Here is a 288,358-nt window from a genome sequence, read left to right on the forward strand (position 1 = left end):
CAGGACTCTCACCGTGGCTCTCTTAAATCTCGTCCCCTGTCGGTGGCAGGCTCCGTCGCCGTGGCGTCGCGTGACATTCTTTCCCACAGGCAGGCACATAGTTGCAGCCTCTCCTCATGCGCGAGGGCCTGGGACCCGCCAACAGGCGCGGGTCACTTCAAAGCCGCGCAAACTCACAGCTGCAGCCTGTCGGCCCCGCTGCCTCGCTCCAGTTTGTAATCAATATTAAAGGATTGACCCCGGAGGCATCTCTGCCGCTGTTCACACTCCACGGCCCTCGCTGAGAAGGGCCACAAACAGACTCCTCTCAAGAACACTTCAGTTATCCTGCGGCCCGGGCTCGGGACTTTCAAGACCTCCGCGCTTCTCCATGTGCTCCCCTGAAAGCATATCCAATTATATCATTCAAAAAGCGATTTTTAAAAAAAATTATTATTCAAATACGCGACCCTCTCCTCGTGCGACCCTGGACCACAGAATATAAAAAAATATATATATCTATTTTTATAAATAAGCTTTCCATTGATGCATGCTTTGTTTCGGAAATTTTGTGCTGTAGGGTGACATAAATATATTATAAAGCATAATTTGTAATATAAATTCTAAATAGATCATTAAAAACGACATTTGTTGTGACGACAGTGACCACATCCTGACTGTGTTTACAGGTGTCTTCCTAAAGAGGTTTACCCCAAAAATGCCATTTTTTGGTGAACTATCCCTAGGGCCTCCGGTGTTGTCCTTTACTGACTTACTTTCTTTACACGTCCAACATATCTGCAAAAGAATGCGATATTAATATTACTGACTGGTGTCTAAAGCATGTGACTTAAAGTTGCATTTTATAGTTACCGAGTAGCTAGACTTGCAATTAACATAAAAGACGAATTACCTAAAGGTCTTAGTGTACTGGCATTCATGGATAGTCAGTATACTGAGGTGAGTGTGCAAATCCTGCACTAGTGTTATGAAGCACGATCATTTCCAAACAGGTTTTCTGGACACTCCTGTCCTAAGTTCCCATCGGTGGATGAGTCTCGTGAAAACAAATAGGCTTTAGTGTTCTTAAAATGCTTGCTACAGAAGAATATATCAGCGCTAACTGAAATTAAATGAAAATGTATTCACTGAACTTTATATTAAATGCAATTAGCTGGACGTAAGAATTGACTAAAGTACATTTTAAAGTACTGAAAATAACTTCGAATATGGTTAGTGCACTGTATTTATGGTAAATATTAAAAAACCTCAATGTCATTTATATTGCAACGTATATGTAAATATATCCGTAAATGACAACTCTAGCAATAAAGTTACAAATCCCTACATTTAAAACAACATACTCTCATACTTTTATTTAAGTGCTTTAGTACGTTCGTCAAAACTGCACGACAAAAGATCATTAAAACAAATCTTTCCAGTTGATGATAGAAGTCACAGAAGTGTACTTTAGGTTCATTTAAGCTGTCTTTGTCTCATTAACATTATATTATCTGCAAGTACAGTTTTCAGATATGAAGCACACCACAAATGCACTTCTTTTTCTTTTCACATGGATCAGCTTTTTCCAACTTTAGCTCATTTCAGTCAGCTCACGGATATGAGAAGCCGTCAGCGGGCAGATGCAATTCATTTTTCATTCGTTTTTATTTTTTTATTTAACTTGCACGCAGCCGGAAACTAGTCGGCAGAAGTCGGATAAGCCTGAAAATGGGAGGTTTTTAGCAAAGCGGTGTAACCCGGGACGTCTGGTCAGTTTTTGGCCAGCATGAGGACAGCAGCTGGCACGGCTGATTAGCTTGTTAGCCTTTCTGCGATGAAAGGGGAATTTAAAGATCCAATTTGCAGACTATATTAGGCCTAAAGGAACGCGATCCGCTCTTATTAAACCAACGCGTTACGCTCCTGCGTTCACGCTTTTCCGTAGTAGCCGATGTAATAACGGTCGTGAAATATGCAGGCTGCGCCGTTTGGGAGTTTGAGTTCCTCAAGGCTTTTCCATTCAGGCCCGGCTAACCTGACTGCGACGCAAACCACCTGGATTAGCGTTAGCGTTGTCGCTTTAGGCGGCGCTGTAAATTTGTCAATGCTCTGATACCTGGCGTGTCTGTCACAACAAGACTGAGTCATTCATAACAACCGTGTTTTGATTACAGAACCCTGCTTTCTGAATAACAATCATTAGCGATGCTGTACACCTGTCAAACCCATCGACAAATTAGCCAGCTGGCAAATTTAATATCTGGGATGCTATAGGTTATTAAACTACAGGCTGTAGTTTATTTCCTTTTCGCATTAGAGTAAAAGGTATCGGATTGATGTAACATCCTTTAGTCACTAAAACAACAGAGGGTGCTAAATGACAGCTGCCCGGCTATTCTCTTTTCCAGGTGTGCAGCAGTATAACTCGGGCGCAGGGCGCTCCGTAACCGTTCATTAAAGATTCCGTTATCCGCAGGGAATGCGAGCGGCGTGGTGTTTTCCCTCCCATGCCTTTGTTCACACACAAACACACGTTACTGGTTTTACACCTGACTTTTGAGCGCCGTTGACTCACGCTTCAGCTAATGATGCTGACGACGCGTTCCGTTCGGCTTTTTTTTAACAAGTCTGCAGACATTATATAAATTGCGGCCTATACCGTAGCAAATACCTCTTGGTGATATTGCCATATTTGCTGAATATCCTCACATCTTCGCTTGCAGGCGTTTTATGGTTAGATTAAAATATTTAACATAGAATTTTAAAAAAAGATGCACGTATGCACGCCGTAACTAAATGCAACGTCATTCAAAACAGTGTTTATATTCGAACAAATTATATCATTTCAATGTTGAGTATAACGGCAGGTTTTGGAATTATCTGTAGCAAAAAATACATATTTCTAAAGGCCAGATTTCCTTGGGCTAGAGGACTTCACGTGATAATATATTTCATATATCAAGATGTAAGTTTCATATATTACTGTTTTATTACTGTAGAATGTACAGTAATTTTAAAATAAGTTAGAAGAAAAAATAAAATAAATTAAATAAAATAAATAAATAAATTATATATATATATATATATATATATATATATATATATATATATATATATATATATATATATATATATATATATATATATTTTTTTTTTTTTTTTTTTTTTTTTTTTTTTTTTTTTTTTTTAACTACAGCAAAAGACCATGATCACACCTTTAATTCAATTCATGATTTTTTTTTTTTGCATAATGCTTTTAACAATACATCTTTCAAGGAACATTTAGTCTCTTTGTATTTACTGAGTCATATGTTTTTTGTCATGCTGTCTGAGCCATTTGTCTCGTGGTCATTCAGTAAAACGTTTCTCGGCTCAGGCGGTTACGTTATGGTTATGCAAATCATTTTCATATTTGACTAGCTTATGCTCGTGCAGCAGTAAAACTCATTTCAGAGCTATAGTATTTAGGCAAAATCTTTGTTTTAACACAGCAAATAAGGTACTACCAATCCATTAGGCTCAACTAGGAGTCATTGCACATAATACAAACTGCAGTGTATAATCTTAGACGATGGGAAATCACCTGTATAAATCCCCAACGCTGTTTTCCACTTGGCATGGACATGACATTATCTGAAAAGTGTTTGTATTGGCGCAAATTGTTTTAAAGAAGACAATAGCGATGAAGCGACTGATAGCTCTGTTAGTGACCGTATCGTAGTGACAGGGCATACTCAGCTGTGTTGACTATGCAAACTGTTCTTTGTTCAGTCTGTCTGAAGATGCTATCGGCAAACATTTATGATTTACCATCTGTTGAGACGGACAGCCTGAACTCCAGATGTGAGGCTCATTGTGACAGACTTATCACAACAATTGACTATTGTTATTATAGACTGGTTAAGAAAACAAACTTGTTTCCAGACAGCCAAATAACGAAGAGCTAATCGGAGGAACACACAGCGTGATAAAAGCTCAAGCAATTACACGCCTGAAGAAATTTAAATGTATATGTCAGCGGTAAAAATTAAGATTTGATGGATGACCTTACACTCAGTTGACCTGTTTTTGTGTGAGCATGCGAATTTATGATTTCCAGTGTTGCTAAAGTCATGTTAAGGATGCATTGATATTGACAAGACATAAAAAAATACAAACAATCATTTTAAATTCTACAAGTATATATGTATGTATGTGTATATATATATATATATATATATATATATATATACTGTATATAAATATATATATATATATATATATATATATATATATATATATATATATTTTTTTTTTTATTATTATTATTATTATTAATACTTTCTTTTTTTTTTTTTTTTTTTTTTTAAATGTGTTGAATGTCCTCACTCTCAGGCCTCCCAAAATGCAGATGAAAAGCTGCATGTCTTTAAGAAACTAATTCTTAAAAGCGTTTTTTTGACTCTGTCCTTTCTGGTTAAATTCTTATTCATAATATTGCCTTCTCTCCAGTAAAAAAAAAAAAAAAGCACGGTTTCAAACAGCGTTTACATGTGAAAGGTGTCAAAACAGCTGGAAACAAATAGATCTGTGAATTAAAATGTGAGAGAAAAACAGATGAGATTGTCTTTTTCACTGTAGGAAGAGCTATTATGGATTTATTTCCTACAAACACGCTACATTTTTCTCCACAAGGCTATAATCGATGGACTGGAGTGGTGTGGATTATAGTGATGTTCGGACTCTCATTCTGACGGCACCCATCCATTGAAGAACAAGTGACTTAACGCTAAACTGATGGCTTATGAGTGAATTTTTCAGTCAATTTCCATTTTTGAGAGAGCGTTTCCTTTCTGCGAGCATTAAACGACCATGCGAAAACAAATATGTGACAAACAAGCATGCAGTATTAAATACCCATCATAATTAATCATGGAGATAACATTGGAAACACCTTTAATATTTACCGTCTAACTTGGCGAAAGGTGTTGTATGCTTACAAACAGAATTTCAGAACCGCATTTTAGTAAAAAAGCTATCAATCAGTTGCCAGTGTTAAAGATGTCAGTCTAAAGTGATAAAGTTATATATAATATGCATAGTGCTATAAATAGGCACTCTGCAGACTGGAAAATGTGGCAACATTTTCCGATGTAATTTGACGGCTTACACTAATCCAAGTACTCCAGCGATTTGTATGCAAGTGTGTTACCAGTGCTCCTTTTCTATTGTCGATTTGTTTATTTTTGGTGTCCGTGTGATTGATTGCCATCTTGACTAGTGGCAGCAAGTGCTAGACCTAACTAAACAGCAGCAGCAACAAATAAGGGAAAGCGAGAGACCCCGTCCCTGAAAGCACGAGGAGAGGATGCCGCGGTCCCCGCAGAACAAGCCCCCCGACACTTAACAAGCTCCTTCTCCTTGACCCCCTGTCACGCACACAGAACCATGTCATTCAATCAAGACTTTGTGTAAGCTATTCTTCGAAGCGAGGGCGGTATAAATACTCACGCACATTACGCCGGTATCACTTTTACAGCCGCCAAAGCTCTGAGTCATTTTGTAATTTAAAATAAACACTTATGACAGCTTTTACTAGACGCATTACAGGGCCGCGCTGTTATACGGTGCGATTCGGGTCATCTCGGCAACAGCTGTTGAGGAAATTCGATTGTGGGGAGAGACCGGGGCTAGTTGTCACATTTACCTTGAGTTAAGAAACAACGGCATTTGCACTGCGACATATATTCAAGAAAAAAAAAGAAACATTTTCACTTTTTTAAATTTAAAGGAACAGTAACATTTTGAATCAAACGTTAATTTTTGAAGCAAAAACACTGCAATAGTGTTTTCTTTCAAAAATCTATATTTAGTACCATTTATACTTGACACTTTTACAGTGTGGGTTTATCAAATTAGCCATTTAACCATTGTGTGACGACTTACCCCAACTTGCTATTTCTGAAAAATATTAACAGTTCAACGTTTAAGTTAAAATCTTGTAGTCACTGATATACAGTCCTGTGTGACAACGTGCCCCAGGCTTAGACTTAACAGCACATTATAATAGACATTAAGCTTTAACATTAAGCTACCGCTAATAATAATAATAATAATAATAACAATAGCTCGGGGTACATCTTGTACCACAGTAGTATTTACAGTTTAAAGCTCAACCACGAATCCACTTCATGTGCAATAATAGTACATGCTGTCCTTGTACTGTTGTGGAGCTGATGGCGCTCATGTGACTAATACAGTTGTTCACCAAAGCATTCAAAGTGATAAAAACTCAGGCGTCGTTTTATGAGCTGAAGCCTGACAGAACCTGATAAATATTTCCACTATAAAAAACTGGAACAGGAAGAGTTATGCTACGACGCTCTAATGTTTTATTTCCCAAGTAATCCGAACCTGCCAAAAATATCACGGGCTGGGCCCGACGCGCCAAAACCACACAATGCAAATTGCTCTAGACTATAAAAACGAAATCTTCCGCTTAAACAATGAAGTACATTGATTGGCTGTATAAATCATATTTACTTAAGCAATATCGCACCAGATCAGGATGGGATTCCCGAAGGCAAGGCCGCGGGCTGAGTGCAGAACATTCAGCGAGATTGCGAGTGTCGGTGAGATTCAGTTCAGAAAACAAGAAGTTAATATTGTGCATCTCACATTTTAGAAGACAATAGCTGTCGCTTTGTCGGTTTTCGCTAAGCCGAGAAAAAGTGTAAGAAAATTAGCCGTTTGCTTTAGTCTGCAGCACGGACGTAGCGTCAAATAAAGGATTCGATGATTTGTTCGTAAAGACTTGTCGCCACCTACTGGTGCTTACAAATATAAAAAAAAATTATAAATACGTAGGTGCATAACACTGCTTTGATATGGGTTAGCCTTAACGGTTGCCAGATCTGCTTAAACATATTAGCCTTTCTGGGGTTCTCGGAAAATAAAGTAGTTTTATGTATAAGCTACTTCAGTAATACCTCAGTAAACAGTAGAAGCATTTCAATCAGTATAATTTATTAAAATATGGCAAACAACCCAACCGGGAGAGATAACGTGAAATATCTCAGTAAAAGAATTTCAGTTGGTTAAAAAATGCTGCCAAGTGAACTGGGCAACCCTGCTTGGACTACGTGTTAAACATAGAAAAGGATTCATATGAGCAGAATATTTAAAACTGTGCTGGGATCAGATGATTGAGAGCAGCATTACACATCACCAGCCATTCATTTTTTCGGCAGCCGCTCGAAAAGATGAGCTTATTTATCTCTTCGAGTATTTTCTCCGAAGTGTTTTGCGACGGACTCTACATCATCTCGAACCTTTCAGCTCATTTAGCAGAGGTCAGATCCTGTTTCCAACATCCTTGCGCCGCCTGCCTCGTGTTAAGTGGGGTCGCAGCGCATGGCATACGTGTGGGACTGCACAATTGTCTTCGGGAAAGTCGGCTTTTAATGCGCCTCTAATTAAGGCATAAATCAAAGTCCCTCCGTCAGCGAAGCCTAAGAACCGGCCTTCCCCGCGTTCCCTCAAGCCCGTCGGCCCGGGGCAACAGCTGCCGTGTAATTTGCCCCCCTCTCACCCCAAGAAATCGCCTCAGACGCCATCCATCTGAATACCATTAAGGCCTATAGAGAGACCGCTGCCGTGCGTCCACTCTTTGACTTAATTACTTTGACCGCTGCCGCTTCGCTCGGAGTCTCACAACGAGACCATCATCTTGTCATTGATCCAAACACTTATGCTCCACCAGGGACCTCTCGGACGAGCTTTGGCCCGCTAAGACTGAGGGGTTTGGGTATCAAGGAGAGCGGGACAATGGCAACAACTGCTCGTCTAATTTAGCCCCTTGTTTACTGTTGGGATGTAACAAGAGCCGCGGGGACAATGTCAGGGAGCACAATGGGAGGATGATCAGGGAGCTATTGTTTTTCAGGCTAATTGGGCATCTGAGGTGCGGCCTGGGAAGAACAGGACTGCTAAAAGAGGAGCCCGATACCGTGAAAGAAAACCTTACAAGTCCATGGCATTCGAGAGCATCCCTGCGGACTCCCGACCGCAGGCCGAACGTGAGAGCCCGGAGCCGGTCCGGCGGTTGTTTGTGCTGTCAGAGAGCTTTAAGAGACGTCCGCTTAATCTTTATTGGTGGTGCCAATTTAGCTCATCCAGCGTATGACACGCAGAGAAACCTCCGAGTGGCCGGGTGAACAGAGACCTAGCCTTTTAACAAAGAGAGCAAAATGAGTTTCCGGCAAAAATGCATACGGAAAGTAGATCTATAAGCTGGCTAGGTATACACTGATGTTTTGAAAGATACTTACCTCATGAATGTGTATAAATAGCACTCCAAATAAAAACAAAACATGGTTGAGATATGCAAAATGGACTTTGGCATGTAAGCCGCGCGACCGGCGGCATTAGGGTTGAGCGGTAGACGCATATCCTACGCAAAACCTACATCACATATACACGCCAACGCGTTTTGTATCGTGTGCATGAGAATACTGTGCATTATATGCATGTCACACCAAATTAATTTTTGCGTAGCAATACCACACGGTTTTGTTTTTATTTTCCGTACTATTTATACGCACTTTCATAAGACTGGGCTGGTTTAGACTGCACAAATACAATAAAAACTGTAAAATATTATGCTTTCCATTTGAATTTATTTACTCCTGTGATGCCAGCACTGATTACTCGGCATCAATACTCCAGTCTTTAAATGTACCATTCAAATCATGTAGTTTAATGCAGGATTAAACATATATATAATTAGTATTATTATTAAAATATCTAAAAGATTGATAGACACTCATGCAATAAGGATGCGTGATTAAATCCTTTTTTGTAAGTGACGGTAAAAGACATAATGCAACAAACAGTTCTTTCGAACTTTCTGTTTGTCACAAATTCGGTCTCTGTGGCTCTCTCTTCTCGCCGTTAGAGGGCACTATGTGAACTACATTTCCCATACTCCCCTTGCCGAGGACCTATTGATGCACAGGTGTTCCTCGTTGAAGCAGCCCATTTAAACTGCAGAGGAATCTCAATCACTGCGAAGTCTTGTATCGCTACTGCTAACATTTCTGAGCGTTTATCCCGTTGCTTGGGATATTATTAAGACTTATTAAAATGGAAGATGGATCCGCACGCCTCTGACCTGATGTCTTTACACTAATAATCAAATAATTCTGTAAAAAAGCATCAATATATCAAGCAGTAGAACTGTCAATACTAACAACAATTGTTAACTAAGTACTATTAATAAATGAGCAGCAAATCACCATATTAGAATGATTTCTGAAGAATCATGTGATTCTGAAGACTGGAGTAATGATGCTGAATATTCAGCTGAAAAGTTAGGCTATTTCAAATTATAAGCATACTTTATTGTTTTTACTGTATTTTTAAACGAATGTGACAAAATAATTTCTAATTTCTGAGTGGTGTAAATATAAATGTAACTAGTATAAAAAAAAGAAATAATTACAATAATTATAATAATGCAGGGCATCAATCAATCGATGGCATTTATTATGTTGTGTTAACACAACCTATGCATGATGTTTGTTCTGGCTGGTCATCTATCCTCTCACTTTTTGGTGATACATCAAGCCTTCGAGCTGTTGATTGATATTTTCAACACATGTAACAGCCCTGTGTGGCAGAGAAAGCAAAAGTTACATTCAAGTCGTTATGGAAACAACCTCTAAGCTCTTGGCATTAACTCTTGAACTCTGACAGGTGGAGTGGCTGTCTCTAGAGCGGACCGGGGGAGTGTGAGGGTCCGCCAGCCTGCCCTCTCTGCTCTGGGGAAAAATATTATGGTTTGTGGAGGGTGAGTTTCGGAGGGGATTGATGCGGCAGCCTGTGGGGTCAGTGAAACATGTGCCAGGGTGTGAAGGCCGTGCGTCTCCTTTCTTCAACCTCCCAGACAGAGAGACGATCCGCCGGGACAAATAACTAAGCAGCTGTCATTCTCTTAGAGCAGTAACACTCTTGTACGAATATCACGAATTGTAAAAAATCAGCTTGTAACATCCAAAACACTTATAAATATATATATATATATATATATATATAATATATAAAATATAAGCAAATCATTTGAACCAGAGAACTAGAACTAGATAATTTGACTAAATTAAATAAACAAATACATGCATGCAGACATATATACTTCAAATGTTATGATATTAAAGATTAAAATCAGGATGAAAAACAAACAGCTCGGTTTTTTTCAGAGGCTCAAAAAAATGCTATTTGTTGCAGATGCTGTTATTTAACGGACAAAAAGTATGAAAAAATATGGCGTTAAAATGCTTGCGATATGAACGAATGCGATCTTTATAACAGTATATCAGATTACTTGCATAAAATGCGTATAATTATCAGTTTTATATTTTAAAATGCAATGCAAAATAATGATAATTAATGGTAGAACAAATAACTGATTTAATACTTAATAAAAAATAAAATTATCTTTATTATTATTTTTTTTCTAAAACTGTATTTGTAATCAATTTAAACCTAGCTGCTTCATTTAGTAAGATGTATAAACCTGAAGACAACCATTTAAAAAAAAACATCCTTGGGCGAATGCACTATTTTCATTACTAGGAAATCATAACATTGTACTTTAAGCAGCGGTCCATATTTGGGTGCAATTCCAATTTATAATATGCGTGTAATCAAATTAACAGTCAGTTTGGTTGTGCCGGTTAACTGGCCACTGAACTTTTCAAACGGGTTGAATTTGACCGGCAGACTCAACGGATCTACACGCAAAAAACTATTGCTCGCATGCCAAAGAGATGTTCTTTGAAGTACAAATGTGCAGGGCGCATATATGACATTTCAGATGTTATTTTGATCATACGGAGCAATGATGAGACCGTACACAAATGCTCCCGAGGGACCTCCGTCCCCCTGACGTAGATCTGATGGTAATTGGGCTTGCGGTGGGGAGTTCAATTCCAGTTCTCGGGCTCTGCCTGGCCAGGTGCTCAATCACAGCGTCCCCAGTGCGAGCTGCTATCCCCAGAATGCGACTGCATGGCGTCTGCAGGGTTCCTCTCTCATCTGATCTCAGCGCAGCAGCTATAAAGTGGGAGGACACCGAAGTGACCAAATGCTGCTCGCTCACTTGGCAGCAATCCACCCCTCTATAAATGGGGGGGGGGATGAAGTTCAAAAGTGCGTTTTGGGCTTGCGAACCTCGCAGATACGAACAATGATGTCACAGCTCTCAGCTTTTTCTGCGAATGGTTAAGAGTCATCACATTAACGATTAAGGTGATGGTGCAGCCCTGACGAAAACGGCCCACATCCCACAAACATTATAGAGTTGAATGCAGTTAAATGTTGAGTTACTGCATTAAAAGCTGTTTATTATGTAGAGTATTACGAGAGAGATTTCCTGAGTGAGTGTGATTCTTCAGATCAATTTCATATTCACTATAAAACATCAATCCGATTATCCGGAAAGCGATGAGCTTCAACCGTAACTTCAAGCGTTTCACCATTTGCATTGTTCTGTTTGCATCCCACGTATCTTGTACTTGTTTAGACTTAAAATTCGTTAAAGCGGATAAAAGTTTGTTGAAGCAGATAAGATTTATTAGTAAATTTCCATCAGTTTTTTCCGGAGACGCGAGCTCCAGGGCATCAGCCGGGTTGAGCTTTCATCAAGCCTCCGAGAACAGCCTCACCTCGGCCAGATCTTCTGGAATCTGGCTCTGATGTCTGTATAGTGGTTGAATAGTAAAGATGAGTAAATTACTCTCATTCATACACATTATGACACTCCACTGTACCTTTTTTTCTCCCCACAGACTTGCAGACATTGACTGCACTAAGTCTCCGCAGGCCATGATTTGTTCTCAAACATCTTGTACCTTGGTGCCATCTACTGGACAAATGTCATAAGCGTGCTCACCGCAGCATGGCCGCTGGAGTGGTTTTAGAGAATAGGGCCTCCTTAAACTCGCTCACTAGAAACCGATACCTCAAGCTGTTCTTAATAGGATTAAAGTCCGCGCCGATGGACCCATTTGTCATCACGACACACGGGCTGCACCATTTGGCCTCCCTCTTTCATTCATGCCTGGCCTGTTCACTGGAGTGTGTCCTCTGTTATGGAAAAAAGACTAATTGGCCTACTTATGGCCCACAGAGTAAGTCTGTCATTCAGTGGCCATTGGGAAGTAGAGACCCACTCTGCTGGCCATCTTCAGCTGCTCGGAGACCGACTCTTGGGTTTTAATCAGACAGGCAAAAAAGATCAGAATCAAATCTGTTTTTCCAAATATAATTTATTCCTGTGTTGCGAAGTTGAATCATTACTCTAGACCTCATTTTTATATGTTGATTTGCTGCTCAATTGTCATGTATTATTGCAACTTAATTGCTAATAATATTAATTATTATAATATATTATTAATTATTAGCAATATTTTTTTAACTGAAATTACTTGAATTACTTAATCATTTCAAATTCTGGTTTTATAATAGCTTAAACCATCCGCCCCGTGTTTTTAAAAGTTTTGAGAAATCACCATTAATGACGTCACCAATATAGTTTCAGAAAGCAGAAAAAAAATATTCACACAGAGCAACAAAACCGCACTATCCACAAATATAAGAGTGAAATAAAAGCAACGACTCTGAAACTTTTTAACGTTGAGGGCCCATGCTGTTCTGTTTTCTTGCTTCGACTGCTGTGAATTATTTGGAGACTAAAGCATCCACCGCAAAGCGCAAACAAGGTTTCTTTGAGGAATAAAGCTCGTACACCAGTGAGAAGCAAATGAATCTGGTCATGAAGACGTGATCATTAGTGTATCACATAATACGGCGGTAATCTCATCTGCGCACTGTTCAGTGAACACATATAATTACTATCAACAGATGTGCTGCATTTGCACCTGAGTAGCTTAATTAGAAATGTACACTGCCTGCACTGGCAAATACATTATTATAGACTAATATGTTTATATTTCCTTGCTTCGGTGCATTCATTTAAACCCGAGAGCATAAATGCAATTAAGGTATTGTAGGGACTTTGTAAACAAAATTTTACAAACTTTGTATTATTCATACACGCGCTCGTGAAAGGTTGTGTAGGAACAAAGACGTTTTATTTTTTATTTTTACTTCCATTATTACTTCTGATGTGCTAAAATCCGTCTTTCCCCTGCTGTGTCTCTTTTATGATAACTACAAAATGAAGGAAACTTCTGTACAATCTATTTTTACTTCATGATGTAACACGAGAGTAACCTCTTGCGCATTATGTTCAACTTACCGCCTAAAATTCTTTTTCTGGGGAAAAACCGAGGCGAAATTGGTTAAATTAAACCGGGGGTTGCAGAGATTTGTCAGAGATTTCAACTCGGTTGTTCCCGCAACGCTAACCAAGGCTAACCAGCTCCATCCTCAGCCGTTCTGTCTTGTGTTAGATATACGAGGAGATGAGAAGCGTATTACAGGTTTGTTGAACAGGAAAAGCCTGACTGATCTTTCGGAGAATGAAGGCAGAGTCGATTTCAGCACAGACGGAAGCTGGAGTTGGGTTTAGTGAGATTTCACTGAAATAGAAGGGTGACACTGAAGTACTACAGCCAGAATATAATGAGTTTGTCTCTGGAGTTGTTTTTCCTGTGGTTATGAAGAATACAAAGCATTGCCAATAATACCCTTCACTCCCATCGAGGATTTCTTTACACATTTCCCAGGAAGATGGCTATTTTAAACTAAAGGGCTTTGAAGTGAAAGGTATAGGAATAGTTTACCTTAAATTCGGCATCATTTGCTGTCATTTTATGGACATTTTCTTCAACATTCGGTGACGTACAAAGACACAAGATGAAGCTCGCGGTTTTAGATGATCCATCATCTCTCCTCCACGTCAGTTAGACTTTAACGGCTGATTTGAGGGCAAAGATCCTGCTTTTGTAAGTCAAAAAACACATTTCTGATCTTAATGGAAGAGATGAAAACCATGGCCTGCAAAAGGGAAACGGTAAAACACTATTTGCAGTATTTAAAACTGTAGTAAAACATTACTTACATTTAAGTTACCGAATGAGGGAAAGCATTATGATTGGTTTAAAATAAATAACTAAATAAAACTAAAATTAAACCGAATGAAATGGCTGGTTTAGGGTTATTTGTCTGCTAATTAGGCTTACTGCTAAACTAAACCGAGCTAAATGTTTGGTGAACAAAATGGAAATGAATCAATAAATGAATCAATGAAACATAAATAAGACGAATCCAGCCTTTGCTGGTTTGCTGGTCTGGTTTAAACTGGTCTCCCAATCTGGCTAGCTGTCCACTTAACTGATCCAAGCTAAGAAGTGCTAAAAAATCATCAAAAAACAACTATGCTAACTAGCTGGAAGACCAGCTAAAAGCTAAAACCGACCAACTAACTTGAGGCTGGTTCATTTCTTTTTTTTTCCCCAGCAAAAAACAATCAGCTAGCTTCTAGTATCGAACGTTAAACGCTTGTATTAGTTCATTAGCGAGATGAGCGATTGTTTATTCCGCGCTAGCATATGCTTGCTTTATTAACTTGTCTCTGTGAACAAATGGGCGCTATTTACCGGTTTGTTTGGTTTAGGCGTTTCATTAATTGCTGCAAATTTATTTAAATTAAAAAGAATAGCGAACATCCACCGCAGAAACACAGCTGCTCGCTGCGAGGCAGCGAAATTACGAAACCGTGCATCACACATCCCCTCGTGCCCGAAGATGGCGGCGCAGTTCCTCTGGTCGCCGACAGATGGCGCTAGAAGAACACGCGCCTGCTCTGGGTTACATCAGGCCCTTATTTAGTCTTCTGACAGCTTGTGCATTCACCGGTTCACCGGGGACGAGAATCAGGTACAAGAGAACGAGAAGACGGAGGAAGAGAGAGCTACGTAAAACTAACAAGATGTATCAGTCATCCGCGCGACTTTTTGAAGGCTATTTATTCAAAGATTCGTCATTTTTCTTGTCACACTCCTGAATGGTTCATCAATGCGGAGCTCTTAACAAACAAATACCTCATTTTCGCACGAAATGATGGCTTTCTCGTAAATCACTGCGGATATTAATTTGCATAAGACTCCCGAGCACCGCGTGTACATCGGCATTGTGGGATTTATAAGCGTTTAAAGCTTCTGCTTAACGCTTTCAGCAGCGAAGATGAATTTGTTTGTCTTGGTTTTAGGATGAAGGAAGTGCTGCGTTTGTAGAAAAAAAAAAATTGTTTATTCAATCCAAGTGCCTCTTTTACGGCACGCTTTCGCGATAAAAGACAGAATGGGAGAGAATAAAAAGGGAAAGGAAACAGAAAGAAATGCTTAAGAAAACATTTCTGCACAGAGCCGTGTCAGACGCGACAGGCCTTGGCGGTTATTTGCTGCGAAACAAGGCGTGTTTTGTTTAGTGATTCTTGCGTCTCTTATTGGATGCGCGCCGCGGAGGTACAATGAGCTGCAGCCTTCACATTCTGATTGAAAGGAATTCTTTTCTGCGCTTTTCAATTACTGTGCTTGCTGCTCCGAGACAGAGCCGAGCTCCGCCGGCCCCGCTCCTCCCTCCCTCCCTTCGCCCGCCTGCTGCGTCTCCTGCGCCGAGGACGGAAGAAAAGAATCCGTCCTACAGACACTGAATGAGAGATGTCGCGCTAAATATTTTCCCAGACATCGCGCTAATGAGGAAGAGCGATTGATACGGTGCTGTCCTACTGTGTAGGCGTTTCTCATACGGAGCCTGCTTATTATATGGCTCTCGAATACTTGCTTCTGAATGGTCAATAGACACGCATCCTATGTATAAGTGCCATAGTCGGCTGAAAAGTCTATATTGGAAAGTGTTTTTTTTGTACAGTAACTTATAACCATTTAAATACAAGCCTGTAGTGAGCTTGCAGTTGTTAATCCATGTAATAGGTCAAGGGTCGGTAGCCTTTTTTTATTTTATATAAGTACGACAAATATTAACCTCTAAATGTACTTTATTGCTCATGTGCCAGCGATTGTCCTTCGTGCCATGGTTCACCCTCATTGTTCATAGTTTTCAGTCACGTGACAAATATCAATGGGCCATCTGTTAACCTTACAGTATCTCAGTTTATAATTTTTTTTTTTTTATATATAATCATGTTTAACAGTGGAATATCGCGGTGAATAAAAACATTACCCATTATTCCAAAAACATTGAAGAAAATAATCAAATAGATGTTAAGTAACAAGACGACATATTTGAAGTCTGAACAACCACATTCTCGTCTCCTCAAAGTCTGTTAAAAAAGTCGGTAAACTAGAGGGTGTGGCCTGTTTTTTTTACTGTAAATTGATTGGACGTAATAGAGTAGGCGTTTCATTCAGAAATGAACACTGATAGTTGGACGGGTGTGGTTAAGTTTGTTAGGGAGGAGCATTTTCAGATTTGGATTAAAGATTATGAAGGCAAACAATTTTATTTTTGTGGATTGATTTGCATTAATCGTTCACCACAAAAATAGCATTGTGAGCTAAAAAAATAAATGAAGATATTTTTATTTACTCTGTGACGCAAAACCAGAATTATTTGTAGAATTATAGTGGATTCGGGATTTGAAATACTGCAAGTGAATTGATACAAACAGTGAAAAGGTCGGAGTTCTTTGATTTATAGAATATCTCACTCTTAGTAGAGGCTTTCAGCCAATCAGATTCAAGAACTAGAAAGAACTGCTGCATTAAATCTATTAACTTTTTTCAAAATTCCCTTTGGGAAAATTTCTTTAAAAAAATACTTCCAAACCAACAAAAAAAAAAAAAGTGGGCACTAATGCAGATTCATTTCTGCATCTGAACAATCCTACTATATATTTATATATGATGCACAAATTATATGAAGAGAGTGTTAGAGTACTATTCATAGTTTTTGTTACTATCCTATGAGGCCACGGGAGAGAAGCTTAGCACCTGATTACTATGCCTATTTAAATTATATCAACCATTATATTGACCATTAATGACTGTTTTGGTTTGTTCGCGCAGCCCACAGATACCCAATTAGCCTAATTGTTTACCTTTTTTTTCACATTCGTGTTTTATTCGGTAGGTTGCTGTGGAATAAGAGGGTTAATGTAAAGTCAGTGTTTCTGCCACAATGTAACCTCGGTGGTTATGTGACTTGACAAGGCGATATTGATATTGATGAGAATGTTCTCTGTGAAATGGGGCTCCAGTCTGCTGCTTCAGTCGAGACAGTTTTATAGTAGAGGAACAGGTGGATCTCAGAAGTATAAATGGGCTTTTCTCTGTGCAATAACACTCGAGGCTTAGCCGACTGGTCAATGGATGTACAAATAAAAGTGATTTTCAGAACCCAGATGGAGGTCCCCTCTGTCTCCTCACCAGTATCACTGACGGCAAACTGCCATTTCCCACAGACTGTGTGTGATTATGCATGTGACTTGCTGTCTCTCCTTCGTGGCAGCTCCTCACAAATGGCGACACTTTGCCATCTTTTTTAAATACAGGGAATAAGTTACCAGCTTTATCCTGCTCCAGAAAGTTTCCTCCAAAGTTTTCTCGGGGGCCAACTGTGACAACCAGTAAGCATCTGCGCAATCATTCATGAAATAAATAAGTCAACTGAGAAATCAGAAATGTGGATGAATATATTAAATGCACTCACTATTTGCTGATCAAAAACAATCAGTTCATACGGACGCATAAACAAACTACATTTAGACAAATTAAGTCTTTTTTCTGTATTAGCAAATGGATAAACTGAATGTACTTTATTTATATTTGAAATATTGACGGCTTTGGCAAATCCAGTGTTTTGGGGTTTTTTTATCTTACAAAGTGCTTATCGTATTGCAGACATTTTTTTTTCTTACCGGACTGATAAGAAAGCCTTCTTAATCCTGGAGGTTGCGTAAAATCAGCCAATCAGATTAGAGCTTGCCAGATCTAAAAAGTGCACTCCAGTTCTGTGCACAATATGCATCAGATGGTCGGTGAACAGACTGTTTTGGTCGCGAGTGAACGTGCCATTTGAGGAGACGGCAAGCAACGACCCTGAGGAAGAAAATAAAAAAGCAAAAAAAAAAGTTTCTCAAAAGAAATGAGAAATACGCCCCTAATAACTCCCTCAAAGCACTGCTAGGATGACTTTTGGTCCTGACATGGCTTAACAAAGCTTTTTAGCTTTATTTCCTGCAGTTCTGTGCCAGTTCCTCAAGATGCCTTTAGCGACAGAAGAAATTCTGCTGGTGCTCTTCCTTTTATAGTCCTGCTCTCACCAAGACCATAATACTGTAATTTAAGGCTCTCCGGTGAAGTGGTACACATCCCACACCTTGGCTCCTTTTGCTCTGGATTTCAGCCATATGGACGGAGGATTGTACGTGGGCCTCTAAACGCACACATTTATAGATTTCAATTTCTGCTACAGTCCTTCAAGAGTCAAAGGTGCCTCCGTAAGCCTTTAAATCAGGGATGGCGAAGAGGACGGGAGCAGCTGTAGACGTCTAATGCCGCTCGGAGGGGACGTTCGGTGACAGACTCCAGACTGCTCTCACTCCGCTGAGCTTCGGACTCTGAGATATAATTATGACAATCTGCCATCTGCTTTGAGCCAGGCTGAAGCCTGCCTGAGACAGCACAGCATGACACAGAGGAAGAGGGTCTCTGAGTGAAGGGACGTTTAGCGCTCCATCAAAGGAAGGTGGCAGCAGAATAACTGTGAGATCAGGCAGCACGCGTGAACAAGCAGTGGAGGCCAGAGTGTCGAAGATGATGAGGAGCTGTTGTCGATTGGTCTGTGTCAGGTCACATGGCAGCTAAAATATGATACCCAAACATCCATGCCACGAATCGACAGTCATTCCATTTTACTGCTGGAGTTTTGATATTCTGTGAAACTGAGACTTGATTTTGGAAGTACGGTTAGATTAAAATGGGTGGTTGTTCAGAGTGGAGCCGTAAAAGCTATTCTCGATGTTGTTACGAAAGGAAGGTAATTTCAAAAGCAAAACAAGTTATAACAATTTACGAAAAAGATTACAGTAAGATCGGGCACATGCACATTGTAAAGAGCTTTTTGTCAAGCTGCAAGAATGAATTTAAATTTGATTGAGTTATAGAAAGTCATACCACAAATTAGAAATTGTTTTTTCTTAAAAAAAATACAAGGTAGACTCAATAAAATTGTCAAAGTAACTTTACTTTATGCATTATGTAGACGTTTAAAGTAACAGGTTATGTACTAACCAGCAAATGTAGGGTTATAAAATAACAACAAACTAAACGAACAGCATTAGATAGATAGATAGATAGATAGATAGATTTTTTTTTTGACATTTTAATTTCTTTATTGAAACAAATTCCAAGAAGCAGCACAACAATATTCATAGTCTTTATCTTCGCAGACGGCACCTCTCGCCCCTTTTCACTCTTCTCCATACCTCCTGCTTTGCTGTTTTTTTTTCTTCTTCTTTTTCAAATGCTGAGGCGTAATGAGGCATGCGGGGTAATTAGTAGCAACAGCAGTAACAACTGCTACTCCTCTTGTCTTCATTTCACAGACCTATTATTCATGTGGTCCAAGAGAGGGCACTGGTGACTCATACAGAGGCCATCAAACCTTCACAAAGCACAAAATAAGCTTATAGGACGGAGATGATGGAGGTGGGGGGTAGATGTGCTCTGATGCTGATTGACTGACATGTAGAGGGAAAAATTGGGGTGCTTTCATTGGGCACTAGATTCAAACGTTAGCAGAGAAGGAAAATGCCAGTTGATAAGAACATGATGAAATCTGCCGTAATCTGGGCTACAACTAGAAAAAAGGGGTTGACTTCCCCCTCAGGACATTGACACACAAAAAACAGATTTTTTTGTAACCTTGCCAGTAAATACCAAATATTAAAAACCGTAAGCCAATCAGACATGTCTGTAATGACCCACATTCCAAGAAAAACATCTCTTGCAAATATTAGATTTTCTGCATTCCTTTGTGTTGTTCACATGTCGTTTGAAGGAAGTGTGGCAGAAGTGAGTGATATGGATGTCAGAGAACTCAAGACGGTTGCGTTTGTCCCTCAATCCTCGTGCAACTGGAGGGAAAGTCTGCTTAAATTGGCTTACTGCACAGAAGGGGGTATAACGGGACTTGCCCTTTTCAACTTTATCAGTTCTACCAATTCCATGGATCCTAACAAGAGCAATGAGTCACTTCTGTGAACTGGTTCTTTTGAACATTTTAATGGACCAGTACAAAAACGACTCAGTGGTTCTTGTACAATAAGGCATGGTAAACTTAAACGTCTCAATCTGGCCAGGCGTAGGCACATATAGCTGCGTAGTTTCCGCAAACACAGAATTCATACTAGAAAGGATGGTTCTGAGGGCCAATTTTCATTTATTTTAATGAAAAATCTACAGATTGATGCATATTGGTTTTATGTAAAAAAACTCTTTCTGTTAGCGGGCACATGGTGCTGAACTGGGAGTTTCGACTTTATTCAGGTAAGCTCTATAATTTCTGGATATAGGAATGATATTACTCGTGAAATTTAAAACTGCCATTTCTAATTTATCTGCTGTGTTTCATCAAGCTATATCTGATATCAGGTTGTGGTGGATGAATCAGAAATGATGTACGAAAGGAAAGGACTATGTGAATAAATGATTTTGATTCTTTGACTTTTGATTATTTAGTAATGGATTTTTGCCGTTGTCGAAGGATGCGTACAAAAGTTTTACCCAAAGGACATGCATTTTGTAGGTAGGTCATGATGTGTAGATAATGGTGTTTAAGGAAACTGTCAGTGCTTTTTTTAATTTATTTGGAATATCCAGCAGTAGTACTACTTCACCAAGGACTGCAATGGACTGTTAAGATAGCTGAGAAGATAATTGGTGTGCACCTACCCAACCTCAAGGACTTGTACATCTTCAGACTAAAGAAATGTGCAGGTGAGATCCTCCCTCGGAGCAGACTGTTTGCAGTCCTGCCCTCAGGCTGCAGATCTCTGTGCACTAGAACATCCAGACACGAGAAGAACACACTATCTACCTGTTCTTACTAATCTGTATCCTTATGGTGTTCATGCCACCTGGATGTTAGGCAGCAGAACAGTACGCATGTAAATTTATATGTATGTATATACAGTAGTGAATACATATGTCTGTACAGATGCCTTCTGCTTACCATCTTAACTGATTTTTTCATTTTTTTTCAACTCTCTCTCTCTCTCTCTCTCTCTCTCTCTCTCTCTCTCTCTCTCTCTCTCTCTCTCTCTCTCTCTCTCTCTCTCTCTCTCTCTTTCCTCTACTGATTCTTCTATAGTTGTCAGATATTGTCCTGTAGAAATGCCTCTGCTTGTGGTCCATGGTGAGTGATTTGCCTTTTTAAAACTCTTTTTAATCTCTTGTTTATTCCCATCTCAGTTCTGGCGGTTACAGGCTCATTTTAAAAGTACCGTATTTTGCTTATTTGATATTGATGGGAAATGCAATAGATCTGAATACTTTGGCAATATATTTATTGCTGGAAAAAAAAATAAAATAAAATAAATACAAGGTTTATTTTTATTATACACTGCACTAAAAGTTGATTTTTTTTTTTCACTTACTGTTCCATATTTATTTTGGAAGTCTCTTAAGCTCATCAAGGCTGCATTTTTAAATATAATATACTGTAAAAACAGCACTATTTTGATATCATAACAATATAGTTTTCTATTTTAATATGCCTTTAGATTTTATTTATTAATTCGATGGCTGAATGAATGAACAAACGATCCTTCCGAAATCATTTTAATGTTCTTATTTATTATCAGTGGGGGAACCTATATTTTTCAAGATTCCTTGAATAAAAAGGAAAAAAAAAAATAGATACTATCCTTGCTTTGTTACTCTTTGTTTAAAATAATATTTAACTGCAGTATATATGGTTACAATATGTGTATTTTATACCATATTAGAATTTCAGCATAATGTGACTCGACTAATAAATGAATAGCATTTTAAAGTATATTAAAATGTAAAAATATTTCACATTTGAATTGTTTTCCTTTATTTTAATCAAATGCTGCCTTAGTGAGCAGAAGAGGCTTATCAAATTATTACAAACTTTTTGAGGCAGTCTCAAATGGGACACTTGACGTGGCTTTTTCTCGCGAAACTTGCAGCTATTCTTCACCGAAATCAAATCTGGTATCCCATACCTGCGTGAATGGCTTTTGTGGCTGGAATTGTTCTCAGAGAAAGCCTGCTATTCCCTTCCCTCTTCTTAAACCCAATCCCGACAGGCTCAAGCCAACCGCTTTTGACTGGTCTAGTCACCGAGTGCATGACCGATATGAAATTGTGTGAACACGAAACAGCAAAGCCTGTATTTACACCCGAGCAGACACGTTCAAATCCTGTTTCATATCCCACCAGCCACCGACTCGTTCTCTCACCTCCAAAAGGGCAGTGTGTGGATGGTGTTCAGGTTGGTGAAGACTGCCGTTTACATCTACGTTCTCATCGGCAGATGAGTCCTCATCTTTCTGACCGTACATTAACATATGTAGCACCTAACTCTGTCATCTCACATGTTGTTTCTCACCCAGGCTTAAAATCACAGCCAGAGCCTTTTAGATGCCACATGTCACTCCGTCAGCATATCCCATGATTCATTACTCACAGGAAATGAGGCCTGTGTTCTTTCTGTGGTGTGATCAGCAGGATGATGGCTCGGCGTGTGGGGTTGTCACAAAATCAAATACACTTCATGAACTATAAGACAAAAAAAGTCAGTCGGTTCATTGAGGTCGTGCTGAGATTGAAGCGTTTCGTAATGCTACCGAATAAATCACCTAATGTGTACTCTCTATCAAAAATGAAGAGATCGACTGCAGAAAACCCCATTTGTGGATGCAGATGGAAGATACCTGTAAACTTTGTTACAGAAGCTAGTAAGTAAGTAAGTTTAAGACATCCGGCATGATGTGAAGGCTGGCCCTCGATGGTATTTTATCATCGTTTTTTAAACCAGAAAGCATTGCGACACACTTGTGACTTTTTTTTCATCCAACGGGGTGGATAGACATGGTTGCAGAATACTGCTTGAATGAAAAATGCATATCATTTACAAGGTTTTATGCTTTTTAGAGTAATGTATGGATTTTAAAATAAGTTGAGCAAAGTGACTGTGAGCTTCTCTAAATAAATAAAGCCTGTCCTGTGCAATAATTGTCACGATATTATTCATTTATTTAAATTAAACAATTAATTGAAGATTTAGGCAAGCTTCAATTTTTTTATTTAGCATGTTTTTAGTACATCATATTTTAATACATCAGGTATTTAACTCACACGGGGGGACGGGGTCCTCAACCCCACCATGCAGCATCCACCTTACTGGAGCGAGGAAGCCAATCAGCAGATATGGGGATTGTTAGGAAGCCATGATGTTCAGAGGCCAATAGGTGAATTTGACCAGGATGCCAAGGTCTCACCTCTACTCCTTGGATTTTTAATGACCACACAGAGTCAGGACCTCGTCTTCAATTCAAAGTTTTATAAAGGCTAAAACAGTACATTAATATTTTTTCATGATGTACATTTGTATGATAGCCTATACTCGCTGTATATATTTGAGCGAAACTCAAATGCATTTGCTTATTGCACATCTGTAAAGTTAGGAATTATTTATGAAGCCAGCAGAGCCGAAACGGCAAAGAAGTAAAAAGAAGTGAGGAATGTTTTCAACATCAGACTGTAGGCTCTCGGTCTGAACTGATAACTAGCATCTTTCAATTCTGACAGAACTTAGCTGCTCACTGACAATGTTTAAAGTGCTTCTCGCGCAGAACTGGACTAATAGACTTTTTAAGCATTTTTTATTCATGAGAGGCAGTTTCATCTTTTGACAATTTCTTTTCTTTCTATTTTTTTTTTATCAATCTAAATACAAGAGAAATTGTTTCATTAGAGTAAAAACACTTTTAGATCAACATGAGGAGATGGATATTCTCTCAGACGACAACAACAACAACAACAATAATAATAATAATAATGAGTGTTCCCTTTTGTCCAGACTCAGATAAGTAAAGGTTATAAAATATCCCATATCTGAAAGAAAAGTGTTATTTTCCCTCTCCACCCACACTAAATGTCAAACATAAGGTCCTCGATCATTTTACATTATAGTTCATAAACTGTATTTATCTTAAACAATAATGGCAGTGAAAAACAGTAAGCTCCTCAGGCAAGGTCTAAACAGATTCACTCTCATTTTCTCTCTTTTTCTCTCAAACGCTGTTCTTGTCCTCTCTACTTGTGTCCACACATCTTTGGCTGTTTCTATTTATGATGGCCAGCACTCATCTTAAGAACGTACACTCCTACACAAATGTCAGCAGGCCAGTGAGCATCTTAATAAAGTGTGCTCCAAAGGGAGCATGCATTAATTATTCCTTTCTCAGTGAGAGCTTTGCTCGAGTGCGCTTGGTCAATATTTCTCTCTCCGTCACCTTAAAACAAACCTCTGAAGTGTATTAAATGGGAACTTATGATTATTATTATACGTTGGAGGTTGGATGGTTATTATGTAAGTTTATTTCTTTATTACAATTCTGTCATTTTAAGTATTATAACTCAAATGAGCAGATTATCAACAGCAAATTTGGGCCGAACTGTTCCGTTTCAAAAAAAATATAACTAATTGTGACCCATGAAGGTTCACACATTTTATTAAAGGGTCTATAAATATTAGCCAGAACAGCAGAACACAATGCTAGCATAACAAGGTCATGTTTGATTCCCAGGAAATTTAAAATTTTGCTTTTTGCTTTTAGTCGAGACATCTGGTCTAAAACAATTAAACCGTCTTTGTCTAAAATTTATATTTATTTAGTACAATTCTTTTTCGTAACTGCACGCTGAAGGACTGGGTGATGTTAATCAGTTATAATTTTTAAAAAAGAAAAGAAAAGAAGAAAGAAAGAAAGAAACAGTCATTACTTAAAATAAAATATTCAGTAGATGAGATAAAATAATTATTTTATTAGCTAGTTGCCAAGGTAGCATTTCTCGATTTCATTGTAGTCTAATTCCTATTAATAAAATACACACACACACACACACACACACACACACACACACACACACACACACACACACACACACACACACACACACACACACAAAATAAATAAGTAAATAAATAAAATGAGCTTGTTTCTCTTTACCTCCACCCTTGGCATGTTTACAGGAGCTCAGTTGTTTTTGGAAAGAATAGTAAAGCTGTATCTTCTACAAATATGCAACAACAAAAGACTCTTTGTCGATTTGAAGGATGCTGTACAGCTTTATAGGTAAAAACCAGATTGGGCATGAGTTAAAAACTAGACACTAAGGCCTCAGTTCAGCATATATGGCAAGAAATGTACTAACACAATTGGGCAGCGCACACATGTCATGACTTGCCAAACACTCTCTAGATGAGAAGACATTTCAGTGACTGACTTGAGAATCCCACGCTGGGCTAAAGTGCGTGTGGATTGACAGGCCTGGATGATTTTAACACGGGCTTCTGTGATGCTGTTTTGGGTCACTGGATATCATGGGATATGCGGTCAGTAAATCTTACAGAGCGGCGACAAGCGCACAGGGTGATGTAGATGGGGTGAGGGGTCTTTCAAGCGGTACGGATGAGTTTGGTTTGACAGACTGCTTACGAGACATGCTGGTGGCCAGGGAGAGTGTTTGGACAACGCTCATATTTATTTTCCAGCTCGTGATTGCAATCAGCAAATCAAATGTGTACTATTTATGCTTCTTCTTGTTTTCTTCCTGTTGACAAATCCAGGGGATGCTGGTTAGGTTTTGAAGCACGTTTTGGGCTGGTTTAAGCTGGGACCTTATTTATAACCGTTGCGTACGCACAAACCCGGCCCTGAAAGAGGCCTATACGCTACTTACTACGCAAAATAGATTTATAAAAACCAAGAAAATTTGTGCACATGCTGGCAACATTTTAAAATATGCCAGCAATGTGCTAGAACCTTAACACTTGCTTAAAAATGCTAAAGCAGGCTAAAAGTGTGCTAAACTATGTTAGTACACTGTAAAAAATTGTAGTCCTTCCAACTTAAAATTTTCTAGTGACTTGTTGCATTTAAAATTTTCCATTGGCCCAATTTAATTTATTGTTTTTAAATTGAAGCAACAGTTGTCCAAATGGAGAATTGTGCAGGGCAGTGCAGAAATTCAATTGGGCCAATGGAAAAATTTTGATGCAATGGAAAATTTTGAATTGGTAGGTCAATTTTTTTTTTCATAGTGGAACAATGTGAAACATATTAACAACACGCACAATCCTGCTGTAAAGCAATGTGTTAATTCATGCTTGCAACAAATAAATCATGTTAAAACATGTCAGCAGCATGCTAAATCGTGTTAGCAACATGCTAACAGTGTGCTAAAACATGCTGAACCACACCTACTGAAACATGCTAACATTTACACCATGGCATATACTCAGTATAAGAATTATTTAAGGTTATTTTGTCATTGAGCTGGTCCTTAGCTGGCCGTGCTAGTCCTAAGCTGGTCCGACCAGCATATGAAGTTTTTTTTTCAACATGGCTAGTCCAGTTTAACAACTATATTGTTTTAATGACGTCAACTCAAAATCTGATTGTTATTGTCGGCTTGAGTTTGAGTATGGGTTTAATCATGTGTGATGGTGCACAAGTGTGTTTTGTGCAATGTTATTTAGAGGGTGCTTAACGCTAGGCTGCTCATCAACATACCAATTATTCCAATCACCCTCCTGGGGCAAATAGTGAGGGTGTGTAAGTCTGATTTGCCACAGCAGGTCAAAGTGCCACTTCATAGTCACTGATACAAAAGAACGAGGACAAGATGTCAATCAAAAACACTTGCTTCGATCAAAAATAGTACTTTTTAGTACACACTGACAGCTGTAGATTCCAGTACCGATAGAGCAAGAACGTTTATTCACTGCGTACTTTTGTAGCAACGCCAAAGAGCAGTTTTTATAGGGTCACAAAAAAAATGTCCTTCAAGGATCCCGAGTGAGCAGCCAATACATTTCTCATCTTTTCAAGTCTTCTTTTTGTGGGTCTTTATTTTGTGCTCAAATTGAAAAGAGGTGAACTAGGTCATAAAGGACTGAAAAGAGTGCTGTACTACAGAGGGAGAAGTTCAAACTCCAGGTTCAAACTTGAGATGCGGGCAATTACATTTTTTTTTGCAGGGAGCCAAAAATATTAGATGAGAAAATAATAAATGGTATTAAAAAAAAAAAAAAAAAAAAAAAAAAAAAAAAAAATATATATATATATATATATATATATATATATATATATATATATATACTGTAGAGTTTAAACCTTTTATACAGTAAAGCGACCCAACAGTGATACTAGTTGATATCTATATTATTATTAAAAAAATAAAGGAAAAACTATGTGTACAAGCAAAAAAGGTGAAATAGCACTGGTCTTTAGTGAAAAATATGTACACAATATCTTTAGACAAGCATTTATACAAGTATTTAATACATAAACAATATACCCAATACAATATACATAAACTGATATATCTAAGTGTGAACTGAATGTAGTGTTTTCTGACATTTAATTGATGCTAAATAAAATGAAATGGAAATGAATTGCAGTTTAAATTTAAATGTCTTTTTTTGCTCACTCAAGTAGGACTTTATTACTTCAGAGTTCCTCTTTATATAAAATCATTTATGGGAGACCAAAATACACTTTAATACCATTCTATTTTAACTTGTATGTCATGCATTTAATTGCAGATGTGTAGTGATTAAGTTGCAATTTAGAACATTTAAATGCAAAATCAAATAAGACACATGTGCTTTAGCTTGTTAGTCAACACACCAAAGCAAGTTATTTTTAAAAGATATTGTAAAAAGTTCTTTAAAGTAAAAATGACATATTTTATAAAGTGCACTGTTAAACGTCTCTAAATGTGTTTAGAAACATCATGTCACTTAACATTGTCTCTCTTTAAGTACACATAAGTGGCCTTATATTTCATTAGTTATATATTATCAGCAAGTACATTTTTGAAGTACTTTACAATTACATATATTACACAGATAGGCTTATGTAGAACTTGCTTTGTTCCTGGTATTTGTTCAAAGATGCAAAAAACCTATCTATGGAAATGTTATGCGCATGTTAAATTCAAACGTCTGTTTATCCGACAAATATTAAGCAGATATTTGAATTTTAAATGCGAATAACACTTCGTTATCAACCCCTCCCCTCGATTGCACAGGGATAATGTCACCCGTCAGCGAGGCAAAGCACATGTCACTGTGTGCCAGCAGGATAATGCCCACCTATAATGTCATAACAGGTGTGAAAATTAAAACAAAAACTGGAAAGACTAATTACAAAGATACGACCTCACCCATTCACCACTTTTGGTCTTGACGCAGTTGTTAGCAAATAAATTAAAGATTCACTTTTGTACCATTGGCCATAAATATTTATAGAGGATCTGACGACATTTAATAATACTAATAGCTAAAGAACGAGTAGAAGTAATAAATTAAAGCAAAAACTATTATTGATATTGAAAGGCAATTTTTTAATGTTTTAATACAAAACAAACTAAGCGAAAAAGGCTATTCTAGGTACTAGCTAAATCTTTTTTTAAATCTCAATTTAGAAACCCATCACGTACCATTCCTTGTAAAATACTAAAAGTAAGAGGTAAATATTGGATTAAATTCGAACTTTAAGCAACTGTTTGGTTCTCCATTGCATTGCTAATGGGAGTTCAGAATGTGACATGCTTTATTGATTTTACTCATTTGTGAAAAAAACAAACAAAACATTATGCACACCACATTATAGTTTCTCATCCAAAAATAAGCATGCATAAACATTCATAGACAATTCCATGGTCATGACATTTCTCTTCTTCTTATTGTTGCTGCACAAAGTAACAGCTCAAGGCAACTGTCAGGCATCCCACATAAATACAAAAATTGCAGAATGATAAAACAAATGTTTCAGGTCACGGCATTTCTACTGGCACATCATCACTCTAGCCTTCAGGAATCTTGATGCTTTAAAATACACACCATTTACAAATACCCTGCTGCATATGAGTATTAGGAGAGAGCTCCGTGCTAGTAATTGTGATTGTACAGGTGTCACTTTAAATAGAGTCTCTTGGCAAGTCTTGACAGCATGGCCCTCGTACATCATGATATGTATTGACCTATCAGCCTTTTAATAATCAGAACATACGTGATCTTTTCCCTGCTTATAATAAATATCATAAAATGCCTTTGTGGTGACCTTTCAGCTCAGAATCGTTCATTCGCAGTGAAAAATAAGTATATTTTCGTCAGTTGCAAATCACTCATTAGTGGTTTAATGTAATGTATCTATTTTTATCGCTTTTATGCCACAGTGAATAACCTCTGGCCCTGTCTGAAGAACTGTATGTGCAGGGTGTGAATACTTCTGGCAGATTGAAGTGCAACTCAAGGTCTGTGTGGTCGGTGCGACCTTGAGAGAGCGATGCAGCTCAGCTCCTCTTTTCAGGTATTGATTACCCTTCTCTGACCTCCAGTAAGAGATGCGCACAAACCTTGCGAAGGTGATTTTATAGAGAGACAACATTTATTTTTCTTCACTGTGTGAAGGTGGAGGAAAAGTGAGTGTGAGACGAAGACTGGGGCTTTGTCTAAAAACGCCGTGCACTAACTTGCTATCGATAACACTTGCATGGAGCGATGTGTACTGAAACAACGGAAACAGAACCGGATAACAAATCGGATGCTTTTTATAGGAAGAAACTTCATATGTACTACTATACTTATGTCAATCGCTCAAGAGACTCAGTTTTTAAAGTGAATATATTTTATACAAGAGTTACTTCAGGTCGTTGACTGGAGGAAGAGCTTTCTGATGTATCACCATTAATCTATCGGCACTGGGACTTTTTGCGGATTGTTTCACTCTGGAAGTCTTTGCGTACTTTGCACAGCCTTTGTGTAATTAATGGTGGAGATTTCACAATGATTTAAGTGAGGATTGCAACATTGTGCCCTTATTTGGTGACAGCCAATTGTCTTTATAAGTGAGAAAAAAGACCACGGATTCAACCGATTAATTAAAAAATGATGATTGGTTCATTTAGCTCCAGAGTAAAGCTACATCTGACTCTTAACTTCATAGAGATCAGCGAAACGAAACCCTGTTACCCAAAGGATACTATGACAAAGACATCAAATTTCCTCATGACAAACAGATCTGTTGCCTCTTTATTATTTATCACACTTTTTATGACTTGACCTGGAAAGCAAAAACTCTAACAAACCCAGGCAAGTGCACACACCTTTCTCTCACTGGCCTAAAAGATTTGCTCAAAAACATTGAATCATTCATGGTCAAAACACTACTGCCTGTTCCTCTGTGTTGCAATGGTTGTGTTTTGGACTTTACGGCCGTTGTTCCTCAAATTTTTCCTGTAAAGATAAATACGTGTTAATATTTAATGTTGATTTATCTTTAAACAAACTGTTGCCAGTAAATAACATCAACTTAAATCTACAGTAGGTTACTGGAAACCAGCTGCCAGTAATACTGTGATTTCTACAGACATTTTTAAGAGTGTATGCTTGTGAAGATTTAAGTACGTTAGATTTAATTATTGTTCGGCAATGGGGTGTTTTTATGAACCGTTTTCTTATTTTGCAGCTGCGAGTCGTGCTGCTGATTTTCATAGTTCCGCTTTTTTAGTTTGATCTTTGTTTGGTTTCCGCTGTGTTGTTTTGTTGTGCTGGTTTCCGAGGGTGATGGTTTGACTCGCTTAAGTATTGGTAGCGTGTCCTCCATTTACAAGCTAATAAGCAGGGTTTAAATTGGGTCGGGCCGTCCGAGGCTGAGCCCCGGCACATAGACTCCAGAGCTAGACATTAATGATTCATTAACGCCAGGCAAGAAACCCTATGAGAACATTAATAACCAAAAATAACCATGCAAACACCAAAACTACTGTATTTAATGCTTCTGTTGAAGGTATAGAGTTGAGCTGCTGAGGTAAGGCTCAGGAATTAAAATGCGCAACACAAGGAAAGCCGGCATGCTGATTTAAAAATGAAAACGGAAAGTTTTTATATTTGCAATGCAATTATTTAATTCTTCCTTTTATATCTTGTGCATTGCTATTACCATTTTGTAACATAAACTATATATATATATAACTACTAAGCCACAGATCCAGCAACATCCCAGCAGGAGCGCAGAAGAGAGAGCGGGAACACAATGTTGATGCAAAACATAAAGGTTAGAAAAATTACTTTTCTGCAGGCGAATGACATGACTCACGCATGATAGAATAGATATATTTATCTCATGTTCTCGAAAAAGCCCAACGCAGCCAGTCAGAGTCTTATGTGGCCATGACAATTTGAGGTAAATGTCAACAAAATGATTACACTTCAGCTGATATATGCTAACAGTCTCAGTCTGAGACAGCACACTTACAGACACCCACAGTCCATTTACAGAGTGTCTGAAGTATACTGCTGACGAAAAAAGTTCTATTCTTACTGTTTAAGGGAATAAGATAAGAGTTGTTTGAGTCGCTTAATAGGTTTTCCGTGATCTATATGTCCATAATCAGAAGTGCATGCTCCCAATTGTTCTGTCTATGAAATCATTTCAGACGGTCAGGAAAGTCACTATTTTCCAATTAATTTTTTTGTGAGATGAACATTATGTTTTGTTGATATTTTTCTTTTTTTTTCTGTGGTACTGTGCTCAGTAGCTCCGCCCACTGTGAAATCTCATTGATCCAAAATCTCCCTCTGCCTAAGTTTGGTTCAGCTTTGATTGTGTTGCATCTTGCAGCAGTCATCATATCACAGCTGATTGAGGTACAATGTCAGCCTCGACAGGCACACACGTACACGGGGAACCCTTTCTCAGTCTCTTTTACTCCATCTCATTTGCTTTCTTCTCATTCGCTTTCTCTCAGGAGATCAAAAAGTCCTTTTGCTGTATTGAATTTTTGGAGCTCCCTCCTCACCTTTCAGTATTGGCCTCAGTTCATTCTGGGCTGAATGAGCCACCAGGTGAGACCTTGATAGTGTCTCTTGTGAGATATTGGATTTTCTTCCAAGAAAACTACATTTTGTCGGTGTACAAAAGTACAATAAAAACTGATCAGCTTTAGATGTTGTGTGCATTTGTTGTTTCTTATTTGAGAGTAACTCTTGATAGAAACTTGAATGGTGAGCTCCATTAAAGTTGTACTTTGAGTTTCGCTGGCTTACATGGCAGTAATTTTCCTTCACTTTGAAACAATTTTCCCTCAGAAATTGCAAGTACATTTCAGAAATACTTAAAAGAAATGGCAAGCGACACAAAACCGTAAAATAAATATAACATTCTGAAACAGAAAACTGAAACTATATTTTCTTTTAAAACCGCTCTCTTGCAAGTGAAAGTACAATCCAAACAGTTTTAGTCACCAATGCCATTGTAGAAATACATAATTTGCAGGTTGGTTGGTCGCAGATATTTCAAAATTCACGTGATTATTTGTATTCGTTGTAGGCGTAACATGCCTTTTCTACTTGTTTGCAGAATATCCTGTACTATTTAGATACAATCCAGGCTAAGGAATATCTACTCTGGTGTTACTGCATATTGACCGATTTCCAGTTTAAATTTCACGGTTTTTACCTTTGTGCTCTGTAAAGGGGAAAATGGACGCTCAAATAGAAAGTGAGCGGCCCCCGCTCCAGTCTGTGCGGCGCTATTGATGAGATTTCAGGTCAGGCTGACAAATCCATTTCACCAAAGGTCAAAATGGCAAATATAGTTCAGACATGGGCAACGCAGATGGAAGGCGGACTTTTATTCCCCGACATCAAACTTGACGAAGGTAGACCTTGTGTGTTGAGTCTGGTTTGCTTGCTGCCTCGGTGCCCCACAATAAAGTCCTTTTAGAAGGTTTAAATGAAGAATCGAGAAACAATAGCTATGCTCAAAGCAGCAGAACGCTGTTTTAGAATGATAAGTCAATACGATACACGCACAGTTCGACTGAAAGCAAGAACACATTCTGTAACCAAACTGAAATACAATTTGCATGTGGATTTTGAGAGTAAGAACAGAACAATGTCCGTAAATACTGTTGTCAATCCCGGCCACCAACTGTGTGAATGTAGGAAATGACTGATAGGAACATTTTGTGGACACAGAAATGAAAAGTTGTCCTTTTCTTTAGACAAAAGGAATGAGATATTGTTTTTTTTTTTTTTAAACCCAGCGCTCAACCTTGCATTACTTTGCCAGTTCTGCCACGTGCACTGGTGCGTATACTGATAAAATTCTCTCAAGCTTCAGTTTTTGGCAGAGTGAAAAAAAGGTTGTCTTGCAGCAGGCAATTTCCCTGTATTTTGTATTCTTAGACTTCCTTTTATTTTAAGAATACTGCCGGTCCCTGCTGATGAAAAGCAGCTCCTCAGCATGACGCTTGTATGCCGCGCCATACTTCCCTGCAGCAATACTTCATTATAGGTATGATTTTAGATTTGTTGCTCACATATCACTTTGAAATTTAGCTCAAACGCAGCGTTCTGGTCTCAAATGACCACAAAAATCTTCTCCTGCAACTGACTTCCAAGCATGTTTTTATAGCTCTTTCTGAGTAATGGCCTCATTTGTGTCACCCTCCCATGTGGTTTTTCTCACAAGCCTCCTCCTTTGTGGGCACAGATTTTTGAGGGATGACCTTGTCTAGTCAATCTGGATGGTTTGATGTTGCTTCCTCTTCCTGATAATTGCACCGATATTATGCAGAAGGATATCCAAACATTCTTTTCATATTCTTTTCCTTAATTCATGAATTCGTTTTTGCTGTCTGCAACTTTTTTGGAAGCTTAATGGAATGTTTTGATGCAAGATTGATACAATGAGTTGAACGAATCAACTGGTCCATTGAAAAGAATCATCTTAAAAGGCTGATTTGCTTGGTAATCCAGTTTTAGAGTTCAACTCACTGACTGATGCTGCTTCAATGAAAATTGCTATTGAATAATGATTTAAATTTCAGGCTAAAAAGGCAAAAAAGGCCGTTGCATATTTTTGATAATCCGAACTACAGCATATAAATTCTTATTGGTGTTGTTTTGTTAATATTTTTGAGCTCAGCAGATTACTATTAATGGATATATTTGCATGAAGATCGTCCTTTTAAAATTCAACATTCATGTTTTGGGGTTTAGAATGACATGGATTAAGTAATTAGTGACCGAATTATCCAAGGTTTGAATGTTTTTGGTGAACTGTGCCTTTAAGCTCTGTAAAAGATGCTGTTGTTCAAAGTTAGAAAATTTCGATTGAAAATGCTAAATTTATCACCTGTAAGGAGCTAAAGTGTGCATATATGGGTTGATATCATAACAGTTCTGGCCACAGGAGGGCAATGATGACTCATACTAAGCTTTTACCTCAAGGCCAAGAACAAGCGATTGGAGGAATGGACTGTTTATGTGTGATCACAAACGCGATATTAAGAGTGTCTGTCTCTGTGCATCACTGGACTCTCAAGCAAGAGGTTTAGCACTGCTGTGAAAAGCTCCTCCACACATCACTCACATTTAGGGCCCCTACAGTCACTGAACCTTGAAAGCAGCAGGACAAAATCACACTGCAGAGAGACAGAGAGACACTGATATCTCAGGAGCTGCAGAGGTAAGCAGCATCTACTGTTAAGTAATGACAATTCTCAGCTGTGCAGCAACAGCAGCAGCTTTAGGCCTTTTGCAGCCTGCTGATGAACTGAGATCAAGAGATGTTGCCACAAAACCAATAAGCATGAGATCAGCTGAGACCTGATGAGTCAAGACCTAATACAAATCAAAGTCCAGGACTTGCACTTTAGACTAAAACTCAGGTTTTTATTATGTTGATATAGGTATGTATTGCGGCGGTTCGGAATTGAAATATCTGTAGTCTGTCGCTACAAATGAATGCTCTATTGTGTTGGAAATATGCACTACACCACATCCAACCCTAAACATAGTGTTAACAAATGCAAAACTGATATAAACATGTCATTCCTTTTACACAGATTTGAACTGTTTTGTTGAAGAGTAGTTACACAGGATTGAGCCAGAGCTCCTCGTCTCTCAAGAACATCTCTGTACTCCGTGATCTACTGAACAAACCTACGCTCTGAAAACACATAGATATGAAGCTGGATGTGTGTGATGATAACATTCAAAAGCATCAGTTTTTCTAATCTCACGGCATATTAATATTTTGATGTCACAAACTGATACTAAATTGTACTAAAATTATGCTTTATTAATCGAAACTCTGTAAATTTGTGTGAAAAGGAATAAAAGGTCTTAGTTTTACTGCCTCTAGTGTTCACTGCAGTGATATGTACTTGTTGGTACATATTTTGCGTCTCACTAAAAAGTGCACCAAAGTGCATTTATGCCATGAGACCGTTAGTCAACATCGGGAGTACAACAACATTATATTTTTGGGTCCAAATTGTGGTTTGCATAGCAGCAGCTGTAACTGCGCGACAACCAAAAACCTGCTCAATGCAAAAGTGAATTTGACTTCTGCTTTTACAAAACCATCTAAAGGGATACAATCCGCGTGCTTAGCTGCTGTAGAAATAAATCCCATCTCAGTCCCTCTGAGATCAGCTGTTGGTGTCCCACAGCATTAGCATTTGATGCCGTGCTGTTGATATCTTTGTTTGAGCGTCTGCACATGCTGATGGCGAGCCGGCTCGCCATTAAAGGTTATTCAGTTTGTCAGCTTTGACTCATGCATTCCGGACTCATGCTGTCCTGTCCACTGACTCAGCCACACCTCTCCAGCCTCAATGTCGATAAGTCGATAGCATCAGGCTGTGGTGCAATTAAGACGTTATTAAACTGTTCGTCGGCCCCTTCTGAACTCCAGACTCACCCGCGGCCTCTCAGCGGTCTTTCCTCAGTGAAATCCCCAGTCAGTCTGCGAGAGCTTGGCCGTGCTCCATGCATCTGCGACCCTCTGTAACCCTGCGCGTCTCTTCTCGTCAGGCTGTGCCCGTTGGGTGTGGAAGTGCCAGGGTAAGTGATTGAGGATCTGACAGCTGTAGAAGAGTAGTCATGTGGGCAGACAGACCTCATCTGCCACCACTGAGGGGTGAAAATGTGGCCCGGTGAACCCTTGAGTTTATCTAGAGCGCTCAGCCAGTAGCTCGCTCCTGAGAAAAGGGCTTTGGGTGCATGCCTAGCCTCATTACTACTGATTATGGTGATTTTAATGATCTTCCTCTTTGTGAGGAAATGGACATTAGGCATGAGGTGTCCTTTATGTGTGGTTTTATTAGTTTTTTATTATTTCAGTTGCATTTTTTTGGTTTTTTTAATTATAGTTAAAGTTTTAGTAATTTTGTTGTGTTTTTGCCATGTCTACTAGTTATTGTTTTTGGTTATTTTTCATAGTTATTTCAGTAAATCCAGTTCAAATATAATAAAATGAGAAATGCTGTTTCGGCGACCGAAATCACATTATGTGTTTGATTTGATTTGGTTTAAAACATATGTGTTTATCACATATACCAGTTTTTCAATTCCATTTTTCCCGCTTTTTTTATTAACACATTAGCATGTACGTGTGGATGGATGTGTTTAACCATTGTGCTTCCATCTTGTGTATTTGGCAGCATCTCGCCGATGACAGTGTTAAAAAACCAAAAAAAACAAGTTTAAGGGTTTTTTTTATTCCGCTGGCCATGTCATCTTTCTCAGTCATGCCATTCATCATGCCAACATTACTTGTTAAATTTACACTAATATATTTTTCAAGCAATTAATTCAGAAATTATAATAGAGCACAACAAACTGTTATTTTAGTCCAGATGGGCTAGCTGTTCGGAAAAGTTCAAGTTGGCAGATAAAACTGCTCCAGGGTTTTTTCACCAATTCTGTTCTGAGCCACCAAATTCTTAAAGGGATTGTTCACCCCAAATTTTTTTTTCGTTTATCTGCTTACCCCCAGAGCATCCAAGATGTATTAGATTTTTTCTTCAGTAGAACACAAAGAAAAGTTTTTAACTCAAACCATTGTCAATGGGACCCGAACATACACAGACAAAACTTAAAAACTCTGTGGCTCGTGATGATAAAGATACAAAATGATTGGTCTGGGTGAGAAACTCAGATATAAATCAAATTTTCATTAATGAACTCTCCCTTCATGCTCTCCAACTGGCACAATATGAACACTTTAACATTTAATACATTTAACAATGATGGACATTTTTTTTTTTTTAAATATCTTGTCATATGTTTTCGTTTTTAATTAAAAAAACCCAAAAAAGCAAATAAAAAAACATCTGTGTACGTGTTACATTGTTTGTCTCTCTCTGTAAGTAGTTCGTTTTGTATAGCCAGTGTCTACTCAAAAAAACATACCTGGCAATAAAAAAGCTAAACAAAAATGAAATATGAATTGAAGCTGTGCGTAAATCATTTGTTCTGACTCAAGGAAGAAAAATGTTTCAGGGACAGGCAGTGTCTTTTTGCCTCCTTTTGAGCTCATTGTATTTTCACAGTTCTGGTCACGTCCGAATCGAAATGAACAACAATTTTATGAGCGAGCCGTTTTTATAGATGGCTTATAGTCCCAGCTAAGCGTTGGTTGTGTTCCACATAAGCTGGAAACCGTGCAAACGTCAAATATATCTGCGTTATGAGTTTACATTGGTCTATGAAAAAAAAAACTTGGCACTGTTTTCTCTGTATCTGTGCACATTCTTACTTATTTACTCATACGCTCACACAAAACCTCAACCAATATAAACTTCAATCAAGGCACCATGGAGCTGTTGTGTGAATGTCACGCTGTGATAAACACATCTACGCTACAATAACTTTTTATTTGTTTTCTTGCAGCATCTCAGACAAGAGACTTTCAATCATAGTGGTGTTCAGAGAAGGTGATTATGATAAAGGGAGGTAGGATTTCTTCCACATCACAAAGGTACTAAAAGGAGGGGTAATTTAAGAGTAATTTAGCCTTTGTCTTAGATGTGATGTGTTCAAAAACTTCAGAAGACCTTGCAGCTCGGATCCAAAACCATGTTATTATTGATTTCGCTCAGAACCTGTTGATTCCCACTTCAGTGTTGAAGTTGAGAGAAACTAAAGGCCTGTTTTGATCACCTCTGATGTGACAACTCCGTCCTGCTGGTCTTATCATCAGCAGTTTCTTTGTTGTTTGTCATAATCATCGAGCCAAAGCGTTCCTGAAGCGCGACACTACTACACTCACACGAATCCCGGCGTTCATGAAAGGATCCCCTGCCTCTGAAATTTCATTTCACTCCTCAAGTAAAAAAGCAATTTAGAGAAGCCAACCTTTTGAAAAAAAGCTTTCTTAGTTGAAGTGCAAACGCAACCTTAATTAGCAAATGATAATTGTATGCAGCGCATTTTCTCTTTGCAATCCGCGGCTCGGTGCTGGAACCCTTCCTCATGGAAATCGCAAACGCCCCAACCCGCTCCCCGCTTTACCAAATGTCAATACATTCACAAAACGCCAAATTACAAGCAAATCCCGTTGAAGAGCTGCTTGTTACGTCAATAGTTGAAGTTCATTAACAGGACATTTCTGCGTCCAGAGGCTTCTTAATGTACTGCGCCTGAATATTAACGTTATAAGGTTTCACATACAGTACGTGGACATACTTTTTTTCAAACCTATTGCGTTTCTTATACTCTGTCTCCCGGTTGTATTTCTGTTTCGACTTCTGTGCTCTAGTTTGCTTTTAAATAGGCAATGCGACGCTCTGAATTTTGTTGACTCTTGATGAATTGCTTGGGATGTTTCTCATCTAGGTCAGCTGGGATAAAATTGCCTGCCAAATAATTGCATGTAAATACTTATCAAAACATTTAAAAATCAAATGATCTTTCATATATATTTCATATTTTTATGATGTTAGCAATGTTATACAGTCTGTACTGCAAAAATGATTTTGGACTTCACACTTCAGCCTAGTTGTTTTTACACAATTTTTATTATTTTATTTAAATTTTATTAACAATAAAGATTCATTCGATATTTTAAAATCATATTAGCTAAGTACTTTTAATACGAGTTATTAATAATAGCGTCCTCTCAATTCTTAATCGTATCTAGCATTAATTAATAATGTAACAAACATTGAAGAAGAAATGAAGAACATATTTAACCAATTATTCCAAAATGATTTATTTATTCTTAGCTATTCAGTTCTTTAGCCTGTTTTGTCTTTGTAAGAATTCGTGCTTGTCAAGCCACACGCGACTGAGAATGTAATTAATTTAAATTGAATTTTTTCTTTACTGCTCTAAAAACGGCCTTTTGTTTACCTTCATAAAAAGTATCGATTTAATTTAGTCTTCTAATTTCAGATGTCAAGGACAATGTTTTATTATGTTCTTGAAAATGTCTCATGAATCAATTTGGCAATGAATCACTGGCAGAATGGGATCGGCTCAATACGGTCCCCTCCAAACTCAGCAAAACAATTACGATCGTGATGTTTCATAACATCATAATGCTTGTCCGTGGTTTCAGGGCCAGTGGAGGATTATCGCAGAAGGAATTAAGATTGGTGAGAGTTTGCATCACTGTTTTCCTGCGTCACCTGTCTAAATTGGACAAACACGGGCAGGTTATTAACAGTCTAATGTTGGAAGCTAATGTTTGATCAATCAGACTGTCTATAGTGCGAGTTAAGTCAACATTACCGAAGCAAACAAGAGAAAACCTTAAACTAAAGAAAGGTCATCAGATCAATAATCCATTTAAGATGCTCTGTTGGATTCCGACGGCCGACTGCCAGCAATCAAGAGGGAGGGATTTATCTGTGCCCAACATTTAATCCCCAGTCCTGGGGACGCTAGTGACTAAGACATTCGATTTTCACTGCCCCCCTAAAACCAAAACCCATTGTGGACAAAAAGTGATTTAGAAATCATGTTCCGTTTCATACCATGCTATTGCCTGTTATAACTCTGAACTGGATGTGGAGTTGCGATGGAAGACAACCGTTGCATTTCTAAATGGGGGGGGAAACGCTGCTGATTCTTTTCCAAGCGGCTGACAACAAAGGCACTAAATTACTTCTATTGTGTGCAGTTTTTCAGGAGGAGCCCTAATCTAAAATTCATATATTACCAAGACAGATGTTTAGCATCTTCAAGCTTTTGCTGAAACAGCTGTGTTTGAATAAATGACAGTGAATGAGAGTGTTTAATGGCTGTTTGTTTCAGAAACATGATCTTAGTGAAACATTGTTAAAGATGGTGCGCGTCTTGTTTTCTTTCCCCTCTTTCAGCTTAATGCGAATAGACAACTAAACCATTTGATATAGTTTGGCCATATAGCTGTATTAAAACGTCACGCGACAGTGACTCGAGCTTTAGCGTGAGTTTGGAAGGGAGTGCTGTCTTTTTGATCGACCAATGGCAGACCAGGAATTTGGGAAACCTGTTGGAAAACAGTACTTTTCCAGGCCGAACTGTTGTCCAACTTCACTTCAGACGCCGATTTTTTTTTATTGCTTGTTCAATTTCAGACTGGGTTCTGTAGTTTTTTGTTTGACTGACAAAATGTTACCAAACAAAGACGGCTTTGGCTGATTATCAGATCAGTAATAAATCGCCCTCATTTATATTTGCCAAGAAAGAGTGATAAAACATGCAGCAACTACTCGAATTCTGATGTGAACGTGAACAAACCTCTCATGTTCAGGGCCTTGAGGGAAACGGCCTGCAGATTATTCTCCAGTCGTGTGTAACACGCAGACTTCTCCAGCAAACGCGTGCCTTTTGTCAAAATAAATTTGAACAACACAATTTTCGACAGCGGGGTGGGAGAAAGAAACAAAGGCATCCTCTTGTATCTGTTCACATGGATAACTGTAGGTTTAAAAAAAAAAAATAGACAAAAAAGTGAAGCATAGTCCATTTTGTTTTATAAAAGTGTGCTCAGATCTCAGTTTTATCCATTTTGTTTAAGTAGTCTAAATTCATTCCATTGCTTCTTGGAATTTGATAAATACCGTTTCATAAATGTAACTCATATAATATAATGATACAATATTTATAAATGGAATTTTAGAAAATTTGGTAAAACGTAACATTGTCTTACTCCTTTTAAAACCATATTTCAGTTTCCACTGTCAATTCTATTTACTGCATTTTGTATTTGCAGGCGAATGCACTATGTTTTATCAGTGCCTGATTTTTATTTTAAAGTCCTAGCTGGCAACTTCTGAATGTGGTTTCAGTGATCTTATCACAACGCATTTTGAGTGCATTTACACCTGGCTTTTAATGTAGTCATCTGCTATCTGATTGTGAGGTGCAAAGGGATCCTGGGTGTTTATATTGGGTTTTCCAAACATAAGATCAGGAAATAAATTGAATACATCTCTAAAAATGTGGCTTACATTTGTACTAGGAAACAAATATCTGAGATGAAGTGTTTTCAAAAATGACTTCTTTAGTGCTTGACACCGTTTACATCATCTCTACGGTACAAAGGAAGATGCATCGGTTTATTAAAGGGATCATGCTCTTTCAGACTCAGGGAAATGCAAACAAGCGGAGGTATTTGTAAATGTTTTACATGCAAAAGTCAGATTAAATCAGTAACTAATCTGATTACCAGAATTTCAGAACATTTGTAATCATTAAATGTAACATCTCCATTTCCGTTTTCTGGAAAGAAATGGATAAATAACTACTTTAAATCAAAACTATTTCATATAAAATCATAAGATCTACTTTAAGTACTTTTTCTCATCTGTATTATGCTAATGAACCGTCTTCTGAAAGCATTTTAAATCCATAACCGCTGGTTGCATTACTCAGCCAAGCCCGTATTAACCATCACCCCAGTCAACAGGATCAGCAGAGAGTAAAACTACAACAGATTAATTTGTCCATCTGTCCAAATACTAACCAGGCTACACAACAGAATCAGAATCACAGCCAAAATCTGGACATCAATGTTGACGGTGATGCAGAGAGATTTAGGAAGCATTGAACCATTCAAAGAAATAGTCATTTAAAAATGAAAATGGACTGAGAATTCACTGGTGAAGATGTAGATGATTTTATTTCTTCACAGGAACGGATTTGGAGAAATTTTGCACTGAATGGGTGCCATTGAACTGAGAGTTCAAACAGCTGCTAAAAACAAGTAATCCACATCATTTCGATCTAACAATTACGGCCTTGTGAAGTAAGAAAAAAGTTGTCTATTCTTTCTCTATTAAGAAATGTCAGCTTGTCTGAATCAGATATCTGCATGGATCAAGAAAGCTTAAACGGTCCAAAAAAGCTAAAAACAAATATATATGGTTTACCGTTCATGCGAGAGGGCAGAGTGGACTTTCTCATGATAGATTATTGTATTTTCATCAGCTGTTTGGACTCTCATTCTGACAGCACCCATTCTCTGCAGAGGTTTATTCATTTCTGAGTGCACTATTCATATTTATAGATCTGCACTAATATGCCTTTAAAATCAACAAACTCAAAATAACTTGACAATGAAATGCACTTAGAAAATAAAACAGCATGGGAAGTTTAACTTAAGTATAGATTTACCTTAAAATTTATATATACTTTGAGGTACTTCGATACCTTCACATGCACACACAAAGACACACACACACTGGTTTAAATAAAGACATCAAGCAAAAGTCTTTTTGCAATGATTTTCAATTTTCTTTCAGAAATATACAGAGCCAAAGCATCATAAGATCACGGACCATTACAGGTAAAGTACATCTTTTTAATGCTTTTACTGATAGAGAGAGAGTCACTGCAAGAAAATAGTGGTTAACCTTCGTCCATAACCCAGTACATTACAGTATAATAACTTCAGAACTGCTGGATTGATTTTCTCGACCTCTGTGCACAAACCATGTTTGTTACGGCAGTAGCATGTCACTTGAAGACTAACAAGATATTGTCTTGTGGAAAAAAAAATATAAACAGAAATCTGACGAAGAAAGTGCTCAGGACAGGTAGAAAAGACACGACTGACACAAACCATTCAGAAAGAGTTGCCCATCGTTGTACATAATGATATATTCCGCTCTCTTGCGTTCTGAACGTTTACAGAGCACAAATTACCAATGCAATGCGTACAAAAATGATTACACAATAATATGCCTATGCAGTCTTGAATGTAACCACCCTCAAACAAAACTTGCTCAGGGATCGTCATAATGGAGAGGTCTATATAAAACAGTATCGCCGAGAGAGGGGAATTCATAACATTTCATCAGCCAGTAGCCCGCCTGGCTGTGCTGAAATGTCAGGGGAGAAATGTAAAAGCCATAAATGTGGTCTGCTGTCTGCGGCTGGCAATGACCCTGTCCTATCATCCAGAGTGGTATTTGTTCATCTGTTTGGTTTGGTTGTAAGTGCATGACCATCCGGTGCCTGAAGCGGGCAAGACTTGCGGTCCAGTGGGAGAAGGGATTGAAACTCACCAGGGCTGGGCGATAAGAAAAGTACACAGGGTACAAAAGAGTACGGAGAGCTACTCAAACAGAACAACAGCCCTAATCCAATATTTGCTTACAGACGCCATGTTCATTCTAGCACATAGCGGCTTCTGTACATGAATGGGCTCTGCTTTGGTGGATTTTTAAGTCTTTTACCACGTTTTAAGACTGTATCGACTAGTCCATATGGTATAATTTGTTATCGCATATGTTCATGTCAAATAATAATATCCATATGGCTGTATTAGCATTGTAAAGTAAAAAAAAAATGCGGAGGCAGAAGGAGTGGTACAGTAGCTGCCCTCGATTCGATTCAGGAATAAAAGTTTTTGTAACATCTGTCCGAAATGTTTGTATGCGCTTTTTCGCTTTTTGTTGTTATATGAGTCATCCTTTCTTATCAAAATACTTGCTAAACCTAATCTGATTTTTTTACGTAATTTTGGATCTTAATAGATAATTTTTTTTCACCATTTGCAAGCATTAGTTCATTTAAAAGTTAAAGTCTGCAATTTCTGTGCAACCAGATCGCCAAAAGGAATTGCAAAAATGATGACTCTTTTCAGACAGGTTTTCTTCTTTCACTGATTGATCCACTGTTGCTATGTGTGGCTGGCCCAGATTCTCAAACAAACAGAGAAAAACTGTTTACAAATGGCTTACTTAGACTTGTCTCTGCTTATTAAACTGCAGTACAGGATAAAGTATTGGAGAAATTCACACTTCAGCTCTTGCATTTAAAACAGATAATACTATGAACCCGGAATTATGTTTTGGCATTTTCCATATTTACAGGGCACCCACAAATACCATCAATATTGAGCCTATTTTTTGTTATGCTCAGCTTTAAGGTATTTCATCTCCCTCGCAAACAGCCATTTCTGGTCAATCTTAATAAAATGATTTAGCCAGTAATCACAATATGGTCAAAAGGTGTAGAAACCGTGGATCTAAATTCAGTGCACACAGCGAGCTGGATTGTTGTTGTATTGGAAGATTTCTATAGGTCTGTATATTTTCATTTCACCTTGCAGGAAACAGTTGTCAATACGGAAACACGGGCCAAGGTACGTAACGTATGGACACTTAATCTGAAACACTTTGCCTATGGCTATAGCATTGGCTATGCTGAGAGAGAGGAAAAATATCAAATAAAAAGTGATCGTTTGTACAGCATCAATGGTGCGATGTTGCTTTCTGCACTTTATGAATCAAAACTGACTAAAGAACAAAGCAAAATAACTGCAAATTTACACACAGCGAGCATGAGGGATTTATATACAGTGTAGTGAGGACTGAGCTGCATTATCAGCACTGAAACAGGCCTTTTCGTGTTTAAGCCCCACAATGGGCACCAATCCATTTGTAAAATTAGACTCATCCAACAGCACTCATGTATGAAACCCATTGAAATGCCACAAATACAATCATACGTAAAGTGCTTACAGCTCCGACTGACTCAGCGGCGTCACGCCTTGCAGTGTTTCTTGTATTCGGGTTGAAGGGAGGGATTGTCAGGTCGGTACAAATCACAACTCTTCCTCTGAGTCAAAACCAAGATCTTTGCAGTTCAAGTGCGAGACACCACAGTTCCTCCTCCTTGTTTATATGAGGGATCGCCTCTGGTCATATTTATCTTTATGAGCGAGGAGGAATAGGAGATAACTTCAAGAGGAGATAAAAGAGGAGTGAAGTGTTGGAAGCTTCGATAAGCAAAACACACTGATAGCTTTCACGCTCAATCTGTTTGCGCAGTCACAGGGCAGGACTGGAGGGGTTAGTCAACTAAATGTAGATTCAGAGTGCCATATAACCCGGGAAAACTTTGGCAGTGAAAAAGGTGTTGGTATCACTGGATGTAAGCACAGTCGATACTCGTACTTGGATAAGCCTGAACCTTGTTATAAGGGGTCAGTGGCAATTTCATACAATTATGCCACTTAATGCAACACCACATAGATAATGGCTGTACTCTAGTATAGCACTAGAAACATGCTGCCATAATTTTGACTTTTTTTGGCAGCCTGAATATTTCTCCCCAGGATAGCATAACCAAATCGCAGAATGAATTGGGAAATAGAGCAGATGATCTAATCAATCAAATTCACCCATTTCATTTGGCAAAGCAAGTGGGTCAACATCATTGGAGCTGTGGCTTATGCTCTTGCGAAGAGCCCTGGAAGAGTTCTGGTTTCAGAACAGCTTGAAATATGTCTGTCTGGAGCTACCCTTGCCAAAGGTTTTGTCATTATAATTGGCCAAATGTCTCTAGTTTTCAGCTTTTCATACGCCGCTGCACTGGCTTTTGGGTAGTTTGTGTCATTCTGCACATTATATGTAGCTTGATTGCTGTTAGCTTGATTTGGGTCAAAGAGTGGTTTTACCCTACAAGTGTCGAGTCTAGAAGTGCTTGAGATATCAGCAGTGCTGTTAGTTGCAATTTCAGTTCTGTAGACTAAAACATTGAAAGAAAGAAAAGTAAAACAATATACATTAAGCACGAATGCCCACACTCCATTCAGAAAAAAACATGTACACAAATTGCTCACTTATAACAGTGAGAGTACTCAATGCTGTACAGTCCAATGGCAGCCACATGAACAGTAGACCGATTCAATCCAGATTAAAAAGTGAACTAATCAGATCTTAATTTACTGTGTTCAATGTAAACTTAATTTGTGTTCTGCAAGAAAAAAGCAGTTTAAAAAGATATCTAGCACATGTGCAACAAGCTCAGGTGATTTTTTTTTTTTATGAATCGAAAGGAAGATTGGAAGTGTCATATTTCAACTTCACAAAACAGGACGAGTGTCTTTTTAAAATCCAAACATCATTGTTCCCACCATCAGTGCATTGTTCACACCAACCCTTTTTGGAAATAAAGAGTATTTTAAAAAAAGTGAAAAACTCTCTTCTTAATAACCACAAATGTCTACACACCTTAAATTACTCAAGGCAAGCAGGTTACATCATCGTCCTAGTTCCCAGTGTGAGTCCAATACATTTTTTAAAACCATGTTGTTAAAACACTGAAAAAAAAGTTTTCAGAGAGAAAGAACAACAAAGTACACAAATATATCTTATCTCTGCATGGTAAACCGACAGCTCAGAGCCACATCTCACATTTGTACGTCAGACAAACCTTTGTCAGAAGGGCCAGAATCCAAAGAATCTGACAAACATTAGTTGTTAATTCAGTTTGTACATTTTTTTTGTCCTTTTTATATATATATATATAATTTGTTTAGCTAGCTGTGGTAGAGGCATTGAGAAGTCTTACATACAACTTTGACAGTTGTGCTTTAATGTACAGGAGCAACAGAGCATTGTTCTCTAGTGGTGCAGAGGAGTGAATGGACTACAGAGGTATGAAGTGTAGCCTTCATCAACTGTCTTCAAAGAGCTCATTTGAGCAATGTTGCTATGCTTTCTTTGAGAAGGTCATTCCAAGCTGTTGAAAGGAACTACAACAAGGACTCTAGTTCTGTTTAGAGGTTCTTTCTACGTTGGCAAGTAACATCACTGTGGCACACTGTTGTTTAGAGGAGGCTTGTGGCCTTGGGCATTTGGAAGGGCCAAGACAAGGTTCTGAAACCGGTAAGGCTTTTCAGAGCTGTAAATAAGGAAATCCACATATATCAAAGAAACGTTAAAAGCAAAAAAAGTGGAGGATAAAATTAAACTGGCGTGCTAGATGTGCTTGAACTGGTTCCTGATTCTCATCTGGGGGGGATTCGATCCCCTTTGGCCAATCCCAGGGCTGGATTCCTCTGTCTTCTGTCCATCTCCTGCAGTCAGACGTGGGTCTGCATGCGTTTCTGCAGTGGCCGCGTGAGGTCTGAGTTCTGGGACGATGACTGAGAGTAATGGGACGAGGATGAGGCCGAGGCCTTGCTGTCCTTGTCGAACTGCACATAGCCGTCCTGCTTGCTGTAACTGCTGACGCTGCTGTCGCACTGTGTGTCCAGAAAAGAGCTGGAGTCGCTCATCGATCCTCGTTGGAATTCTCGCTCGCAAAGCTCGATGGAGCTACTGCCCATGCCCAGCACGAACCGCTGGCTGTAGTCGTAGAGGCGGTTGGGTCCGGCGCCCAAGGTGGAGTAGATGTTGGTGAACGACATTCCAGTGGGAACTCGCTGCTTGCCGGTGGTTGCTGTCGCAGGGTCTCGGCGGAGCTCTGTGGTCTGGTTTCCGGCCAGCGTGGTTGGGGTTCCATGATGCTCCTTAAAAGTGTTTACGCTGTAGTATCCATTAGTGGGGTCCTTTAAAAAAACAATGTGTTAAGAAACAACGTCAATGAGCATAAAGACTTCAACAACGTAACACTAATATCATGACAAAAAATGGTGGTAAAAGGGCTTTCACTTTGACAGTGAAGCAACTGGCCTATCAGTAAGCCCTGGACAACTTTGATAAACGTTTTTCTACAATTAACCAAAAGATAATCAGTCTTACTAAGTGTCAAATTCTGTTGTGAAACTCTACAACTCTCTAACTCTTGCAGGCTGGAGGGTTGTTTAAACTCATTAAACTAATGATATTCACTGCATTAAACTACTTTGCACAAGCTGATTGGTCCATGTTGCATACATGGTCAATGAGCTTGCTGCTTTACTTTTAAATGGTTGATTAGCATTCACTAGAGCTTTTCACGGCACAAGTTACTCTGAAACCCTTCACCGTCCCTAGCTCCACCTGTATGGATCTGCTATGGGCTACCATACATGCTATTTGTGCAACTGGACACTGAAACAATTAATTTAAGAATTTACAACATTTGAACCATTGGCCATGAGCACAACATTAGACAAATAAGTATCAAAGCAACACAGAGTACTCCAGTTGGAGATACATAAATCTGCTGCCATAAAGCTGAATGGGAATTACTACTAGAATCCAAATGCACGACGAGTTGGTAACCTCCAGCAATTCCATCACTGTCAGTCTGAACGCCTCTTTATCCTGTTATGATGCGTTTTGAAGCTTGAACTTTAAGCTTTGAACTCCCAGCATCTGAAACATTTGAATACTTCACAGCATGGCAGCTTTTGGAAAGACAATCTCAAACGCACTTGTTTTGTTGTCAAACAATAAAAGTTTTAAATACGACTACACTCTGCCCTGCTTAGTACTAGATGACCATGAGGTTAGCTTAATGTTAATTTCAAAGACATTTTGTGATTTTATTTCATTCTAATCAAAAAACTTCTGTGTTATTCGCATGCGACCTTGACTAAAACTGTTGCAAAAGGTCTGTTATTTTTTTGACCGGTGCTCTTTAAAAAATGAAAACCTGTATGGACAGCAATGTCTTTGACTGCGGTATTATTGTTATTACTATTTTTTATCTGTAAATGCTTTCTCATTTATTTTGGCCTTCATCTAACAGCGTGAACTAAAGCTAAGTTTCTTGAGAAAAGTTTATGCATTGTGATCTATTTCTTTTGCTATCACGTCTGTTTTGAGGCATTAATAATGGCAAGAAACATGCAAACGCAAAATATATGTATAAAAAGGAGTCAAAGGAAATCTTTAGCAATAACCTCAAAATATTATTATAGACTAATTAAGCAGAACCTTGATACACATTCTGGTTGTTAGTCTGTACTTTTCAGCTTTAATTGGACTTCAGAATCAAGGCTTTTTAAATCTGTCACAGAAAGAAATAATCAAAGCGGAGGAACTCGATACCATGGCTGCTGTCGTTGTTGTGGCGCTATATCAGCACGGTTGCTAAGAAGCAAAACAGGCACTACGATGTGGACGTGGATGCCATTTTGAGCGGGAGCACAGGCCATATCCCACGGGGGAGAGACGATAATCTCCGTTAGGTGACTTCTCTATGACAACTGCGAGAAAGGCGTTGTCTGGCGGGGTTTTATCAGGCGACAGGGATTGTGTGCTCTCCGTATCTGTATGGAGCTGTCCCTGTTCATAGTGCTCATTTTACACACTCATCTACATGTAGGGAGGGAATCAGTCCCGCAGGGAGCAGGTAGAACAGGCCGTGAAACAGACTTTAGGAACACACTGAGATAAATAGAAAAAAACGAGAGAGTAAAAGCTATGCTGCTTCTGTCAAGAACCGCAACTGCCGTCTGCTTAACCATGTGATCATAGGTTAATCGAACTATAATTACGATAGTTATTCTTGAAGCTCACACTAAAATTAGCTAAATTAGTATCCGAACACTTAAAATACTCAATGATCAGTGCAAATGTGTAAAGGCTAATTATAATTGCTAATAAGGCTTTAATTCATTTTGTTAACATAAAAAGGGCTTTGGCTGAACAAAAATTTAAATATGCATCTTCTAAGCAATTTCCTGCCATAAATTACAAACACGCATTTTAAAATCGTAACTATTTAAAAACCTTTATTTTAGTAAATTACTTATTACACTGCAACCAAAGACTAATACATTGCATGGACAAGCCAATTGATAAAAAAGCTGTCAAAATCAATTTAAGTATGCGTAATAGTGTTATATTTTATGCACTTAACACATTCCTTCAGTTTCACATTAAAACTGCTTCATTCAGTGACATGTGATTTCTAAAGTGTTAGTGTCCCTGCTAAGGCAGCAGTTCACGCGCGCACACACACACACACACACACACACACACACACACACACACACATCAGGCCTCTAAGAAAAGCTCTTGTTTGAGTAAATGACTGAGAAACCCTTTCTTAATGGCTTTTTTATTTATAAGTTAAGCCCATATTGGGTGTAATTATGAGAGAAGAATGCCATTTGAACATCAACAAGGAGATCATCTTATTTGATCAATCTATTTATACACAAATTATTACTGTAATAAAAAAGTTAATTTCAAAGAACTAGCGAGCAATTCTTATAATAACATTTTTTTGTGAAGAATTTTTTTGAGAATTAAAACAATATTTACATGACATTACTTTACAAAGTAATTAGTCATGGTTACTAGTTACTTCTCACAAAAAGTTAGCAACTGAGTTAATTATTTAAAGTAACTAGTTACCAACTACTGCATTACTTTAAAATCAAATGGCAAACTTGGATGTCAGCAATATGAAATGTTAAATTAATTAAACAGACACTGAATAATAAATTATTATAACACATCATTGTACATTCAGATGAATACACTATTTATCTACTGACATATAGAAGCAGTCAGTCAAGAATTATAATGTAACATTAAGTGTTTTTCTCAAAATAAAAAGGGGGTGATAAGATAACAAAACTACTACGAATTACACTGCTAATAACAATTTAAAATGCACTAAGGATTGATGAGCTGCTGGGTTCATGGATATTAATCACGTAGTCAGCCTTCGCTTGAATTGATTTGCTGAAATCAAAACTGGGATGATAATAGTGCACTAGCCACTTTGCACTGGATTGCACAGCCACTTTACATTTTACACTTTTTTTTTTTTACACTACACTTATTTACATTTTATTTTTTAAACTTTGCACACTTTTTATACATATTTTTATACATTATTTTATTTTATATTTATATATATTTAAATTCTGTTTTTCTGTTTTCTATTTTGATGCTGACAGACAGTTGTAAAAGCATTTCACTGCATGTCGTACCATGTATGTATGTGTATGTGACAAATAAAATTTGAATTTGAATTTGAATTTGAATTTGAATAGGTGAGCTGAAGAATTCCAAAGGAACTCTGTTATTTTGACAGGAAAATACAACAAAGAATATAATTTACATGTAACTTGTCAAGTCTGCACGTTACGAAAGAATATCTTTGCGTGTGTTCGACAAAGCGCCGGCGACCCGTGAGTCTTCAGAGTTTATGGTACATCAAATACAGCTACACTGCACATCCATTAATATGAACTGAAAAATAAAATTTGAATAACATCATAACAAATTACAGTAACGGCACATTTTGTTGTCAGTAACGGTAACGGTGTTGTAATGGTGCAAACAGTGATTGGTTTGATTATGCATGTATTTTTTATACTGGAAAAAATAACGCAGTTCGTAATGCTGATTATTTGTAATGTCGTTATTCCCATCGTTGACAACCACTACTAAATTCAGTGGTTTTGAAGTGTAATATACTTTACATGACTTTCCTGGGGTTAATAAAGGCCTTCTGAAGCGAATCAGCATTAAAACAGGATGTATGTAATTTCTAGCTCTCGTTAACCACCGTTCACTGGGATTACAAAGCTTGGAAGAGCCAGGGCACATTTTAATATACTAATACTCTGATTGTATTAGTCTGAAAGAAAGTCATTGATTTTTGAAACTATCCTTTTAATTTGACATGTACATGTCTGTAGAATGTCTAAAGTGAACTAAAAATAAAGTGTTCCAGGTAGTTATGTGCTAACATGTTAACATGAAAAGTGGCACATATCGCTATTAGATTGAATTGATTGACAGCTCTATAAAAATATACTCTGAAGATGTTTTAGTGAGGTGTCATATATCAAACAACCTCCTCTCTCTTTCTTATATCACTTCCTTCAAATACCATGGAGACGTACCTTGATGTGCTGATACTCTTTCTCCTCTTCCTGAAGGACCTCGAGTTGCTTCAGAACGGACTCCTGCTGAAACTCTCCCCGTTCGATCTGTGGCAAACAACAGACCCATTCACGCGTTAGAATCTGGGTTACTCTCACTGTGTGAGTTTCGGTGCTCCAAACGCATAAAGAGATTCCAGAAGGAAAGCTGCTTCAACTGGGGCAATCTCCTGTGAATATTCTTCAGATCATTAGCAAAAGAATTTGCAATGCAATGACATTTTCATGATGTGTCCTACCACTTGTCTAAAGTCTTGTTATACAACTTGGGCCCAAACAGAACTCTGATTCTGGGCCCCGGAAGGTTGGTGTGACAATGAGTGAAAATTCCTGAGACGTTGGCAGCATGTGTTTTGACAGAAGTTCACAGAGGGCTCCAGGAGGAAAGGACCACTTGATCACTGGCATCACTATGGTTACATCTATGCCCATGTCCTCCCAGGAAATACAGGCTGGGGGCTAAATATAGGCATGCAGGCCAGCAGGGTTCTCACACTTATGCTGCATTATTCATGGGTTTGACGTTAGAAGTGGCGAGGGAGATAGGCGCTATTAGTGTTGGGGTGGGGATGATTAGCATTCATTAGCTACGGATGTGACAGGGACTAGCATAATGAGCCAGCTTGTTGATTTGGGGGTGCTGATGGGGTAATGGCGAGCGGGATGTTTACTGCTTTCTTCCTTCAGGAACGTGACTCACCATGAGCTGTTTCATGGCCGAGTGATCCTCGTTTTCTCGGGCTGCGTTGTGATCTTTGTGAACGATTTCCACTCGAATGTCGTTCTTGGCTGATACCACGCCTTTGAGGTCTGAGGGGAAAGTGACAAGTGTTACTCCAGTGTCATTAAATGTAATGTACTTGAGGTGAAATATATATATATATATATAAATGCTATTTACTCCATGCCACTTCGCATTGCTTTAATCCATGAAAATGAATGCTGCCTTCAAGTCATGTTGAAATTAACATATTTATGAGATCAGCACACATAAATGAGTCCCAGCTTCTTGTCAGTATCAGTATATAATGATTCATACATGTACAATTTGAAAAAAAAAAGCTTATAATATCCCCACAAGGTTTTGGGGATCAACCTGTTCCAAACATAATTTACCAAATGCCCTCTGATTGATCTTCTTGCTGTACGATCAGATTTTTATCAAGTAAATTTCAGATTAACTGTTACATTATTTGTAATATTTCAAGATAAAACGGATAGATGGATGCATGTTAGATTTATTCTATCATCTATACAGGTTTTTTTCTTGGAAAAGTAATGCTAAAATGTGACTACCAAAAATGATCCATAGAGATTTTAAAGAATGCAACTTTCTTCATGCCATTTAAATATCATCTTACTAAGACGTTATCGGGGGACATAGAGACAATTGATATTTCTATGTATTATATGCATGTAAATACTTCTTTGGTTTACATTACGAGCTCTCAGAATCTCATCTTACTTTTTGGCCATATACTATAAATATCAGCATACCGTTATAATTGCAACATCTAACCATCCAGAACTTTGAGCAGGAACTTCCCATGAGGACTTGAAGGCAGCATAACACCACAGAACTAAGATAAGAACACTAGAGGAACCACAGAGAATCACACAGCTCATGTTGACGCACTGAAGAAAAATGTTTACAGATAATTGGTGACGGTCAGGTAACAGGTCTTACTTTCTGTCTTAATTTTGCTTGCAAGTTCTCTCTGCTGAGCACAGATGGAGGTGGGCAGTGTAGGCATAACCAGGTGAGCGTCTTCTGTGGCATACAACAACAACATGCTCAACCCAATGCCACCAACAATCGGAAACTGCAAGCTCATTGTTCACTGTCTGACGCTAACCTGTACATGGATGAGCTGTTTTCTCTTTTGATCATGACAGAGGATGGTCGCGGTAAAAGGAAAACAAATAAGAAACACAGAGATAAGGGTAGGCGGCATGACAAAAGCTTTATATCATAGCAGCATTAGTAAAAAAAAAAAAAATATTTTTTAGGCACACAGTAAAATAAAACAGAATAAAAAACAAACAATTCATGAAAAAAGTCAAACTGAGAATAGTTTTGTATGGTTTATCCATGCAATATTATGACTCCTGATTTTATAACTTAAATCTTAATATTTTTTGTAATGCACTAAAATGCAGTTGTAAATAATAATAGACAGTTATTATGCTATAACTCAATGTGCTAAACTATTTTAAAAACTGTTCAGTTAATTACTGCAATTAGTGAAACAAGTTGCAACGTTTCTACTTTAAACAACAGTTAAACCTAAGCAATTAGTATAGAGTGACCACACGACCATGTCTAAACTGCCTGAAATGTCTGGGTTCTTGCTTTTTTTTTTTCCTATTGACTTTCTCGTACAGTGCAAATGAAGAGTTGATTTGCAAAAACATAAATAATAATAATAATAATAAAAGTTTTGTATTATGATTTGATTGTATTTTATTCTGTTAATTAGCTGTATTTTAAGATATGTTTAACCTAATCAAAATAAACCAACTGCAGTTTGAGATTAATTAGAATGAACCACAGAAAAAAAATAAATAAAAATAAACAAAACAAAATATGATTTTGAAGAATTATGTGTTTTTGCTAATTAACTCTTCACTGTACTTGCATATTATGTACAATGCCTGCACGGTATTGGTCAGTTAATTTACCTTCAGCAAGTGTGACGGCAGTAGTCAAATAAAGCCGAAACCTAGACATTTTAGGCCGTTTAGAAAGCCCGACTAGGATATATATGGTCATCCTAAATTTAACACACAGCATACCAAAGCGAAAGAAGCTATCCACAACAGCTAGAGCTTTCTACTGTAGGATTTTCAGCAGCATTGCAGACAGATGATGCATTTCTGCTCTAAACCATCATGCCGCCCGACCCTACACAAACACTCAACAAAAAGGATATAGAAATAAAGGCTCGGTTTCTGTGAAGTGACATGAACACCCTAACACCCTGCTCTTTGTCTGACTGAGGAGCACTTAGCGTTTTCTGGTGATGGACATGCAGGAACGAGATGGGCTGAGAGGTACATACTTCTCTGAGAGCGCGTACAGCAGAACGCGCCGATGGTTCCCATGAGGACGATGAAAGCAACGAAAGCACCGACTGCCACGCCGATGATCACGGCAACAGGGAGGGATTCTGTTGGAAAACAAAGCAGAGCCTTCTACAATAACACAGCATGGACAGGACGGGTCAGTCTAGTAAATAAGCGCCCGAACGCAGACACCGCCGTTCACTCCCGAACATATTTCCAGACCCGCACTCGTATGGAACAAATGAGAATGTCAAATGCCGTGTCGAGGAGACATTCTCACCTTCAAGTCTTCTATTCGAAATCATTTGCACAGGCAATTAACACCGCCATCACCTTCTAGCAAAAACTCAGGTACCTTCACTTTAATCTGACAATTTGCAGTTATGCCAATTATCGCATACGGTTTAGCGCCACGCACACATAACATGTCTTGCGTGCGCATGAACTGAACCGGCTGTTATTGTTCACCTCTCTTCGTTTGCGCACTCTGATAGGAGTCCAACAATCCCAGGAGTGTTTTGAGAAGCTGTGGCTTTAGGTTAATTAGAGCCAACTCAACTGTTTTATTTGTGCTCTTGTTGGTATATTTAAACCAAAAGATGGAGGCCAGATTTTAGAGCCAAATGATAATGAGAGGCTGAGTCAGACAATAAGCTGTACCTACACAAAGTTAATTACTGGCTCCCAGTACAAGCTAAGCATTACGACCTCTGTGTGTACTCTCAAAGTGTTTTACAGTGAAATATTGTATGCAGTTCTTATAAACCCTAACGTAGAAAGGTCTACGTTAACCACATGTCCTTTTTTCCCAGCTGGGATTTCTAAATTGACTACAATGTAAAGGTTTTGGTTTGTTTTATTATTGAAATGCTCTTACTCGTGCATATTTGCATCGCTTTGACCATTCTCTGTAGATCTTGCCTTTTAACACGTCACGATTGGTCAATTATGCACAGAGCTTTATTGGTCACACTACTTTTCAGCCTTTTCGCTCAGCCAAACAAAGCCAAAACTGTGATATTTTAGGCAATTTGGAAATCAGTCGAGAAAAAAGGGTGCGTAGAGTTGTATTTATAATGTATATATTTATGCATTTACATCTTTAAGCTTGAACGCTTTATTACCCATTCATTGTAATTTCAATGGAACAGAATGACCAGCACATTACGTAACACATTTCGAATCGTTAGGGTTTGAAACGAGTAAAAATGATGACCAAATGTTCAATTTTGGGGAAACTAATCCATTAAAGAACCATTATACTCAGTCAAAACAGGACTAAAATGTATTGCATGTAAACAAATCCAAACTATGAAAGCACTGGGGACACAGATTGTAAGAAATTCACAAGAGAGAAATTAATCACTGTAACAAGGCTGCAAATTAAATAGTGCTAAGTGTTGTTAATACATTTATATGATTTATTGAAGTTGCAGTTAAATGTGCAATTACTATTGATGTTGCTCTGAAATAATCATTTGGCTAGAGCTCAATGAAATTTGTAATCTAAAATTGGTATAAATACACTAAAATACATTAATATGATTTAAATGTGACTTGCTAATCTTGTGTAAAGTGATTCATAATGTATAAAGTAATAAATGCAAAGTAATGAAGAAAATATTATTTTCCCCGCTCAGTTTCTGTTCTGTTCCAGTGCTTTCAAAAGCTATGGTTATGTAACAACACAGAGCTGCTCTATCACAAAAGAAGATGAAAGCTGATTGTTTCCGGTGAACCTGATGAACTACAACACCGAGTGTTTCATTAGAGAATCAGACTCTTATTTCAACAACTCACTGATTCAATGATTCACTTATAATCTGCCACGATTTATGGTGTGAAAATATACTAATAAATAATTAAGATGTGACTTGTTAATTTGATAAATGGAAAGTAATGGAGAAAAAACACAAAAAGGAAAAAATAGACTTCTCCAGAGTTTTCGGAAGCCATGGTTATAAAACCTACTCATTATACTGCACCTACTCTACCACAGCCATGTTTTAAAGAAAAGAAGGTGAAACCTGGCGAACCTTGGCTCCCACCTTGTTCCTTGAGGCGAATGATCTCTGTATCGGAGCCAAAGCTGTTCCAGGCGGTGCAGTTGTAGATGGTCTGGAAGTCGGCGGGTACGATGTTACTCATGGTGAGGGTGGACAGCACTCCGTCCTCTGTGCTTACTGTCTCCACCGTGTAGCGACCCGATGTCCCTGACTCCAGGACGGTCTCCTTCCAGGACCAGGCCTGATGAAGAACAAAGGAAACCACACTGAAAAATATTTTTTTAAATGTATTTTTTTATTATAATGTTATTACAATTAACTGAAGTTAAAACTTAGTAATAACTTAATTTTTTAGAGTTAATAAGCCAAGTCAACATTTCTCATTTTCATTTAACAACAAAAAGGAAAACCGAAAACTGAAATAAAAAAATAATAAAATCTATATAGACATCAAAATCTCCCATCAAAATAAAATATTCAAATATTAATAAAAACTACTACTAATAATAGCATTGCAGTGTTTAGTGTTACTAAAACGATTTTTTGGAGACATCAAAAAAATATTTAATATGAATAGTGGGGCAGATTGGGTACAAAAATAAAATTACCCAAGGAATTTTCTATAAAAATAAATGGTAACACTTTATTTAAATAGTCCATTTTAGACATTTTAGTATTAGTAGACTATCTGTTCATATCTTCTGGCACTTTATTTGATGGGAACATACAGCATAATGAAAATCAGAAACTTTGCAAGTATGTGTTAACTTATTCTACAAGTCTACTCTGAGAGTTAGTAGACATGTAGTGACATGAAGCTACACATTTCCTTATAGGTAGTAGAATAAAGTGGACTATCAAAAGAAAACGTAAGCAAATAAATCAAGATATTTTTTTTACCACCAGGCTGGAAACCTCCTTTCCAGCTTCACAAGCAGCAATCTTTGCTGGTAATGTCTAGCATGTCTCTACCATCTAGACCAACAATAACCAACATAAACTATTTGAAATCAGCTTTTCAGAAGAAAAGAGAGTCCCGTGTTTGTTTTCACCTGCTTTATGGGTGTTATTACACTTCTAAAGTTATTACTGGTTGTTCCGGACCACAGGAGCAGTCTTTCCCATTCAACTGACATTTAGAAATAGCACGGCAATAAAAGCAAAGCCACATGGGTAAACATCGCACAGAGATTACCTATGCACTTCCATGCGCACAGCCACAAACACACACATACACGCACAGTGTGAGTAATGAATCAAAAATTGGCCCGGAGAGGAGACAGTTCATCTAAGAGTGGTAAATCCTAATTGGATCTGTGGTAACAGGGCATAAGCATGCATTAAATGAGAAATTAGGGCTGTAAGCCTGCCATGTCTAATACCCGTTCACTCATATAGAGGAAACAAATGATTTGAGATGCAATTTCATTTATTAAACAGATCGTAACTCATGAGTGCGTTATGCATTATTGGACTGTGTTTACTGAGTCTAATGGAGTCACATGAGCCATGTGACAACAGCAACCACCCACTCAACAGCTGCAATCCTGTCTGAGCTGAGTCACTGGAAGGAGAGAGCCCAGTAACTCACAATGCGGTCTGGGGGTGGCGTGCTGCGGATGAAACATTTGATCTGTCCCTTCTCCCCGTGTGGAGCCTGATGGGTCTGTGTGCTGGAGATGGTTGGAGGTCCTGAGGAGAGAACAGACGCACATAGTCACTCGTCACATACTCAGAACTGTGGGCTGGTACTGTGTGCTCCCTGTTTGCCAGAGAGAGTCACAGGAATCTCTTCGAAACTGGAAAAGATCGAGTGTGGCCTTGTTACATCAGTCGTGATACTGTCTACTGTAGGTAAAATGGGTTTCATCTACTTTATAATACATATCTTCTTTATCATCCTGAAGTATAAGACAATAAATGCAGCTTCACATATTTCTACCTCTACATTTAATGAAATGGACCTTCTAACAACATTGGGTCACACTTTATATTAGGTGACCTTAACTATTATAATTAAATACAATGTACTTACTGTGTTCATAATGTATTGGAAAACAATTTTGCTGCTACTGAGGTGGATACGGCTAAGATTAGGGACAGGTTTGGAGGTATGGGTAGGTTTATGGGTGTAAAGGAATGTAAGTTGTAAGGAATGGGTCAACAGTGTAATTATAAATGTAAGTACGGGAATTAATTACAGATGCAATTACATATAGGTATTTTTTTAAATATAAGTACAATGTAAAAACATATATTTACACAATAAGTGCATTGTACGAAATTATTAATTTAAATGTAAGTAAATAGTAGTTAAGGCCACCTAATATAAAGTGGGACCCAACATTGTGTATTTGCAGATAACATCTGCAGCTACAAGGTTTTCAGAACACACACACACACACACACACACACACACACACACCCTGGGATTTGAGCCCACGACCTTGCCATTGCCAATGCCATGCTGTACTGTTTAAACTATAGTTTAAACAGGAATACTTTGGGCTTGTTCTTTGGTCTTGGCCACTTGAAAGCATATCCAAACAGGAATACGTTTGCAACACAGTCACAGATATAATACATGCCGAAGCTCAGTGCCTTTAACACACACCGTAATGTCAGGGCAGTGTGTTATTTCCGAGTTTGTTTATGTGACAGTGAAAAAAAAACAAACAATAAAAATTGAATAGAGACGGTAATGTTTCTGCGAAAATTACAGATTTGCGAGAACGACAAAAATTCTATATTATACACGCCAGGCCAGTAGGTGGCATGAATTTCCAGGCCCCCAAAACATCTTTGCTACACGATGTAAACACCCTATGATGATGTGTTCGTTATGTTCAGGAACGTGCATGCTTCATAATCAAGAGATTTTGATGAAACATTCTAGCGCAAGTTAAAGTAATTAGATTTTACATGTAAAGCAGTAAAGCATAAAGCGTTGCACGTTTATTTGTGCAGAGATGAATATGTATGCAATTCTCAATCTTTGGTCTTTGTTGTGGAAGATTTGGCAGACTACAGCAATCTGGTATGCTTTAGTGAGACTGCATCACTCCAGACGTTTGAATTGGCTCTTTAAAATGCTAAAAGTGCACTTGACTATACTACTAGTCTGGACGTGTGCCAAGCTATAATAACACTCTGCTTCATCATTTGATCTTCATTCCCTAAAAAGTGTACACAAACATCATTTTTAAAACATCACTTACTATTTACCACCCACTTTCTGTGCACAGAAAGTCAGCTGCGTCGGTCAAGCAGCCTTGACATTTATGAATCCTGTGCACTGTATAATGACCCTCATTTGATGCAGACAAGATGCAGAGTTTTCACGTGACTATTAAATTTCACCCTGTAGATCTACAGATGCATGTACCAAGGCTGACGTACGCATTACCACAAATCCTGCTTGCCTCGTGCTCGAGAGCGGTGTAAAACTTTAACCGAGCAGACTAAAGATCTCATCTGTAGGATCTGCCAATCAAGTGTCCAATACTAAGGGATGCTGGAAATTTGTCTTTAAAAGGAAAGAGCAGTATTGTATTCGCTTTGAATGGGCAGACTCGTAAAGGAGTCTCCTGTGGGCTGGTCTATTTAAGAGTTGTGTTAAGGGTGAGGGAGTGAGGGTCTGGTCTTCATTTTCAATCTTGAAAAGAACTGATTTATGGCAGGCCTCGTGTCTCCCGAGGAGATAAGACTCTGCGTGCCAACTGCAAGTCTATTTCTATAGGCTGCAATCGGTAGAGTGCCAATGGCGGAGAAATGTTATTTGGAAAAGATAAGGGCCCCCGGAGTGTCTCGTCGTGTTCAATTTTAACCGCAGAGCCTTGAACTTTGACTTATGCTACAGCTCACCCTATTTTTCCACAATTGCATGAAACAAGACAATGCACCGATGTAAAGGTAAACAACCTGGTTTCTCTAGGATAGGTTCAGAGTAACTTCCCTGCTTAATGGATTACCAGCCCCATCGCTGCCAAAAGCCGCACTTAGATGCACACTCACACACAAATTCAACCCAATCCACCAATCATGCGTCTGCCAATCATATGCGGTGGTGTCTCTCGACTGATTTGTAATTGCAGTTTATTAACTGGCTCTTATTAGAATAAATTAGCATCTAGATGAGCATGAGGCAGATGGAGTGTCGTAGTGAGGGGAATATCAGGCTGGTGGAGAGGAATGTTACACTTCGCACCCCTTCATTAGACGCCAGTGCTGCAGCGATACCTCGCGTGCGTGCTATGTGCATGCTACCCTACGACTACAAAATCATAATCCGCACGATAGCATGTGATAAAGGCTGGAGAGTGAGTCTGTGTGTGTAGTTGCAGGCGTAAGGTAAATACATTCAGATCATTCCCCGCTGGTGGAGGTAAGGCCAGCGCTTGGTGGCTCAGAAGAATCAGCCCATGGATCAGGCTGTAAATGAGGAATATAATTAGATAGCTTATCACTTATCCTCAGAATGCTGGGTTTAAGGAACTCCGTGGGGAGCGGGAAGGCTGGAGGCTGGGTGAGAAAGAGAGAGAAAGAGACACAGATAGAGCGCACAGCAGGGCATAGGTTTGTGTCAGTAGGGGGCGTACAAGAGTCATGATGAATGGATCAGCATGGGGCGATGTTGTGGCATCTTTCCATGGGCTGAGACACATTATTATGGGTATTTTATATAGTGCATAAAATAATCATATGTGAAAATAAATGTTTTGAATTGTAATTTGTATATCCTGTTTATTAGAGCCCAGTTTGCATCACCTCAACTAAAAACACATTTTTACATTGGCATATGGATTATCGTAGACAATAAGCTCCGTGACCAACAAAGGTTTATTTGATTCCTACATGCTTTGTTAAATCATCATGAACGAATGCATTGCTTATGCATTAGTCGGAAGTAATGTTTAATGTCCCTGACGAACTTTATAATCCCACTTGTTATCACTCGTTTTCTCAAGACAAGCAAAAGCTTTGAAAAGGGGTTACTCGAGTATTTTATTGGTGGAAAAAATAAAACTTGAAAATATCTTGAGCTTGTGCTAACAGACATTATTTCAGGCATTTACCCAACAACCCGTTCAGAAATCCAATTGACTTTGGGAAGTGCTAAAATTTTAACTAATTTCTAGCATTTTATTACTGAAGCTAAAATGAATAAATGAAACATTTGCCTTCTTTTTGTTTCCAGATGGCCTGCAGACAGTTTAGCCCACTAGCTTAGCATATCACAGCTGGCAATTCATGTTGCAATGTTGTATTGTAAATATCCACAAACTACCTAGCACGACATGCTAAGCATCTTCACTAAAACTTCAAGCGAATACAAACATATCCAAGCAAAGCTAAATATATAATAACCCCACAAAGGGGCAACACACACACACACACACAAACACAATAGAAGGCATCACATCATTTCTAATGGTTTCCACTACAAAAATTGCAAACAATTACAACCTAATTATCTAATGGTTTCCAAAAGTGTTGCCAAGTTTGTGGTTTTCCTGTGAAACTGTGATTCTCCTAAACTATTGCAGCAGGTTGATCATTTTTTTCTGGTTCCGAAAAACATTCTTACTCTTGAAAACTTGCTCTTCAATGAACACTGTTCATGACTCATTCTGTGTTTTTGTGATTTTCTCATAAACACATAAACAGCGAGTTTCAAGTATGTTGACATATGTTGAGTTTTGGTATTTGGATAGGGCCACTGGGCTTTTTTTGTGCTGTCTTTGATTGGCCTTTGGGATTATTTTGTTACAAAACCTGACGACCCTGTCCAGTCACTCCAGTGGTGTGTTTCAGGCCATATTCCATTTAAATAACATGTCACCAATAAAATGTGACACATTACTATTACAGACCCTCAGAGATTATCACAGTTTCTATTAAAACCAATAGAGTTCCCATTCTAAACAATAAAGCCATTACAAATTCTGTGAGGAAGGAAATCAACAAAAAAAGCTAATTAATTTTGATTCTTCAATTCATGTTTGTGCCAAGTATAAATTTACTAAAACAATGATTTCATAAGGCTTAATTTTGTAAAATAAAAAAAATCATATTGATTATGTGAGAACATGAATGCGGTGCGCTAAGCTTAATTTAATGAGTTGCATTCATATTCTGGGTTTGTCTTTATATATCCTGTATATGCTTCATTAATATGGTGTGTACTGAATTTGATCTTTTAATATCACCGCTTTAGTACGTTTAGTGTTTCTCACATTAAGAATTTTAAAATGTCAAAATAAACAATTATATTGGCTGTTTTTGCTGAAAGGTGGGACTTTTATTGTACTGTTGAGTGTTTTCATATTCTCTACAGGTCCTGTGCATTTTATTCAGAAGCAGAGAGCAACCTAATCGGATATGATGCATATTCCTTCATCAACCGTTTAATCACTTACAATTTATGAATAAAATTTAGCTCACAAAAAAAAAAAAAAAAAAAGTTTACACCATTGCACTGTGTGATTAAGCTTTACTCTGAAAATACGGTTTTAGCATACTTACATTATTAACCATGCGCTAAGCACCACAAATTTCTCTCTGCGCCACTGTCACCATTTATTTCACTAGCTTTCATTTGCCAAATCATTAATCTGTGGCGATTTCTCTCTTCCCCTCTACATCTGCAAGTCGGCATGGAAGTGGAATACAAATTTTGTCTAGAGAAAAAACTAATTGAAGAAGAAAAAAATATATATTCAAAAGGAGGGACACTAAAAAGGATCCCATTTAAGTAGAAGCTTTCATTTTCTCTCTCTTGCTCTCTTTTTTTAGCTTTTATACAAACATATTTTTCTCAGTGTGTTAAAATATGGTTGACAAATGTGCACCAGTGCATTCATGCACCAAACCAAAAGTAGCAACCTTCCACAGAGACGCATATGTCCCATTTCTACGCTGGGTTAATGTATTATTTCCTCTAGACATAAAGTACTCTTCCTGACATACATACATGTACGCTTCTGTGAGCAAATATGTTCCATTAACCAAATAATGTCTTCACATGGCATCGAAAACGACGCACGTAAACAATGTGATTGAGAAACATCATCCTAGCAATTATCGGATTGCGCCAAACAGCAACTGCATGCTGAAGCAGAGAGAGGTGATTCGCAGCATGTGAAAGGTTGAGCTTGGTTTGTTGCGCCTCATTTCCGCTGTGATATATTTTCATTACAGCACTCCAAGAGGACAGAACCCAGTTCCACGAATAGCGCATGCTCTGTATGTCCTATCGCCCGCATATCCTGCAATTAAATGCAGGCCCCGGACTCCTTCTACCTGCACACTTACCTTGGGCACACTATTTTTAAACGTCTTCCCTGAACTCTCTGCAGTGCCTAGAAACGACTTCCTCCTTATTCCTTTCAACCCCATTTTTGTTATAGCATAAAATGTTCCCCAAGGCAATTCACCTCCACTCCACTGTGTCTTCATCCCCATTGCAAAGTGCAAATTTTCAACCATCCATCTATGAAGTAGCTTTCGAACTGACAGTGATTTGTAGCAACGAACGTCATTCATTTTCATTGGGAGTTGGTGACACGATACGGGGTAAGTCAGTGGAGCCAAGCTGGGGAAAAAGGTAATGCTAATGTGAGGGATCTCACTCTGCTACATGATTTGTATCCACTCGCATATATAAAATTAGATTACAAAAAAGGCAAAGGGGGACACTTAGTAAGTTTGATTCATGCATTAATATGCAGTTTACAATAGATTCAATAATGCCGTTTATAAATATTTTAACCCAGAAAGTAAAAACAAATGCCATATTCTTACTTGAAATTTTTAAAACCTACTGTATGTCCATATATACAGCCCAGCAGTAAAATAAACTTGCGTGCTCATTCCCTCTCTTATGCTCACCAGAGCTCATTCAATAAACAAATACAGTAAAAAATGTGAAATACCATTACTACATAAAGTAACTTTTTCTATTTGAATATATTTTAAAACGCTGTTCATTCCTGTGATTTTCTTCTTTTTTTTTTTTTTTTTAACAGAACAGCACATAACAAAACAAACAAATTGAATCCACAAGCCAAATCGTATCCACAAATAAATGAACATAAGGACACATTTAGATATTAAATCCCATTAAGGCTCAAAATACACATGGAGAAATGAGATCCCTATCTGAGGAAGTAGGGAACAAAAAGCAGAAAGCAATGTGTATCCATTAGCATGTTTTCAGCAAACGGTGTCCCCTGCTAGCTATTTGATTATAATTAAATTACATTGGGCCTGAGAGAACGCTGGGGCTCTCTTGTCTATATTCTGAGTCTCAGTAGGAGCTCTGGGTTCTAGTGGCATGCAACTGGGAGGAAACAGATATTGACAAATTCCAAATGTGTGCATTTAATTGTTAGCATAAATTAGCTTTTATGTGACTCAGTGAGGATCAGCAAAGATAGGTGCATTATCAATCCTTTTTTGAGCTCTAGTTCATCCTTCTCGTTTGCTTTTGCTCTTTTCCTCTTACTGATCAAGCCTTTGAAACACAAAGCTCTGGTCATCAGTCATTCTTCATGTCAATGCTTGTGAATTTCATTCGCTCGTCAGGAGCGTGCGTTGATGAGCAAGATGTGAAATGATCGGCTTCATCTCCCAAATGCACAAGAACTTGAAACAATCAGCCCCGCGCAGCAAGAGAGCCTGCGCGACATGTTGCCACATCAAAGGCTACGCTAGGTGCTTGAATCTAACGCGCCACACTATTGTGTTCACTTCCAGAAATGAGTTAGAACATGGCTTGCCGTCCTCTAGTGGCTTTTAGAGCAAGAGGGCTCGCTTATTTAAAAGAATCAAAAGAGTCTTACTCTTTGATACCTAAAGGAAAGATCCAGGTCAAGCAGTTTAAAAAAAAGATCAATGGCAATAAATAAGGTACACTGGTAAGGTCATTAAAAATGAAGAGAAATGCAGATAAATAAATCTTAGATACTCCAAATACACTGACAACATTATTTTTTATACCGTATGTGCACACACAACAGTTCTTTCTGGTCCTTGAATCTGATTGGCTGAGAAAAGTGTGATTATCTAGTTATATCGTATTTATTACTCAGTTTGCGGTATTTTTCACAGTGAGTGTCAAGGTGGATGTCCAAATCCACTAAAACTGTATAAATAATAAGGTTTTTGTGTCACAGAATGTTTTTTTTTTTTTTTTCAAAATGCCCATTTGAATATTTTCTTTGACATTTTATCTGGAAATTTGAGCTCCGTTCAGCACTTAAAAACCATAACATGACATATTATCATCAAAAGCTCTTCCTAAGGTTGTCTACTTATATACCTGTTCTTTTAGGACACTATAGTAAGCTTAAAAACATTTACAGATGGTAAAACCATTGCAGTACCTTTGGCAACATTGGATGCCTGTGGACTTAAATGGGTTAATACTGACACGGTAGTGTTGGATCAAAACAAAAACAAACAAACAAACAAGACTGAATTTATTTGGAATTCTAGACAATCCTGAACAAAAATGAATGCAAAGCAGAGGGACCCTTTACTGTCCTCATAAAGAACAGAATGTACTTGATGAAAATATATGTCATCTGCAATTTCTGTAATTCCTGAGTTGTCTGTAAGCCTCGAATGAATGTCTAACTTTGCATATTAATACTATCAGTCATAACAGTTCTTTATTGATTTTCTTTCATTTCCCAGCACCAAACTGCATTAGTGAATCTAAACTTGCAGAGGAATCATTCAATGCAAACACAATTGTCACTTTGGCTGAACTTCTCTTATTTTCCACTCACGTCAAAGCCATGGCCCATGGCAAATAGCTTCGGAGAGAGAGGAGCTTTTAAAAGACGTGTTGGATTTTGCGAATGAAAGCTGTCGTGTGGCTAATGCATGCCGCCTGAATATCAAGCGGCCGTAATGAAGTCATTTATCTGAGAGTAGCCAGTCTCCCGCTATTCTCCTGTGTTCATTAGCCTGTCACAGCCTAAGAAACAGCTCCTCGTGCAATTCTTACTGAATATAATCAGCATTATCCCAGAGAAATAGCAGACTGAAGAGTAAACATCAAACTTCTATCTCAGAGTCAACATGAATTCCAAAATAGGTCTAATTCCTGGATTTGAAACCTGGATTTCCAATTACTTGCATTTTTCATTTTTTTATTTTTATTTTATATACATATGTCCCAAACACATTTGCACTAATCAAACTTGCCTCTTGAGCCACAAGCCTTGTGCAAAAGCTCCAAACGTACCATTTACGGTGAGAGAGACTTCCTTCTCGGCCGCTCCAACACGAGGCACCACAGCGCGGCACACATACTTCCCAGCATCCTCTTGCCTGACAGATTTCAGTGTCAAGATGTTTTCATTGCTTAGCACCTGTAGCCAGAGGTCAAAGATCAAAACATTAAAAAGGAGTGCAAAGGGAGCTGGCCAGAGTCAAAATGAATCAGGTCTCACGGATGGGCAGCTAAGCTTGGAAAAGGACCTTCTTCTCAATTATTAAAATCCAATTTGGGTCAGATGAGGAGGACCGTGTGAACATGGAATAAGGTAGGTGACAGTCAACCAGGAGAGAAATGAGACCGGCTGGTTTCAGTGGGGCACAATTTCCCCCATTTCTGTGCCAGAATACAAACATACCCCTAGCTGAGACACTATCCATCTGCTTGTAATAGAATCGTATGGAATCTGAAAAACCCTGATGTTTGCTATCAGGGCACTGTACTGAATGTAAATACTATGTGCCATCCTGTCCTTGAAATAAGAATGTCTTTTTAGAAATGTACTGATTCTGTTTTTGAGCTGTTCAGAAATAGTGGCAATGTATTACTAGATCAAAGGTTTTATAGAGAAAATATTATACTGAAGTTTAAAATGAATGGATGAAAAGCCAAAATTCATGTTTGCTTGATCTCTTCTTTACAAAGACAAGATGTCTGAACATCAATTCACTATTAATGTAGCTAGAATGAAAAATCAAGTGATTGGTGAACTATGGGTTTACTTCAGGGTTATATGGCAATGTCCAATAACAACTTACCACCCCGGAGCCCCTTTTCATCCATACAATAGTTAAAGAGGGGTTTCCAGTCCAGGCGCAGTTAAACACAGCATCGGATCCTAGGTCAACCTGTAAAGATTGAGGTTCTGCAGCCATCCGAGGTCCAACTGGAGAAAATAAACCAGGTTGTAAGATTTATTCAGAAAGACCACATTTTCAATTTCATTTTTGTAAGTTTGTTTTGTGAGACTGATGGCAACTGGATTTTAAGTCTCTCTCCTGACATTTGTGCAGGTACCTTTAAAAAATTATAAACCAGAGGTGTCCAATTCTTCTCACAGTGGGTCATGTTTTTGCAGAGCTTTGCTTGACTATAATTTAACTCACACGAACCAGCTAATCGAGGTCTTTAGGATTGCTAAAAGTGTGCAGGTGTTTTGAAGCAGGTTGTAGCTCTGTAGGAACATGGTACCCTTTGAAGTTTTAGACAACTCTGATGTGAAAGAAAAAAATAAATAAAACGGAGAACTCACAGTAGACGTCCACATTTCGACTGATGTTTGTGCTCCCAAGTGGGTTGGTGACCTCACAGGAAACTGGCTCTGTGAAGAATGAGTGATCCACTATGACCTCATAAGTGTCTCCAGACACTTCCTTTATCACGCTTCCTCCTTTGGCCCACCTATAAACAGTAGATGACATTGAGTTTTAAAGCTCAATCTAAGCAAAGGATAAGTCTAAGAAACTAAAAAAGACATTTTAATCCAACTGAAATTGAACTGAGATGTAGTCTTGACCATATCTCCACTCCTAAACCTAACCTTGCCCACGAGTAAAGTCTAAAATCAGAGGAAGTAATAGATGAATGACTATGATGCGCAAGCACTAAACACTGATTGAAAGCCTAAACTTCCCAAAAATGTTGATTGGTTAATCACAATGTTGTTCCAAAGATATTATCCTGCAGAGTTTAGCTCCAGTCCTACATAAAACACACCTGAACCAGGTAATCAAGCTCTCAGGATGACTAGATTCTTCTAGGTGAGTTTTTAGGGGATGGTTAAAGCTAAATTTGTGGACCCCCAGAAGCAGTCCTGGTTGGTCCTACAACAAATAATTCCTGTGAACTAGTCAGATTTAATGATTAAGTTTAGAGGTGTGAAATTGGGATTGGTACAACATCCTTATCAATCTTTAATTTCCCACCAAGTCATACAGGTAGTTACAGGTTAAGACTGGAATGCACTACACAACTTCTCCCCCCGATTTACAGCCTGGAGAAGTTGATTTTACTCTGTGAAAGTCAGAGACAGTGACAGAATATGTAAATAAATTGCACAGTGTAAAACCACAAACTCAGATTTTTTGCTTCAGACTACGATTCCATGCAGTTGAAGGATATCAAACATGTTTGATATATCAACCAGTAGTGGATGATTTTAGATGAGCACATGCTATTACATTGTTTTCAGATGTGTGGTGTATTCCAACCAGGTTAGGACTGTGTTTATCAGAACGTTGCTGTCAAAATATCTTTTTTAGCTGCTCATTTCTCTTAGACTTCATTTATACATTCAAAGCCTTGTTATCAATCTAAGATCTAGTTTTCACCTAGAGCGGGTCACAGTGGTACTCTCTAAGATAATGTGATACATATCCTTAAGCTCATTTGTAAAAGTGGTATTAGATCCCCAAGTCAAGAAATACATTAACCCTTTTTAAGTCTAACTTTTTCAGTAATGGAACAGAAAGCCATCATTATGAGTCCTTGCCAGACGTATGCTATCACAGGAAAGTGGAACCCAATTTAGAGGTTACCATGGCAATAAGAGGAAGACCTGGTGTCTAATCCATCTGTTTCTATCGTAGGCATCAATGAGGCATGATAGCTGCCTGTCTGTAGGTGGTTAGAGACCCAAGTATGAAAGACAGCCATCTTCTAAGGGAGCCAGTGCCTCCAAGGCCGCTTTGTTTGAGGAAATTACAACACTGTTATAGAACAAATCTGTGAAGTGAGATATCTCTGCTTGCTTCAGCATGTTTCTTGCCTGGATACCAAGTTAACAACCCTGAATGGAGCCAGACTGGTAAAACTGATCCTGAATTGACAAATAGGCACCAGCTCTTCTCCACATGGCCAAATAAGACAAACCGCATATACAGTATATACTGTACCAAAGACATCAGATCTCATAATGATCACTGTCAGCACTTCCCACAAGGAACCATTCATTTTTGTAAGACCAAGGCATCTTTTTTTTCCCTCCCATGCTGACAAAGTAATGCATCTATGTCACTTGCTCTGTCTACTTTGTGGTTCTCTGTTGGCATCTATGACGGGACACATTTGTATAAGCCAAAGCCAACGGAGAACGGGAGTCACTGTCTGACACTGGGGTAAATATTTCAATAAATGAATATATTCAATGCCAGTTAACTCCTCGCTGTCAAGCAGCATCGTTTTGCACTCAAAGCAGCCGGCACTGGTAAAACGCTGCCAAAACTTCACTATTCACCTGCTCTGTGGGAGTGAGTGCACAATTCATTACCTCTGCAACTAACTCATACCATCTGCGGGCCCCGATTGAGTGTCATTTAAACGATAACAGTCTCCCTCTTGACTAAATTAAAATAAGGAGGGAGAGCAGTTGTAATTGGCCTAGCTAGTGTGCTTGAGAAGCACTGTTTCATGTTGTTAACATAAGCAGCTTAGAACACATTCTGCTAAATCTGCGCAGGCACACCTGTGCTTCCAAAAATATTCAAATCAGGGCAGACGGCTGCACGTGTCGCCTCCGTCCTCGACATAATTGCTCTGAGGGAAGTGAATATGCGGCGCCGTGAAACTTTATATTTATGGGCAATTACTGCAGCCGTCGCCTGCTATACGTCTACCGGAGTTTTCCTTTCTCGTGGTAACATAAATTACACATAGAGCTTTTGAAGCAGCTGCTTTGTGATCAGATCACAAGATTGACTACGCCATAATTTCATTCCGCTTTAAATATCCTGTTTATTATGAGAGCCTAGGAGGATGATTATCTTGTTCTTTTAAGTAGCTTATTTTTGTGAGTTAGCTATGTGCGTCTTTCATTATAAACTTGCATTCATACCTTTTGTGTAGCAATCAATCTCAGCTGCGGTCCCTTATGACAAGCATTGCATCTTTGCTATTAATTCGAATCCCATTTCCTCAAGTCAATACAGGGAAAAGTCACTACTGTGACACAATATTTATGGAGCTCCTCCCTTACAAGCCTCTTAAATCTTCCTCAGGCTTTACCAGTGATTAGCGTTCAAGCCTGCGTGTGGTATGTTTAAACTGGCTGTCATGTTAGTTAATGATCATCCATCCATCCATCCATCCATCCATCCATCCATCCATCCATTCATCCATCCATCCATCCATCCATCCATCCATCCATCCATCCATCCATCCATCCATCCATCCATCCATCCATTCATCCATCCATCCATCCATCCATCCATCCATCCATCCATCCATCCATCCATCCATCCATCCATCCATGCATATCTTATATGCATATCTTATCTATATGCACTTTGCTAAATCACAGGTAGCACAGAATAATATTAAAAACAATATTTAAATAAAATGATAATTAAATAAAATGAATAATTTATCAAATATTATTGAAATAAGAGTAATTTGAACCTAGATGAAACACTTTCACATTCTCATAACACAATTAAGTACACTTTTAAAAGGTTTTTTCATTTCATCATTTTCAAATGCAAGCTGTTGATGCGAAAATGCCAAAAAAATCTAACCTGACTGGAGCCAGTGTGTAAACGTGATTGACACAACATGAGCTCGTATTTATTTTTCAACGTCCAAAAATGTCTGACAAAATAATCAGACTCAGTGTGCAATGCCCTTAACCTCTAAAGCTAGTTTTTTCGATATGTATTCAAAGATTTATCCCTCTTCCCCCGATGACATAACGTCTTTAAATCTCTAAATGTATTTTTCTGAAAGTACCAATGTATGAATTTCATGTTATTAATTAAAATCGCAAAAAACATTGTATCGTTTTTACCAACTGAGAGCTCTGCTTCTACTTCCAACTAGTATTCTGTCAGCACAAAACTATGGCAGAGCAAAGCAGGACTGTGTGTTGGTTTTAAGCCCATGGGGTGGCAGACTGGGAGGTTTGGCCGGCAGGAAAGACCCAAATGGTGGGTTAGCTTTGCCAGAGCTGAAGGATTCAGCACAGCACATCCAAAGAGCCAAAACATCCGTGAGCACAGTGGCTCCGCTGGGCTTCAGCCAGGGTCTTCTAAACAGAACAAACATGACCCCCCCAATGCAACCCAGCAGAGTGTCTATGTAAACTTTTGTAAACTTTTGGACTGCTTTATTATTCTGGAGTAGAAGGGTACAGTATCAGGAGGAATTGAATGTTTGACTTCTCTGTAAGGCGATGCACAGGTAAGCTTTAGGTCTAACCGTAGTTTTTTGCTTGTTTTTTCTTTCTTTTTTCCCTCCACGATAACAATAAGAACACCAAAACAAAGATTTTCGGATCGGTGGGAGAGGCAAACCCTGTCAGAAAATTAATACTTGAAAAAGTAATGAGTATTTGAAATAAAATTATATATAGGCAGTTAATTGCATGTATATTTGGACACTGACACAATTTTTTACATTTTGGCTTTGTTTGCCCGCAGAATAGAATTAAATTGAAATAATCAAGATGAAATTTAAAGTTTTAATTCAAAGGGTAGAACAAAAATATAACATGAAATATAACAAGATTCTTAAAACACGATTGAAACTTAATTTAACATTATTACGAAAGTCTACTTAAGCACTTATTAAACATAAATGGCTTTTTAAGTGCACTTTCACAACCTTTTATTTCAGTAACAATAGTCTGTAAGTACAGTTTTTAATTTTTTGTTTTATATACTAATATTTGAAACACACTAGAAGCCAAAGTGTAATGCATTTTTTTCCCACAACGGTATGATAGTCATGTGCGATCAGCAGCAACAAAGACCGGATTTATTATTTCGGTTTTTGCACCGGTGCAGATGACATTTCAATATTCATCTAGATGTCGTGGGACATGCGCTGGAGATGACTAGACCGTCTTCTCCATCCTTTCTCTCCCAGCCTGGGATGATGCCACAGACACTTTCTAGGTTACAATAACGCTGCTGTTCGCTTCATTATGATAGCATCACGACATGGACTCATATTGGCCAATCTAGCAGCCAGCAGGACAGATGCCCGGAGTTTAATTTTCTGTTTTGAGATATCGGCTACATCTGTTGCTGTTGGTTAGTTTTCCATGTGCTGTTGATGAATCATGTCTGGCTGCTTCTCAGAGTCGCTGGGGAACGCGGTCATGGAAAACAAACAGCGGCAGCGCCCGTATCTGTGTGTGCACATCAAACGCTTGATGAGCGAAGCGAGCGGCCCACCAAGAAAACCTCTTCATCAGCTGTGTCAAAGACATCACTGCCGAGACGCACAACACGGCTTAACTATCCCCAAAACAGCCACAACTAACAAGCACAACGCCTCAAACATAATTGTTATTGTGATAATTTGGGAGCAAATCTGCTTGCTTGATAGATGAATCAAAGGATTCTTGTTTTTGATTGTTTTCTGTCTCAAACATACAGTACTACTGACAAGGGATAGCAAAATAAAATAAAAAAAAATCTTTGTTTGCGCAAATGCATATATAAATATTTAAACAAATAAAAAACGTAATGAAAAAATAATACATTTCAAAAACCATATATATATATATATATATATATATATATATATATATATATATATATATATATATATATATTGGTTTTATTAAAATATATTACATTTCAAAAAACAGTATATATATATATATATATATATATATATATATATATATATATATATATATATATATATATATATATATATATATAATTTTATATATATAATTTTATAATTATTTTTTATTAAAACAAATATTGATTTATTAAATGTAAAATACCATTAAATATGAAAACAACAATCAAATAATAATATTAGTATAGTTTTTTTTACTGTAGTCAAAGATTGACTTGTACTGTTCTGTGAATTGTGACTTTCTGGGAACATCGTCACTACATCACATTTAGTATGTAGTATGGTATGGTATAGATTTAGACACTATTTTGAAGTTCACATCTTTCCTGACTCCCATTTCATAAAAGGGCCGGTAATGATCCATCTCAATGCACGTGAGTCTGGGTTCTTTCCACTCCTCAACTCATCACATTATGCCGACGCCACAATAATAGCATTTCTACTTTTTAGTCCCTCAATCAATGGGCGACAAAATTACCTCATGTTAATGTCAGGGACATTTCAATGGTCCATGAATTCTCTTTGGAAGGCTATCATTAATTCAAACTCTAGCTCTGGTATTTTTTATTGCTCTCCTGCAGAGAAAGTCATCAAGGAAAGTGTCAATCAACACATTTATTAAATTTACAAGGGAGATGCCACTGATTACTTTCAGATCAATGCAGCGGTCGCTACAGGGCCCGTAGACAAAGAAGAGAAAGAGGAACTCAGTGCAATGTCCTGAGACTGATAGCATTTAGGAATTCATATTGTTTCTAATAATATTTCTCAAATTCGTATTTCTAATAGCCTAATGTGGTGAATTCATGCCTCGTTAACGTGTTATGCTGTTGTTGGAGTGAGAGAAAAGGCTTCGGGCAAAAGCTTCATTCATCGCTCTGCACACACACTGTTTATTGCAAATACTGCACATATGTAGAATATTTACATGCATCGTCAGTGATGTCTCAGCACAACCCGATTCACTAAATTGTGCAAAATCTGTAAAATATGTTTCCTGTTAAAAAAAAACAAAAAAAAGCGACCCTGCTTGCAGGTCAGTTCTAACTACGCTATACATGGCGTAAGTTCTAATAAAAATCACTGTAAAGTTTATTTTAGTTGATCATTAAACGGTCAAATACACTGCTATGTTCAGTCAATTACATTTAGTATTTAAACTACATCATCTTAACATTCATCCATTTTCATTTAACTTTAAATTACAGAACCCATTCACTAAATGAATTGTTCACAATCTATGCAGCTTGCAATTATGTGTTTACAAACTATTTTCCATTATTTTTATGAAATCTACTAGCAATTTCTGAGTAAATTGCAGTGCGGCCTGGATGTTTACCAAGAAGACATGGAAGTGTGTTTCCTCCATCCATCCATCAATACCCTTTTTAAAGGACATTATTTTATTTTATTTTATATGGGTATGCCCTAAAATGTTTACAGAACGTTAACATTGTGTAAATATGCATTTATTGCATTAAAACACCTGACATCAAACCTGCCTACTAAAGAAAGAAAAAATAAATAAAGTATCTAAAGAAAATAACTTTCTTTGCCTGGTGGGGTTTTTACAGCTCAACAGTTGATTTCTCTCTCTCTCTCTCTCTCTCTCTCTCTCACCTGCTCACGTCTTTTGTTTCTTCTGAATATTACTTCTACTCCATAACAACATGCAGTGCCACATACCTCACAGAAATAAAGGAACAATACATCAAAATTTCATTAAAAAACAAACAAAATGTCCATGGACAACTGGAGAAGTACAATAGCACACTGACTACTAAAGTGAGATAATAGGATCGGGAAAAAAAATAGCAGAAGCACATTCACTGAGCGGGATGTGCCATGCATTATATTAAATAGCCTTTTTTCAGGCGTTTTTTTCTATTTCGGCCAAAAACCAACGTAGCGATTTTCGGCAGTTAATTTTTGGCGTTGGTGTATCTCTAGTTCTGTGCTTTAAAATAAATACTATGGAAGTGGTATGTCCATATCTATTACGAGACAATAATGTGTAGGTGAAAAGAACAAGGTAACACAGTCTGTATATATTTTTATTGTTAAACTCTACTTGCTATTATGTCGCTCTTTCTAGATATAGCCAAGCTATATCACTCTTCATATCCGACGCTCAGGCGTAAAACGAAAAAAGTGTCTTCATTCAGCTAACTTCTGACGCGCAATCAAACACAAGCTTGTCTGATTCTGGTACCTGTCATTTCAAAAAGCTAGAAACAGCTCGGTTTGCCCACCTACAACTGTATCACGGATCCGCTCCATTCCTCAGTACATCAAGATCCACCGCTGTGCAATTCCCTTCACTATTGATTTTACTGCTCTTATTTTTCACCTAGTTTTAAAACCCACACCGAAAAGCATGTTCTAACAAATCGCCTCGCTATTGGCCCTCCGTAAGGCCGAGGCTGCATCTCACGGAAATAAATAACTTGTATTTCAACCTCATTCTCATCTGTTTGGAGAGGACAGGAAACATTATTCTTGGATATTGGATCAGTGTGTCAGATAGACACATCCCCGCTTTGATTTGAATGCCCGATGTGGCGCCCCAATCCTAGTCTTGGCTTAGAAGTAGCAAACCGATGCCAGCAAGGAAAGTGGATTTCGGCTTTGAGACGGCTCTAAAAATATTTGCAACCAAATGCCAGAGAGTTTCTGAAACACAGTGACGTGCCAGTCAGACGAACGGCGTGAATTAGAGTTCGTTCCGTCTGATCATTCTCAGGGGATGCAGGGTTATAAAAGACCTCTAGCATCGGATCACCGGGAGTTTTTCTTTCTGATGTGTTTTGGTGTCTTTCTTACTTGTATTGGGTGACCGGTGGATTAGCTTTGGCTGAGCAATGAAACTTCACCAGGTTTCCTTCCAGGACCGGTTGAGGCTCCACCGAGAGATTCACCAACGGCAAGTCTGCGAAGAGACAAAAGAAACCGATAAGAAAACTTTCCCTTTTTTAGCATAAATGCACAGTAATTGCTATTATCTGATCGGGCAGGAAACAATTGCTGGCATATTAATTTGTGAAAAGCAACAGAGCAAAGCAACTGTATTTCAACTAACGAGGGGTATACATTTTTATCTTTGCGGATGAGAACTAATTGGAACAATGGTTCAATCACACAACATTCTATTTTTCCATTCTAAAAAATAACAATGCAATGGCATTGAAACTGAGAAAATATTAAGACGCACACAGATTAAGTAGCAATACCATAATACCATTTTCTTTCATTTTAATTAAACCATTGCCTACTTCTAATGTTATTTTACTAAAGTACATCGTATTGATGTGCAAAAGTCAAATAATACTAGAGATCAAATGATTCATTTCAGTGTTTAAAATAATTATACAAAGCTTCACCTAGGTAAGATAGAGTAATTAAAATGTATGTGAAGTTTTGGATGTCTGTGACTTAAATAATTCTGCAGCTATAAATTATTTTCAATGAAAGTATAACATTTAAAAAATAAATGCCGAAATATTTAAGCAGGCTAAATAATTTAAAGAATTGCAGACCTAAATGTTTCTATTAAAGAAAATGTTATATTATATTAGAAAACACTATTGACTATTAACTAATTATTAGCTTGCATACGACTACTATATTGGCTGCTTATTAGTAGTTATAAAACACAAATTAATGCCTTATTAATGCCTTATTCTTCTATACTTATGTAATAGGAAATGTAATACAGATTACAGGTTAGCCCTATTTCAATTACTTGAAGTCATATAACTGGTTATATTTGATTACATTAGTTTTTTTTTCATTTGCAAACATGTAAAGCAGGGAGGGTTAACTTCACAGTATTACAGGATTACTGTCAGACTTTCAAAATCCTTAATCACTTAATTTAAGATTATAAATAATGAATCGTGAATTTTAAAGCACGGCAGCCACAAAATCAGACTTGCTTTAAGATAACTCTCACGTTAAATACAGATTTAATCATAACACGAAATGGTTAAATAACTATTATACAGTTTTTGGGATCAAATCTTTGCCATGACAGGAAACACTGGCATCTAACAATGCCAAAAAACTAAATCAAAGAAAAACAGTTAGAAAACATAGCATATGCACAAACCCAAAAAGCAAATACTACCGTTAAACAAATCATATTCTACATCCTTTAATCCTACCCAAACCAAAACAAAACTCTTTTCCCACCAATAATATGGGAGAAAACGCTTAGTTAATAATAAAGGTGTTCACTAACCTAAAGTGTCACCGGTTATTTTTGTTTGGCGTATTTAAATGTGAAATAGTATTATTAGATGCAGCATGTCCCATGTGCCTCTCATGCCAGGCATAATTTTGGATTGCCCACTGAGAACAAGGACGATGTACAAAAAAAAAAAAAAAAAAAAAAAAAAAAAGCCATGCGGGTCTCTGGGGAGGCTAAAAAAAGGAAAAGAGACCTAATTGTTTTGCTTTTTCCAAGACTGGACAGTGGCAAGCGCCGAAGCTAAGCAGCGCACATCAGCGATTCCCCGTCCACAGGGAGCAGATAAAGACAGACAAAAGAGAGAGAAAGATAGAGAAACCCAGTGCCGGTCATGCCTTTGAGAGCCAGTTATTCACATATATGTTTTCTTTGTCTTATACACTCAAGTAACACTAATTTCATCTGTGCTGTTGATCAGCGGACCAAAAGAAAGGGGTTTGACTCAGCTGGAGGTGCTGTTGTGTGTGGTCTCACGTCTGCTCTGAAGCGCGGTATGTGGCCCGCGGGAGCACAGCTGGGCAGAGCGGCTTCCCAGCGGCGGGTTCAGGTGCTGCCCTTTCCCCCATCTGCCTTTTTCGACCACACACACCTGTGCCAGGTTGTTCTCGGACTGAACAACACCGGCCGTCATTCCTGAGCCCCGCGAGACACACCGGAGCAACCGCGGACAAAGTGATCAGTGCTGTGTGCTGCCCGGTTACCAGCAGGATACGTGTAAAGCGTTTACTCTGGCTAATTGGGCATGCAGGTAGGAGGATATCAGGTCGGTTTATTGGCTGATACATCTTATAAAACAGATTTTATATTGTAAACACCTTTGAGATGAACAGCTTATGGCTGGGGTCTATATTGGCAGATGAATCATTTATTATGATATTGGCAGTTAATATGAACCCTATTGCTTTGTCAGCATGATTAAAACTTGGTTGTACACAGTGTAGCATACTACATGCTTTTTTAGCCAGTAAAGGAGGCCTTTTAGCACGATTATAAAACGCCTTTCAGCTTATATGCCTATAGGAATTCTACTGATTTTTTTTTTTTTTTTTTGGGGTCACATACCAAAGCACGTATGAAATATTCATCATTGCATGCGTTACATTATATCACATGTTTATCTCACAAAAAATTTCAGCACTTTGATCTAAGACATTATTGGATACAGAGTGACAAATAAAAGAAGTCTGTTATAAATATCTCATTGAGTGACATTATTCACATCTTATAAATATATGATTATTAGACATTAATCAACAAAATCATACAAATATAAGAAATTTCACTATTTGAAATCCTCTAGAAATCAATGGCTTAATCTACTCTTTAGTTACTAATGTTCTTCAAAATGTCTTGTTTTGTGTTTAGCAGAATAAAAACACTCTTACAGGTTTGAAACAATTTCTATGAGTAACTAGATGAGCAAACAATAGCAGAATTTTCATTTTTGGGCGAACTGTTCCTTTAAAAACCGTGAACGACGTTAACATTCATTTTGGCCTTAGCTGTTTTGAAGCGCATCATGATTGCTTTTGATGTCAGTTCAAGTCTTTTGAGAGACCCTTGAGGGACAGGAAAGCCATCAAAAGTGTCATCTACTTAAGACAAAACCGAAGAGTGACATTAACTTTCTGTCTTAAATAATGAAATAAGCACTTTTAGATGGACGTTTGGCCCTAGAGGATTGACTAGCTCCTCTCAAAGGCCCGGGCTCCAGAGGCAGGCTGGCAGAAGCTCGCCAAGACCCCCCGTGACCTCCAAATCTATGGACAGACAGTGTCTTAATAAAGAAGTCTGTTTGTCACTTTGATGTATAAATGCATGAGTCTCTCCGGTCTGAGCAGCACGCCACAGGCCATCAATATGCAACGCCGCTAATTCCTCCGCTTCATCAGCAGGGTGAGCACGAAGGTCTGAAACACGGCTGCAACAATGACAGCCCCCAAAACAATGGGACTGGAGGAGAGGAGTGATCTAAAATAAATAATTATATAAAATAAAAGGGTTGGGGGGGACAGTGGTGGGATGACAGCTTTTGATCGGAAGTTCAAAGCGAAGAGCAGATGGCGGTTTTGAACAATCGGCCAACTTCCCCAGAGTTGCGAGGAAGGTGCCAAAGAAAATGGCTTCTCTGTCTTTCTTAAAGCTTGATTTCCATTCTCCGCGGGTCACAGTGGCCAGCTGTTCTCGGTGAGAAAGAGAGAGCTGATGGCCCCGTATCAGCGGGAGGAGGGAGATTTAATCTCTTTATAACTCGACTGAATCTGTGCCACAGTGCGGGTTTCACTGACACTGAGATCTCACATCAACTCTTGTGCTGTCTGAGAACACAGTTCACGCATCTATATTGGGGTCCTTTGCAGTGGGTTTATTTGGCATCAAAGTAAGTAACTGTTCCCGGCAGGAATTTTCAGTATAAGTAACGTATAAAGTTATAGGCAATGTAGAAAATTACACACACACGCAATTTGACTTAATCCTCTTTATGTATCACTAATTTACTGTACGCCGTTAAAATCCCCCTGCAGTCACTAATTTTATGCCTTAAAACTCATCTTTGATCATCAAAAAATGACATCTTCAAAGTTTCTTCCCATTAAAATACTGTCTTAATGTCTTAAAATGGCTTGAATATAACTCTGCACTCTTACCTCATTAAATATACTCGGAACCATGAATATGCAAATTAGTCCCCGCCTCCATTAAATCACACCTGCTCCACTTTCACTCAGTTAACTTTATTAGCCATGCTACACAATGACAAGTGGCAATATTAGATTAATTGATCCATGTGTGTTTGAACCAGAAAATGATTCAGAAAAGGAAGAAATCGTCCTCTATAAGCCCATGTATCAGCTTTGTAATGCATTTTATGTATCTCTCTCAGACGCAAACCTGATACCATTATCCTTTGGCTTGAATACATTATCACACAGCTAATAGCTAATATATTTATAATGGTACGCATACTATGTTCTTGTTCGCCATTTCAGACGGCTGCCTTCTAAAAATCAACATGCTTATGTAGAATAATGATATGATAAAGGTTCACGTCCCAAGATTGTTTGTCGTGGTAGGAGACCCAGATAAGTGCAAACTCCAGGCCCCCGAATGGAAAAGTACAAGAACTGAGTACACTACACTAGCTTAGCTTCACTTTATAAGGGATACACTGATGTGGTGCTTTTGATCTAGCTCTTTAGTTCTGTGCAATGAATTTCAACAGTCTGCAGTTTTTGCCCCACGGAGCTGTCTGTCAAACTCTCTAAATGAATAATGCATTGCTTAAGCATATATTCCTTTACATATGATGTTTTTATCCCATCACTGTTCTAATTATAGCCCGTCTGTGCATCTAATTCAAGGTACAACGTTACAATAATATCAAGATGAAAAAACGTTATGTGCTACAGATACAAATAAAAGCAAATAAAACACACGGATATGTGAAAGCAGCTGTTTTTGCTGTCAAGTTACGTGACCTAACGAAGGCCGAAGCCATAAGAAGTTTGGGTTTTCATTCAGCTTTAGGAACTTAAAGAAATGCCTACTTTGATTTCCCAGTAAATTTCAGATTTAGATGCTAATTCGCTTAACCTCAGGTCAAATAATCCTAGCGGGGCTTATGTTTAGCAAAATTTCTGAAGTCAATCTAATTCCTGCGTGTAAATGATTACTGGAAATACAGGCAGGGAAATGCATTGAACTGGACAAGTTTAAGCAATGAAGTAATGCAGTGGATAATGTTTGGACTCATCTCATTTAGGCCTCATTTTGACCGAAAGCGAGCGGCTGTCTCAGAGGTCTTTGCTGATCAGAATGAGAATTATCTGAGCTGAGGAAAAATCCAGAAAGCCTTTAATTACTTTTGTTGCCGATGACATTATCACATTGAACCAAGTGGTCAATTAGTGTACTCTGAATGAGGACTGACAATAGCTAGAGTGGGCATATTAGAGGATGGAAGCGATGAAATGGGCGCGCGCACATCCCTCACGGGTTGTTTTTTTCCCTTTTTTATCCATTGGAACTGTCAGTCTTAGCATGTGTCTTTCATTTGGCTAAAGTAATATACCAAAGTCTCCGTCCGATATTCTAATCTTTTCCTTCTTTCCTCCTTCCTTTAAGGTTCTCATCTTAACCTTTTGTCACTCCCTTAAACAGGCAGACAGGAAGAATATCTGTCGTTCACCTGGGGTCAGCCATCGATTGTCTGTCTGTTCTGTGTCTCAGCCTGTGTAGGGTACGTGGCAACATGTTCACCGCACCGCACTCGCAACATCGATCCTGCTACACGCGCATGCACACCACATACACAAAGAGAAAAAGTAAAATAAAGCTTATTGATTTTTCTTTTTCATTCTCATTACTCTTGCTAAGGCCGAATCCGAGCACTGCTCTGCTGTCGTCGCCTACATGTTGTTTATTGCAATTTTCGTGGAGTACGGCAAATACGTTCTTTATCTATAATTGTTTATTTTCCTAGATAAGCCATAAGAGCTAGTAGAGGGGATCTGATTCATTCCATTGACTCAAATCATTTGATTCAGTTTACTGAAAAGATTCATTAACTGATCCACTCAGTTGCTCTTTCAGCTGGAGGCGACGAGTGATATTCCTAAACACTAAGTGATTCTTTTAATCCCTGTGTTCAACTATTCCTACTTTTCTTTACAGCAGGTGAAAAACAGCACATGAATTTATGTCTGGTCGTGGGACAAGTGTTGTTAATAACAGTAAAGCGTCTAGACAGTATGATGACTGTAATAAATACAGATTGCATTAACTACTCTTGTGAAATAAAGTAGAATTTAGTATACAATGTCTAGATCAAAAGATGGCAAAAAAGAAAGCAGAGACAAGAGACGTCATCACATGCCCCCTCACATTTTTAAGCCAAGTGGACTTTGAATGCAGCTTCCAAAAGACAAGAAATTGCAGATTTTCTTTATTTAATATGACGACACCCGGTGATTAGAACGTTGAGCACATCATATCATCAGCTGCTAAATTCAAATCTGCTTTCACTGGCTGGTCCTGAGACAGATGTGTTTTACAGCAGTGCGCATTACCAATCACACACAATGCTGTTGAGTTTATGAATGCATTGACCAATCAGAGGCGTTCAGATGGGTCATCGTTGAAATGTTCGTTCTGGTGCATAGGTAGATTACATTATTAGGTGCCCCCTCAAAAATAATGAGCGCATGATGACCCTGGATGCATGTATAAAATAACACAATCTTCAAACAATAAAAGGCACACGAGTCAAAACTGCCTATTTTACAGAAACCTAGGAAGTGGTTAAGGACTCTGAAGCTTTCAAAGTGTTGATGGAAGCAATGTACTCCATGAAAATGCAACCACAACATTTATGATTGCTAACCAGCCAAACCCTAGGGTCTTGATGCAAACATATGGAAGTAGAAGACATTTCTTTACAAATTCAAAACGATGTTATGAAACTCTAGATAGCGCTGGTTGATTTGTTTCTAACTCGATTTGATACAATCACATCATTATTCGCTGACTGGTTTCTTTTGACTTCAGCAGTCAATAAGCTTGTTGTTCAGCATTCAAACACTTGGCTAGAGCTTGTAATTGAAGTGCGCATCTGAAACCCTCCACCTTCCCCAGCTCCACCTGTATAGATCTGCTACAGGATAATTTAATGCATGTTAAATGGGCTTCAGCAGTACTTCCTACATGCTCAGAGCAGCATGTCTTTGCTGCAGCAGATGTATTCCCTCATAATAGATGTATTCCCTCGAAACTAATCACATTAACATGCCATGTACATTATCATGTTAAACTCTTCAGGAGCTGTCATGGCAGAGCTACTATTTTTGCACTCGCAAAAGTTCACTTCACCCTTAAACACACTCATAATTGAACAGTTGAGGGAACGTTTGCAAGATCACACTTTTCTATGTAATTTGGCGCTGGCTTCATTTATTCATATTAAACGCTTAGATAATTTCCACTGGAATGATCTCGGTGAGTTTAACGGTCGCGTGTCGCAGTGGTGTGCGAGGTGCGCAATTCCCTTTTCCCCCCGAATCATCTGTGCTGCGCATCGGCAGACAGCTGTCCTTCATCAATATTAACTGATTTGCATGGCTACACAGCCCCCCCTGTGGCCTGGAGGACGCGCCGGTGGAAACATTCGTACCCGTTCGCATCCTTAGCTCCGTCCCACCTGCCGATAACACCATAACTTATTCATTAAACACCTGCTAGTGTTTGATCCTCAGAGGGGGAGCTTGCCGTCATCGCTTACCATTCACCGTCTCTATTTGTTCCCTTCTTCTGAGTTAATGTCTCGTGCTTTGCAGAGCTCCAGCTCAGGAGGGTGATGTAAATGTATCCCACTCAGACGGGTATTCATTTAGTCATTCAAAAGCGGACTGGGCCTCTGACTGCATGTAATTCTGAAAACCTCATTATCCTCTTTGCACGGCTCCCGTTCCACATTCACCTGCCTCTCTCTCAGGGATGTTCCTTTCAGCCGAGCAGAATTTTGCAACACGACTGCTCGTCTCTGCGATACATTTGAAATATTTCCATCTTTCCATGGAGAGGTGGTGAGAGTGGGGTAATGAAATTATAGAGCGCAGATACTTGGCAAATTCGTCTGCTCTGTGGCTGAGTTCAATTACAGTAGGTCTGATTTCTCGCGTGGTTTAATTAAAACGCAGACGGTGGAATGGGGAGCAGATCTGGACAGTAGTGGAACGTCTCTACGCGTCTACACAGCATGTGGAGGAGAGCGAGTGGGAGACGCAGAAATACACAGATAACAGTTAGTCCTTATATTTATTTCAACTGAACGTTTCGCTGTTTTTGTATCTATCTATCTATGAATTCCTTGATTGTCAGTTTGTTTGTAAAACATTTTAATAATGCATTATTTTAGTAAAACATTACTACTACTACTACTACTACTACATATTTGCTATCTGTTCCTTTGCATAAACACATCCGAGCATTTAAACTGGTGCAATACTAACACATGTTAATCATCTTTAATATCTGCTCTGCTCCACAGCATCTCACCCTGCACCCGGATCCCTTTTGTGCTACAAAGTGCCTCTTATGTCATGCATTAAGTTGCACAATGGATCTGTCACTAATGGGTCTCTAAATACCATGTTCTGCTTTATTAGTCATAGTTAACATTATTGATGAGGGTTCGAGGCTTCGAGCTATACAAGTATAACGGTATTGTTCTCTAAAACTCCTTGAGAAGAGATTTCCTCTGAACGGGCAGACAGAAATAACTAGAACGAGTGGGTGAGATGTGAAAGTAAATGTGATTATTATTATAATTGTTTTTTTTTAAAACTGAATATTTAAAGAAGAAAATATAATTTCTGTCTATTTGAGACTAATTAGAGTATACATTTTCAAGGGTTACTAGTAGCAAAATTGTGGTGACTTTTTTGTGCTTTTCTTTTTTAACAACACCAGAACATTTTTTTATTTTTTTTTTGTTTGCCAGTCTACATTAATTATGAGAATGCAGCAGCAATTTTACATTTAGGTTTTAATTCAGTGGACAGCAAGCATGATCCAAATCGAAAGAGTGAGAAAAATGCTGACTTCGTAAAAGTAAATAAAACAAAAATGATAAAAATAAATAATCTGAAAGTGGCCTCACTTACGTTGAATGTCAATTGTGACACTGGTCTCCTTTCCGTTAGGGACAGCCTTGTTGGACGCCCGGCAGATGATCTTCTGCCCGGTTTCAATGTTGGAGGCTGAAATGTAGAGGGTGCTTACAGTGCTCTCTCTTCGGCCATCTCGAAGAAGAGTCTGCAGGAAGAGAATAAAATGGGGTTATGGAATGTTAAATTGAAATTTTATTTAATTTATTTTAAGAAAATAATCACACAGTGTATTGCAGTGGTTCCCAACCGGTGTGCCGCGGCACTAAGGGGTGCCGTGAGATCTTTTGAGGATGCCGCCAAAATTTCAACAAAATTTTTTTATTAAGGCAGAATCAGTGTAAACAGTATTCTCATATCATCTAGGACTAGGTATAAGGTGTTGTTGCATGCAAACTCTCGAAATGAAACAAATAAATAAATAATAATAAAAAAGCTACGGAGATTTTAAATATCTATTTCCTTATAAAAGGAACTTTTGAAAGGCTTTCCAAGGGTGCCTCAAACAAGAAAAGGTTAGGAACCACTGGTGTATTGTATAAAAATAATAATAATTATAATTATTATCATTATTATTATTAGTAGTAGTATAATCACCAACAATAATAATAATTGTTATTACTATTATTGTTGTTATTATTACTAATAAATACCCTGTTTATGGATGTTACTCTATGTGAAGTAAAGAAAAAGCTAAACTGGTGATTTTTTCAGTTGCAGTCATGGGTGTCGAGGGTGAAAGACAGCACAAAATAACATCATTCAAAATCAATCCCAAGGCTGGCATTAAAAAAAAAGTCCCTTTCCCCCCAGCTGCCCACAGGAAATGGAGACAAACAGTCCGTTCTGTGCTCATGGTCTCTCTACACATGGACCAATTGTTTTTGGGAGAAAACAGCATGTTTTGGGGCTCCTTTGTGCAGTTTGAGAGCGAAGCTTTGGTGCGTAGCATGTCGTACACCGTAGAGGAAATCAATCTTCTTTTCCAGTGGTCATAGTCTGCGCTAGGCCTTGCCTGCCCAGCATAGAGCTCCATCTGGAAGCGCTCGACAGAATCCACACTCTCTGCCACACAGCAATGACTCACAGAGAGGCGGCGAGAAAGAGAGTTGCTAACCAGCATGGCCAACACAACAGTCACCCACCAGAATAAATTGGCCTTCCCAGCAGGCATTCTTCCTGGCTTGTGTTGCAGAATGATCGGAGAGATGCACCGTGATACTAAATGTTTCATCTCTCACTTTGTCTCTCTCTTTAATTCTCTTTTTCATCAACTACGGGTTCCAAGGTCAGAGTCTATCTATCTATCTATCTATCTATCTATCTATCTATCTATCTATCTATCTATCTATCTATCTATCTATCTATCTATCTATCTATCCATCCATCCATCACATTTAGATATTTTAACATCTTTTAACATTAGCAAATACTGTATATACACTATATATATTAGGTATATCTAGGTTTTTTGAACAGGAATGCTGACAGATATCTTTCTCCAGTTATTCTAAATATATTTCACTTGTTCAGGAGCTTGTGGGAAACAGCAGTTACTCTTTGAAAGCTCTAAAATCTATCTTTGTTCACTTTTAAAAGTGTAATTTCCAGCATGTGAAAGTGCTCCAGTATAACGTCCCTTCAGCCAAACTCCCACAGCAGCCCGTGGCCTTTTAATGCCAGAAGCGTTGACTTGCGTGGGTGGCCAGTCAAGACCCCATCTGTGTCTCTATAAGACCATGTATTAATGTCATCAGCTCTCCCAAAGAATCTAGAAGAATAATGTACTTTTGAGCCATAATAGTCACTCGCTAATAATTAGTCACGTCACTGCACAGGCCAGTGATAGGGAGCTCGCTAATAGTAGTAATTACTTACTCATTTTTTTCCCCCTTCTTTTTTGCCACTGATCTGAAATATAGTAATGAAACATCACACTCGCCATCCCACCAACAGAAAGGGAAAAGAAAAGGAAAGTGAAAGAGTGTGAGACATAAAAGAGGAGGAGAAAAAGAGAGAGAGGCATATATTTAAAACACACTGAGAATGTGTTATTATGGGTGCCACAATGCCGTTGATAAAGAAACCCTTCCAGCGAAGCCACATTTCTCACAACTGATAAAAAGGATTTTCAGGTAGCCAAATAATCTTTAGCACACAAAACAATGCCTTTCGTTTTGCTAAGCATAACAACAATACAATATATATTATAGGTTTAAACATTTTAATAGCTTTTGGCTTATTAGTGTTTCTCCTTGAGCACATTTGCAAGTTTTGAGCATCAAGTATTTAATTATTGTCACGTGTAGGTTTATGATGATGACTGACGGTCTTGGACTGTTTTATGATAGCTAACCAGTTTAAGCTTGAGTTGTATTCTGATTAGCTAAATAGGCCAATATGTATTTTACTAGTATATGCAAGAAATATTAATCGAAATACGTATTCGTTTCGGTATTAGTCTTTATATAACCCCTCTGCCTGTGGCAAGATTTCTGCAGAACAATATTGCGTTGCTTCTTACACCACTTTCAAAATAAAATGTCCAGTGAGTAGTTTTAAATCTAGTTTTAAATGAATGGCAATCTGGCAGCTCTTTATTACTTTGGCTGTTCTATGTATCGTGGTGCTAAAATCAGGTTTGAAACGCCAACGCTGATCCTGACAAATAATGTGAAATAAAAGCACATGCTCTGAAGTCGCCGTGCCACATTAGCTTGTGTCTACAGGTCTTTGAGCTCTAGTGTCGTGACTTGCGTTTCGCAGACCTTGTATCCGAGTGCAATACTGTACCAGGTACACTAGCGAGCAATTTTGTTATGTCAGAAAATGCACGTTTTTTAATGAGCCATTGTTTGCATTAATACAACACACAAAAAAATACTAGGTAGACTGAATGCATTGCATTGTCACTGCAATTCTACCAAAAGGGTTCCACCAAATGTAGGCCAGTCCATACTGCACTGCATATCGTGTTTGTCATAGAGTGGAGCAGCGAGCGTGACGGCTGTTGCTCCGCAGACTAGGTGCTCACCTCACCAGCTGAAAGACACAAGCTGTCAGCCTCAGGATGTGTCAATGTAATATCCTGCCTGACACAGTCCGGATTGTTTCCCTCATTGCTCAGGGCCTGTCTGAAGTCATTAATCTTGAATGGGGCCTGAAACAGCCAAGGACTCAACACTTAACCAGGACCGGGCCGAAAATAGCTCCAAATTACAAATAGATAATTTCTGGTGGTGCAGCCTGGAGCGTGTCAGCTCTCTCTACAGGAAGTGAAGGCTGGAAATCAGGAGTGGAGAATACAGCTTAAGAATGAGGCCCGAGACAGAATTAGAAATGTCAAAACTAGACGTGTGTTTTAAGGCACAATGCCTCAGCTGTGTGTGCATGTCAAATGGGCCTGTCCCTTGTCAAATGTCAGAATCTGAAAATAAAGTGTCTGCGTTGGCCTCATCTAGCCGTTTACTGGGTTTAAAGGTTAGCAAATGTCAGTAAACATCCTTTTGAAGTGTGCAGACAAAAAATGTGTGAAATTAAGGTTGACGGCTGGGGAAGGGAAAAAAAAAGCGGCAGCGATTTGCTGATTAGACCTCAAGGCGCACTGATACTAATAATTTAGGAAACATTAGCATGCCGTCGCAAAATCCCTTAACACGTTTTTAAACACGGGCCGTCGCTGGAAGGTGTTACGAATCAGCCGTAATAATTGAGGACCGGCACGGCCACACGTTTCGCCGCCTATTACCACGTATTAATTTCACTATGAGAGAGATAAGCGTTCTGCGGCTTTGTTTTCCCATCTCCCTCAAAAGGAGTGTAAAGTTCTGTCTCTGTTCCTGGGGTTAAAAGCCATTCTTTGATTAACTAATTTAATCCTGCACCTCCAGTTCTGATTAATTTCCACCATTTTACGGTGCAATTAATTAGATGCCTTTTTACTTCTCTCCTCTCCCACTTTTAATTTCAGTGGCAAAACCGCAAGAAGGTTAATTAAGAGGGGGGTGCTGAGGGGAGGGGATAGAAGTGAAGGGGTGGAGGCAGACTGATGTTTCAAGCATTAACAGAAGAGGCTAAATTTGGCAAAAAGAGAGCGTGAAGACGAGAGTCGAGCTCTTGTGTCTGTGGAGCTGCGCTGCATGCTACCTGCTTCAGCAGCATGAAACAATTTGCACTTTCAGTTTGATACTAAAGTTAATTAGAACTCTATCTAAAATATTGAAATATTCTCATGGTGGGCATTACTATTTAAAAGCCTGCACTAATTATACAGAAATTTAAGCAGGGATGAAGTCTTGGGGGTAAAATTAAATTTGAGAGACAGATGAGGAGGGAAAGGTGAAGTTTGGAGTTGTGGAAGAGGGAGAAGAAAATAGTTTTTTTTTTTTTTTTTTTTAAGTAAGTTGTTCCGGTCCTTGGAGAAAGCCAACTGTACAAGTGAAAAAAACAATTCGTAGAGAGAAAATTGAATATTGGAAATCATGGACAGTGAGTTGACAGAGTTTGTATGTCCCATCTATCTCAGTGTCAGCTATTTCTCAACCAGAAAAAAGCCAGGCTTGCCCTTGTGGCCACTAGTAAATTGTATGAATTACAAGATGTTTGAAAGGCGGTTTGACAATCCCAGCGAGAACTGAACTCCACAAAAGACATACAAACATAAGATTCCTAAGATGTACTTAAGGCCTGTTCACACCAAGGACAACGACTATAAAGACAACAATGTTAGAGTCCACAATATTCTAAGAGCGCACACGGCTGCCTCTTAAAAATTCTTGAGCTTGTTAAAGCAGGATGGATTCTGGTTGGCTGCCAGTGTTTGGTAAAAAAAAAAAAAAAAAAAAAAAAGATTATTCTGAAATCTATATCTTCTCAAAAATAAGGTTTAATCTTCCTAAATGAAAGCAAAACAATAGGCTTATGAGTATTTGTAATTATTAAAACCGCTTAGCATGTTACATACAGTATTACTGACTTCAACAGTCAATTGATACTGAATTTTGAAAACAAATATAAAAATAATGGGTTTTTTTACCCAAGGAAGTAACTATTGAGGTTTTGTTGACACATACAATTTTACAATTGAAATATCAATTGATAAAATAAGCAAATTTGTCTTTAAAATAGGTTTTGGTCAACTTAAAATGACCACACGCTTGGCAAAAACCTCCAAAAAACAGGCCGACCTGTTCTGAAGTTTCTCCATCCCATCCATATGCTGCTTCACCTCTGTTGTGTCTTATCGCCACATCTACAGCACCACCGGTGTTTTACGGCAGCTCGTCGGGTAATGACATTCAGAGGCCAGTAGAAAAAACTACACCTCAGCAATGTAAGGACGACACATTAGTCACTGAATCATTAAGCGTCTTCAGAAATGCCAGTCCAACAGTAAGACATATTCTCTGCATACTTCATACAGACATTGGCCTTCATTTGTCCCGATTATGAGCCTGATGAAGGGGGAGTGTGAGAGCGTTTCCGCTTGTCCCATTCTCCATTATTCAGACCAAGTGATTGTGGCTTAATTGACTGCATTGCTTTTTAATAGCACGGATAGAGATATTAGACAGCTCAACTGCCCACATCCATCACAATGCCCTGTCCCTCACACCCGTCATCACGAAAAAAAACACAGCTCGTCTTGTGATTAGAGACGCTTCCTTTAGCGAGTGTGCTGATGGGCAATACGGCGTTCAGTTACACCAGCTAAATCAATGGTGTTTATCTGCTCTTTAGAAACAGCCAATAATCAGATCAGGTGGAGGGAGGAGTAGCATTAGCATTAGCCGAGAGGATCTTGGCTGTGTTGATTACACGGCTGCTGCTTTCTACCTCAGACTGACCCCAGTAGAAGATCACAATGGGAAGCCGAGATGAAATATAAGCTTCGATTGCATTAAAACATAATAATGGCACGTGGATTTGGGTTGGATCACATACAAACACATACAAACATCAGCAGTATATAGAGGAGGGAAACCTTTTATAAGAGGAATGTTCAAGGGGGAAACAAATATAATTCGGGGAAAACAATATGGCTTTGCTTTATCTTGCCATCTGTTTGTTTGTGTTGACACATTTTGCAGGGTAAGGAGGACAAACATGTTTCTGTCATTTCAGTTAGAGGCTGGATTTCCAGGGATTTTCTTCCAATCAAATGGAGCTAAGGGCTAAAGCGAATGAGTGCAGATGGTGCAAGCAATCATGACCACAGATGGCTCTCACGACGAGTGGCCATTTCATATGAAATTGAAGGAAACCAGCGTATACAGTATTATCTTGAAATCAAATCAAATCAAATAAAAAAAAAAAATCTCAGACTGACGTAGGTTTGGTTTTTGCCATTGAATGCACACGTTTTTTTTGTACCTTTTAAGGTACTGATATGGATCATTTAGATAAAAAGGCATGCCTTTTGAAAAGGTACCGGCTCAGTGACTGCTTTTGGAATTTTATTTCTTAATTAATATTTTTGCACCATTCATACAGCTTATGTAGAGTGTCCAGCTTAATGTTCTCACTCTTCTCTCAAAACTTGAAAATATTGTATAAGTTGGATGATTTGCCTACAAATGGTATATTTTGATGATTATCTTTGTGCTCCAACTGTCCGTGTTTTATAATCATCACTCATTGTTTAGCATTGGTGTCTTTGTTTAAAGTTTTAGCAGTTGCAACTCTTTTATGGATGTTAATTTTGTGAAATCATCTCTGATCAGTTTTTGTGGAAACAAGGTATATATATATATATATATATATATATATATATATATATATATATATATATATATATATATATAATTAGAATGTTCTTCCAGGATCAAGAAGTTTGTTGATTCAGGAACATGTAAGGAAGAAAAAAGGACACAATGAGGGGAGGTCACGGCACGGAGAAAGATAATTACAGTCAAGGGGTTGTTCAGAATTGCATGTCGCTGAGGTTTTTAATTAACTTGAAAAAAAAAAGCTGTTCAATCTTTGCTTACGCTGTTAAAAGTATTCAGTGAGTGTGTTCAGCTTTGCACACAAACATAAATTATTCCCACAGATGAAATTTTAAGGATCTGGAATTACAGAACAATTCTGTGAAGACAAAAAGGCCATGTGTACGCTGTATCTCTGATGGTCAGGTTGTACTTCAGTGCTATCCTGTAAAACATCTACTGTTTGTTGATCCAGGAACATGTACATACTTGATCACATTCGCCATTAATAATAATAATAATAGGGGTGCATAATACTGCATATACTGTGCACATTTTAGAAGCTAATATAATGCATACTGTATGTTATGTTGAAGTGACTAAAGTGAGACCCTAGCAACTGCAGTTCCTCAAAACGTACCTTAGAGTATGTGGCTCCATTCAGCACCTCTCCGTTTCGGATCCAGATGATGGAGGCAGCAGGTTTAGCGTTGTCTGCGTGACACGTCAGATTGAGGGGGTCGCCTGCTCTCAGGCTCACCACGGGCCCTCCGATGATAACAGGGTCGTCAGGTGGAACTATACAAGACGAAAGAGGAAAAAAAACATTGGGAGATCTGACAAGATGCCAAATTCTACACTCAAAATTCGGAGTATGAGCTAACAGTAAATTCCCGTACTATATAAAAGCTGTAAAACATCGAACCAAAATTAAATGTAACATTAACGCCAATTTTACAGTAAAATGTCAAACGGTGCAGTTTTTAGAACAAATCAATGTAAAATTTACAGATATAAACTATAAACTGATATTCCCAGAATTCCCTGCATGACACTCTACATTTGAAAGTAATTTGCTTAAATAATCATGTTTTTTTTTGTTATTTTTTTATAGTTTTTGTTATCATTTATGTACATTTGAGCTTTATCTTACGTCTTCTGTTGTTTAATGAATGTTTATTACGTCATTTAAGTGCCATGTGTGTTACCATGATGGTGTTTTGTGTTTGCATGAATGACTTCGATTAGTCGCAACTTGTGATGAGCTTTGACTTTTCATGCGGCTTTCTTTTTTAACGCCCGCATTATTATGGTGGTTGTCATTATGTCAAAAGGTACAAAACAGATTTGAATAGCATTGTGCGTTGTTAAATTTACTGGTTTACATTTAAAACGTCTTTTTTTAAACTACGGTTTTATACTGTAAAATGTACAGTTTTTTACCGTAAATATGTTTACAGTTTATCTGTATTTTTTGCTAGAAACGACTTTTTTTTATTTATTTATTTATTTTACAGCGTTCAAGATTTTCCTCTGGGAAACACTTACAGAGCATCCAAAGGTTAGCGAATCACATTTTCATTTCGATCGTTTCATCGAATTTTAACGGGGAGTAAAATGAACAACTTTCCAGCACATGATGGTATTCTGAACTAAATGGTGAGGGACGAGAATCGAGGAATGGGGCTTGATCGTAGTAGAGTGTTTTAATTTGATCTGCACTTAAAGAGAGCAGGTGTGATTTGTATGTATGTGGAAGCCATCGACTCAGTGTGACTCAGAGCGAGGAGCAGTCGAATGATCACGTGAGACGGACGTAATAACGCCTGAGTGAGGGCTGAGGGGGCGTAGAGGCAATCTGTGAGCCGCCAGCAGACATTGTGTGAGGGCCGTTAAGACCAGCAGAAAAAACAAGTTCATGAATGGCACTGATTACTCTCTCTGTTTAAAACACACCCAAACCCGATCATCCTGCGTTTTATTCAAACTCCAGTGAATTATTGATCGCCCTGCATGCTCATTACCGAACAGATCTGGGGCAAGAGAAAATCAAAGTTAGTAAGCAACCGGCAGAGAGAAGTTGAGAGCGAAAGAAAGAGGAAAGGACACAATGAGGGGAGGTCACGGCACGGAGAAAGATAATTACAGTCAAGGGGTTGTTCAGAATTGCATGTCGCTAAGGTTTTTAATTAGCCTGAAAAAAGGAAAGCTGTTCAATCTTTGCTTACGCTGTTAAAAGTACTCAGTGAGTGTGTTCAGCTGTGCACACAAACAATATAAATTATTCCCACAGATGAAATTTCAAGGATCTGGAATTACAGAACAATTCTGTGCAGACAAAAGCCATGTGTACGCTGTATCTCTGATGGTCAGGTTGTATGATGTGACTTCAGTGCGATCCTGGAAATACTGTAAAACTGTATTTGATGTTCATCTTAGCTAACTTTGGGCACTTTGGTCATGTTAGCTCACAGTTCCCGAGCAAGTCTCAGCTCTCTGGTACAGTCAGTGTGTGTGGTGGCTTCAAGGTTAGAGTCTTCTAGATCTGGCACTTCTGAGTCACAAAAAAAACAGAAAAGCAGACAAGCTCACATGGATTATTTTCTTATAATAGCATAAATACTTGCTTTTTTGTAATAAAAGTAGGACATCGTTCATATAGCTACTTCTGTATAGTATGCAACTTAAATGTGGAATAAGCAGTAAAATAATAAAAAAATATGCATGAATGACCACTTTTGCATCTCTCAATTTTTTAGCTTTTAGTGAGACTAAATGTGTTTTTTTTACTACTTATTTGTATGAATTGTAAAATAAATAGTCTATTTCATGTATTAAACTATCAGACATGGTCAGAAAACAAATTCTCATCAAAAGCAGTCTGATCTGGCTGCGGTGTTTGACTACAGAATGCTGTACCTTGCACTGCCTGGTGGATTTTGTGAGAAGCACAATGTTTTAAATAAAAAAAAAAATAAGTAAGTTTTAAGTAAAAAAAATAGAAAAAGCATGTGCAAGGAGCGCCTTGATCACATGTGGTGAATTACATGCTGAGGTGAAAAAACCTGCATTCTCAATAGACACAGCTGATGAACATTCAAAGGTGTGCAGTTATTTTCAGGGAACCGCACAGGCAGCTCTTGACCGCATTACAGTTCAATATCACTTCACCGAATGGTTTCTAGTTTTTCAAAGGTCTTACGAAAGCAAAATAACCCAAACCAACACTAACACTGGCCAAATAGCTAAATACAGTACTCAATATTATTAAAAAACGACAACTCGTTTTCATGTTTTGCCACAAAATTACGCTTTATTACTTACGGCAAGCACATACAGTGCTCTAGCCTATCTCTCCCACTCTTTCTCCCTCAGAGACACACACACATTAACATATGTTGTTAGTGTTATTCTGACGACTTTTTTCGTAACATCAACTTAAAAACAATTCGACTGCTGTTAATGAAGAAAATGAAATTAAAGATTCATTATCAGCCAAAAACTTGATAGATGCACAGATTCAGAGGTAATTCACATGCTCTTTCTCTCTCACACACACACACACACACTGAAAACTTAGCTGTTAACTGCATTAGTCTGCTATCAATGGCTCAAGCCTTCATTACTAGTTCTAAAATGACGTTTTGGAATTAACAGCGGAGACGTTGGATGAGATACGGAAGAAGTAATTCTATACTCACAATAGTGTTTTAAGTACAAAAACAGACAATGATTGACTCTGGCCATTGATTTGTTAGAAAAATAATGCACAGTCTGGTTCACATCCTCGGATGTGTGTTATTTTTGTAATAATTCACTGACCCGTTGTCAATTACACCCTGTATATCAAACATGATAAAATAAATGCATGTGCTAAAGATAACAAAATTGTCCCTTTTTAGAAAATTATTGCAATCAAAAAATGGCAGTTGTAGTATCTGAACTCTTATATATATTATATTATTTGAATATTTGTGACAGGCTTTGAAAAAAAAAATCATTCAGTGACATTATTTTTCCCTTTTTTTACTTAGGGATTTACAGTATGAAGTGTTTCCATTGTAACTAATTTGTCTACATAAATGAACTACATAAATCTGCATAATTCTACTTAAGCGGGCGCGTTTCTATTAGAAGTCTTTTTCTCCAGTATTTTGTTTTTCATATTTTTTTTTCAGAAAATCAAATACAATAACGTGCAATGCTTTAGTTGCATTAATAAAACATTCCAATGATGATGACCTCCTCATATCCTCCTCAAAAACAAAAGAGACAAACAATAAAACAAGGACTCTGATTCATTTTCCCTGTGAATTTTTATGCAATTGTTTTCTTGCCTGAGCTTCTGTTTTGCCAATAAAAGCGGTTATTGGCAGTTCTCAGGTTAAGGTGAACCTATAGGTATAATGACAATACAATCAAATACATTTATTTTTACATCTAGAAGGCCTAGAAGATATATTTTCTCTCAAGGAAAAAATAAATATATTTGGAGGTGTGTAGTGTAACTGCTACCCCTGTGATATACTTGTTATTATTTGTTTGCCGGTTGAAGCTCTGACTTTTCTGTTGCCGCCTTGCAAGAATACAGTAGATCTCTAAATGAATAAAAATGCACAGTAAAACTTGCTCCACTTCAGGCTTTTTACAGGCAGTCTTGACTCTTTCTTGACCCATGTGGACGGTTATTAATTTTTTCCCATGATAGGCCATTTTAAATGCAGCCAGTTCCACTTGCATCAAAATGAATGGAATTTCTGAGGTAGATGTCCTTGGTAGGCCAGTTTTTTTTTTATTTTTATGTACATGAGGGCATTCGGATTAAGTGACTTTTTTATTAGTAACTTTCTCACTGTGGCTGTTCACAGAACAGGGCAAAGATGATTTTTTTTTTTAATTGGAGCCCGAATTGACTGCTTTTGGTTTAGTCTTTTCTGCTAGATTTTTGTTACGAATTTAGTCTTACATAATAACTCAAAGAAGGATTGTCCATCTCAAAAGGGGTTATTTGAGCTCCTTATATGGAACCAAAACAGTTAGACATCTAAAAGAATAAAAGGGATCCAAGACAGGTCGATGACCCTGTATCTTGCAGACTTCAGCGATCTACAGCTGTACACTGTTCGTCTGCCATAGGCCTGTCACTACTGATGTTTGAACCCATGCACAACAAATGGTACTGATCATTAAAGAAAGGGCTGTTATTTCAGGCTGTGGTGTTGAGGTTTTGTCAGACATTCCCTATCTAATTTCAGCTCTCCCAGACACTCTCAGTCTGACAGCGGTACAAAGGGCAACCCTGTAGCCATGCAAGCCATCATCATTACCGGGCTGTTTGCAAACTCTGCATCTCCTAATGGCTCCAAATTAGCGCTTTACCGCAGTCACTCAATAGATTTCTCATGAGTCGGTCAGCAGCTCGGATTGATCGCTCCTTTTTAATTACTGGCCAGTGGGCTGCAATTCTTCTACCTTCCACTTGGCTGGGAAAACCCTAATCCATAACTCTTTCTTTTATTCCGCATGTCCTCATAGTGTCTTCTTAGCACCCTTTTTAAAGTTTTGAAGGAATTCTACTTTATTTACTCACTTTCTTTGAAACAATACAAATTTCACAGACTTTCCCTGGTGACCGAAGAAGGATACTGTTCAAGTGGGAAAAAATTACAAAAAACATTAAAGTACTATATCTGTGCATCTAATGTGCTTGATTTTCTCAAGGTTTACGGTGTGAGAAACAAACTCATATTGTGTCAAATTATTAATGTGGCATACGAACTGGAAGAGATTTTCAGCAAATAATGACCTAGATGTTGGGCTTTCCATCTCACAAAGCTTTTGCATGAGATTTTTTGTTTATGTTATGAAAGTGAGTTTTGCTTCCATTTACCATCACTGAATAGAAAATGCAAACTTGCTTTGTGTTGCATGGAAGAAAGAGCATTTTATGAGTGTGGAATACGTTTGTATAGAATGTTTTCTGTATAGAGTTTGTTTTTTTCTCCACAGAGTCATGACATGTGAAGTCAGAGTTCATTAAAGAGCTAAAATATCACTGAACAGAGGAGCAATTTCACAGTGAAAGTATTTGTACAATATCTAAGGTCTGCTGAGTCTGTCGTGTTTTCAAAAACCTTTTATTGAATAATAACAAATCTGTAGCCCCAGACGAGGTTGGATCTTGCGAGACCTGGCTCAAGGTGACAAGACTCTTAACTTGTAGCGAGTGACTGAAGAAAACAATAAATTACATGCAGGCAAATGGATTTGCAATTAACCAAATGGACTGAAACATTGGCTCAATCAACTGGGGACCTTGAATTCCAGCAACAAGGTTTTTAAATCAACCGGATGGGCGATGTTTCAGTTCCAGGAGTTAAAAGGAAGGATGAGAGAGAGATGTTTTTTTTATTTTTCAGAGTGGGTTTGATGCTATAGTAATTGCAGGGGTGGAAATCTCACTTCATTTACAGTGGGCTTCTATGGCAGTGGTTTCACAGGTTGAGTTATTGACATCACAAACAAGATTGTGGAAGAGTGAGGTGATATGGCCTGTAATCCAGCACACGGCTAGAAGAGCAGGGGCTTCTGGGATGGAGGGGGGAAGCAATCTGTTGGGAACCGAATGGGTGAGGTGGTGTTTTGCCTCCACTGACGTGTCTGGCACAACAATGAAGCTCCGTCTGTTTCTGCAACGGCTCCCGTCACCTGCTCACGCGGCTGTTACGGGCTGTGATAGATAGATCAGCAACAAAAAAATAAATAAATTAAAAAAAAAAGAAGTGTAAGGAAGTGTAATCGAAAACATGCCAGGAAGGGAGACAAGTGACATACGTGGCTCACTGGCCCAAATCAAAGCTCCCTTCACAGCGCTGTCACTAATGTGTTGCTTTGCGGGAGGCAGAATTCGGCGGTAAACACAAACTGATCCATATTCTCTCTCCGTTTCTTGCTCTCTCCATTTCTTTCGCTTCTCTCCATTTGGCAGGGGCTGTGCGTGTACGGTTTCAACGGCTCGATGCATGAGTGATGCCCAGCCAGATTGCCCAAGTTATAGCAAAATGGAGTCAGAGGTTGGGAAACCAAAGGTGATGGAAAGAAAATAGGATTTACCTTTGAATAAGCATCAAAGTGTGCGGGAAATAGAGGTGCTGGGGCACTGGGCGGCGAGCGTGGGCTGGGTTTTGGCGTGACCACTACAAGCAGACTCATTTTGTTTTCTGAGAGGATTGTCATGGCTTCTGACTATGCAGTAGGTTGGAAAAGAGAGGAAGTTATGAGATACGGTTGGGTTCCGTGGTGGGGTCAGATCGTGAATAGGTGGTGGTTGGAAGCTGGCGAAGTGTGATGGTGTGGAGATAACAATGAAACAAACCCACAATAAAAAACACCCACCTACATAAGCTGCACTTTGGAATAGGCTGATGCGGTATAAATATAAAATCAATTACAAATCATTCATACATTTGAGCTTGCCATTAAATAAAATCATTAAATTATCTGGTATTTGATTATTTGCAGGGAATACTAATATCACATATTATTTGATTTATTTTTATTTATTTATTTTATTTATAAATAAACATTTTTATTTTTCAATTTATGTATGTTTCAATTTATGTATCAAAACATCACAAATATTTCTTGACTAAATAATAAGCAATATTGTAAACTACTTAACAATTGAATTATTATTATAATTATTATTCAATGTTCTCAGTACAGCTGTGCAGTAATATTGACTGAATGTGTTCCAAAAATATCAAAATAAATTTTAATTCAGAAGCTAAAAAGATTCTTATCATAGAAGTATGTTTAAAATATAACATAAATGTATTTGTTAAGAATTTCATAACATTTTGTGGTGGGTGAATCTACTGAATGCAAAAGGGAATTGAGACAAGCCGAAAAGTGTCCATTTGTCCTGCTCAACATGTCAAAAAGAATAACATCACAGAAGCGGTGACAGCTTGACGTTTGTAAGTAACAGAACATCTGTGCAGACTCTCGTCTGTCATTCAGGTCACAGGAGTGTGTTTGCAGATGTGTCTGAGGTCACAGCCAAGCAGGGTGGATCTCCCAGCAAAGCTAATCGTCCGTTTAAATAACATCTGCTTGATTTTTGCGCACAGTTACATGTGCAATAGTTCAAACATAATGGTACATAAACAAGCTATTTAATCAATTTAGTCTCTAATATTTGATTTAGTAAGAATCATCTTTCAACAAACATGTGCACAAACATAGACTCTGGGTTTATGGGATTCGGAAAGCTCTGAATGTTTGCCAGCAACTGTCGGTCAAAGCAAGTTGTGAAAAGTCTCATTGGTTTTCAAAGAGGGGGCTTTATTGTTGTTAATACTTCTTAACTTACATTTAACTGCAACTCGGGTCAAAGTGTCCAAGTTTATAAGAATTGTTTGTTGCTCTCCTGAGGGGTGAAGGAAATGTTTGTTTGTGGAAAAAGAGATTAAATGAAGTTTGATGGTGTTCAGGGCATCGCACTTGTGTGGAAATGAAATCTGGATCTGAATTGATGACCTTTGTTTATCTTCATAAGACTATAAGCAGGACGTTTTTGAAAAGATGTAGAGCGGTTGCATCTCATGATTTGCAATTAAAAGTTAATAATCTGCATGCCTTGAAGCTGTTTATCAAATCATAGGCTAAGACGTTGAGATTTTCAAATGCAAAGTAATACAGATTCCAAGTTCTTCACCTATTTATTTTTTCCCGCAAGGACACTTGATCTTCCATTAGTTATGAAATCATAGTTAATAATTTGCGCAAAAGGGAATGAGAAATGAGTGGGGTAGATTTAGCTCTCGCATCTTCCAAGGATTTAATCCTTTGAAAAGCAAATATTTTCTAATGGGCAATTTCAGCACTTACAAGATAACAGACTATAAGATCATCCGAATACTTGGCTATTACTTTACATATTGACTTTTTACTTGTAGGGAACGAGCAATGAGAAGCATTAACAAGACAATTAGAAAGAGCAAAATTGAGTTTAAGGGTGGAGATGGAGAGTTGGGGTAAAGAAGTAAATTGCTAGAAGGACAAATTTATAAGAGCTTGGTGGAGTGGTAGAAATTGATAATGGTTTCACAAAAAAACACTCAAAGCTAAGAGTTCTGAACCCCCAGGTGAGAAACAAATGCATTTAAAATCTTTAGAAGTATGGCAGTAACCTTTTGGTCGTTTTATAAGGCCAGATGCAAGCTCTCTCCCTCCATTACTCTGCAGTCCATTTTCTCCCAGGCTGAGATTAATGTTGAGGGGACACGTGAGAAGACAAGGATGGCCATCTTCTAGACGGGTATATAATTAGCCCACAGGGCAACTGCTAAAAGAATTGCTTTTTCTTCATAACTAATTCAGAAAAGGTGACCTCTGGAGGTCAACCACAATCCCAAAACCCACATGAGTTCTGCAAATGTAGAGTTAAAAATTCAGATTTTACCATCTTGTGTCACTGCGGACATGATGCAGGTTTCTCTTTGATGAGAAGGAAAGGATTTTTTTTTCTTCCCCAAGAGATTTTCCCCTAGATCTTCAGGCAAGCAACCATAAGTGCTTCAGAAATTTTGTATTCAGGATAATTCACAGAGTTGGGATTCAGTTTTCCCCACTTTCAAGTGCTTCATCAGATATCAAAGCCTTTAGTGGGATTGGCTGATCCGAACTGTGCTAAGCTCTGCAGAGAGTACACCTGCCCTAACCTCAGCCTTCAGTCCGTATGTGAGGGAAGGCTGAGTCATGAAGCGAGGGGTTCAGGGACCACTTCAGCTGTCAGGTAAGAAATACTGGGGAGAAGGGGAGTCACACTCCCATTCCTGTCATCACTTCGGCTCAGACCAGGCTTCTTGACATTGTAAAAGACAGCCCAGAGATCACTCTGCTACAGAGCTTGCATATATTACAAGCACAGGTTAGAAGATCTGCTCACCCATTCAGCAGAGCGGCAGGTGCTACACAATACTTTTATCTTTAGCTTGTTTTCTGTTTTTGATTAAAAAATTATTTCCTCACTTCAGATTCAGGCATTACTGACATCTAAATGTTGTTTTTGCGTCATTTTGATATGATTAAGTCTATAACATACTTTGGTTAAAATTTCTCGATGGTAGTGTAAAAACGACTTCTTTACCCTGTCAACATCATCTCTGTTGATGAAGCCATTCTAGTCCATGCTGCTTTCACTAACACTTTCATCGCTTAATCTTGTCTTCCCCTGCTCCGGAGTCGACACAATGCTGGATTGATGAAAGCTCACTCAGGGCAGGTCTAAGGTAGGGCAACCTTGTCAATCAACTTTGTGGGAGGGTTCTGTGTATAACTATGTGAATTTGACAGGAATCTTAGACCAGTCTGATTTGAGAAAGGGGATTTTAAAATAGGGATTATAAAAAATAATAATAACAATAAATATATATGATTTTTATCATTATATGATGAATGTTTACACACACTTTCAACACACATTTATGTTCAAACAACTTGTATAGTCGATTTTTGCATCAGATGACCCCGTTCAAATATATTACAATTCAGAATTAGATGTTTTTGCAGCTTAGTTTCTTTTTCACTGGGGAGGGAATTTTGCTTTGTTTTTAACTCAAAAGCTCAAGAGAATATGATAAAGCATGATATGATCCTTGTCTAGCCCCATGAAATTAACCAATGAATAGCCACAACCATCACAAAGCCACTAGCCCCTTGGTGACCAACTTGACAGGAAATTAAACTAAGCAGGAATGAACTTGAGGTTCTTGGTTTAGAGTTTGCGGTGGATAATTAGCGTTATCAGTGCCCACTGAGGCAGTTCTAAAGCAGTGCTAATTAAGGCCCAATTAATAATGACCACAGCAGGAGAGAATCATGATAAACAAAACAGCCCCTGCATCATCTCTTCCAATTCATTTCCACCAGTCATTTCACCAATCGCACAGATTTGGAAGCTGCTAGTATTGAATGATGTTCTGGTCATGAGGTGCTTCTGATACTGGTAGTAGTGGGACTTAGGTGACTGTTTGGCGCTTGTAATTAGCCAAGAAGTCATTTGTAAGAGAGAGCAACCTCAGACCGCATAATTTGTCTTGTTTCTTCCTCTAATTTCCCTCACTACATCCTCCCATGCAGGTCATTATTTTCACTTTTCATTAGTGGAGATCAATAAAGCAAATCACGTTCCAGTTAGCGAGCACATGTGCTTTGTCTCTTACCCCACAACTTCTATAACACCACCCCAAACCTGACCCCAGTTGTGCCCACTGGTGCAAACAAAGAGCTAAAATTTGCTGGGTGTGGGTGGTTGGTCTGTAGAGCAGATAAACCTACCAGGTGGCTGATTACAACCTCGGCACAGATAACACTGTTGCTGCCCAGTATCGCAGTAACAGCAAAGCTGAATAATAACCCAATAAAACTTAATTAAGATTCAATGACCTCTCTGGTTTAATAATGAAGACAGTGGGATTTGCAGCAGGAAATTAAAACTGAGAACTTATGGCACTGCAGGGGAGTTTGGTCAGTGAAAAATCTATTTTTAATACTGTACATTATTCTTCGTTGATCTCATCCTCAAGATTGGTCTTTATTCTGATTTTAATTTGTTGATGCAAGATTTTAAGAAATGAAATGCATTTTCTTTTAAGTTTCTCTTTAAACAGAGACTTTTGAGAAATTAAATAGGCTTTCTCTGGGAGGCATATCAATTCAAATGCTATCGGCAGGACATGTATACCTGCAGCTGCAACTTACCTAGCACAGTGAGTCGAGCTGGACGAGACCTCATGGCAGCCTGGATGGCCTGGCACTCGAACACGGCATCGTCCGTCAGCTCCACCCTCTGGATGCGAAGGTGGTGTTCGCCAGATCCGTGATCCCCGACCACAGCATAGCGAGGGTAACCTGGAAAACAGGGACGGGTTAATGCCCCGAGACTGTCAGTGACTGCTTTAAAAATGTGTTTTTTAAACGCTTCTGGGGAGATAAAATCCAGGGAAATTGTACCTTGTCGGTTTCAGAGCAGTACTAACTTAGCACCTGAATTAAAGTGGCTTTTTAGTCACTTCATGACAGTGTAAAGTAATCCTTGAATGCCACAGGGAGGTAGTGTTGGCGGCTGATGCAACGCTGGCTGTTTGTTAGCAACCGCCACGATATCAAAGGACATCAGTTGAATTTATTGTATATTATTTGTATATGAGATCTCTAGAAGGGATAATTAAGTTGAAGATTTTGTTCGCTTTCATGGATGTGTGAAAAACAATAAAAATAACCATTTCTTTTCTTAACAATTTCGTCTTGCATAATCCAAATGCTTTTCACTCTTTTTCTGCCAAGCAAAAAGATTAACGACTTGTGTCCCTCAGGACAGTATAAAAAAAAAAAAAACACACAATGTGAGGCAAGAATCGGTGCAAGAACATCTACTGTATGACCTTTCAAAAATGTACTAAAATAAATGATACATGAACAGATGTGTGATGCTTTCTAATGGTTAGGAGTGAGACTTTCTGCCAGTTGGAGTGAGACTCTGTGCCGGTCGGAGTGAGACTTACTGATGATTGAGGTGAGATGGTTGTTGATTGAGGTGAGGCAATCTGCTGGTTTTGCTATAATATGTTGAGCTGGTCCTCCGGCTTGCTGCTCTAGGTGTTAGCACTTAGTAAGCAGCACACAGAGCCAAGAAGATTGAGATGTGTTCCACCGATGCAGAGGAATGGTGATTTGCGGTTTAATAATACACTCAGCAGGATGTATTTCAGGGAAAACTGACTGTTTTACAACAGCAAGCAAATCCGGGGGCCTTTAAAACACATCAGCAGACTATTAGCCGGGAAATTTGCATAGGGAGCGAATGCTGAAGCTTGGTTTGTTAATATAGAAAATGTAAAGCAGGGGAGGAGTGGTGCGACTGCGGCGTACTTTGCGGTACATTTCCGCAACCTCTCTGTGTGAATGTCTTTGACAGATCTCAGGAGGCAAAATACTCCTAATTATGAGAGATTTGCAATTTACCGTGACACCCCTAAAAAGCACTGTCATTGCTGTTAGTGCAGTTTCTCTTTCCAAGTCAAGGCGGTAATTGATAGCTGATGGGCGATACGGATTTAATGGCGTCAGAAGCTGATCTCAGCGTATTTCTCTACAGAAGCAAGCTCCGTGCGTTTATCCCTCGATTTATTTCAATATAGCTTTTTATGTGGCTAAATTTACACCTTCAGAAGTGATCTGGCTTCCAGTTCCTGCTTCCAGTCTCCACGGAGTAGCCATTTGAATCTTTGCCAGTGAATGACCTGTGGCAGCATATTGATTTTTTACAGCATCCATCGATATGATTCATGTTCGCTCCAGAGAATTCTCTGTGACATAATCGTCATGCACCCTTGTGCTCTCGGGGCGCTCAACGCCAGCAAGTCCATTTTCTATTTAAAGTGTTGTTGGCTTCGAAAAGCCTATCTGCTTTTCAAACCGAAAGGTTTAGAACAGCATGTGTGTTTGTGGTTGATTGGGTTTATATAACTGACTCCACTTGTTTAGAGATGTATCACCCGTTGTCAAATTGAAAGGGCGTCCTGATATCACCTATATCTCTTCGAGTACTGTGTGGTACCTATTTCTGAGCTCTACCACGGGGCTATTACTGCAGCCATCATTGTAATCTACAGCAATGAGGCTTGAAAGAGGGATGTGCTTTAACATATTGCTGTAGAAAGGAGTGAAAAATAGACTGGACTGGACTAATGGCTTTTAAGTCCTTGAGCCTGGCTGTTGAAATCACTGTGCCAGAAAATGCCAATTATTGCCTGTTGCCTCATTGGATCCCATTCACTTTTAATAGACCATGAAGTGTCTCTCATTTTCCCTATTGAGGAGAGAGCAGCAGACGATTATGGTGCAATGTGTTTTATCTGCCCACATACAGCTTTTAATTTCTCTAAGTGAGTGGGAGACAGAAAAGAGGCAGGATAACCCAAAAAACAAACATTTAATAAGCCATCAAAACAGACTGTGCCCACATCCATTTAGCCGACTACTTTGGAAAGTTGTTTTGAAGGTCTTTCAAAAATATGGCGATATTTAATTTGTTAAGAAGCAAGGCTGTTATATAAAAAGAACATTTTAATGTTGACACTTGCCAATCATACCTATATTTGGCCTCACTTTTTTAGTTTGAGAAGGTAGAATTGTTTGCTTGTTTTGTATCCGTGCAGCTCAAGAACAAACAAACAGAAAAGAAAAATCCCAAATTATCCATTTAATATGTCACTTGTTTATTCTAGATGTCCAGAAAGATTAAATGGAGAGATTTTCACTTACATTAAGTCTCATGCTTTTAAAAGCGATCTCATCATATGCCTACTTGAGTTCAGAAACTCTTAAACTGGGATTTCAAAGTCTGTAATCAGAGTTTCATTATGAACTCAAGCCTTAATTCCACATATAAATATCCTAGTTATCATATCCACAATAAATATACTCTGCCAGGCAGCATGTTACAATTGTCTCATTTGTGGCAGTCTTAGAAATAAAAAGTTAAATGAAACCTTACTCAAAACTCCATTATGCATTCCAACTGAGCCACCTTTAGTAATATAATTAACCTTGGCAACTGTCGGCTTACAATTTAAGGTCTGTAATGTGAACATATAGCCAAATCAAGTGCTGTTTATTGTGGCAGCCAATCAAAGCAAGGGAAGCAGACTGAGTCATTTTAATGGCCATTGACTTGGTTCAATACTGTGTTTATTCCTGATGAGAGATTGATGGGTTTGTTGCAGGCGGCATCTATTGCCACTTAATGCCTAGCTACAAATCTTGAGGTCTTACTTCTCAGATGGATGCAGAGTATATGCACTGGCTTCTAATGTCATTACTAATTTATCAAGCACTATTAATTCACAGTAATGTGCAAAATCAACTTCTTCAATATGGCTTAGCATTGACTTACTAATGGAACTACAAGACACACGTTCTGCCGAAATGCACTACTTTGACCCGTATAAATATGCACGATATACACAAAATAAATTATATATAATAATGCGTTATAGACATTATTTGTGTAAGCAACATTAAAATTCATTCATTCATTCTCCTGCTTAGTGGCCCACTTCTCTCCACTGCTAACAGGGGAGTTACAAGTTACACAAAAAAACCCTCAATAAAAATCAAATAATACAATTTTAGGCTTCCTAGAATGCTTGAAGTAGGGATTTATTTCTAGCAGTGATCAAGAATAAAATATAGCTAGTCTTTGTGCAAGCCGACACCAGTCAAATAACAAACAATGATTAACTGTGATCTAGAGATTACATCCACCCACCTGTATCATTATCTGAGCCAGCCTTTGTATACAAATGCACTGCCTTATAAGCCCAAATATTGTGCCTATCAGAGATGTTCAGGATGATACTCATTTCATCTCTCCTCCGGACACCTCTTAGATTAATATATCATTATATTAATCACGCATGCTTCACCCAAGAAATGCACAGCAGAGGATGTCAGAGAGAAAAATGAAATAATTCTGTCATTGATCACAATGAATCCCTAAGACAACCCACGTCAAGCAAAGCAAACAATATAAAATAGCCCCATTAGAGTTAATGAATCCATCAGGACAGGAAAGGATTAGTCTTTATGTCAGATCGATGGAAGGGGGAAAGGACGTGAATGGAGACGTGACGCAGTGATTAATGGTCAGGGGAGTGAGCGAGTGTATCTGCCTAACGGCTTCAACCGAGGAGATGATTGAAGGAAAATGTGTTAATTACATACACAAATACAATTTTGTTCCATTTGGGTTGTTTCTGAAGATTCAGGGCACAAAGATTTCAATATATTTTGTAGAAAGCAGGGATGGTAAAGTGTGGTACTTAAGTTCCAAGTCAATACTAACCAACACGATTTAAAAAGGTTTAATGATACCAGAGAGCAAGGATAATTTACCCTCACATATACCTTAATTTACCTAAATCTTGCCTACTTGAGGTATGCGGTGTCCAAAAACAAATCTAAAAATACATTCAGCCAACTCTGAATATGTTTAAAAGGATGCCCATTTTCCTCCAGTTGGTATGATTCATTAGGGGTCTTCATGAAATGTTGGTAACATACTCTGGTTACAATTCCTCTGTGGTTGTGTAAAAAAACACCTTAAAAAATAAAGAAAAAAACAAATAAATTTATGGATTAAATTATATGGATTGTTATTGTAATATCCATGCCCACTGGATTCTTGTCAATAGGTTAAGTATGCGCTGATGGCTCTGAAGTAAACTAAACCTGGAACAGAAATTGCTTTGAAACAGGTTATGTTCAGAGAGTAAGTTGTTATGTGGTTACTTACATACACTGAAAGTTACCTTGAACTGAATATTGAATTTATTCACTTACTTATTCAATTATTTACCCTTAAACATACCTGGGTATTTCACATAACCTGCTTTCTGGAATTCCCCCGTTACCCTGATTGATGAGCAGCTGCTTTCAAATATTTGCATGACTATGGCGTAACCCCAGGTACTGTACATGGCGCCACATTCTCAGGTTACGACAAACACAGAAAGTTATTTTTTCCAAATAAAGCAATATTTTCCCAGGTAAAAGTCAGAACCTTGGGCATCATACGTCTCTGATCTTATTATGAAGTTGAAACAATGTCAATATTTAATTTAATTAAATTTTATAATTTTTTTAGCACTTAGAAATAGCACTTACTAATCTTTTAACATTGTTTGTTTAGCTTTATTAATAATTAGTATTAATGTTTCTCTAAACACAACCACTTTTTACTAAAAACTGGTATTGAGAATTCTGAAACTTTCTGGCATCGATATCAACTACTGAAAATTTGATCCTCATAGCAATGAACATTTGACATTGCTCTGTGACTATAGAGCTTCCTATAGATTTTTTTCTTTCTTTTTGCTCTCCCACAAAATGTTGGCTTTGAGCTGAGCAGCACAAATCCAAAAGCTACTGTTTGGATTACTGATGTGCCAAGAGTGTAAATAAAACAATGCGTCAAAATCAGAATCAGCATGCTGCTCGGCTCTTTACGTCCAAGATTGCTTGCGCCGTCTCCCTCTCTGTTTGGGTATTCACGTTTACACCAGCAATGCACACAATGCATATTCATGAATTTTATTTGTGTGTTTGTGACAGCCTTGAGCTGATGTCTTTAATTAGAACCACGAGCGAAAAAGGACTTCCACCAAGAATGGGGGGACCGATACGAATCAGGCTCTTTTGTCTGCTGATTTATTAAACATATTGTTTGCGATTTCTCATTTTAATCAATGTTCTCCCAAACTGAAACCGCACTGGATGAGACAAGCGTCTTCTATGAATAGCTGAGTAGGCTGATATTGAAATGTGTAGGGTTTGTATGAGCTGTTGTACTCGCCTCTTTTTTTTATGTGTGCAGCTGCTAGCTTGGAGTACATAGTCGTAGATGTGTCAATTTTCTTTATTGGACGCAGTGTTACTTGTTGACGCAGGCAAGACTGATAAAAGGAGCAGCTGTGCTGAGTTTTTTTTTTTTCTGTGAAGTGTCATTCATGTCAAAGCAGTGCACCTCCGCCCTTGTACCCGAAGCTTGCTTTTAAAGTGCTCTTTTGTCTAAAGCACGGGCTCTCGGCAACTCAAAGAAAAAAAATTACATGCCATAAAAAAAAAGAGAGAGCACAGAACTTCATTGAAATTCTTCATGAAGCGCTGGCCCTCTGAGCGCTGGCCCGCCATTGATCCGCATAAAGAGCTAGATGGGGCTGGCTCGCCTCGGATTGGGTCGGCCCTCGGCTCCCGGCCGTGACTGTTAAACTGCAGCTGATGTGCCGTTAAGTGCCGCTCTCTGTCTCTCTTCTCATAATCGTGAATCCCGCAAGCGCAGAACCTCTTCTCACCTCCCAACCCCAACCCCCGGCTTCAATTCACCCTCTCTTCCTCTTTGACCACTTTTAAAGCTCTTCTCCCAGTGTTTACACTGCCAGGGCCCGGCTCCCAGGAGCCTGATAATGACAAACTTGGGAGTGGAATGGATTTATCAGGGCTCAGTTGCCTATTGGGGTCTAATTAAAGGCCACTATCAGTGCTAAAATGGCACAGGGCAGCGGCCACTGAAGGTCAGAGGCAAATAGACCTGTGATCTCCAGTGGAATACATATTTAATTTTAAGGATAAGCTCAGCTACTGTTTTTAAAGAGACCAATTGGGTTTTACGTCATGCTTTGCACTGGAAATATCCCAGGATGCGAAGCAGAGCTACATCTGTGATAGGAAAATGGAGTAAAGCGTTGGTTTACCCTTTATGCTGCTCATCGAGTTTAGGGAATGGTGCTATAGCTTCGAGACTTTTGTTAATCTACACTATTCAAAATGATGCTTACACCTGCTCTTTTCCCATAATGATTTCATGCTCTGTAATCCAGGAAATCCAATGTAAATGTCATAAAGGGGGACCAACTGTTTCCGACCAACCTGAATATGAATATGAAGTTTGCGATGGTAAAAGTCTGTAGGCGGATGGAATGGGAATCCAATGGTTGTTAGCACGAATTAAGCAATCAACTTAGCCAAACAAGCAGCACTTTGCAAGTGGGGAAGAGCCACACATTTCACAAGCTATTAACCGTTAAAAGTACTTAAGAGGTTATATTTTAGTTGCTCTTGTCCTTCTACGCCTGACACCAATTGGACAGTTTTTAAAAAGCAATCACACCCTACAGCTTAAACTTGTGTACCAAAGTCAGCTTTAATTAGCAAAAGCCTTGTTTAAAACCAATTTGGTTATTTGAGAGGCAGATGAAGACTGGCTGCTAACTGAAGTGTAAAATTCTATCAAATTTGCTGGAGCTGTGGCTACTTTTTGCTTTTTACAGACTGATTAGAATAAAATGTTTACATTACAGCATGGCTTTTTTTGTACAGTTGATTAAATTAAATCATTGACTTCTATGTTGTGAAGCTAGTTAAGGTTGATTGACTATTACAGTCTCTTTAGCAATATTGTAAAGCTAGATGACCAGGATGTTTTTTTTTTTTTTTGTATAAATGGTTATGTCGACCAGCATGGTCTAAAGATGTGAATATCACTAGCTAGTCAAACAGTATAGTGAGGATGACTTCTAGTTAACCAACATAGTTTGTCAAGTTAAAATGGTTAAGCAGTTAGGAATTAAGAACCTTTATTGGGAAACCAGCATCAAAATCAAAACTTAAACTGGTAATGTTTTCACTGATGTTACCTATAAGTTCTCTCCCAACGCCCAAAGCGAGGCCATCTTTGATCCAGAGCACCACACCGTGGTAACCAGGGATGGAGCAGGGGAGTGTGACAGGCTGACCAGCCACAACTACCAAGTCTTGAGGCTGCTGCGAGAACATGGCATTCACACCTGAAACAAAAGAGACAGAAACTGAGACTTAAACTTTAATGTTTTAACTAACATTCCACTTTAATGCTTCACAGACATCCATTAAGAAGTGGTTTAATGTTACATGATCTAATTCAGAGAATTTATTCAATGAACAACTCTCAAGTACTCAAGTGTGATTAGCACGCAATGCTGAAGTGCACCAAGGGCCTCTCTTCAGCCTGTCAACACTGCATCTTTCACACAGAAAAATACCTAAAGCAAATGAAGTTGAACTCCATTAGAGATGAGTGGCCTGAAAAGGCTGTCAACAATAACCTCTTGAGAACCTCTTAAAGAAAGCTGTCACAGATACGAGAATATAGAAATAGAAGGAGAGGGGAAAAAACCTATGGTCTCATTGCATAAACGTACCTTTGTGCACCTTTTAGACCAACAAGTACATATCACTGCAGTTACTGAAAGAAATGAACACCGGAGGCAGTACAATTCTTACACATACCTTCATCCGCTTAATAAAATGTGCCAGGGTTCCTGTATTGAACCTGTGTTTTAGCAAGACTAAAAACTGTGGTGATGCACATAAAAATGGTAAAAATGGGGTTGCACAAGTACATGGAGATACATGTTTTTATAAGACCAGGCTGAAAAAAATGAAACCTTCAGAATCAGCAGTATTCCTGTATCTACCCACAGGTGGGCATGGAGATACCAGCACAAAGATACATGTCACTCGGGGGGTCCAGGTTTGACTGGTTAGCATTGACAGCTGGCCCCAAAGATTTCTGTCTCCAAAGGGAATCTAGTTAGAAGACAAATGTCTTGTATTTCAAACTCCAGTGGTACATATTGCATGTGCAGTCACAAACATGTACGCTCAAAAATACAATGGTTGACATCAGCTATCAATATTGCAATGAGCTGTCTCAGTGGAGAGATGACGAGTTTCTTGCTGGCAGTACTGTATAATGGGAGTCACACTGGCAGTCATGCTGAACTCTGCAGCTGTCCCTGATGTGCGCCTATCTAGAATTGGAGAAGATGGCTCATATTGCTCATTCCACTCTAAATCTCAGTGTACTGTTTAATCAATACTCATTTCTGTGGAACACTTACCACCCTCTCAGTTTCTTGACGCACTATATGTGTGCGTGTTTCAAACATAGTTATACTTTACCAAAAATGTTTTGCAAAAAATTGACTTTGAGAGATGTCTTTGGCTTGTACTGTAATATTCAACAAATATTTGAAAATGTAATATGATATTGCTAAAAACAAGGTCAAAACAGTATTTAAAATATCATGATAAGTCAGTGTAACCTTTTTTATTTTCAAATAATTTCAAATGTTAAAGTGGTTCATAAAAATGCTTCTGTTTCGTTTTTCCCACCAAAGTGTAATAGAGACGAGGTTAAAGTTTAGTGGATATTTGAGGTATATTTTGCTACTCTGCTTAACCTGTAAAATATTATTTATTGATTTATTTTCCTTTTGAAGCACTGCTTTTGTTAGCAATTCTGAATCTTTAGCAATGCATACAAAGAGAAAAAGCACTGAATTTTCTTTGCACGATCAATAGGTTAAATATATGTAACCAAGTTGCATATGCCAATTTATGCACACTTGTACACCATTTGGACATAATTGGCAGTTTTTAGTTAGTTATTTAGTGCCTCTTGGCTTGATAGCAGTTAAATAAATAAAAATTACGTCTTAAATATTTTCTGTTCCGCTCCGCCAAGCAGTTTTTTGAACACAAGAACATGCTGCATGTGAATGCACCCCAAGAAACATAAGCCTAATTCAGTATAATTATGCAGGTTTGAGGCTGATTCGTTCAGATGACCCACCGACAAGTCAATTATAAAAATATGTAATCTTGCACATTCCTTTTGGAGTTAGGGTCAGTATGTAGCAATTATCTTTATCTGAAAACAGCTGGGTGCTAATTCTCTGTTTAGTCAGCTATGGACACGTCTCTGCAGAGTGAGTATGTACTAATACCTATAAAATATGACATTTTCTAGATTAATGCTGAATTAAACACACAGGCAGAAAATAATTAATTGCCAGAATCTAGTAGGATGCCTTTAATGCTGCGAATTCCATGGATTAGTAAACAAATCAGTCATACCTCTGTCCTGCCTCCAGTAAAATGTGATGAATGGCTTGTTAAAAGCTAAACACGAGTCCACAGATTGATTTATACAAATTCTCCCTGGCGAAATCCAGCGTCTGCTGCTCCAACAAGCTATTATTAAATCAACAACTGCAAAGATGCACTATGAATTCTTATAAATATATTGGGCTGTTCATCTTTGAAGGCTAGCGGGCTTGCCTGGACACTGCGGCGTTTCTCATTCTGTCGTTTCCTGCGCTGCGAGCTGGATTATTTGAATGACTGTGTGTTTGCTGTGAAGTTCCTCTGTAGATGACTCAGGTAAGCTCGCAGAGACTGTAGACGGAGGAGTTTATCTCACTGCCGTGAATCGCAACAGACCTGATTCAGCCGAGAGACGTCAGGTGTTCACTTGCCTTGTCGCATTTATAGCGATAGACGAAAGTTGTGTCTTATTGTCTTGTCCATTCAGTGCAGTAATTGATTGACCCCTTCGTTGTTGCATGTTAACCCATGATTTTCTTCAATACACACCACCATCACAGATGAGTTTGATTAGGACAGGACTGATGCTCTTTGGACTTCCAGCACGTTTCTAATTATGATGACGACCGTTAATTATTTTTAATATGGCTAAAGGCTAATTGGAATACGTGATAGACTAGAGTAAATATAGTAGTAATGGAGAGACTGTTTTTCATTAATCTCATGACCTCTGAACTTTGCTGAAAGTTTTTAGTTTCGGTCTTCATTCCACAATCACAAATTTGTTTCTATTTTAGCAAGCCCACAGAGATAGAAAATAGTGTTTTTTATTGGATGACACATTGACAAGGTGTTTCCTCACCATAACTGTATATAGCATAGTGTAAGATTAAATGAATAAAAATAGGAAAGCACACAGTTCTAGCTTATTTGCAGCCCTTTAATAGTTAGCTACAGTAGCAACTCACGCAGTAAGTGCAATGAATTATTGTGTACTAACAATAGTCTCATAGCTGCTCTTTGACTTACAGTAAATGGCTAATTTGCTCAGAATCATTCAATAGCAGTCCTTTGACAATTATCATCATGATTAATACATTTATTAATACATCTATACTATTATAATGTTACAATGCCTAAATTATTTGCAGAAACATTCATTTAATTATAAGCACTTACTGCATGGGCAAAATTTTAATGTTCATGCATACTGTATTATTTATTTATTAGTCCTAATATATGGTGCAGTTCACTGAATGCTTTAGTTATGTTTTCTTATATTTTGCCTATTCATTTAAATTATCTTTCCACCTCTATGAATAATAATAAAAAACTATTTAATTATTTAATTGCATCCGAACACTCATATTGCTTGTAGATGTTACTACACTTAGGGTGAAGTGAATCTGTGGCAAACTGAATTGAATGGGTATGATTTGGAAAAACACACACATCTTAACAAAAGGTCTAACAGTTCATAACGCATATCAGAGCAAAAACCATGCACTGAGGTCAAAAGGTACTGCCTGAAGAGCTGAGAAACAGGTTTGCACCAAGTCACACATCTGTGGAAGAGTTCAGAAAAATAAATCTGCTTCACTGGAGGGTCACAGAAGCTTGTAGTCTTAATGGAAGAACTTTGAAACAACCAGGACTCTTCCTAGATCAAGCCTCGTGGCCAAACTGAGCAACTGATGGAAAAGAGCTTTGGTTACCGTGGTGACTAAGAACCTGATGGTCACTCTATTTGAGCTCCATGATCATAGGTGGAGATAGAAGAAATCCACGAAAGGACAAACATCAATGCAACACTTCATCAATCTGGACTTTATGGAGGTATGGGGAGACTCAATCCTCTCCTCCGTTAAGACACATGAAAACACACATGGAATTTGCAAAGAAGCACCTAAAGGACCCTCAACAACAAGATGCTCTGGTCTGATGAACCTCAATTCTAAGCATCATGTTTGAAGAAAAAAAAGCTGTGCTCATCACCTGCAGAATACCATCCCAAAACTAAAATGTGCTGGTAGCAGCCTCATGCTGGAGGGCTGTTTTTCAGTGGCAGAGACTGAGGGTCTCATCAGAGTAGAAGAAACACAAAATATAGAGAGAGCCTTAAAGGAAACCCAGTCCAATGCAATTAGAATCTCAGAAAATGACCATAAGCACACAGCAAGATTGGCAGTTTAACATAAAGCAGCGTAACAAAACATGAAAAAATGAAGGGAGAAATTAAAAATGAATAAGAATGTATTTGCAAGGCACGGTTTGTTGATTAACATTTTTCCCCCTAAACTACCAGAAGTAAAGGTACAAAGCTATCACTAGGGTGGTATCTTTTCTAAAGTTTGTACCTGAAGGGTCCATTCTGGTACCTTAAAGGTACAAATTAGTACATAAAGGGTACATTTCAGAACCTAATAGGTACAAAAGTCTACCTTTTGAAAAGGTAACACACCAGTGACAGCTTTTGTTAGTTTATTTCTGAGAGTGTAGACTAAAATTCCCAGGCTTTCGGTCACCTCAAACTTGACTGACAAACAACAGGACAAGTTGACTAACTACATTTAAAAGTAAAAATGGGACAGCTGACAAAATGAACTCTACTACTACTACAGTCTGGTCATTAATGGGAAGTGGAGGTCTGTCAGGGAGGTTAACATATCCCTCCCCGCGATCTATTTCCAGCACTGCACCACCTGGTGCGTCCACTCGGACAGCAAAACACAGGCCTGTTTTATTTCCTCCGAACCACCTCAAGCGGCAGGAAAACATATGTAGGTCAGTCAAGAGGGGGATGTAGAGAAATGGGTAAAGAATAGCTAGGGTTGAACTGGGGGCTTAAGTTCGCCCACTGCGGTGGAGGCATTTGCACGCTTTTTCGAGCTCGGCGACGCTTCGGTCACATCTGGCAGCGTTCTGCTTGGATGCTCAGGCAGCCGGCCTCGAAGCGGACCCTTCCTTCTTCTCCCCCTCATCTTCTCTGCGATGGAGACCGCCAGCTGCACAGGCAGCCGTGCGTGGAGACCAGTGAAGTAGAGGCAACAGATTCCTGCACTCTCCTTCATACAGCGCTACTGCTTTATAATACCCCATGATCAAGACAGCAAAGCTAGGTGAGGGGGAGACAATCGAACAATAACAAGCAGCGTCCGGTCAGGGCGAATGCAAACATCTTGCTGATTATGAATGATTAATGCTAATGCAGCAGTGTGGGCAGAAGGGACACTTACCCTCTGTATAACTGCTTTATTTAGTGTGAACGATAAACTATAGCGAGCTCTATTACTATTACTCAGTAGTTTAATATTAAAGGTTACAATTAAGAGCAGAGTACAAACCTATTTATTTGTAGATGTAATAATCTACAGTTCAAAAAACAAAACAAACAAAAAAAAGTCATTTTTATTAAACTACCACAACTAATACCGCTAAAGGTACAGACCACTGAACAAGTTGTAAGAACAAAACAAACAAAAAATAATTTAGGTTTTATTTATTCACATAATCATTTCCGAAGTCACGATTTAGCAAATGTGAAACTGCAAATGTGTCATTCATTTATTGATGAACAAAAGAGACATTAAAACACCGTGTGTTAATGGGAAAGTGTCTCCTTTGTGATCCAGTCAACCATTTCTGGCGCCATTTTAGTCACTTTTGCTGCGGTTACGGGTGATCGTCACGAACGGGATATGAGCTTGACTTCAGTTGCACGCTTATACAGGCAGTTTTCAAGCCACTGTCGAAAGCTGCTGCATGAACCGGACACTTCAAGTCTCACACCTATAAATAAACACGACTGTCACACTCTAACTCTGACAGTCATTATGCCGGTGGCATGCTATCTTTTGAAATGAAGGAAGATGGTCAGGTGTAGCATGTTGATATTCCAGGCATGTGTCCAGGATCTGTTTCTCCTGCAGGCAGTGCCTTGAGGGTCTCTCCTCCCTCCAGCTGCGTACAGACGCAGTTAAAAACGACCGTACTGTGTTCAACCCGAATGCTCTTAAAACTGAATCTCTTCACTTTCAGGTACAACTACACCGTTCAGGTTAACAAGTTTTGAGTGAATGGGGCGTCTGGACAGGAGTGCTTTTTTTCTTCACAAATTGCATCAAATTTGTCCTTGCCCTCCCAGGCTACATCACGGAGGTCACTTTGGTTTGGGTGATAGTAGTCTTGTATAGCTAGACATCCTAGAGCTGAGAGAAGGCAGCAAATCAGAGTGAAGCCCACTAGGTTGAGTTTTTTTGTGTGAAAAATGTGTCAGGGGACTGATCTGTAGGTCTGAGATAAAAAATTATAAATGATAGGATTTCAATTTATAAAGTAAACTTTGAGCATGTGATAACTGTAAAGAGATAATTACCGAATCATCTGTCGTGCATTTGTGATACATTGAACTATTTGTAATGAAAATATGGTGATACAATTATTTAATGTGAGAATATCATTACTTTTTGAATGTAAAGTAAGTGCTACGGAATGATGCAATAGCTTGAAAAGGCTATTTAGTTCAGCTTACTAGGATACTTTTTTTCTTCTTTTTGAGAATAAGTCTGTTCAGAATCCAATTAAATCAGAAGTTGTTTTGTCCTTGCAAAGCGTATTTAGCTTTTTTACTGACAACATTCGTGGGATATTTTTTAACAAATTTGTTGATGGAAATTTTGCTAGCGATACATTTTGATTTATCGAACCTGACAGTTTGATTTTGACGGACTTGGACAATTTCCGTCAATAGCGTTTAACCTAGGCCTTTACTTTTTAAGATCGCACTTGTGAATGGATTGCCACAAATTTACATCATATAGGGCGGTAAAGAGCGCTGTCCCTTTAAGAAAACAGAAGCGAGGTCGATTATGTTATTCCCCAGCAGGGAGTTAATTAGCATTCCTGCCTCCTGTAATATTAGTGATATGCCGTTGAGAGTGTAAAAAAAAAAACAGAATATCCAACTGTCGTAACCCCTTAACCACCAAAACAACATTATCTGAATGCCAGTGTATCAAGATTGAGTTGATTTAGCTTTGGCTGTTATAATGATGATGCAGAACAGATGGCATGGAAAGAGATGAGGCCACAGCAGGGGTGTTATTACCTCGCAGGTTAGTTCAGCTACAAAAATGTTGTTTGAAAAATTATTTATACAATTAAATATTGGATAATTATGAAGAGAATTTAATATAATTGCTGCTTGCACACACATATACGGGGTGTTGCACTCGGGAGAATTACCTCCTCTCTGTCTATCTAGATTACACTTATGTGTGTTTATAGTGATGTTTGTTGCCATTTTTAACATGTGCTTTAAGATACGACATGATTTTACTAATGCCAATGCAAATATATATTGCTATATTCTTTGTATTGCTGTTTATTTTATTTAGCAAATTGTATTAATTGGCCAGTGCTCATTTGTTTGTTTGTTGCTTATTTAACATGTTTCTTTACTTGTTGATTTATTGCAGTGTTAAGTAAAAGAGTACGCTATTTTTTTGTAAATATGGCTATGCATACGTCAACAAGCAAGTTTCAGAGATAAAGACAAACGTCTCATAAATCCAAACGTCATTTCCACAGCTTGCAGATTTAACCCACATACTCCAGAGATCCAGAGTTTCCATGTACTTCATTACTCTCAAACTGTATCCACGTCATCCTGTCATGTATTTTTATTTACTGCCACTTCTTTATTCTTGTCTCTTAAATCACCCTCCCGATCTTCGTTTCTCTCTTTATTTAGCAGAAATGATATACATCAGATTTACTACACAATTCAGTTCTCATACCCGAGGCCAAATATTCATATTTACAAATCGATATTATGAAAATCTAAACGGCTCAATCGGAATAAAAGCCCCAGTTGACATCTGTTATCCGATGCGTGTTTTCCCAGACTACAAAGTAAATGTGTTTAGCCAATCCCAGCAGCCTCCTCCCTCATTTTCGCTCTCCCTGTTCTGTTTGCACTTGTTCTTCACACCTTGACAAGGTTCAGCAGTCCCTTTAGACAGATTGGATTATGGGTATGCTTGTTTAAGTGAGGGGAATAGACAGACTCAAACTGATGAGCCAGGGATCATTATGGGCTCTGTAATGTTTTCATCTCACTCTGTGGTAATTTGTTTACCCTCCAACAGCGCTGGCAGTCCACAAACCCCTGCTCTATTTCATCTGGCAATAACAGAGATGTGACGGCCCGACGCTCTCAAAACTCACCCTCTGTGAATCATGACAAAAATTACTCTCAGGGCAGTATGGCATAGCCACTCGAAGAGACTAATCACTGACTCTACAACACCTCGGCTGGGAACACACACACACACACACACACACACACTCCTAATCAGAGAATATTACCTCTCACCGTCCATTCCCATATTCCCATTTCCTTCTAACCAGGAATTGTGTGTACGTTTAGAAGATGTGTCGGTGGAGTACTGAATCGGTAAGTATCTTAGGCTAATGTTGCAACCACAGATGTTTGTCTCCATTAAGAAAGTCTAATTAGGGATAGGAACTCAACGATTCCCATTCCCAAACTGTTCCGTTAACGAGTCTAATGAATAAACATTTGGTGATGAATGCATACAATTCTGTAACAAATTTGAGAAAGTTCTTGCAAAAGGTGTTCGCACAGACTTTTTAATGGCATTTCAGTCATTTTTGAGACAAGCGTAATCCAATAACCGGCCTTAATTATACACACTTAATAATTACTACCTAACAAGCAGTATATTTAATTTCTAAAATGTTTATCTTTATCTCACTGTTATTTTTACATTGCATCTGTTTGATTCTGTAAAACAAACTGGCTTATGAGATTCATTTAATTAGCAATTGCTAGCTGTGCAGTCTGTCTTTGAGTCACTTAAACTTGCTGAAAGCGACTATACTGGTTTTGTTGCATGTTTTTCTAACTAAAAAGAATGTGCTTAAAAGAGTCAGGAATCAAATTGCAGTGCTTGCACTATAGATTTTAAATTCTCTAAAATTTAAGGCCTGTAAGATAAATTTATTTAGGAATCAGGCTGCAGTAGTCACATCGTATGTTGTGTTTTTTTAATGAAAATTAACCAGTTTAGAACAGTTATTCATTCAGGAATTAGATTGCAATGTTACATTGTACACTTTGATTCGATACAAATAACTGGTATGGCATGATAATGTTAATGTATTTTTTCTTGGCAAAAAATATTTGTTATGGTGCTGCTGCTGGAAACAAGCACAGGAACTTGCTTCTGCCAATGCATACGGTAATATGGAGCTGTGAGTATTTAAGACATGCTGCTGCACAAATAAAATAATCCATAATAGATATATACAGGTGGACAGCTGGGGAAGGTGGAGGGTTACAGAGGGACGCACTGCAAATATTCAAGAGGATGCTAACCAGCCCCTTTGACTATGTTCACAATTGGCATATTTTTTGAAGCTGCCAGCATCTGTTTTACATTAGAATCCTACAGAGTAAACCATGTTTTCAAAAAAGTCCTCAGCGTTTTTTAAAACGCCACCGCTGGCATCTTTTTCTACAGCTCTGAGCGTCTTTTCGAGTTAAAAAAAGTTAAACAAAGTTGACCTGTGATCAAGCGACTAGCGAGATCTATCGTTTCCATAACAACAACAAAAATCGGAGAAGCTGCCCTAAGATAAACTGATCATACTGGTCTCGGTGCGCGAGAAACATTGTTGTGAATCTACATTTTCTTGGCAAGGGCCAACTTTTAATGCTTTCTTGACACTTCTGAAGCACACCGCGCAAGGCTACTGTTGCTATAGCAACAAAGGACGCTCTCAGCTGCTGATGTTGCCAGCATTTTATTTGTCTAAAAAAGCACTCGTAAACTTCAGAAAAGACGCCAAGTGTGAACGGAGCCTTAAGCGTAAAGAAGCAAACTGCATTGGAGTCAATCGGCTTGTGCCATTTAACATTGTGAATATTTTCAGTTATGTTAAGAACCAACCAGTCTGAATGAACAGAACTAGACAGAATTACTAGAAAATATATATTTGAGATGTAGTCACAAAGCATTTTTGCCTGTGTAAAGATGTAGTTGCGCCGTCCACCAGCAGGGGCTGACTGCTCATCACTGGCCCCACACTCTCTGTCACTGATATGGATTCACAGCATGATTAAGCTCCCTATCCATCAGCACCCATGGGCACACGCTGAACTGGAAGCCTTCATTTAGCCAATAGCATGAGAAGACCGTTTCCTAATCCTTGCTGTTTACCACCGGGACAGTATGCCGTAGCGCCTCTAGACTAATTAGAGAAGGCTAGAAATGAATAAATCTCAGCATTATTGTTTCTCTCTGTGCTGTCACACTAAACCTGGCTGAAATTAGGAATCACCATACACACCGCATTTGTCGGCTTTGTGTCCTTTGGCTCAAAGATGAAAAGCCCATCACGGAAGACAGATAGACAAATTAGACCAGCGGCAGACACGGTTTCAGTATGTACCTGCTGGCTCAGACTCAGTGTTATTTGAAGGCATAATAACAGGGACAGCCCTGCTGGAGCTCCGCTAATCCAGACCTGGGGACCCAGGCGAATGCAAACACAAATGGTGTCTGAGCCAAATGATGCTTAATTGAATTCTGCCTATTGGGCCGGAGCTGATGGCCAGATCAATCAGCGCCCTGCATCTCCCTCGCTGTAGCCGCTGAATCCTGCGTTTATCAGTGCATCATCCTGCCTGCATTTCTAATACCAATCACTTAAAGCTTAAACAGCCTTGTGGACGAGTTAATGGCTTTGACCTGTGAAACCATTTCCAGTGACCAGTGCCTCAGTTGCTAAATGTAAATAAACCTCTCCTCAGGCATGATAAAAAATACTATTTTCCATTACGATTGCTGGTCTGAAAGGAATAAATATATACAACCTATGGTGATATTACTAATTATAGTACTATGGCTGTGCCGTGGTATTAGATGTTATTACCATGGTACCGTATTCACATTCAATGGCATTTGATGGTAATTTAAAGCTTTTCAACAAATATAATGGTAATAAATTAGGCTATTAACTAAAAATAAATAAATAAGTTAATAAAATATTTGTTGACAAAGTACTAAAGTGACTTTATTATTTTATTATTTCTTCTAAACAAATGCAATGCAACATTTAAAGAGACTTATGCTTTGGGTGGGGTTGCCAATGCATTTTGGAAAAAAAAAAAAAATCTTTTCACAAGGTTTATGGATGTTTGCATTGAGTGAAAATGTAGACGTGTCTTTTATTCCTTGTGCGAAACAATACATCAAAAGCAAGTTTCACACATGGAAGAAAATGCCTCATCAATCTAAACGTCATATCCGTAGCTTATAGACTTAACCCCTCATACTCTACAGATCCAGAGTCTCCTTATTTTTCATTAATCTCAAACCGTATGCACATCATCCTGTCGTGTATTTTTATTTACTGCCACCCAGCACTTCTTTATTCATCTCTCTTAAATCACTCTCCCAACCTTGACCTGGATGTGTTTGCGAGGAAGAGCTTTATGTGATTGACAGGGAAGATTTATGCCCGCGTCCTTCCCCGTGGGGGACGGAGTTGTGCTTCTGGCCTTAGACGCTTCCCGCCAATCACTCATGGCCCTCGCTAATCTGCACACGGTATTCAGCTCCAAGGTGCAGGGCCTGATTGACGCTCTTAATTATCTGCTGTGCAATCACTAATTGGACAATGCAGCAGAAGTGTGGAGAGGATCAACAATTAATCAGCAGAACTGTGCTTTGAAAGCTTGAGCTATTATTGCTCACAGTCAGGATACATTATTTTTATTTTTTAAAGAGAAAGAATTTCAGCCTAGCCGTGTGGTTTGAGCTGCGGATTGATTTTGCATTCTGGAAACTGTCACGTGATTACATTTTTTGTAAAAGTAAACCGATAAATGCTGTAAGGTGTTTGTTTTTCTCAGCTAAACTCGATAATTCTGTCATTAATTACTCATGTCGTTTGTATGACTTTGTAGTGGATTTTTAACTGTGTAAATGCGATCCATATTGTGCAGAATTGTGCAAGTCCTTTGAAGGTCGGAGGTAGTAAAGTTAACCCCTCAGTGGAATGTAACATATAAACATAATTTAGATTTAATCTTCATGTTCGTCATCCAAAACAAACAAAAAAACACCATAAATGTGGTCCATATAGCTTGTGCTCTATAGTACTAGTTTTCAGAAGTTGCACCATAACTTCATGCCATTGAATCGTAAATCAGTAATCACTCATTTAGATGAGATCTAACTCAAAGTCTTGAACAAACAAATTCAAACATTTGATTTATCTTGATTTGGTTGTTGAGCTATTTTAAGACACAGAAAAGCATGGATTTGGAATAACAAAAGGTTGAGTAAATGTCAGAATTTATTTGTGGATGAACCATTTCTTGAAGCGAATTGTTTTAGTATTCAACTACTCTAAATGAAAAGTACAATAAATGACCCAAACACAGACAATTGTCATCTTCGCTAACTGTCCTGCATGCTCAGTGTAGCACCAAAGCACTGCTCCACATCCACACCTTGAAAATCTGCCAGAGATCTTTCCAGACCGATGAATGCATAATTCATATTGAATTTGGGGTCAGTGCTAAATGAATTGGTCTATAAGAGCTCATTCATTTCAGAGAAGGTGAGGGTTTATAGCTGGGTCACTGCCACCACGACAGATCAAATTCTATTAAAATGCTCATTCTGTGATTAGCTAAGAGTTTTTTTTTTACTGTGTGAAGGCGTGGAAAGTTGGCATTTCAAGATGCAAACAGACATACATTTATATGGAAAAGCAGAAAGTGAGAAGGAGGACAGTATGCACTTTTTTTGCCATTTCCGTGAGGACAGAAAGGGTAGAATTACATAAAAAGCAAAAAGGAATTACATCAAAAACTTGTTTTTCCTTTGTGCTTATGTGGAAAGATGACATTTCAAGATGCAAGTGCGTGAGAACAGACTTATGTTTGTGAGGACAATATGTACTCTCTTGCCATTTTCATGAATGTCTAAAGTGGACAAAATAAAGTGTTACCCATCAAACGCGTATGGAATTAAATTAAAAGCATCTGAAATTCTTCTTTATTCTACCTCATTAAAAGCTAGCGCTTCGACTCTTGCAGTCTAAACTATAAATCAGATGAGATGGACACAAGATTAAGACTAAAATGCGTTTAATTCACCGATATTTTTTTTTTTTTTATTATAAAGTTCTATTGCACCTGCAGGCGCAGCACCTGAACACGATGGAAGCGAGCTGCTCAAAAATCCAAATGGTGCTGACATCAAAAAGCAGATGGTAATTGCTTTCATCTCTATCCATCCGCTGACGTTTCTGGAACGTGTAAATTACATTTGATAGCGCAGAAGCGGTTTTGAAAAGGATGCCCATTAGGGGCCTTTACATGATGGTAAAAACCAGGAGAAATCATTATAGCGGAATTTGTTAAGTATGGAACAACCTGGTTGAAAGCGTGGGCTTCAATAGTCAGACGGCACAGGCTTTGAATGTCGTGCAGATTTCGTCCCTTTAAATTGCTGAGGGGTGGGAGTAGTCTGTAAGAGGTCTGAAAGGGCCCGATGAGCCCCTTGTCCTCCTGCGAATCATTAGAAGGATCGTGAAGACGGAACGCGTAAGTCTCCCTCGTAATAACTACGCACGCTTTATCACCATGTACACACAAGATCCTTCAGGCTCAGCTGGCTACCGCAGATTAATAGTCAAATAAACATTGCATGCTGACAGTGGATAATGTAAGATGAGGCTTTTGGGTGTGTGTGTGTGTGTGTGTGTGCACGGGTTTGTATCTGTTTGTGTCGACGGGGATTGTGCTCATCTTTCCACCAAATCTGAATGTACAAACTCATTTCCTGTCATGCATTCTCGAGTAAAAACAAATAAGCCAACACATGATGGGGCCGGTCTGGCTACAGCGCGATGGCTCCGGTTCTAATGAAGATTTGTCTGCTCTGCCGCAAACACACAGAGCAGTCAGAATAAACATCAGCAATGAAGCCAGCATATTTATACCCCAGTTGCACAAGGCATTAGACACAACAGGACAGCTGCGGGGCGAAATAAAGATGGATTGCATGTGATGATGGGCTCTAAAAATTATAAATGGCAGATAGAAGAGGCCTGGGGGTGTTGTGCTTTTCCCATAAGCCACTCGGAAAGAGACACGGGGGCATTCGCGGTGGCATCAACTATCATAAGCCTTTATTGAATCTTTTTTCTTTCTTTCCTTTTGGTCTGTCTTTCCTCCTGATCTCATCAAATCTTTCCAAAGACTGCTTCTAGGCTTCATAACCAGAGAACGGCGTAGTGTCATATGGCATCCGCAATTTTATTAATCCTGGTTTGTTCACTCTAGATGGGAAAGCTTTCGGAGATTCGCTCTGAATTTGGTGTTTCTGGCAACAAAGCGGCTGGCTTTTTCGTTTTCGCTTCTGGTGGGTCACTTTCATTTCATCGTAATAAATATAGGTCTGCATGGGAGAAAAGCATCGAGTGACCTTTTATGAAATAAACTGTTTAGTTTGTTGTTTCAGTTGTACAAGCGAAATGTTCATAATACAGGATGCACTAGGAAAAGCAAATACAATGAGGGTTAGTGGAATGGTGTCAGCGTACTAAAAACCCATTTGTTGTAAAATGCCGCAATGTAAAAAAAAAAGTTCAGAATTCAAATGTAACCTGCTCTCAAATGACCCTGGCGCTGATACTTTATTCACTCCCAGTTAACGAGATAAAAGAGCACTTTTGATGTTCATAGAATTGAACTTTGAACAATGTATTCCCATTGCTTTGACGAAGATTAAATATAAAGATAGATCAAAGCTGCATGAAATAAAAACCCTAAAGGGTAGTTCATGTGGTAGGGGTAGTGAAAACACGGATGGAAAATCCATATTTTTAATCTGTTAAAATGTAACCATGCCTTATTCAAACATATCGGTATATTAATTTGTTTTATTAACAGTTATGTGACTTTGAGAGATAGAATCTGCGTAACGCTACAGACACATTTACAAGGCATTGCATCCAGGTCCTTATCGCTTTTATTCCATTAATTCAATGAAAAACAAGTGAAAAAGCAGGATCTCGAATGTCTTTGTTTGTTTAGCGCTATCAGTTTGGCTGGAGTCCTTATGCTAGATGTTAATTTGCCTTAACAGGAAGCCTGACAGCTGTGCTCCATACACAAAGCATAAACATAAACACTGAAGTAAGGAATCAATGCTATAGAAATGATGGATCTTCTCCTCTAGTATTCTCAGTCGCACTGGTGTAAAATGGCACGTTTTACACCTTGTTTACACCGGATGCTTCCATATGGCAACTGAAAGAGTAAATGCCAGTGAAACATTTGGTTTTGCAGTGACTTAGCAGTAGGTTTTTTCCAAAAATGTGATTTTTTTTTACCTAGGTTCATTAATAATCATAATAAGTAGTTAATTAGATCATCATATTGGCATTTACTTACATTTATATTTGCAATAAAGGAAGATGGGTAACATATGCTCATACAAAGCTTTAGAATGTTGCAAACCATATAGTTCAATTTTCTTCATTTTATTTAAATTATATATATGTTATATACTGTTCACATCAAATGCATTGACTGACTAAATTTAGCAATGTGAAAAGCCAAGAGAATTTTTTAACGTACAGTACAATAATTGCCTTAGTAGAAATGCCGTTCTTAGATTCACAAAGATGTGTTATATTAGTGAGGTGTGACACATCAAAAAAGAGGTTGTTTCAGTATTCCCTTTGCCATTACAAAGAAAAATTAAGATATGGTATGTAAACTGTTTGCCACGGATCCCCAGTCACTCTGAGCAGAGAAATTCAATCTTTTTTTTTTTTTTTTTGCCTTCATTTAATTGTTACAGTAGAGAAACTGCACAGGGAAATCGACAAGATGAATTGTGTCGGCAATTAAGTGTAAGTGTTGATGATGGCTCTTCAGTTGCCGCTCAACAAAGCTGTGCTAATGCAGTCCACCATGCCGTCTTGTTTTTACACCGGGGAGGCCATTTTATCTTCAAAATTAATAAGTTTAAAACATTGTTATTAGAACGTGTCTGTGGTAGAGGCCAGATATTCAAACTCCCAAAACATCTGCTGGGGAAAGGAGGTAAGGGCCCACAGGTGTGTTGTTTGATTTATAACTGAGCAGCGCGGCATGAATGAATGGGGGTCTGCTTTGGTTTGAGAATATATTGAGAATGCCGGAAGATGACAATCCATCTCTCAGCAGGGAAGATGAAAGAAAAAGTAGGAAAAGAAAAGTGAGAAATTCTCACAAAAAACAATTGGTGGCAACGACAGACAGTGAGATGAAAACTGTAAATATGTTGTCTTGTCAAAGCTGTGAGATGGAAATGTCACAACGAGTCCTTGTACACAAATTAATGACTCAGAATATGTTTCATCACTGTGCAGTCTGTCGGACAGTGTCGTACAGAAAAAAGCTGCCATTAAACTATATATCTAGTTGTGTAAGTGATTTCATGCCTTTCATATTCTCAAAAACCAAAAACGTTATATTAAGTGGCCCTAATGCATACATGCTGTGCTGTACTGTGTACTGTAGTAACCAGATGCATATATACTGTAGTAACCACCATGCAAGCACACTTTGGTATAGTACCAGTACCAAAAAGTGTTGTTAACAATGTCCTGTTACACATTTGTACCTACACATACCATTCAGTGGGTTGTTACATGTGTGTAGTTACACAAACATTACAGTAGTACCAATGTGCCAATGTGTACTTTCACTGTTGTTACATACTACATACACATCTATGTACGTAAGTCATTTCTGACCACAAACAGTACAAAAAGTATATTTTTTCAGGACGGTTAAAGCCTACAATTCCAATTGTACAATTTGTACAATTTCATAAACAATTGAACAGCACAAGAGGGTTAAGAGACTTAAGTCAAGTCACTTTGAGGATCGTCAAGAGTCATGGCATGGAAATCGAGCAATTCCTTCAGTCAATCTGGCGCTGAAATAAAGCAGCCAGCGTGTGCATATTTACTTTTGCTTTTGTTTGTTTGAATCCCAAGTACTTTTCTTCCAGCGTTTGAGTTGTTTCTGCACAGCGGTGAGGACGACTCTTCAGCGGGGCGAAGAGGAAAAACCTGAGGGTAAGATGGAGGCTTAGCCACTTTGATATCAGAGCGATTCTTTCAGAGAGAACTAAAAAGATACTAAAAGAGAGCCCAAGGCAGACATCCAGAAACAAAAAAACGAGCACAAAAGTGTGGAGGAGAGAAGAAGACAGCGAGAAACTGCTAAAGATGGCCCTTGAAAAAGTCCATGAAACCTTACAAATCCAAATAAATTTCACTCTTTGAGACACCTCTTCATAGGAACAAAGCTTACCGGAGAAGACCCGAGTCAATCCATCTGTACGGTTCTACGGAGTGCCTCAGGACCGCGTCCATTAGGAGCTGTGTGAGGAATGGTAATAAGCTCTTGTGTGGCCGGCTCTGTGGCGTCTGACTCCTGTGACTGATTGGCTGGGATTGAAAGCGTGCGAACGCTCTACTTCTAATGTCGGCCTAGAGAAAATAAAACGACTAATACAGGCAGCGGTGGAAGTAATAGGATTCCAATCCCAGCGTCTTCATTTGATCAAACGACAGTAAGACGGAATAATCGACAGCTCGTTCCAGAAAGAGAAGATGGGAAATGAAAAGAAAGCCGCCAATCTGAAGGCGCACACAAATTCCTCATTATAGAAAACACACTTGATGCGTACCGAGTGATGACTTTTGTATTGGCGATGACTTTGTAGACACTGCATTAAATGCAAATGATAATAGGACTTTCTTCTTCATTTTCTGAGCAGATTTTCAGGGAGTGCGTCATATGGATATGAACTTTTAAAAAAATGTGATCGCTGAAAACACTGTGTTGTTATGGGCAGCTGAAAGATAAGAAAATTTGCATCTTTTGTTAAAACTGCTGCTAAATATATTTTTTGTTTTCCAGCCCTTGGACAGCTGGATCGATGGGGAGGAGAGCCAAAATCAAAAGGATTATGGGAGGTAAAAATGCATTATGGGAGGTAAAGTTTTCAACAAAGAGAATGGAAAGGCCATTATTGCACTGATTTAAAGTTTTCAACAACCTTTCTACTAAATAGACCAAATTTGATTAAATTCGATAATTTTAGCAGTGACTTGAATTTGGTTACCTAATAAAGGCGTATGGAATGCTACTTGCTTCAACACAGTTACTGAATGCTTTATTTTGCATGAATCATCGGTGCCTGCAAATAATTTCTATAAAGCCATCAGTAACTCCTGATTTTGCATGATTTTGCTGTCTTTTCCATTAGCGCATTATAACGTAGTTACACAAAAAGCGCAGAGTGCACCTTTAATAATTGTTTTATTGTATCATCTACATGGAGTTTGGTTGCTGCAGATTCCTTACTAGCCCCTCAAGAGCTTGCATTGTTCACACTTGTATTTTCGAGTGTTTATCTTTTCTGTTGTGCGCTAAAAATAACCGCGCGGAGAAGTGCCTATTACAACAATCTCTCAACTTTCCCCCAGCTCTAGACGAGACCTCTTCTAAATCACTCAGACACACATCTGTCTCCTCCTCCCACCATCGGCTGTTTCTGCCGTGATGGGCACGTCTCATTTTAAACTGCCAGTCTGGTGACATTGAGAGGGACCTCTAATCAAAACATTTGTCTCTCTTTCAGAAGCATTCAGATCAGTGAATGGGACCTGACACCGGAGGGAGAAAAGGATTTGTCCCAATCAGTCTTCACCGACGTGACGGGAAGAAGACGTGTGTGGTCCCGGTTGGTCTCTGATGAATCCTCCACTTAGCCTTGATTTCTGAGGAGCGTATGCATCAACCGGAGCACCAGGTTAAATCACGGCTCTGGCTACAGAAAATGCTGGGGTATTAATACAATCAGGTCAGGATTATGGACCAGCAGTGCTGGGTATATTACTTACAAACTGTAGCTGTTACTGATTACAGATTACATCATCGACCAAGTAAGTAGTGCACAGTTTGCCTTATCAGTATAAAACACTGGTACCAATCCAATCCAGTGATGGTCCAAATTATGGTTACCCTTTATTTCCATTGTCCATTTTAGACAATTTTATTAACTATTAACTGTGTATATATATAACATATCTGCTGGAGGACCACCGTTAAAATAATATGTTAGCGGATATGAAGTAGACAGTAATACTGTAATGACTGGCAGTTGCAAAAAGTTAGTAAAATGTCTATGGCGGACGATCACATGGTTTTAGTTTGGGGTGGTCTTGTGATGTTTTCGGTCCTTTGATCCGGCCCTGAATATAATGACTATGCGCACAAAAAATGTATAATTTCTAAAAGCAATTGTACTTTTGCCCAAATAATCCTTATTCTACGTCTTGTAAATGCAAATTTCATTTTGTCCAATTATTTCTTGCTCTCCCTTTGCGCTTTGTGACAATAACTGCTCTTGGATTGCCTCCTTCAGAGGGTCTCATTGTTGTCAGAAGGATAATGTTCTTTAGCATAACATTAAGATAAGAGCTGTGTTTAGACGGCAAGCTCTCTTGGTGCATTGGACAAAGAGACGCATTACAAGGTGTCATGATTAAAAATGGCAGCGTGTTACTGACGACTGCTATGTCAGCAGTCACACAGAGGAGCTGAGAAATGCAAATGCTTTTCAGTCCCTACTGTATTCACCTCTTAAAGCCTGTGTCAATCTGGAATAATGGGTAAGACTTTCGTGCAATCATAGGTATCCAATGGATGGGGTCAGAGTTCAGTGCCGTCTCTTTCATGGTACTCTAATGGGTCTGGCAGAGACGGCCATTAGCAGACGGTGATAAAGAGTCCCGCTTCCAACATGTGCTGATGCAGTATCTCAGTTTAATGAAGAGCTGCCCCGAACATGCACCCTTCTACACAACACCTCCTAAAAAAAGCCCAGCTACGAGGACGACTCGCTCTCGCAAGAGCGGGGCCGTCAGTGGCACCCTGCCACAGAGCATGATGTTATTACTCAGCCACAGAACAGAAGAGACTCTGTAAGAGAGGTGTGGGTGATTGAGAACATGAAATTGCTGTACTAAAGGCAGAAAGGTGTTGCGGCACACTTCCAGGGCGAGGTGTCTGTAAAGACAGATGTGAAGTGAATCCTTCTTACGTGACTGAGGAGGTCATTACTTTTACTCTGCGCTTTCTAAAAGCATATGAGGAGGTGATGGTTCACAATGCCGAAGAGTGAATTCAAATATAGCGGCGTGCTTGGTCACGAAGGACAGTGCAAGGGTTAAACTGGGCCAGAACATCTCCCTAATGTGAGTTTATCTATAATATATGTATGTGTATATATATATTATCCCTTATCCTTATGCACTTGAATCTGCTTTTATGCTCCAGTTATTGTTTGATTCAATATGCACTTTCTGTCTCATTTAGCAAGTGTTTCCACTCAAAAGGAAGTACAAGTGAAATTATTAGTTCGCCCCAAAAAAACTCGGAATCGATTGTCTAAAATAATTACCAGCAACCCATTGTAAAAAAAAAAAAAAAACAAGCAGGCTCACAGTAAAATTGCCTTGATTCAAACTGCCACAATCGGCAAGTTAACAGCAACGTATCATTACACAAGTTTCCCAAATGCCACTTGATCAAACGCACATTTGCATTTCAAAGTGCTGCATTTTTTTTGTGCCTCATAAAGAACATAAAATCACATCTGCCTTCTGATAAATAAATGCCAGTATAAAAGCACAGGAGAAATGAGATAGAAGAGAGACTGCGAGAGAACGAGCGGGGCTGAAAATGCAGCTATTCACATTTTATATCCTTTACAGTGCATTACCAAACACTTTAAACAGTGCACAGCTGTGCAGTATTGTAAAAAATTTAGTAAGGGAGGGTAAAAGCTTCATATAGCTCACTGCACAGCACAGGCAATATAGGCTTCCAGTGTACAGAAATTACACTGTTTACCAGACTTCTGAAATTAAAAATATCTTAGACAATTCTGAAGTTATTATATGATGTGACGACCCTGATTCTAGTGCTCAGAGTGTAGCAGTTTTTGATTGGTCTTCCCCATGTTAATTGTTAATTAGGAGCAACATATAGTGTTATGTGTTAACCAGGACATGCAATCTTTTGGATGATTTAGTTAATCCTATAATATATTTTTTTTCCTTTATTTTCTAATATCATGTAGTTTGTTTGGTATATTTATTTCCTTGATTTCTTAATTAACCCTAGACACATGTTTATCATTATTGTTGTTGTATACATATTATACATATGACTTTTAAAACAGGGAGAATTTATTAGGTCAGCTCCATCCACAAAAAAAAAAAAAAAAAAAAAAACAGGGACTATCCCCAGAAAACATAGGTGTCTGTTCACCCTAATTTAACTTATGATGCAATATATTAAAAACTGGGTAACTTCAAAGAAATAGACAAACTGATTTTACCTACCCCTGTTCTTTGTACTCTGTACTGATTTGCAAGCTTCAAATATGTAATTAAAATGTTATTTTAAAAAGAAGATAAAAAAATGCCCAGTGGAGAAGTGTGAAAATGAATAAATCAACCTGATTATTCCACAGTAGGACTCAGGAAACTTGTCAAAATGTGTCATGGTGAAAGCTTTTCACTCCTCTTAAAAACAGTGTGAAACACATACATGAAGGGTTTTATAAGCAAAATGATGTAAGTGAATGACTGTAAAGTAAGGAAGAAAAACACACTGTGTTTTGGCCCAGATGATTTTAAAAATTCTCTGCTTTCCTCGATCTTTACTCTGCTCTGCTAGACGGGGAGCAGCGGAGCTCCATGATGTCCATTGCACTGCGGGTCTAAGCTTCAGGAAACTTCTCTCTTTTGGACTTATTTTCCCCAACCCATTTTCTTTCAGGCTCTTGAACTTTTTGTTGCCACAAGCGATGCTAGCGGCTATAGTTCCGCTTCAAAAAACAGTTACGCTTTGAACACCGTCTACTGTCTTTGCCTCGTGGCGCTCTGCTGTGCTATTAACCGCCACTGTCCATAGAGCTCCTGTTATTAACAGTCATTCTCAATAGCCAAACTGGAACGATTGACCTCGCCACCTCTGTTGGTTTAAACAAATGAAGACTCTGAGGAAATATAGCGAGGTAGTACACTCTTAAGGCCATGACACACCAAAAAGATATCCAATATCTAGCAACTTTTTGAACAATGTTTCTGGGCAAGTTTGGTTAATGTTGCAACAAGGGCAACAAGGGGAGACACCGGGCCCATGACCAAACTAAAGTATGCCCATTCTCAGTGAGAATATGCCCGAACGGCATTGTATAAAAAAGTCACCCAGCAAAAACATTCAAAACGTATCACCAGCCTTAAACTGGGACTCACATATGCAAACTGTAAAGAATGCAATACTTGTTTTTAATTGCCCCAGTATAACAGTCCTGATATTTTAATATTGATTTGAAGTTTTTTTTCACCACCATTCAGCATCTGCCTTACAAAAGGGATCAGATTTTATTTTTTTTTCATCATCTACAAAATCAATAGTTTGTTTGCCTACCGTTTTGTCATCAGATCCATCATTAAACGATGCTAATATTTGATTACAAACTTGCTCTGAAGTAAATCACTGAGCTTTGTCGAAATTTGTTGGTTATGCCTGGGTAGTCTATCTTGAGAGTTTATGCCTGCTGTCGTTTTTATGAGTGAAATATTATGTCATTATTGTTTATTACATCTTGTCACCTTGAGAAATAAAATTGACCAGAATTTACAGTATATCTTTTTTTATTGTCCTATTGTGGATCATGAATAAATGAACCTCCTGGGGTCTGATGGTGTTTTGGGGAGTCTGGATAAGTTTTGACATTCTGAGCTTTTTCAGTTGCTTATGAACATATCAATTTCTAAAGTCTAATAACACTGTAAAAAGCACAAACTGGGCTACGATAATATGTTAGCAGCATTTATGTGCATGGTAGTGTTGGAAGAATGTAGAGGTCAAAAACTGAACTTGTGGATGATGTCCTGGGTCACTAAAAAAGGTAACACTTTATTTCAGGTTATCCACTTTATACATTTTACTAACAGTATGTAACTTTGCAACTACATTTCAACTAGAAGTCATTGAAGTAACACTGACTACCAGAAGCTTTGCAAGTAAGTCAATTTATTCCTCTAACCCTAAACCTACCCTAATAGTCTACTTTTGCGAGTTAGTAGATATGTAGTTACAAATAAAAAAAGTGTATATTTGACATGTATTTAACATGTAGTTACAAAGTTACTTATAGTAGAATGTCGAAAGTGGACTAATAAAACAAAATGTAAGCCACTAAAGACCTAAAGTATTTGTTTAAGGTTTAAAAACAAAGGTTTTTTTTCAGTAACACTTTTAGTTTTTGTCCTAGTATAAAGGACATTTTAATAACCCAAAAGAAACATTTTCCACTATATTTCCACCACTTTTTGTCTAATGGAAAGGTTCCATGGATGTTAAATGCTCCAATTGCAACAATAGATAAATTGCTAATAAACAACTTTTGTAATATATTTGCAAGTGCATTCTGGGTTGTGTGGAGATCAGGTTTAGCCTCGCTCAGACAGAAGCTTTGCCTCATACCTCTGCAGGCCACAGGGGTTCAGCAGCCGTCTCCCTCAGCCGCAACTAGCGATAATTAAAGTCTGAACAACAGCGAGAAACCTGCGCAACAAAGAACGGCTCCGCTGCTCCAATCTCATTACCAGCAGTCCCTGCCCGTGACCCCTACGGCATCGACGCTGATTTGAAGAGTGCGGGGGAAGCGTGGGGAGCTGCCATTAGAGTGGGAAGCCATGTTTGCAGAATGGCAGGGCTTTAATAAGAGCGTGTTGGGAATACCGGGATGCCAAGAAGCGAAATTAGGTGAGTTGCTTGGTGGAAAACAGATGAAACAATACACCATCAGATTTCCTCTCCGGAGGGCTCTCGTACTTCATTATAACAGTGAAGGCTTGGGTTCAAACCGCATTACATGAGTATTGAAACCTCTTCCAAGTGCTGTGGTTTTGGCTTGGTTTGCCTACTTTTATCTAGATTCTGGGAATCTCTTTTATCGTGGAGTATAATCCACACAGTGCCGGATCTGCTTGGCGTGACGAGGTGTATCTTGTCCCTGTGAGAGTCGACTGAGGTGGTGATATTCCCTCTCGTATTAATGTTCTGCATTCAGGCTAACGTTATTTTAGAAAGGTCAGTGGGAGTCGCATTAGGACACGGGGACTGCTCTGACGGGCGTGACCTTTTTAGCGGCACATCCCTGCAGGCTTGCTCACACCGTCTCAGCTCCCTCGGTCCCCCGGCACCACGTCTACAGTTCTCCTGACAGTTGACCAGACTGAGCCAGGCCTAGGTGTGAAAGCGAGTTAGCCTGAGGAGGGAAGGACTATACCTGTGACCACACTGTCACAATGATTTAAGAGAAGAGGACAGGAAACTCCGGTTACTCCTCTGAGTTACGTACCTCCCCGTTTGCCTGCAGGGTCTGTTTAACCTCACCACACATATGCAATCCTTCTGCCTGCTGATGTTGCTCTTCGGCGCCCCTTTTGAGTAAATGTAGCAACTCTGACCTTAATTTTAACATGTGAATTTCAAGTCAACATAAAATCAAATTTGACCCTTTTAGCTTTACTAATGCATGTCCCGGGTTTTAATGTGCATGATTTATGGATGCACATTATCCAGAAGGAATGAAAATATAAGAACCGCATTATTTCAGTTGAGTCTAAAAGTCAGTTTCATAACAATATGTGACATAATTTTTTTTTTTAAATGTAGAATGGTTAAAGAAGTTTTCTGTGTTTAATATAAATTAGTTTGTGAAGTAAAAATAAAATAAAATAAAATAAAAACAAATTAATAAATGAATATAGAATTTTAATAAAACATGTAGCGGGCTGTTTTTTTTAGAAAGTAAGAAGTAAATGAATAATCTATTCTTGTTCTAAATTCTCCAAGAATTGATGAGAATTACTTCCATTATATGTTGTTCACGGTAAAACAAAGGATTTTTTTTTAATCAGCAGTAAGCTACAAATGCTGTCGAATGAGTTCAATTTGTGCTGAACCTGAAATATCCCTTTGAATGAGTTTTCTGTGAGGCATCTTTTTAGTTATGGGGGATTTTGCCTTTTGTTTTGGATATTGAATTATTTCATAATTATTGTTGACACTGTGGGGAATGAGATTTTTGCGGAGAAAGGTTGCAGGCGAGATTCAACCTGCATGAGCACCGCAACGTAGCATTTAAGAAACACATACAGTAACCTATAGAGCCGTGGGTCTGACAGCTCTGAAATGGTTAGCTGATTTTACAGTTTGCTGAATTCAAGAATAATTAAAAACTTTTCACTGTTGAAACTCTATATACCAGCTTGACCTTTGGGTTGACGCTATAGAACCGTATCACAATCCTGTAAATACTGCTCAGATTTTTCGAAATGCCTTTTTAAATGAGTTTTTATCTCCAGAGTTTGAAAATACAGAGACAAAAAAATCTGGTATTCAGCAGTGTACTCCTACCCGATTCTGTCTTACACACCTGACACCATTGGACACCACTGGACTAGCTTTTCTCCGGTAATTAAAATGTCACAACTTTAGCCGACCTGTCCCCACCTTTGCAAGTGACCCAACCAGCCCTTGCCAGTCTGACAGGAGGTGCCATAACCACACCGCTCAGCCTCCAATTAACACAGCTTACCCTGAGCCAACAAGAGCCTGCCGCACAGGGACAGAAGTGTAAAATTAAGCTGTCTACCCACTGCAACTCATTGTAAAAGCCACCTTGGCCTTGTGAAGGGTATGTGTTTTTATGTCTTTTAGAGAGGATCGAGAAAGAGACACAGTCGGTAGAGTCAGAGAGAGAGAGAAAGGGAGTCTATGTGTGCATTTTTATTCTCTTCTCGCACTCAAATATTTTCATGTCACTCCCAGTAAGAAGGGATTTAATGACTGCGTGTTCATATTAGAGTGGAAACCAAATATTGCACGTATCTGTGTCAGTGTGAAACTGTTCAGCACAAAGGTGCAGCTGGGATGCGAGATCTGCTTAGACCTCAAAACCACCATTTTGGCATCGTTTCAATGCGTTTGTCACGATCATTCAAATATCGTGCATACCTACAGTGTCACTGTGGACGTTTAAAAATATGTTTAACCTTCAAACATTCTAATAACAATGGGTCCATTGTTATCTGAATCTCAGAATGAGAAAGAAGAGCGTCTTTTATATTATACAGCTTTTCGTGCTCCAAATGTTTGCTTTTAATTGCTGATGTCTGTCTGCCTAAAAGGGATGCTCTGTGAATAAAACAGATAGTTATAGGCTCTATTCTTGACGCTAGCTGGTTGTCGATAAGACAGCGAAAGTTCTTGGAGTGACCAGATCTTCTAGAGATTTTAATTACAGATGAGGAATGATTAATTGGAGCGAAATGGTGCTTTCATTTCTAAACCGCTTCTCTGATGTGCCTTTTGAATTCCTGTGGGGGTTTTTTCACTGTCCTTCTTTCTCTTTTTAGGTCGTCGGTACAAAAATCCATAACATTTTAGCAAACAAGTGCTTTATGCGGTATTTCTTCCTTACGTTTAAATACCTACTAACCTACTACCATTCTTACTAGCTGACAGACGTCACTGAAATAGCTGAGAAATCACACTTTTCGTTGACAGTAAAATACAGAAGCCCGCACCTTTTAAGCCAATGAGAAAACTATAGTCAAACACGATCTGACGTCAAATTGGCTTATGTTTTGAAAGGCAGGGTTTGATGAGAAGGTATGCTGTGGTTGGACATTGCTGAAATCACTCACAACACCATTAAGATGTGTTAAGTCATTTTAATTTGAAGAGGATTTTTGTTTCACCTCAAAATGCTAGTTAACAATGAGAAAATGTTGTATTATTTTTCTGCACCTTGTTATATTTGTGGTATTCCTTCTCAAAAATGAAATGCATGCAAATTCTCTTGTTATGCTATTAAAATGACCAAAAAATTTGAGCAGATTTTTTTTCAATAAGCACAGGTTTTGAATTTGTTTTTGGAGCTTATTGATTCTAGTTATTTGAGTGAACATTGCCAAAATTATGCATTAATGTTTTGTTTTTTTTTCCACACTCAAACCGAGGCGTTTGAGTGTACAAAACCAATACTAATTCTGAGAAAACCATAATTTCACGAAACGTGTGGTGATAATACAGCATCATAAGAGACTTACAAGCAATTTTTGAAAAGCAGGTCAATTTTAGCCAATTAGGTAAAAGATAATAGGGTAAAGATTAAACGTTTCAAAATGAACATTTACTCACCTATTGAGTACAGAAGGTGACCATTGGATAAGCATGAAAGAAAAAAAAGAGAAGAAAAATTGCAGTTAGTTTAAAATCTCATTTAAAGTTGGCAGATCCAACATGCAGAACTTGGAAATGAGCATGCCATTGACACAAAACAATCTCATTCGCACTTTACCCACAAACACATTTATATTTCCAAAAATGCAAACATCTCTCTCCCAGCAGTGTCTCGAAGAAACAGCAGTGATTTAAACCTCTCTCTTTTCCAGGCTATTGAGTTGGAGGCTATAGCCCGCTGTGTAAAGAGTGTGGAAATGAGGATATCACATCCTGTTCCCTGTGCATCAGGCCTTGTTTGTTTGTGCAGAACCACAGAGCATTGAATCCTCACAGAGGGGGAAAGGAAGAAAAAGTGAGATCTTGTGGGGAAGCCGCTATCGTGAGTGGGAGCGCACCAACAGCTGGAAACAGCGTGGGCCTCGATAGAATCACATTAACATGGTCAGACCAGATTGGGAGTTAGAGGAAGCACCCTATGGTTGTTCAGAGCCGTGGCACAACGCTGCACTCCTAACTCAATCAGTCATACATTGAATATGTGTAGAGCAGAAACATTGGCCTGCGGGTGGGATGTTGTGCCGTCCCTTGTCAGCGTGCACAGACGTGGCCCCGCAGAGGCTGATGGGAAGGCGAGTGTGTGCTAGATTAATTTGACTGAAGGTTAATGGAGTGACACGCGCTATTGCTGACGGCTGTTTGACACCGGGCACAAAGGGCATCGTATCCCAGCATGCACGCTTGTGAGGAACACGCACAATATAAACGAGACTCCACGGAGCATCGATCATGGAATCGCCAAACATATTACTTTCTGACTGTTCGTCATGTCGGATGCATATTCTTTCTTTCTTCTTTTGCTCCAACCTCATCACCTTTTTCCCGCCGAAAATGTAATTTAACACACTTCCATTTTCCGTTTACACCTTCATGGGCAATGCATCAATGCGCTGTGAGATGTCACGGAATAGCGCGCATTCGTCAGTGAGAAAGATTGTTTTGTCGGTTGACGTTTGTTTGCTAGGTCTGAGTTTCAGTGCGCTGAATGGGCAAACTGAACTGGATCTGTGACCTTAAATGAAAGCACCTCGTGTTCTGACACTTCCTGAACAAAAACCTGTGTAAATTAGCCTTTGGCTTGAAAGGAAACAAAGCAGCCAGAGTCAGATAGTGAACCAAATGGATAGTGTGAGTGAAAAAAAGAAGAAGAAAGAAATCCATTATGCAGCGATAACTTGTAAGCCAATTCTCACACGTGAAATTTCAAAAGAAAGCTGAAGGTTGTTGAAATGGCAATTAAATTATATATAAAAAAAAGACAGGACACTGACGTTTCTTCTCTACACATTGTCACTCTTTAAAGGATTTACAATCACCAGGGTGAAAATCTTCTTTTACATGTTTAGAGATTGCAAAACATGGGCTAATCAGGTGAGAAATCCTGCTCGCTCACAGAGGGACTTCACATGCTGGGCCTGCTGGATTTAACCAAAACAAATGATTAGATCAAATGTCACATCTGCATGAACTGTTTTTTAGCTTCTAAAGGATGTCTTCAGCATGCTGTGGGAAAAGGTGTACAGAACATTCAAACACAGCTGTCACGGACCTTTGAAGCTTGAAAAGCCTCGCCTGGTCTGAGATAAGCATTTTATTTTTTTTATGTTAAAGAATTGCATCTCATTTAGTCACTATGCATGCATCTGCGCAATTGTTAATTACAAAGAGACTAAGTGGCTATATAATAGTTATTCCGGAAGTAAGAAATAGGATATGCATTAAAAATGCATCTTATTATGCAAAGCTCTAGGCCTTGCTTTTCATTCTCTGCAGGGGCTCATATTGGTGGATTACAGTATGCTTTCAGAGAATTGCATATACAGTAGTATATACTGTACTATTTTCCTATTGCTCAATTAAGAACGTTTCCCTATTTTCATATAAACAATGTCATTTACAAATTAAGAAGATGAGTTTTAGAAGTGTATGTCCAATGTTTTATGTAAATATTACATCTCCTGATGTAAAAGGACAGTACATCACCGTTTTTAATTATCCCCTAATGGACTCTTTGGAAATGGAGAGCGCAGAGATGCTTCATCCTAGGAGTGATTGTCAGCCTTTCTTCTGAAACTCCTACCTCCCTAATGCTGTTAATGCCACTCAGATCTCATTTACTGCCTAATGACATCTTAAAGAACACAGATTTCTCTTTGGAGTCCATTAAAAACCCGACAGGCTGGTCTTTGCAGAACAAAGAAGGGAACTGGCAAAGGGAGGGTTCAGCGCGGGTTTGATGCCTGAGGAGAATGAGCTGACAGTGAAGTTTACGTTATCAAAGGCTTGCTTCTGGAGCGTGTGTTAGCACAGACAAACTCAACACAGCAAACTCACTTTAGTCATTAGGCGAAAGACATGCGTGCATCAGGCTATGTGTCTAAGACAGACGAGGAAGAAACGGAGTGCTCCTGGGGAATGCAAGTGCCTCGTGCCCATCTTCCTTCAGTGAGGGGCTTAATTAGAGCCTGAGCTTTTCATTATGGGAACCATTAATGTCAAGTCTGGTTAACCTTCACCCTGTGTGCTGATGGCGCAACGCGGAGATGCATCAATATACGTACACACAGAAACACACACACAAAGTCTTCCTCACACTGGCCCACTAGCGAGTCTGACAAGTCTGGGATACAGTCGTCTGGCCGTAATTAAGAAATGCTTGCTGACTTTCTCTGTTTATGCATGAGTGTGTGTGTGGTTGAGTGGGGTGAAGAGGGATATCGTCCATGATGGTCTTAATGCGATGCGTGGCAGGCATGAGGAAATGGATTTTGTAGACGATTCACCTTTATGACTTTCTTTTTTGATTTCGATCTTTTATTACTATTTATTAGGGGTGGGACAAAAAATAAATAAAAAATAAATAAAAATTATTACTTGATTATAAATATTTGAACAACCACATGGACTATATCATACCTTTTGAGAAAAATTGTCGAATATTTAATGTGTAAGTTTTACTTAATTTTTGCACTGCATTTTAAAATAAAATAAAATAAAATACATTTTTAATGTAGTTTATCTTTAGTTTCATTTTAACTTAAAAATGTCATTGTAATTCAAATGCCAAAAATGAATTCATGTGAAAATATATAAATAAAAACGGATTCAAAATCCGATTGATAATGTTTCCCTAGGTAAATGAAAATCATAAAGGGTTCAGAAAAACATAAAGCTAATAGATAATGAGAGAAATGTAATTTCTATATCTAATAACTATTCTATTAAGACTCTTCCTACTAGAGAAATTGAGGTGGCATACATCAAACACATGTTTTTGCTCTGTGTTCTAAAGTTGGAAACTAATATTTATCCTCTCAGAAGTTTCATCAAGCAACACAAATTCAATAACGCACACACACTTCCTTCCACTAGCTAATTGCATTGTATTGAATTGCACCACATTTGCGTCTGTGTTTATCAAAGGGCAGAAATCTCAGCCACGATCCAGGATGAGCTTAATGGGAACTTTGAATTTATACCCACAATCTCTAGCCCTCAGCCTGCAACAAACTACTGCAAATTGACACAATTCATTTGTTCATTTCTGTCTCATTTGCAATCAATGGTTTCAATTTGTTAAGTTTGCATTGATGCATAATTTCCCAGCGTTATTCTCTGAGTATTGTGAACGACACAACGTTTAGACTCTTGCCCGCCAGGCTGTGTTATGTTATTTCCAAGTAAATGGCTTCTAAAAGGTTTCGTGCAGCAGTGCTGGCGGAGCGTTTGAGTGACATGGAGTCGAGACAGGAGACAGAGCAACACAGACGCGTCAGCGCTACTAAAGTGACAATTTGCTCGGGCATCATGCCAGCAATGAAAAGTCTCCATAAATAAAGCATGCTGGGAAAAAAAAAAAATACAATAACAAGCTAAGAGACCAAAGCAGACAGAGAGCACTGCAGTGAGACTTTTAAAAGAGTAAGGACTAAAAGTACTTAAAGGTGTAGTTCACTGCAGAATTAAAAGTCTGTCATCTTTTACAGACCCACCTTCTTCTACATGTATCTACCACTGACTGTCATTGTATGCATAGTTGGCAAAGTCACTTTGTAAAAAAACACTAAGCACACTTGTGCATATCTGATCATGTTATACGTACACACATGGATTCTGTGTTTTCGCTAATTGTGTTGTTTTCAAAAACTTTGAAGGCCATTTTAAAAGTTGCATCTTCAGGCCCACAAAACTTAAAACACAAAATGTTTTAATTTTAAATGCGACTGTCTAAATGCTATTTAATATGTCCTTTAGTCTTAGAATTAAACATGCTCTTTTTGCTTTGCTTTGCACTTTTAAAACTACTATATAATACGCAAATGACCAGCTAACTTCCTTTAGCATTGTTTAAGCTGAGTGTGGGCCAATTTGCTAAACACTGTATAGCCATTTATATGTAAACGTAACCATGTTAAAGTCACTTTTTCAAATCAAATTTCAAGGTCTTCTGCATTTCTGCACTATTTTCAAATAGTGCGGAAAAGCACAGCTGGAAGAGAAGAACCCTGGGGCACACTTTCACATTGCTATGTAGTTCGTATAGATCTTCAGAAACCATTAGTGGCGGTGTAAATCAGTAATTAGAAATACAAATGATGAAATGTCAGTCATGACCCAAGGCATTACAGGCGGCCGGGCCTCATCAAGACCGATTTCCATTTGCTTAACTCCTCAGCCCAACACAAGACACAGTCAGATCTATAAAATTGACAGTTATCTAAAAATAAGCCAGGAGTCTTCCTGGGTAAAGACCAACTGCATAAAGACACACGGGTCACCTCTAGTGAACTTTAACTCAGTGCTTCCCGTTTGGTTTAGATGATAAAAATAAAAAGTTGAATGCTCTTTTGTTCTTCATTGATGTGATTATGCAGGCAACCAAACGCACTATGCAGCCAACCTGAAAACAGCACAGGACCCTTTCCACTCTCTCTGGGCCAGGCAGTGGAGCAAGGAACACTTTCTTTTGTCTATTTCTCACTGTCTGTCTCGAAGACATACACACAAAAGGGCAGCTACTAAACCAGATCGCGCTGATGCAAGTCTATAACCTTCTGGGATTGCTGGAGCGAGTGGAAGGAGGAGAGAAAGCATTTCAACCCTGTAGGGAAGTGCTGACTCCAACACAAGTGCACAGGAGCCAAAGGCGGGGTCCCGCCTCGCCGTGTCTTGCTACTATGGCGGTAAAGCGGAGCCAGAATGAGAAGAATCGCGCCTACCCGTGACACACCATTTAACACACAGCACACAGCCCAGAAGGAGATCTGCCCTGTATGGGCCTGAAGCACATCAATCTGTGGTAAACTACACCTACGGATCATCCCTTATGCATAGCAGTGGACGAGCTGGAAACATAGACAGATCGGAAGGAATAACGGAAAAAAAGCTATACAGAAGGACACCGGAGCTCTCATTATGTCAGGTTGTGCGCTCTTGCCCACACAAAACTGGCTAACCTGACCCGTCTTGACCAATTACTGGCTAGACAATTAGAGTCTGGCCTTCTAAGTCGCAGGTGAGAGGTCACAGATGTGTATGAGACAGGTTCTGTTTCCCTCAGGAGAGGGACACTTTATCAGGTCAGCTTGCTGATTTACGGCGAAGCTGCTTTTGCATGCAGCGAGGCTGAGAGTCGCAAAGAGCTAATGAAGCCTGACTTATGGGAAACAAATTAAATTTCCTTCTCGAAACATTCCACAGGCCTCTCATTGCCACTTCAGTCTCTTTAAGCTCTAGATGGAGTCTGCGGATATGTGAGAATAATATGTAAGAATTCCTCTTTTGAATCAGATTTTTGCAACGATTCTGTTTAAAAAAACTGAATATTTCATTCATTTATTGGTCTGAATTGTTCCCACATCAGCAACTGTAAGTTTCAGATATGTCTTACTTGAACTCGATTGAATGGTAGTTTTAATTAACACCCATATAAAACAGTTTTGGTTTAATTAAATACTTTTGTGTTATTTTTTTAAAAAAACAAGCAGAAATCCATTTCAGCCAAGAGACTAATGGATTTTGTGTTTTTGCTGTAAATACAAATTATGTTGTTAACTTTGGGCATCATTTTGATTATTACTTATAATTTTTTAGATTTTTGTTTATCCATATTTTTTCAGTGATGTTTTTTTATACAACTACTGTATACAGCTAAAACTGTGAAAATGTAAAACCAGGATAAAAAAGTTGCTCATTGTTAACTCAAAATACCAAATGTAAATGTACCTTCACTGTAAAACATTTTTAATGAAACAGATTTTATGAAATGTATTTTTCATTCATTCATTAATTAATCTACTTATTAGTTTATTTCATTAGTTATTCTAATTAATTAAAACACTCCGCAGGCAATTAGTGAAACTAAGTCTGACTTGCCATCAGTGAAATAATGACAGAAAAACATTTTGTAAATAGAAACTTTCTCTCTCTCTCTTTTTCTTTTCATCATCTATGATTGAGCTCTTTTCCCCTCCTCCAGATGCATCTTAATTTATTCACCTTGATTTTTAAAGCAGCTCATTTTTCCAACTTTGGATTTTTAGTGAATCTCTCTCTCTCTCTCTGTCCTCTTCCGCATATATATGTATACTTGGCTGCAAATCAGTCAATGTGTGTAAAAAGGATCCGTGTGACACATGCAAAAAAACAAACTCCAAGCCTCCTGCAGTGGCATCATCTGCTCGCCTTGCAGCTAACACAAAGATCTCTCCTGCTACGGGACCCTCCTTCATCACCTTTCTCTCTTAAACTCACACAAACACACACATACTGTATGCATATACACACTGGCCAGCACCGGTCCACAGAATGCTAATGAAATGCCTGAGATAAGCTTGAAAAAGACTAGGCTTCAAATGAGCCAGTCCGCTGTATTCAAGAATAAAAATAATGGCTTAATGTTCTATAGTGTGTTTTCATAACCCGGTTATAGCTTAGGGGGCTGCAAGACAGAGCTCCATTCGTGGTTATTGATGTCTGTTTTATGATAGCATGCCCAGAAACTGACAAGGATGCTAATGTCTGCCCCTCGGCATCCTGGGAGGAGGCATACAAGCAAATGTTCGTCTATTTGCATAAGAGAGCCAAAGTGAGCAAAGTCGGAAATCGCATACTTTAATAACAGCAGAATCCAATTTTTCTGTCAGTTATGAAGGTATGACAGTGTATGTCAGGAATACAAATGGCACCAAGTAAACATTTTGCCCATGACATGCTTATGCTTACTTCACAGACGCAAGTTTTATAGATCTTAGAGTGTGAATGTGGGTAGTTGTTGGGAAAGACAAATTGTCCTCTTTAAAACGTTTAGCTGATTTCCCTTCCTCTGTTCCATCCAACCTTTGTCACTGCAGAGGTCTGGCCTGATTATGGTCTGGGGAAGCAAATACATGTGCCAGTATGTTATGGCACAGACACTACGATGGGCACAGACCATTTGCTGCCCCTCTGGCATCATTTTACCTCCATATGCTGGAAACAGCAGGACCAGTGAGGCCCGGCGTGGGCCATTCCTCTGAGAGGTGTTAAAATAATCCCTGGGTCTTGAGAGGAAAGCTGTTTGCTCATCCATTTCCATGCTTAAAGGTTCCCAAGCACTCTGGAAGGTGCATGCAGGCTCTGATTTTATGAAGTCTGCACCTTAAACGGTTGCCCTGCTCCTTGCTCAAGTACACCATTGAGACAAGCCCTATCTCTGCTACTTTTCGAACAGGCACACACAAAATAACACAGCAGTCAGACAGTGTTTACAGTGCGTAGGCAGGAGGTGCTTAACGCCCATCCAAAAAGACCAAGAAGTCTCCTGCGAAGTTCAGCTTTTATGTTCCCACCCTTTGCCACTTTGTGTGAGTAATACCCATTTGTAAAGCTCTCCAGCTTCTTTTAGTTGACTGTGGTGGGTGGGCCTGTCTCTTTCTCTCTGTTATTTCATGGATGCTGAAGTCGAAAAGCGACACAACTGTGACAGATTGCTCAACCGGTGGGTCAAAAAGCCCTAATTGGTACCAGGAAGCAGTGGTGGAACCATAATGCATCCAACTGTCTGTTTTACAACCTACAGCCAGTAATAGGGTTACTGAGGTTAGCGTGCTGCCATTACAAAACAATATAGTCGTATACCCTTGTTGTCTTGGTGTCTGGTGGATTCTTAATATTCATTGTCATAGGTTGTAACAGACGGCTGGAACAGGACGTTTACCAGCCCATCGTCCTTAATGTGACCATCTCTGGAAGAGAATGGGGAGCTCGGAGATGGTCGAGAGGACAAGGGTAGACAGGGGTCAGCTGTAACTAAATGACGGACTGTGTGTCCTGTCCATGTTCATACCTATGTCTGGAGAAGCGAGACTTCTGTGTACCCCTTGAGGATAAGGGATTTGCTGTAATTAATAGGAGAGGACATGATGACTCTTAAAGTACAGGACAGACTAATTGTATCTGAGATAGAGTGTCACAGGGACATGTAGAGATGGAAGGACAACCTGCCGAAACGTCCCTGACTAAGTGAAAGTGACCCCGGCGTCTGAGTCTGACAGACACGAGGTGAGTGTGATGAAGACGAGACGTCTCTTGTCCTTCATGGCGCCTCGCAGACCTTGGGTGAGTCATTGAATGTTATCACAACCTCGAACGGACATCATCCATCCAATTCAACTGTCCTCTTCAGACCCGCTCGAGTTCACTGAAAATCAACATAGCAGTCTCACTGAGAGATGAAGAGAAACCTGCACTGAGCCCTTCCCTGTAGGGAGCTCTTTCAGAAAAAATGCTTATAGAGAGCGCCCGATAATTTGCAGGTATACCTAATTTGACACCTGTCTCATCATTTACAATTAGGCATTATGAGGTCTAATTGGCCATCTGCTGGTGCCATCTTATGTTCTTGGAGTGCAGCCACACTGGCATCCAACTGTTTTGCCAGGCCACACGCAACAATTGGACACACTAGGATGGCCTGGCGTAATAACAGTCAAAGTCATCCTAAAAATAAGAAGACATTACCGTATCTAGTTAGCAGGGTTGTGAACTGAGGATATTTCCTATCCATTTTTTTAGATACATCAAAAGAAGAGTTCTCAAATGTGCATTCGTACAAAACATCAAACTAATCTTATTATTATTTCACTATTATTTTCAGTTTCTGCAACTTCACCACTGAATCTACAGACTGACCATTGTGGATCCCAGAACAAATTATTATGATTAGCTTTTTTGCAAATCTAAAACAATTATGAAACAGTCGCAGGGGTTACTGAAGTAATCTGGCTTGTTGAACTGTTGATTTCATCATGTCCAATTTAAAATGAACCAAACCGTTACAGTGTTATGCCGCACTATATGCTTATGAGAATTAATTTAATGTTGTTACAGTGGTTAAACATGCACATTGAGCTCTGTTGTAATCAATTGAATTTTATCATGCATGAAATATGTCACCACATTTTTGGTTCAGTAGTTAAATAGATTAATTTAAAAATAAGCATTCCATTTAAGTCACCTCTAAAAAGTTGGTAAAAAAATATTTAAGAGTGTGGTAACACATCCTTTGCAAAAGTGTTGTTTTTTGTTGATGTATAAAAAAGCAATGGATTACAGTACATTTTATACAATAGCCGTTGCATTTCTAATTTCTACTTCAGAAGAATCCTTAAAGGAGCCATTAAAGTACTGGGATCATGAAGAAGAATCAGAAACTGGAAACATTAAACGCTGTGCAATTCCCATTCCCACTAGACAATCCAAGAAAAAACTGTCACGGGTGTTTCAGACTGTCACAGACTGCCTTGAACACCGTGTAATCACAGGGCAAATAAACTCCTCCTACCTCAGAGACCAACAAAGAGAAGAACTATCACGACTGTTCTTGACAAGGATTAAAGCTGAAGCTAAGGTGATTGAGATTTGCCAAGAAAAAGAGACAAACAAACCAATAACACTGCGTTTACTGCCTCCATCCTGCCCCCATAATTGTCATTCTTCAACAGGTAATTGTTCTCTCCACTCTGTCAATCAGCCCTCGACTCGTCACCGCTAAAGCTGCATTTGCTGTTAGCAGAGATTCCCCCGAGAGAGGGTCACCACACTCTTAATGAAAGAAGATGAGTCTTCGGCTGAAGTTCTCTCTCTATCTCTATATTTATGAATACAGATTCTGACCTACAGTGAGCTGACAAAAGAGAAGACCCTCATACATAAGTTCATGTATTTATGCATAGCTACAACCTTGTTATTTCCCTCACTTTCTTTAGACTTTGAGGTAAATCAAGCCTGAGGGAGGGGAAAAAAAATCACCCTTGTGTGCTTTGTTTCTGCAGAAATGAGAAGCACCGGGGTTGGCACCATTAAAAGTTAAGTTAAAACCAGTCGTATGTTTATCTCGACAATTAAAAACTCCCCACTGACTACTTGCCACAGACTCAAAGCGATGCTCTAAAAAATGCTGTTTTTGCACTCCTGCTATATGGAAGAACTGGCGAACGGTTAGTCCACCCTGGCCCAGTATGCTATGCCTGTCTCCCAAGGGGCGGCAACATTTACCCCTTAGCATGAGTCACTATTGATCTATTGTTGTGTTTCTCTCAAATGTAGGTTCTTCCCTTAGGTTCTACACTGGAAAATGGTTTTTATTGCACACACTCACACACACACACACACACACACACAAAAACAATTTGCTTTTGTTTTTCTTTTCAGGTCTTTCTTAAAACGTTTTTTTTTTTTTTTTTTTTTTTTTTCATTACGTAGACTTTCCTTTATAGCCACTTATTACTAAAGTGCTCTGAATGAACAAAACACAGCAATACACCGTATTGTTTCTCCTTTAGCACATTGTGATTTCATACAAAAAATGAAACAATATGTTTTGGAGTCTAATAAAATGTAATACCAAGACTCTTTGCACAAACACAATCATTACACGCAGTGTTTCTTCGCATCTGTGTGCAGTACAAGACGAAAAACACTGTGTATCATAGTTTCCCTTCATTTCTCTATAGTCGCACATATTTCTTTACATCTCCATATCTAATGCAGTATTTAAACAAATGGTCAAGTGTGTATTCCTTTGCGAATTGAAAGGGTAAGCATATTAAAATCCTTCTGGCTAACAAAGACACACTACAATATTATTACATACAGCGGGTATTGCATACCATAAATTATTAAGTTGTCTTTCTTCACTAAGTTTACCGTTCACTGGGAAAATGCAGGTCCCAACATAAAGTTCTGCTTAAATCTTTGATGTCTGAACACAAAGTTTGTCTCTGTAAGGATTGCATGTGTAAACAGAACGCTAGAACAACACCAACGAAGCCCTGGGCTCAAATCTACATATAGTATTTCAAGTCCAAATGGGCTCGGAAGGTGCAAAAGTATTGGCTTCTACCTGATCCCCTTGTTTTTCTTTTCTTTTCTTTTTTTTCTTTCTTCATATCTGTGCTGTTTTTGCCCATGGTGCTTTACAGCGCATACACACAGTTTAATTTATCTAAGAAATTGTGTTCTAGAGATGAGAACGACATTAGTGGACAGGGTATTTGATTTCAACCGTATCAACAAAAACAAACTAAAGCATAAATAAACTCTTTTGGGTTTTCTTTATCGGGGCTTCGGGCTGCAATGGATTCAGGTTCGATAGCTTCTTGTGACTTTGGCCAAGTTGTTTTTGCAGAAATCGTTTTTATTTCAGGGAAAAATTGATCAGGTAGTATTGATCATACAAAACAAATATATTTCACAGAAGGTAAATTGCTTTTACAATGGTAGATATTTATGGGCTCCTGAATTGTAAGCAACAGCAAAATGGACCTTATTTGCAGATGCCTTAATATACTGCATTTGATGGCAGTGCAGGCCCCATGTGCTGTATGCCATACAGTGTGTGTGTGTGTGTGTGTGTGTGTGTGTGTGTGGCCTTCTGTGAAGAACAGGAAAAGGAGGTTGGCAGGTTGTGGTGTCAGGATGATGGGATGTGATGGATGTGTTTGGACAGAGGAGTGCCAACTCTGCCCTGTTGCATTACCATCATCCTGTCAGCCAGTTACACTCACAAACACACACTGGGGTATTCCCATTAACACATTACACATCCGAAACCAATCAGGGATGAACCGCTGCTTTAATTACCTTCCTTTCTGTGTTCTTTGAACTGCTTCTTGTCTTCTGTCCTTCTTAATTCTACACTGTCTGAAACGGTGCCTACAGAACAACAGCTTGACAGTGCGGCGATACGTTGATCCATTTTCTTTTATGCCAAAAATCATTAGGATATTTAATAAAGATCATGAAGATGTTTCATGAAGATATTTCACACATTTCATACTCGAAATATTTTAATAACAGTCAAAGTCTGTTATTACCTGTTATTACCTTGCAAAACATTTGATTCGTAATATGCAATGCTAAGAAATTAATTTAAACAACTTGATTTAATGGTATATTTTCAAATAATATCTTCGAATATCAAATATTGTCATATCCTAACAAACCAGATGATGTATAAATCTCAATTTAAAAATAAATAAATGAATGAATAATGGACCCTTATGACTGGTTCGTGGTCCAGGGTCACATATATGAATGAATAACCAAATACAAACATATACGCATACTCTATGCAATACTAGCATATACAGTAGTCAACATTCAAAATGGATCAAATCCTTTAATGAAAGTTGTCCTAAAATAAAAACAGCTATCTTGTCTTTGAACGATTTTGATGAGCTTTTATGATCCACTTCAAATGTTGACTACTGTATACTTGGAGTTCTTTGTTTTATGGAGTGACAGAATAGATAAAATTGACATGGGAAACAATATCACACACGGCTGAAATCTATGCAAATGTTCCATGGATAATGACATAATGTTAATTAACTATGTGTTTAATTAGAGCGAGAGCATGTCATTACTTTAAATGCCATTGTTCTTTAATTGCTCCATGGCTTGTTATTTATCGTTAATGCTCTGAATCCACGGTGCCGATTGTCAGATGAGTTGAGGGATGTGAGTTTAACAGACTGCTGTGCGTTTGGCAGTCAGGCTTCATTTGACAGTATTTCCTGTCTTGCCCGTTTCCTCCTGTTCAACCAGATTCAAGGAAAATGAACCTGCATGAGGCAGAGTATCTCCAGATTTCCACAGATTTTGTGTTTAAAGAGTCTGGAAAATATCCAGGATATCGGGTTTGTAACATTCACAAACAAACATATAGACACTGCGTGTGATGAATTATGGATGTGTGGAGAAGCCTCTCTCATCCTGGCGCTTCCGTAAACGATTCTCTCAATTCCCATTTTACTGTCCGAAGCTATGTGCTATTGCACACACAGGAAAAGCAGTCTTCTGTCCCCATTACCGGATCGGCTACCGATCCCCAGAGCCCGACGTGTGCGACGAAACCGTAGCAATTAGTCGAGTAACTGCCTTAACAGCAAAAACCACAAGCAGATGAGAGGCAGATAGAACAGGAATGAGAAAAAGCAGCGCATCAGCTAAGAAGACAGGGCATGGATATGACCTTGGGAAAATGGGTTCCTGATTATCATAGAATTAATGTGCACATTTATTACATAATAGTCTCATAGATGTTTATTGGAGCTAGGGGAAACCTTTGCTCTTTGCTGAAAGGAATATGATTACATGTGACTTAATTATCATATATGAATTAATATAACTACTGTGCACTTTTACCCTGCCACCTTTTAATATGCACAGTAAAACCAAGCATCGTCTTGGAAGGCAATTGTATGGAAATATAGATGTTTACATTTTAGTTTTCGCTGCTGTTGTCATCCAATTACTGTGTTTTTGAGTGTCGTGTGCCAGATATAGAGTGACGCTGTGTCAGATGCTGTGAAGTCCCGCTTCTCCCCCAAGTCGAAGTTCTCAGAACAAACAGAAACACTCTGGACATCTAATTAATTCATTCTAGGATGAAACAACCCGGCAGCAAAGTGTTGCTTGTACTCTGACAGAGACGGAGGAAACAACCTGATAGGCAAACACAGTAGCGCTGACAAAAAACGAGATTATCTATCTATCTGTCTGTTTATCCGTCTGTCTATCTAAACTCATGAGAACGTTTAAGCCAATCATCTGAGCTCTGAATATGACTAATAACTCCAGACCCGCAGGAGAATGACATCATGCCAGCACTGATTGGCCGATGGCACCACAATAACAAGCAAACCCTCAACCAGCGACAGTCTGTGACGTCAAAGCAAGGAACATAAAAATAGTGTGACATCTACAAATGACTTGGCGTCCAAATTCTTCCTCAGACTGATAAAAATTTCTCTGACCAGGTCCATTTGGAAAAGAGCAGCTTTATCTGTTTTATGACTAAGAGGCCCGGACGTCTGCCTATCTCAATAAACACAGACCCCAGACACGACTGGACAAATAAGCCTGTGAAAATTGGCACATGTTCTTTGCTCTACCTTTCTATCTCTATTTGCTAAGGTGAGAAGTGCTGAGTACAATAAAGAGAGCGTATTTACCTGTCAAACACAGCTCTTCAACTGCTGGGACTGAGAGACTGCGAATTTGACATTGCAGCACATTACCCACTCCTGTCCTAAACAAATTGCAGAAGCATGTGCTAATAAGAGCAACAAGAGTGTTAACATCTAAGGAATGCATATTGCCTGTAGCCCCACATGGAAAAATAAAAACTAAAAACTAAATGATGTTTATCTGAAATGCAAACAGGTTTTCTGTCAAAGGTAATGTTAGAGGATAGAGAATATTGTTTGGTCAGTATCCAAGTAAAAGGACTCTATATGGAAAGTCACAATTCGCAGTGTATGTGTGTGTGTGTGTGTGTTACATCAACAGATCATCTTGGACAAGATTTCTGGCCAAATATTATAAACCCAAGCATTTTTCTTAGAATGAAATGCATTTACAAATCCAGTGCCATTAACTAAGTAAATAGGGTCCATTTTAATTTCATGTTGTCTTGAAAGGTTTGTAAATAATGTGAGTCATGTTTTTATGTTATTGTCTTGATGACATGCCTGCAATTCTCCCCGGCTTTCTGTGTCAAGTAGTGTGAACAGTCCCATATTATTAAAATGATAATAGCAGTAATAATTTGGTGAATTTCATTGTTTTTATTGAAAGAAGCTTTAAGGGGAGATAAAGCCCGCAGCTGTAGACATCCTCCCTCTGGCTTTCCTCTGCTGTGCTGGAATCTCGCCCAGAGTGGTGGAATTAAAAAGCAGCCATGTCGATTTCCATTATTAGGCATCAGGTGCTGCGGCTGGGCTGGACCCATGCTTCATTGCTCCTACCCTCCTGCACTGCGCCTTTTAACCCTAATTGACAGTCTTACGTCCTCCCTCTGCCTGCTGCCCAAAGCATTCGCCAGGCAGAGATAGAGAGGCAGGGGGGGTACGCACATATGTCTGCTGTCTGTGCTGGCGCGTGTGCCTGCTGCGTTTGATATCTCTGAAGGCTACATTGGATGAGAGTTAGAAAGAGTCAGCACCTCTGCAGCTGTGCCAGCTCTTCTTCTCTAATAGACAGAAAAACACGTTGCTTTTTGAGACTGCTCACATTAATGATACACGGCACTTAAAAGAAATAGCTGGAATGCAGAGTCTGCTTCGTCCGACCAATCAGACGCACTCAGCAAACCCAAACGGGCGTGTCCAGAACCCCAAAAGAACGCCGTTAGAACTGTATTGCAATTCAGTGCACGTCCCAGTCCCACCATCTGCTGTTCTCGGGTCAGGTAAGTGTGATGTAAGCACTTTTTTTTTTTTGAATATCAGGCATAAAAGCCTTTACTGTTTGACAGATATCACTGAAATGGGTGTCTTGAGAAATTACACCTGTGTTTTTGACAACCCTAGGCTTAAAAACAACAAATTGTAGTCAGGGGAGTGGGTTGAAACTTCAGAACAATCCAACCAATCGGAAACAGCTAGCCTGAGCTCCGATGTCAAAGGCAGCGGACTGGCTTTTAAGAGCGCTCCAAAAAAACTGGTCATTGTTATGGAAAAATTACAAGCATAACGTAATAAATTAAATGCAATTTAGCAAAAAAAAGGTGTTTCATCAGAATACTGTCTGTGAATAGGGTGCTGCGATGACGGCATGTTTTTGTTGGCCAGCCTGCAAGTTTGCATAACTCTGATTCCCTCAACAGTAACTCAAAGAGATTTTTACACTGTATTATTGAAGGAAAAAAAAGCTATTTGACCAACAAAAATTATGATTCTTAGTACATGTTCTGGTAACACTTTATAATAACTATACACTATAAATCATTAGTTAAGCATTAGTAAATACTGAATTAATCCTTTATAAACCATTAATTCAACATCAATAAGCATTAGTAAACCGTTTACAAGTGCATCATTAAATGATTGATGATCAATTCTAAATCATTATGTTACATTTACAAACCAGTCATTAATGAGTTGTCAGTGTTTAATAAGATCATTCCGAAAGTCTCGGTAAATGATTAATGAATTATTTAAATGTACAAAACATCTCAGTATTTAAGACACATAATAACAGTTGAATAAATGCTATATTAACACCTATTCCTGCTGTAATTCTTTATTAAGTCAGGTAGTTATAAAGCATTTAGTAGTTGCCAGCCATCTGTTTTTGTGAGCTCATCTAAAGTGAGGATTATGCATACCATGTAAAGCATTTGTAAAGGAGATTTAAAGGCTCATTTTTCTTCCAAACAGAAAAGTTAAACAAACACAACACAGAGGGATACAGAACACAGATTTTTTTCAAAAAAAGAAACTGTACAACTCTACACTTGATCAATGAAAAACGAACCTCATTTCACAGAAAGTGTACAGTTGTACAGTTTCATATTTTTTTGCATCTTGAAATAAATAGTTCTGTATCCCTCTCTAGTGTTTGTTTCTTTGTTCTGTCAGGAAGATAACTGAGCCTTTAAATCTCCTTTCTAAATTCAGATATGCTTATTAAGCATTAACAAGGCATTTATAGCTGTATTTATAAACTGTTAATGTTGTATCAATGCTTTATTAAGGACGAACTGACTATTTACTAATATCTAATGATTCATAGAGTGTAGTTATTATAAAGTGTTACCCATGTTTGCTACATATTCCGATAATCTTCACAAATGAACACAACGTTTGCAGTTTGACACTAAAAAAGTTGCCAAAGGAATAGAAAATGCTGTGAAAGTGAGTTGATACGTATACTTGTCTGTAGTTCCATTTAAATACTTGTTAGCAAGCATCGTTTTAAACAAGAAAAAAAAATCACAAGAGAATTTAACTGATATATTTCAAGCCTTAGAATAAAACATGAAAATATCTCGAGCTTATTTAAGGAATAACAATACATATTTTTTTACAAAAATACATAATCCCTGCAGTACTCCATGGAGAACTTTGCTTTTTTTGGTTCTGCGTGGTGTAGCTCAACATATAACAACAGACACCCACTGGGCCACGCAACCAGCCATGCCTTGAACCTTTCAACAAAACATCTAAATTTGCTAACAGCACCATCCAAGGTAAGCTTTACTCCTGCAGTCAAAAGCTTCATAATTACAGAAGGAACATTTTTAGACAGAAGTCAAACCGAGACGCTGCACTAATGTGTGAGCACAGCTGAGTAAAAGCCTCACTTATCCAGACTGGAATTACGGGGGAGAACACATTAAGAAGATTCAACTCATTAGCGGAGCTTTAAAGTGACGCCCCTCCCGGACTAATCCTCGTGCTGTGGCACCCTGGGTAATAATGCTACAGCCACGAGCGACAAAACCACAAGCTATCCTCAGCAGCACTTTTTTTTTTGTACGACGCCACAACGCAGATGTGTTCACAAACAATCTATTTTGAAACAGGCAAAAGGAGCAAACGCAAAATAACCTTTATTTAGGCAGCGCTGCTCACACAGTCTACTTTATTTGCATGTACGTTGTACAAAGTCTCGATTCATCGGCCTCTGTTCGTGGATTTTTCACTTACTAAAGGAAATCCAAGTGTTCAGAAGGCAAGAATGTATAAACAACTTTGAAGAATATTTTTGTTTTTTCCTCCTTTAGTGTTTTCAGTGAGACTCAAGGACCCTTCATCTCTGGGACAAATGCAGTCCTCTCTGTCTCTGTCTTAACGCACTCTCTCATTCTGTTTTGGATGAGGCAAAAACACAATTCAAAAGCGACAGGAAGCGTTTCATCCCTGTTCTCGAGCAGGTGTGACATGCTCAATGACTTGAAGTGACGCTTTATGTCTCTCTGAGTTTTGATTAAGATGCAGCTTGTAATAATTTGACCAAAGAACGTGTTAAACTCAGGATTTGTTAGGTTTTGACGCTCTAGATTTACTAGTCGGCTAGTCAGTGCTGCGCAGCATTAGTGGGGTTTGCTGTTCAAAGAAAGAATCTCCATGTACCTGTGATATGGAAACTCCACATTTGTGCTGATTTCAGTCTCATAAACAGTGCAAATAAAGTCGTTTCTAGTTTCAGCCAGGCAATGGATAGCACTTGGATGGTTTCAGGGATGTTTGTATGAATTATGGCTAGTATGTGAAAGCTTAATTTCAATTCCATCTCAAAAGTCCACAGAGGTTCGCTGATAATCTTTTTTGTCTACTTTTTTTGCAACTATTTGCATGCAAATGCAGCATCTCAGAGAAATTTCCCTCAAGTTTTTATGAAGTGACTAGCTGAAAAAATGCATCAAGTAATATTGGCTTTTCGGCAAAAAGCGTAATTCCAAGCATGCTGAAGCATCCCAATGCCCTATCACAGAGATCCGCGTTTATGGATTGAGTTGATTTTCGATTGTCCTGGTCCCATAATGCCCTGAGGTGTTGAGGAGAAGTTTCGACGTTCTGAAGCCTTTATGATTTACTCCGTTTGGGCATTTCCGTCGCAGGTTCCATTCAGGTGTCACGACCTCAATATACACGAGTATAGTTTCGCTGCACAGACCCTTTTCTTCCCCTCTGGGTAAATGAAAGTGACTCACAAAGAATAGGTCTGTTTCCTGATACCGTTTTCAATTACCATAGGAACAACTAGGGCAGCACCACTCCATAAAACATGGATACTTACGCAATCTGCTCTTCACACAACATCACTCTTATCAGAAAATCCTTCTCTGTGTGTTGAAAGCGATCAGTCCGGGGCCACTGAAGCCCTGTGGGCCCTAGTTAATGGCTCTCATCAACTATATTTATAAAATGCCCCTTGGCCCCACAACAGAAAAGAAGCATGTTAGGAGGGAAATGTGCCAAGCTCTCGAAACTCCATTTTTTTTCAGTCTGATTTGTCATTATGCTGTGTACTAAACTAGCGTTTGCCATTTTGATGGATAAGTGGGTAAAGAGAGAGGGCAGCCAGTCTACGGTCTGTACTTTTAAAACCCTTCATGCACTTACAGATGTAAGCAATCTACTCTGTAGATGTAATCAAAGCGATCCTTCCTCAACAGCCAGTTGGGGTTTGTTTATTTCCTGCCACAATTTGTCTTTATAGGCATGCTCGCTTCACAAGTGGAAACGTAGGCAGTCATCATCACACCGGCAGTTATTAACCCCTCGGGGATGCTGTGGAGGTGGAGTTACTTCAGGAACGGTGCATGTCTGGGGTCTGCGGGGGATGATGGGGGGTTGTCAGAGAGGGTTATTAAAGCTTTGAAAATTCCACTAGATTTTATTTTGCTTTGTATTTGGGTCGATAGTTAGTGCATAAATGGTTTTATTTCGCCGCAAAAATTAACATAGTTCATAGCACTGAATCTGTTGAATGTAGTCAAGAGTGAAGTTTAAGGACCAGCTTGACTTTAACTTAATTTGTGTTGCCATTTTATTTTTTACAGAGAATTATTTTTGTTTAATGGAACTGCTTACTGCATTGTAGTTTATTACAGTAATGCCATATATATATATATAATAATAAAATAGGTTTTTTTTGGTTTGTTTTTTTGAGCAATTGGCATGGTGCTAAAAGTCATGGTTTGAAGAAGAATTAAACCATACTATCAATCATTCACATCAATTTTGTCGGCAAAATGCTTGTGTTCATACTTTATTTTATACTTTAGTTTCATACTTAGTTTAGTTTCTGTTCTTTCACAAACTCGCTTGCTTTGTCTTAGTCATAGGTTGTGTTACCAATAATACCATGGCTTGCAGAAGTCGAAGTAGTGCAGAACTTGCTGTCTGCACATTTACATTTCAGCTCAGCGTGCCCGCAGGTAAGCACAACATCCTGTCAGAAACGGCATCTAAAAATGATGATTTGTGACTCAATGCTGATCTCTATGTGATGAGGAAGCTTTCCCTATAGTTGAAGGCACAATTTGCTCCTTGTGTCACTCAACTCCATTCAGTCAATAAAACTATAAAAAAAGAAAAATGGGAAACAGAAAATACAGACTAGGGGACAAAGGAGAGTGATGTGGACGCAGTTGTGGAAGTTTTCTGAAGGCTGCAGACACGGCACTGACAATGCTGCACAATAGAACGTTTTAAACCTTTTTTTCAGTCCACTAATTGGAAAATTCAGCTGAATAAAAACACGAAACACATGCTTTGTTCATCACTGTACTTTCTTTGTTTTGTGTGCATTTGATGAATTGCATGTGCGAGTAAATCATGGGCAAAAAATAATAAAATGAATAAATGTATATAAAGACACAATGACATGCCATGATTACGGAATCTATGTATTAAAGTTATAGTGTTCCATGCTGAGCTTTTTATTCAATGAGTAAAGTTTAAAAATCAAACTCTTATATCTGTTCACACCAGTATCTGAGCCATTATTCTGCCTGCCAAAAATGTATTAATTGAATAATATTAACATGGTTTCTGTGTATGGTAAATTAGTCCAGGGTTGTTATGTTCCCCACCCAGTTTTTATCTTTCCAAAACCTCTCCTTTTTTTTCTTTCCCCTTAGAACCTATTCTCCGGTTACCCTTGGGAGCCTTCAGCTTAACTGCAGCGTTCTGAGGAGGGTTTGCCGACAATGTCTTACATTCAGAATGCAACCCCTTGCACATTTATTCAGTGTAGCGTTTGAAAAGAAAAGACACCGTATTCTCCGACATTTAGCATATTTACTGGTCCTTAAGGCTAGGTATTTGTAAGGGAGCACTAAACATAGCACAACTTATTCTGCACCCTTTGCAACTGCGGTGATGTAACCAGTGACGTCGGCTCCAAATTGTTCTACAGTATATAATAACATTGAAGGACGGATCTGAACTGATCGATGAACCACAATATCAAAGAGACTTACAAGCAAGGAAGCAAAAACTACATACAGTCAAAACATCTTAAAAACCACTTTGCAGTGCCCTGGTAAATACCCACGAATCCTTAGCTGTCACAGTGGTGTGATTTGCATGAGCAAGCACCCATGTTAGCAACCAAAAATTTAACAATCTTTTAGTGTTTTCTCTCTCTCTCTCTCTTTGCTTTTCATGTCTCTCTTTTTTTTCCTTACTATTCTGCCACACACACTTCAGCCTTGAATAGGTCAGTGTTGTGGGCAGTGATAAGAAGCAGGTTATCTCATGCATGCTTTCTGTTTGCGGTGCGCTAATGAGCCAAAAGGTATTCTGGGAGTGCAACATCTGTCACACAGACTGCCTGATGCAGTCTCTGCAAGCATAAATTACCAGTTGTGCCGGCTTCAAAGCGCATGCCATCACCTTTCTTATTCCTTATTTTGGAAAGCTCTACCTTTTGCTCCTATAATTAACAAAAATGTATGTGCCGCAAGTTGAACAATATTACTGATAAAACAAAAATACCAAACAACAGCAATAACATTAACAACAGCAGCTTAGTATCATCCTATAAACATCCACCGGTACAATGACCCTTATTATAAAACAGATAGCTACTGCTCTAAATTCTGATTGTGTAAGCCACATGTAAACGCTGATAAATGCACACTTGGCCACAAACAACCTAGACTTCTCATCATATTTCTGCTGCCTTTTATAGTTCCATTTTTTCTGTTTGTGTTAGAAGGTGTGCTGCTTTCATAGAAACTGCATGCAGTTCTCCAAGGGGTCAATGATTTTACCACAGTATTTATCACAGTAACATGCTTTATGGAAGCAGAGTGCCTGCCAACACACACACACACACACACACACACACACACACACAGATACACATACAACTGTCCTGTGTTCACACATCTATCACAATGAAAGGCTGCCAGGTTTCATTTGCAAGCAAGGCTTTCTTGACAAACGAGCTAGCACAAGGCTGAGAGAGGGAGGGAGGGAGGAATGCGTGTGCAGGCAAATAGCAACAGATTGGACAGTCGCTCGTTTTAAGGACGAAACACCCGTACGCTATGATAGGCCTCTGTCTGTGACCTATCAAAAGCAGACGGCTTGTTGTGACCACCTGTGCTTGTTGCTCAGGTTTAAAAGTGTGACGGGCCTTTCAGCTTCGGTTAGGCTCACTTCACAGCCAGGGTTGTGGGAAGACTAATGGCTTCTCCCTTCACTTTTGAAGGGCCTGCCGCTGTGTTGCCGAGGCCCGGCTCTTTTCACCTTGTCAGATGCTTGTCTGCGAAACCCTTTGCCCGCAGGGCCCTTAATGAGCAGGCCGTGAGGAGCAGCGGGCTAAAATGGAACCTGTCTGCTATTCCTAGCCTTTTGTGTTTTTCCTTCTCTAATGGGCTTTCAAGCAGTCTGCCTTTGTGTGTTCTCTCTTTCTCACTCACACTTTCTTTCACTTTCTCTATCTCTATTCCACGTTGCTTAAAAAACATTCCCCCCTGAGCGCCATTCTGTGGGAAGCAGTGAGCAGTGCGGCGGATTGTCTTTAATACGTCTCTGGACACTGTAAGCTTGTACATATGTTTGTGTGAGAGTGTGTTCGTGCGTAGGCGTGAGAGTTAGCTTTAATGGTGAGGTATGCATGTGAGAGAGCTGTTGATGGCATCGGATGTGCCGGCATGTTTGTGCAGTCCCAAAGTGGATTGTTATCGCTTTTCATCAATACTGGTTCTCCATCATTACTGAGAGACAAAAGAAAGAGAGAGAGAAACACCAAGCGGGACAAAAGATAGCGTAGCAATGCTGTTATCGCTGATTTCTGCTCCTGACAGCTAAAGAGCTTCCCTCCATCTGAATACGGGAACTTCCGAAAGCGTATCATGAAAAAGCCAATACTAATTCTGTGCTTTTGGAGAACCCTCTTGGTCCTCTGGTTTTCCCTACAGTGGAAAGTATCTTACGTACATGAATTGGAGACAGTAACTAAAGATTCAGACTTTCAATCACACCTTTGGTCGATGTCTGTGTTTGTTAGTTCTGCAATAAAATTGAGATCCATCCAGGTTGTTTACCTGAGATGCCAAGCCGTACAAAAGATATTGTAGTGCCTTTTGGCCCACATTCCTGGCACAGAGTCTAGCATCACCATAACTCTACAAAGAACAAGTGGTTTGGAGAATAGGTGCACAGATGAACGTATCTGTTGAGAATCAGAATCTACTCAATTTATATAGCCAATACTTCCTTGTTTTGAAGGGGAAAACTAACATGTTGTTTTCTCCAAATAATACAGACCTATGTTTTGTTCAGAATGGTATAGGGACCAATTCTCACTGTTGACAAGTTGCTTTATCAAAAGCACCACATTCAGCCACATACACACACGCACAAACACACATTCCTACCCAATACCCTAACCTTAAAAACTACCTTACTGACTATTAATAAGTAGCAAATTATGACTTTATTGAGGCAAACGTCATAGTTCATATCAATTATTGGACCTTAAAATACAGTGTGACTTGTATAACTTGGAAATTGCACTCAGGTGCTTATGAACAGGTTGGCCTGTCAATGGCCACGGGAAAAGGTCTGTATAAAGTGAAAATGTGAAGAGGGTAGTAAGAATTTGTGATCCCCACTTTCTCACTCTCATTCCTGAGACCCCCAGACAGCAGCGTAGTGCCTAGTGACAATCTTGAAATCCTCATAAAGTCAGTCTAAAGTCTCAAGAGGCTGATTGGAAGACAGAGGGAAAGTCAATCACACCTCTCGTTTTGGTCTAGCCTCAGGTCTATATTGTGAAACTGAGGTGTAGATGATATAAGTCTGGTCTCAGGGGGCCTTAGAAGCTCAGACGGCAAGACAATATGGTAGGATGAGGGATTTAGGAGAGGAAAACTGATCTATTGACATGTGCCAGGGATAGATCTTTCTGTTATTTAGAAAATTATTTTGAGGATAGGGCTATATTCATCTCTAAGAGGGGGAAGTGTAGAATATCTCAGATTCATTATTCCGTTTATGCCTGCTTTACCCGAATTACTCTACCAACACATAACAAACCTGCTTTTATTGCATTTCATTGTACAGTTCAGAAGCTCAGTGAGCTGTGGCAAAACAACATCCTACGGATCAGATTAATGCACTGCATTCCCACAGTGTCCACCTACTGTAAAAATATGTTCTTGATCGCTCTTTTTCTTCTAGTGTCAGAACGGCTTAAGAAAAGCAATTTTCGGCTCAATATTAGATACTGATCTTAAAGAGAGCACTGTTAGAAAAGTCATGATTCTTTTATATGGCTGTCTCAAGTGCACACTGCTGGAAGATGACAAGCTGCCAAAATGCTGTAATTTACAATCAGCTCTGCAGTCTACACATTTAAGGCACGCATGCAGAGTTCGTTTACAGATCTGTAAGGAAATGATGAATGAAACTCATGAAAGAAACATTAAAATCATATATTGCACCTGACACTGGAGCCGTACGACCACCAAGGGTTGCTTTTGCTACGATGCACAAGTAATTAATCTGTGCTTATCTCTTGTCGAGGTTGCTGGTCACAGGAGCGCCACCTTTCCTGTTTGTTGCCTTGGAAGCGACACTGACTTCCTCCTGCATTTTGACCTATCTCCCCCTCTCTCTCTTTGTCTCCGAGTTTCAGGAAGAGCTTACTAAAGGTTAGCTAATCAGCTGCATCTGACATCTTTATCAAAAGCACCACATTCAGCCACATGCACACACGCGCAAACACACACCTGTCAGATTCTAAGCCATCAGAGCAGATCAACAAGATTAGGTCTCCTTTCTTCACAACGTAACACACGTCGGCGGTGTAAATAGGTGTGTGTGTGTAGTCATCGAAAGCATGTGCGACCTGAAAGTGGCCCACACCACAAAACCAGAGACTCTTTCTCCTTTCCAGTCACTTTTCACGGTGATTACTGTGTTCGATAGCAGGGTAACGTGAAATTACTTATTGACTAGAGGTGAGAAAGTTATTTACGAGGTCGATGGCTAATTCCCCCTTGGCTACTTCACAGGGCTGAGGTGTTTATGCACTGCAGGAGGAGGGACAACACAATAAAACACATCATATGTCACCAGGCTCCTGCTGACTATCCTGCTGATTTCTAGGGTTGTGTTTTTGTGAGAAAAGAGCATGCGAAGGAAACCTTGAGTGCTTTCTGTAGTGAAATTAACAAGTATCATTATCAGTAAAAGCTAACTGAGTATTAACCAAAGTGAAAAAAAAACCAAAAAACACTTCCATAATGTAGCATGAAGCACTCTATTTTCAAGCACTAATTTTCGAGTTAATTAGTTAATAACCCATTTAATCTCACCGGTCACAATAGTGACCATAAAAAAACGTTTTCATTCATAAAGCTCTAAAAACCTTACTGACTCATGTTTTAGTGCACTTCCTGCAAATATGGAAAACATAAAGGGTCCCAATTAAATATGCGAAGTTTCACATGATTAGTGCAAATTGTCACATTACTAGAGTCGTTTATTTCCTGTTTGCACCTTGAGAAGATGATAACTGCATCAAAGCTCCAAAAAGAACGTTTAGTTCTAATTTCATTTGCTGGTAAAAATGTTGCAATGCCAGAATACTGTGCTAAATTAAAAATTTTAGCAAAATTGCACAATAATTATGTTGTAATACTCATAGCATTGGTTTAAAAATTGGATTTGAAAATTTTAAAATGTACAAAAAAGTAACAATTTTAAAATGCGGTGATGGATAAATTGAGTTTATTTTTATCTCAGTGTTCCTATCAATGTTGAATAAGTGTATGCATAATAGCAACCCTAGAATGTGATCAAACTGTTCAAAATAACTGTTGTAAGATAACAATTTTTAAGACTGCAGAAATATGTGATTTAATTTAGTTCATATTCACTGTGTACCAAAATAGCACTGTTCAGTACACATTAATCTTAAGGTTTTTTTTAGTATATTAAGTATAAAATTGTTGCATGGAAATAGAGCACTTTAATCACATTATGAAAGTGTACTTTTTGGGGAGAAAGGTTATGGGCAACAGAATGCACACACTTTGTGTGTATGTGTGTGTGCGTGTGTCCATGATAAATATGCAAAATGTAGGATTCGACACAAAAAGAGCTATTATTACCAAGTGGACCTCAAGGCCTGCTAAAGATCACTTCTCTTTGCGTGGCCTTTTATTTGAAAATGTTAAATGTTCCCTAAGCCATGCATTAGCCAGCGAAAGTACTAGTGACAGAAACCAGTGATGTCAGGGCCCTGATAGCAATAAGATTCACACAGACTACCTGATATATCTCTTCAGCGAGAGTACACACCTTCGCACCTGCCATAGCGACATTAGCATAACGCATACCTCATTAATCCGATCCAGGGCACAGCCTGTTATAGATTAGCTCTCAAGTACTCAGCCAAGACAAACGAGGCGAATGATCTGAACAGAAAACGATACGCTTAGATTGTGAAGATGGCCACAAAATAAGGGAGGGCCAAACAGCCAGACCAATTACAGGGATGCACTGTACAAATCAGAGCCGTGTTTTTGAGGAATAAATCAAATCGATTGGTTGTACCATAGATAAAATCTAATCTGGTCCTAGGTATATTGAGAAAAATAAATAAATGAAAATAACAGGTTTCAGGTCTCACCTGACAGAGTGGTTTGTAAGCACAGGGACCATCCAAAGGATGGATGGATATGCTTTTGAGCTCACATGAATTGCTCTTTGTGAGAGCTCCTTGCTAAGCACTCTTTTCACTCTCTGGTATCCAAATAAAAGTCCTGTTTCTGCATAGTTATACTCTTTAATGAGTTACAACTTAATGTTCAGAGAGGTTTAGTGTTAGGATTTGCAATGTGGTGATTTTTTATAATGGTATCCCCTGAATTTAAATCTTACTATATTGCATCAGTGCCACGCATTTTTAGCAGACATACTTTAAATTTGTGATGGAATGGAGATAGCAGAAATCTGTTTCTTTTGAATTTTTATTTATTTTTTTATTGTAATTTTTTAATAAACATTGACATGGATGAATCACTCACAATAACATCTATAACATGCATTGAAAAAAAAAATATTAAAAATAAAAAGGTTTTGTTCTAGCTGGATATAATCGGTTGTCAAAAAGTCGTATGTTGGGCCTTTTTTCATATTTAATCTTCAGTCATTTAACAGTACCCAGTGTTCAAGTAGAAATAGGTACAGTTGCAATTAATAACCTCTTCTAACAGGGACAAGAAAAAATGCCTACTTCTCTGGAATTTGAACTACTAAAAAGTCACTTTGTAATGCTTTTTAATGCTAAAATCCTCTGGTGATGTAACTTAGGTTTTGGTGTGACTTGTGACCAGTGTTTGTTTACTTAAAATAGACTGTGAAGCTTTCCAGGTGATGCACACTCAGTAATGCATATTTGCTCACTTGCTCTGGGGGGAGCGTTTGAGGGCAGTTGCCGTATTGTAACCTCAACAACACAAGCTCTTGATTTAGCGCAGGATTCAGTCCTAACTGCTTTGGCAGAGCCAGGCCACTGTTACACAGCTGGGTATCTGCCTGAGAGCAGCTGCCGAGAGCCTGAAGCGCGCTGCATTTTAGTCAGTCTGCTACCCGCTTTCGCTCGTCCCAGTTTCTTTTTCTGCTGTTCCCTCGGTGACTCACATCATACCCCCTCACACCGTACACACGGGGGCTCTCCTCTTGAGTCAGCCCCGAACTCTGCCACCAACAATGAACCTAGCATTTACTTCAGCTTCTGGGTTCATGAATGGCTGCAATTACAACCATTAGCATGCTTAATTAACAGATTCACTGGCAGCCAGCACGGAGCATGGCACCTTCTTTTAGTCCGTGGCCAAGCACCTGCCCCCGGCGCGACACACTCCCACGTCAGCTCAGCAAGGTGTGTAATTTGAAAGAATGTGATACAATTGCTTTTTCTTCCCTGCTGCCGTCTACTGTTCGCAACATTTTCTTTTCACTCTGTGTGTCTTTTGATTCATCCACTTTCTTGCACCTCTCATATGTCACTTTATCTACAGCGCGATGGTGACCCGAGATGATGTTAATGACAATATTTTCATACACCATTCTGTGGTGATGACAACGTTGCCAAAAAATAAGCTGGTAAACAAACGTAATCGGAAGGAAGCACAATGAGTTTTCCTCACAGGGCCACCGTGGAGCGACTGGCAGGAGCAGGCACTGGCACCAGCCCTACTGCCAACAATTGGCACTGCCAATCCTCTTTTTTCTTCACCCTGCTCAGGAATGCTACATTACGCAACTCGTAATATTTCTTTGCTTGTTTGTCTCTCTTCAGTAGAGTCAGGGACTGTGTCATCACAGGTAAACACTATTGTATTGGTGTCCCTGACGTGATTGTTTGGACGTTGCTCCCCTATCAGACACAGGGCTAATCACTTTTTAATGAACTACAGATTACTTCTTCATATGAAAAGCATTAATGCAATGTGGAGTGTTTTGTGTAAACTAGATGTTTTCAGTTACAGAGCCCTCCATCAGTAAGGCTGTCTAATCCTCGTGAAGCAGTTTTCTTATTATTATATAGCTCTCTGTTTGAGATCTAAGTTTTCGAATTCTCCTGTTTCTTGGTACATCTTATGCACTCCACTCTTTTTTCTGTATTTGACTGGGTGTTTTTTCAAGGGTTAGATCACCCTGTGTATGCACGGCAAAGATACGAGCCCATTAGAGGAGGCAGTTTGCATTCGCTTGTTCAGAATATGAAATCGGTTTGGTTTTCTTACCAGAAGGTAAATGATAATATGGTTTCTGTGGGTTTTAGAGTAGCTGAAATAACCTTACCTTACCTACCCTCTTGTAAGAGGTTCAAGGAGTCATTTAGGAGGAGAAAGTAATTAGACGTAGATGAATTGATTGCATGCGTGGAGTGTATAGCTCTGACTGACCTACCTCTTCTGAAGTGGATAGCTATGTTCTACAGCAATGGTCTCATTAAGACGTGTGTGTTGTAGCAGAATAGTTTTTTTTTTCCTCAGCAAAATGGCCTGATAACTTATTCTCCCTCCCACTCTCTGACCGTTTTTTCCCCTACTACACTAGCTTTCTTCTTCTCTGCGTGCTTACTCTGTCGCTCTTTAGCTGTCGATGGCTCTTTAGTGCCTGTCAGGAGCTGCGCTGAGCGCATCCCAAACATATTGTGCTTTTTCACATAATTAGGCAGGAGGGATTTCATTAACAACACTAGAGTGCAGGCTTCCATTCTTACGCCAGTGAGTTTGCGCCGTCCCAAAAGGGTTTTTAGCTGTCTCTTTCTGTCTCCTGCTCTTTTAAACATTTTAAACACTCAAAGACAATAGAGAACCAAAGGTCTTATTCAAAAAGTAAATATTGCAAAGTATTTCCCTAATCAGTATTTTTGTGTGTTGTATTAAGCTATTAAGCATCTACCGATTTGGTAAAAAAAAAAAAGATGAATAAATATATATCTTACATAAACCACACATATGGTTCAATAAAAGGCGCATGCACATTCGTGTTTAATTCCAGGACCGTAGAGATCTGTGGGACAAGATATGGACCAGTTTATATGACGATGCTTGACTGTTTATTGAAAATTGCCAGCAATGTGTGTTTAGAAGAATTCAATAGTAGGGTTGTGTGTTCAGTGATGCAAACTAATTATCGTGGGTTGATATATAGGTTTTTAGCACACATACACAGACACACAACCCCACACCCCTGCTCTGTGGGCCAAGTGACAGCTGTGTTTGGTGCAAGTGGAAGAGCAGCTAATGAACCAAACACAAGGCTTGACAATTCACATCTGCTGCTACTCTCCAGCCTCTGCCAGACCCAGCGACACCCACCCAGTCTCACAGGGCGGCAACAGCAGCCGGCATCTCACCTGGGACGCACAAGCTCCCATAAACACTTAAACACACACACCAACATTCACGTAGACATGAACACATGGTCACGCTCACATCATCCATGCTAAACCAGACATATGTGTGCCTACTCCAGTGACGTGCACAGATGCCAAGCATGCATGCAAAAATAAACAAAGCTCACACCTGGCTATCAATGGTGGAGATAGCAGGTGGAACAGCTAGCAACCCTCGCTTACATTCTTTCTGAAAATTAAATCTTTTCTTTCAGCTCAGTTTTAGGGTTGTTGAGAGAGTTGTTTCTAGCAGCTTTTTTCTTTCGCTTTTTTAAGGGGCTTCGGGGAGAAACACGTGGAGCGGTTGGCCGACTCCTTGCTGTGCCTTCCTGTTCCTCTCACCTTTAAAGTTTTCTTCACAATTACAGTCTGACTGCTCTTTGTAACTGCACAGCAGGGTAAGAGTTAGAGAGAATAGAAAGTTCTAGAGAGTTTTAGCTATGGTCATAAGCCTATGGCTGGCTGAGCACCAGGCCTTCCTTCCTACTCAGCCATCTGCTAATGCAGGGACGACTGCCCCACGTGTGTGTGCGTGTTTATGGGGGAATGTGTGAAATCTGCTAATGCTATCTGCATGAAACTAGAACTCGCATGAGTCTTACTTTGTACTAGTCAACTACTCTTCCAGAAATAGTTAGCAAGTTTGTGTTTCGCATATGTAAATGCCTCTTCACGTGGCGTATAGCAGCAGTGATCTGACAGCCCATTCTCAGACAGTGGAAATGATGCAGGTGTGAAACAAAAGCTTGCATATCTTCACTGATGCAGCTTCTGTTGCTGTCAATTTTTTTCATAATTCTTGATTTAGCTAATGCTGTTACCAAAAAAAAAATCTTTCCGTTCCTGTTTTACTTATTAGACCAAAACGTCTTCCATTTGCTGAGGTTAATGCCAAGTCAACCTGCGTTCACACATTGTAGATCGTTTGCTTTGTTCCCAAACAGGGCTTTAAATTGATAAAATGCTGGATGCAGAAAAAGAAAACTGTGAGAAGAGGTGTTCTTTGTGATGTGAAAAATAATGTGCTAACCCACAGAATCAAACACGTTTAATGTGTATTTTTACATCGCACACATCCCATTATGAATTGTGATACAGCTTGCTTTGTTGGTTCATACGCTGGATTGATTTCTTAGCTCAAGCAAACCTTTTCATTTGTGCTGAGACCGCCTCGTTTAGGTGATCTTGAACTGATTGTTTCCGTGCAGATCTGAGTGTATTATGCCAAAAAAACCCTAAACTCTAAAAAATATGAGAAACAGTGAAAGAGTACTGTATACTTAACAGTATAAACTGCATGCACAGTTTATCGTATGGCATACAGCTCTCCACAGGTGTGTATGCACACATTCACACATACGCTATTTTCAGAGCTAGCCCGGGGTTCTTTGTCTCAGAAAAACCTGCCTGTCTTCCTCTAATTGCGTTTGATAACAATTTTGTCAAGCCTCCTCTGGCAGCGTCCACACCACGCTCCCATCAGCAGCTGCTGCTAATTAGCTGCTATCGCTAGCTCTTCTGGCACACTCCCTGCTGATCCCTCTGGCCCCCTAGATCCTAAGTATAAATCATCAGATTGCTGAGAAAAACAGTGCAGAGGTAGGAAGCTGATGAAGGTTGGATGACATAATGCTACATAGGAATATTAGAATCAGAGCAAAACTCATTTGACTTCCATAAATCATTTTGTTTTGGATAAAACCAAATATTTTGTAAGTAAAAACAAACTGAAAATGATGACTTTTTATACAGTGGGAATTGACTGGATTATGAAAATACTAGACAGAATTTCCTATTTATTTTATTGCTTTTGGTATATAGAAGTTACATATATGTAAACATGAGTACATAATGTTTTTTTGGGCTTTTATATAACGTATCGCTCATTTTGAATCAATAGGCAAGGTTAGTGAGCTTTAATCCACAAATAAAAACAAACAAAATATATGATGAAATTGTAGACCAACATTAATTGTTAAGTTGATTGCACATTTTTCTTTTTTTTTTTTTCTTTTTAGTTTTCTCAACTTCTGATTTTGTTTCAGTGTGTAATTCTGATGCAAGAGTTTCCCTCTGTCATTTACTTTTTTTTTTTTTTTTTTTTTACAAATTAATCAGACAGAGAAAACTGCCAATTCCACAATAGACTGAATACAGGTGATTGTAGAAACTAAAACCCTATAAGACAAGTAGACAAATAGACAGGTTCCACTGTGGTTCCATGTCAACTTTGAGCAACTAGATTATAGCGATACACTCTTATGTTTCATCTCAGCTAATGTTTCATGAGATGGTAACCTTGGTGTGCTTTTATAGCTTTCTGCCCCTGATTGGCTGGAGGCAAACATGATACAGAATCAGGGCAGCTTATTCACCCACACGGTTAATGATGAAGTTACGGCATATAGAAGTTGAAGGCAAGAGGTCAAAGCAATAGGGAAAGTCGAATATGTACCTGAGTAAGTGTGTGTGTGTGTGTGTGATAGAGGGGGCAGGAGAGAGAGAGGGAGGACAGGTGGTGAATTACCTGGATGAAAAATTGCACCAGATTAGACACATAGAGAGGGGGAAAAAAAGGAAGAGGAAGCGAGAACAAGAGAGCAAGCCCCTTTTCAAGGACAACGTGTGTGATCTCTTCTGATTAATAAGTGTTATTTTGATCAGCGTTCCCGTGTCACAGTGCGGCCCTGTGCTAATGGAACACTCAGCTGGGTCTCGCCGCAAAGCCTCATGGGAGTATCGAGAAGAGCATGTAAACAATCTGACCCTTCCAACCCACAAAGCCATTCTCACCTGTCTCGAGCACTTCTCATCTCTCAGTCTGTTCCGCAACAGTTACACACACTCTCATCCCAGAGCAATCAAGCTAACATCACTTTCAACATTAAACATTATGGGGCTTTCGGTACTGAAAGGAAATGCCATTATCACACACTATTGTCAGTTACCATCCACAAAGCTGAAAGTGTTGGCATCGGCTGCAAAACTGCTCCGGTAATGGCTTAGCGGGGCATGCGCCGGGCTGACACAGAACACATGTTTCTGGACAAATGGTTCCAGACAGGTTTGGAGCCCAGCCTCAAGGGAACGCCGCATTTGCCTGGGAAGCACTTGGCTGCCTCCTGTTAATTAAATAACTGCCTGTGAGTAAATACCAAGTTACTGAAGGGTAAAGGAAAACTGCATCAAGCCAAATTCGCCTTTCAAATGAAATGGCGTCAGGTTTCACGACATGTATTTTTCAAGCTGCTAGCTGGGATTCGCACAGCCAGTGCTTTTTATAAAAACCCTCTGAGGCGTAAAAATCAAGGTGCTTCTAATTATCATAAACACAAATCATATCTTCCATAGAGCAAGTTAGAGATATCCGAGTAAATCAGAAAACCGCCTGCACCCTTCTCTCACCACTCAATTCAGTAGGATTAGTCTGACTCACTCTTAACTGTCCCTCTAGTGGATGTCGGTGATACTACAAACAAAAATGTGTGGTCCAGATGCACCGTACTCCAATCTGATTCCCTGCTATGCCCTGAAGGTCAGTTCGCAGGAACGCTTTATTTTGATAGTCCACTTTAGACACGTCTTGTCAGGTTGGTTTGGTTTTATTTGCATCCATGTCTTAAATTTGTAATATATACTTTCAGTTCTGCTTCCTGTTTGTCAAGTGCAACCCTTGCGCTTATTCTGTCACGTGCTTCCATTGTGATAGGTGCGTTCGACTTGAAGCGGCCCTGCGCAGACCGATTGTTGTATGACATCAAAGTACAATGAGTGTGATTTCAAAGCATAAGGGGCCATCTTTCCTCTATATTTCTCGCAGTACTTTGATGTCATACAACAATCGGTCTGCGCAGGGCCGCTTCGAGTCGAGCACAACTACTGTGTCATGTTCTGATGTCGTGTTGTCTAGTCACGTGCCCTGTGTTCTCACTCTTTGATTGTGTTTCTTGTTAATCAATGGTGTACCAATAACCCATGCTTCCTTTGTCTCTTGTCTAGCATTGCGTCCCTGTAACTGCTGTTTGTGAATTTCTGTTCATGTCACGCCATTTTTTATTTGTTCATGTTTTTGTTCGATAAACTGCGCTGGGTTTTACTTCGTTTTCTTTCAAATGGACTAGTTTGTGCACAAACAAAGCCCAGGCCAACAGGACACTACTAACCACAAGTAATTTTGCAACTACATTTCAACTAGTATTCATTAGAACATTAGTAGACTGTCTATTTAATATCTGCACTGTTTTGTGACGGTCCCCTACAGATATCGCACTGGTAAGTAAACTTAATACACATTAACTTTGGGTCAATCAACACAGAGGAGCTGTTTTTGGAGCCTTAAACCACTATTTTTAAATATGGATCCAAAAGATCTCCCATCTCAACACTAGTCAGACACCACTACGTCACGTAACAGCAAAAAACACACGAACGAACAAGCAATCGCAAATGAAACATCAACACAGATTATTACATATCACAATAAGTGTTTCGTTCCATGTTCCTGTTTTGAGTCAGTGTGCGTGTAGATATTTTTTGAGACAACTGGCAAGTTTATGGAAGAACGAGGTAAACTGTATTGGAAAAGGAAAGCTCTGATTTATTCTTCTAACCCTATGCATATTCTAATGGCAGTTAGTTGGCATATAAAGGGAAAATTACTGTGCTCGTAGTTAATAACACTTCGAAAGTGGACCATCAAAATAAAGTGTAATTCAGTTCACAATTGACCTTGACAAAGAGCAAATAAAATAAGCAGCGGAATCTAAGAGCAGAATTGACAGATGATGCTTAAAACTACTGAAGCTGTTAGCTAACGACCTTAACATAAGTCTGCATTGTCTTTATATTTAATCGTACTTGTCTTGGCGATGAAATAAGCATATGCTTGTTGCATTCAGGTGATCCTGAGCATGTTCTTGTCCTATATTCTGCATTAATACTGCCCTGATCAGTGAAGCTGCACAGCATTTCACTTGGACCTGATCCATACGAAACGGCAGTAAATCTGACAGGATAAAACTCCGAGAGCAAACAGGTGCGTTACTCTGCTGTGAAAGGCTCCCAGCTCAGAGAAGGATGCCTGCTGAGGGTGTCGGAGGGTCGCGGAGAAGTGAGAGAGATGGCAATAAAAAATAAAAAAAAAACAAGATGGATGATTTGAATGTGTGAGGCTGTAGCATCTGTTGGCACCTCTTCCAGACACCCACGCTTACACCCTTCTGCGCTGCCAGCCAGTGTGTGTGTGCGTGCGCGTGTGTGTGTGTGTGTGCAGTGGTTCACCTGGGGCTTGACAGGAGGAGAAATGCATAAAAATTGGACGCATCACTCACTGCACTTCCTGAGAACATTTGCATTCGCATTGAGTTTGCATTTGAGTTCGGAGATTTAAATATACTTGCTGAAGCCCTCTGCACACAGAAACAGGGAAAACAGAGAGGATTGTTGCCTCGGTTGATCTTGTCAAAGTAAGAACTGCTCAATTTACTAATATAAGCAGACATCGGAGTTGTTAATTGTCACATTAATGTGTTCAAGTGGGGAAACACTAATGTTATTTATAGGTTATGTTAAAGGTCTAATTTATCACACATGAGCAGAACAAGTTTCGATGTTAGATTTTATTAAAAACGTACAATCGCTTCTTTATATTTATTTTTATGTGATCGAGTATATCTAAACTTTATTTTAAATTTTGGTGCATTTCTAAATGTAAAATAATTCACATTTATGTCACAACTGCCTATTGTTAAAGCAATGGTTTACCCCAAAAGTTTAATTAACCCATATTTTACTCACCCCGAAGCCATCTTAGGTGTATATGACATTTTTAAGAGTTTTTTTAGAAATGTATCGTGCTCGTGGATAGTGGCCATTATTTTGAATCTCTGTAAATCAGATATATCTGCAAGTCCTGCGATGCATAACTAACCTATATGTCTTCAGGGGTTTATCGCATGTCCTCAAAAATATTTCTAGTTTTAAAATAATAAGATGTGACCAGAATTATAAGATTATGACTAAATGTTATTTTTCTCGAGAAGCCAAGAACGTAATCATGCGTCAAGTCATAGGTCAGCCAAGGAGCCAGAATTTGGCACTCGTTCAGTCAGTTATTTACTTTGTAATTTTAAAACTAGACATATTACAGTTACAAAAACCCATTGACATGTCAATGTCTGTTATATTTCTGATATATCTGATTTACGAAGCTTCAAAATAATGGCTGCTATCCACGAGTATTACCAAGTTTGAAAAAGCTGTGTTCGTCTGAAATAAAAAAAGTCATATACACCTAGGATGGCTTCGGGGTGAGTAAAATATGCATGCATATATTTAAGAAAAAACGTAACGTTTATACATTAAGTAAATTTTATATTACATAAATTGTCACCAAGCCAGCAGAGGGAGCCCTGACCTCTGGGTGATCTGCATTCACTCCCTCTGCGACAACTTCCTGTTCCAGGACTATAAAAACTGTAGCAAGCCACTCAACTGCAGGTTGCATTGTTTCGCCTGTTTCTTTGTTAGATCGCTTGTGGATTATTGTTTCTGGCTTCCCTGGTTTTGACCCTGCCTGTCTTTGGATATTCTGATTGTTTGCCGCCTGACCTGACCTTCGCCTGTTCTTGGCTTTTGTGTTTGCCTCATCTCTGATACTCCTGTTTGCCCTGTTTTGACCATGCCTTACTTTAATAAAAGCCTGCACATGGATCCGCACGCCTAAGACCCTTCATTCGTGACAAATTACATGAATATAAATATATACATGCAAATATTTTCTAAATATATGCTGTATGTGTGTATATTTATGTAAAAAAAAACAACTATATTAATCATGATTAATTGTTTCACAGCACTAGTTTTCTTATAAAATATCAAACAATATTGAAGTACCATTTATTTATTCATTCATTCATTCGTTTATTCAAGCTCAAAATATGTTTCTGGAATTAAAAATATATATATATATTGTTCAATCACAGAGAAATGCTGATTGAAAAATGCTATTGGCACTTGGTTTAATATTTTGCCTCTAATGAAATTCATGCTTTTTGGAAGCACTTTGTAAAAAAGTAAAAAGGGCAGGACGAATCGAGTGCTGCCTGTGGCACATGACAAATTAATTGAATTGAGGATAGTATTGTACAAATGCTTTTAATTTCAATTGATGTGCAACATTTGTGAACATGTTTGCCAGCGCGAAGGCAGATGGCCTCAGGAAAGAAGCTGTCACAGTGACGGGATGTTCTGGTGCTGAGTGGTGACGTCCAGAGAGGGTCGAGTCAGAGGCAATCTCACCAGCTCTGCTCAAGGCACTGAGTTCATAAAGCTCCTGGATGGATGGTTGGTGACAGCTGACCGGATCACTCGATTCTACCTGGATTTATAGTGAGAAGATGTTGGTAGAAGCAAAACTGTAACGGAGGAAGCGCTTTCGAAGGTTGCTGCATGATGGGAGAGACAGCCACCCCGAGCTCCTCTCTAGCTCGCAGCACATGATCGTTTGCTGTCTTTAATACGTCTTTCTTTATTTCCGTTTGTCGCTCAGCATTCTTTTTGTCCGTCCTGCTTCTAGCGCTGATCCGGACGGTGTAGATTGTGATCGTCGGTCGCCTGTGAATGACAAACTGCCCCCTCTGTGAGGCTCTCTATAAATCACCCAAACAATGGCCGCGGCCCTGCTCCTCGACTGACGGACAGGTGATGGATTGTCTGCACAGCGGGGGAAAACAAAATGACGCACCCCATTAGCTCACAGGTTGGCTTATTCAAATCGATAAGACTCTCTCCCGTGCAACGCCCTTCTCTCTGCATCTTTTAACGTCTTTCCGTCTTTTTAAAACTCTCTCTCAATCTTTTTGGACCAGACACATGCGCATAAACAATGCCTGCCACATTTTAATAGTTTGATGTTTTCAAATGCCACTCAGCCCTGCCCAAGCACCTAAAACAACTCGGATGTGATGAGATTTACTGAGCCTATAAATCACAGACAGCCTTGCTCACTTGTGAGACACTGGTTTCTCACACACCGTGGTTTTTGTCGATATACATTGACCTAACACATACGCTTCGTCTATTGACTGCTTCTTTCGGACAGTTCATGTGAGTCTTTAAAAACAAAACTAAACACTTCAATTCATTATTTATTTATTTCAAACGTGAGAGTGCAGTTCAATCAATCAATAACAGGGAGAAAATAAATACATAAAAGTGCCTTTAAGGTGTTATTTAAGTTTTAATAATATTTTTATTTAATATTTTATTATAATTTTTATATATATATATATATATATATATATATATATATATATATATATATATATAATGCATGCTCGAGAGATAATAATAATAATAATAATAATAAGGTTTTTTTTAACTAGCTGTCAAGGCAATGTTTCTCATTTTTAAATATACTAAAACTATGATGTATTGCAAAATTAAAGGGAAAAAAACATAACATACAAATAACAACCATTTTTAACAAATTCAAAATTTAAATAAATAAAAAAAATAATACTATCTCAGTGATAAATATTGCTGGTTTGGATAATTCCTGTATTGGTTCAAAAAACCTGATTTTAATTAGTTAAAAAACAAAACAAACAAACAAACGAAAAAAGAGATTAATTTAGACCTCTCTGCAGCATTGTGGATATTCAGTTGTATATACTAAATATGTGATGAAATGTCTAATTTAATAATGACTTCTCATCCTTATGTTGGCAGCTGTAATTGTAAGTTTAAAGAGAAGCTTTTGCTTGCCTTTGCTCAACTGAAAAACTAAAATGTTACCAAATTAGGCACAGTAACTGATGATGAACGACACATTTACTTTCATGCTGAGAATTGAATGACTATTTCATTGGAGAAAATAAACTGCGGTTCGATACCACTGGTTTTTGATTACACACACACTCACGCAAGTAAAAAAAAACACCAACACAAGATACTCTGAAGAAAAGAACACCATAGAGGAAAGGTTCATGTCCAAGAGGCAGGTCATAGCTGAACAATAAGTCAGTATGCTGTGCTAACATCTCTGTATCCCGTCCTCTCGCATTCAGAAGAAGGCAGCTTTAATCCCTCGTGACAGAAGAAGACGAGGGGTAGCGGGGAAGGTTCGACCCTCAGGCGGACCACACTGCTGCTGCCTCAACCTTTCCTGAAATCTGCCGCTGTGTCAAGCGTCATCAGCCTCAAATCTATAACGCCGACGCCTGCCATCCCGACTACACAACATCAGCTAACACGTCTCAAACCGCCCGGTTAAACGTCCTCCTCTCTCAGGCTCACTGTTATTAGCTCCATGCTATTATTCGCGTGACTGGGCAGAACGACGGCAAGAAGCGAGGGCCTCGATAATTCACACGACCCAAGTGTAGAGCGACGTCTACTCTAAAAGTGAAGCTACTGACTTTAAGTCTTTTTTTTACATAGTTTAGTAGCTTTACAGCGCTCAAGGAGAGTAGCTTTTCCGGTGTTATGATAAATCGATCAAACAATCTGACCTAACTGTATCATGAACGTGTTTCCGTAATATGTTTCAACGTGTTTTCCATATTTTCATTGTATATTTTAAGCGTAAACGCATCTGTTCACTGTACCCTAAATACTGCATCACTGAGCCTCGGATGTATATGACGCTAGTCCCGCAGTATTAACTTTCTGAAGACTATTCTGAATGAGTGATGTTGTAAATTCTCGTGGGATGTCTGTTGGGTCCTATCGTTCCCGCGGGATGTGCTGAGTAAAACAGTCATCTTTCTGTCTGAAGTGTCTCTTCTTCTTTCCTGAACACTTCAACACTTTCACTTTTTTTCTACCACTGCACTTCGTGATGCATCTCTCCATCAGTGTGGAACTTGTTTTTTTTCCTCTTAAGGCTGTGTCTCATTCTGCTCTATACTTTTCCACTCTGTGAATCACAATATCCTATCTATGGAAAAAAAGAAGTGAGCTTAATCAAACTGAATGTGAACTTGTAATGCACTTAAGATATCAAAAGTATAAAAATCTTTTTTTTAAAACACAAAAGAGACACTTTCATTGCCGTTTCTGAACATTACTACATTTTTAAAGGGCTCTTCAAAAAGACCTTTTTTATCCTCTGGTGCTGTAAATGAATGAATTTATTTCTAAGTGCTTTATTTATTTTAAAGCACTTGCAAAGCACTTTAACTGTTATTTGACATCACAAGACAACATACTAAGTTGCAGCTGCATCGTCACAAATACACATATATTTAAATTCTATTGAAACTTGCATTATGTTTAAATATAGTATTTTAATAATTATTACGCAAGTGGCAATTAAGTGTATTATCAAAAATGGTTAAGTAACTGCATTTAATACATATTGAAAACAATATATTTTGCATATATATACATTTGAAAATTAACATTAGTACACTGGAGTCTCCTTTACCTGCTTCATGGTCACACTCATAAAAATGTAACTGGCATTAATAAGCAACGTAGAATTATGGGTTCTAGTATTTCTTAGTTAATGGTTATCTGCATGTGTTTAAAAAAAATACAGTGACATTTTTATATACTGTTTATTCCCCGATTTTTCATCTTTTATTTCTGATGACACACGCTGAAATAAAGAGAAATGTGAATCAAAAAGAGTGAATCGAAAGTGTATAAAGTGAGTAGCCGATGTTCACTGTGCATTCTGCTAATTTCTAGGGTGCAAACATTAGTGTGCTGACTCCCTTGGCAGTGTACTTACTGCTGAACAAGGCAACAGATGCACATACACCTCAAAAACAAAACGTTTTAGCGACCTGTATGCATTTAGCGCCAAAAAGCATGTAGACCGCACCAGTTGCATTTCAGTAGAACGTTACGAGAGACAGATGCTTCTTGACGACTCGACGTCCCGTCCTAAACCTACATAACCAAAATATTTCTGAGAAAAATGAAGTTCAGAAGAGGGGTGGAAGATGCATGGCGGACAGAGAGTAAAGAATAGGCCACGGCGCCGGCGATCTTTTATCAAGCATCACCTCATCTGAGGTCTGAACGGGGCGGCATGAGAGAATAATGAATTAATTAAAAAAGAGAATAGATAGGGATTGGAGAGCCGCACCTTGCTCTCCATGTCCAGGGAAAAAAGCCAATCACTGCGCAGTGAGGTGTGAGTACCATCCATTATGTGGCGACTGACAAGTTAGCAGCAGTCAGAGAAAGAGCTGCACTTAATAAATCAAATCTGACACCTCCTCCCCAGCACCCTTCTCAACTACCGTTCATGCTTCTTCTTCTTCTTGTTCTTCCTCCTCTTCTTCATGTCTGTCATCCCTCCGTCCTCCTATCTAAGAAGCTTCAAGATGCATTCACACCTCAACCCTCGGCTCCGCTCACCACAAAAGTTTTAACAAGCCCTCGGTGACAAAAAGCTCCCTGCGACCGTGCAGTTGTTCATGGATTTTGCTGTTCAGAAATAGCACTAATGCCATTAATCAGAATGTCGCAATCTATGGGCCAATTACTTGCATTCTGCAGCTTAATGGGAAAAGATTTCCTTGATACCTCCATTTTAATTAAAAGACGGTTTGCACATCTGAAGACGAAGCGTTTTTTTATCAAGTACAAGGAGAAAAAAAAATGCACCACCATGTGCACAATTAGCACCTATTAGAGAGGCATAAATACACACAAATAACGTATAAACATAATTGCGGAAAATTTAGAGTGCTTTTTCACACACTTAGCACAGTAAATAAAGCACGCCGTAAAGCTGTGTCTCGCAGTTCTAATCAATTACTTTTATTATTTCCCCCTTTCCCTTTTTCTCAGGTAGGCTGTGTTTGGTTAAACTTCAGATAACAAGTAAAGTACATCAAACAATTCCCAGAAACAGATGTTCGTTTTACTTAATGGTCAAATGAGCTGTAACTTGCTAACGCTTAATTGTAGCGCTCAAAAGTTAAAGGTAATATCGCGTTAACAACTTGTTGAGGCATTTTTAATAGGTAAAAGATTTATTCACTTAATGTAATTTAAAAAAATTACATTTAAGCCATACACTATGTTTGTGTGAATGTGTAAGATAGCATGGGCAAATGTATTCATGATTCTTATAGACCTTATGTAGCTCTGCTTTCTGTTTTCTGTTTGTGTTTCCACAGTGTGAAGCTAATGGTCTACTGACATTTCTTATGACATCTGCTTCAGACATTACAATACCCGTAATATGATGATTATTAACTATAAGTAAATCAGCTTCACCGACTAATTACTCCTCAACAGTGAGAGCTACATAAAAACGGATGTTGAAAACTGAATAATAACCATGATTATAACAGCAACTGCTTATTTTATGTATGCTGCAATATATGTCAGATCAACAAGTCAGCGTGTGACATTGCTCGAAGAACTCACATACTGTAGCACTAGTTGGGGCTATTATTGGTTGAATGCATTTTTATGTAGATTCAAGCTAATTCGCATTTCTTCTGTGACTCAAAAGGCCCTGTATGCTGGATAAAATGTAATTAGTTTTTGTACAGTCTTTGAGTGTGTGTGTGTGTGTGTGTGTGTGAGGGACAATTCTGCTGGCCTACCGCAAAACAAATCTGCCTTGAAATGTGATCAGAAACCTAATCAGCTTCTTCGTTTGATGTCCTGATTAAAAATGGATATCAAGGCGATGGTCAAAATAAGCGGAGGAATCTTTGAACTTCTAAAGGTCGAGGAACGGCCAATTTTCCCATCTTCCATCACGAGCAGCTCGCAAACCGGAGACCCTGTGAAACCGATTCGATCCTGTGCACCCTATTTCTAGAGAATGATAGAGGGTGACTTCCAGAGGACACACACGCACAAACATACGTACAGTATACACGTACACACACACACTCACACTCGCAATGCACGAAATCCTGTTTTTCAGCCTCACGGCTCCAAATTCACATGAGATCTTCTCCCTCTAATCATAATGTATCCCCTACGGCATTCACACTCCGAGCCATCTTATATTTCATCTGCCAAAGCTATTTCAAGAAGTATGTGACAGAGAAAACTCCCTCCATATCTCATGCCACCGTGCGCTACCTCCCACTGTACCACTGACACATTTCGCGATGTCACCTTTTAAAACGCGAGCAAATACATAAACAGATATTACTAAATAAACCCGCTACTGCCGTTCTCTCCGGTGCTTTATATGATTTCGACCTTTCCTCGGTAGGTTTTTTTGAGTTAGGTAATTGGGTTGCGTGTCCCAGGGCCTGAGAGCGGGGAGGGTTATGGGAAGTTGGATGCAGCATGGTAATGGCGTAGTGCCAGCAGGTAGGCCTCTCCCAGAGCTGGCTTGATGAGGTCCCGTGAGCGCTCTGCATCTGTTTGCCCTGATAAGCCGACCCGAGGCTCAGGCTAGGAAGGGAAGCGTTCCCTCGTTCTACAAGTCCCCCCCCCCTTTGAGTCGTTGAGGAATGGGAAAAAAAATAGAAAAAAGTTCTACTGGACTAATACATGGAAATCTAGTGGCGGTTCTGCCTAACCCTGCCCAATCCCTAGCCGCACTGCGCCAACCAGGAGAAGTCTGGTTAAGGCTGGGGGAAAGAAATGAGTGCGGACGCCTTAATCCCACTCTCTCTTTCCTCTTCACAGATTTTCAGGGATTTCCTTCCTCTGTGCGCTCAGGCCCGGCTCTGGCGAAGGCCATGAAAATCGAAATCCGGAAAAAAATAAAATAAAAAATTGCGTAACCGATATGAATACAAGTTTAAATCCCTTTAGAAAGCAGGAAAGTTACAAGGCGTGGGATCTGTGTGCCGACATCTCAAAGAAATATTTCGAGTCTCAGTGTTTTTTGCGTATCGTATGTTAAATGAATGACGACAGGGCATGGGACCCATCTCTTTGATGTAAGCGTGTAATATACACCTCACGACGTCCCCTTTTTCCTCAGCCCCCTTTTTTAACTTATTTAACCAAGTCTCTCCTGTGGTATCTCAATCTATGAATTTATATGAGAAACACGGCAGTTCAGAGCAGTTCACAGTCCCCTTGTGGGCTTTTGTGCATGTGTATGCATGCAAATGTGTGTGCATTTATGTGATGTCTATGGAAAGACACTCTTTAGAGATATAGATACTGGGTAAGGACTTTGCAATCTGCCCGTGCATTATTAACTTCTAAATATACTAAAGACAAAAGTTTACTTTGTTTTTGTTTGCATAAGCATATGCAGGCGGTCGACACATTTAGACGCATTTAAAATGTTATAATTTTTTTAATATATAATTTACCTCATGCACTGTACACAGATTCACATGCATGCGTTAATGCTCTGGGCTTAAGCGCATGGACACCTCCATGCAAACCCATCTGCAAACCCATCTGCAAAAATCTGCACTCTTGCTTCCGAACACGTTTTCTACTTCTCGGGAAGGACTAAAAGATAGGAACCCAGATGAAGGCTTTTTCATAGATGCTGACATGTGGAAAATAGGGGTTGCGTATTACACCCAAGGGCATTGTCATGCTAGAACAGTAATTCTCGAGATGGTGTAATATTAACATTTCTCATTGAAGTTATTGGAATAGCCAAACCTGTTATTTAGACGAGGGTGTCCACATACGTTTGCTCTCTTTTACAGTGCACGCACGTTCACGCTCGCTCACTTTCAGCCAATATCTCCAAGCAAGTAAAGCTGAGAGATTAGTGCATTTAATATCTTCAGCATACACATCCAGGCATACAGCTCCTTCAGTGTTAGTCTTGATTTTCCTCTCTCCTGCCGTTTTTCTCTCCTTTGAGGCACCATCTCCTTTTTAGCCTCGGGGTTAACATAATGCTGATTATTTTCTTCGTCTGGACATCGTGAGGGCTATGATCAGTGGACATTAAAGAGGAAAGTAACATGATGGGCCCTTTAGCATCATGCTAATGGGAAACTCTGTGGGGGCAACACTAATGATGGCTACAGTCTGATGTGAGGTCTTCCTCATATTAACCTCACACGCACCCACTAGGATGTAAGCTTGCCTGAAGGATCAGACAAAAGCCCACACACTCGAAACATGCCTAAAACCCATCTGAAAACACTTGTTTATTGGGTCGATACTGGTAAATGCTGGTTTGTTGTGGGTCTAGCTGTTTTGGCAACATCACTAAACGGTTGCCAGTAAAGCTAAGCAGAGTCTCTCTCGGTAAACTGGATGATTAAAGTAATCTTGAAGCACGGTGGAAACGGAGAATGCAGTGGCTTGCCTCTTGTAGATTTATCTTTCATTTTTGACTCACTTCGACAACTTTTAACTTCTGCAAATTAATTCAGTTATTACTCTGAAAACATGTAGTTTGTACATGGCCTAGTAGAACAATTGTTAGTTTTTATGGATCTTGTGTTGGTGCTTTATTATGCTTGGATTAACTTTGCTCATAAACAGGCCATTGCAGACTATAAAAGTAGGGCGGCTTGTCACTTTTAATTGGGCTCATTCTTTTAAAGTTATATTGAGGATTTTAAAGCCATAGCTTGTATCTTGGGCTGCAGTCATAACGGCACAATTCATTTGGTCATGCAGGAAGACGGGGTTGCGAGTGTGAAAAGAAATAAACCTTCATTATCAGACCAGATGCTACTTCCTTAATAATGAAACTATTCATTCCACATAGAGTGACAATGTGCTGCATTTGAGATATGGCACAAACTAAAAAAAAAAAAATGGAGGGAGAGGAAGCAAGAGATAGGGAATGACTTTCACCATATAACCAGAGACTTCATTTCACCTTTTGGACTCGTGCACACAAACTCAGTATTGTACCTTTTTTGGCAGCGCAACTATGGATCTGTTCGGCACGACTGTGGTTTAAAGCGGATGAAGAGAGACAATCATTTCACCCAAGGTCAACCACTACAAGAGCAGTACATCAGCCTTCTGTAATCGACAACAAATTAGCTTCTCTCGTCCCAGAATGCAACAACAGCCGGAAATACCGAAATCTTGTTTTCGCTGAGTGGATTACTTCAGGTTGTGCGCTAATTGAATACATGAGCGAAGCTGCCCTTTAGCTGAACTCTCTGCTTTATGAAAGTTATTAAAAAGTTCTTTTCAGCTTGCTCCCTAATAGTGTGCTATAAGTGCTGACCTATTACATCAAGACATTTGCCTCAGTGAGAAACAATTTTAGCATTATTTTGACCATTTAAAGACAGCGAGCCATTGAACAACACCTCATTGTGGTTTTGGTAAAACGCTTTTAAGGAACTGAAAACGCAATTTTAAAGCAAACAACAAAGCTTTTTCACAGAAATTTCATTTTCGAGACAACAGTTTCAGTTCGTGAGTATGCATTCTTGTATTTGGTACAATATCCATACAGAATCATCCCTTTCTCTCCTTTCCTGACCCCTCCGTCAAAGAAATGTCAAGACTTTGAGTGACAGCAGCAGTGGATCCTCTAACCTGCTTTAATCAACCTGTCAGACCGCATCACCTTAAAAAACACAAACAGCCTGCCGCAGGTAAACTATCTGCATGCGCCTGTGAAGGTGGACGTGGTCTCCTTGAGAATCCAGGCAGATTCATCACTGTGATGGAGTGAGAGAGAAAGCACAGACTTAAGAAAAGGGGGTTAAAAAAAAAGAGGGAGAGATGCTAACTATAGACGCAAGGAGAAAAACAAGCCCCGCTAACCTTTTGTCAGCTACTTTGAAACTGCAGATTGTAAAGCTACAAGCTACACATAATTTATACTTAACTACAGTCAAGCTGCTCTATTTAGAAAACCGGATAGCTACATTAATCTTAAATCACTTTAAAAAAAAAAGCAGCTTGACAGTACTTTTATAATTTATGAGTAGCTTGTAGGTATACAAGGTGCAGTTTCATAATATCTCTTAAAATATATAGCACAAGATTATATCATTAAAAAGTAAAAAAAAATCTGAAATATTTAGCAATATTTCCTCATTAAAAATAAAGATTATTAACGAGTCTCAATTGAGGTCAGGGCATTACATTTCAACAGATAAATGTAAATATACAACTGAATAATGCAATGATTTCATAATAAAATGATGAACAGATGAACGATGAATATGAAAATTGAAATGTCGTCATACAAAAAGTGAATTTAGTTACCGTGCTAGTATTTCTCCCCAACACTGCATTTTGGGCACTGCACTAGTTTATTCACCTTGCAAAGGGGAAAAAAAAAAAAATCAGTACATGTGAGTATTTGTGTGTAGAACCTTGACTCTTAGAAGCTTGTGTTTAAGGAGAGACCAATCAATACTGTGGTGAAGAAATGAGTGTATAGACGCTAGAAACGGATTCTCTGTGCTCTGCTCAGTGCGGCTGTTATCAATGTATCGATGAGTTCTTTGGCTACATCATCCCAAAAGCAGAGTGTGCCATCAGCAAAATCAATAACGGACAAATGCTCTATCATGTATACATCAGTTAACCAGCAAAAATATTGAAAATCTTGCTTACCAGAGACATGCAGAGACCAATAATGCAGGAACAACCGGGCAATCAACCTTCAAAGATTATTGTAATGACGTTTAAACATTGATTACGCTTTACCTTGTGTTAATTAAACCACTAGTGGAGAGAGGTAATTATTTCGTAAAAGAAATGAGACATTCTAGGCTCTGCTTTATGTAAATATAGGTGCTATATTTAATGTAAATAAATAAAATATATATATATATATATATATATATATATATATATATATATATATATATATATATATATATATATATATATATATATTTATATATATTTATTTATTTAATAATTATTTTTCTTTTTTTATGGATGCTGCAAACTCTTTATAATTTGTTTATACTTTTTAGCATGACTGAATCACTGAATCACGCAGGACTGGAAGTATCCATTTTGTAAAACTTGTAAATGTAAAGGTGCAAAGCAGTAGATGTTGCAGTCGTTGTCTGTACCTGCTACATTGTGTGGAAACAGTAAAGAAAAAGTAGTCGAATGGAAAATGGATGAGAGATGTCTAGTTTATGGTGTGCGTGTGTGTGTGTGCGCGCACGTATTTGTCTGCCTGTGTGAAGCCGAGGATTCGTAATGTAGACGGCTGCTCTTTCGATTTCTGCCCTGTGATCCAGAAAAATAAGAATAGAAACTGAAGATGCCTTGGCTTTTACAGAGCCCTCTGCCAAAACATGCATCTGAATGAGTCATTCTATAAACACACACACACACACACACAAACACACACACACATGCACCTCCCTCATGAAAGTGATTTGCAGCAATTAGGGTGAAATCTGTCCCTCAGTGCATTAGAATTGCTCAGGGTTGAAAGACAGTGTCTCGCTTAAAAAGCTTTGGGCTCAGAGGGGAGCACATTGTCTTTCATCTGAGGTCAGTTTTTCATCATTCTACGGACAACAACATGGAAAGAGGGATGCTGTCTTTTCCTCATCCCTCGCTTGATGCCTTCTACCACATAAGCTCATCAAGAGGGACTTGACATTAAGTAAAAAATCATTTTGTCTCGCATGCTCAATCTCTCTTTCTCCCCCTCTGCCTTTTAGTAAAAATACCATATTCTTAAATTGGCAGAATGAATTTGGCTTTTATTGTGTGCTTGCGTAGAGCTTACAGACTGAAAAGGAGAAACGTTCCAGCCAATACAAACCACCAGCAGAGACACTACCAGACATCTTCAAGCTGAGTAAATCTATAATACCTGGAGAAAGCTGTCTGTTAGCATTCCCATTCATCTCAAAAGGCACTTTCTCTGCAGGTACGAGACTCCCTGAAAAGTATTTGGCTGAAATTCAGAATTTTTTGGTCTGTGACGTCAAAGGCAGCATAGAAAAACTCTTTACTCGATTAAACAAAAACATCTACTATATTATATTGACAACATTTTATGTTGCTCCTTTTGTCATTTGGAGCTAGACAGCATTGACTTTTATGTTATGTAAAAGTACAGCTTGGACATTCTGCCCAACGTTTTCTTTTGTGCTTTAAAGATAATGATGACAGACTTTTAATTTTTGAACGAATTAATCCTTTCAATTTCAAGGACGCTCTCTCCTCATCCTTCCCGAGAATCTTTTCCTTGGTGAGGATACCCAAGTGTGAGCTTATCATTAAAGTGGAAACATTTGCAGGACCTCTGGCTCGCAAGCGTTCACCTTTCGCTCTGATAATCTAGCTGGGCACTAATTGATTACCTGCTGTGGCTAAAAGGCCCAGAAAGGTCAGAATTCGGCACCTTCGAAAGGACACGCGGGGTGGACGCCTCAGAAAGGTCACCGGCCTACCAGAGAGAAAATGGGAGATGAAGAGTGGGCAGCGATGGAGCCCAGGGGAGGCCTGGCGTGGGTAATTTTGGGGCAGACAGACAAAGGAGCGGTCTATATATAAGCACACAGGCACAGCCTATTGGCAGACGGAGCCGGTCTATCTCTCTGCCAGCTCAGTAATCCAGGTCAGAGTCCAGCAGGAGAGGTGCTCGAGAACACAGCCGGGTTTGGCTCAAGGAAACCTCATGTCCCCTTGCCAAAGTTGCCGAGTCCGTGTTGCAGGCATCTTTTGGTGTTTAGACTAGGAATGCTTCTCTTACCAACGATATTCTGTGGACGATAAACTAATAAAAGATTGTAGATATAAGTGTTCCAAGTTTTTAATTGCCCTCTGGGGCTTTATCTTCACACACAAATGCGCACACGCGCTCTTTGAATCCGATTCAAAATGGCGATTATCTCTCGACACCGCTGCTCCTCCTAGAGGTGCTTGTACTCGGGGGACCGACGCGATTCAAAGGCTACGAATCAATTACTAGCTATTAAACACCGAAATGCATTTCTAAGGGATTCGGCCTCTTTTGGGGACAGTTCCTGCTGATTAATTACCTCTGGCTTGGTTTTAGCTTGTGCCAGCATGTATCCTATCTGTCTCGCTTTCCCGCTCCATCTCTTTCTTTCTATCTCTCTCTCTCTCTAATTAAATCAGCTTGAGCTTCATTTTGTCAATTACCAGTCCCTCCAAACACCATCATCATCTCCCACAGCACTCATCAACAAACAGCGGACAGTCTCTCTTCTTTCCTTCACTCCCTCTGCTTTTGCTGCCCGAAGAGCGAAGCTGTGAAGAAAGCACACACATGGGGCACATCAGCGGCTGCTTTTAGCTGACACACAACGAGCTCTCATGGTCTGAATGCTGCCGCCTCTGAAAAGCAAAAGCAGGGTGACAGCTCGGCCTTGTGTTTTGAGTATTTAAAGAGACAAGACATTCCTGTAGGCCAGGAAAAAGAGCAAAACTAACGTGTTTCCGAAGGCCACAGGAAGATTAAATTATTGAAAGCTTGTTCCAGAAGAAAGGTGCTAAGGGGTACAGAAACGTGTTTTGCTCGGTAAGCGTAAGATGTGACGGGCCTTTTCGTGGCAAGAAAACACAGGCTGCATTCTGACGGACTCCGTGAGTAGATAGCGTCGACCTCCTTTGATTTACACACGACGGACACCTTGAACGACTGAACGGTTGCCTTTGTGGAGAGCGGTTCACCGTGAGCGATCCCTCAGGACAGCGTACTGCCTGTCAGGCTGATGAAGGAGCTGGAGGTAAAGAATGGAATACACCCGGAAAGGTGGATGGATGAAGAAAGAGATTTCGGAGGACCGTTGGGATACGAGCAAAAAGGAAGAGAGCTGACTCTCAGCAGAAATGACAAACACACGGAAACACAAACAGTGCCGGTCAGTCACCTCTCCTCTGAGGTTTAATATTGTTCCTTTTCACTGCATTGTACTCTTTTCCGATTTTTTTTAAACTGCAAGCTGACTCCTCCTGCTTTGCTTGCAACTTTTTCTTCTTTCTCTTTGTTAGCTTCATTCTCTCAGCAGGGCCGTAAGATACAGGTAGTCTTGCTGACGCCAGGATATTTGCCACATCATTGATGCTAATGGAGAGCGATATGGAGCTGTTGTCTCGCTTCTGCTCTTGCATACAGACGGAGGAGCCACTAAAGCAAGATGCTGAGTGGAGTTTTTACGTGGTCATTTGAGTCAGTCACCTTTTTGATGGATGCCAGGTCATTCATTCTCTGCTAAACTCATCAGAAAGTACAAAACCATAAAAAGGACACTTGAGAATGAGGATACTTCTCCAGGCGCTACAGGCACTCAAAAAAATGAAAATTGTGATAATTTCCATACCCCAATGTCCTTCCAAACCTGTATGACTTTTTTCTTCTTTGAAATACCAAATTCCAAATTAAAAGTGGTGAGGCCCAAAAACATGGACTGAAACATTCTTCGAAATATTGTCTGTAAATCAGACACTCTTGCAACATGAAGGTGACATTCATTCTTAGGTGAGTTCGCTTTGCGTGTGTGTTATGAAACTCCAACTTCGAATGATTACTGTTTTTCATTAGAATATATATATATATATATATATATATATATATATATATATATATATATATTATTTTTGTTAGTGCTTTATTTGATGTATTCATTCATCAAGATGCGTCTCAGTTCAACAGCTGACATTAAGAATGCTTCTGCTCTAAAAAGATGCAACGCAGATGATTCTCCAAACTTCATTAACTTATTCAGTCCATTATCACCAATGGTAAATGATATCAGTGCCAGGAATAGAAATTGAATTTTAGCTGTACGGGCTTCAGTGACTCCTTTAAACTCCATTCTGTGCGCATTGAGATTACCTTTATGAAGCCTCTGAGAATCCATTTACCCAAGGTCCCAGCACATTGGTTCATTCTCACTATCTCGGTGGTATTTCCTGGTTTTGAATACGCTTTTATTTCCTTCTCCTCTGCGCATCGCTACGTTTTATATCTCCGGCTCCGTGCGCTTTCAAAACCACTCTTTCTCTTTGAAAAGCAAAACAGTGGGCTGGGTTTACGGTCTCCACTGAAATAGAACTGCGCTAGCGCGCATTCAGCAAGGCAGGGAAAGGGTGCCTACTTTATTAAAGTTATCAGTCATACTAAGGCAGCGTTACAGTCTTTTAAATAATGTACAAATTGATCTCATAGAGTTATTATCAGCCGCTTTCGTACAAATGCCATCACACTTACAGGCGGGCAGACATGCTTAACCGCATAAATCCATATGGAAGGAAAAAGTGCAAATGCTCAGCCTCTTGGCTCAGAGAACGAAAAACGTGGGGCTGCTATAAAACGGCAACAACAAAAAAAGTTCACGCATGCATAGAAATCCACCCCAAACACAGACGTACGCTCATATTCTTACCGCTTTGAGACAGCAGAATGATGGTGTGTAATTATTTTTTCAATGGTGGACCATGTGTTTATCGGAATGTTAATGTTCGCATAATAACAGGCTCCGCCGCACGGCTGAGAATGTCAAGCCTGTCCGGCTGTCAATCACTGCTCAAAATAGCAGTGCAAATAAGCATGCGCTGCTGTCACGGCAACTGACAGACAGAATCCGCAGCAGCCTTTAAGCTGACAAATATCAGGGCCGTGCACGGGAGGAATTATTCTGTCAAGGAAAAAACAGAAAGAGTGTGGCCATTCCTTTCCTATAGTGAGAGAATGAGAGTACCGCAGGGCCTTACAACTGGAAAGTTAGACTAGGGGAGCCATGGATACACAGTTGAAGGTTGTGGGATCAAGTCCCAGGTCTGGCAGGGTTTGTAGGTGGGGGGAGTGAATAACCTGTGCTTTCTCCACCTTCAATACCATGACTGAGGTGAGACCGTTTGAGCAAGGCAGCGAAACCCAGACTGCTCCCCGAGCGCCACAGCTTTGGCTGCCCACTGCTCCAGGTGTGTGTTCAAATTCCAAGTACGGATCACCATACCCAGCCAGTCATTTTCACTTTCAGATGGTGAAAGGCTGTGAGAGGGAGAAAGAAAAGAAAGTCTGTAAGAAAAAAAAGTGAGACTGTAAGATATATCTCACAATGAAGTTTTACATAACACACTTCTGATTGGTCTTCCCTTTTCCATAAATAACAAGTGAAAGTCGCCCGGGAGGAAACAGCCCGCTTCGTTTCTAGCGTATAGCATCTGAATGTTCTCTGAATGTCTCACCGAAGCTGGCATGGAGTTGGAAGAGCGGTCAGGCAGATTCTAGTCATGGTGTAGGAAGGGAGAGCGTGTGAGATTTTGTGGAGCTGGTTTCCTGCTCTATAAGCATGCCACCTTACATATACTTTGTCTTAAATGTGTCTTAAACCAGCCTATGGTCAGCCTATACTAACCTTCCAGGCTAGACACAGAAGAGAGACATGCTTTCAAGAGAACAATGGTGACAGCTTAAATATCCCTCTTGTGCCTGTATTGAAGTCTAGCCCGTTTAACCAACTCATATTTTTTTCCCCTGAATTTTTTTCTATATAGCATCAACATAGAACAACAAACTATAACAATACCAGGCCAATAACTCTAATGCAATATGGCTTTCAGATTCTTGGAACAATGAGGTTTTTGCAATATTTTAGTTCTCTTTTAAGATCTTTACCCTAGGTTATACCACTGTGGTGTGGCATCATCAGGAGTAGAAAGACATGCAAGAGTTAACAAAGAAATTTGAAGGTATTCTGTTTGCCAGCACCTCACATTATGTGGTCTTCACTAAACCTCACACTACATAGCAACACCCCCACCCCACACACTGCCTGCCGCCTCTTGTATGTAATCAGATGTAACCCCTTGGTTGTTATCTGCTTTTCTTTAATAAAGGCCGTAAGCTGATTAGCACCACCCCAAATGCAGGCTCCGTTTTTCTGAGCACTTTTGGCTTTTTACTTTTTCTGGTCTCTTCCAGAATCCGTGTTTCACCATTTATCTCCCAAGTTTCCTGGCTGGATTTGGTTCAAGGTGTTGAAAGCACAGGCTTTACCTGCTATACGTTAGAGCACTTCTTTTCCAGAGAAGGATGAAATTCCTTTTTCAAGAGGCTTGCCCACACCAAACCTCCCTGAAATTCATCCCGTTCTCTCTCTTTTCTTTATTCGTTACAGCTTTTTTCTTCCTCCCTCAGGGTCATTTCAAAGACTCCACTTATTGCAAAGTATATTGGCTTTGTGCCACACAATGTTGTGTCTAAAGCCCTAGCAATTGCTTTGAAGTTGGAAATAGCTTGACGTGTTAAGAGCGTTCGCTGGCCTGCTACATTAGAAATGGGAAAACTGGCAGATACAGGTTGAGGTATCACATGCACCACTTACATCCTAAACCAAGACGTGTCTTTAACACTTATTTGATTGTGACAGAGAAACCGAGACTTAGAGCTTGCATGCTGTTACCGCCTTCGGTAGATTACAGCGACGCCTAAGATGGCTTTTCCATACAGCTTTTCCACACTTTGTTAACAATGATTAGGGGAACAACATCCGGATTAAGTAACCTGCTTGCTGTGAGACTGTAGCATGGAGCACTGGTATTCGTCTGAACTTTAACTAGAGGGGAAATGTATTGCTAAGAGGTTACTCTTTCATAGCACAGGAGACTAAATGGAATCATATCGCAATAAAAATTTCTCAGAGAATTAAAAAATGGAATGCACAAACTTCTTATTAATGTATTTTTAAACTACACTTTAAGGAGGAATTTAACAACTAGAAATAGCACATTGGAATTTTCTTGAAAATTTGAATTTTTTGCTTGACATGACATTACAAATTTGCCATTAAAAGAAGACCACAAATTCTGATTCTGAATTCTGTAACAATGAAGCTATAAAATCTGTATGGCCATCTTAGATGGTTTGCTATTTTCAAAATTATGAGAAGTAATAATTAATAGACTATGGCCCGGTTTCACAAACAGGGCTTAGTTTAAACCAGAACTAGGCCTTAGTTAGATATTTAAGCAACTTTTACAAAAATGCCTTAGAAGAAAATAGGTGTGCATCTTCACACAGAACAATGACACTGACAAGACTGAGCAAGATATTTTTGCCATCTTAAATGTGCATTTTAGTCTGGGAAAAGTTTAAGCCTTTTCTGTGAAACCGTGGCTATTTGTTTGCATTCGTATTGAAATATCTTGAAATATAAGCTAGCCTACAGAGAAACCATTTGTGAAATCTTTTCTAAAATTCTAGAAGAAACAAGTGAGATTGCTTAGGATTTTTTTTTCAAAGACTTCATTAAAAATGTTCTCCATTTAATTTGATTACCGTATAAACTTCCTGGAAGGCCACGACCCCCAGTTCTAACCCTAATCAAACAGACCTGCTTGTGATAATCAAGTAAGAAGACTTTGATTAGCTGGTACTGATGTGTTTAATTAGGGTTGGAACTAAACTCTCTGGGTTGCAACCCTTTCTGGAATGTAATTGAACAGCTCTGCTCTATGACAAGGGTGTTCAAGCCAATTCTAATTATACCTTCAAGAGCAAAGGTGTCCAGTCCTGCTCCTGGAGGACCACCTTTCTTCAGAGTTTAGTTCTAGCCCTAATTAAGCATACCTGAACCTCTCCTGTTGGGGCATATCAAAGCTGAACCCTACAGGATGATGTTCCTCCAGGAGCAGGTTGGGACATCTTTGCTCTAGGAAAAAGAATTGGAATTAAAGAGATCTCATTTGTGATTTCTCTTTCCTATGACGATCCAGTCAGGGGCATTGGAGATTCTCCCGTTGTCTTCTATCATTTTTATCTGAGCTCACAGTCACTTAGGGGCAGAGAGAGAACAGATACCCTTAATGTTGATTTAAAAAGGAGAGCAATTTCACCTCTGTCAGTTCTTGAGATCGCAACGTCTTTGGGGTCTCCGGTACGATCACAGTAAATCTTTAAACAGAGGTGTCACCTGCACGGATTTAAAGGAATTAATGGGTAACCTGGGGCGCTGTGTTTGCACCCTTAAACACTTACACACACACACACACACACACGCTCACACACACATGCACACACACACACACACACACAATGTTGAAGGAGGTTAACCAAGCACATAGGACTTGCAATAATCGATTCCTAATTTCATGCTGAGCGCCTCAGTTTAATCTGTGCAGAAAAGAGAGCGAGAGAGAAAGACCTTTTTCATCAGCTGTCTGGCAGATTGGGAAGGTAGAGAGAGCTTTATGAAGGGAAAAGAGAAAAACTGAATCTATATCTCCTAATTTTTAATATTGAGTAACGTATAGCTATGGTGCTAATGCATGATATTCTGTTTGAATGTTTAGCAGGTGAAGCAGAACGATATCCCATTAGGCAGCACAAGACTGTTCATTACAGTCCAATTACTGTTCACCTGCCAAACCATCAGAATAACAAACTCAGGGCTAAAGCGGTGAAGCTGTTCATGCATTTTGTAGACTGGAGGTTCAACAAGGTTTCCTGTTTGACAGAGAGAGGTTAGACAGAGCAGATCTCATGTGGGGAAAGAAATGTAGGAATGGATCCATTTGTCCATCCTCTAGTACTATCTTTGATATACACACTCTGCTTTTAGGAAAAGATTCCTCTCTCTCTCTCTCTCTCTCTCTCTTTCTCTCTCTCTCTGAAGTTGTGTTATAAGGAATCAAAGAGTTCACAGCATGCTGGACCACAGACTGACTTTATTACCTGTACAAAGCACAGAAGCACGACACGGCTCCTCATGAAACAATTCATGTTCATGTGTCTAAATATGTGAGTTTCAGTCAGTTGCCAATTGCCCTTTTCCAGTGAAGCAGTGCTGATCGCGTGCCTTAACTCAACTGGAGCTTGGATTGGCAAGAGCTTTTAGAAATGGACAGAGCCAAACAATGATGTACAAGCAATTTACTTTGAGGGTACAAAACCTGCTTTCAAATGAATAGCAACTAAAGGTCTTTGCCTTGCAAAGACATGATGTATAAGTACTTTGAATTAGTGCAATATTGGGTTAATTTTGATGTGATAGTCAGAACATAAATCAATTTATACAGTCTTTTTGGTGTGCTTCTGACGCAATACTTCCTGGTTCAAGACCAAAACCAGGTGTGAAACCAGTATTTCCCTGAGCAAAACTGCCTTTTCTACACTCCAGATTGGGCTCCGGCTCTCACAGCCAACAATCTGTTCTGTGAACCTGAGTCATGATTCGTCTGCACCAGTACGCATTTTAGGGTGACTTGAAAGCTACTTGGCTTGCAAGTCACCCTAAAGCTCTCGCAAGCTAAATAATGGCTTCAAAGATACTCTGTGATAGCAAGGTGTGTGTGTGCATGCTTTCTGTAGGTATAAGATTAGAAAGAAGCACATTAGAGTGTCCTCTGACATGACCTCCATTAGCTTCCTGTTTAAAACCAAACTCCACCCATCCCTCGCCCCTTCCACACACACACACGCCCTTCCTTTCATTCACCGATAGGCTGACTAATCATGCGCCTCAATCCAGTGAAAACAATCGGTGTCTTAATTGAGAGCAGCAGTTACGCTGGAGAGCAGGGGAGAGTATCCCCTGAAAGACAATCTGCTCGATGTCTTTGTTATTTACCAAGTCATTTCTCTCATCATTAGGAATTTGTAAACAGATATCAGGGCAAATGCAACCTCCTGTGTGGTTCAATCTTTGTTGGCGAGCAAACGTAAAAGAGACTATAGTGAGGCACATGCAACCTGAATCGACTGATGCTAACAATGTTGTGGAACGGCCAACTAGAAGTAGCAATGCTGATTGATACCTTTCAAAATTGTCTAGCTTTTCACAGCAACAAGCTTTCCCTCCCTTTAAACTAAACAGATTGTAGCACTTTAATAACCAGTATATAGTATAAATAAATTGTTGCGAAAAGAAGCATAAAGTATGTTTTGTGCCGGATAAATCCTTTACATACGCAATTAAAATATACTAGTTCTACACTTGCAAACATATTGTACTATGGCCAAGTTAACACTTTCTGTGCCACTAGTAACATGATGGCTGTTTTCAAAAACAGTTGCCACTGCTTGGCATTAGTTGGACTAATCAAATAATTTAAGCTCAGAGCACTGGTTGAGCCAATAATGTCTTGCCTTGTTCACGCAAACACAGTGCACACTGCCTCTAGTGGTGCAGGAATTACACGGTTTTCTTTTCCTTGACAAAACCAGTCAATGTTATCACGTTGGACTTACTGACATTCCTTACACAGAGTATTTGTTTTTGGAACTGATTGATCATCAACCTCATTGTTCTTTTTGAGTGAATATTGCCTAAATTATCCACGAATAATGCTCAAAGGCTCAAAATTAAAGGATTTTCAGTACAACACAAAGGTTAAGCAGCTACATTTCATTTGTAATTTGTACTGTAGCTTCATTTTTAAGTGGGTAACTTGACACTTTTTGAACTACTTTAGTACTTGTGAGTAGCCTGCCAAACTACACTTTCCTGAACACTGCCTGTCAGACCACTCGACTACTCCAATGAAGATGTGGACAGGCGCTGTATGAGATGTCTTTACCAACTGTATCGGCTTTCTTTGTACCTGCACTGTGGTTTTTATAGCAGCCTGAAGCGCAGAAATCTGCAAAACACATGTATTCTGTTGTGGTTGTGATGAGCACCTTAAAATACAATTCCCTGAGAGGCTGATGAACAGGTTATCAAGCCTGTTGACCTTGTTTAATTGAATGATAATTAACTGTAATGAGTAATCAAAGGGTCCACCCACTCGCTAATGAGGCACATGCAATGTGCAAGGAGGCTAGATTATACATCTCGCCAACGCACACCTCTCTGATGAGGCTGACGCTGCCTCTAATGGTGGTCCCAGCCCCCCAGAAAGAGACAAAGCGGAGAGCAGAATAGTAATTAGCAAACCGTAATGCAAATGATTTCTGAAATGCCACAATGACAAGCCACAGAACAGTAACTACGTGTCTAGAGTAAAATGCATTTCTTTAGATTAGCTAAAAAAACGGGTTGCGTTAATTCCCCCTAATTTCATGGACGACATAAGGGATGTCAAGCAAAAGTGAATGATTAATTTTCTTTTTTAGTATTCTGGTTACCGTTCACTTTTATTTGATAGAAAAGGGCAGCATGAACGTTCTTCAAAGCTTTGTCTGATCCTTTTTTTTCTTTTCATAGTACATTCGTGTTGTTTTGTCATTTTGTATTTGTTACATTCAAATGTATTATACAGATAGTGCAGCATGAACATTATTCAAAACATCTCTTTTTCGTCGCATGGACTATGAACGTGGACTGCTTTTCCTTCTATAAATGTGTTTGTCATTTTTGGAGCTCAAAATATGACGGTCACTTCTATTTTATGGAAAAGGACAGCTTGAATGTCAAAACAATTTTTTTTGTGTCTCATGGAAGAAAAAAAAGTAATCCTGGTTACGAACAAATGGAAATGCATTGTGTGTTTTTTGGTAAATTTGTGCTAATTTGGGTCATTTTCAAAGCTTGAGAGATGATGGTTACCATTTACTTCTATTGTATGAAAAAGGGCAGAGTGAGAATTATGAGAAACATCTCCTTTTGTGTTCCAAGGAAGAAAAACTAAATCATGAGCTTAAAAGACAGTGGTCGCAATTTTTAACTGTATGGAAAAGAGCAGCATGAACGTTCTTCAGACACCTCCTTTTGTGTTCCTTTGAAGTCATAGTAGTTTAGAACAAAATAAGGGTCATTTTTTGATTAATTATTTCTTAAAATGTTATTTTAAATCTTCATTTTAATGATGTTCACAGAAAAAAAGAATAAAGGACTTTAAATGAAACAATTTGGGAAAATGCGTCTCCTACATGTGCTAGCTGCTAGGCAGAGGCACCAACAAGGATGACTTTAATTGCCATTTTTAAAGTAGAAGGATGTTATTTAACTACCATGAATTACAAAACCATCTGAAACATGGAATGAGTTTGTGTGATGAATATTTTATTATTATTATTTTTAATCCCTGCTGGAAAAACTTCACCGAAGCTTTTATAAATGATAAGATCCGTCTTGGTGTTTCGTCTCTGTGTGTGCTAGAGATGATAAGATGAAGGGAAATTGTAGATCAGCGGCGGACATTTGGAGAGTTTATCAGTCGGTCTGAGGAGCGAGAGTTAGCTGATAGCTCTTAGGTCTCGAATGGCCATTAGCATTGAGAGTAGTGTTGGGTCAGCGATGATTTGTTACGTAAAACTACAGTGCTCTTCCAATCACACACACCCGACACAACACCCAACAGACACACACACACTCCAAATCTGCACTCAGATCTTTGAAAATGACTCCTTTTCACATAATACTCAGATAAGTATGCTGTCTCGCTCCAGTATCTGTCAAGTGTTATTACTATCACTGCAATCCCATTTCCGACTGTGGATTCATTCGTTCTCCTCACTCAGCGATGACAGTCACTTAAACAGATGCCACTTCTTCCCTCCTACATCACACGGACATGTCTGTTGAGCGATGAGGCCTGCCCTGTCATCTCAGGACGGTACCTGGGGGGTATTTGCGGTGTAATCTCATCCGCAATGTTCCTTTGATGGTCTTTTCAGGGATCTAGCACAATATCGGAGTATTAATTTCCACATAATCTCTGATGTACGATTACAGACAAGCCCCCCAGAAAATGACGGAAGATTATTATTTTTTTTTTTTCCAAGATTGTTTGAAATCCTGATTTTTCAAAGCAAAACAAGCTTCGTGATCTGCATCGGTATTAAATATTTCAAGATCTTTGGATCAAAGTGGGGAAACTGTCCGACAAAAGTGAATTAAAGATAGAAGGCGAGTTTTAGCTAATTGCAGTATATGAGATGATTTGCACAAGAGCGTTTTGGGTCCTACTGACGCAAGCCATCACTTTTAGTGTCCATTAAGCCGCCGCGAAGAAAGAGCTGTAAACCCTCCCTCTCTCGCTTGTATACGTTTATTGGCAGAATTAGAGTTTGCCACCGTCAGCTCGCTTCTAAAGTGCTGCTTCAGTCATATTTCCTTTGATACTCATAAGAAGGAAGGTCTGCCATATAAATTTGGTCTCAAATCTCCCTACTCAAGGATTCATGCAGATTTAGCCGTCTTTACCCTGCCTTCAAGACTCCTCTCTCGCAATGTTGTCTCCTCTGAAGATGCATGTCTGCTATCTGATTAGCGAACGATTGAAAGCCGCCGGTTCCAGCCCTGTGCTCCATTCACGCTCAAAGCCTCTCATTCTCTCCAGCAGGGCTTACTAAAAAGCATTATAGCCTTTGCATTAGCCAGAGGCAGTTGAAAATAAAATAATGCATTTATCAGAGGGACGTTAGCACTTACGTTCATCCTCTCTTCCCATTTGTGGAGCGCAAGCTGCTTAGCCACACATAATCATGCGGCTGGCTATAACTACACCAGTAAATCCAGGCCAAAAATGCAGGCTGGGGCTCTGCCATCTTTTACATATAGCAGTTAAGTGGGTCTGATCCTTTCATCCAGCTCAGAGCGGTGGATGGGTTTAAGAGGGGGGCAGCATCTGGTCACATCAAACCCTGGACGGGAGATGACAAACAACAAATCGCTCTTGTTGATCTGTTCTTCAGATCGGTGTCAAAGAGCCTGGCTGTTTATGGTCATTTGGACCTCTAGTTGAGTATCGCTGTGTCTCTTTAGTGTTTAATCTCGTATTGTTATACGAAGGTTGTTTTGGCGTCATTTGTTGTTTATCGGCGCTCAGCGTTTCATTTCACAGCGTCCATTTGGGAACTCGAGATGTACTGCGTGTTTTATTAGAATTACCCTAAACTAAAAAGAAACGTAATATAAACGGTTTCCGAAATGAACAGAAATTAAATAAAAATGAGAATCAGCAACATATATGGCTGCGAAGTGAACTATTAATTTTAACATTTGGTATGTTTTGGCTATTGTAATTAAAACAATTAGTAAAATTGTAAACATTTTAATTTGTAAAAATTTCTTAATTTGTAAAAATACAAACAAAGAATGATTGAAATAAACTAAAATATATTATTAGCAGAAGTTACATAATAGATTTTATTTATTTATTTATTTATTTATTTTTAGCTAGAAGTCAAAGACACTTTTCTCTTTGCTACTGTTGACTTGATGTGCTAAAATAATGAAAAATAAATGGGATATTATTTTATATGGGAAATATATAGACAGTAAATAAGTAAACAAACAGATAAATTGTATAAAAACTGTCAAAGGATTGATAATAAAATATAGTATAATAATAATAATAATAATAATGCTAGCTTTTTCTAATAAAATAAAATAGTAGCTCAGTAATATGACATAACACAGTATAAAACTTCACAACATGTCTGCATTAAGCATAAAAATGCTGTTATATTGCAATGGCACGAGACTATGTGTCTTTAATATGTTTTAAAATAATCCAGTTAGTTCATTAGTCCTTGAATGTGCTGTCAAACGTATATAAAAGTGATAGTTGTAAAGCAAAGCAAGCCATGTTCTTGGTAAAACGTCTATAGGAGCATTAACACTTCCTACTTCTCTCTCCAAGACAAACTCCCCAAAAGATGAAAAGGAGAATCGGGACATCCGTAAACAAATACGGCTGTGTTCTCGCGCGTTCTGTTAATCCCACTTAAGTTCAAACCTCTTGGGCTACTTCTGCTTTTTAAACCTTTTTTAACCATGGGCTCAAGTCTCTTTTATTCTTCTGTCAAACATGAGGTGGATGAAAGAAATGGAGGCTTGATTGTTTCGCTCGCTGCTGCTTTGTCAGGCAAGGACGAGTTCTTTAGAAGAGTTTTATAAGACGTCATCTTTAACTTTGTTTTGCCCGAATGAGGAGGAGGCATTGTGATTCCATTTTTTTTTTCCTTTCACAGCTTTGAAACCCCTTGAGAACAATTACCCAGAATGCATAGATTTATTCTGCCCAACAGTCCATATTGAGAAGTGATGAACAGCATTCCTAGTATATTATGAGTCAAGGACAGGACCAAGATTACTTGAGTGAGAAAATCCTTTGCTCAGAAAAAGCTTTTGCATTTGTCCCCAAGTCAACCTCCTTTCAACTTAATTAATGAGCTTTAAAGTTCTTGATGAACATTCTGTTGGGCATACATTAAACTATTATGTTTCTACTTTCGAACCGACGTCATGAATAATAGATGCCATATAAATCCAAGATAAAATTAAACAAACATGTTCAAAGTAAACTAGGACACATGATGCAACAACCCATTTTTTCATGCAGGAATCGCAAAGAAAATCAATATTTTTTACTCAGTCTGGTGTTAAAAGCTTGAACAAATAGTTCCCTGAGACCTAGCTGGTTAAAGGAAGCCAACATTATACAAAGGCCCTGACTTTTTTAAATTCCCAAATAAAAAGTACTAATTTACTTGTTTAATCTAACATCATCATTGCAATTGTGCTTTGTGGCTTTGTTCTAAATTAATATTTGCTTAAATAGACACACGTGAACATAGTTTGGATATTCCCATTTGTAAAGGAGAAATATAAGGTTATTGTAATACGCTATAGCCATGTAGCCAATTTTGACTCATAATGCATGTATGTGTATTATTTACATTTACATTATATAATATTTTAAATTATATCCAATATTTATATTGCCAAATGTGTTATTTTTGCATTTTGGAAAGTGAATTTCTCTAGACTTTTAGAAGCTGACATTTATTTTACTATTTTTATTTTCATTATTTTATCTCTTTTCCATTGTTGAATTGATGTCGTAAAATAATTAAAATTTAAATAATAAATTGAAATAAAAATTAATACATAATATATTGACAATATATAAACAAACAACATGTCTTTATTTATTTTCCACGCATGCTTTTAATTTTTTATTTTTTTTTATGACCAAATTTATTCAATCTTTACTAAATCTAACCGCATAATGACCATTTTACTGAATTGCTCTTTGCAGGGCAGAAAACGAATAATTATATTTTGCAACAAACTGACAAAACGGATCCGACTGCTTCAGTGAACAAATGAATCTACGTAAATAAGAGCAGTCGATGAAAAGGGCTTCTGGTGGAGAAAATGAAGGACCGGGCGTACAAAGCATTCCCTGAGAGCCTCTCACACATGCAAAACTCTAGAGTCTTGGCCTAGAGCTGCCCGCCAGGCCATCAAACTGCCTCCAGGTCCCTGGAGAAACAACAAAGGGATCCAACTGTGAAGAGATTTGGCATGAGAGTGTTTTTAGCGAGAAGAAAGTCTCACTTCAAAAAAAATGGCATTTTGGTGGGTCTGACGCTATTCAGCTGATGCAGAGCACGACAAAGTCTTGCATTGTGTGGCTGTAACAAAAAGACAAACAAACACGAGAGAAACAACAGTGAATTCTGATGCTAAGATACCAGAGGACCAGGCAAAGGTGAAGGCAAAATTGTTTTGTTGTCCTTGAAATCATTCTCCAGGCTTCTGCCTCAAACCTCTCTGCTGGTGCAGAGCCAAAGAAAATTGCTTTTTCTCTTCCATTTTCTCAGGTTTTAGAGGTTTATTTTGTAAGCTGGGTGGAGTGGAGAAGGTTGGTCATTGACCTTACCCTCGGTCACAACGGCCCACGGTAGGCTCTGGTTAATAATAAGATGGGGTCTCGTTCGCTGATTGGATTCATCAGTCTGGTGTCCTGAAGCATTTCTGTTATTCTGATCTCCCATCCAATCCGAAGCAACAGAACCAGCAGAGAAGAATCCCTGAGAGAACCCCTCCGCGACTGAATTAGATCTTACGTGTTTGATTTGAAAGCAATGCCTTCCACATTCATTTAGGCAGTCTGACAGGGAATCAAACTAAATTGAATTGTTGAGGTGCCATTTGAAGTCGAACGGAATTGAACTTCTCAGTTTTCGAGTCGAAATGGATCTGTTGAAATGACCGGGATGAATTGATTGCTTGGCGTGTGACTCACTAAATCAAACCCTTGGTCTTATTTTAACTATAAATATGCGGAAAACCTGCATGAGACCATCCCAGAGACACTGCTGGTATTTATAGAGGATTTGTTGACTAATGAAGCAAAAAGAAGGTCTCTCCTAAAAATAGCTGGTTGCTGCAACTTATAGCTGGCTTGTTTAAATGTGCATGCCTCGTTCATTCAAATAATACTTTGACATAAGTAGCGCAATAAAGTACATTTGTTTGTTATCAACAATATATAATTAATACTTTATAGCATTGCAATACTATTTATTTATTTTATCAAATGTTATATAATAAAATATGCATTTAGTATTTAGCATTTAGTATTTTTTAAAACTGTGCTTAAGGCATGGCTTAAGGAAAATCAAATGTGAGATCACTGATGTGATTTTCTTTTCTTTTTTGTTTTAATTTATTTAATGGCGTATGCGATATTGCACGCGTTATATTGCACTGAATATTATAACTCCTTCCCAGGGACTTCGGATGTAAATTAGTTTTATAGCTCTTTTGTTGTGCACTGCCCCTCCGCAAATAAATGAAATAAATCAAATAAATATTTACTTATGTATTAGAGAAATAACACAGCAGTTTATAACATATTATACTTAAGAGCTTTAATCATAAATATGCATGCAGAATTTAATTTATTGAAATAATAGTTCATGATTCATAATTTATTTTTAAATAACACTATATGTTGTTAATATTTAAATATTTAGTTTTCTTTTTTTTATTTATTATGGAAATAGTAATTTATAGTCTGTTGTAAGTAATAGCATTAATCATAAATATGTATACGTAATACTGTTTATGTTGAAGAAGCTATTTCAGACTTTGAGTTTCTACATTTAATCTGATGAGTTACTTGCCAGTCATTATTTGTGCAATTTAATTTCTTATATAGAGTTTTCATTTTTTATACATTATTTACACACGTTTCCCTCCTCAGCGTACCAGTTAGTATTCCACAGTGACACTCATCTTACTGACTGCTGGTAACGGTTATCATAATTCACCCTACGTTGTTAGTTCAATATCCTATTAACAACAGATTACAAATCATCAACTAACAACACGCCCGAAGGGGTTTGTGATCCCCCATCGAATCTAATCAACGCGGGACTCCCTGCATCAGACTCGGGCTGCATCGAGGGGTGTCGAAGGTAATGCGATAACGGTCTTTGAGGTTCTGGTGGGCTGGATGAGGGGGATTTGGGTTAAGTGCCGGAGTACGTGCTGGAGGTGCTGTCGGGGTTCTCTTCGGTAATGGTCGGGGTATGGATTATGACGGCCCGCCACAGATTGTGGGGATTATGGGATTGACGGTTGTCTTGCGCGTGGATGGCACGGGAGATTGAGAGCAGATGGCTGTGATTTGAGCGTGATTATCCCGCTGCATTGTCACTGATCTTCGTCATCCTGTTTCATTTCCCCGGGATGGCTTGTTCATCTCAGACACACCGAATCAAACCCCCGTCCCCCCCGTAGCCCAGCCCAGCCGATGGGAAGCATTGAGCTTGGCCATCTCCTTTAGTCTCTTTCACACGTTTTCTAGCCTCTCTGGTCTCAGCGAGTTCCCTGCCTGTAATAGTTATGTCCCGTATTTTATTCTTCATTAGGCTTACACTAAGTCCTTCTTGTATTATCCAAAGGTCGTGTCCTTTAATTCTTGCCAGTCTCACTTCACTCAAATAATGGGAACAATTTGGGATAAATACTGGACACCTACCTACTGGTCAACAGCTAATGAATGGGTCTGTCACACACAATATTGCCCCCGAAACAAGGTCACAGAATGTTCACGAACTGACCCCTGGCTGCTTTTCCACTGGTTAGAGTGAACTGCATGCACACATTTTCTCAGCCTACACACCACTGCTGCTGAATATATTTGTTTGCAGAATGACATGAGTTCAAAATCATCAAATGCATAATGTATATGTACAATGTTATATATAGTGTTGCAGTGCGTTTATTGTGCGTACGGGTTATGGAAAAAAATGAAACTTAACATGGGTCTTTATCACAGCATCAATCAGCAATCTCTCTTTCTTTCGGTCTTTGTAATCATTGTCTTGCCTTAACAACTACATGCCAACGATGCATATTAAAACATGCTTTTTTCGTATTCCATGTCTTTAAAAGTTCCTCTGAAAGCATAAAAACAGGGAACATCCACAAAACATTTCTGTGTTCCTCTAGTTTTGTTGTTTTTATATGTATGTTTATATGTTTTATTGTTTATGTATTCGCATTTAATTGGTAGATTGATTCTGTTATTTCTGCATTGGATAATTTCCAGTGTGCTGCTGGTCAAATGTTTAAAAAAAACTGCTGCTAGTCAAAAAAAAGTGTCGTATTTACAGAAACACTATACATATTACAAAAAAAAAACAAGTATAAAGAACAAGAAAGAAAAAATGTATATATAAAAATATATATATATATATATATATATATATATATATATATATATATATATATATATATATATATATATATTTCTGAAAGGTTTGCGTGAAACTGAAAATTATCGTAATATAAATATAAAAAATGAAATAATACAAATTCTGGTTTGCATCGATTTCAATGAAGATCGGTTATATTCTTTAATTTGAATTTGAATACTATAAAAAAGAAAACATATACTGTATATGAATATAATTCAAAATATGCAAGCTACATTTTGGTGATCTAGAAATGGCGTCACTTTATGAAAAGCTGGCTATGTTAGGGTACTCAGTGGCCACCGACTCCTCCCACAGTTAAAACAAGGCTAATCTGCTCTCTGTCCTTGCTATATGTGGCTTCCGTTAATCTCTTTTTAAAAGCTCTGTGAGGTTAACAGGAAAGCTACAGGGCAGACACCTCGAAAATCAAGTGTTAAAACCCACAGATATCCATAGAATTTCTTACAGCTTGTAAACTCGCAGCAGATGGCTAATGGACGAGTACAGGTCAGCGGGCGCCATTAACAGCATCTCGAAACTCATCAGCCAACGCTGTTTACTTAATGATCACCAGAAATGATCCCCGATGATTGCTAGAAAGCTGCATTTGAACATTGACACCAAACATAACGGGAAGCGTTAATCGCATCTCGCGAACGCGATGCTCATGAAATGGCGCTCATTTAAAATGGTTAATTAACAGACAATGTGAGTGAGCTGATACGTTATCCCTACTGACAGGAAACATCGATTTGGTGTAGTGTGTGACGAATACCACATAAACTCATTCTGACATGTTGGACACATTGTTTACCAACACGCTATACAGTCCCTCGGTTTGAAAAGCATGACAGGTGGAAAGTAAATAGATTTTTCCAGTGTCTGACACAGAATGACAGAGCACAAACAAGCTGGAGTTCGCTCCATGCTCTGCTTGGTTCCTCTGATCTGGAGATTCGAGCGCAGGACAGAGCTGCAGTGACACTGCGTGATTGATGCCTGGACCATCGCCTTGACAGGCAGCTCCGTACAGGCCGGCGTTCGCTCTAGTGTCTGCTTGTATGAGTTTGTCTGCGCGCTCGTGATAAAATGGGATTATAACCTGTCTCTGACAGGCCGGAGGGACGTGCGTGGGCTCTTGTGATAAATCTGTGGAGCCGAATGATTCGACATATCGGTAATAACAGGTCAGAAAGAGGATGTTGCGTTGTGATTGGAGGATAGAGTAGCAGTGTGTTGCAAAAAAAAAAATAAATAGCAGTGTGGATTGGTTTGATGATACAACAACAACGATTACAATAATTGTTGCTATTATTATTATAATAAAAATACAAAAAATAATCATAATAATAATATAACCCAAAACACTATTAAACTATTATATATTTCCATTGAAATATAATGTAATTAAGTGTTTGAAAACACTGCATTCAGTTCACACTCGAGTTTATAAAGTGGCATTTTTTTAATTACAGAAGTTTTTTTTTTAGTTTTTTTTAAGTATGTCAAAGTGTACTTTTATTTAACAAGGACTATGCTTGTTTTCTTTGATTATTACTACCTTTCTGCTGCTACCTCTTTGACTGTCTTTGCCATTGTGTTTTTTGTGACATGACAAGGCTGCCTAGCGTTTAGAGCAAAACATCATTTTATTGTTCCTTTATGTTTTTTCACGTCTTACACCTCATACCAAAGGAGACGCGTAATGCCTGCTGTAAAGTGAATACGTTAAAAATACTGAAGAAAGATGTGCATTCATCTATTTAAACAGATGCTGAAGTTTCCAGTCAGGCTTAATAAACTGTCTGATCCTGAAGGGATTAGTCATGGGATATAGCTGGGCTATTTTGATTACATTAAATGTTAGCTAACAAGATAAAAAGATAAAACACAATCAAATATATTATTTTATGAGATTAAATTGAGCCAAATATATATATATATATATATATATATATATATATATATATATATATATATATATTTATACAGTATATATATTGTATATATATATATATATATATATATATATATATATATATATATATATATATATATTTTTTTTTTTTTTTTTTTTTTTTTTTTTTTTTAATTAATATATTACTTTATATATGTATTTATTTTATTTTTAATGCATTAATGCATTTTTTTTGGTCCATTATGATGCAATTGTCACTGTGCACCTTTTGAGTCCCGTATGGTTGCCGTAAATGCTGTAAACAGACGTTTTAAAGCAGTAAAATCCTCATAATTGGTCTCATGTTGGTCAGTTTACAGCGGCGGAGTTCAGTGTTTATTCACAGGGCAACCTGTAATAAGCTCAAATAGCACAGAGGTGGCGTCTCATGTCCTCCAGTGACCCTGCTGTTGACTGCTGGCTCTCTCTTCAACACCAACAACACAAACAAACACATTTAGATGTCACTGACCTTGTTTCAACTTCCCAGCGTCATCTCTGGTCACTGTGACACAGATACCCAGCCTCGAGGTATTTTCCCTGACCCCGGCTACGGCATTACACTTGATGCTCACTGCTAGTTACAAGCCATCGGAAGCATTCTGCTCGAGCGAGGCCTTTAGAAAGAATGAGACGGGAAATGGTGATATCTGTTCCCCTGAAGACTAAACCTGTGCTGAAGAGTTTACCGATCATTTCTTGGTCTGTAGGTGGGTCGGCTGAGCATGCGTGCATAGAAATTTCATATTGATTTTCGAGCTCTCACTCATTCTCTCTGCCAGCAGATTCGTCCAATGGGTCATGCTTATCATGTCAAGTACACCAGAAGGCTAAACCGCAGCAAAAATAGCATTGTTTTTATAGCAACCCAAAGGGAACATTTAAGTCTTTCACAACACAGAAGATTGAACGATTTTTTTTTGTGTTATCTCTATTCAGAATAAACACAGACGTGTTTGTTATCGTAGAAGACACTTTTGATTGAAGACTTCGGTATCCGAGCACAGTTTGAAACGTAGCAGAGATCTCGTTTAAAGCATACGAGATCCTTCAGGTGAAAAAATACGAGAAGCAGAACACGTCTCCACTCGGTCTACCATTTAATATTCAGGGCGAAATGACATGTTTTTTTTGCCAGTAAAATACATTATATTGTTGCCAGTATTTTCTCTCACAAGAGAGGCAGAAAACAAGTCTCAATTTCATCTCGTTGCAGGTTAGGAGAAAAAAACATACATTAAACCATCTTGCCTGAGTTCGTTCTTTTATATCGGAAGTTCTGTCTTGTTCAACAGAGAGACACAAAGTAAATGTTTCTCTCTGATAACTAGAAGAACCTGAGCGCAGTTTGAGGCAAAGACGAGACTTCCTCTAAAACATCAAAGGAGACAAACATGATAATTTGATCTCACGAGAGACATCTCTTGATGCAATTTCACTGCTGTCTGAGAGAAACAACTGAGACATTAAATAGATCTGATTTGAGATGTGTCACCTCCTATGGGAAGCTTTGTCATTCTATATATTTCACCCAATAAAGACACAAGAACGAAATGTGTCTCTACAGAGGAGAACAACTGATGAATGAGTTATTTATATATATATATATATATTATTCTTTTTTTATTTGTTTGTGTGCGTGCGCAGCTCTTTTATTAAATATTCATCCATTACTGCCTCTTGTCTCGCACAAAGAATCCCGCATAAAGACAAAAGACACGTCTGTTCTGATCTAAATGTATCGTGTTAACGTCAAAAGCCGGAGGAAATATTCACTATCAAAGACGCACGAGTTCAACTTAAAACAGCTCAATTTGAATGCTTGCTGTGTGAGTCTGCCTCAAAGAATCTATCAAAGTGCTACTGTTCTTCAGAAAGGCTCAATGTTCTACAACAACAGTCCCTATGTAATCGGCGACATTACCTGAAGCGATCACAAAGCATCGCCGCTCGGTTTTGTGAGTCCGAGATTTGAAAGAAGTATTCTGAACTGTGCTCGAGGCCATTAGCACCATCACAAGCCTTGTTTCCAGCTTAATAAGATCACACTCGCGCAGTTGACAGAGCCGGGTTTTTCATAGGGTCTGCTGAAAAAAAAAAACTAAACTAAATACTAACAAAAATTTTAAGTGTATAATCAATTGCTACGTTTCAGAAGCACAAAAAACACATTGATTTTAACAAGAAAATACGGAATAGACAGAATGAAATAGTATTTTCTTGTATTTTACTTTATTTTTCACAATGCTTGAAAGTAAAATACAAACCCGTGCTTTAAAGTTAATGTCTGATATGGAATTACATTATTCATTTATTCCGTTTTATATATTTAACAATAATAGGTAAAAAAAAAAAGGAAAAATAAAACAAAACGAGAGAGAAAAAAAGGTTTCATTTTATTTTGATGGACAAAAACCTTGTGATACAAAGTACATTTTTGGCAGATATTATGTGTTTTTGCAAAAGCCAATTACTTTATTTCAGAAAGTTTCTCTTTATAATATAGCATTTTTTAAAATGTTTTATCAAACTGCATGAATAGCTCTTTATGCGTGAAAATATGTAATAAAAATACAAATGTAAAATTAAAGCAAGGAATGGGCCATTTTTAGTTTTAAAATTATTAAAACTAAATTTAATAAAAAAAATACATATATTATTAATATAATAATTACCTTATGATGCACGTCCCTTATAACTATAATATGCTATAGTGCTATAATTTGATATAGAGCTTTAACCATCCTTTGATTTCTGGGAAGTGGCGCACAGATATATATATATATATATATATATATATATATATATATATATATATATATATATATATATATATATATATATATATTTTTTTTTTTTTTTTTTTTTTTTTTTTTCAGTCTTGTAATGTTTTCAGGAGTTTTGAAAGTGTCAGACGGCCGGCTGACAGCTGAGGGTGAGAGTCTGGGTTAAGAAAGACAGACGAGACAGCGACAGACCGCCGAGGCCGCCTGAGACCTCATAGGACAGAAAGAAGTCCGTATCTGTGTACTGGCTCTGTGGTGTTGGTTTCATCCTTTTATCTCCCTTTCCGCGGTTGTTTTTTTCCGTGTTTCGCCACACGCGTTCTGCGGTGTTGCACTGATTTGATTTCCCAGCTCTCCTTTTCTGCTCTGCGTGACTTAATCAGAATGACAGTGTCTCAGAGCCCCGGGAAAATCTCTCCCTCTCTTCTCTTCTCTCCCTCACTCTACAAGTTTACGCTGTCCGTGACAAACTCGCAGTGGCACCTTTCCTCGTGTTGTGTTTCTGCAGAGAGCCTTGTCATACACACTTCAGCGTGTGCAAACCCCGTTTCTGCTCCTTCCCATCATTTCCCTCGCTCCCTCTCAATTTAACTTAGTTTTTATGCAAACACGAAAACTGTTTCAGTTCAGAGGTGGTTTATTGACACCATCTTCCACCATGAGTACTAACATAAAGATCTCAGGGTTTTGAAAAAAAGCTCTTAGCGCTGGAGAACAGCAAACTGGTTGTTTTTTCAGCCTGGAACCTACCGTTACGCCGCCTCAGTTCTTCAAGTAATTTCAATTCGAAAAAAGAGCGCTGTGAGACAGAAAACGTTCGTAAAACTCACATTCAGCGAGTCCTGCTTTTCTTTCTGTATCAAAGCACTCGCCTGGAGCTCAAATGCATGTTTTCGCTGTTTACTGTGTACACTTTTCACTCGCTTTCTATCAAGTGACGCTTTCTGCACTTTTCATGTCGAGGTCAAAGCACTCGTGACGCTCACGTCGAGCGCACAACCCTGACGCAAGTCATGCGAAAGGCTCAACACAGCGTCTAAGGCACAGTCGCATGACACATTATCACCTTTTTTCATTCTATAGCGCTGCTAAAATCGCTAAAGGAGATCTCACTTGTTTGTCCTGGACAAAAGAAATTGAACCGAGACTCGCTGAAGTCGTTTGCATTCACAGATGTTTCTCCTGAGGACAAAAAGTAACCATTCATTTTACATGAATTACTGCTATAGTTTTAGACGTCTTTTTCTCACAGTGTGCTCAGATCGCTACGGCGGTGACCTCAGTATGAACTCTGAAATTCTAGATAAACATATCTGTCTGAAACATAACTTTAAAAATTGATGAAGCCGAATGTCATTGCATCTTGCAATCGCTAACATCCTTTTGTCTGATCTCCAGTCACATTTACACAATTAGCACCGCATCGGTTTGTTGTGACCATATCATCAACACAATTTGGGTTGTTTTCACACAATATGCGGTCAATTACCACGTTTCTGAAATGCTTACATTTTTCTTCTCACACAAGCTTTCCCGAAACCATACATCTTTTTGCTCTTATTTACAAACGCTTTAATACGGCGCGTTAGAAACGAAGACCCGATGTTCCACACCTAAAATATTGTTCAAAGCGTCTAGTCCTGTGACAACGGTCTCAGTTAGAGGCGTTGAAGCTCTTTCCATCAACAACGTAGAGTAAAAAAGACATTTTTGAATTTGTTTTGTGGATGCAGAACAACACCGAATTAGAGAGAGAGAGAGAGAGGGATCTGAACAGTTGTAAGAGGGAGAGAAGACATTTTAGTTATCAAAAAAGAAGAAGAGGTAAGGGAATATACACATGGGATATAACGGGTAAAAGGTAACCGTGACTTTATCTTAGAATTCGGACAGTTTTACTCGCAATTGTGAATTTACAGCATTTCACAACTCTGATAAAGTCTGAATTGCAAGACGCAAACTAGCAATCCCAATAACAGATGTCTGAACTGTGAGATAAAAAGGTCACAATTACTGTTTTTACTTTTTTTTGTTGCATAGTCACCAAATGTTGTATTTTTTGTTGATGGCTGGCATCAGCTCCCATGCATATCCAACCTCATTCACTTGAAAACAATTCAAGGTTCCAATTGAATTTTTGCACAGGGGACCCAATTTATCTATTGTACATTCTATAAAGTAATGACTCATTCGGTTTCAGATACTGTAGTATCTTGCCAAGGATGAGCGCATTCAACGCTGTAAAAACTGCTTTCAGTCGAAGGTAAACTGAAGGCTAAATTACAAAAAAAATGTATATTGTCTGTTATATTCAGATAGAACTGAAACATGGTAAGTAATGTGGTTTTTGTAAAGTCATCATCTATTTTTGTCGGACTATGCGCTATGATTGACTACATGTTTCTGTTAGACCGAATGACTCGATTTTGAGAGAGCAATCCGAGTATATGTTTAAAAAAAGGTATTCAGCATTTTGAAATGTAGAGTTTGTATTTATTTAACAATATGTGGTTTTGGCCAGAAAATGGACTGTTTTGCTAAGAGTTTAGAAAAAGTACCGGTTAAGTGTAGGTAAACGCTTGTTAGCAATTCAAAAAAAATACTGTAATATAATTCATACAACTTAAAAAAATGAATTTGAAATTGGTTAGACGGATGGATGGATGGATGGATGAATGGAAAGGTCCTATTGGTTCCATGCTCTGTTGTTCCCAAACAGTATGAGTTCAATTACACGCAGCTGCACCGAAGTAAACGCAAGGTCATTAAATATTAAATCAGACCCCAGGAGACCCTTCAGTCGTTCCATTTAGGTGGACAATTATTTGCGCCTAATTGTCGGGCGTTCACAGCTAAAGCGCTTGACCCTTCCGTACTCTGGCAGCGAGCGACAGGTCTGGCAGCCGTATCTCTGACCCGTTTCGCCCGCAGCCCCTCTCTCGTTCAATTAGAGACAACAATACTCACACCTGTCAGCCAGACGGCACGTTAGCCACCTCTCTTCCCGTCCTTACTGTTCTATCCATCTTTCTCTCACATCTCTGGAGAAGCACATGCGGGGGTCCCTCTCCTCTTCTGACCTGTAAATACTGCAGGAGGTCTGGAGACTGATTCTGTCTGACAGCCCCTCTCCGACGTAATGTCTTCTGCCCTCCCTTTCACTGCCATCTCCCCTGCTCTCTTCCACTTGTCTAAGCATTTTAATGACATATGCTCGCAGGCTTTCGCCAGCCGCAGTCATACTAGTGGAGCGTGCCTTCCTCTGAGCGAGGGATGTTTGCGGAGGAAAGGAGAGGATGAGTTATGTGGACTGATTTTTGCTCCGTTTTCATTATAAGCAATGTCAGGAACGAAAACGCATTTTCCTTTCACAAAGTGGGTAATTTGCCTCGGTGATAGCCGAGTCGCTAACACCGGATCTTTTTATCCCTCACTTCCCACGTTCTGCTCCTCATGCTATATTTCTCTTTCTCTTTCTCACTCTCTTTGTCTTTTTCATCATGTTCATTCCTTTGCCGCCTGATCATTTCAGTTTTATCTTCCCCGAGTCTGTCTCACTACGGTCTGTTGTACTAATATACGAGGACCAGATTTTTTTGGATGGAACAATACGCTTCTGTTGTGAAACCTTGTATGCTGCCTACCTAGATTGCATTTTAAGATGCCATAGGTATGCTTCAGATGCAAACACATCTACAAAAAAAGAGGAAGAACTTCTCTTACATCCAATTCTAAGGTTGTATCATATAACAGCACATAAGAAAATGTGTTGCTGGTTGCTATATAAAATTTAATGAGACCAATTTTAAAATATAGTTAATTCAATATGGTATTGATCAAAATAGGAAAAAAAAGTAATTAAAACAAATTCATTATTGTACATTTTTGTTTCTAATATTTATTTATTTATTGCTTCTTATAAAATAAATTTTTATTAAGTCTGCAACTATTTTGCATTTTGGGTAAATTATATGATTTTTTCCTTTTTTATATGGTTAGGTTTGGGCATAGAAATCACATCATATGCAATAAACTGTCACCTCATAAAACATTTTTACTTTCTTATGAAATTGATTTAGGTTATACTTGTGATAACATAGTTTAGAAATGTTTGTAAACGTCTGGTTTTCTTGTTATGATTAGATTTTGTTTAATGCCAACATACTAAAAACAATGTTTTCCCTCAACATTATGATAATGTATATTAAACTCCTTACAGTTATAAGACCTCTCCATTAACATTAAATAAACATTATGTTTTGTTTCAACGTGTCTATAACTTTAGTGAAGGAAAAAAAAAATAGCTCGCTATGTTTTGGAACAAAATTGCCTCTAGCTGACATCATTTACCCAATACTTTTGTTTTTTTAATGCTTATTAAAGCAAAGTCAGCTTAAGTATAGTCAAGTGTTCAAGTGTGAAGCTTTATCATGCTGACAGAACAATCTGTAGTCAAATATCCAGTGTAAAATGCTTTTTTATGCCACATCTAAACCAAATCACTTTTCAAGGTCTATTTGAGCTAGGATGCTGCCTATGAAGACAGCAGACAACAAAGCAGTGCACTAGGCTTCAGAATAGAACCAGCTACCTAAACATGCACACTTTCTTCTGTCCCCGTGCATGTCCTACATAATTTTGGAGCAGGGGAGCACTAGAGCAAGTGTGGTGATGAAAAGGGTCCCGGCGGTCCTGCTCAGGGCTAGTTTGTGACGCTGTGGCCCGTTCCGCTGTCGTGCTGAGTGGCTCCCACCTCCAGGGACCTCAGGTTGAAATCTGGTTCAGGTCTCCACTGGGCCTGGCTCTTCTGTTGCGACATCATTAATTCAGCTCAGAGAATTCCACCAGCCATAGATACCGGTCCGTCTCTCTCCGTTTCCCTCAGTACTTCACTTGTTTTTCTCTTGCCTATTTCTATCTCTTTGTTGCCTCATCCCTCCGCAAACCTCCGTCTTTCCACAGCTAAATCTAAAACTCTTGTTCTTCCTTGTTTATTTTGATCTCTCCGTGCTCTGGTTTAAGCATTTGAGTCTGGGGATTAAAATCTACGTCATGAGTATAACACGTATATGCTGATGTTTTCGTTTGTGAAGTCGGAAAGATATTCAAAGAAAGTGTCCTAACCTGGTGGCAAGCCATTTTTAATGAAACGTTTCTACGTAATTGAACGCAGTCTAAGCCAATAAAAACATTTTAATACACCGTTAAATGGAGCAGGATTTTCAAACCAATTAGGTTTTGGACTATCAAAATAAATTGTTGCGTCTCACAAAATACAGATAAAACACCTATTTTCTCACTTTTTATTGACTTGCACAGCGGAGGGAGGAAAGGAAATGATGCAAGCTAGACTCAAACTAACGCCACCCGCATTGCAATAACTGCTAGATCACGACTCCATCAGCCAGACATCAAATTACAAGAAAGACGATGTCTTTACATCCTTCAAACTTTTAGTGCTTTGCTTTCTCATGGAGAGTATTCGAGCTCGGTTTGCTCATATTTCCTATTCATCATCCTCTCTCATTAGCGCCGAGGAACATCAGGGTGCCGCCCCGTCCTGCACGTGGCCGTTGCGCTTGCCCTTTTAATTGCACCCGAGCCCTTTGATAGAGCCGGTTTTCCATTTTCACCTCAGCGGAGCCAGAATGATGAGCGCGACGGAGGTGATGGAAAGCACTATGAAGTAGATGCCATTTTCACTGAGGACACCGTAAACGACTCGGGCATGAAAAGACCCTATAATTCTATCTGTCTCACTTTTTTCGTTTTCCTTCTCTTTTTCCCTCTCATCCCAAACCCTGGACGCTAGAAGTGTTCTCTGCCTTTGTTGGCCTTGTCTGCTGGTTTACAAGATGAAAGTCACTTGTTTGGCAACCTTCAAACGCAAGAAGCAGAAGGCCTGAAAGTCGCTTTTGTCTCTGGCACTTCGATACGCTTTCTAGCACTTGGAGAGTGTGTGTCTTTATCTGCGTATGGTTAGTATACTCATACCTGAGAGGTCTGATTCATTTAACATAATGGAGAAGCATATATTTGTGTTTTCAATGCATCTTAGATGTGGTTTTGTATGTCATTTATGTGGTTGGAACTGATAATGAAGTTCTGCAAAATGTTTTTGATTATGATATGTCCTTTTCAAATTCAGGTAGCATTTAAAAGCGAGAAAATGCAATGTTTTTACTATGAGTGGTAAAAGATGTTAACATTTGTTTCTTCTTTGTGAAACCCGAGACGTTATTGAGCCAATCCAGACCTTCCTATATACTTAAGCCAGACAGTCCTTCAAAACACTAGAGCTAGAAAAAGCTTTGTGTTATGTACTTTTCAGTGATATAAAGGCTTTAAGGATTTTCAGTGTCGGCTGTAAGAGAACCTGAAATGTCACTTGGAGAACTTGGGGTTGTCGGTTACTGACACCAGAGAACTTCTGTGCAACACTGTGATTTAGGTGAATCATCCGGTACAGTTTTAAAATAACTGCCATGTTCATGTCGAAAGGCCTCAGTGACTCGTAATGTCTGTCAATACCACCAGACTCTCCAAACCGCATGAGTAAATGTGCTTAAAATCAAGCCATATCTCTGCTTCTGAGATAGACATTTATCTTGTGTAACAACGTTCATTGCGTCTTATTGAGATAGCTGATGGCTGATCACTGGTAAAGAAAATGATCTAGTTGCAAGTTCATATGCAACATAATCTTTCCAAGTTAGGTAAAGTACACTGCCCTAAAAGGTTTGGGAACACCCTTGGCAAATTGTGGTTTTGGATGATATCAGCATAAATCCTTATCATTTTTTTGGACCAGCAATGATCATTTTCATTTTGATCACATAGTAATGGTAATTATGGCAATGGCAATATGGGTGGAACTGGACCGTGATATCCATAAGAATTGTCCAACCAGTGTGAATCATCTTTGGGCAATCCTTCAGGGGGCTGGGAGTAATATATCAAGACAATGTCTGAATAAACCGACAACTCGGATGCCCAGATTATGCAGATCTGTAAGTATTCGAAGTAGTCGAAAATGTAAGTATTTTTGATGTATGAGTGTTTAGGTAATAAAATGTGTTTTCGTAGTTTGCGTTGTCCCTTATGAGTGCAAAATCGTCATAAATGAAAAAGGATTCATGTCAATATTGTCCAAAACCCCACTTTTCTAGTGCATTTCCAAACTTTTGGAGGGAAGTGTATTTTTACATCGCAGGCTGTTGTGGTGTAAGGATTATATGTAGGGGAAAAAATAATCTTGGTAATACAATTATCATGTGCACACCGAAGAATGTCAGCACACAAACAGACAGGCAAGGATTACCCTGACAGTTTTCAGTTACCTTTCATTTGTGACAACACTCCTATTCCCTTTGTGCATTTCCAGCTTTCTAAGGGATAACTTTGTCTATCTTTGGAGCTATTGTTGATGTTCCTAATCAGACAACAATTAGATAACACAGCCGTGAGTGGGAATAAATCCCCCTGAGTCTTGCTGGAAAACAAGATCGCTTGGCTTTCCTAAAAATTTCAAAACATTGCAGGATCCAGAAGCTTTTTACTGCAATTTCATTTTCTTTCTTTTCCTCCATCCCCTTCCCTTTCATCTTCCCCGTCTCCTCAGACAAACGCTTACAGATTAAGAATAGTCAGCTAAATAGATTCACTTCCACATATTATCCGCAGTATTCATACTCATCCAAAAGATAAATAAAAAGGTGGTCAAATTTCAGAAAACATCTTACAAACATGAGTAAAACAAGAAAAATAATTAATCCAATGGATAATTCAAATCGTATTGTGACACTATTATAAACAATTTCTAAAAAGACCTGAGTAGCACAACTTTAGATCATATTTGAAGAAGTTGGTTCGTCATGTGTTTCCAGTATAGGCGTCTTCATATGCTTTTTTGAGCATTGCAATGGGTCCCAGTGCTCAGGTGAAGGTTTCCGACTTTATTTTATCACTAAGAAACAGAAAATGTCCTTGTAAACACACGAAGCAGGGAATGGAAGACAACGTAAATCTGATGGGAAGGGTCTAGATAAGATGCTGCTCCAAGCTAGCAGTGCCTTAAATTTAATGCTGGCTGTATGACGCGGCTTCTCATTCACTCTCGTTCAAGGAAATGTGATTTAAACTGAAGGAGATCATTGATGGGTAGCTTCCTTTGACCCTACATCCTTTCTCTCTCGCAATGTCCTAATAAAAACACCCTAACCCAGAAGTCTGCCGGGCTCGTGTGCGTAATGCGTTGACCGCACACACTTACACGAGCTATCATCTCACTCTCTGCCTCAGCCCCATATCTTTTATATGGCTGCAGTCCACTTTGCTGCTATTATACTGCTCTTCGTGGTAACATTATCACTTAAGATAAGGCTTCAATAAACTGCACTCTCTTTTAGGGGGCACTCTGCTCTTAATCCAATCTTTGAACGTTAGCACCTTTATCACTGGCCTTCCTGGAGACCCTCGCCTCACCTCCAGCCCCCATTTCCAATAAGAGCTAGGCCATTCTGTGCCCCAACGTTAACCCCTTTCTGTTCAGCCAAACTCCAAAAGAGCCATCGAGGAGTTGATTAAATCTGTTCTAAGTGGCGATTCATATATATGGAGAGGTGGCTGCTTTGACGGGTGGGCAAGGGCAGGGCCGTGGAGAGCTGGGTCGTGGCCAAGCGGTGGCACAGCACGCCAGCGCCTCCTGGCCGACTCTCTGATTCACACTAATGTCCTCAGGAGACCGAGCAGAGACCACTGTCAACTGGCCCGGGAGGCCGGCCAGATCGAAACCCCTGCCAGCACGTTTGAAAGGATAGCAAATCATTTAGCCACCCTGATGGCACATTAGCATTTTTCAGGCGACGCACTGGCATGGAATAACTCCACACTATTAAACTCCCTTTGAAGTCGAAGCTCGCAGGATAGCACTGTAAAATACGTCTAAATAAATAGGAGAGCCATCTGAAAGGAGCTCAACGGGAACCAAATCATAATGCACACACAAAAAAAAGCTTTGGCTAATTACAGCGTGCCTAACATTGTTTGCCCTCTCTCACAGAGAAGCATTTTGACTCGCAACAGCGAATCTGAGGTGAATGTTTTTCAGCTCAACAATGCTGAGAACACAGTGGCTGAAACTGGGAAATGAAAGAATGAAGGACACGTAGGTGTGTGGAGAGCCAAGTCTGTCGCTCGCCGTATTCAATGCAGGAAAAACATCTTTTGCTCTGTGGGTGCAATCAACGGCACCAGATAGTTCAATAGATCACAAGATTCAATTGACTCACAAGGTGTCTGAGGTGAACGCATGCTTTTGTCCAACATCCCGGCTCAATGCCTTGGGTGAGATGGGCATAATTTGATGGTACTTTAATTAGTTATCGAGTATACTGAGATGATTTTGTGATCTCTTAGAAGGTTAGAAGGTCTAAGTGTCAGTTTTCAAAAAAAACGATGATATCATGGATTGCAAATGGGAATGCAAAAAATATATTTCTTGCACATTAGTTTACATTATTACGAACTGATAATCCAACAAATGTTAAAATGGCCCCTTAAAAATTTCCCTCCTGATAGAGAGAGAGAGAGAGAGAGAGAGAGAGAGAGAGATAGATAATAATAATAATAATAATAATAATAATAATAATAATAAAACAGCCTGATGTGGTTTGCTGGTCTACTGATTCAAGCAGATCTAGCTGAGCTCTTATTCACAAGTGCTCAAAAGCAGGTAAACATACCAACATGGCTAAAGCTAGCTTGGAAATCAGCTAACCAACCCCCTAAGAAGTTCGGTTTGTAAATAATTTGAGTGACTTCAATCAGTCAATCATTTGATGGTGAACTGAGGTGTTTTTTTGTAAGCTGGATTCTTTCAGCAGCTGTTCCTGTAGGATGTAACCATGGTTCAGCAAAGCCACCAGAAATGTCAGAAAACATCTATTTCTGTTTTAGGTATTGATGTTGTGCTCCTAACAGAAGGATTCATCTAACACGAGCATCAAACATTCCTCCATTTCCATTGACCGACGTTCTAATTAGCCTGCCAGAAATATGAAATATGAATTATCGTCCGTATAGACAGATGCAAAGTGAGGAAATACTGAAGAAGAAGTGGGAGAACAAGAAAACGAGGCATAGTCGCTGTCTCTGCTGCTGTCTGTGTAGTAATCCCTCCTTTAGCACGCTAATTAGCAGCATTAGCATGGCTGAGAGCTGAAAACTTGTTTGAGTTCTGTTTGGAGAAACCAGAAGTAAGACAGAAGCTATTAGTATTCTTGCAAACAGACCCCAAAAGTGTCGAAAGCTTTCAAAAACTTACTTTAACTTTTAAAGTCTGCACTGAAGCCTGCACATTTTCACTTTTAATGTTGTTTTGTGAATAGAACATTTGTCTGGAACAGATCAGAAAGACTTTGAATGACTATATCACAGTACAATGACCATCAATAAAATATACTTATACTATGCCACGTCGGTCGCATGCATGCTAGTGGTTTCTGAGAATCTGTAACGCCTGGCTTTTTTTTTTTTTTTTGCTTTTTGCTTTATGATAGTTCTGTTAAGTAATCATAATATGAGGTAGGCTATATACCTTGCATGCAATTCCCTTGTCTTTCTCTGATTCCCGGAGTACAAGTTTAAAGACTGATTAGCATTTATATTGCCATGCTAAGGCTCACTACTGTAATTGGTGTTGCACAGCAACCAACCACCGCTATCACGCAAATCTACTCACATATATAAACAAAAAAAGCTGGCACATCACTCTACTGTCCATGTAGCACACTGTGAAGTGAAACCGCCAGACTGGCAGGGCTGAAGAGTGAGGGAGACAAAGACCGAGTCCGTCAGGTTCATTCAGGTGTAATATTGCCCCGTCCTAGAAACTTCCAGCAAAAGCTATAGCAAGTCATTGTCAGATTGGCAACCCAATTCCTCCAGTGCCTCACATACCTCCATGCTATATACATCTGTGAGCTTCTCCACTGACATAACACTCCTGTCAGCCATTTACGGTGCTCTTTTATTTACCACCAAGCCAGCAGAGGATACACTATAGAAGAAGGGATTTATAGCCTCCGAAAACATCATAAAACTGGACCGGTTTCTTCCTTTCCGACCAAAGAGCTTGATTTTTTTTTTTTTAACAAACTGCATTCAATGGGAATAAAATATATATTTAATTGCAAATAAATATTTCAGTGTTAGCACTCTCAGAATATATCCATCTGAAACGGGCACAAAGTCTCTCCTGCCGTTGATTCCATGTATTAGGTCGCAATTTAGATGGCATTAATCTCTGCCATAATCTGTGGCGAAATCCTTGTAGTGTTCCTGGGAGGCTGACCCTCCATTCCCTTCTGAATCTCTCCCTGTCTGACAGGTTCATTGAGAGAGACGTTTCCCTCCCTCTTGACCCCCTCCGGCTCTCTGCCCATCCTCACGGAATAAACATAGAGCGCTGAGCAGAAGCTCCGCAGGTGACCTCATGATCGCCGCAGCATCTGGTTGAATTACTTAACATCACGCTCAGCAGACATGTAATCCCACATAATGCCCATTTCTCAAAAAGTGCACCAATTTGGATAAATCCAGCAATTCAGCTCTATGGCCATGAGATTTCCACAGGGACGGCTTCGTAAGCGTGGAGGGCAAGGGTGGGCACAGGTCAGGGGAGTGGGAGAGGATGAGAGAGATGAAGGGCGGGGGATTGGTTTCTGTCACTGTGGTTAAGAGCACTGATTTCATTGGTGCAGCTTAATAAAGTCCAGTAAACACATTTTGTTTATGCACTGAGATTCTCAGCAAAGCTGCTCTCACTGGATTTCAGGAATCAAGGCCAAATTAATGGCCATCTTCTCTTGACCTGAATCTGAGGAGGTGAACAAACAACTCAACCGACGAGAGAAAAATCCCTCTCAATATCTAAAGAATTTTGTTTTAAAGAGGCAAAACAAACAAGCATTCCGTATTGCTTGTATCACGACACGATAACATTTGAACAAAGTTCATTTGCAACAACATATATATATATATATAATTTATTTGTAATTTAGTATTTCCTAATATTCACAAATTGTCCGTAACCATGAAAAGCCTACAATCTAAACCCTTTTCTGAACAGTCAAGCCTTATATGATGTGCGTGCTGAATATGTGGAATATAAGAATGTATTTCATCTCTGTTTTCATCAGAAATTCTATTGCTTCTCAAAAAAAAAAAAAAAAAACATCTTTCTCTCTGAGAAATGCAGTTGTCAGGGTTGACTGTGGGAGTAGGCTAATATGGTCAGGAAAGTTATTACAGGGGTCACAGACTTATATGATCCACATTAAGGAGGTCAGACTTCACACAAGGTACAGACGAGAAAGGAAAAAACAGGTGGTCACAGCTCAGAGACTCACATATGTATCCGTACACAGAGCCGGTGTCAGCTCTTTTGCTTTGGTTGTCGATAAAGAATGACAGCGAGAAGGAGCGAGGAATACTGATACGTGTTTACTGTCCGTGATGACTATGCATTTATATCGTTTGGAAATGAGAAACCATCACTGGCATGCAAAACGGCTTAATAAAAGATAAAAAACGGCCCGGCCAGAGAAGAAATCGGAATGTCATGCAGAAATATGAATTTAATTAACCCTGAAATATGACTGAGATGTAAAAATCCATTACATTTGATCGGCTTTGGTCCCCGTCCATGTTGAAAAAGGATTTGCGATGTTACAAAGAATGATTTGCTAAGTCCGACCAGGGAAAAACTGTTCCACATTCTACGATGAAACGCAATAAGATGTTTGATTCCCTTTATGCTTGTATAAGGTGGCCGAGATTTGGCCTGAAAACAGCCAAAAGTGACATTTTAATTACCAGCCTGCTGAGGTGCAGCTTAGTGAATGAGAGAGAGAGAGAGAGAGAGAGAGAGAGAGGCAGCGGACACACTAAGACCTGCTTTCGAGGGTTAAGACACAGCTTACGCCCTTGGCTGCGTGGGGACTTAACACCAGACGCTCCTGAAGAGCATTTGCCTCATCTATCAGAACAAGACGGCAGCGGTTAGGAGAGGATGACGGGGGGGAGGGAGAGAGTGATGGAGGACAAGAGAAATATGGATAGACGAAGACAGATCCAGAATGAGCCTTCAGATCTATGCCACACTGCCCCCAGTGGACCTGAGCGTGAGAGAGGAAGGCTGAATAATGTGTAATGAGACACTCTATAATGTCGAGACCTGCAACAGAGTATTGGAAGCGTATATTAAAAGAGCTTTTTTTATGATGTTTTGCCGAAACGGTGTAAAAAACACTGATTTCCCTTCTGACACGGGCAGCGACAGGAAACACATACTGACAAAAACAACACTTTCTTCCGATGGATGGAGGGAACAAAAGCAAATAAATTCAAGAAAATCTGTATTTTTGTCTTGTTTTCCAGTGTTTACGTCTCCCTTTAAACAACTGAAATGGACAGAGACAGCAAGTATATATATTTTTCATGTTTTAAGCAGTAATTTAATTGCATTATGTTTAGGATTAAAATATAAAAAGACAAATAAAGAAAGAAATCTGATTTGCCTTTTAATACGGGCAAGTGATGGATGTCCGTCGTCTCGTTTTTCGAAATACATCATTCGAACAATTTAAAAGCTTGGAGAAGCATAATTTCACGAGATAATAAAACTTGTTTTCAGAAAATATATCTAGAATTAAGTGTAATTACTTTTCCTAACCCACTGGCAAATAGTCGTTTCTTGTTTTAAGCATGAATGTAATAACATTTAATGAGGTTTATGATTTAAACGAGAAAAAATGTGGGTTGAGATAAATAAACCTAATTCTCCCAAAACAAGTCATGTCGTCGAGAGCAATATTCATTTTTAAAGTCATTCAGAGTTGTTGTATGGATTTTATGCATATTTTTAATGAGAAATAAAACATAAAGGCTGATGAAAAAATATATCTTGTAATCAAAAGCCTTTTTTTTTTTTTTTTTTTTTGGTCGTGATTTCCCTTCTGACACTGGCACTGACAGGAAACAGATACAGCGAGAAGCAACATTTTTATCCGAGGGATGTATGAGAAAGGAGAAAGGGAACAAAAGTGGACAGATTGAAAAGGATGAAGAAAGTGCTGCCCTTCAGAAAAATGAACAAACTATGACTAAGAGAGTGAGAAAGGGGGAGAAAATGTCCAAAAAAGAAAGAAAGAGAAGGAGAGGGAGAGGGAGAGACAAGCTCTTGGACAGAAGGTTTGCCCGTGGTGCGACAGCTTTCTGTGCCGCACAAGGGTGAGCTTCTGTTCGAATGTATGCCATCAGTTAGGGCTTGTCACCAGGTGTGTGTGTGTGTGTGTGTGAGCGCCAGTGAGAGTGCCCTACATATACCCTCAACTCTTGACAAAAACTCAATACAGTCTTTCTAAGCTCCCAGCGCAGCTATTGGACTTTTTGTCAACCTCTCTCTCTCACACACACACACACACACACACACACAAGCTTCTCCTCATCCTTCTTTTTTTTCTCCCCTCTATATAAAAGACTTGTTTTTCTCCAGGACTTTTTTTTTTTCTTATATATTTATTTCCGCTGACACCGGTTTGCTCCATAAACAGCAATAATGTGTAAAACACAATTTAGCTTTGGGGAACCTGCCATCCCCAGGGGCAGAGCGGGGCGACAGGAACGCCTGTTGTTATCTCATGTTTACCTGCCTGTTCTGCTTTCATTTTTTATTACCACAACACCTAGCTCAGCTCAACTGCACAGCAAAGCAAAACAAGGCGACTTTGCCTGGTGCGTGATGCTTTCTGCGCGCTGAGAGCTTTAAAGAGTTAGATGGGAAGGAGATGAGACAGACTGTCTGACTGCATTTCTGTTGGCATCAACTGTGTATTGTTAGCATGTTGAATGAACGTCTCCATAATTAGGATCTTCAATCTATGATTCCAAAGGCTAATGAGCTCTTCATTTACAATCCTTTTAGTTTAGCGTAATATAACATAGTAAATCAATTTGATGCGCGAACAGTTTATGTTAACTGTTTTACAATGCGTAGCATGTGTGAAGATCTTAGGGGTTTTCGTGAAAGATATGATCATATATATATCAGTTTCAGTTCGTAAATAAATAAACAAACCATCCACAGTGGACAAAAAAACCTATTTGCTGGACACATGGCTAATACTGCTATAAAACTAGATCATAAAGCTGACAGCCTCCTGAGGCATGATCTACTAAACAAGAAACAGAGCGCCCCATGCTTTACTCCCACTGTCACCGTCAAAGTAGTTTCACACTCTCTCTCCGAGAGCGTGCGTCTGGGTTTATGCGTGTGAAGTTATATATTAGCGCTGTGGGTTACGCTGCTCTTGCCATCAGATCGTGAGTGAGGGGTACAGTATTTGCAACAGTTTAATGGGATTCGGAGTGAGGAAACAAGTTGAGTGATAAGCAGGTCATTAAGTTTGCTCTAGCAACTCCGCTCGGCTTTGATTTGCGTACGCTGTGTGATAACCGTGAAGGGGGGAAAAGAGACTTTGAGGGAGGGAAAAGAGACAGCTTAGGAAGTGCAGAACAAGCTGTACTTGGTGAGCTGAAACTCTGTAGCACGAGACGATTCAAGTCTGAGGACTTTGTTTTTCGGTGAACCCAAACAAAGCAGCCAGCGCCGCTGGTTTCCAGCACGAGAAGCTTCAAATGAAGTCCCGAGGCTTTCGGATTTATCTGAACTTCCCTTTCTGGGTCACCGGTCGCTGCAGAGGAGGACAATCAACTCAATCTATTTAGCTCTGTCGAGTGGCTGCCTTCTCTTTTGGCTGCTCGCGGAGGGAGCGTACGAGCGAGCCGGCCGGCGACCCCTCTCAGGGTCTCCGCGGCAGCCTCCGATTCAATCCAATTGTTTTTCAAAGACAACCACCTGGCGGCAAGCAACGGAAACATCCGTCAGCCGATACTAAGCCCGACTGTTTACAGACTCAGAGGCTGTCTAAGAATAACCGCGTGTCGTGTTCGCTCGCCGGCGCGCGAGATGAGCATCCATTGATTCAGTCAAGAGCCTGACCTCGCCAAGCTTCCTTTTCAACTTCAAGATCTTGGGGTTCGGCGAAACTCGCAGGACAGACAAACAAGATGCACGCATGCAACTACTTCAAACTGTCTGACACAAACTCAAGGCTTCGCAGCAGAAACCTCAGAGACTCCCTCGCAGCCTCGGAGTTCAACTCCCGGAGATTCCCTGCTCGCACACACTGACACAGGACACGACACAGCGGAGACGAAGAGACCAGGCATCTTACCGTGACCTGTCAGCCACAAGATCAGAAAGACCTCCGGGATCATCTCGGCACTTTGCAGGGGTGCTGACCTCTCGGGCACCAATGAGAAGAAGTGAAGGCTGGGAAAGTTCACGCACACACCGACCTACGGCTCTTCTGGTTGGCTGCTATTGTCAGTCCCCCGATGTGCCCTCTCAATAAAGAGAGGCTCTCTCAATCTCTTTCTTCTAGTGTCCTCCTCTCAGTGTGCTGTGATAGCAATCTGCTGTGTTGTCCTACCGTAACTGAAGTGACTCTGTTCTGATGATGCGTGTGCAGGCGCTCTCATAAACTCAGAGTACTCGTGCTCTCTCTCTCTCTCTCTCTCTCACACACACTCGTACTCTCACACACTGCTCTTCCATTCTCCGGCTCACAGAGTCAGTCTGCCTCTCTCTCTCTCTCTCTCTCTCTCTCTTTCTCACTCACTCCTCCCCACCCCTCCCTCCTCTTCTCTCGCTCTTTCTCTCAGTGGAGGAGCAGGGGAAGGCGGGGGCCGGCTGCTCTCAAGGCCCGCCCACCTGATCAAGCGTAGCAGCGCTGTTGTAACAAGAGGCTGGGAATTAGACATAATCTTTGGGAACCGGTACTGAAAGAAAGAGAGAAAGAGAGGCATAAACACGTAATGCATACTGCATACAAAAATAACAAACCTTCTCATAAACTGGAAAATGTTATGATCTGATTGGGTGTGCTGAGTGGGTTTAAGGTTCTGGGATTTACCTTTTTTCTCTCTAAATGGATATAAACTTCTATTTGATTATGAATCTTCACACATTTATGTTTATCTCAACTGTGTTTTTTTGTGTTTATGGTTTTTTTAACAGCGTCAGATACACGTCCTGATTTTGCTGAATTCTATGTGTTCAAAAAAATGTTAAATCCAAAAAATTTGTCTTGACCATATCTCTACACCTTAGCCACGAGTGATGACTAAAATCTGACAAAATGATAGATAAATGACACTGATGTTCAAGCACCAACCACTGATTTTAAGCCTACACTTCACAAAAACTATAAGCTGGTTCTGATTGATAAACTGACCAAATCTGATTGGTTAATCACAATGTTGTACCAGGGTCAACAAAGATGTTGATCCAGGAACATGTCAGCAAAATCAGGTTCTGCCATCACAGACATATATATATATATATATATATATATATATATATATATATATATATATATATATATATATATACATACATACAGTATATTAAGGGTGTATGTATTCGTACTAAACCTTTTCGGTACAGGTCTTTCAGTCTTTATTTTATTTTAGTTTTTAAATGAATTTTTAAGTAATAAATTGCATTTTGACAGTCTTTGATGTGGAATGACAGATCACTGTGTAAGCCGCTTCTTGGACGGTTCAGATACGTGCTGGTTCAAACCCAACACAATCATTGACTCGAGCAGCCGTGATCAGCTCTCGTTCCCGTGTCTGATCCGTGACGCAAGTGAACTCCGTCATTTCTTCCTCTGTAATACTCATTTTAATGCCAATAAACCAAGATATCAGGATGCCAAGATATCAACAAAACAAGCTTGGGAAATAAAATGTCACGTAGCATTATATATACCTTAGCAAGTGTCCACAGCTCATCGGTTCACTAGAGGAATGAAGTCTAGAGAGGAGCATTTCACAAAATATTAATATTTTAAATGTTAGTCTTAATCTGCAGCGTTCTGGTACTGAGATATGGCTTATATATTTTGCTATAGAGTTGATGCCTTTTAAGTGTTTGATGGGTTATTGCTAGACAGTCATAGGGTAATTCTTACAATTATATAAAAATAGCTGCTCCTAAACATCTATGATGTTGTTGTGGCAAGGTATTGCTTATTCGTGTGACTCTAGGTTGCTAGGGTCTGCCTCCATAAGTGAGAGCTGTCAGCACCTTATGTAAAGATACTGTAGCCTATGCATGTGTCTAATAATAAAGTGAGCTGTGATTGGTTGCTTTGCGTGTCAGGACAATCTCATCCTCCCTAAGTGGGAGGTGCTTGGCTGGAAAAAGATTCAAGGTGGATCCAAACTTGCAGAGTCAAAAGTCTGTCTCGACGAGACTAACAGAACACAGAGCTGGAACTTCATTAGCTCCTCTTTTCCAAATGAGTAAAACAGAGTTCAGACTCATCATTTATTGCCCCCTAATGTAGAAGTTGTTAATCTCACTAATGCATGGCTTGCTAACAAGACTGTTTCACACACTAAATATTGCATGATGCATTTCCCTCCTACTTTCCCTTCCTTAGAAAATAAGGTCTGATGCACTTATTCAGTTAAACAACACAGGAAAAGAACGGTCGGAGAGATGGTCAGTGAATAGCCTACATAGTTTATGTGTAAATTATTAAGAGGTAATAATTTTAGTTTGAGGTAGCCACAATGAAAAATAAATGTGTGTGTGTGTGTGCTTGTTTTGTCCCCACAAGGATAGTAAAAAACTAAAATTGTTGATGTTGTGGGAACAGGCCTGCATGAGGCAAAGTAAATACTAAAAAAAGTAAAAAAAATTAATAAAATAGCCCCCAATTCACAGATTGTGTGTGTTTTGTTTAGCCAATTATAAAAGGAGTTTTAGGCCTTTAAACAAACTCGTTTTACAAACAGAATACAATATTGTTTGTTTCGCACATTAAAATATCATGGACAGCCTGGCAGTTGCAGCAAACAGATGTGCTCTTTAAGTCAAGCTGAAAGTTTATTTGTAATGTTTACTGCAGTTTTTGAAGCCTTGATCTTGTTAGCTTTAGCAATCGATGTTTTTTTTTATTTGAGCAGGTTTTAAACCAGAAAATGCCCATGGATTGCTCTATCTGACTGAAGCACAAAAGCCAGGAATCAATATTTCATGAGAATACTTTTAATCACCTGATTTCTCATTGATAATTCCTCTCTTCTGATGTCTTTCAGTGGTATCTTAAATGAACTAAACTAAAACGATGAGAGTGGTTCCCTTGTTTAAAAACAGCCCAGGCCTCGTGGAGGATGTCTTCTCAATTATATATAACTGCATGTGTTACAAGCTATATAAAAACATATTTTTTTATCATGCACGGCTGTGCGGGCTGAAGGTCAGTGATGATGTGTCCTTTCCTGACCTTCGGTCGTTGGATCAATCTAACAGCATGCGATATATACACAGCGAAGCAAGCCTTTACAAACTACTGAATATATTTCTAGCATAACATGGACATCATTGACAAACTGATATTAGCATCTTCCTCCGGTGATCCGATTACAAGTGGACGCTAGTAAATAGAGATGTTATTGAATCACTCAATCCACACTCAGGGGAATTAAAAAATGCATGGGAATGCATTGCATTCGAAGTGTAAACGCTAATGCATGCTGATGTGTCCCGGGCAACATCCCAGGACCGCCTACTCACCTGTCAATCATCCATTTAGTTGACAAGGGATTAAACTTGCTGCTTGACTACATTCAGTTTTAAAAGAGAATCATCCAATGAAACGAATAAACGCATTCATGTGAATTCATGTTCAAATGTAAGGCATCACTTTAAGAGTTAAAAAAGCACAAAATTAGTACCAATGGCTGCTGGTGACGCATATTGTGGTCTTATGAAGTGAAACAAAGCTCGGTGCAAGAACTTGAATGTTTTTGCCAACACTAGCTCCTGTAATCCATAGATTTGGCAAAACTGGAGCTCAGGTTTTCACATAAAGTGGCAAAAGGAAATATGCAAGCTCTAAACGGGGAGTTCCTTAAAACAAAAGCCCTGCGCATAGCCGCGAGAGATTGATCTCAATGTTAGCTGAAGTGTTTCACATGGGGAAGGAAAGGCAATCAATCTCATTTATGCTGAACTTTCTCACGCCTTCATCTCAACACTTACATTGTTCCCTCTCTCTACACTCACTGACTTAATGACTGAGAGCTGCAAAGTGACCTTTTGAAACCTACACCCTTAAAAATTACCTGGAACAAAGCAAGCATCAATCTGTAAAGAAGAAACGAGAGAGCGAAGAAAGGAAACCGAGACTGTAATGTTGAGCAGTTGAGGTGGACTGCCCAGAGGTGTCAATCAAATAGTGGCAAAGAAATAATATTAAACGCTGAGCTTGTTTATTGAAGATAAACAAACGTCCAGATGATGCAAACTAATAAATACGGATTTCACATCTTCCAGGGAGCATGAAAACCATGAAGAATACATGAAATAGATTGAATCAAGAGGTTGGGAAGTGCCATCTGAGCCTTGGCTTGTGGCTCCCGCACCTGACGGTCCAAATGGTAATGCTGTATTTCTATTAGACGTTAAATGAAGTGAAGCCTGTCGTGGAATCTTTCACACCAGAAGGAAAGATTTAAATATGACTGACAGGCCAGTCACACATTGAGGCAAATAAAAAGTGACATGTCTGTTTATGTGGCTTGAGCCTACATATCTGCAATGTACCGCAGTGTGCTTTGTGTAAAAAACTGGACACTGTGTGTGTGTGTGTGTGTGTGTGTGTGTGTGTGTTCGTTGTGGTGATTTCCATTTGTGCCTGAATTCTGGTTACCATTTAATGCTTTTGAATCTGCATTAATGCTAGTGCATAGATATAGAATAGTTGGTTACTATAGAGTGTTTATTTATGAATGTTTTGTGAATGTTCAAAACATACAGTGTTTAAAATCTAAATGAGTGACTTTTGAAAATTATCTGAACATTCCGAAACAAAAGGTTACATTTGGTAAACAAATATATCAAAACTTTAATATTTTAAACATTTATTCTAATTGATTGCTTTAGAGTCAATCTCAAGTCAATGCATTGTATAGCATTGACTGAGCTTTGTTAGTATTGCTTATTATTAAAAATGTTCATATTCATGTCCGGAGTGTATTAACTGATGTTAGCAAACTATCGATCTTAATGAATGTTGGGATTAACAGTGGCCAAGGTTAATGCTGTAGAATTATTCTGCATTGCTATTTCATTGTGGATTCAACTAATGCAAAAAGCAAAGTATGATTGCAAAATATGAATGCATAATTTAACGATGCATATTTAATCTTCTGAAATGTGTGTAAACCTAAAATCACGAGTATTTTGGGCTATTTCAACTATAAGTATCCAAGTAAACATCCAATAACCCCAGCGAGTCTTAAAATACAGCTGCAGGTGCACTTTAACTAAGTTTGTTGGTATTTAGCTTCATTTGACTGACATTTCCATTCGGCCATGGGTACAAATGGAGACAAAATAGTCCCTCAGCATGCAAAGGATGTATAGATTTGCCTTTCCCTGATCTGCCTATAAGCAAACTAATGGCACTGTCAGCAGAATGCAGCTTGACAAAACTTGACACACAGGTCAAAGGGCTATTATATTAGTATTATTATTATTAGTAGTAGTAGTAGTATAAGTAGTACTACTATTATCTATCTATCTATCTATCTATCTATCTATCTATCTGTCTATCTATCTATCTGTCTATCTATCTATCTATCTGTCTATCTTTTTATTCCTCCATCTTGTTAAGGAAAAGTAATTCAATGCTACTTCAAACTATGTATCTATCGAATGCCAATGATTGCGACTTTGCGACACATTTATTCCTCCCAACAGACAGCAGAACTGAATCATGGGATTGTCCAGAACCCGCATGACTGACCAACTTGCACAAACCGCACACAGACCAGGTAGGAAGTAACTCCCCACAGGTAGAGCAATGCATTAAACGCATGCTTGGTTCCCAGTGAGCCATATCCTGGTAGAGGTGCTGCTAATTTGATTTTGCAATGAGATGCGATTACTGTGTCTTAAAGTTTCTCTGGTTAATGGTGTGCAAAAGATAAGATAATCTCGTTGAAGTGGGGAAATATGAGGGTTTTTTTTTCTTCATTGCATATGACCATTGGGTGTTTTGGCAGGTGTAAATGAATACTGTTTTTTGCCTGAAAAATAACATAAATTTTCCCATAATTAACTCAGTGAGTGGGAATATTACTTCTTATTTGTCCAATAACGTTCAAATAAATTACAAACAAATGCACAAAAAAAAAAAAAAAAATCAGCTGTCCAGAAATGCATTTCTAATGAGGTTGAAACTGTTGCAACTTAAAACAATCTTGAATAAATAGTCAGTGTGTGTATGTGTACATGTTGTAGGTTATACTCTTAGCGGCTATGATCCTGAAAAAAACGCTGAGGTTTGCACGGTATGCCATCAAAGCAAAACATAGTCAAATTTGATGATTCAGCCTGATATTAACATACATTAATATTCACTTCAGAAGTGTTTTGCCATCGGTCCCAATTGAAAATGCAAAGAGAGCAGTCTGTATGCTAGATTTGTGAACCCCACTGCACCTTGAGCCCTGAATCCCTCTCATGGTGAATGTAGTTGTAATTGCATGCGCAAAATGTTCCCGAACATTTTAAGGAGATGCGTGGAAATTTGAGAAGCACGGATGCACAGAACAGAACCACGGCACATATCGTATGCCGAAACTAAACAGTTAGCAATACAAGCTTTGAATCACTTTCTATATCGAACATGAATGCATTTATCTTGGAGCTTGCTGAACAAAATTTACATTAATACACCAAATAACTGGCTGCAGATTTTCTAGCATTTCTCGTACAAATAGAATCTTTAAAATGAAGTCATACGCAATACAGGGGCATTGGCTTTACAGTGAAATATCATTGCGTTCCAGTAAAACATAAGTAAATCGTTGTCTGGACTGCCATATACCTAACTATTTGTTCATTTATTTAATCTTCTGTTTCCAGTTTGATCCAGGACTGTATGCAAGATTTGTAAATAAATCACACAGGCTTTAAAAAGATCTTAAATAGTTCACAGTTTAGATGATTTCACACGCTTTTCTGTGACTTGATAAAACAGAAAAGGATATTTGCCTATTGCTTTTTTATCATTTGATAGCGAAAAGGAATATTTGTAGTGCAAAGCCGCTTTATATGAATATATCCATTGCAGCACAAACTAGTAAATAAATAAGTGTGCATTTAAAAATGCAAAATATCAGGACACTTCTCTGCAGTACTGATTAAAGGCTAGAAACAGCGATTTAATAATTATATATAATTATGTCCATTTAAATAGGAGCCTTTCTTCACAACGTAAAATTTTACCAACAATATCGGCTCAAAACCCAAAAAAACAGTTTGCGTATCGCTAAACATGATTCCACTTCATATTATCGTATGTAAATCTGCATTTGTACACACGCAATTAGGCTAGTCATACATTTTCTGAAGCGATCAAATAATAATCCTCGCTGCTGGATGGATAATGTGTTCTGTGTGCTAAGCACATAACTCTCTAACGCATTTAATTGTGTCCCTTTTCACATCAGCATCAAAGCATTTACTTGAAATACACTTTTTAAAGCAATTTCTCTCCCTGTCTTTATCTTGCTCGACTAAAATCGCACTTGCAGTCGGCTATGGAGTAATTGCAGCTTGTTATTTGTTGCTATCACGGCAATGCCTATGTAATATTTATTTCAGAAGAATGTTATATAGACTCACTGCCCTATATACCACAATGAGGGCAGCCCATTAGATTTGCCAGACATGGCCCTTTACATTTTGAGGTCAACAGCATAAATAAATAGCCTTTGCATGATGTCTCATTTTGAATGCCGACACAGTATCTTTTGTTTTAAGTAAGTCCCTCAGACAATGGGATGTGTGTCATCTCGCGCGCTGTTATAAACGGACATTTTCTCTTTATTTAACATTTCATTTGCATTTTATACCAGACAGAGGTAGAAAGAAACCCAAACAGTCATTTACTGATGCGAAAAAGAAACGTTCAGAAGGAAAAAAAAGTGATACATGCGATATCGCTTTTCATTAAAATTTCTTGCGTTCAGACACTGGAGGGTGTTGCTGTGAAAATGGATCTATATAATGAGCCACCAGAATCACTTCGGTATTTGTTTCAGGCATGAGTGAAGTTGCAGATTTCAGTGGACGCATAATAATAATAATAATAATAATAATAACCCAGACAGTTAAATTTAAGGAGACAGTGTTTGATAAAGAGAGAAACAAACTCTGTGATTTGAATAACTGCCTGGGCAGAAACGTTGTTAGAAAATCATGAATATGAGCATTTCACGCTACTAATCAAAAGTTTGAAGGAAGTAAGCCTTCACTTTCCTTCTTTTTTAATACTTTTATTCGGCAAGAACACATGAAATAGATAAAAAATGGGTGTAAAGAAATGTACACTACTAATAATAATAATAATAATAATAATAATAATAATAATAATAATAATTATTATTATTATTATTATTATTATTATTATTATTATATCCCACAAAAATTCAGCTTCTATCTATTAAAGAATCCCTGAAATACAAAGCATAATAATAATAATAATAATAATAATAATAATAATAATAATGTTTCTTGAGCAGCAAATCAGTAGATTAGAATAATTTCTGAAGGATCATGTGAAAATTCAGCTTTGGACACAGGGATAACAAAATTGTATTGTTTTTTATTTATTTTTAATACAAATACAAATAAATGCAGCCTTGGACAGAAGAGACTAAATAATACCTCTATGACCCCAAATTATAAATATGGTACAGTTATAAATAATATATTCTTTATATATATATATATAATAATAATAATAATAATAATAATAATAATAATAATAATAATAATAATAATACCATCATCATCATCATCATCATCATCATTATCATTATTATTATTATTATTATTATTATTACATTTATTATTATTGTTATATTTATTATTATTATTATTATTATTATTATTATTATTATTATTATTATTATGGGAAACTGTGTCAGTCATGGGCAATTTTCCAATTGAATTCACACATTATGTTCATGTTGCAATGTATAAGTTTACATAAACGTTCTGCCAATACATATATCAGAATATGTAATAATCAGAAGTCAAATACAGAGCTCTTTATTAACATTAGGACAGAAGCATGTACAGTCTCACGGTCGGTGTGAACTGGGTTTTGTGCTTTGTTACTTTATCACGTAATGGCATTTGTTTGTGCGAGGCGCCAATAAATGTACTATTTTTAAATAAACAATAATTTCTCCTTGAGCCACCTCGCTCCAGAAATAATAACACATTTTTTTTACATCGGTAATAAAGAAATGTCCTGGGTCTCTTCCAGATTAGGCTGGAGAGGACAGAGTCGGCTCAATCTTTGAAAGATATTGTGCGGTCGGTGGCATCATGCATCGCAACAGTTTATTATTTCCCCCCGTTTTCACAGTTGTTTATTTTGGAACGTATACACAGGGAAATAATATTACTCTCTTTCTGCATGTGCTCTTATTGTGTGGATTACGCCTTTGTTGTTTCGCCTGGCTATGTTAATCACATTTCCAGAGAAGAAACCTCTCTTCTCGTCTGAAGGACACCATTGCCTTTGCAGGCAGGTGTGAACAATCGCATTAAGATTCTGGGAAAGAGCTCCATCTTAGCATTCCCAATATGAAGTTTGTAAACCTACGACAGGAACGGCACAATGAGTGCCATCGCTCAAGGAGAAGCAAACGACCTTCATTTCGTTGGGTCTCTTTGCCGATGCGAGTTATTAAAACGTGCTAGAAACGATTTTATTATTTGGACATTTAGGCTCTGTGATAAAAGCCCGAGTTTCTGCCCTCGAATTTGCAAGAAGTGATCAGCTTCAAAGCGTTTAATTGACCATAAGAGAGTTCGCTTCAAGTTGATGCTTTTCAACACTTAGGCCTCAAGCATTAATTTATGTTTACCCACGACGCTGAGAACTTATCGCGCATTGCCTCAGTTCATTAATGCCTGAGATGTGTTATGTGCTTAAATAATGAAACGGAAAGATGTCTGCGAGGGTTTATGCTGTCCGGCTCAGTGGAAGTGTCTGGTGCGTTGATAGTTGAGCAGCAGTATATTAGAACGATTTCTGAAGGATCACGTGACACTGGAGACTGAAGTAATGATGCTGAAATTCAAGCTTTGATCACAGAAATAAATTACAATGTACAAGATATTCACACAGAAAACAGGTATTTTAAGTTGCGTAAATTCTTCACAATATTACTGTTTTTACTGTAATAAATTAAATAAATGCAGCCTCGGTGAGCAGAAGAGAAAAAAAAACCAAAAATTACTTTAACTTTACCAACCCTATTAATGTGTTATAATATATCATTACCCTGGTTTATTTAAGATAGCGTTTTGATGAGATTTCATATTTCTACTATTATTTCGCTTCTGTCTTTGATATTGTTTGTGTGTATGTGTGTCGTCTTTCTGTGTCTCAGCTCCCATCTGTGTGTGTGATGCTCCACCAGCGTCTCCGTATTCATCTCCATCCATTTATTCTCCTTCCTCCTGGAGAAAATGACCTTAATGTAAGTGGCTTTCTGTTTGCAAATATATCGGTTACTTTCAGCTGACTGTAATCCTGAGGGATTACAGGGGGCTCTTCTGGATCAATGAGAGCTTTATTTGGGTCAGCGCCATGCGGTGGTGAGACAGACCCAAGGTGCAGCGCGTGCCTTTGTCTCTGGACTGATTAATGGCCCTAAAGACCCCTCTGCCCTCCGATGGAACGTCTTCATTTGCTCCGTCTGAGCCACATATAGCGAACAAATATTATTGGCTCGCTTGTGGTTTTTCATGTTGTTTTGGTCTTATCTCGCAGTTCAGTGAAAGAAAGAACTGAGTGAAGACTAGTTCACGCTCACTAAACGCTGAGCACTAGTTTATTTACTACAGTTCCTTTATAATTCCTTTAGTATTTTTGTGTTATGTGCAGTACACAAAATGGCATTTCCCACTAGAAACAAAGAATGTGGCAATACAATTTCACACACACACACACACACACACACACACATATATAACTTTGTACAATGTCCATAACAGTGTGTTTTTACAGCGTCTACTTAGTCTACTTCCTTTAATTATATTCTGTCATTTGCGCATAATTCTGCTTCTCTACCCAAAAGACTTCGTGACATTGTGTGGAGGAGTTCCTCTGATCACTGCTGAGGAACATTGCTAATTCATTTCTATTCATAAACTGAGAGATGGTGTCTCCTCCATGCTGTGCTTTCTGAGGTTAAGACTCCCTGCTGTAAGTAATCAGAGACCATCTCGGCAGAGCCAGAGGAGTACGTATTCAAACAGATGATTCTGCTTCCTCTGGCCGACGGTGTGGGAGAGACACTGGTCCACTGAGTGACACTTCAATTAGGCTCCGATATGCAGTGGTGCTAATAATTAGATCTGAGCCGATACTGGGGACAATGCAAGTTTGTAGAACATCCTCCGAACTCATGAAATGTACTGCGAGTAAATGAGTTTTACCATCTGCCTTCGCTTTCGAAAGTGAACTTCTAGATTATGCATAATTATTATGGAAAATAATTAATTGCATGCTATTTTATTTAGAAAAATGTTACAAAACCACTGCTGCGTTTTGTATTTTTGGTTTTGAGGCAAGATATAAATTTGTAACTTTTCGTATGGTAACACTTTACTTCGATAGCCCACTTTTATCAGTAAGTAATTTTGCAACTGCATGTCAAATATGAGTCGTTAGAGTATTAGTAAAGTGTCTGCTTTAATATTTTATTTTGATGGGTCATTCACCATACTATCAGAAAATGTTCAAGTATATTCTACTAATGCTAAACCTAACCTAACAGTTTACTCTGAAAGTCAGTATAGACATGAATTAATTACCGAGTCACGTAGTTGGCATGTAGTTACACGTTAAAGCACATAGCTACAATCTCTCAAGTGGACTATCAAAATAACTGGTCAAACATTTATCAGATGCATTTGAAGGGTCATTTGAACTTTTATCAGACTTTAATTTAATATACAACAAAGCACCTTTTGAGATTGTCTTCTATATTCTGTCAGAATGCTTTCTTTGATCTATTAGCAACAATCTGCTTGTTTTTGATCATGTGAGAACAAGAGCGCATCGCTTTTATACGTGAAATTTCTGATTTGTTTGCCTCATGAAGTTTTTACCTGCTTCGGCGTGATTTCGTTGCAAAAATCATACGACGCACACTTGGCTTAAGCTTCTTCAACAAAGTGCATTTATCTGCCTCTATTTAAACATTACAGGCCGTACAGAATTTAGAGCTCGCTCTCGGTCGCTTCTTTATATAACTCACCCTTCCTTTGTGGCGTCTCTCCGGCTTCCCTTCATTTTAAAGGATCCTCTCAAAGTTTGTGGCCCATTACATTTTTCTCCTCGGCCATAAGTAGCACAGTATTTTAATAATTGAAAAAAGACCCTGATTTACATTTAAATTGAAAATCAGTTTCCTTCTAATAATAATGTACGATAATCCACCTTGAACCATCATTTTAGGAGGTTAAATTCTGAAATGTTACATGCAGAGGCTGGAAGATTCTTTTCTTTGTCGGTCTCCCAAGAGCTTGACCGAAGGACCCTGAATCTGACCATTTCCACAGCTATTTTGAATGAAGAGCGAACAAGAAAAGGGACTGTGAGAAAGCTGCGCAAGTGGAAGAGCCAAGGATTCAAAATGTTGCTTTTAAGAAACTGCGTTTTGAAGACTCCTGATGTTTGCAGAGACTGGTGCTTTTATCTGTTTTACCTGAAAGGATTTAAAAAAGCGTTTTAATCTTGTCACCCTAGTTGGTATTCTTCCACTAAAATTAGTCTGAGTTAAAGAAACGGTTGAACCAAAAAAATTAATTCTGTCATCGTTTATTTACAGTACATTTAAAGTAACATGAATGAGTTTCTTGTGCAATGGATGAATGAGTGAATGAATGAATAAATGACTAATCTTTATAAACACGAATAAGCTTCTTTATTCTGTCAAACACAAAAGAACATACCATGACAAATGTTAGTAACCCGACAACGGATGGTAGCCACCGAACTCCATAATATCCATTCATTCATTCATGCAAAGGACCCTTTTCACCAAACTGTGATGAACGTTTAAAGATCATCAGCAACGTGAATACTAAAAACCTTTTTTTTCATATTTGTATTTATTTAAACGTATGTACATTTATAACTCTATTATTTGTATTAAATTTCCTTTTGCGTCAAATTACAAATTAATTTTCTTTTTATTTATTAAAACGAGTTTTTCTTTTGCTATTTGAGCGAATAGGAATTAACAAAAGTATTTGCGGTGCTCTCCCATTCGCTGCTCCTCGGTTAACCCAGCTACGATTACCTTCGCTGCTGGGAACCATAGCACTAAAAAAATGACTCGTGTTCAAAATAAATTCATAATAAGTCTGGAACAAACTGAGGGTGAGGAAATAAATGACTATATTTGACTGATTTCCCAATGGCTTTCGTGACTGTGTGATTTTACATCCACACCACTAGGTGTCAGTATCCGAGATGGCTGTCAGCATAAACCAAAAATAACTGAGTGTAACGTTTAAGGTGAAGTGTGTCATTTGAAATAGTTGGATGTTTCATTGTTCGGACAAATGTGTAGTTCCGCATCTGCTACTGGTTGAGCCACAAAGGATCAGAAAAACACGGCATAGTGAGTCAATAAACTGTGTCTGTACATTCACATAGTGTAGTACTTCAGTAAAAGTATAGACAAGAGACAAAAAGATAGGATGTCTTGGTGCTTTTTACAAGTATTACCACAAGATTAAATTATAATTTCACTGCATTACCTGATCTCACACATGGCTCACTTTAAGGGCACTCGTTTTTTAGTAAATGCAATTTCGAGCCCATCATGTGAGAGTTTTGAGAAGAAAAACCTTTTATAGGGAAGGTAGCTAGTTTGGTAATACACTTTTAGTAAGTATCTTTCTCCATTCATTACATGGTAAGCCTGACTGGGGCATAATAGCTTCAACGTCCTAGAGGCCCCAAGGGTATTTATTTCATCCTGAGGCGCTTCTATATCTGTTGTCATCCTGTAGTGTGGGAAGTTATTTACAGTGCAAAGCCTCCAGACTGCTCTTTACTTTTCCCCGAAGCACAGAAGGTGAGAAAGGCCACTCTCTGGGAATGAAGTGAGGTAAGCGATGCCCTCTGCCTACTCCTTATGTAAGAAGGTCAAGGCAGTGGCTAATTTTCTCCGAGGCCTTTCTGCTCCACCCCTATTTTCGAGGTGTGGGCTAAAGTCTTACAAAACGTCTCTTTTTTCACCTTTTCTACAATTTGCAGGTCAGATTGGTTTGCTCGGGGCAATGGTGCTTCGGCCAAGGTCTCAGGTTAACTTACAAAGTGCTCTGAAAAGGAAAAAAAAATAAAAAGAACCCAAGTTGTCTGCAAAAGAGAAGACGTTAAATAGACACAATATTGCATTTAGTATACTGGCCTTTTCGAGGTTTCGATGTAATCCATGTTATTTCCATTTCGAGCCGATCCCTTAAGCATCATCACAGAGAACTGCAAAAAACAATCCCAAACTCTCCAAATGTCTGGTCAAAACCATTTCATTGAGTTTTCTGAGTGAAACTGGTCAGGATTTAGCTAGTTAGCATGGCCTCGTTAGTTTCTGTTGTCATACAAGATACCGATACAATACAGAATCCTACTAACTTTAAATCAGAACTAATCTGTTCCTGATAAGATATAACCGTTACAGTTTTCAAACTACATTCTTTAGCTTTAAAGTATTGATTTTGTAAAACAGAAAAACAACCCCAAAATGAACCATATCTGGATATGGATTAGAGTTTATCAAATGTATATTTGCTTGCAGTATATTAGTATTTGAAAGTAAAAATCCAGTTTAATTCTTCTCGATGCCCTTTTTGTCTTTTATTCCGTCTGCCTACAAATCATGGCTTTGCTCTTACAGATTTCCTTGTTTTCTGCTTGATCAGACCAGCGTCAATTGACCGAAGATTCTTTCGGAGATGCAGGTACGCCGAGCTTATTTCATAGTCATTAGGTAGCTAGGTAGCTTTATAGTGCACTGTGCTGAGGCAGGCAAAATACAAGAGAGAGTGAAAGAGCGCTTGCCAGTGAAACCACATATCACGCTCTATTTAGGAAACTAAAATGGAAAAGGAGAGTAGCTACAATTACAACCAAGCGAACAGTCGCAGCTTAAGAGGAATCCGCTGGGTTTAGTACAAAGTAAGCTTAATGGAAACGAATGTGGCCAATCAGTAAATGTTAAAATACCCTGCGTTTTTAAAGTACAGCCACAAGATGTAAGCACTGAGTGCTAACATGAGCTAATCAACCTTTCTGTGTAAAGTTACGTCCAATTTTACAACTCCGTTGTCATGACGAGGGAACAAATGTCCAGATTGTTTGATTGTCAGAGATCCTCAGGGTTGCCAAGTCCACATTTTTACCACAGTTACATACATTTCTGCTTTTTAAACCTCCAAAAGCTTTCCCCATTTATTTCCATTATAAGAGCCTCCGTGGTAACCTTGATTTCCAGTTCTTTTTAGAAAACAAGAAATGACTTGAATTACGCCACACATGCTGTTGACTCAGCTTTGAACCTGAAATATTAATTTAAAGTTTGCCGGTTGCAAAATATGTACGTCAGAGGAGTTATATTTTAAGAACGCACCGAGCGTTAATCTACTAAAGTAGAGCGGAAGACTAATTTAAAAAACACTTTGACGCTGTTCAATACTCTGTAATGATGTGCTATATTGTGAGCGCTTCATTGGAAACCGGCTGACTGAAAAATCCATTCTTGCCAAGTTATGAATTATCAAAGGCCTTCTCGCTAATTGGGCTCTGCTAAATCAATGACTGGAAGACACAGAGGATGCAGGGCAAGCGATGCACTCGCCGATATTTCCAAACACAAGCGCAGCCTCTAATTAACTGTAATTTTAAAATTGAACAAAAAACGTACACTTCATTGCGTGCAAACATCACTTGAGCTGTCTCCTTCGATATTCGCACACAGCTTCGAACCTCCCATTCCACCAGCGAATGAAGATTCACGTATTTAACTCCGTTAGGCCCCACAGCGAATGGAGCCTCAGACATATTTGATCAAAGGCTGCAAAATAGGCCAAAGAGTCTATTTGTTAATGGTAGATTATCCCATTTCCAAGCATAGGCCTCTTTAGTGTAAAGTTACTTCGCTATTGATGTTCCGGTCAGGAGAACTTTACCCATTTCGTTTCAGAGTACAAAAAACGAATTAAGCAACCACTGGTCAACTTATCCTTTTTTTGTTGTTTGCATTCCTTGTTGACTCTGTCAATGTTTTCTTTTAATATATGCATAAGCTAAGCATGAATTATTCATGAACGACTCATCAAGTTGTCAAAAAGCGAATATGATTTACAGCCTTTAGGAATTGTATAATTGCGCAAAGTTCTGTACATTGTGTAACGGAAAGACAAGCCAAGGTTATCTGGAACAGCTGATAAAACTGAGAGGTTATTTTAGCGTTCAAACGGGGTTCAATCAGGGTTCTCTGGAAAAATGTTTCCCAGGTTTTCTAAAACATCCTGCGCTAAATCTCTCGCCTTCCTTCTGTGGTGTACCAACAAAGGACTGAAGTTTTCTCTCACCCCCTGTGTGTGCTATGTTTCAAAGAGTGAAAAAGTAAAAGGCTAAACCACACTAATTGGGTCAACAACAAAGCACAAAGCCACCGCCTCCGAGTTCACACATAGTTCCTCAAACCCGAAGGGCTTTCATTTGTGAGACCTACAGGTCACAGACCACAATGTAAGATGATTATTTCCCCATGATACAGCATAAAACATGGATAATTACAATGTATCTGAATTGATAACCAAAGTGCAGAATGGTTTATTTATGTAATCCCTGCAAACCGCATGTAAGAGAATGATGTACGATGCTATCAGGGGGTAAATTCTACTCAACGAGGCTGGATTTGATTGATCAAAATATTGCAAAACAGTAATATTGTTACATATTATTATACATTTCTAAATGAAAGGGAAAGCTAAATTTCCAGCATCATTACTTCAGTCAAAATATGCTGTTTAATGCTTAATAAACGCTCCTTATTATTACCAGTGCTGGAAACAGCTGCTTCATTTTTGACACCGTTTTCAGGATTTAATTGAATTTTATTTATTCATTCGAATAGAAAATTAGAACGAATTTTATTTTATTTACAGCATTCATTTAAAATATAAATTTTGCAGCGTTATAAATAATTTTACTGTCGGTTTTGATCTTTTCAACATTTGCATGCTTAATAAACGGTTAAACAAAACCACATTTAGTCTACAGCTTTTGAGTTAACGAGTTAAAACCTGACCAGTAACACATAGTGAAACCATGTGACGTGACACGAATCTTACTGCAAGCAAATTTAAGAGCTGAAACAAAAGCCTTACATATCATAGGTTTCATAAATCATTTACAGTACAGTATGTCTTAGCGGATACCTTCGGAAGTGTTTGTTTTTTTGCATGAAGGAAGGTTTGGTGTTCAGTCTGCTGGTTATGGTTAAGTACACATTATTCAGGGATGATTATCTCACAGCGAGGCCGGTATAAGAAATGGTGTGATTAACTGGCATTGTAATGAGGTGTTTCATATAACGTTCATTAATTTTCACACCGATAAGCCCATTATCTCATCATTAAAACCTGAGGAGTCAAATTGAGTTCGAAAATCAAAAAGTATGCTGTGGTAAAAAAAAATTACAGTTGTGTATAATTGATTAAATGTTTAGAGTAATTTTTATTTGTTATATATGGATTTAACAACCCAATCCGCAAAGATTTAAAGTTGTTTTCCAGTAGAATCTCTTGAAAATATGTGCATTTTATTGGCCATACTGCATCAGGTGCCTCAGTTATGAGTCTTAAGGGGGAAAATAAACACGCAAAAATCCAAAAATGCAAAATCCAATGTCCGTTTTAATAAGAAACGATGTCTCTTTTTTGTAATAAAAATAATAATAATAATAAGCATACAAATGTGTTTATTTATTTTAATTTGAATTAATTTATTTCATTTTTTGCCATATCATTTGACAATATTTTGGCCGAATTGTTCAGCCCTACAAACAAACCATTAATTTAAAACTGAAACCAGTACAATCACAACTACTGATTTTTTTTTTATTTTCCCTAGCCGAATCACTCGTCCCTAGCAAAGCAGCCCTAGTCAATATATCACTAAATCGTATGCTAAAATAACTTTTAGCATTTTAATGTGAAAGCCAAAGGGCGATATAATGAAAAGGGTGAGAGTTAAAGACATCGGGTGACAAATCAGCTTGAATTAAGACCAAATCCATTGACAAATGGTAGAAGCACACACACACACACACACACACACACCTGCAGCATTGCTCTCCGCTCCACCGCTCGATACACTCGGATGGTAGCTGGAGAGTGCTAATGAATTTAGCCCATGCTCCTTTCACCACCTCCTGACCTGTTAATGGACTCCCACGGGCCAGTCCATCACTGTGAACTCCTGCTTCAGACATCCCAACTGAAAATAGAGGAAAAGAGTCACTTATAAACACCACTACAGCTCTTGGCAGCTTGAGGAAAAAAACAAACAAAAAAAAAGCAGCCGCCGTCCCCCTCCCTCGTTCCCGGTCAGCTAAACACTGTGAGCGCTTTAATTAATAAGAAGCCAATAACTGCGGAACAAAGCCTACTGTCTCTGGTGCTTTGGAAACAATGCAAGCTTGTCAGGGAACAGGGATGGCGGCTGTTTATTGGGAATTTTTGTGATGACCAGGCATTGATTCCTGAAATGTTAATTACTTACACCGTCTAAGTTTTTTGATTTCTTTAATTAAGGAAAGCGAAGTGCCAAGACATCCTTGTTCTGGCTATTAATATTAGTGGCAGCATATTACAAATAGCTGTTCCATACACTGTAAAAAAAAAAATATATATATATATATTTACAGTAGTCTTGTCATTTCAAATTACATTCAAAACTTGGTATGATTACAAACAATATCTCTAAAGTCACAAATTGACCGTTATTTTAGGCATTATATCATTAAAAAAAAAAAAAGAACAGTATTTGTTTATATAAGAAAAATAGTGTATTATTTTTAAGTTTTTTTGTGTCATTTTAAATTATGTTCAGGACTCTGTACAATTAAAAACAATATCTGCAAATTAACTACTCAGCTGTTATTTTAAGTATTATTCCATTACAGACAAATTATTACTGATTAAAAAAAAAAAAAAATACTTGATTAAGGTTTCTTAAATGATGTACAAATATATATATATATATATATATATATATATATATATATATATATATATATATACACTTAAAAACTGTACATAGTTTATTACACTGAAGATTTATGTCCATTATATTAATTCAAACACTCTTCTTTTTCAATTTTAAAGTAAATCCCTTTTTTTATATTTAGGTCTATTTTTTACATTTAATCTTTGTAATTCTTATATAAAATAGAAATATACATAAAATAGAAATTCAGCCTTAAAATTCACAAATATAAAGAACAGTCTAACGTTTTAACAGAAAAGTAACACACAGACGTGTAATCACAACAATTTATTGGGCAAATGTCTAAAAGCAGTACCACAGTAGTCCAAACGCGTTGTGTTTTCATAATATAATTGCTGAGTGCGAGGAGCAGGGCATAATTTATATTGCTAAATGCTGAAAACACTAGCCTGATCAACTTCCTTTAGGCGCGAGTTCTCACGCGTCACACGGCATGTCGCAATCTATGACTAAACCGGCGAGAGTCAATGAGCGTTTGATATCGCTGCTGTAAAACTTGTTGTAAATCTTCTTAACGGCAAATTTTGACATACTTTATATAGCTACAGAGGAAAGATCTGTGCGTTTTATTCTTAAAGTGACAGCAGTATAATTTAGCTGTCACCAAGCCAGCAGAGGGAGCCCTTACCTCTGGGTGATCGGTGATCACTCCCTCTGCTGCTACTTCCTGTTTGAAAGACTATAAATGCTGTAGCAGGCCCCTCACCTGCAGGTTGCATTGTTCCATTGTTGGATTGGCGTTCCTAGTTTCCTTGTGTTTCCCGAGTCATAGATTCTTTGGTTTTGACCCTGCCTGTCTTTTGATACTCTGATCATTTGATGCTTGACCCGACCTCCGCCTGTTTTTGGATTCTGTTGTTGCCTTGCCTCTGATATTCCCGTTTACTGTGTTTTGACGCCTGCCTGCTTTGACCATGCCTTTGTCCAATAAAAGTCTGCGAATGGATCCCCACGCCTCAGACCCCTCAATCGTGACATTAGCAACACGTTACCTGCAGTCGTTCATGATTTTATTCAAACATGTTTTTGACTTTGTTCTGTTGCATTAGTCCTATTCATTCGGTACATTGATCTCTCATATACGACTCATTGTTGTGATGAAGTAAAATGTACTATATTGTGAAATAATATGGTCATATCTCCCACATACGCTGCCAGCTAGCATCAAACCCATAAGTAAAAAGTGACAGAACTTTTGGAGAGCTGTTGAGTCAATTTTTGTCAGTACGTAGATAGCGTTAAACAAATTAATAGCTGCGTGTGTGCGCTTCCCAGAAGTACAGAGGTTTTGGGAATTAAAACCTTCTACCTCGTGACCTTCATACCTCATTTATTTTTAAAGGAATGTTCACAGTACTTTTCGTCCATGCTGTTTATTTGTTTAACGCCAGCTGTTTTGCGCCTCCAGTTTTGGAAAGCGGATGGTCAAACAGCAAAGCTGAAGTCTTAAATCTTTCCAATGACTCGCACATTCTGTCAAGATTAAATAAGAATGCAATGGCATTCAGCGAACGTGGTTAATTACGTAGTTAAGAGGTTAATTAATGTGGCTTGAGATTTTTGTTCCAAAACACCTATTTACAGAACATACTGATAAACTAAATGCATACTATTTGCACACAACACAAGAAAATGAACATGAAAACCTCTCACCCTCACACTTGCTTTGTCCAAACTCACAGAGACTTGATGTGGAGCAGTTTGCTTTAACTCTTGAATCAAGCCGACTATAAACTGATACAGGGTTCACTGGTTAAATCGCTGATCTGAGCTGTCAATCTAACAGCCGCACCATTCATCAGCCTTACCTAATGACCCTGATTTACTGTTCGCTTAAGCATGAAGGAATCGCTGTGGCGCAAATTATAGATGCTGCTCAGCAGTCAGACGGAAATGTCACATAGGGACAGAAAGATACGGCAGGAAGAATGCAAATAATAGCAACAGATACAGACCTTAAACAAAAACTAAGGTCTGTTAATAAATTGCATATTCGGTCCTAAATGTAATGAAGTGAAAAAAATAGCAAGGGTTAGAATGTAAGAATTTCTTTAGAATGTGCTTAAAAGATCTGAAAAGTTGTTGTGTATTTTGTAAGAATGAATAAAGGGATGGATGAATGGAAAAAAATCATCTGTAGATCAAGGGCCGGACAAAAGCTCTAATATTCCTGAAAAAGACTTAGGAAAAGGTTTAGTTTTGCGCCTAAATTCATACATTAATCAAATGTTATTTCAGATTTTCTTTATTTATTTATTGTGGAATGCAAGAGGACAAAACTTGTTCGTGTTCATGCATGACTTCTATCGGTTTTCTAAAAACAAAAAGCAGTTGGCGACCTCACCACACTCAAGAGCGACTGCATGCAAAACACAGTTTCTCAGTATTTAGTTGACGAGGGTTTTGTGTAAACAGCGCCTTATTAAAATGGGGCTTCGTGGTAAAAAATAATAGCATACGGTTTGGAATGACACGAGGGTGAGTAAATAATGAAACCGTTCCTTTAATGTAATCATGTACCGGGTCTACTATCAGAACTAGGACAGCTTCATAACCAGATGGGATCTCATGAATTCTCATATCTGTATGATCTGAATTATTCTGCTGATTCCAACAGACCCAAAGTGTCTGAGGGATGCATGAGTCTATGCAAAACATAAGCATTCATTATGCTAATGCGCGACAAACACACATGGACACAAGCAAACAAATCTCGGTTTCATTAGCTTATCCAATTTAGTAGTCAAATTATTGAGAAAAGCCAGTAAGTAGTGAATGTTTTGTCTGGAAACGTGATTACGCAAGTGTTATGGAAAGCAGTCTTGTAGTCACAGAAGGCATGAAGTTTTGTCTTTGAACATAAGTAAAATCAGCGCGCTGCATGCGTTTCAGCAAGATGAAAAGATATCTTCTGTTTCCAGATTCTTTGCGTCAAACTTTGTTTCCTATTCATACTACCTTAGCAAAGAGATATATATCTCTGCAGCCTTTACATTGATCTCAGCATTGATTTGATCGTAGTGACAATTGGAAGTTTAGACAAAAGAAAGAAAGAAGAAGAAGAAATATGTATTTGTACATATAGAAACATCGAAAATGTCCACACAACTTGCGCTGTTTTTCAGGTCCTCTGAAATGATATATTTGTATGAAACATAGACCGAAAGTCATTATTTACTCATATTTCATCACCCACATCCCAAACAAAACATGGCCTTTAAAAAAAAAAAAAATCTGTACGTGGACAAACTATGAACATTGCATTTATTATATTGTTTATTCATCTTTGCTGATGTTCATGTTATGTAAGTTAATTATATAATTTTAACAAACACAGCTTATTATTTAAATAATGCATTAGGAAATGCTGAAATTAACTTTAAGATGAATAATTGCTGTAGAAGTATTGTTCACTCTTAGTACGTTTACGAATGTTGTTAACTATTGGAAAGTGTTACCAAAAAGTCATTACATTTGGTGTATATTTTTCTTTTTTTTTTAATATGCATCATCGTATATCATCATGAAAAAGAATTAAGGTTGTTATCCTTCTACTTTTTTTTGTCATGGTCTAATTGAGTTTGAAATGAAGGCAGGTCTTGTGGGGCGTATGGGTCAGTGAATGTTTGGCATCTTCTCCTGTTCTTGCATTGTTGGATCCAACTCACAAATCTTTAAAGATGCCTTTTTTTCCATTACTGCATTCACTAAAATGTCAATGCTGCATAAATCAGATCCCAGTTTGTCGGCAGTTTGGCACACACAGCAAAATCGCTGCTTAGATTCTTTGATACGGCCACAGCAATGCTCCCTTATCTAAAGCACATTCGTGCCTGATGATGAGACGTGACTGCTAATCAAAAAGCCGGGCAGTAATGTCTCCAGTTGCACCACGAGTTTTGCTTCAGGTGTCAACCTGTTGTGATTAAAATATGCATCACCTCCTAAAGTAAATATTACACTTGGATCCAATTGGATGCAGACTTATTTTGACCTGCGTAAGTTCCATTGACTGAGAGTCGTGTCTTGCAGACTGATTGTGTACCTGCTCTGTAGTCAAGGAACTTTGTGGCGCAAGAAAACCGTAAAGCATTATTATAACAAACTGAGAATGAGGCTCAATGTTATCGAGCCTGCCAATCCCTAAACGAGCATTTGGGGAGAAACCGAGGATGCTGATTTGCTTGTGTTTCATTAGGGATCAGAGCCCTTCCTTTACTAACAGTAGGTGAGCGTGTGCAGGGCTCGATGAACACGGACTCCAAGTAATGCCCTGTATAGATAAATCAAAAGAAATCAATGCCAGTTCCAGCATCGCCTCCTCTGTTGTGCAAATGAAGCTGGGCTTCTGAATAAGAAAACAAATCCCAGCCACGTTATTTTATTCTTTTGATACATCGAGAGCAGTGTTATGAGGGTCTGTGTCTGACTGCGTTGCTTAGTAATAAAACATAAGATCAGCGATGTGATAGACAGGCGCATCGTTAGGTAGTCAGTGCATATTTTTTGAGTTGGGATGTCAAAAGTTTCAAGCAGATGCCGAGATTAAAAGACGTAATGAGACCGGTCATGCTACAATACACGAGTAGAGAATAACTTTTGCCTTATTTAGCAATTGCCTTACTGGCCGGCAGTTAATTTGTTACATAATGTGTTTTTTTTGGTTTTTTAAGTTGCAAACCATGACCTTGATGCAAGCGAATAATGTTTGAGTGCGTTTCATAGTTAACAAATAAACCGGCGCGCCGCCAATGCTGCTCTCAAAAAAAGACGTTTATTAAAAATCACAACGTTTCGACCATAAGGTCTTTATCGGTCTGCCAAAAACCAAAAACCTTAGGGTTGAAATGCTGCGATTTCAATAAACCTTTTTTTTTTGAGAAAAATAGTGGTGTCACAAACTGTGGATCAAGTCTGAAGAGCTTTAAAGATGTAGCATGTAAGATTGACGGCTATGTGGTTGAAATGGGTAATGCAGATACAAAGACGTTCCGCCCCAGAACGCACGTTTCAGAAAGGAATCATTTTTTTCCATAAAACAACTATGTAAACATAACACGGTTCCTACATATCTAACAAACATAGAATGCTATTTTTTGGTGAAAGTGAAAAGTTATGAAATGGAGAAAAAGAATCCAACTGATGGGCATGTTTCATATTTAAAATGGTAAACATGTGCTTGTTGTAGCTAAACTCCGCAGTATAGGGCACCTTGAGGGCCAGAACTGAAGCCCCCTGCAGCAGTCCGCGTTCTTCATTTTTAAAGAGAAACAGAAACCAGGACTGCAGATATACAAAACCACAAGCAAAGGATTGCTTGCTTTGAGAATCTCTGGACTGCTGCCACCTGCTGGTATTTCATCTCGTAGAAGCACAGAGCATACGCTAGTTAGACGTGTGTTCTAGCTCAACTTTTTGGCGACACAAAGCGACAACACATTCTGCTTTCGTCAGCACCTGTTCTTTGATGTTCGCTTGGTGTGTCGTGTCCTTGGAGATTTATCGACCTTGAACGCAGTCGCGGGGATCTGCGCCTTGTTTTCTGTCCTACGGTTCGGTTGCACCCCTCAACCTCTGGTCTTTTGAATGTATTTTTTGAATAATCAGAATGTAGAAGAAAAAAATGCGTGTAGTTGATACTTTTAAGGGCTCGAAACGGATGATGGGAGTCGTGCGCTGGTGAAAAGGAGGGAAGACATCGTCCTGACCTTGGTCTTTTGATGTCATACACCCAGCCAGGCAAGACTGATTCACTTCGCACAGGCTCAGAAGTGCAGCTGGGACTATGGAAATGGCTGCCCTCTGTTTCTGACGCCATGTAGGGTCTGTTGCCGATTCAGAATGGATAAGCAAACCCATGCCAAATTGCTGAACTGGCACTGGAAGGGAGTGACCTTTGGTATCGGTGCTGCCATCCCTTTGTTCTAGCGTCCCAAATGATTGGATGGGATGGAAAAGGCAAGGATGGCGGATGGCGAGAAGAGGATTTGCCCGACAATGCCCCACACCAGCTTGTTGCTCCCCCTTCCAGTTCCCTCCCAGCCGCTGGCAGTCATTCGATGGCTATCTTACTTCATCAAAAGTAGCTCCAGGCTTGCGTCGTGTCTCAAAGGCGCTTGCATCAGGAGTCACTGCTGACGAAACTAGAATGAGACCTTCTGCTCCCAGTTTTTCGTTCTCTCTTTTTGTCTATGCTCCTCTCTTTCTTTCCCTCTTTGACTCGATCCTCTTGCTCTCTTCCCGTTTTTTTTTTTTTTTTTTTTTTTTTTTTTTTTTCATTAGCGCTTAGTACGTCAATAGATTCAAATCGCCTCAGGGGGTAAAACTCTGCTACGGACATGAGTCGACTTTCAAGTATTTGTGTGTGTGTGTGTGTGTGTGTGTGTGTGTTGACGCATACATCCGTGTTTTGCAAGGGCCGAAAACAACTACACGAGCCTCAATCAGTGACAGACAGGATAAGGAGGATACAGTAGAAGAAAACCATGTGTCTGTGTGTGCGTGTGCTGAAATCCGGAGATCACTGCTGTGTTCTGTTCTGTGGACTGCGCTCTAAATTAGTATTCGGAGCTGGCATTTGCTAGTTTTGTTGCTCGCTCAAAGCGCGCTGCTATGTTATCAACAGTCACTCAATGGTGCCACCACTGTCAAATTTCTGGTGCTGTGAAATCACTCGAAGTTCACAGCACTTGCAGCTGCCATGTTTACTTTATTGGATTCTTCTCTCCTCCTTCCAGACCCATTCAAAACACAAGTGTTTTGCCCAAAGGCATCAATACTGCGCGGGTCTCCTGCTCCCAGTGTCTTTCCTTCAATATTTGTGTTGTGCTAAAACGCCAGAAAGCTCTGGGCTGTCATTGCAAGCAAAATGTTATTGTTTCTTATGACAAAAGAAAAGAAAAGAAAAATAAAGAAAAGAAAAGAAAAGAGGAATGAAATGCAGTACAATACAATTCCTGTAAGACAATTTTTAAAATAAATCAAGTGGCAAAAATGCTGTTTTTGCAACAATGGCTAGCATTACAGATGTCCACTGTTTGTCAGAAAATCTGTTAATACTGTAATGATTAAGTAATATAAAGGTTTATATTTTTTAGGTTTATTAATTATTAAATAATATAAAGGTTGTATTTTAATTCACAGCATATTAAGATTTGCTGAAAATAAATATAATGTAGGAGAATATTATTAGTGATTTAAAAAGATTAAAGAAGGTGATAAAACCATTATTGTTATTGTTATTATTATTATTATTATTATTATTATTGTTATTATTATTATTATTCCATATTAATGAGCACTAGTGAATCAATCTTCTTCAGTCTATACAGAAATTAATTGTGCAATAGATTTTCTCAGTCTGTCTCATGTATAGATAAATTGTTGATTTCCATCTACTATATTTACTATATAATTTGATAGATTATGTGCATATGCAGACTACCATCTTTGGTCATTGCATTACATCCTATCTCTTTTTCTTTCTTTCTTTCTTTCTTTTTCTTTCTTCTGCTGTGACGCATCTGTATTTGCTTCCATTCTGTTGTGTTCTGTTCTGTCCAGCTGTCTTTTGAGTCGCACCACACTCATTTTGTGCTGTCTTCTCTTGGAAATTGTGGTTTGGGAGGCACAATGCCTGTAGCAGAATCTGAAGCTGAGCTGACTGTTGATGCATAAAGATAACATGAAGTTTTTACTTCAAAGGTAAGCGTCTATGATTGTAAGAGATATGACCTTATTTCAGGTCAAGGTGACAGAATTAATTATGATGACTGCTAATGCATTTTTAACAGTTACTTACTGAATTTGGCAGCCATATATATATATATATATATATATATATATATATATATATATATATATATATATTGTGACGAAAGGCCCCGAGGATCGATCAGCGTTGCCCTGGGAACAAACACGGAACACCTACACCAGCCACTCAACGACGGATTCGCCACACCTGGAGCTCATCAGCCGCGGGCCAGATAAGCCCGGCCAGGCGACGGCTTCAGTGAGCCACGAGACTCCGGAAACGCAAGCTAACCTGTTGTCTCTTTCTTTGTCTCCCAGAAGCTACAACGTGACGGGCCTGCCTGAGCTACTTCCCCTACTACCTCACAGTGGACTCCCTCACGTTACTAAGCACGGGAAACACAGAGACGACTCACCGCTGCACTCACCGGATTCACCGCTACACCACCCCGGACTCACCGCACTCCTCGCACGGACTCACCGCTCACCTTCTGTGTATTGTCTAATAAATACACCCTCCGGGGGTTTTCACTGCACCTGTTTCTCTTGTGCTTCCTCTGCCTCGCCACAAGTGGTGGAGAATGCGAGCAGTTTTTAAGCGCAAGAGAACGGAGGAAACAAAGAGAAAAAGGAAGAGCGCTATCGCCGCCTCTATTAAAGGTTCCCCACAACATCAACTTCTCTCTTTGTTTTCCCCCCAGGCAAGCGCTCGCTTCCCGGCGAAGATGGAGGAATTCCTCCAACGCCTCTCAGAGGTTTCCATTCGCCAGCAACAGATCGTCGAGCATTTGGCTACCCGCCAGAACGAGACCGAGCAGGAGCTCGCTGCTCTCCGCGCCGCCACTCAACCACGCCCCGTCGTGCCTGATCCCCGGATGCAAGCCACACAGCTGCTACCCAAAATGGCCGCCAGCGATGACCCTGAAATATATCTCGAGATGTTCGAGAGCGTCGCAACCACGGAAGGATGGGACCGGAGGGATTGGGCACGCGCGTTGGCCCCGCTGCTGTCAGGAGAGCCCCAGCGCGCCTATTTCAGCATGCCGGCCGACCTGGCGAATGTATACGACGACCTAAAGAGGGAAATCTTGGGCAGGGTCGGTCTATCACCGGTCTGCGCAGCCCAAGCCTTCCAAGAGTGGGTCTTCCAGTCTCGCCAGCCGGCAAGGACCCAGGCCGCCGAACTTACTCGGCTAGCGCAACACTGGCTCCTGGATGGGACACCAACCCCCGCCATCATTGTGGAAAGGGTGGTGATAGACCGGCTCCTGCGGGCTCTCCCCCGGAATTATCGCCAGGCGGTCGGTATGAGAAACCCCAAGAACGTCATGGAGTTGGTTGAGGCGGTCGAGCTGGCGGAAGCCGCGCAGCGTCGAGAGGCCGGGGAGCGGGCGCCATCTTTTCCCCGGAGGGTGTCCCAGGAGCGACGCGCGCCGGAGGGCACCCGGCGACCGATGGAGAGGGCGGCGGTCCCGACCGTGAGAGATGAGCCGATGCCAACCGAAGAGGCTTCCAACTCCTCTAGAGCGTGGCTGGCAGGCTGCAGTCTCCACCGGGAGCTTCCCCGCGCCGCACCGGAAATCCCCATCGGCCTGAATGGACGGAAGTTCAGAGCCCTCCTTGACTCTGGCAGTACCATCAGCCTGGTTCAGTCCCGCCTCCTACCCCCGCGCACGGAACCGCGGAAACGGCTGCCACTGACCTGCGTCCACGGGGACACCAGGAAAGTGTCCACCCGCATCATCACCGTGACGACGGCAGGAGGAAGCTGGCCCCTGGAGGTGGGTCTCGTACAGGACCTGCCGGTACCAATCATCCTCGGGCGGGACTGGCCGGGTTTCGAGGAGGCGCTACACACCGCGACACAGCCTGTCAGCCCCCAAAGCCCTCGCCGGAAGAGGCGAGAGGAGAGGAAACCGCCGCCCTGCCGCTTCTCCTAGCATCGGACAGCGGAAGAGATGGTGAGTCCCCTCCGAATACTACTAATGTATTCTTTGATGTGTTCCAACAGGTAGTCGGAGGGGGGCTGTTCGGCCGGGCTCAGCGGGAGGATGACCGGCTCAAGAATTGCTGGAACCAGGTACATTTCATGGATGGAGAAGAGACGCCGGCCCGGCCCCATCTCTCTTCCCATTTTATTGTGGAGAACGGCCTACTCTATTGTGTCGCCCAGCGAGGGGGAGGAGAAACGGCTCCTGGTGGTGCCCCGAGGAAAGTGGACACCATCTTGGAGCTCGCCCACGCCCACCCGCTGGCCGGACACCTCGGGGCGCCAACACTATCAAGAGGATCCGGGACCGTTTCCACTGGCGGGGCTCGACGGAGATGTGAAACTGTTCTGCCAGGCCTGCCCCGAGTGCCAGAAGACCTCGCCCGGCCACCTCCCCTAGTCCACTTATCCCGCTGCCCATAATCGAGGTGCCCTTCGAGCGCATCGGGATGGATCTGGTGGGCCCGCTGTCGAGGTCTGCCCGCGCCACGAACACATCCTGGTGATCGTGGACTCACGCCACCCGTACCCGAAGCCATCCCACTCCGCAAAGCCACCGCCAAGGCGATCGCCCAGGAGCTCTTCACCCTGTCCACCAGAGTGGGGATACCCGGGAGATACTGACCGACCAAGGCACCCGTTCATGTCCCGAGTGATGGCCGACCTCTGCCGGCTGCTACGGATCCAGCAGCTGCGCACCTCAGTGTACCACCCCAGACGGACGGACTTGTGGAGCGGTTCAACCAGACACTGAAGCAGATGTTGAGAAGGGTTGTCTCCGAGGACAAACGGGACTGGGACCAGATGCTCCCTACGTCCTCTTCGGGTGCGAGAGGTGCCCCAGGCCTCCACCGGCTTCACCCCATTCGAAAGTTGCTGTTCGGCCGACAGCCGCGAGGCCTGCTGGACGTGGCAAAAGAGGCCTGGGAGCAGCAGCAGCAGCCGGATGCCCAGAGGTCGGTCGAGAACACGCCCAAGCCATGCGGGACCGAATTGAACGGTGATGCCCTCGTGCGGGAGCACATGACGCAGGCCCAGCAGCAACAACAACGACACTATAACCGCCCTGCACAACCCGGGAATTCCAGGTCGGCGACCGGGTCATGGTACTAGTCCCCACCAATGCTTGCAAATTCCTGGCCACCTGGCAGGGTCCATATACCATCCTGGAAAAGGTTGGCCCGGTTACTTACCGAGTCCGCCAACCAGACCGTCGACGCACCGAACAAATATACCACATTAACTTGTTAAAGAAGTGGGTGGGGACTAGGGAACACCTTTCCACACTCGCCATTCAGGAGGGCCCGGTCGTCGACACCAACGCCTTGCTCGCTCCCGCACAGAAGACGGAACTCCAACATTTGGTCGGTCAGTTCTCGGATGTGTTCTCGTCCACGCCCGGGCAGACTAACCTCCTCCAGCACGAGATCCGGACCCCTCCCGACGTCATCGTCCGGCAGCGGCCCTACCGGATCCCTGAGGCTCGTCGGCGAGCTATTGAGGAGGAGGTAAACCAAATGCTGAAGTTGGGGGTGATTGAACCATCGACGAGCCCGTGGTCCAGCCCCATCGTCCTGGTTCCAAAACCGGACGGCACCCTCCGCTTCTGCAATGACTACCGGCGACTCAACCAGGTCTCCGAGTTCGACGGATATCCCATGCCCCGTGTAGACGAACTGCTGGAACGTCTTGGAAGGGCCCGGTATATCTCCACCCTCGATCTCACCAAAGGATACTGGCAGGTTCCGCTGTCAGAGGAAGCCAAGCCAAAAACGGCTTTCTCCACCCCCGGCGGCCACTGGCAATACCGGTCCCTTCCCTTCGGTCACACGGGCACCAGCCACCTTCCAGAGACTAATGGACATCTTACTCCGACCCCACCAACAGTACGCGCAGCCTATCTCGACGACCTTGTGATTCACTCGGAGACCTGGGAAGACCATCTGGAGCGCCTGCGGAGGGGTGCCGGGATCTTCGACGGGCTGGACTCACCGCCAACCCCAAGAAATGTCACCTGGCGCTCTTCGAAGCGAAGTACCTGGGTTACCGAGTTGGGCGAGGACTGATCCGGCCACAGGAGAGTAAAGTCACCGCGGTCCAGGAGACCCCGAGGCCCACCAACAAAACCCAGGTACGCGCCTTCTTGGGGTTGGCAGGGTACTATCGTTGTTTCATCCCCGACTTCTCCTCCATAGCCGCCCCTCTGACAGACCTGACCAGGAAGGGGCAGCCTGAACGGGTTCTGTGGAACCCCGACGCGGAGGAAGCGTTCCAGAGGATTAAGGCCGCACTCACCTCAGACCCTGTCCTGAGAGCCCGGACTTCGGCTGCCCCTTCCTGCTACAGGCGGATGCTTCTGATGTGGGTCTGGGAGCCGTGCTGTCCCAGATCCAGGAGGGTGAGGAGCATCCGGTCTTATATATCAGTAGGAAGCTGACCCCCGCCGAGAAGAACTACGCCGCGGTGGAGAAGGAGGCCCTAGCCGTCAAGTGGGCAGTCCTGGAACTGCGGTACTACCTCCTGGGCCGGCGGTTCACCCTACTTACCGACCACGCACCCCTCCAGTGGATGGCCAGGGCCAAGGACACGAACGCCAGGGTGACCCGCTGGTTCCTCGCGCTCCAGGACTTCCACTTTGACGTGCAACACCGCGCCGGGACAGCCAACGCCAACGCCGACGGCCTATCGCGGATGTGGTCGGCTTTTGCAGGTCTGTCAGGGGTCACTCCCCACCCACCCCAAATTTCCCGTTATACGCTCTGCTTTATCCACCAGGACCAGGACAGCGCTTGGGGAGTGTGACGGCGCCCCGAGGATCGATCAGCGTTGCCCTGGGAACAAACACACGAACACCTACACCAGCCACTCAACGACGGATTCGCCACACCTGGAGCTCATCAGCCGCGGGCCAGATAAGCCCGGCCAGGCGACGGCTTCAGTGAGCCACGAGACTCCGGAAACGCAAGCTAACCTGTTGTCTCTTTCTTTGTCTCCCAGAAGCTACAACGTGACGGGCCTGCCTGAGCTACTTCCCCTACTACCTCACAGTGGACTCCCTCACGTTACTAAGCACGGGAAACACAGAGACGACTCACCGCTGCACTCACCGGATTCACCGCTACACCACCCCGGACTCACCGCCGCACTCCTCGCACGGACTCACCGCTCACCTTCTGTGTATTGTCTAATAAATACACCCTCCGGGTTTTCACTGCACCTGTTTCTCTTGTGCTTCCTCTGCTCGCCATACATATATATATATATATATATATATATATTTTTTTTTTTTTTTTTTATAAAATCTGAATTTTTTTTTGCACATTTATAACTCTGAAGGTATCATTTTAAATATGAAGATAAATAAAAGAGCTTACAAGGTCATTGGATGGAATCAAAATTTAAATGAACCCTCTTTTTTTAAAAAACTGCATTTACATTTAAGTTTAATTAATTCATTGATCTATTTGTTTATTTTTTCAAGGTTCATGCACTGTGGAAATCAATACTGTGAATGGAAAAATAAATAAAATAAAACAAAATTATGACTTTCTGAGTCTGTTTCATTTAGTAACGTTATAGGCAGTTAAGAGTTATATGCTGATAATATTGATATGATGATAAGAAGCATTGATATTCATGCTACTTTACTTATGCATCTGCTTACTTTTTTTTACCCTTTATTCACCTGTGTTTAGCTCTAGAGATTCATTACTCTTTCGGAAGATGAGTAATAGTGCCACCTACCATATAACACAGAAACCTCGAAAAAAACGCAGGTAAAAGAGTTCATTTTTGATAACCTTCGAAAAAGGACCGTCGGTGTGACAGTAAGTATACGTACTACAAATAGTCAAAATAGGTTTCAGATAAATACGGTCTATTTTTCTCTTGTGAGACAAGCGGTCAGTGTCCATTGATGTTCTCCCAGAGCAAAAGTTTTTCAGAAAGCCTGCAAACCCTTCATCAAGCTTTCTGTGTGCGTCCACTCGACTACCCACGTGAAAGGCTTCTAAGAACTGTGTTATCGGTTCTTGTTACATCGCAGTGTCCAGCGCCAGGGACAGGAGGTGTGACGACATCCGCACCGGGCATCCTCAAACTTCCCCAAGAAAAAAAATAAAACGAGAACCAGAGAGCTGCAAAATAAAGGCCCCTCAAAGCTTCAAAGCTCTTCCCAGTCAACATCTTATGAATTCCAAAGGCTTTTTCTTCTCCTTCTTCTTTTTTTTTTGAGCCGCACATCTCTTCCTTGCAAACCTCCCCTGACATCCACCCCCAACGTCCCCCCTTTTTACCAGCTCAACCTTCGTTCCTGTCCTCCCCCGCCCTTTCCTCTCCTCTCCTCTCCTCTCCTCTGCTCCTCTTGGGTCTAAATAGAAAGTGACAAGTCTTCCTGTTCCCGTACAAAATTTATGATCAATGTTTCATTAATCGCAGATTCTTAAAACATTCTGCTCCTTTGGGATCTTCATCTCTTCTTAAATAAAACAAGAAGAGCCAGGCTTTTTCCAAAGGAGGATGAGAATATGTAGCAACACTTTCTTCAATTCCTTGCCACTGGTGAAATAATGGTCATTGTTTATGACATCCATGCACTGAGAGCCCAGGCGATGCAGCGACCCGCTGAGCTTAATGTGTTATCTAAATGTCACATCTCATCCTGCCAGGAAACAGAGGGATTACGCCGTGCATAGCTCCTTCTTTAAAACAAAATCTATTTATTTTTTGAAGGTCTTAACTGATTTTACCTGCTTTAAGAGGAGAACCGGGCCATTTAGGAATGCGTCTTTCTTGGAGTCTAGCTCGTCTGGCTCGCTTCGGATGCTGGAGAATGAGGAGAAAAAGCAAACGACGACAACAAAAGCTCTGATGACACCCGTTCCTCCTGCTTTGAACAAGCCATTGTGCTTCAAACGCTGAATCTCAACTTCATCAGCAGGACAGCTGGCGTTTAGTTCACTAAAGGACACTAGGCAGTTGGCAACAGCCGTTGTTATCTTCAAAGACTTCCCTTTAACAATTCAGTCATTTAAGAAGGATCTTCTATTATCTATGGCCAAACATGACATGCATCCCGCTCTGGATTTCTATTTGAATTCTCTCTTCTGGCATGCATGCTCATTCTTTTAACATGCCGCTTGAAGTCTGGTCCTCTTTGCATTTTATTCTGGATGGGAAACGTCCGCTCCGACCGGAAGAGACCGCGGCTGACGTGTTCAGCAATGCGTTCAAACAAATGATCGTTCTTAATTGCGACAGCCTATAATTTTAGAGCCACTGCATTTTGAATAAAATGTAAATGCGGTAGCATTGGTTTGATATCATAAATCTGACATATCCAACAATCCATTCTTTCTCACCAACTGAGAAAATGGAATACATAAAATTAAAGTCAATAAAAAAAAAAAAAAAAAATATATATATATATATATATATATATATATATATATATATATCTGTGACCCTGGATGACTAAACCAGTCTTAAGTAGCACGGGTATATTTGTAGCATTAGCCAAAAATACATCTGGGGCAACATTATCCATTTTTTTATGCCAAATATCATTGTGATATTTCCTTCCAATATTAAAACGTAATTTTTGATTAGTAATACGCATTGCTAAGAAGGCAGTTTTCTCAATATTAAATTTTTTTGGACCCCCAGGTTTTCGAATAGTTGCATCTCAGCCAAACGCTGCTCTATCCTAACAACCGTATATCAACGTAAAGCTTAGTATTTAGTTTTCAGATGATGCATAAATCTCAATTTCGAAAAAACCGACACTTATGACTGGTTTTATGAATGTGATCCTGGTTGGTCCACGATCACATTCGCGCAATCTTTTTTAAAAGGCTTTACTTATGCGATGCTAAAATAGCACTTCCGGTTGCATTTTTTTAATCAAATTCAAAGCCAGCCAGTCAGGTTGAAAATGGCGATTTCCGCCGAGCGTCTCTATATAGGCGGTCCGTGGGTGGTCTGTCTGAGCTCGAGACTGTACAATATTGCTCCTCTCTCAAAGTGATTCATTATAGGGAACATACTGATGGAGAGGGCCGTTGAAATGCATGAAAGTGAACTCCGTTGGCTAAAGCTGTCAGGAATCAATGACCTGTGAGCTGATCTTCAGAATTATTGGCTTCTTAAAAGTATGCCAGCTATATAATTAACCGACCTTAACCGAAAAGGCTCAAAGGTTAGGTTTAAAAAAAGAAAAATTGCTTCAATTCAAGCCTCTACCTATAAAGAGTCTACCCACATCCTTTGAAAATGGCAGAGCCCCTCGCACCTCTCATAGCCGCTCCTATTCATTAACCTTTAGCTTATAACTTATATGGGCTTTTATTTTCTTTTATACGGTTCAGTGAATTATAAATATGTGGACTCCCACAATATTTGCCAGAAGGAAATTCATAGAGTCGGTTTTCCTGACCGAGCGGTTTAAATTATTTGCGAGGCGTACAAGGCGAGAAGAGTTTTCTCAAAACTGCAGCTATAAGACATTGTATAGCCGTATGGGTCAGCGACACGGCGGTCAGTTTACTGACCTGTCTGTTCATTTATTCAATAATACATCCATCCATTCCCCACGCTGCTTATCCTCCGCAGGGTCACAGGGGAGCTGGAGCTTATGAAAATACATTAAAAATGCACTTCATGCATAGAATTACATGAACTCACATCATATTAGGCATATTTTATTTTCTCTACCAAAAGTAAGATTTTTGAGATAGAATAAAGGGGTCGGGATATTACATCTGTTCTGTCCTGAATTAATAACTAATAATACAATTTTGTAAATATATATATATATATATATATATATATATATATATATATATATATATATATATATATATATATATATATACATATAGAATAAATATGCTGTTTCTGTATTATTATTATTATTATTATTATTATTATTATTATTATTATTATTATCATTAATAATAATAATAATAATAATAATAATAATAATAATAATAATAATATTATTATTATTATTATTATTATTATTATTATTATTATTATTATTATTATTATTATTATTATTATTATTATTATTATTATTATTATTATTAACATTTTCAGGGTCAGTCAATTGAAAATATTGCTAAACATTTATAAATCATTGATTTGAACACATTAACAATAAGTCCGATTCTTAAGCTTATGCAGTAGACTAAGCTGAGTTTCTGTGCTGGATCTACTACACAAACTGCATTTCCCACTGACTAAGCATTTTGCTGGAACCGAATGTACAGAACCACAAACCATAAAGAAAGATCTCCCGAAGACATTTGAAATGTGAGGGCTAATTAAGCAGGAGTGCATTAATACTAATATGAACCTTCTGTCTCAAGCGGCCAGGGTTCATTTCCTCTCCTCCAGCCTAGAGATCAATACGGTTCGCCACAGGGGTCAAGATGATTAGATTCTGGTGCTGCCGATTGGAATTCTTTTATCGGTTTATAATCATTGAGAGTAGTTTCAATTTGTCTAGGAGAGCCGGACTTCCTCTGATCTTAGTGGGAACAGCACAGAAGTGATTCCCCTTGAGCTACAGGGCTGGATTTTTATTCCCGTCCCAGCAATAAAACACAACAGAAGCCGAAGGCAGACTTTTCCCATATGCACTTTCCATCAGTCTGGACTGCAGCATGACGCTTATTGATTTTCCTCCGTCCAGGTTTATCTCAAGATTACGTCTGGATAAGTCATGAATAACAGATACAGTTAAATTAAATTGACATGCATCCTTGGAATTAAGCCTCCGCATTTAACATTTTTAACAGGTCGAGATGAAAATACATAAGACGAGAAGACTTTGAAGCATGTTTGGACCAATTCGTAGTTTCGTGAGCCTGTGACTGGAATACAAAATAGCATTTTTGTTTTCTATTATGTAATGCATTTTCAAGTTAAATAGGTATTTGGTCAGAAATAATTGGATTGTGAAATATTTGATTGGTTTGTGAAAAGCAGGCGTAGTACAATGTGACACTATTACATTTTTTTGTATTAGTCTGTGGCTTTATTTATATATTTGCTTACTGGTTTTGTATATTTAAATGACATATGCATTCATATTTTCATTATATTAGAGCTTTAATTAGCCTACTTTATTTTTTGACTCATACTGATAAAATATTAGATAACATTTAAAAACAAATTAATTATTCGTTACAAAATGCAATTCATTAATAGATTTTATTAGAAAGCTTTATAATGAAATCAGTTTTGATCCCATGTTGTTCTAAGCATGTTTGCACATCAGTATTAGGTAAGTTACTCTAAAAACTAATTTATTGATAGCTACTAATCGCATCTTCATCGGTGTAAGTTACTGTAAAGTGTTTCGTAAATCCCGTATAAACCAGAACAAGTTGAACAATGCACTTTCGAAATAAATAAATAATATGCAGTTGCATATGATTTCCTGATTATGCTTGAAAGTATTTCAAGTGATAAGGTTACATTAAAAACATGCATTTGTTACAATCAGAATATTCGATGCAATGACATCAGAAGTAACGGTAATGAAATTAAAGAAAAGATAATCCCTTACTTCACTTTTTCAAGGGAAAGGTAATTCGGTTACGGTTATTAACTACTTAATAACGCGCTAGACCAAACTAAAACTGTGTGTGTGTGTGTGTGTGTGTGTGTGGGCGTCGCTCCGAGGCGATTCCAGACAATAGAACGAAAAGTCATCCGACACCTCGCGATGATGAATGAAGCTCATCCCGACATTCCTCTGATAAATTCCTCCCCTCCGCTCCGCATCCATTTCCTCATCGTATAAAGCACACACTGCATCGCATTAGGTGCCCATTACCATTATGCATTTTGGTGAAGCTGCTAACGCTCTCATCAGTCGCACAGCGGGCAGTCGACTAACAGGATCGCACAGCGCTACACGCTCCACCTGCCGGGGTGGACTTATCCGAAGCACACCGGGTATGAACAATCAGATCGTCGTCCTTTGGAAAACCGACACAAACGGATTGCATTTGGTTGTATCATATTTTATTTGAAGCTTGAACGCTTCACACTTTTAAATAGAAATGCCTTAATTAGATATGTCGGTAATTCATCCTCTATAGCATTCACCCCATGCTGCACTTTAAATTATCCGTGTCACTTAAAATTCATGCTGTACGTTGGCAAAATAGAGCCGCGGTTTTCTGCTTATTTATTCAAAATAATAACTTTTTAGCAAACAACAGCGCAGGCTACCCTGCAGCAACTAATTTGCAAACACTTTGCGACTCGTACTTCATTGACAGGTTCGCTTTTGCGACTGATATTATTATTGATTCGTTTTAGACCAGCTCGAAAACGTTCTTTGCAAAACATAATTAGGAATATTAGGCTTCATTCTCGACGTCTGTTTGTTTAGTAAACTGCATTTTAACAGCCTTCCCCGTCTCTTCAAACTCTCCGCGCAGCTTCCGCGACGTAGGGAGAAAATGCGCGCCTCGCAGAACTTTGTAGACAATCCAGCCGCATGATGCAATTTTCAATTTTCTCCCAATAAGTGAAATAATCACATCCATTTCCTGATATTCCGCGTCATTTATTTTACTCTCACCCTTATTTTCCTCTTCCCCTTCCTCGTCTCTTGGCCCGGTTTGAATCGTCGCTTTAGTTGTCATTGTAGAATAGACTCTGCATGCATTAGAGTGGCAGCCTGAATTATGAAAATGATCCCAGAACTAATATTTAAACAGTTATGCAACAAAAAGAGCTGAAATTCATTCAGCCCACTGAGAAGAAACACACACACACGCACGCACACACCCAGATGGAATATGCATATTGATAACTCTTTGTAGGGGAGAATATGAGGCATAAATTATTCTCTAAACAATTTACTTTGTTTTTTGAGTTGTTTTGGCTTCAGTGTGATCCGTAGTCCTGGTCAAATCCAATCATAGCAGCTGTGGGAACAAATCTACATTTGCATCCGGTCAACAAATGTATTTGCCTAAAAAATAAATAAATAAATAAAAATAAAAAGTGTATTTATATATATATATATATATATATATATATATATATATATATATATATATATATATATATATATATATATATATATATATATATATATATATATATATATATATATATATATATATATATATATATTCTTATATTTTTTTTTCTTATTATTATAGTATAAAACTAGCTGAATTAAATTGATTAATTGATTGACTGGCTTAGTTGTTAGTTAGTTAATATTTATACAATATTGCGTAAAAACTATTGTGTAAAAATTATAATAATTAGCATTACTTTGTTTTCTAATGTAATCTGTAATCATCATATTAGAGTGATTTTTTTTTTTTTTTTTGGAAGGATCGTGAGAAACTGAAGACAATATAATAAATGACATCTTAACATGTACTAAATTAGAAAATGCTTATAATAAATCATAATAGCATTGAACAAAACTGTATTTTGATCAAATAAATGCAGCCATGGCAAGCATAAATGCACTGTTTAGTCCAGATCAGAACAGTCTAGATTAATTAAGTGTATTTAATGGCAACTAAATGAAAAGCAATAAATCAGAAGTCATTAATCAACTTTTATAAGTTACAAATAATACATTTGTATTATATCTATGCGACATGCAGAAAACTGTTTTATATTGAAAGACAACTGGAGATGTGATTTCTCACAATGTGACCTGTTTCAGTCGTTTACAGGATGCGTAACCCTGGAAGCGTCTGCTGAGTCAACCCTCAGGAAGTCTAACGCATGGCGAGGAAGGCAACAAAGAGAGCTGAAATTTATACAACCCGCCGAGAGGCACGCGCACACGGATGGAGTATGCATATTGATAACTCTTTAAAGGGGTAATGCGACGCGTAAATTATCCTCTAAACAATTTGCTTTGTTTTGTTGAGGAGGCGAAGCAATTTGGCTGAGTTGTTTGGGTTTCGATGCGATTTCCAGTATTTGGTCAGATCCAATCGTAGCAGCCGTTGGAACAAATCTACATTAGAGATCTCCTTCGTAATCTGATCCATGCATTTGTCTTAATGGAAACAGGCTCTGGGAACATTTCCAATTCACTTTATCTCATAGTATTTGCCTTGATATATGTTAATAAAAATGTATTATTGCTGTAGTCTAGAATAAACGCATGGATTCAATCGAATTATGAAAGTGACAAAGCAGTGGAAGAAGCGTTTGAGCCTTCAACATAAATCACAGAGTCAGACTGATGCTCCCCTGGCAATCATTTTATCCCACAACTAGGCCAAGTCTCTGTCCAAAAAAAATAAATAAAAACTTCACAGTGCATTCAAAGACTCGAGCTTCTGCTTTACTGTATGAACATGTGTGCCATGAACAATTTATTAACTGCAAGAGCTGATTAAAATCTACGATGTTTGCGTCAAAACGCACACTAATTTAGTACAACTGTAATTATAAAAATATATATGCGATGTATAATCAGTAACACTTTTACTAATTTATGTTTGCATGCATATCACTAGATTATTAGACATTTATTAGTAGTAAATAAGCACATATTAATGCCTTATTCTACATTGCGATACATAAACTGAACAACTACCTTACAAACTATTAATAAGCAGGGAATTAGAAATGTATTGAGGGAAGAGTCATATGTAGTAGTGGATGGGTATTCCCTATAAGTGTTAGCGTATTATAATTTATTGATGAATGTGTACATTTCGAAATCATAAATAACACTTTATTTCGAGTCAAAATGAGACATTCTACTGTCATTTTTAAAGTCATTTTGCAACAACAAGATGTCTCGAAATTAAATATTAACCTCTGCTTAATATCTGCTAATGCTTTATTTTGATGGTTTCCAATAATACATATTCTGCCTTTAAGTAATTTTGCAAATGCATGCCAACTTATTCTGCTAACGCCCTACTTCATATTCTATATTAGTCGTCAATGCAACTCGCATTTAAATTAAGAATTTGATACAAGGCGCTAAACATTGTGTATATGTTTCCATAATGTACACATACTGTATATATATATTATATATATATATACAGCTACACAGTTACTTGCTGTGTAACCACAAAATTGTTGCATTTGTGCTTCAATACATGTAATATCTTTCTAATTACATTAAAATGACAGACAAAATATTACACAGGCATAAGCTACTTAAAGTGTATAAAGATTGTACTTAAGTATGAGTAGCTGTGTAACAGACTCGGTCTGTAACATATGTGTACATTTACATAAATGCAAACTGTAATTACAGGCTGTTTCATAACTTAGATGATAAGTCATTTTATTTCATGTACAATGGCTACTAATAAGTACCGAATTAAATGCATTATGACACCTTAACATAAAGTGTGACCAAAAACGAAATATTAACTAACTCTCGTTAGAGTATTAGTAGACTATGTAATTACAAATGAATGAGTTGGATGACATGCAGTTGCAAAGTTATAGTTCACAGTTGTCTGTCAAATGGACTATCAACATTAAAGTGCAAGCAAATGATTTATTGTAGTGAATGGCCTTGACTAAGGTCAGCTTACAAACAAAACTGCGTGCCGCTTACGTCTCCTCACAGGTCAGCGGTAACCTCAGCGTCCCAGCAGGAGGAAACCTGAGGGTCTCGTAATTAGCTTTCGTCCTCATTACCGAAGAGGCTGGCTTCCACTGTGCTCTGATCAAATCAGTCATTACTTCATATCTGTAAGTGACATGGAAGGAATTTTGATGAGATAGAAGATCACAGTTCACCGTAATGATGTGTCTATTCATATATCTAAGGACATTATCACCAAGTCTCATAGAAGTGCAGATTCTGCACACAGATGAACATCCCAGGCTCACGACCAAACTAAAAGTACCTATCAATACAATTCACCGCGGTGTACAGCTGAAATTAACATTAGTGGCAATAAAACACCTTTTCACACAAATTATGATTACAGAGTACTGCATAATGTTAAGACAATACACTATTAATACAGTAATATTGGCTTTTCTGACATAGTAAACTTGCTCAGGAGCACACCCGGTATAGCATTGCACTTGCTATGTGTTCCCGTGAAACCTGAATCACAATAAAAGAGCACCAGCCCTCTGATTGGATTATTTAGCACCATAGACATTTTGCTTTTAAACTGTTGTAAGAAATAAGTGTTCTACAATACAATTTTGCAACCTTAATTAATCTTTAAAGCCGGTCTTAAGTTTTCTGACACTGGGGAATTAGTATACGAAGCGTAATTTGTAGTAATAATAATCTAATACATAACATATTTATCTATAATATCTAGACATCCTTAAATTAATCGACTGTATTTGTTATTAGAGGGCAAATATCCTTTTTCTTTTTATTGATAATTAAATCCAATGAAGTTTATGCTTAGAACAAACGTATTTGTAATCTTCTTTCCCAAAAAAATGTATCCTGTTTTAAGTTTTTTGTTCTTCATACTGCATACTGATTGAGACAATTGTTTTTAAAGAATATGACTGTAAATCTATTGCACGTGGAGGGCTTAAAAAACATCACTTGCATTGAATTCTAAAGACTAATGCCTAATAAAAAGTGTCCTGTCAAGCTCAGGCGGTAATAAACTGTTGACCCTGAAAACACAAGAATCTAAATTTACAAGCCCATCTCAACAATTTGCATTCAGATACACATTTATAACCACGGTACTGTAAATCTAAAGACATTTTGCCGCTGCGAAGAGTTAAAATGTTCTCTCTCTGTGGAAGAATGACCTGATCAGCCTGTGGAGGTGACTTATTGAACACAGCAGGAGCTGCAACTCAATATTAATCCATCCATCTTTAACCCGGCACACACAAGCGGGGAAAGAAGAAACTGCATTTTTGTTACCTGCATGCTGGTTTGACTTCATGTGATATTCAGTAATATTATTAAGAGTATTTTGTTCACTATGCTGAGAATTAAATTATTTATTTCCACGAGAACGCTCATATTGCTAGGCAGGGCAGTAGGTGAATACAAGGTGCCAGATTGTAAAATGAAAACAGGATATTTTTATTTTAGCAGTCAGCCTGCTGTATATCATTCAAGTTATTGTCTTTGGTTAATAATAATGATAATAAAAAAGGTTGAATTTATATTTTATGAAATTGTCGGTTATGCTGCTTCAGTTACATTTAGTCGTCAACTCAAAGTTTTGGGGCTTTTCGGAGTAGTTTTGGAAGAGTAGATTTACACACCTTTGCATAGTAACACTTTCTGAGGTCCAGTTAAACGTTTTTAATTGTGTTTCATTGAAGGACTTTAATAAATAAAGTATGATGGCATAATGCTTATTGCAAAGTAAAGTGCAATATTTTCTGACAGCAGAAAATGGAGACGTTTATCGAGGACATCTCACCAAAAGTGAGGACATCTAGATTATGGGTACTTAAAGCACATATTAATGACCCCACTTAAACTTAAAATTATCATTAACTAAGATTAATAAACATTTTTCATGTTACGTAGTTAACCGATAGTTACATGGAAACTTACTGTAAAGTGTTTCGAAAATGTGTTATGAAGCTGCCGCTATGATTGTTAATACATGAAGTCACAGCGGTCAGTTGGGAAAAGTTTCATTAAATTCTGGGTTTCTCAAAGACGATTTTTCCCCCCCTAGCCAGCAACTTCCTTTCGCACTCCATTTGATCTTACTCAGTAAAGTAGGTTTTCTTTCTCCAACTTTGCAGTGGAACATTTCCAAATGTCTTGCAATGATATGCTCCTTAGTCAGTCTATTTAGGGCTAGACTAAAAGTGGCAGAATCAGCAAAGAGATGAGCATTCAACTCTAGCATCTATTTATAAAAAGTATCTCATCTTTTACAGAATCATGCTGTGTGCGATACCAGCAGACCGCTTGCTCCTATTTAAGATCCCATCCCAGCGAGGATCCTTCCGAGCCCTAATTAGGCCTGAATTCAGAGCGTACATTGTGCATAAATACAAACAGAATGCTTAGTAGCCCGTACGCTACGCTGAAATCTCTTGGTTGGACAATTGGAGTGGGGGCAGACGCTTAGACACGGATGGATGGGAATGTTTTTTTTGTGTGTGCTCCGTCCCAGACGTGAGAATTGCCCAGTTCTGCTGAATGACAACAAACCCGAGGCTTCAGACGAACACAATGGCTGCATTGTACCGCAGTCAGCGCCTGCTTCGGCACCGGGGGTCTTGCCAATTAGGTCAGAACTGTGAGAAAGCTACCTCATTATGATTAGCAAGCTAAATCACCCCTTCTAAAACTATTTGAAAGGAACTGAGAGGAAAAGCGATGGCTCACCGCTGTGCAAAGTAGTTACGCAGCTCCACGTTTGCTGATGAGATTAATTGTCTACCGTTCAAATGTCAGCCTTCACTTAGCAAACTGATAGCATTGAGTTGATTTCACCAGTGCTTCTAAGTGGTGTGTGTTTTTCTAACCCAGGTTCACCTGAAATACGGGTCCCACTTTACATTGCGTCCCTAATACCTGTGTACTTACATAGTAATTATATGTGTATGTAGTATGTAACAACAGTGTAAGTACACATTGGTACATACGGGTCTAATGTTTCTGAAACAACCGCACGCATTGGTAATGAAAGTAGTAATATGTAACAGGACTAACATCACTTTTTGGTGAAGAAACTTTATATCAAGTAGACAATTCCTATGGATTTATCATGATATTACACAGTAGCAGCCAGTTAGGCTTTACATAAATTTTGGTTGGTGTCTAGAATGTTATACTTAATATAAAGTGCACAGTTCCTAAGGATTTGCCATATAAGTACACTTTTAATTTTATTTTTCAAATAGGATAAGAGGATGTGGAAGTTTTCCGTCTTTGTCGTCCTGCTTTTTTTTTTTTTTTTTAACTCCTCTTGAACTCAACCTCGAGATCAAACTCCTCCCACTTTAAATATCCCTAAACCTACCCATCTCCGCCAATCTCCGATCAATCTGTCCCAATTACTTTAATACACACTGTTGTTTCAAAATGTAGTTATATAATTCCTGCTACATGAGTACTTAGAGAAGTGAAAAAAGTGCTGTTACCAATGTCCTGCTACACATTTGTACTTATGGGTTGTTATATATGTGTAGAAGTTACATGTGTTACAGAAATATTACAGCTTTACAAACTATGTACACATATAGGTGTTATATAAGTACACAGGTATTCGGGACACTGTAACGTATGACCGAAATACGTACGAAATACCGAAACACATTCTCAAGAGGTGCTATAAGCAATAACAGTCCTTTATATGAATTCCTATGAATATGACACCCTGTAAAACACAACTTTTCAAAATTCACACGAAATCATTTGAATTAGCCACCTCCCAAAATCTGTATAAACCACTGTGAGATTGGGTTTAAATAATATATAACCTACGCTGAAACTAACCGATATCGTCAACAAAAGCAAACGTGAAATAAAAACACATTTTCCGATACCATGCCGTTTTCTCTTACTTCTTACTACAGCTATTTGAGCTCTTTTGTCATGATCTTTTGTTACGTCTTTCACAGGCCTCGATCTGTTTGTATCTCAAGTGCGCTACTATACCAGGTGCGCTACAGAGCAAGTTTACAAAGTTGTCAGAAAAGCCACACATATGCAGTTGGTTATGTGATGCAAACTTCAAATTGTGTCTTTGTTTGCAAATCGTGCGCTATGGTAAAACTGTTTTGAACTAACAGCAGAGAATTGTGCAAGGAAACGCATCTTTAGTAATCAATAATCTGCTTCTGTAATATTTTTGTGTGTGCAAAATAGTTTTTGGTTTTTATTGCCACTAAGGTCATTTTAAGTCATGTTTAATTAAGTGCATTTTTCAAACCTCTCACCTTTCACCTTGAAAATCAAAAGTAATGCCTGCATCCCATGATGACTATTATGCTATTTGTTTACACAGGGTCAAAATCCAGGCAGCTAGTGGTTTAATGAGTTGATCTGAATTATTGACTACAAATCCTTAACACACACACAAACACTATGCACTCCTATATTTTGATTAGGAGGGGAAGGGGCATCAATTCAAATAACTGGCAGCTGCTTACAAAGAAAATTAGATTTTTTTTCCTCAGGAAGTATCACTTCCTTTAATTTTACTGTGTAAAATATTAGTTCTACTCTTTACATTGACGAATTGTCAGTGTGACTCCTATGTTCTCATTTCCATACTCCGATTTTAAATTAAGATCTGACTCTATCTCTCTGATTATTATTACACACTGTCTGTTAACTCGGTCCCCGGCTTAAATTGAATTAAGGACCTTATTAGCCTCATTTTGTAAGTGTGTTTAAAGAACGAAAAGAGTGGCGAATGAAAGAAGCCCGGGAGACGTGTGACAGTCGCGTTCACTGACACATTCCATAGAGTATATCAATAAGTGCCATAATCACAATGATAGCAGCTGTTAACTTGAGTCATTAAGTTGCCTGTAGTTTAATGAAATGATTCATGCTTGTTGGTTCAGTGACTCTGCTCAGGAAAATGGATCTCATTAACATTCACTACGCCACTTTTTATAGAGATGACCACAGAGATGTAAAGCGAAAACTGAAAAGTTCAAAGAAGTTGCTGAGCTTTTGCATAGACACTTCCAAAAAACGAATAACTTTTATTTTTAAAACGCTAAAAAAAAATCTACTTGAAAACAGAGAGACAATCGCACACATATTGTTTTTCTTTTTTTTTTGGTTGTTGTTCCTTTTCTTTCAGTTTCGTTTTGCTCTCGAATCAATAATTAGCTTGGGGACACGTCTCTTAAAGCTCATTGCTTTGGACCTCGGTGTGTCTCGCTGCTCTGCTAAATATAAAACTTTATCTATTAAATGTAGAGATATACAGCTACCTGAACACATGAGAAATAACACCGCTCTCGATGGTTTGCTACGAAGTAATATGTAATATTTCTTCTAAGTCAAAAGAAAACACACACACACACACACACAGCGGTACACAAAACCAAGTCAGAAGGTCAAGTAAAAGTTTTGCTTGCTATAAAAACAACACCAGATAATAGTTTATTGTGCTTGCTGATTGACATTAAATCTGAATATAAAAAGAAGCCATGCGTGTCATAACGTCTGCAAATCTGCATCAAGAGAATATTGGCCGTTCGCCTATGCTGAAGAGGTTTAGTGTGTGAATCATTCAGATGAAATGATAGATTCAGAAATAATTCATGATGAAATGCAGTATCATATCTGCCATCTATAAAGTAGACACAGATCAATAGGGCTGGGTTTGTAACCTCAGTTATTGACTGGACATTTCCTCAAGGTTATAAACCAAACATTCACGAACCAACTAAGAGCTGTGGAATCAAATATTGTGTTACGTGACTGGTTTGATTTAGAGTTTGAATTTAAATTAGATCTGGAGTTAGATTTAAATGTAAAATGATTTATTATTTATTATTATTGCGTTTTACAAAAAAAAAAAAATGTATAAACATTTTTTTTATGCATATTATTTCTATACATATTAAATTATGCAAATGCACGATGTACGTCATGGTTTATTTAGCAAAAATGACTGGCTGAGTGGACGTTGTCCCACATAATAAACAGCTGTTTACCAAATAAATGCACATTATGTGTTGATTTGAGTTGAAATTACTTTATGATGTGAGTAGAAGGAGACATTAGAGTGATAAAGGAGAACTGACCCAATCACAGAGATTGGTTGCTAGGGGCAACAGTCAAAGTAAAAATGTTTGACCGCATAAAGATGCGATTTTCCAGTTAGAATCTGGTATTTTAGTGAGCTTTGTAATAAAATACATATCTTCGCTCTTTGAATCTGAGTCTAGGGATCATTGCACGCAGATATGGGTTATATGGTCTTTGTCAATAAAACATATGGCACCTAGCAACGCAGGACCTTAGTAGCCTGTATTATTGCCTTTGAGCGCAAAGACCTCTCATGGTCAAGGGAGAGATTTGTACTTATGTATTCAGCTGTATTGATTTTTCTTACACTATAGCCGGTAATTGATATGCCCCATGGTGAGGCAACTCGGACAGTTCTCACTAGAGAAAAGAAAAACAGCAGTGTCTGAATCTACAGATCAAGCACTCTGTGATATTGAGCTTTAATCTCTGTGGGCAACCGCAGTGTATATGTACGCGCACGCGCTTCTGAGATGCTTTGCCATATACTAAAAATACGATGTGCTATATGTGCCAGACAGGCGGTTAACCCGATGTCGGCTGCTTCGTCAAGAATAACCTCAAAATTACACTAATATTTATTTTGCTCTAAAGCGAGAAACGGTTTGGTGACTCTTTGGGACTGTGACAAAATAGGAAATGGCTTCAGTCTTTAGTTTAAACCGCAGGGAAATCCGGATCCAGCGGCCCAGGAGGAGGTCAGGTCTCGATCAAAATAAAACACTGCTTGAATCTTGTGTGTCTGTTGGTGAACAACACCTTCTTGATTCTCTTTTTGTGAAGGTGTGCTCTTTGCACATTTACTATTGGGTGCATGTGAAGTCAGCTGGAACAAGTTAAACTGTAGGATCAATATCCAAGGATGTGAACTGAAACGCAAGGCTTCTGTATACTGTAAAAGCATGAAAAAAATTAATCAAATATAAAAAAAACTGAGTTGATGTACTGACTGTAAGTATAAATAATGTATTGCAGTGGTAGCTTTGAAGTCAGAAATGCTTGCTTTGATTTATAAGAGTTCATTCTCATTTGTTTTAACATTAGACATTCGGCAGCCTTCGTTTTTATGCTAATTATTGTGTTATACTGCATTTATTCCGCTGTGGTGCACGCATGGGGGACAAAGAAAAAGCAGAGTTTGACTGTTTCAGCTTATTTATTTTTGGTTTTCTGATTTTAAAGTTGGAGCAGTTGAGAACTTTGCCTTGCTGAGAAAAAAATAAGTAATGGAAAGAGCTTGCTCAACTTAATAAATACTTCATTGTAAGTTTTCTTAACTATATTAACTGCAGGTAACAAGCCGATACATAGAGTACATTCCTTAAACTTTTTAATAGCTAAATAATAATATAAAATATTTAAATGTTTATAGGCCAAAAAAGGTTTACCGCATAACTTTCAAATCCCTGAATGAAATGCTGGAAACATGGGAATAATGTAATTATTCCATTATTATAATGATTAAACAAAATTATCTTATACCTTTCTCAAAGTCTGGGCGCACTTTAGTTATCGCAAATGCAATCTATGCATGTTTAAAGCAGTCATTATGGCATTAATAGACTTAGATTGTCTGCTTGATATCTTCTAAGACTTTATTTTGATTGGTCCACAAGATACTACATACTGACTGTGAAACATTAGAAGAACCTATTTCACTAACCTAAACCTAAACAGTCTACTCCGAGAGCTTAGTTGTTGCAAAAATACGTATAGTCGGTAGAATGTCTAAAACTGACTATAGTGCAACCGAAACTATATTCATCTACCCAGACAATGTATGTATGCATGCACAAATAATATATCACCTCATGTGAGATATATACGGATGCATCAGTGAAGCTTTGGGAGTTTAAAGAGGATTTCAGCAGCTTGGCTTCTGTATTTTGCCAGCACTGCTTTATGGGACAGAACTTTGTTAAGTTAAGGTGCATCAGCTGCAGTATTGACTTTCTGTCATTCCTCCTACTTTATTCTGTAAGTGAGAATGAGCACTTGTTTTCCGTCTACTCTTTTCTGTCAGCGACACACTTTCACTTTTCTCCCGTTACTTTCCCTCCCGCGTGCCTCCGTTTCCCCAGCAGCTCCACCTCTTCACGTCTCTCCGTGTCTTTATGCTGGTGTGAGGGGTCCAGAGCTGCCTGGGCTCTGGGGAACCTCTGATCAGCTCTTTATCACAGTGAAACAGATTCTCGCCTCTCGCTCCAGGGCTCTCGCTGGGGGACTGAAGAAGACACAGAGAGAGACTGAAGAGAGGATCATTTTCTATCAGTCTCTCTCCCAGTCACTTCCCAAGTTCTTCCTAACAGGGTCTACACAGTATCACCTGAACATGCACACACTTTTAAAGGAAGACGTGTCCGTGCGTATAGTTTTTAGTTATGCTATTTAAATTTAGTGACGTCCTAATAGCTTCTTTGGGTGTAAAAATGTAATAGAGCTAAAGTCAGCAAAATTAATAGTGAATTTTGGGTAAAGTGAACACATTTTGATACTAAACGCAATACAAATGCTTGATCACAGCAATCGACAAAATCCCTCAGTTTACTGTTACAGATTACACACACACACACACACACACACACAAACACACACATTCCAGTGCAACTGAGCATTAGGAAGAACACTGAAAAAGCATGGCTTTCATGTTATGGCATCTTGCCAAGCGACACTCCGACCAAGAACATAAAAGACAGACTTGAATTTGTTAAAATACAGTTGTGCGGACCTGTGAAGTTTAACATGGATGTGGACCTGTGTTGTGCCTTTTGCTGTTGCAAAGAAGCGAAAATCGTGATTTTTGAAAGTATCGGGCCATTTTGGCAATGATTGGGATAATTGTCGTGTTGGAAATTTGAGTCATCGCCAAGCTTTAGTCTGTGCTTCAAGGCCTCACAAAGTACACGTCCACATCTACTAAAGCTTGCCTCGGGGATCAGTCGTAGAATGTTTTTAAGTGGCCTGTTCAGTCTCCATAAAAAAACTGACTGGCTAGAATTTGAAGAAAACGGAGGCAACATGAAAACCAGATTATCAGTGATCTAAAAGCTTTTTCAAATATTCCAGTAGAGAAGACAGAAGCTTTTAAGCACATACAGACAACGTGCATTGGAGATTATAAAGAATAAAATATTTTCTACTAAATGAAACTTTTGTATATAAACATTTTTACTTTATTTTTTTTTTTTATTTTTTTCTTCCATTTTCCCATAAACTTTGCATCATCGGAATCACTCGGTTGTGTAATTATAATGCGTGTGTGTTAGTGTGTGTGCTTCTTTTTTTGTATATGTGGTTTAATATTATAATTATTTAATATAAAGATGAATATTATGTTTATGTTTTGAATATAGGTAATTAATCTCGTTTATGATGTGTTTGAGTGAACGACAATTTACACACTAGAAAACATAAGAGAAACGCATTAGCACACATACTATAACAAGCGGCGGTTCATGACTCACATATCAATTAATGTCGCACTAGTAAACAGCAGCTGCTAGTACAGCCGGTGGGTCTCACGTCGATGGAGCAAACACACCACCTTTCAAACCAGTGGCGACAGGTGGGCCATTTACCCAAAATTCACAGTTTCAGACGTGGCCCACCCGATCAGAAGTAGGTCGCTTTGCAAATTAATGCAATTTATTAAACAAACCTGAGAATAAATTGCTTATTTCACTATAGCGGTGAAAAAAAAAAAAAAAAAAAAAAAAAAAAAAATATATATATATATATATATATATATATATATATATATATATATATATATCACCTGTTTTTATGGTCAATTACCATCATTGTTATAATTTTCCCTCTTCCTTTAAGTGCAAATGCTTGTCAGATTGATTACTCGTCAGTTTCTGTTAGTCCCTTGAGTTCACGACTTAAGAGCATTAGCGTGTTTGAAAATATAGTGTTAAATGTGAAAGTTTAATTTGAAAACATACATCTGTGAGTCTTTAAAAAGTATATTTTGGATAATCCGTCTACAAATGAGGCCAGACCAACTGGACCACCCGGAAACCTGTTTGAAACGTCATAGATACAGTGTTCGAACGCCTATCGGATGCGTTCTTTGTGGAAAGAAATGCTGCGTTATATGCATAATTTGCAGCTGAGCATGTTTGTGCGCCCCTGAAGAGTTCTGCGTTTGATAGCGCGCAATAGGTTAAAGCTAGCAGCAAAGCCCCAGCAAAAGTAATTAACACGAATACGTAGGAAGATGTTTGAATCAATTGCTAATAAACAATTGTTTTCTGAGTCTGTGTTGCAAAGATTAATTTCCCTACTCGCTAAATTGCTCAAACATAGCTTACGATCAGTTCACCGTCCGTCGCTTGCCCCTTGGTCGTCTATTTTTCATTAAAAAAATTCTAAATTAACTAAAACAAAATCCCATTACACACGAAACTGAACTATTTTGATAGCAAAAACGGTAGTAGGCTACTGTATAAGAGGTCAGGCTAGGGCTAGGGCTCTGATGTAAACTTCATTCAGTACATTTTAGTTATGCATAATAAATGCATAATAAATGCATAATAATGCATAATAAAACATTAAAAGTGAGACATGAATGTTGAGATACTATACTTTTAATTTGAATAGTGTAGGCTATTTGCAAAAAATAAAAACAATACAAAATATTGATTGAAATGAAAATGTTAATCGATCGGTTGTTCTGTATTTTCTGTTTGGGAACTTTATATGCAGGCTACACTTTCCTTGACATTTCTGGCCTCTCCCCTGTTTCAAACCCAAACGTGAGAAAGCTGTCATTTCATACTTTTAAAGCATGATTGTGTTACTCTTATGATTCGGGCTGCATGCGATTCCGCTCTTACCAGGGCGATCCATCCGACTTCGCCTGAGACGTCGAGTGAACAGGAAGCTCCATCTGGAAGATGAGTGGTGTTCCTCTAGCTTTCAAACCTCTTTCATAATGATTCCATCAAACAGTGAAATTGTGCTTCCACACATACACGCTCGCCGTGAAGCACTCCGTCATCAGAACAAATGCAACCAGCCATCAATAAATGACTACAAATGTCTGTTTGAGAAAACTCCGCTCCACAGATGGTAAGAATTTGCACAGACTGTTTGATTTAAGCCAAGTTCCTTAATTACTGACAAAGCGAGTAAGGATAGGACTGTTCTCACAATGTCCTCGTCCATATCCACCATATGCCCTGGCCAAATTGAATTTGCGTAACTTGACAACTCCAAAAACAGCTGCGAACTATCATAAGTTCTTCCGAAGGCCTTATTCTGTAAAAGAGGTCAGGTGATAATGATCACTAATAGGTATATATATATATATATAGTGATAATATTATACCATTGTTGATTTTATCTTGTTAATTTATTTATTTAAAGGAATAGTTCACCCAAAAATTTTAATTACCCCAAATATTACTAACCCCGAAGCCATCCTAGGTGTATATGACTTTTTAGAAATTTAACCTAGGTTAGTTTTGCGTCGCAGTGCTTGTGGTTATATCTGATTTACCGAGCTTCAACATAAGGGCCGCCATCAACCCGCATTACCAAGTTTGGAAGAGCCAGGATAAATTTTTTACAAACTCTGACTGTGTTCGTCTGAAAGAAGAAAGTCATATACACCTAGGATGGCTTCGAGATGAATAAAATATTCATTTTTGGGTGAACTACTCCTTTAAACCACCGACACCATACAACCCCATAACTCAATATTGAATTTTTCATTCTTTTTCATGATAACTTACTGAGTTTGAAAAGTATGTTGTTTTTGTATAAACAAAAAAAACAAACAAACCAAAAAAAAGTTGAAAATCTGACCTTTTCTTGCAGTTTTAAATCAGACTGCAGGCTTTTTATAGCAAGCATACAATAGCTTTATTTTTCGCAGCCGCCTGGGAGGTTTAGGACCAGCACTTATGAGTGCTGAACCCTATGAAGTCCAGTGTTTTGGGTCTTTTCACCTGTACATGAGTCACCCAGGGAATAAATTTGGAAGGATCCTCATACCACTTCCCCTCATAATTGCCTGTAACCTACAGGGTCTGTTATTTCTGAGATTTAACAAGAACGATTTGACAGAGCTTCACGAGGGAGGGTATTTTTCACCCAAACTGACATAAAACGTAATTTTTTTTTTTTTTTTGGTATTATGAATCAATGACTCAACAATCCAAAAAGGCAGCTTTGATCTATCACTGCTGTAACCGCTTTGATTGCAGACTTAAAGTTCTGCAAAGAGCCTGCATTCGTTCTAGAAAAAGTGCATCTGTATGTGAGTTTTTGTCGCGTTCGTCTGTTCCAGAACACGCTATGTTGTCTACCCAGGGTCTCTGAGCACTCCTACCATCTGGTCGAGGTCATAAGTCTCTCGGCATCACTTACCACTGGGCCGTTTTACTGGGACACTGATACTTTGGGGACGCTGCATTAAACACATGATGCCATGCCAGCAGATGTGACATACTCTACCCCCTGCGATACACCCCGCGTTTGCAGTTTCTCTGAGTGTGTGTGTGTGTGTGTGTTTGCATGCTTCTTTGTTGTGTGTGTGTTTGGCTCCGTGGGAATGCTGAGGGAATCCTTGAACAATATGTGGAAAACAAATTTAATCACATTCCTGCAGGTTTGGGTTCAGCCTGATTATGAAAAATAAAGCCCACCTCCCCTTTGTCTTTTTAATAGGCAAAGGCTTTTATGAAATATTATAAGCCAGTGGAAATTTAACAGACCTTTCATTACTTAGCGTGTTTTGGCCAGGGAGCTGTAAATCATCTGCCTGCTTTACAATAAACAAGCTCAGAGAAACCATCGTGGCAAAGCGGGCACGTACCTTGGGGTCTCTGAACACTTGGGGGGCACAGACTATAGCAGATATTAATGCAAAGAGCATAAAACAAATTGTTTGCATTTTCTTGGAGAAAAAGGCTGTATCGGTGTGAAACTGTGCCGTGCAAACAAAGTTATATTGAAGTGTCGGTGTGTGTGTGTACAACTGAATTAAAATTAAAACCGTACTTGCAGAAATTCCTCAAACGCAAATGTAATATCTTCGAAATAAAACACATCACAACCTGTGTTTGTCACCGTCTTTACATTAAAGTTTATTTCTCTTCGATAGATCGATTTATGAGCCACGCGCAAGCAATAAGCCCAAAGATGCATTGCTTGTAAGTGGACATGGCAACCCTTCAAGAGCGTGTTCTGTGAAGTACACTATCAAACATAAACAAAACTAGATGGCTCTGTCCCTAACCAACCTTTAGTTGCAGTAATATTACTTGGGTCAAAAATTGTGGATGCTAAATGTGCAAGATGCCAGAAAGTTGCAATACGGTTATATGTGCTGTATGTGATTTTAGGACTAATATAACAATACGTTAGCAAGCTGTTGCTCTGAAATTATTTCACACTGAAAGGTGCATTTCAGCATGTACCCATTTCAACCGCTAGCCGTCAATCTTACATACTGCAACGAGTCCTGAAATATTCAGATAGCAATTTTACAGAAATTCAATACACTGTGTACTAGTTGTTATCTGAGCTCTAGTTGGTGAGTACTAGTACTAGAGCGTTTGTTGGTGTTCGTTGGAGTTGAGGTGCAAGCAGTCAGGGAAGAGGGTGTGTCTCGACTTATTAGGGTTGCCAGATCTTTCTTTTAAACAATAAAATAAGAAGAAGCCAATAATAAACTTTCCAAACGAAATAAGCCACATACCAAAACATTTCAACATAGACCTGCATACTTTAATAACTCCATAAAATCGATCACTTTATGAACTAAGTGCAAATATATAATAAGTGGAAATGGCAACCCTTCGAGCAGCCTTTCTATACATAAACTAAACATGATGAGTTTTGAACATGCTGTAATATTTATTTGGTCAAAAATACTGGATATCAAATGTTCAAGACGGCAAGCCATTGCTTGTCACAGTGTCAGTCATTACATCGTTTTCCAGAGTGATTTAAAATCTGCGCACAAACAAAATCTCAATTTGAGGGATTCACTCCAGTATTCAGTTGTGGCTCTCACCTGTAATGACTAAAACTCTCTCAAATATTTCAGTATGTAGCATAATTCCAGAATGCAACCGTAATGTTTAAATGTTGCCTGGGGAAGCAGGCTGCTATGAGACAGGACTAATGTCTATCAGAGCAAGAAAGTCACTGAACCAAACCAGGGCATGTCAATATTAAGATGGTTGAGAAATATGATGATTGAAATAGGGTCTACCACATTTCTGAAAATAATACGAGGCCATATGAGTGTCAGTGTTCAAGATGGACGAGCTGCTGATTAAAACAATATTTTGAAGAATGAATGGTCACATGGCGAAGTTGTTACAAGGACAATTTTTCAAATCCAAATAAACAAATATGTTTCTCTAGCAGTCATTTTCTTCGCCTGTCTTCAAACACGGTTACATTTATTTATTTATTTTAACGAGGGTCTACAATAAAAAAAATGATGAGCATTCAGAGTAAACTAGATGTAATAGATTCAACTCACAGTTCAAACTGTTTTCTGGACAAAGGGATTTTTCAATATTAGTTCGAGGTGAATAGTCATATTTTCAATGGTTTAAACAAATGATTGATTGATTGATTGATTGAATTAATACATTTTAGTGACATAGCGTTGATATGTTGATAATGTTCCTAGTCCCCAGAACAATTTGGGGTGAAAATCTAATGATTATCTCAACATACTTACATATAAATTGTACCCAATTTTACCCCCAAAATTGAATCAGAAACGCCTCCAAACCTTTGAATGGGTTTAAACGGGTGAAATCCCTCACACTTTGGAAGACGTCAAAAAACATGATCGTATTCGTAATAAAACGTCCCTCACACGGCTCCGGGGTGTGAATAAAGTCCTCCTTTGGCGAATCCGTGCATTTTTGTATGACAAATATCCACATTTCAAACTTAATAAGCACTTTTCTCTTAAGTCTGCTGCCTGTGAAAACCGGAAGCGTTCCCGGTGGATATATTCACCGCTTGCGCCTCTACGAACAGTTTCAAAGGAAACGTTTCCTTACTTTAGCAAAGGAAAACCAGCCTCCTCTCGGCTTACATCGAAATCCTCCAACATTTTTCTTTACAAATCCTTGTTTTCAAGACTTTTGTTTTGTTTAAACCAGACTTGGAGGCTCTGGACAAACTCCTAATGGATTTGTCTAAAAGAAGAAAATCGCATACGTACACCTAAGATGTTTCAAAGGTTTTAGGTGACCTGTCCCTTTAAATATTACATGTTTATTAATTTACACGTTTTCTTTTCCTTATATTTTACATTCAACATATAGTGCTTTAGTTATGTATTATTATGTAATAAATTGAAGTTCATGGGCCGTGTGAATAATAGTAACCGCCTTGCATTGCTCTCTAATTTATATATAGGTGCTATGTTAGTTACTTATTTTGGTTGTTCATGCTTCAGGCAGTCATTTTGAACTCCTGATCTCTCTCTCTCTCTCTCTCTCTCTCTCTCTCTCTCTCTTTCTCTGAGCTCGAACACAACCTGCTTCAGTGCCTCTCCGCAGAGAGTTTGTTTGTTGCTCTTGAAGCATTTAATCCCTTCTCTCTTTGAGACGGGAGAGCAGAGAGCGAGGAGGACGCGCAAGCCTCGTTACACGCCGTTTTTAAGTTCACCTCAGGTACGTGCCGTTTCCACTGCGAGGTTTCCCAGCTCTAATTGTGGTTCTATCAGTGTGGACTTGTTAGTTTGGTCTGATTGTGTGCTGCACGCATGGAGGCTCCCTCCTCCGGCACTCTGGGGGGCTTCGGATCCCGCCTCGCCTCGCCTCGCCTCCTGCTTCTCAGCTTTAGAGTCTTAAGCGCAGACTGCACTTACATAAGCAATCGCCACATCCTTCTTCCTCTTAGCCAAAGAAAAGTTTTGTTCGAGAACGCTGAGAGTGAAGCACTGTGACTTCTTGTGCAATGCGCGCACCGCTTGACATTTTTAGAGATGGTTTAATTGCATATTCAAGAAAAGGTACTCTGCTAGAAATGCATAAGGTAGATCATAAGTCATTTATTGCTAAAAAAATGTACTTGTAAATACTTGAGCCATTCCATTAGCTCTAAGTAACTTTAAAACTACATGTCAGATTAGGTTAGGGTTAGTAGAATAAGTTGACATATTTGAAAGGTCACTTGTAGTCAGATAAATACATAAATGTGTTGAGGTCATTGAAATAAAGCATTAGAAGACAGACATATTCTAAAGAAGATACTTATAGTCAGCACAATATCAAAATAAAGTTGCCCAATTTTCTTTAATTTCTTTAATTACAAAAACTTGCAACGCAGTTTTGATGCAGAATGATTGAAATTGCATCTTTTTTTTGACGAAAATGTGATTTCATTTCTGTTGCTCAAACTCGATGCTAGCGAGAAATCGTGCAGTATACCGTTTATGGTATTACAATATTATAAATGTACAATTAATAATGAGCACGCGTGTCTGAATAACAAATAATATGTTAATTATATTATTTTTAATATTGAGGAGATGCACATCGCGTTTGGGGGCTATGAATAATTCAAATGAATTCTAGGCATCACATGTTTTCCTCTGATTGACCCACATTCTCCCTTAGCTCTTTTCTCTGAAGACAGGTCATGAAGGAGGAGGAGAATATAAAAATATACTCATTCATAATAAATGCGCTCTACGCCACGCATGTTGGTCCTTGTCACTGGAGTTTATAAAGAATTGTCGCGTTAGTTTCTCCATTAAAGATGCAGGGCGACCTAAAATGCGACCTTAGTAACAAACCGAAGACTTAACGGAGAGCGAAGACGAAGGTAAAAGTGTGCGGGCGAACGCACGAGTCAAAAACATCAAAGAGTCACTGGCCAATCAAAGACAGGCAATTAAAGAATCCCAGAACAAAAGAGGATTTTAATACGTAACCTCATTAGGTCTGTTTTCTTGTTTGTTGTGTGTCATTTGCATTAAAGGATCCTGTCAGCGAATCGCATTACCATTCTTTGACTCGCCATCCTTAAACTAAAAAAGTCCCAGACATTTTTAAGCATGGTTGCCTTTAAAAAAATAATAACACAAATAATAAATAAAAAAGTGAGGAGCTGCCAGACGTAAACCGCGGGAGGCAGTTTTTCCTCATTCTCTGGTGGTGCTCTCGCAGAGATACGAGTTGCTGGGACTAATGGATCACCTTTGAGTTGTTCCTGCTGCGTATCCGTCTCTCTCCAGCCAAAAAGAAGACTAACTGCGCTATTTGTTGATTACTTTTACAGGTTAACGGAGGATCGAATAGGTTGACAACAACTTGCGAGCATTTTTTGAGAAGTTTTTCATTCAGTGCTTTCACTCAAAGAGAGGTCAAGTTCTGTCACAAATTAAAATGGAGAAGCATGACGGTCGAGATTAAAAGCTCATTAGCTGTATGTAAGTATGTGTTCAATGCTTCAAGGTTTTAGTGGCAGAGGGTGATGGGAGACTTTTTTTTTTAATTGCTCCTCTTTGTTAAGTGACAGTGACACACTTCACAGCTCTTGACTGTTGATTCTTGAGCTCTTAACAGAATACTGCATGCATTCAAATTATGATTAACAGTTCATAACTATAAAAAAAAATAAATATACGTTTTATATATGAGGAGCTACGCAAAGCTTTATTATTCATTTACTCACCCGCAGGCCACAAGAACTTTTATTATTATTATTATTATTATTATTATTATTATTATTATTATTATTATTATTATATTTTATTTGTTGTTTTTGGGTTTTTTTACAGAAACCGTCCTTGGTGATTCATTAAATGCAAGTTAGTTTTATCAAAAAATAAATAAATAAACAAATGAAGGACTAATGAACTCATATCAAGGAGCATAAATTTAATAACCACAGTTCCTGACGATATTTTGAGGTCTTATGAAGTAAAGCAATCGGTCAAGGTATTAACATAATTTGTTTTATGCACAGGTTACCCTATAAGCGTCATGAAATGTATAAATATAATATAAATATAAAAGATGTAACAGGCAAGTATTTCAGAAAAAATATATGCCGTTCATTTATTAAATATATTTATTTACAATATAAATTATTTAAATACATTTTCAAAATTGTGTGTATATACTAAATATATACAGAACAACACACACACACACACACACACACACACACATACACATATATATATATATATATATATATATATATATATATATAATACAAAAACCCTTTGATTTTGTATTTGATTTATAAAAATGTATCATTTTACAGCATTTAATCAATAATAATAATAAGGTAACTTTACTTTAATATACCAGACCACCTGAGTTTTAAGGAAAAACCCCTGAGAAAAGATAGAGATAATCTAGCTGTTGTTGCTTGTCATCTGGTTTTCAGACATGTTGTGCGAATCTTTGTGACTTTCAAAAACATGAGCTATTGTCAGCATAGCAGAAAA

General features: G+C 38.9%; 1 protein-coding gene across 9 annotated transcripts; it reads right to left on the bottom strand.

Moving 5' to 3' along the window:
• Positions 1–42,768: 42,768 nt before the first annotated feature.
• kirrel3b (kirre like nephrin family adhesion molecule 3b) lies at positions 42,769–228,618 on the bottom strand. 9 transcript variants are annotated; one of them, XM_043216636.1, is made up of 17 exons: positions 228,200–228,618; positions 111,960–112,109; positions 104,464–104,613; positions 93,338–93,495; positions 85,988–86,138; positions 76,901–77,006; positions 68,742–68,890; positions 68,248–68,375; positions 67,457–67,583; positions 58,793–58,893; positions 57,232–57,442; positions 55,192–55,299; positions 53,986–54,009; positions 53,817–53,897; positions 52,830–52,939; positions 52,091–52,177; positions 42,769–47,842 (listed from the first exon to the last, which is right to left on the bottom strand). In XM_043216636.1, the coding sequence occupies exons 1-17, from the start codon at positions 228,240–228,242 to the stop codon at positions 47,375–47,377; spliced, it is 2,352 nt and encodes a 783-aa protein (XP_043072571.1). In that variant the 5' UTR covers positions 228,243–228,618; the 3' UTR covers positions 42,769–47,374. The 9 variants fall into 9 exon arrangements, with proteins under 9 accessions (XP_043072571.1, XP_043072572.1, XP_043072570.1 ...); XM_043216637.1 differs by having other exon boundaries at positions 53,817–53,900; positions 57,244–57,442; positions 228,200–228,617; XM_043216635.1 differs by having other exon boundaries at positions 53,817–53,900; positions 228,200–228,617.
• Between the last annotated feature and the right edge of the window lie 59,740 nt (positions 228,619–288,358).

This window comes from Puntigrus tetrazona, chromosome 18, assembly GCF_018831695.1.
Source record: "Puntigrus tetrazona isolate hp1 chromosome 18, ASM1883169v1, whole genome shotgun sequence".
NCBI classification, from domain to species: domain Eukaryota; kingdom Metazoa; phylum Chordata; class Actinopteri; order Cypriniformes; family Cyprinidae; genus Puntigrus; species Puntigrus tetrazona.

What these genes read in the sequence shown, in the direction of transcription:
- kirrel3b (XM_043216635.1), bottom strand. Translation starts at nt 228,242, where the DNA reads ATGATCCCGGAGGTCTTTCTGATCTTGTGGCTGACAGGTCACG. An exon ending in CTGTACGCGCTCTCAGAGAA is followed by an intron (nt 54,010 to 55,191) that starts GTATGTACCTCT and finishes CATGATCAAAAG; the next exon opens with AGAAAACAGCTCATCCATGT. An exon ending in CGGCCATGAAACAGCTCATG is followed by an intron (nt 52,178 to 52,829) that starts GTGAGTCACGTT and finishes TGTTTGCCACAG; the next exon opens with ATCGAACGGGGAGAGTTTCA.